General features: G+C 44.1%; 1 protein-coding gene across 2 annotated transcripts; it reads left to right on the forward strand.

Moving 5' to 3' along the window:
• The first annotated feature begins 12,314 nt into the window (after positions 1 to 12,314).
• SRP14 (signal recognition particle 14) lies at positions 12,315 to 149,368 on the forward strand. Of its 2 annotated transcripts, XM_044073834.1 has the most exons (6): positions 12,315 to 12,592; positions 19,919 to 20,112; positions 42,069 to 42,141; positions 70,032 to 70,141; positions 70,594 to 70,626; positions 149,068 to 149,368. In XM_044073834.1, the coding sequence occupies exons 2-6, from the start codon at positions 19,996 to 19,998 to the stop codon at positions 149,155 to 149,157; spliced, it is 423 nt and encodes a 140-aa protein (XP_043929769.1). In that variant the 5' UTR covers positions 12,315 to 12,592; positions 19,919 to 19,995; the 3' UTR covers positions 149,158 to 149,368. The 2 variants fall into 2 exon arrangements, with proteins under 2 accessions (XP_043929769.1, XP_043929770.1); XM_044073835.1 differs by lacking the exon at positions 19,919 to 20,112 and having other exon boundaries at positions 12,321 to 12,592.
• The last annotated feature ends 138,990 nt before the right edge of the window (positions 149,369 to 288,358 follow it).

The raw sequence follows: 288,358 nt of genomic DNA on the forward strand, positions 1-288,358 counted from the left end.
TTTCTAACCACTTTAGCAACGTGAGTGTCAAAAGAAAGGCCACTGTCAACCTGGGTCCCCAGGTCCCTGATAACCTCTTCTGTGCTTAGTGGATTGCCACCTATATGGTAGCTTGGGGTTACCTTGTTTTTCCCGAAGGGTATGACTATACATTTTTTGGCGTTTAACTTCAGGCCATGGCTCTGGCACCAGCTATCTGTTTCCGTGAGTCCCTTCTGAAGGATATCCGTGTCCGATGCACTTTCCACTATGGCCCAGTTTGCAGTCATCTGCAAACTTTGTCAGCCAAAGTCCTCCCATGTTGGCCTGTACTTCTGAGAAGTAGATGCCGAACAATAGGGGGCCAAGGACCGAGCCCTGTGGGACACCACTTGTGACCGGCTTGGAGTCTGACATAGCGCCAGCAACTCTAACCCTGTGGGTTCTGTCCTTAAGCCAGTTTGCAACCCATCTTGTGACATATGGGTTTACATTTAAGCTGGTAAGTTTTTCTACAATACCCGAGTGGGGTATTGTGTTGAAGGCCTTTGCAAGGTCAAGGTAGGCTGTATGGACTGCCTTTCCCTCATCAATGGCCTTGGTGACTGTTTCGAAGAAGTCGACCAAGTTCAAAAGGCATGATCTGCCCTTGACGAAGCCAAACTGGGTCGGGTCCAATGTCTGCAAGTCCCCTATATCTTTGTTTATGAGCTCCATTATGATCCTCTCCATAGCTTTGCAGACTAGACTTGTTAAGCTTATGGGGCGGTAATTACCAGGGTCCGTAGAGGCACCGCCTTTGTGGAGTGGGACCACAGTTGCCGTACGCCACTCCTTGGGCACGTATCCTGTGGTAAGGCTGAGATTAAACAGCTGCTTTATGTGCGGGTTTAATTCCTCATTTAGCTCATGTAGCACACAGCTGGGGACACCATCCGGTCCCATTGATGCTGTGTTTTTAGCTTTAGAGAGAGCAGCTTTCACCTGCGCATTTGAGATGTCTGGGAGGCTACACTCTGCTGGGATAGTTATCTCTCCTTTAGGGGAGAGGGGTGAAGTTTGCACTGAACCTGTCTGCCAGTATGTTGGCAATGTCTGTGGGTTCAGTGATTTTTGTATCATTTTGGACTAATTCTGAGCATATCTGGGAGTTTCCACCCAGGTTCCTAACATAGCTGAAAAAGGCCTTATGATTGTCCTTTGAATCCATGGCAATTTTTCTCTCAAAATTGGCCTTAGTTGATTTTATGAGTGCTCGTATTTTTTTACTAATAATGATCAGGGTTGACTTCCCTTTTATGGATTTTGTTCTATCATATAATAGCTTTCTCCTCTTATTGTAAAGTTTGTTAATGGCTGGGGTCCACCAGACTGGACGTTTGCCCTTTGTGGAAAGAGTCTTGGTTTTATTTGGGATGGCCTGATCCATGCAGTCCTGGAGGTGTTCATAGAAGGCATTTGTAAGGGCTTCCGCAGCTTTGGTTGTGGTTTCCACTGGCTCAGAGGCCTTGAAGGATACCACACCAGTCTTGAGTAGTGTGAAGTTTGCTTTAGAGAAGTTCTTCACTGTGGTCTTTTTTGTTTGGGGTGGGGGCGGGATGTGGATTTCCAGTGAGATTAGTTTATGATCAGATCTCACCAATGAGGGATATACTTCCAGTGTGGAGCATTTTGTCCCCATGTTTGTGATAATGAGATCTAGTATATTTTTTCCTCTCATGGGAACAGTGACTAGCTGTTCCATGGGATTTGAATTTATGAACTCCAGGAACCATTGGGCTAGAAAGTTAGGGCTTGAGTAATGTTCCCAGTCTATATTCGGGTAGTTGAAGTCACCCAATATGATGGTGTTTGGAGATACATTTATACCCTCCAGTGTCTTCAGGAAGGCTGTGTGGGGTTCCTGAGTTTGAGAGGGTGGCCTGTAGCATGCTACAATTTGTAGAGCAGTTTTGCCTATGGTTAGTTGCACCTGGATGGTTTCCGAAGCTTTGTGCGTTGCCACCAACCTGGAGGTGTGGGTATCCTTTATGAATATGGATACACCCCCTCCTTTTGTGGTGTGGTCTGGGTTTTGGGGCCGGAACGCATGATATGAGGTAAAACCTTATAGTGCCAGGGTGCTCTCAGGAGCCTTGAACCAGGTTTCAGTTACAGCACAGACATCGATGTTCTCCATACTGAGAAGGGCCTCGAGTGTGTGCATTTTGAGATTTAGACTTCTGGCATTGAGCAGCATTACCTTCAGTTTCTTCCCATTTTTGTTTTCTAGGGTGGTAGGTTTAGACTTTGAGCCTTGCCTAAAAAAGGCACTATGGGGGTGGCAAGAGCCTTAGCCAATATCCGGAATCCCAGGGGTGACAGGTGCAAGCCGTCCCTTGCGAAGCAGCGTGGCTTGTCAAGCATGTCATCCCAGGCAGACAGACACTGGATCCCCTTTGAATGACACCAGACATTAAGCCAATTGTTAAAGCTGATCATCTTGTCTCTATATTGTGGCATCATTCTTGGTGAAGGAAGGATACTGCTCAGGGTCAGGGTCATACCTGCCTGGGCTACATAGTCAGAGAGCTACTCTATGTCTCTTTTCATGTAGTCCAGGGAGGTACGTCTCAGGTCGTTCACACCAGCATGGACAATGACTGTGTCATATTTGTACTTGCCATGGAGTGCCCAGAGTGCTTGTGTTATGTGGTGGATTCTAGCGCCCGATAGGCAGCTTACTGTGACCCTCTCCTTGTTCAGCCTGGTGAGTGGGACGTCAGTGTGTCTGACTATGGAGTCACCTATGACAAGTATGTTTGGTGTTGTATTTGGCCTTAAGGGCTGTGACTGCTTTTCACACTGCTTTTGTGGTTTATGTGTTGCTTGTGGGGTGTCTTGAGGTAACAGTTGTTTGGGTGTCTGCTTTGGAGGCCTCTGCTGTTTAGGTAAATTGTTTATCCAGGGTGGTGGTGTATGGAGCCCTGTACCAATGTTGCAAGTCCTTCTATATAGGCAAGACAAGACTATTTGTAAGTTAAAAGAGAGAATCTGTGAACACTGGAATGATATCAGAAAAGGAAAGACAACAAATGCGCTCTACAGGCATATTTCCGCCTCTCCTGATCACCATTTCAGGTTTGTGGTAATTGACTATATAGAACATGATCAGAGGGGCTTCAACATGGAAGAACATCTTAATAAAAAGGAATAGTTTTGGATTTTGATGTGCAACGCCCTCTCACCTCCTGGTCTCAATGACTCTTATATTTATCACCCCCTATTCTAAAGCTTAAGAGCCTGGAAGGGTGATTTACATCAAGCACATTGCAGTTTTGCATTTTCAGTGAGAGTGTTACGACAGTATTGTCAAGTTTACTTGTTACATTGTTGTTACCAACTTTTTTATTTATTATTCATTATTCATTGCTCATTCATCATGACATTTTATTTGGTTTTACACAATTGTTTGTTTTTTAATGTTACCTTAGAACTGTGTATGAACCTCATTGGTTGTTTTTTGTCACATGACTATTCAATCTATTATTTAAAGTCTTGTTTTTTTTTGACACAGCAGTTCTGAGGAAGTCTTGTTGAAGATGAAAGCGCTTGACTGCTCTGTTTTTTATTCAACAAATTTTGGTGGTTTGATGTTGGCCTGTGTGGTTCCTGGAGCTCAACTCTCCTTCTTTTGGACTGGTTCTCAGTTTTTCTTCTTGATGGTTATCCATAAAGCTAATTGATGCAGAGGTGGGCAGGAATGGGTGTAGGGTAGAGGAGTGGAGTGAGCCTGGCATAGCGGGTCAGACCAGTGATGTCAGTCGCCACAAAAAATAATCACTTAAAGAGAAACAAATGTAAAAAGTAGCACAATGTGAAACCCTGAGTAAATAAAGTGAGTCAAGAATGATTGAAGGTGAGGGAAGGGGAGGGGGTAAGAAGCTGCAAAGAAATGTTCTTAAGAATAGTTACAGCTCGCAAAAACTGATAGATTAGGCAAAGGCAAGATTATAATAGTATACAGCTGGGTTATATTGCAAAAATATTGTCAGGACTTTTAGGGGGTGTAATGAGAGTTTGGGGGCTCTTGGTGGTATGCAAGCAGCCTTTAATGCAAAATTAAAGTAAACTTCACTATATAAAGCTAAACATACAACGGTTTAATTCTGGCCATACACTGAAGACTATAGTCCCTTTATAACAGCAGTTTAGTAGAGAGTTAAAGAATTACATGAAATAAAATAGCGGTTCACTAGATTGCATTTAATATTTCTCCCTCCATTTGAAAACTCTCTTAAATTCTAATAATCACTCATCTAGCTGAACTCTTACTCTTTTACAGATGAACAATAAAAAATAAAGTGAGACTTGAGCCTGGAACCTGTTTCTTGTTTTGATCTGACCATGTCTACACTTTCCCCCTAACAAGATGCCCCCTATCACTGAAGACATTCTCTCTCCTGGGTATCATCTAATATCGCTTTATAAACATGCATCTTATTAACTTCAACAATAATTTGATTGCCACTTACCATCATCCTTCCCCCGCTCTCCATTATCCTGTTTAGTTTCACTCAACTCAATATCAATAACTCTACTAGATATCAAAAATCCAATAACACATGGTCACTGAATTTTAAACAATATTCTGAACAACATAACTCTAATACCCTCCCAGACTATCAACCAACAGTTTCCATTTGCTTGTGAAACAAACACATCAACAGTATCCACTACCTCCTAGTTAGAAGTGCTTAAAACTTTAACGAAAACTCCTTCCTCAATTCTTTTGAACAGTGTATCTTGTCCTTTCTTATAGGTTCATAGGTAAGTACTAGGCTAGTTGCCCTTGTGGGCCATTTTAAAACTAGCCAATTTTGTGCTTAAAATAACCTATCCCATTTGGATATAGATAGGTCTTATCCATCCCGGGGTCATTAATTGCATATTACCTGTAATGAGAATAACTGGGATCATAGAATATTTAATTTGAGGGGACCCATGCATAGGATAAAGCATTTAGGAGCTATCATATGATGATGATCAAAGGAGAGGGAATTATCAACCCATGCTCCAAGGTTTTTAACAGCATTGACATTCGGAAGTTGGTTGTTGTTTTTGTTGTATGTTGGGGGTTGTCTACCATATGTGACAATATTGGACTTATCAGTAATTAACTTTAGCCTATTTTAGTACAGCAGATATTTATGAATGTAACTTCTTGCTGAAGGGCTTGAGTATCAGATGGGTATTTGACAATGACTGCCAGTTTACTGTAGACTGCAAATATGGTTAGCCATTGATCTTGGTTTATGATCCAGAGATCAGAATTGTAAATACCGAACAAAAAAGGTCCCAGCGCTGAGCTCCATGGGACACTACTTGTCACCTTCATACTCTAATGAGGCAACTGCTACTGGCCCTATGTCAGTTCTGTCTTTTATCCAATTTGCTATCCATCTTACCACATACAGATCTATTTGTAATGAATTAACTTTACTACCTATGCTAGCATGGGGATGGTGTCAAATGCCTTAACAAGCTCAAGGTCAAGGCACTCCATGTGGAAAGCATGGCCACTGCCAACAGCTTGTGTTACCCTTTCAAAGAATTTAACAAGATTCATTAGACAAGGTCTACTGTTTGCAAGTTCAAATTGCTATGAATTTTGCCCGATGAGATTTTAATATCATGAGAGTTTTAATATCATCATACTTTTAAAGGCTTGGGACTCACTCTAGTGGGTTCATGACATTTTAAATGGTTACACTTGAAATGACATTCTGATTGTCAAGCATCTAATACTAAACGATTGAGAACATCATTCATACAAAACAGCTCTGTAAGGGAATAAACAATCACTCATAATACCAACAATGCCATAGCACCAGTAAGTGCGAGAGCAGATGAGAGGGAATGCTCATGGGAAAATCTTGTTAAAAGGCATCCTTCAGAGTTTGCAGTAATGCCATTCAAACTGCAGTTGTTAGTATGTAAATAATGTGTGTGTGTGTGTGTGTGTGTGTGTGTGTGTGTGTGTGTGTGTGTGTGTGTGTGTGTGTGTGTGTGTGTGTGTGTGTGTGTGTGTGTGTGTGTGTGTGTGTGTGTGTGTGCATATGTATATATCTATATCTATATATATATATATATATATATATATATATATATATAAATATCTATATCTATATATATATATATATATATATATATATATAGATGCACAGTTTATATATATATATATATATATATATATATATATATATATATATATATATATATATATATATATATATATATATATATATATATATACATATATGTCCTTTATATCACTGTTGCAGCATCCTAAACAGAAGGGATCTCCTGCCCAGGGCAGCCCAATGCTTGGCCAATATACAAAAGCCTAATGATCTTGTATGTTGTACATCACATATATGCTCCCGCACAGAACATAGAGCATAAAAGGAGCAGATGGGCACAGCTACTAGAAACTTCTTTGCCGCCAGTTTGAACACCATTATTGCTAGTTGACCTGAAATCCTTGTTGATGTACTGAATACTTAGCCACCAGATAAGTGCCCCTTTGGGTTTTGTTTTTTTTTACTTTTCTTGGTCTTGTATTTTATTTACTGCATAGAATTCATGTCTTCCAAGACGGTAAAATGTTAGTGTGGAAGGCAGATTTCCCATAAGGACAATGTCTTTTTTGTTTGGGTACTTCCCACAACCATACCTCTTATAGTATATGTAAGGCATTTGTGCCTAAGACACTCAGAAGCTATTTGTCTTTCCTTGTCATTTATCTTGAAAACCAACTGCTTAAACAGTTAGTCTAGGATACCAAGGTGGTACCAAAACAAAACACTTTAACCCAAAGATACTCCTGCTAGGTAAGAAGAAGACCAAGAGGTCTCAGCTGGATTCTTTAGTTGTCCAGTCTCCACTGGACATCCCTCTAGAAGTGGGTAATAGCTCTGTAGGTCATTTGGTGTCTGCACTGGATTCCCCTGAAGTGATCCTGTTGGTGGCCGGCATGGATCTGTCTTTTCACACGTCCTCTGAGGCTTTGCAGGTGTCTGCTCTGGATGTCAAGGGGAAACCACAGTTGATTATTTTTGGAGGGTCCTGGAGGGATTCCACAGATACTGGTCAGGGAGGAGGTTCCGGGTTCTCTTATCAAATCTTGCCAAGGGTCAGAACCTCCAGTATTTGTAAGGGCTGATGTCCCTTCCAAAAAAAGATAAAAACTGAAGTATGTTTTGCTCTATTCTAAGAATCCTCAAAGGGAATGGTAAGAGTTTACTTGGGGCTTATTTTCTGCATTGATGGCCCTAAACCCTCCTCAAGGGGTTTCAGTACCCGCTCCTCCTTGGACCTCTACCCCTTCTAAATGGCTTAGGGAAGCAGATTCCTCAGATGATGATTCAGTGTCTGATGAGGGGTCTGTGTCCTATTCTTCACAGATGCCTTTGCATTTGGCTTATGGTTCTAATGAAGTGGAGACTGTTAGCCCTGAGACTCTTTTTGAGTTACTGTCCTTTGGGGACAACAATTGCTAGGATGATGGAGTACTTTAAGTGGGATTCTTCTCAAGTGTCTGATATTCAGAGAAGATATTACGAGTTACTTCAGGTAGACAGCCCTAAACCATCGGCAGTTCCTCCTGTGCTGGCTGCCTTGTTAGATACCTTCATTGCTGCTTCCAAATCTCCTGATTCTCAGCCTCCTGCTTCTAAGAAACCTGATAGGTTCTATAAGGTTTAAATGTCCTTCTAATGATCCTGCTGTGGTGTCAATCTTTTCTGACAGGCCTTATAAACTTTTGTCCTCTTCCAAACTTTTGCCTTCTGATAAGGATAGTTGGGCAATGGAGAGGATTGGTAAGAAAGTTTACACTGCTTCTACTTTGGCCTTTGGGGCTACTGATTACCAGACTCACATGACCAGGTGTGCTTTGGCCTTGATTCCTTAGGCTTGCAAGGTTATTTGTGACCCCTCCCCCTGATTCTGAAGGCAAATCATCTGCCTTATCTATTTTAGGTTCTGCTTCTCAAGTGGCTCTCCAGTCTACTAAGTGTAGCTACGATGCTGCTGATACCTCTTCCAGGGCTGCAGATTTTGGGTCTGTCATGGGGTGTTATTCTTGTCTTTGTCTCCAGTAGCTCCTTGAGGACATTAAGAATAAGTTGCTGGATGTGTTTTTGGATAATAAACAACTTTCTGGGACTGCTGCTGCTGACATGTTTATGTCTTTTCAAGAGAAAGGTAAAGCCTTGCAGGACCTTAAACATATTTTTGTCTCTCCTATCCCTAAGTTCCAGAGGAATTATCCTTCTTGATCTGCTTTTGTTTGCAGGCAATTCTGCCGGGCCTCCAAGGGCACGAAGGGTAGTAGGTTGCCCCCCCCCCCCCGCTAAGGCTTCTCAGATTTCTGTGGCCCAAAAGTCTCTTTTGTCCGATAAACCTGCTTCTGTTTAACAATTCATACCCACTTCTTTTAGACCAGGTCCTTTTGTCCCTTTGGCTTTCCCTTTGTCTTCCAAATTGGCATCTCATCACTTCAGACTCTTAGGTTCTATCATCCATCAGGGTTACTTTATGTTATGGAAGTCTCTCCTTCCTTTTTCAGGGATTCCTCAAGCTGCTCAGCAACTTCCTCATTTCCCAGAGGTTCTAGGGTCCCTGAGGAACCAAGGAACCATTCAATCTTTTCCCCCTTCCCAAGTGGGAATTGGTTTTTATTTCAGGAAGTTCTTGTTTACTTGAAAGGAGGGGACTTGGAGACCTATTCTGTATCTCTCCCTCCTTAACACCTTTCTCAAGGTCCCTTCTTTTTAGATGCTTACTTTTCAAACCCTGTTTCCTCATTTACTACCCCCAGGCTTTTCTGATGTCTTTGGATCTGAAAGATCCTTACCTTTATATCCCTATTCACTCTCTTTTTAGGAAGTTTTTATGTTTCTCTGCGTCTTCTTTTCCTTTTCAGCTCTATGATTTGCCCTTTGACCTTTATACTGTCCCAAGGGTATTCACAAAATGCCTGGCTCCTGTTATTGCTTTCTGAAGGCTCCAAGGCATTCAGATTTTTCCTTATCTAGATGACCTGTTGCTTCAGGTGCCTTCTCCCAGTCACCTATTGCAGGATCTGGAGTTCACCATCTCTCTTCTTCAAATGCTGCAGTTTACTATCAACTTCCAAATATCTGTCCTATCTCCCTCTCAGGATCATGTATATCTGGGCTGCAGGATTCAGACAGTGCCATTGTTGGCCTCTGTTCCACCTCCAAATGTTTTGTCATTGACAGCCTTCTTTCAGTCTCTTCTTTCTCTTACTACCATGCCAGCCAGGAAGTTTCTTTGGGTCCTGGGATTCATGGCCTCTTCTATTCCAATGGTCCCTCTCGTCTAACTGCAAATATGTAAGCTTCAATAGTAACACAAGTCAGTTTGGCTGCAGCATTGTCACCCTCTGGATTTCAGTGCACCTCTCCTTCCCTGTCTAAAGAAGGTATTTGACTGGTTGATTCAAGAGTTTGCTCTCAAGCGAGGCCTGTCCTTTCAGCCTCCAGTCCCTTCTCAAGAATGTTTTACTGATGCCTCAGACATGGGGTGGTGTGCTTCTTTTGGTCACCTCAAATTTCAGGGTCTCTGGCCCCCATCAGAAGTCAGACCATATCAAAATCAAAAAGTTCAGAGCTCTGATTTTGGTCCTTCAAACTTTTCACCCCATATTGTATCCAGGCACCTTAAAGGTATACACAGACAAGACTACAGTGATGTGGTATGTCACCAAGCACGGAGACACAGAATCTTACCTCCTCTGCAGGATGGCTCTTCAGTCTTGGGAGATGGCTCTCAGTTATTCTTCAGGCAGTATAAACTGCTTCAGAGCACAATCTAGTGGCAGACTGTCTGAGTAGGTCCAAAACACAGGTTCATGAGTGGATGCTTCACAGAGACTTTTTTCTGGACATTGTCCATTGGTGGGGTATTCCTCAGGTAGATCTTTTTGCCTCCCCTCTGAACAGGCAGCTTCCTCTATTCTGTTCCAGAGTACCATGCCATCTGGCATGGAAGATGGACACCCTTTCTTTTCCTTGGAAGGGGATGTTTCTTTATGCTTTCTCTTCCTCTACTTTCAAGAGTCATGCAGAAGATTCAGCTGGACTCCCCAAAAATCTTGCTAGTGACGCCCTTGTGGTCAAGAAAGCACTGCTTACCCCTCTTAATGCATTTAGTAAGCAGCAATCACCACAAGTTACCTCACTGGTTGGATCTCCTTACACAGAACAAGGGGTCTCTCATCCACCCTCACTTGTCCATGCTTCAACTGACACTGTGGGTGATAGAGTTTTGAACTCTTTCAGTCAACTCTGTTCTGAAGACTTGCTCAGGGTTTTACAAGAGACAAGGAAACCCTCAACCAAAAAATCTTGTATGTTCATATGGAAAAAGTTTTCTGTCTGGTGCCATGCTCATAATCAGGACCCTTTTTAAGTGGGTGTCCCTCTGGTACTCTCTTATTTGTGTGAGTTGCTCCAATTTGACCTGGCCTATTCTTCTGTAAAGGCCCATTTGTCAGCCATCTATGCTTGTCTGCCTTTGAATCCTCCTTTGACTTCTTGTTTTGAGGTCAAACAATTTCTTAAAAGCATCCTGCATCTTAGGCTTCCAAGGAAACCTATTCCTCCTCCTTGGGACCTTAATTTTGTTTTGAAAAAATTGACTCAGACTACTTTTGAGCCTACAGATTTTGCTTCTTTGCAACATTGTACCTGGAAGATTGTTTTGTTGCTGGCTCTTCTGCTCAGAGGGTTTCCTCTTTTTTTTGTTTTCTCACAGGGACAGGGTTGCACTGATCCTTCGTTAATGCTCAAGGTAGTAAATGAAATGTCCTTGAATCAGTCAGTACAACCCCCTTCTTTTTTCCCTTCTCCTCAGTCTGCTAGTGAGATAGTCCTGCATACCTTGAATTTGCACAGACCACTCAGATACTATTTGGATAAAACTAAGGGCATCTGTAAGTCTGATAAGTTTTTTGTTTTCTTTCTTCCCAGGAAATTGATTTGGGCTGTTTCTAAGCAAACCTTCTCCTCCTGGATACTTAAGACCATTTCCTTTTATTATACTTTTCATGGCAAATCTCTGTGTACTTCTGTTAGACCTCATTCCACTAGGGCTATTGCCTCTTCTGGTGCCTTCTTCAAGGGGATGGACACCAATTCCATCCTTGAAGCTGCTATGTGGTCTTCGGTGCGAACCTTTACTGAGCATCAAAAGTTGTATATGGTTTCTATGGCCAGAGCAGGTTTTGCTGAAACCATTTTATGTGGGTTTGTTGAGGGCTGTTCTCAGCCTTCCACTTCCCATTCTGTTTCTTGAGCTTTTACTCTTCCTTCTGTTTAGTATATTGCAACAGTGATATAGAAGGACATAATACAGTTGTCTGAAATCTTACCATAACAGCAGCAGTCCTTCTTTTCACTGTTGCAGTATTCACTCCTTCCCTCCATCCCCTCTTGTTTTTGTTTTAGATTCCCTTCTGTCTCAGGCTTTCCCTTTTACTCCTACATTTTTCCTTTTGGATGTGCATGGACTCCTTTGTCCTATGGAGATTGTTCTCTTCTGGGGCAATTCATTTCTGGGTAATTGCGTCCATAGGTCCCTTTTATGCCCTATATTCTGTGCAGGGTACATAAATGTGATGTATGGCGCATAGAAGATGATTAGGCTTTGGTTTACTGGCCGACTGTCACGCTGCTATGGGCAGGAGATCCCTATACCTCTCAACTTCTAAAACAAAGAAATCTGGACAAAGCCTACAATAATGGGGTGGGGGATTTTAATTATCGCCATTATAAACTTAGAAAGTTCATAGAATAAAATTATTTTTGTTAACATACAATTTCTGAAGATATGAAGTCTGAAACTCAAATATATGTCATTAGTGACTTCAATCCTCAGTGATTTGCCAGAAAACCACAATGTTTATGAGGGACAGATAAAAAATATGAGGACAAAAGCTGGACATTCTGCAAAAATCTGGACAGTTGAGAGGTATGATTTCCTTCTGTTTAGGATACTGCAACAGTGAAGGGAAGGACATCTGTTATGGTAAGACTTTACACAAATGTACTATATAATTTCAGCTGTTGATTAACCTTCCACGATGTACCTACTTTTTTCACTGTTATTGTACTCTTTTTACTTGCTGGTGCATTCTTATTTTTACGTCTACACAACTTATTTCATACTATTGAGTTTTGGTTTGTACTTTTAAATGTTATGATACTTCCTCCTCTCCCACTTTAAAAGGAGGACCACTTTTAGCGCACTATTTAACCCCGTCATCACCAATGAAACGAATACATGAATGAGAGACTGTAGATATCTTAAAACTATAGCGCTGGCTTTGAATTTCTCACTTCAAAATTAGAGGATATACTATTCATTAAAATAAAACGGTGGTGGAGGAGCGGAGTACTCTAGCTCAGCTACTGCTCTAGAGGAATTTACTCACCAATTACTTACGCGGAAAACTATACGTATCAACTGTTCATATCCGGTAAGGTGGGCGGTCATAAATTACTGATATCACAAAAGTAAGATGGTGCTGTTGGAAAACGAGCAGGTATGTTTGTTTTTACAAGAAAGTAGCAAGACTATATATTGAGAGTAATATGTATTGAATTGTGTGATTAAAAGTAATGCTGTGAGTACAAGAATTGATGCGTGTGTAAGGTGGCTTGAGAGCAAACTATAGCGTGAAACACGATTACTGACTTGCAAGAAGACTTTCAGTACCAGGAGAGTGAGTGGCTTTTGAATGGAAAAGTAACTCTCTTGGCTGCTACTGACACGGAAGTATGAACGACTTTCTCCATCCGGTTAAGAGCGATGTTGCGCTGGACGTTGTGCACAAGTTCCGTTTTGGAATTGCTGCTCAGTTTTTCAAAACTGAATTGTTTGTGTAATTGGAAGTAAAGGCCACAAATCTTGACATGTTTTAAACGTCGATCCATTTCTTTTAAAATGAGAACATCGGGTTTTGCTCCAGCATGTATATATTTAACAATATGAGTGAAACTCGGGTTTTGCTCCAGCATGTTTTAAACGTCGATCCATTTCTTTTAAAATTAGAACATCGGGTTTTGCTCCAGCATGTATATGTTTAACAATATGAGTGAAACTCGGGTTTTGCTCCAGCGTGTATATATTTAACAATGAGTGAAACTCGGGTTTTGCACCATCATGTATATATATTTAACAATATGAGTGAAACTCTGATTAGTGTTATTGACTGACTGTTATCGTCAGTGATTTACACCAGAATATCAGAAGGTTTTTAAGGGACAGACCTAAAATGTAAGGCAAACTCGGGAGCATTTGATTATGTGTTATCACTCCATGCGTACTTATCTACACGTGTACAATAGTAGATTAAAGATGAAACATGCCTCCGCTTTAATGAAATTTGTTCCGACTCGGAGAGAAGTTACACAAGCCCATTTAATGAAAGCAATAGAAAGTTATGTTTGACACTTGCTAACTGGGTAAGTAAAGTACAAATTGGAAGACAGTACCACTATGGCTGGGTTAGCGAAGTACTACAGCTGTAGTAAACCGTACTCTAGCACTGCCTACCTAATGATTGACAGGCGTAGGTATTGAGTGAGGACCACAGTAGATGGGGATGTAACGAGCCACGCCCACCGTTTATTTTTATAATTACCATTTGCTGACCTAAAAAGTGGACTGTCCTTTTGACCGCTTTAGGCAAGACCCCAGCACAAAGAAGAGCAAAGACATCACGTTTTTTTTTTTTTAGTCAGCAAACAGGGGTGCCCAACCTTTTGGCTTGCTGGGGCCGCATTGAGTGAGCAGAAATGGTCTTGGGGCCGCATATAAAGTATAACATTCAGTTGACTCTTTCTTTCATTGCTCCGGAAGACCGCAGTCGACCTCCTGCCTGTACTGTAGGTGCATTTGAACAATGAATAAATGCCTAATATTTGCCTTAAAATTCTAATTCTCATTCTAATTCTCTAATCTAATAGTTAACTCTAACATCTTAGTTAATATATCTATATCTATCTATATATATATATATATATATATATATATATATTTTTTTTTTTTTTTTAACAAATAAACAAATATTCACTACAGCACTAGCATTAGCATTTCTCACTGGGAAAACCATTCCAGCAGCCCAACTATGTAAAATGTCAACATCAGCATTCCTACAATACTATAATCCACAAAAATAACCCAACAAATTTGCAATAAAGTAAAGAATTCACATTACTGACTTAATAAAACAATTCTGAATAAGCTACAAGAGGGTCTCACCCAAACAAATAACTGGTGCCAGAAATATGGCCTCAAGCTAAATGCCAAAAAATGCATCATCATCCCCTTTGAGGAGAGTGATGTCCCCACAAATTATCACATTAATAATGTTGTAAGCACGCAATAAGTCATATGGTACTTGGGCACCCAGGTTGATAGAAACCTGAGTTTTGACCACCACGCTGTCTCCGTTGTAAGGAAAGTTTTTTTTACACGGCCCACTTCATTAGTAAGGGTATCTCATCCAGGGACAAGGAGGTCATAACATCCCTGTATTCTTCCTTTACAAGAGCCATTATTGAGTGCAGTGCCCCTTTTGGCATGTGCCAAAAGAAAGACTACAACCATTTCTGACAAAAAAGGTCAAAGGACTAAGCTCACTATGTTATCCAAACAGACTAAAAAGCTTCTTGCTTTCCCCTGTCTTTCACTGGCCCCTATATAAATGTCATCATTGGCTTGCTTTCCAGGCTAAGAAAGATCCTGCCTTAAGAGACTTCCTCTACCTCAGAAATACTGGTTATACTTAAAACGCTCACTACAAAGACCACAGCCTTCACTGCAACATAAACTAGCCACTTTTTATGGACAGGTTCTCAATACAAAAACCTTCAACTTCTGTAAAAAGCTCCTCTAGTTTAGCAACACTATGGCTGGATGGATAGCCATAAATGTAGTCCTTGGGTAAGTAGCATAGCCTTCATCAAACCAGATGGGAAAATCCACATACTAACCTTTCCCAGCTGGATGGCTAAGATCTAATATTGGTTACTCAAATCTAGTTGCCCAAGAAGAGGGGCATGTTTAACTAAGAATTCCATTTGCAAAATTATATTCAGTTGTTGTTGGGTCTTTTGGCTTTTCCCGGTTAGGGGTTGCCACAGCGGAACTCCAGTCCGCTAATGGCTGGCAGTTGATTTTTACGTATCGAGTTGCCAGCCCTGACGCACAACCTTCAATGAAGGAATGCCCATTCACGCATGTCTCCATGCAGAAGACGCTCTAGCTGAGAGTCGAACCGAACAGTGTCTTATTGTGAGGCGACAGTATGCATATTAAACCTCTCTCTCTCTCGTACTACATCCATAATTTGCTGTCTCTCTTTCGTATATTATATTGTATTGTATTGTTTTGTGTTATTTTTCGAGCTTTTCTCCCCGGGCCTGCGCTGAAAATGGACCTGTGTCCAGTTGGACTTTCCCGGTAAACAAATGTAAAATAAAATAAATAAAAATAAACTTCCCTCCAATCTAAAGCCATTTGACATTCAGACATTTTAATTTGTGCAGAAGTTACTCACAGTGACAGTTTACTGAGCTGTAATGCTGACCTTCACTTTTGAAAAAAACAAATTCCCAGACTTTGTCAATAGCTGAAAGTGTAGAGAGGATTATTTATTTATTTATTTTTGGAAAACATCTTTAAAACTGTTAAATTGATTACACACCCAGAAACACAGAAAAGTTATTGTGATTATGTAAACCACAGACTGCTGTAAGAAATCAAAGTCGCATTAGCACTCTATGCTTATGTCTGAACAGATGAATCGTACCTGTCAATTCCAAAAGAAGTAAAGTAGCTTAATAAGGATATTTGCAAGGTTACATGGCAGTTTATATTGGAAATAAGCAGAGATATTAAAAAGGCTCTGTTTTTCATAATTATGCCGAAAAGTCTTCCAAGGTAAATACAACTTCTGATTTAGTATGGAACCATACCTCCCAACCTTAGAGCAGGAAATCTGGACAAAGCGAAAAATAAGTGGGACACAGGCCAAAAATAGTTATGCATCACAGGCAACTGTAGCTGCAAACATTATACATCACTTATAATATTTCTATCCCATTATTATATATGGCTCATTCAGTCCTGCCTTCTTTTGCATCAAAGAAAACCATGCTTTGAAATGACAAATGCATTAAAAATAATAAATAAAACACATTGCATCAACATCCTGCAACTTCCTACCTGCAAGCAACCACAGAGCTTTCACTGAAACTAGGGCTGCTTGTTTCCCCAGAATGTGACAAATGCATTAAAAATAATAAATAAAACACATTGCATCAACATCCTGCAACTTCCTACCTGCAAGCAACCACAGAGCTTTCACTGAAACTAGGGCTGCTTGTTTCCCCAGAATGACCGCTCTCTCTAAGTCTAATGGTGTACAATCTACCAGTATCTGGACTACCTGAAATAAATTAAATTATGGCCTGTAAATTGGAAGTACACTTTGTTTAATTAAACTATATTTCTAAGCCCACTTACTATATTTTTTCAGTAACATCCCAATATCTATTTCCAAGTCACTTTACAAGACATTGGCAGTGGTAGACTTGGCATCCTTCAGAACCCCACAGGCCCACGCTAATACATTGTCCATTAAATGTAAATGTCCATCCACTGTAAATGGCAAGAAGCTATGTCTTAAATCTACTTCTGGCATGCGTACCCAAGTATTAGGTTTTGAAACAAAGAAACATATTCTCCACAGTCTGTAAGTCTCTGTCGTTAATAATCATCTACTGTTGCAGCACTCCCAACACATAAGCACACACATACACACTAAAATCCCCAACATTTAAAAAATGACATTGTCCCCACTTGATTTGCCAGTATTGATGATCCGCCAAAGCTATGCTTACTGTTGTCCAATCTACCACTGCTTAGAACCCATCAATGAAAAAACAGTACTAGGTGCTTTTTTGTTTGTCTGAAAAAACAATACAACTTTATATGCTACAGTCCCACATAGTCAGTCCACTACTGACCCATTAACCCTAGGCTGCTGTCTCATTCTTACTCCCTGGGACTGCATTACCTTGGATGACTACTTTTATTTCCTAAGCAAAAGACAAATTGGAAGATGAGGCAAAAATCCAGACATTCTTTGAAACTCCATACAGTTAAGAGGTATGAGTTCATGTTCAGTACAATACTCTCCCTGTCAGGAAAGCCGCAACTTAATGAAAGTGTACTCTTAATGTATGATATATTTGTGAGCTAACTTGTTTGAGTTCAGTAGGTAGACTGATCATTGTTAGCCTCTTTGTGCATGCGTCTCTCTGTCATGCACACATATACACACACACTATTCTACTTTCATGCACACAATTCTGCTTTCATGCATGCACTCACTCACTCCATACTTGCCTATTAGCACAGGTAATTGCTGTCCCTTTCAAAGGCAACAGCGGCAAATCCATACATGAACCCCTCTTCAGTGAGAACACACACACGCACTGATTGTTCGGCGCAATATAATGGCGTAAACACACTGACCCTTTTTTGGCTCAAAAACAAAACTAGAAGGGTGCTTTGGCACATGCACACACCGACATTAGCATTATAGGTCACGGGAGCGAAAAACACAAAACAAAAAGTGTTTTGGGACATGCGTACATCGATGTTGCAGTTAGAGGTTGAGGGCCGCATGGAAGAGCTCTGAGGGCCGCAGGTTGGACACATCTATGTAAATTTAGTAAGATTGAATGGAGATGGGGTAAGACTTCAAGATCGATTTGTTTAATTAATACTTATTAACCAGGATAGTCCGACTGAATGAAAGCCTATTTCAGCGGAGTCTCTGGGGAAAAAAGCTCCACAGAAGAAAAATGTTCAAGATTTCAGTCAGTGCATTGAGAAATGTATATGCGTAACTATATATAGCAGGAGAAATTGCAAGCTAAGATATGCATGAAATACAGTGCAGTCATAATACATAAACTATATATGCGTGAAATAGGGCGGCCATCTGTCAAGAAATTCAGTTATGGCGAGTATACTTCTTAAACCTTTAGTGCATGAAACCTAAAGCTTAAAGTTATGGGGGGAATGCCCTAAAATAGGGACAGATTTTAAATATTGCTATTATAAACTTAAAGTTGCTGGAATAACAGCATTGGTGTTTAGCGTGCATTTTCTGAAGGATGTAAAGTCAGAAACTGTAGTGTGTGTCATTTAGTCACTGTTTCTCTTGAATTTTATGTCTGCATTCAAACTTTATGCAAAAATAATCAAACTTTATGTAAAAATAATCACTGCTGTGTGTGTGTATATAACAATTTCCAGCACTGCAGACAATAAGCGGCTATTTTTGGTGGTCTGGGCAAGATATGTGGGAAAGAAACCTGTTAACAGTTATTTTGATGGGATAATTGGCTAGGCTTAAAATGGCCCACTAGCAGTTAGCTTAGTACCAATCTATGAACATGTGTCTTTTGGCTGTGGCTCCATCTGTGTAGATTTTGTTTTCTTCAACTCCCCAAAGACATACCATAGATGAATTGATGTCCTTACATTCACCACTGCAGTTCTTTACAAATGGGTTTCCCTGCTGTGAAGCCCATTACATTCACCACTGCAGTTCTATTTACAAATGGCATTCTGAGGATGGTATGCCTGAATGTCGCCTTTATGCCCTAGCCTACACAAGGAGTGTGCAGGTGACGTTCAGCGTACTTTAAAGCAATGGTAGACATTGGTAAATTGGCTGGACAGTGGGCTTTATGGCAGGGAAATCCCCTTTGTAAATACAACAGTGGTGAAGGCAAGGACCTCAACCATTATGGTAAGATTTTATACAACTGTACTTTGTTAAAAAGCTGTGTGTGTACATGTGCATGTATGGGAGTGTGTATGAGTTTAATATTGATGGTTGCCTACACAAATCTGGGTAGTGAAAACATGAAGACTAAAATGCATCACATAACATCTAGAATCTCAGAGCTTCTGCGCCCATTATTCCAGGTTACATAACTGGCTTAGGGTCCTCAGCTGTGGTCCTCGCCTGATCTAAATGTGACACCACTCCAAGGTGAATACAGAGACTGGCACAGTTTGTGTGGGGATGCTGCGGTCATTATTTCCCCAAATCAAACTTCAGAGGTACTCAAAGGTCACTATAGCCTCGTGTGTTGGCTGTGGACAGTGTGGTCATTATTACTTTAAACATTCCACAAATCACATTTCATAGGTGTGCACATAGTTGCCATAGCTTGTTTAGGGCCAGTGAACTGTATAGGAACAAACTGGAATGCATTACTGCAAATGTGTTTTTTTTTTTTTTTTTCGATTTCACAATTGAAATCTGAAATGTACAGGTGCATTTTTTTTGGGGGGGGGAGCGATATGCTGCATATATGGAGCATGACAGCAACAGAATGAAATATAATGCTGCATTCAGTTTCATCCTAATTTAACTTCAGAGAGGAACAGAAACCTGGGTACTTCCGTTAACTGGGCAACAGCTTTCTGGGCCTAGATTTGCGTTAACGGAAAAGTACCCATTTTTCATAAATATATGTAGACAAACTCAAAAATATGTAATTATTTAGTGAGTTCAGTCCTCACTGATTTGGCAGAAAACCCATAAACTTTTATGAGGAACAGACTAAAATATGATCATTCTGCGAAAAAAGTCGTTGAAACAATGTCACGCCATTGAACATAGAAAATCATACAATTTGTAGTAGGTTTTAATCAAATTAACTCCAGCCATTTTCTATGTAATTGCTTAACTGCATAAAGTGCATTGCTTCACTTTTCGTCTGCAATCTGTTGCAATTTAGGTAAACTTTGAAAGCTGTATTTTTTTTTTTTTTAGCCAGGTATCAGGAAGTGTTGTGCTTCCCACAAGATGACAGCGCTGATGTGGTAAACATTTGAGTCTGAACACACTACATGGCTTCAGTTATATGCATTGCTGGAGGATGCCAAATGGGTAAAAGTACCAAGTCAACTTTTAAAAGTGCACAAGGAAAACTGTGTGTAAAGCTCTATATGGAAGACACTGATGTGGTGTGTGTGTTTGTAATGGTGTTTGTTTTTTTATTTTCCTTTAATTTTCTTTTAAGCATGCACAGTGTAGTGAAAATGGAAGTTAAGGGTTGTATATTGCTTTTACATTTGAAGCAAAGGGCAGATTGTTTTACCTGCAAAATTTCACTGACAGGAACTTTTGGGAGGAAATGAGAGCACATTTCCATTTTAAGGAGTTTTGCATACTCCCACGCAGAGAGGACTAAGTGAAGAGACCCATCTGCTCTCCCAGGTGCTAGGATAGTGGATGTTTCAAATGCTCTGTAAAGTCTTTCTGTTGAGGACTAATGGTATAAGGACCAGTTTAACATGTTTTGATTTATCTAGGTCTGGAAATGTGTGCATTTGTTTTAAAAACATATCACCAGGATAACTGATCTGTTTCTGACATCACAAACAAAATTGATAATTTTATGTACATTACATATCTGTTCTTTTCCGTTAATGCAAATCCACGCCCAGAAAGCTGTTGCCCCATTAACGGAAAAGTACCAAGACCTGTTAGGTCTGAGGTAGTGTGCTGTGTAGCAGTGTGATGGCAGCAACTTGAAATATATGGATATGTTCACGTATCCTTTCACTTTCATCCCAGTTTAACACTATATACGGTGTGCTGTGAAAGCATTTTATTTTTCATTTATGGATAACTTCTGTTCAGTTTTAAAGTAACTACTGTGTCATCAGCCCAGAACATTAAGCCTTGGATATAACCGTATTTTTACCTTGAATGAAAAAAGCCGGTTTCTTTCCTTAGTCGTGATTTTTGTTCAGGCCATCATTGGACCAAAGGTTGTGAAAATAAAAGCTTACAATCCCATAGCTTTTGGGGGATTAGTGACACCCAGTATAATTTTAAATTCTTCCTTATGCAGTTGTTATAGTGCAATCTTGGCCGAGTAGAATGTATTGCAATGATGTATGGTGAAGCTGACCAGTTAGCAAAAGTATGGGAAAACAAAAGTACTGTGTTTGAGGATGCAAGGATGGGAGTACTGTGATGTATGCCATGGAGACAGACAGGGAGGAGTGGGAATGCTCTAGAATGCTTTGCTTAGGAATACATAATTCTGCCCATGAAGTCATCGTATATATATGGTATTTAAAAACTGCTTCTTGGTGTGGCTAATCTGAAGGCAAGGGGTGTGTTCATTATGTGGTGGGGGAGGATGTGGTTGGTTAGGAAATGGAAGGATGCAAAGGTGGCAGCCCTAACATGAAATATTTGCATATAAGATGTTGCATTAAATGGCTCAAACTTTATTGTAGTATTCGTGATCTGGGATGGTAAGTTAACTACAGTTATGGGAGCAGCTGCAATTAAATAGCATCTCTTTACTGAATCTACCTGCATCTTTAAAGCTTTTAATGGCTTCTAGATATTTGTTTGTAGGTAGGTGGTTCCAGGCAGTAAATCCCAGCCTAGAGAAGGCTCTCACCTACAGCAGTTTTGAATGGAGGGTGTTCTATGTGCTTTTGAGCACACAGGTTCTTTTAAATGTAGTCCTACTCTTAAAGGGGGGCAGTGACTATGTTGTAGCACCTTGTAAATTGAGTACTTTTAGTGCCTCATACAGCCACTTTTCTTGAAATCCATTTGGAATTTTTTTAGCAAATTGCAATGTGTGCTAATGGAATGAATCTGCATATTTTATTCTCAGTAGTCTGCATTCTGTGAGGGTTAGTCTGTCTGTATTCTGTAAATATTGCAGACAGAATGCATAACAAAAGAGGGGCTATATTGAGGTTTGGATATTAATAATGGCCTTGCGAGCAGCAGGTGAATGGAGATGACTGATTTGAGCAAGGACTTTTTTTAGTTATGACATCTGTTCATGTGGTGGAGAGTGAGTCTTGGTACCTCTGTTCACTGATGTACCATATGAATATTATTTATGATTAAGATGCCTGGAGTGCACTCTGCAGTTTGCATGGTTTTAAACTTAACATTTTAAAATATATACAAGGTTAAAATTTAATCGCATGTAAATCTTTATTCATTCCTTACTGATAAGACTTCGGTTCTGTCCTCAGAACCGACATGGCCGTTTCCAAGCTCGCGCCAGCCAAAAACTCTCAGCTAAGACCTACCCATAATGCCCCTCTCAGTTACTCCAGATCAAGTGGAAATTTGTGAGTTTTTGTCATTTCTCTTCAAACTTTGTTTTTTAGTCTTTTCACCATGGCCTATAACCTGCTTCTATTTCCTAACCTTTACTTTTTGGTAATTTAAATCTCTACCATCGTTGGTACTGTCCCCCTCTCCTGCCTTTGGTAGGCCTTCCTTTACCACTTGTAGTATTTTTAAATACCATCGTTGGTATTCTCTCTTCTTTCCTTGTTTCCTTCAGGATACCCTTTGCCTGTGCTATTTCAGACTTAGTTAAATTGGGGTTTAAACAGTGTGACAAGTGTGGGCGTAAGATGCCCAACTCTTGACGGTAACACTTGATGCATTTACTGTTTGGGCGTGGACCATATAAAGGCTGATTATGATATTTTTGTGCTAGTTTTAGAAATCGCACTCTAGCAGAGCATAAAAACAAGCTTGTGTCTCTCTCTCTCTCTCTCATTACCCATAAGATTTCATGTCCAGTTATTCAAATACCATATTAAGGTCTCTCTCATGATTTTCTCCTTTTTTGATCATATCCTCCACAGTTTCTCTTAATTCTTGACAGCCCCTCTGCTTTATACTATATATACGATCTTTCATAATGTTTTTCATTTTAGTTTTAAATCTCTCGCGCTATTTTTATAAAGATCTTTTATTCGTAGGATCATAGGAAGTTACTAGGCTAATGGCTGTAGGGCCCTTACAAGCCTAGCCATGTTCTACCCTTTATTTCCATGATCAGCACGTAATGCCAGTCTCCATGAGGGACACTGGTAAACTTATGGTTACCCATCCAGTTGTCCAGATGTGTTTGAAGTGGGCTAATGAGGTGCTCTGACATTAAGTGGGAGTCTGTTCCAAAGGTCTGGTAACCTCTGGGAGGCAAATTTTTCCCTGCAGCAGGTTCTGTTAATGTAACATACTAGGTTAAGGTCTTTGAGTGAGTAACCTGTATAAAATTTGACTTTTAGATATGCATAATTTACAGTAAAGCAGGGTCAGCGATTGCCTTGTATGTAAGGCAGAGATGGCCTGTGAGTAGTCTGTATGAAACAAAATAAAGTGACTGATTTCAGATAGGACAGATGCTGAAGACCTTGAATTTTCTTTGAGGAACCTTTGTGGTTTCTCCAGTTGTTGCAGGTGCTTGGAAAGGTACATAACAAAAGGGGTATTGTTTTAAATTATTGGCCTGATGAGGGAAGAGTACAGGGAGGCTATAATTACTTTTCTGGAGGCAATGCCCTTTACTTGGGAGATGAGCATTAATGAATGCCCTTCTTACCACTGTGAAGACATTGCGAGCAAAGATAAGATTGCTGTCAACCTGTGTACCCAGGTCTCTCACCACTGAGTGCAGACTTAGGGTGTTGCTAGTGATGTGGTGGTTAGTGGGAACATCACTCTTACCAAAAGGGATGATGCTCTTTTTTTTTTTTTTTTTTTTTTTTTTTCCTTGAGTTTGTCCATGACTTGGCACCAGTCATTTTAAGAGCTGTTGTAGGATGCTGACATCATTTGGAAATTCTATGACCACTCTCAGTTTGCAGTCATCAGCAAACTCAGCCACAGACCTTTAGTTTTTGCTTCTACTTTAGAAAAATAAGATTTCCAAACAGAGGTCCCAGGACTCCATCCTGTGGAACACCACAGGTCTTCTGTTGGAGGTAGATTCCTCCATTTTGACTGTGTTCTGTCAATGAGCCAATTAGCAACCCATCTAACAATAGAAGGGTGGGTGAGCTTGTCAATGATGCCCGAGGTGGGGGATAGTGTCGAAAGCTTTTTAACAGGCATGATCTCCTTCTGACAAATCCAAACTGAGTAGGGCAAAGTGTTTTGAGATTACCTATATCTTTAAGGCCCATGATTCATTCTACGTCTGTGCAGATAAGGCTAGTAAGCTTGTAGTTCCCAGGTTCAGTGGAAGCACCACCTTTGTGCAAGGAAATAATTGTGGCGGTCTTCTGTTCAGCTGGGATGAAGCCAGTGCTTAGGCTATGATTGAAGAGCGTATCCAATGGTGTTGCTAATTCTTGTTGGAGCCCATGTAGGATGCAGCCTGGAATGTTGTCAAGTTCCATAGATGCTGTGTTTTAGGCCTTTGAGAGGGTGTTTGCAACCTGCTCTTTAAGGATACAGGGTAGGGGACAGGTGGTAAGAATGTCATGGGGTACATGTGGTGGGGGACAGGGTATTGAAGTGTTCACAGTCCACAGAATCTGTTTATGTGGTATCATTAACTACCAGCTCGGCACAAATCTGGGCCTTAGGTTACTGATGTGTAATTAAAGAACACCTTAAGATCCTCATTAGTTGAGGAAGCTAAGTTGGATTAATAGTTTTGCTTTGGAGGACTTCACAAGAAGTCTTATTTGTGTGTTTAAGCTAAGGAGGGAGTGTTTTTAGTTTAGAAAGCTCCCTCTTAATCTTGGACAGCAATTTCTTCCTCTTGTTGTAAAGATTAATGGCAGTTGTCCACCAGGCAGGCTTGCTGCTCTTGAGGAGCTTGTTTTGGTCCGATCAGGTACGGCTGAGTCAATGCAATTATACAGACAGTTGTATAAAGCATTGGTGTAGAACTCTGCTTAGTTGCCAATCCCATCTGAGGAGGGTGTACAGTGAAGCTATTGGCAGTTGTCCACCAGGCAGGTTTGCTGCTCTTGAGGAGCTTGTTTTGGTCCGATCAGGTACGGCTGAGTCAATGCAATTATACAGACAGTTGTATAAAGCATTGGTGTAGAACTCTGCTTAGTTGCCAATCCCATCTGAGGAGGATGTACAGTGAAGCTATTGGCAGTTGTCCACCAGGCAGGTTTGCTGCTCTTGAGGAGCTTGTTTTGGTCCGATCAGGTACGGCTGAGTCAATGCAATTATACAGACAGTTGTATAAAGCATTGGTGTAGAACTCTGCTTAGTTGCCAATCCCATCTGAGGAGGGTGTACAGTGAAGCTATTTATACTATCTCGTAAGGGGTTATATAATCTTTTTCTAATGCAGTTTGTTTTTATCTCTGTGGCAGTTTTAATAGTTTCTACTTTTGTAGTATAACAGCTGACTATGGCTGCTAGCTGTTTCTCTAGGATGAGATGCATAGCCAAGTTCTGGGAGTAAGTTGGCACAGTCCATTCAGACTAGTTCCTCTCAAAGAGCCTTTACTTCCTTTCAAAAAAAGTTATATTTATTTATAAGGATTCTCCAGTGAGGAAAATGGTGTTTTGACTGGTAGGATGTAAATTAATGTTTCTGTGGCTACCACATACGCAACACGAGAAAAATTTGCAGTTCATTTTAACATTCCTTTTTATTTATTTTTTTTTAACCTCCTGCAGTTATAGTAAAATTATTTCTGTACATTGTTTCTACTGTTTTGCAAGACCTGTACATAAATGTAGTTATATACTTATTTCACATTTGTCAATGTCCTTGTCCTGTCTGCTGCAGCCACTTGTCATTGCTTTGCACCTTCTATAAGCATTACATCTGATGATGTAAATCTTATTCATTACATTAGGACGTGGGTTCCGTCCTCTGAACCGATACGGCCATTTCCAAGCTCGCACCAGCCAAAAACTCTTAAGACCTACCCATAACTCCCCTTTCCTAGTTATTTCAGATCTCATTTGCCGCATTCCTATGTGCTAGCCATCTCTCTCAAAGCTAAGTAGAAAATTGATTTTAAGACAGTTTCTCTTCAAAATTATTTAATTTGTAGTCAAGTTAGCCTTTTCTCACTGTCGCCTATAACCTAAGGCTATTTCCTACCCTTGTCCTTGGTAATTTAATTTTTTCCTTTTATTGGTACTGTCCCTCAGTTTCCTCCCACATCCCAAAGACATGCCGTAGGTGAATTGGACACTCTAAATTGGCCCGAGGTGTGAGTGTGTGGGTGGGTGTGTGCCTTCTGTGGAAGGTTGGGCGCCAGGCTGGCAACTCAACACTGTAAAGCTCCACTTGCCAATTATGAGCGGACAGATGATCTGCTGTGGTGACCCTTAACTGGGAAAAGCCGAAAGAAGAAGATTGGTACTGTCCCTCTCTCCTGTCTTTGACAGACCTTTCCTTTTTACTAGTGGTATTTTTTTTTAAAAACCTCATTGGTATTTTCTCCCTTAATTTTTCTATACGATAGCCTTGTTTTACCTTACTATGTCAGATAAAGCTAAGTTGGGATTTAAACAGTGTGACAAGTGTGGACGCAAGATGCCTAACTCAGATACACATGTTCATTGTGTCTACTGTTTTGAGTGTGGATCATAGTAAAGCGGACACTGACATTTGTGCTAGTTTTTTGTACACTAGCAGAACATAATAAAAATAAACTTATCTTAGACACCTTTTTCAGAGGTTCTATCTGGGTCTGAGGTCTCACCCCCTCCAAAGACCAAAAAAATAAGGAAAAACTTACTCCAGTCTGTGTGTTTGTTTGTGTGTGTGTGTGCAGAGGCTCTATCTGGGTCGGAAAAACCTTGGCGCAGACCTCTTTGGCAACAGGCTTCCGAGTCTTCTCCCTCTGTGCCATCCATGATACTCACCCCTATTTCAGTTCTGACCTCGGCACCACTGACTTCGGTGCCGTCCTTGGATCCGACATCAGCTCCGATGACTGTACCTGCTTCGGCACCTTCCCCAGGCATGGTGCCGAAGTTTCTCCAGCTCCATTGGCTCCAAAACTTGAATACCTGCCGAGGACAAGATACTTCCACTCCACCCTTGCTGCATTGGCTCCGGTGGAACTGATGCTCTCCCGAAGCAGTGCTTGGACCATCCATACCTTGGTACTTAGCCTGGCACCTATTTTCTCACTGGCGCTGTGTCCACAGCTCTGGCTTCCAGTTCTCAGAGCTCCTCACCTGGAGGTGGCTCCTCACGGCCAGGAGGTGGCTGTTCATGGCCAGGTATGACCCCGGTTCTGGACTCCCATCCCTCCTCAGGTGGGCCTGCTGTACAGGTAGTGGATTCGCAGTCTGCACCAATGACATCAGTGTCAGAACCCTCCCCTAGCATGCACCTCTCCCAACCCTCTATTTTGGGACCCCAGGCATGGGAGTCACAAGAACCCTCTGGAGTCATCCCACTGGGAAGCCACCCGGTAAGAAACTGTGCAAGAGGAAGCACCTTGATTCACCGGAGGAATCTTATCACCGAAGACACTGATTGGAGGAAGCACTTTGATTCACCGGAGGAATCTTATCACCGAAGACACTGATTGTGATGAGGGGGAAGGGTCCCCACGGTCTTCCCCAAAGTCATCTCATTCAGAGACATTCTCAAAATCCTCAAGCAGCGGGGGGATTAAGTCCTATAACCCTTCTTCTGAGGAATCTGTTCCTGCAGGCATTCTGTCTCGGCCGTCTACTTCCTGGGTGACTCCACTGGCAGATAACCTTGTTAAGATCATTGTGCGGTGTGCTTGGAAGGCCACGGACAATGTAGAACCTGTCCCTCGGAGGCCAGAGAAAAAAAAAAATCTACGCCTGAAGACCAGCCCCACTGGTCGTAGCAGTTAATTGATTCTATGGCCGTGGTGGCGGCCACCAAGAGGGAACTGGCAGAAGATTTAGTTAGTTAACATTTATTAACTGGGGGTGTCTGAGCTGAAAAGGCCCTTTTTCAGCAGAGGCCCGGGGAGAAAAGCTCCACAAAGAAAAATTAGACACATTTAGTTATTTAGACATGATCAGTATACACACAAATTACAAGAGACATGTTTTTACAGTGGTATGCAGCACAAACAGTTACAGTAGAGAGAACAAACAAAAAATATTAATTTTAAAAATAAAGGTAATAGATTTGTGGTGTACAGCTGAAATTTGGAACATGGGTAGAATACATATATAGTACACTGGTACAAGTACATGCATTGTAGATTAGCCAGTGTTTATGAGTAAGATTGAAAACCATCAAGTGCTCTAGATTTAGTATATATATGTTATCCACTTTCACTAGCCTGGGTAGCAATCATGGCACTGCCAACTTTGCTTGAGATGTTGCCTGATGAGGTCTTTAAAGGAGGCTTTGGATGATGTGTTTTTGAATGCTAGTAGGGACAGAGTTCCATTTTTTAGCCACTGAACTACTATATAGTGCATCTCCAAAGCTTTTGCAGCTGTTGGTGACTTCTAGTAGTAGTTTGCTTGATGATCTAAGAGGCCTTTTGGCTGAGTGATGTTGTACTAGGTTTTTGAGGGCAGGACACTTATTGGGTAATAGAATGACAGAGGCAGAGCTGATTGTAGGTTAGGAGGTTGGGCAGTTCAAGCCAGTGGAGCTGTCTCAAAGCAGTACAGTGATGAGTTCTATATGAGCAATTTGCAGCAAAGCGGGCAATTCTGTTATAGCAGGCTTCCATTTTGCTTAGTCCAGCTTTGTTGAGATTAGTCAGAATGGGAGATGCATAGAGTAGGGTGGATTGAAGTTGGGAGCGAGCAATGGCTGATCTTGTGTTGGGAAGAAATAGTTTGATACGGTAGTGTGACCCCAGTTTGGCATGTACTTCTTTAGTAGTTAAGTTGAAATGGCGGTCAAATTTTAGGTGGTAGTGTCTGGTTATTCCCAATAGTTTAGCTTGTGCCACTGGAGTAATTGGAGTAGCATTTGTGGAGTAGTGAATTGACTGTTGGTGTTTTTGTTAGAACTGGTTATAATCGTAAGCCGAGTTTGCTTTGGTAAGGTTGTTTTCAATGTCAGAGAATGCTAGTTGAGTTGTTTGCAGGAGGATGGGAATGTTGTGTGCAGCACAGATTAAGGTAGTATCATCTGCATACTGAATTATCGATGAATGCTGTGTGGAGGTATGGAGGGCATTTGTGAAGACTGTGAATAGTAGTGGTCCTAAGATAGAACCCTGTGGGACTCGTTATGGGCAGCTGAGGAGAGAGAATTTTCCCATTTCACAGCTTGGTACCTGTCAGTTGAGTAGCTTTGGAACCAGGTAAGGGTGGAATTTGATGGATGATATTGGATTAGTTTGTATAGCAGGATTTGGTATGATGAGACTTGTCACATGCTTTTGACCTATCCAAAAAAAGAGTTGACAGTTGTAGGCCTTCATTTTTGAGACTTTACTGTGTCTGTGACTCCGAGGAGGGCTATAGTGGTACTATGGGCAGGTCTGAAACCATATGGAGTAGGTGACGGGATGTTGTTGTCTAGGAGATAGTTTAGCATCTGGGTATGGATGCATTTTTCTAGGATTTTGGCCAGGGGGGAGCGTAAAGCAATGGGTCTGTAGTTAAGTTCAGTTCAGTGGAGGTCCTGCCTTTATGTATGGGTGTAACATAGGATATTTTCCAGAGTTTGGACACATTTCAACAATTGATCTGTTTGAGAGTGGAGACTGGGATAGCAGTAGCATCTGCTGTGAGTTTCAAGAAATAACTGGGGAGTAGGTTGGCTGCTGTTGATGAGGTTTAGTTTGGAGAGCATGCTTTTGATTTGAAGTGGTGGAAACTGTTTTGAGGGTAAAGCTTGTATTAGTGTTTGTGTTGGGGGGGTAGTGAGGAAGGAACTGTCTTGTGATACTAAGGATAGAATTGAGTTCACAAAGTGGGAGCTGAATTGTGTTTCGATAGGAACTTTAGTGTCAAGGGGTGGTTGGTTTGGGGGTAGCCTTTTGGGTGGATTTTAGTAGCTGGTTTACATGTTTCCAAAATGTTTGCTGGTTGTGTTGGTATTTAGTATGTAATGTTGTGTAGTAGGATTTTTTGTCCAGCCTAATACATTTTTTGCACGGTTGCGCAGTTCTTGGTACTTAAGCTTTGTGTTTCTTTGTTTTTTTGATAGTAAAGCCAGGCAGTGTCTCTGGACTTGAGGATTTGTTTGGTTTCTTTAATGAGCTAGGGGTTTGTAGAGGTTCTAACCTTGATTTTGCACAATGAGTGACAGTGTCTAGGTGTTGTAGAAATATGTTGTTGAAATGCTACAGCCTGGTCAAGTGGGAGGGTTTTTAGGGGGGGTCCAGTCACAGAGTAAAGTGTTGAGGACCTCCGGAAGATTTTTGTTTCTAGTGGAAATAGTTAGTGGTTTTGCATATGCTTGTTCTACTACGTATAAAGTATATTCTGTTGTGGTCACTTAAGGTGTCTGGGAGACTGCCTGTGTGAGGGTACAATGTGGGGTTGTTAGGACCCAGTCAAGGACAGATTCCCTTCTAGATTTTTTTCATCTTGTTGGAATTTGGACTAGCTGCTGGTAGCCATGGAGATTTATTAGATTGGTTTACCTATTTATCAGAACGAAGTAATCTAGGTTGAAGTCCCCCACAATAAGGGTTTCTTGTGAGTATATGGAAGAACACCAGGATGAGAAGTCAGACTAGCAGGTGTATTACCAGGTGGAATGTAGATCACAATTTTGGTGATTACCTTTTTAGGTTGATGTTGAAGTTGAGATAAGTATGTCCCAATTTATTTGGGGAGGGGTAGGAGTTTGGTAATTGACTGTTAAGTTGGACTTGTACAGTAAGGCAATTCCACCCCCTTTAAGAAGTGGTCTGTCTTGTCTAATGATATTGTAGCCAGTAGGGAGAACTTCTGAGTTAACTATGTTTTTATTTAGCCAGGTTTCTGTTAAAGCACCTATGTCTGGGGAGTAGTGTGCTATTGTGGCCCAGAGTTCAGGTATTTTTGATACTTCTAATGTTAATATTTAGCATTAAAAGATGGTTGGTTTTGCTGCTGTTGCTGACTTTTTTCCAAGGGATGAAGAAAGTGGGGGTGTTATGTTCTGACATTTGTGTTGGAGCAGTTTGTGTTGGACAGGATGGATTTGGGCCTGGGTTGGGGTGGATATCCCCACTTATGGTGTGCCTGGAGTTAAAATTGTTATACAGATGTTGGAGTTTGGTGAGGAGTGTGAGAGAGTATTGTTTTTTTGGAGTAGGAATGAGAGCATGTGTGTTCTAAATTGGTCCATTTATGTAGTTCTTGAATAACTGTGGGCAGATATAATGTGTGATGTCTGTATACAAGAGTGTATAATGTAGTGTTGTGCTACTAAGTTTGGGGATATTGCTAGAGTGATAACTTGTGGTGTTTTGTAAAGAATTATGAGAAGACCGATTAGACTTGGTTGTGTGATTAGTCATGGTTATAAAGTTTAAGTTGTTTCTAGGTGGGGGGGTCTGAAAAGGAATTATAGGGTTGCACTATATGTGGATGGGGCGGTAGTGTGGGTGATGTAAAAAAATGCCTAGTGGGAATGAGAGTGATTGGGAGTATTTTGTGTGGAGCAAGTTGGTGTGGTATAATGTGATATGACTTGAGGAGCTGTGATTGGTGAAGGTGATGAGGGTGAGCTGTGGGTGTGGCTGTGATTACTGTAAATGTAGAGGTAGTGGGGGAGGAATAGGAGGCAGGGGAGCGGAGAGGGCCAGAGCATTGGCGAGGGCGAACGGAGCAGGGCAGAGCCAACCAAGACAAGAGAAAAAAGTAAGTATTACTTTACAAATCTGAACACTTTAAACAAATTCCTGAGGTCTAATGGCTTACCAGCAGGCAGAATGTAATTGCTGAAGAGCACTTGTGTCCTGGTGGGAGACTAGAACTTTAAAGATGGTTCCATGCTCGGCAGGATTCTAATGTAGACTTTGTATTGGGGGAGGGAGATTGCATTCCACCTGGTTTACACCCCTTGTGCTATGTGGAAATCCAGTGAAGGCCTCCAACTACCTGTGAAGTGAAGGAGAGAAGAGACAGCAAAGTTTATTAAGGTTGGGAGTGTGTCTTCACAATGACTTGCTGATTAGTAACCAGTTCATGCACAGGTTAGAGTAGGGAGATACATTTAGCAACGAAGGGGAATGTATAGTGATGCAAATAAACAGGTAGGCCTCCAAGTGATACAAACTAAGGCAGAAAGCACTGAGAGGGCTGCTTGATGGTTAATTTTAGTCGCAGGGATGTAAATTAAATGTATACTGTCTATTGGACAGCTAGGATTACTGTACTAGCAGGGGGTGTGGTAGGGAGGACACAAGGCTACAACAGTCAGGTTTATTAGCAAGCTTCCTGGGTTCCACTGTCCATCCTCCAAACAAGAGTCCCGGACCATGGACAGACTAGGGAAGTGGACCTATACTTCAGCGACATTCGGTCGCTGTTCTATTTGGCACACTTTATTCGCCTTCAGAGAGACCTAATTTCTGAAATGTCTCCCTCTTTGGTGGGGTACTGCCTGATGAGGTGCATGGTACTGTCACCTCACAGCTAGCTACCCTTGAATCCATCTCAAACTCCTCGATGCGTTTGTCTCCCTGCTCCAGCTACTGCATCAGGTGTTGTCATGAGACATAATGCTTGGATGCTGTTGTGTGTCTTCGTAGACCCCTTTTAAGTCTTCCTTCGTCAATGCACCTGTCGACAAATCTTTTGGACCCAGAGTACGAGAAACACTTGCACATAGTGAGAGACACGCTTACACATAATGAGAAAGACTGAAAGATCTTTTCTGCTATGGGCATATGCCTTTCCAACCCCCAGAGGTCCTACTCCAGGAACTAGAAGGGAGGAATAATGTGGTTCAAGAAATCCCAAGGACCTTTTCGTGACACTTGTGAACAATCCCCTCTGGGGCAGAGGGGACAACAGATATGGAAGACTTCCCTTTTCAGGGTAGAGGGGGTCTGCGTAACCAGGGCGCTAGATATTTTCTCTGGCAGAACCTACCAGCACTCCTGAGCAGCAGCCTGATTGCTTTCCTCTGGAAGCAGTCGGGGGTAGTTTTTTCTTTGCATCTACCAGCCTGGCATCTTATTACTGCCAATGTTTGGGTACAGAGAATATTATCTAGAGGCTACCAAATACCATTCGATTTAACTCCCATCCCCGATGTACCACCCATTCAGAGGGAATTAGCAGCCTTAGAAATAGAAAAACTGCTAAGGAAAAGTCATCCAACCAGTACCACCAGACCAGACACGATCCAGGTTTTACTCGAGGTTCTTTTTAGTGCCAAAAAAGACAGGGGACTGGAGACCAATCCTGGATCTCAGCCTATTGAACTAATTTATCAAACTTCAAAATTGCTGGATGGTCATGATACAGTCCTTTCTTCCCTTCCTAGGTAGGGATAACTGGATGTGCTCTCTAGACCTTCCAGGACATGTGCTACCACACAAAGATGGATCACACTGCTCCTGGCTGGGAGCCAATCACTACCAGTTCAGGGCACTGGCATTCGGTCTCGACAGCCCCTCGAGTGTTCACCAAATGTATGGCAGTTGTGGTAACTCATCTTTGACTACAAGGATTTCAGGTGTTTCCCTATCTAGACTATTTGTTCCTTACTGCTCCGACCACGAGTCTTTTTACAATACACTCAAGGTCTTGCTCTCTACTTTGAGATTAGTCAACAAGGACAAATCTCAAGGTCTCCAGCGAAGACACTGTAATTCATTGGAGTGGTCTTTGACACACCATCCTGTCGAGCTTCTCTTCCCCCCTCACAGGTTTTCGAACATAACACACCAAATCCAAGACCACCTTCTCAGACCTATGTACCTGCACATCTTGTACTGCAACTCTTGGGCTCCATGGCAGCTGCCATTACGTTGGTACCACTGGCGAGACTGCATATGAGAATCCTACAGTGGCTCCTTTTCACACAGTGGTTGCTGCTAATTTACCTGCTCTCCCACATGTTAGGTCTGTCAAACCGTTGTAAGGAAGAAATGTTATGGTGGATGAACCCACAAATGAATCTTTGGTGTCTACCATTCTGTCTTCCCCAGCCCACAGCCATGGTGACCACAGATGTTTCCCTGTTGGGGGGGGGGGGGCATTTCCAGGGAAAGACTCTCCAAGGCACCTGGTCCCCCATGGAGGCCTATTTGCACATAATGTCCTGGAGCGGAGGGCAGTTCTCCTAGCCTTACAAGCGTTCCATGCGTCCCTACCCTCTTGAGTCCAGTGCAGTTTGATCAGACATGTCAGTTGTCTGGTATATCAACAAGCAAGGCAGAACCAGGTCTTACCCCCCCTGTGTCTGGAAGTCATGAGGATTTGGCACTGGGCTATAGCTTCCAACCGCTTCCTTATAGCAACACGCATTCGTGGAGTTCCAACCTTTTATTGCGGACGATTTGTGCAGGAACGTTCTGATGCCTCACGAGTGGTCCCTCAACCCTGTAACAGCAGATCGGATCTTCTAACGCTGGGGCAAGCCTTGCTGCGACCTGTTTGCTTCCCCCGCCTAAACTACAAATGCAGAAGCTACTTTGCCCTGATCCCCCCCTCAGGGGGAACCATCGAGGAATACTCAACGCACGGTTGGCCACTGGGTCTTCCCTATGGCCTCATCTGATTCACAGTCCGCGGATCCTGGATCATTCCCAAGACCTGTTCTCCTCCTTGGACTGATTCATCTGAACGTGCACAGTTTCAAGCTCAGTTTGGTTCCTTCACTTCCAGTGATTGCCAGGCTGCCTGACCTACGAGATCTATTGACCTGCCGGTTTTCTTCCCTCAGCATTCTAACAGAGTACCACCTTTTGCACACCTTTGATGTGCATCTGCAGCTTCGTTGCTATTTGGACAGGACTAAATCTTTCAGGAAAACAGTTTGTGGCCTTTGCAGGACCCAGATTGGGTAAACCTGTTTCCAAAGTGACTTTATCCGCCTGGCTTAAAAACGTCTACCTTTTGTCTACCAACAGAATAAGCTATCCTTACCTTCTAGAATAAAGGCTCATTCTACCAGATCTATGGATACTTCTGTAACATTTCATTCCAGAGCCTGTATGGATGACATCTGCACAGCAGCCACTTGGGCAAGACCTCGTACCTTTATATCGCATTACAAATTGGATTTGGCCTTCAGAGGATGAGTATCTGTTGGTTCTATGGTGCTCAAGAATATCCTTCCTAAGGGCCACCCAGGACTATAGTACCTGGGGACTCTGTCCTAATGGTAATGAATAAACAAAGATTTACATAATCAGGTAAAGAAGTTGTCTTACATAACGTTCCGTTTGTGTTGTTGATCTTTATTCATTCATTACTTCCCACCCTCCTTTCCCTGCCTGGACTCCTGGTGGACTTCAGGAACTCCTGGTTGGGGAATTTGCTCAGACAGCACCTCCTATTTTTTTCTGTTACTACATCTATTCTCTAAGGGCAGGCAAACTCGATCTGAAGTAACTAGGAAGAGGTGCATTATGGGTAGGTCTTAGCTGAGAGTTTTTGGCTGGCGCAAGCTTGGAAACTGCTGCATTAGTTCCAAGGACAGAATCGAGGTCCTAATGGTAATGAACAAAGATAAACGACACAGATGGAACGTTATGTTAAGACATGACTCAGTTCTGTAATCGAAAAAAAGAAGTTAACATCTCCTTTGTTACTTCATGAAACCGATACTTGTCTGTTAATATGCAAGGTTGTTCTCTCTGGTGCTCTGCAGATCCTCTTGTATTACTTCTATGGCTAGATGGACTCTGTATATGTACTGCTCTTGAAATTCTTAGAAGTTGAGAGGTATATATTGATACCACCCTTAACTTATCGGTATTCTCGGACAGTGTTTGAGACTGGTGGGCTTGAGGGCTACATGCACAGTCTGTGTCACAATGTATATAATTGAGAGGGGGGGTCTGCATCCCTGTGTGCACATTAACAGTTGCCAAACCTGTGCAGGAGAGGGTGATCCAAATTCTACATGGGGGGGGTCCACAGTTGCAGGTCCTGTAGTCCGTCATTTGTTTTTCCTTTTTGTTTACCATCCTGTCTTCAGAATCTCATGTCTCCTTGTGGCAGACACATTTCTGTCAAGAGTAGGGTTGCAGGTGTATGTAGAGTTACTTTTTTTTTTTTTAAAACTTTACATTACTATAATGGAACAGACCCTCATCTCGTTGAGAGACTTGCTGTTTGAGGTTAACTTTGTGGACATATAGGGAAAATCGTTATGGATGGCATGTTGAATATGAACTGGTCTGACTTCGTATGGTTTTCATTGTGGCTTCTTCACCACTGCATTTTCCTGGTTAAATTGTATGCAGCATGTTGTGACTTCTGTGTGATTGTAAACTGGATAGAGAGGGTATCTAAGTTTGCCTGTACTTTGTTGTTTCCCCATAGTTCTGTGATGATCGTTTTTAAGGTGGGGGTGGTGGTGGGGGGTTTTGCCTTCTGTTACAATTTTTTTTTTTCTGCTTTTAAGCTGATGCATGTAATTAAAATTATTCGACACTAGATGGGTGGCTTGTTTTGTACTGTTATAACTTTTTGCTTCACAGCTTTGAGTTTTTGAAAGTTATGGAATTTTGTTTTGACATTAAGTGAATCCAGCATGAGCATAGGATTGAGAAGTGTGCAACTTTCAGTGGCCTGCAAAACCCATTCTGTAGTTTACAAGGCCATCTGCTACTTCTGCAGTCTTGGCGCCTAGTATTTTCCATGAACCTGTCAACCCTGTACCTTGTATCTGTGGGGTAAAGACCATAACCATTATGCCAACCCACCCTCCCTATGGTTTCAGGTCACTGGAAACCTGTTTCTTTCCCTTACACCTTCCTGTTCAGGGACTTGTCTTGCACAGAGAGAGCCTGGGAGTTTTTAAAGTGCTTTACATGCATATTTATATTTTCAGACATGGAAAATGCCTGTCTAACCTGCCAGTATAACAAAACAAACATTTCCATAATAAAATGTGGCAAGTTAACAAATATTTAAATTAATGCTTTGTTTTTATACAATTTGGGAGTCTGACATGCATTAGCAACTCTCTCACAGTACCAATTAGTAAATCTCCCATTCCTAGACAATTACCAACAAAAATTGTCTAATTCAAGTATTTACATGAATAAATGCACAAGTTCAGATATTTTAATTCTTTATAATAAAATAAATTTTCAGATCTGTAGCTGCCCCTTGTATGTTTCCACTGTACTGTTTCCAATTAATTCAGTGCTAGCTTGTTTAGAACTCCTTTATATTTGTGTATACATTTTTTTCTTCATATTAATATTTTATGTAACTTAGACAGTTTGGTGATTGAAGATTTTGATCTGGACAAGGGTGCAAGGACTTGTGTGATCGCTGCAGGCAAGCACTGGACATCTGGGTTGGGTGACTCCTAAGTGCTTTACTTTAAATGGTAGCACATATTCTAGGCAGGCTTGTGTCAGTCAAAGATTAGAAGGGGCTCTGTTTTAGGATGATATTGTGGTCAGTGCAGTTATTTAATACCAGACTGATCCAGAGAGAACAAATGCACCTGATATTGATCTCTTCTCTTTGGGCTAGACTGTCGGTTTCTCCATTTGTAGGTGACTGCTTATGGGTTTGGCTTCTTGGGTGTGTTGGTACCCTTTTATATTGATTGCAAAGGCCTGGTCTTTCAGGTGAAGTATAGTGAATTCTGAAAGCCACTCAGTCTGCATGACGTGGATAAATGAGGGAAGAGATTTTTGATGTCTGACAAGTGTGTTCCACATATTCCTTGACTAATTCAGTGTTTTGTCTTTAATTTTTCTCTCACTGGTCCAGTCCCGTTTGATTTTCATGCCAGGGTGTTCAAATGCTTGTTTAGAATTAAGAACTTTCTTATGAGCACATTTATACTGTGACTTTGTCATGGCACTTATTCACCAGGGCTGTAGTTTGAACTGACTGTTTTGGAGTTGAATTTTTTTTGCATGGAAAATATTTTCTGGTAGTTTTCAATCTCGCTGTTGTGCCATTCTCTGACTGAAAACTAAGATGAGATTTTCTCTTTCTCACCATTTAGTGCCAAGTTTACCATTGCACCGAGTGTAAATCAATGTATGCATCTTCTAGTTTTCTGTTTTACAGTTCTCCATTCATGGCGAATGCTTGTTTGATCAGCTAAGGGTTTTTTTAATTGTCTGTAGCCAGTAGGACTTGCTCAGCAAATCAAATTGTTGAAGCCATCTGGAACTTTACCGTGGTTACCTATTGATTTTGCTCTTTAAAAATTTGTGTATGCAGTGCCAGGGTAAAGAATTTAAAATATTTTATTTTATATTGTATATATTTTTGGTTCATATTTCAGAATGTTGGTACATTTTGTAAAGCTAATATTTTGAGTTATGATGCGTGCATCCCTGGTGCCTGAAAAATGTGACCCCCTCTCTGTGAATGGGGCATAGGTGCTGGAAGCTGTTGAAGACTGGGGGGGCAGAGGCTGAGAGGGGGACTTGGTGATCTAAAAAGGACTTTTTTTTTTTTAAACCATTTACTACCACAAGATAGGTTCACTTGGAGGACATTTTAAGCTTAGCCAATTCCCTTTTGGTGCTTGAATTAACATTTCTGGATTAGTCTTGCATATCCCATGGCTGATGATTGTATATTAGCCCTATTGAGCAACTGTGATCATACCATAGATAATTTGAGGACCCCCATGTAAGGGATTCAGCATTTGGAAACTGCCTCTATCCATTAGTGGGAATGAGGTGCAATCCTTGAGGACATTTTCTATTACCTATCCTTAGATCCAAGTTTCATTTGAATATCGACAGGGATAAGATTAGTTTTTATTTGAATGGATACTCTGCTCTGGAACAATGTTGTGATATATATCCATCTCTCCACAACATCAGTTTAGATACCTGGGCTAAGTATTTCTGATGCCATTTGACTTGCTGATGTTCAGTAGGTCCATCTGTAATAGGTCAGAGGATGCCTTGAATGCCAGACATGTCATATCTAAGCATGCTGTAGGATGCAGAGTATAGTGAAAAATCTTTGAGGTGGTCCATGCTCCAAGACCTATTGTTTCACTTGTATCCTTTTAGTAAGGTATCTCTGTAGGTTTTCCAGTTTGTTATGGGTCTGGACAATCGCATGCTAAAGGTGGGCATTGTACAAAATGATTGACCTAATGAGGGCTTTGCAACAACACCTCTAGATCTAGTCACAATCAATTTGTTTATAAGCTATGCAAAATGGAGCAACTTTTTATGACTCTGGGCACATGTTGGTCAAAAGATAAGTCACTGTACACACAAGTTCCCAAATGCCAAACAACTGGGTCAGTTTTCAGGGGGCCTTGTCAATTTGGCAGTTCTCTGGAGTAGATTACTTCCTAAAGGATACGATAATGTATTTTTTGGAGTTTAGTTTCAGTTCATGATTCTGGTACCAGTTATTGTTCGTTTGTCATTTGGGGAGTCAGTAACTGCTCCTAGCATGCAGTCATCTCATACTTAGTCAGCCAAAGCCCTTTGGTATTTCCTTTTACACAGACACGCGCACGCACACACCTTGCAAAACTGTAGCGCACATGCACACACCTTGCAAAACTGTGCCTAATAAGGAAGCATGTCTCTGGCAGCAGCAGTGTCTACCGAAACAAAACAGAGCAATAAGAGAACACTTCTGGATATAAGAAAACAAACTCTTGGGCACAAAATGTGTGATACCAACAGAACAGTTAAGCTAGTTAGTTACATTAGTATTTTTTTGTTCTGTGTTTTATATCGTTATAACTCCGTTTTTGCCAAAGTACTGGGTTGTAACCAGTTAGAACATACCACCAGTTAGCAAAGAAGACCGTAAACACATTTGCCAAGACATTCCAAGGAGACACACTTACTATCAAGCAGTCTTTGTTTCTATTCATCTCTCCACTAAACATTTATCCTTTCTCTGTTAGCTTAAATAGACTTCCATAACCACATTGTCAACAGGTTCCTTAATGCTAATGAATTTAAGTATTGTTATTCCTGACTTGGATTAAGCTAAAGGCGTATGGCTAGCAGCTTCTTTCAGTTTCCAAACGCTATAGATCAAAAGTTGGCAATCCTTGGGTGTGAGAAATTTTATTAGAGTGGTATAGCAGCCTCTGGAAAAACATTTAGGCAGTAACTGAATAACAGCCTAAAATAACATTTTGTGATGGACAGGAGATCGAAAACAGAGTTTTCAGAAACTACTAGTTTATGCAAGACACTGCATCTTCCATGCCCTATATCCCACATTCCTTTCAAAGCTGCCATCATTCAAAGAAAAGGTAAATCTGTGATTGTCCACACACCCATACATAAGCAGTGTGCGTCTTTCTCTGATTCAGACCTAAATATGATAAGAAAACATCTCCTTAATGGCTGGCTAGGTATTATGAACAGGGCTGTAGATAATAGACTGTGTTTTATTTAGATATCTTGAAAGCATTCAGTAGTGCGCCAAAGTTGAGAGGGTGGCCTAATGGTTAAGGTGTTTGCCTTACACAAGGTGCATGGTTAGAGTATCACAAGGGATAACTGGCTAGGCTTAAAATGGCTCGCAAGGGCAGTTAGCCTAGTACTAATCTATGATCCTATGACATGCAGTTATAGAAAACGTGACAAGTTTTTTCATGTTAAGCTAGTTTTCTAAAAGGAAAGCATTAATATAATTGACAGCATTAGGTTGATGTTTAGGAGGGATCTGTTTTCAGGTCCAGCACTTTTTCTGTCTTGGATTGCCAAATGTGCAGGTGATATATTCGGTTAGGATCTGTTAATTTAGAGTAGTATAAATGGTTGAATAGGAATGATTTTAATATAAATTTTAGTAAATGCAGTTTCACGACTTGGCATCTGAAAGGGAGTATATTGTGTAATGCCCACACAGAGCTAAATCCTTCCTCTTTTTTTAAGGATGTTATTGTTGCACATTGTTATATTTGGTACGCTTTTTGTAGGGAAGATTTTAAGGCCACTGTTTGCAGGTGGGTAGCCCCTGAAGGCAACTCCAGAAGCTCATTCTACTAGAATGGTAATCTCTTCCTCCTATTTAAAGTCCATTATTGTTTGTGATCCCACAGCCTCTGCAGCCCATTCTTCATGAACATCTTGCCAAGGCATTATCTGTTTGATATTTCCAGGTCTCTGTGCTCTTTTTGGGTTGCGGTGGGGTTACTGCCATTTTTGGTATGCTCCAATATGGTTAGGAATGGACTCTGCCCAATGGAGTAAAGGAAAATGGATATTCTTTTACTTTGCTTTGCTTTGTGTATTCACAGTAATGATGGAGCAACAAGAAGGTACATATTCTGTAAAATACATTTTTTCCATCTTTTGCTATGTATTGTCTGCAGTTACCTAATTTTGCTATGTATTGTCTGCAGGTAATTTCTCTCCTACCTACTTTTCTATGTCTTCTAGCTCTGCCCCATAACATGAGAGCTAGAGATTGAGCGATTTTATGTACAGGATGGGGAAGGAGGGAGGGTTCCAGGCAGCTTGGGGAAACGTGGTGTGATGTCATAACATTTCTGGCACAAGTCTTAGAAATGGACCTATATCCTCCAGTTCTATCCAGTATTTTCCTTGCGTATGGTAGCTTTGCAGACTCTAAATCTTTGTACTGATAGACAAGTGCCTTTGAGGAAGGATGGCTGCCATCTTTGTCCTGCAGCCAGGTGGTCTTAAAACCAGTTATGACAGTTGCGTGAAGTGTACTACATAGGGCCCTCTGTTTTTTGAGGTATAAGCTTGAGCTGAATCTCCTATTCCATTCATTTTCTTTTGTGATTTCTTTTGCAATGACGTGATGTTCTTTTTTTACCATGTTTCCAGGAGCATTTGGAATGGGAGGGTTAATTTACATGTTCTGGAGGCTGGGTACAGTATTACAATGGTAGTGGAAGAGTAAGTTGCCAGATGGCCTTGTAAGATAGGAAAACCTGTACATCTGAGAACTGGAATGTGCAGCTCGAATGTCTGTCAACTACATCCCACCAAGTATTTTATGACCTGTGCTGTGGCTGAAAAAAATTATTTCTCTCCACCTACACATTTGATATAGTAAAGGCTTTGTAGTTTAATGGGGAATGAGATCTTTAACAGTTTAATAATTTTTTTCTGTTTATTCTTAGTTTCTGACGGAACTTACCCGCCTGTTTCAGAAATGTCGGACAACGGGGAGTGTTTACATTACACTGAAAAAATGTAAGTGTGCAGTATTTATCATTTTAACCCTTGTACATTTTTTTTTTGTTCCAGATGTTAGTAAGAGACCTTTCCAAGTCTTTATTTTACCATACAAATACGACTTCAGGGAATTCACAGTTCGATTTTAACATTTGTAGAGTTTTTCTAATTCTTTGTCGTATGTTGATTCATTTTATTTTATTTTTGTAGTTGATGGCTGTAAAGGTGAGAGCATTACGGTCTGATAGAGGACCGGTTGTGATAACCAAGGGCCAGATTCAATAACTGACAATCTGCATTCAAGAACATCCCTACCAAATTTTTTGTGCTTTCTAGTCAGATTATACTAAGTGCACTTTGTGGTAAGCTTTATGAATCCCCCTCAGTATTTAAAGCTGCAAGGAAATCAATAGGAAACTAAAATTGGGAGGAAGAAGGTGCGAGTTGTGCTTGTTTGTCTGTTCACTCAAAGTGTACACCTTGGGCTTTATTGAATCCCAGGGCAAGACTTTTCGAAGTTAGTTTTGTGAATAAATATGTAGCGCATGGAGCGTGCTGATTTATCCAAATAGTGGAGCACAAACCAGTTACTCACCAGAATGCTTTGTGACTCTAACTTAAATGTTTAGTATCCCCTGCTTATGTTAAGGTCTGGTCCTGTGCTAGGCAGTACTGACTAGCAAATCATGGCGACAGAACATTTGTTTCCGCCTGCTGTCCATACCCTTAACATGTCCTTAACTAAACTTGAATTGCTTGAATAACAAGGTGTTCGTTGACCTGCATAATCTGAAGAATGCGAATGTTGAAACTCAAATGTATGTCATTATTTAGTGACTTCAAGCCTCAGTTTATCCAAAAACTGTGTATTGTATGAGGAACAGACCAAAAGTATGAAGCAGTAATCTGGATGTCTGCAAAAATCTACACAGTTGAGAGGTGTGGCAAGAAAACGTAACAAGACTGTTACACTACCTCATTTACAGTGCTCGTGAAGTGTTTTGTATGGCTTCGCTTTCGAGGTGAGGTTCTTGGCATCTGTGTCTTGAACACATAATAAGCAGGTTATGACTGGTGAACCAATCATAATACTCTGTACATAAAAACAGGAGTAATGCATAAGATTTAATGTGTGGTACTGCAAAATCTTTCTAATCAGTTTAAGATTAGCCTAAGTTCTTTCATACTTTAGAAGGTGCTGCAATCCTCTCTTGTCCCCCCGGTATTGTTTAATTGAAAATATATAGTGCATTCCTAATAGCAGTGCTTGTTATGCAGCTGTTGTCTGATTTGAATTTGGAGGCATGTTTAAAAAAAAAAAAAATTGTGCAGTTGACATTGCACACAATTCTGAGGATAGATGCTGTGTGTTTCCCTCTGGACAAGCCTGTTAGATCAAGCATAGAGTACTGTACATCTGTCCTAGGAAAATCCTGTGCGAACACTTCTATTCAGAATTCCAAAACCTTCTGGAGTTTGCCAACTTGAGCATTATAGGATTTTCTTTCCATTGTCTTCTCTTAATCGTTTATACCGCTTTATAGTTATTGTGGAATATTTTATTTGGTGATTATCCCTTTTTAACAGCTGCTTCTGTTTTAGACTCTACTACAAATTCTCCATTAGAGCTGGTCTTAGCTCTCCTCTGTCCCTTTTTTTGTCTGTACTGTAATCGGTCCATGATTGGGAAGGACCCAGTCTATTACCTTTCTCAAGTTATTTACTCCTACTACCTTGGTGGTTCTACTAATTTCTTACAGTAAATTCCAGCCTCTTGTTGCCTATTTTCTGTACCCTGCTTGCAGTCATTCCTATTGGTAAAATCTTCTACATCCCTGTGCTCACTTGCTTCTTGGAATACATTCTGCTACTTTGCTCTCAACTTTCATCTAAATCCTCTTCCTCTTTTCCCTCTTCTTATTGCATTCTCATTTGTTTAGTCTCTTCCTACGTTTCCATAGCGCTGCCGTAACAATCTTTAATTCATATACCGAATTACTTCATCTTGTATCCCCTGTAAGTATGGGTATTACCTTATTTTCCTGTTTTTGCGAGCTTATATTGTTGATTGCACTTGTGGGCTAAAGTATTGCTTAAAAGTAACAAACAGGCTAATACACTCAAGCGTACCAGCCTTTGATAGCAATTTAGTCGAAAACAAAGCATTTACTGCATTTAAAAACCAAAAAAATATTTCTCCTTTCCTAAACTTTCCTAGCTAGTTGTTCCAGTGATCAGATTTTGCTGATCCCTGGGCTTTGTATTTGGTTTCTGTGTTCCTCCATTTTCTTGTGTGGCCAGAGGTAGTTTCTTTACTCACCAGTGGGAGTGGGGAGTACTGAGCTGCTTGTTTGTCCTCAGAGGAGTGGTTAGAAGCAGCAACTAGTAATTTGTCGGCCATTTTGGGTGATTTCCTGTTTTTTCCAGCCCCCTGCTATAAAGCACGCGTTAGCGCGCTTTAGCGAGGAGCTGCTACCGTTGCACACTAGGGCAGCGCCGGTTAATCAGATTTAAACTATTAGGGCTACCCAAAGTCCACTCTTCAAATTTTACCTTAAAACTACCTTCCTCAAAGTATACTACTGTTCTATTTAGTGTATCCTACAACTATAAATTATCTCTACTTGACTCCCAAGTAGACTATTCTCTATCTGTATAGCAAAGCACTTGCTCCTACAGTACTTATCACCTCGATACAGCACTCTTGTTATAGAAAGTACCCCAAAAAAGCAAACCCCATTTCTCGGTCACCCACATCCCCCAGAACCTTTTCTTAAGTTTTTCTGTCTCTTCCTTCTAGCATGTCGAGGGATCAGTTGCTAATGTCCTCTCCTGCTCAGCTGGTGAACCTGGGAATATTGAGGCAATGTTACAATTGCCTCATGTACACAGACAACCCTCTCCTCCTCCCACAAAACACAAATACATGCGAGAGATGCAACTATACGGCCAAACTGGAGGCTGAGCTCTCTCAACATAGGACTGGCATGACCAGACAGGAGGAGAAGGTAACCACACACACTATAGACCCAGTCTCACATAATACCATCACAACCTCAAATCATACACATAAACACACAAAGACATACTGGAGGCTCTGATCAAAAATCTACCAAAACAGCAGAGGCCACCAAAGCAGACACCCAAACAACTACCACCTCAGAACACAACACCTGCAACACATAGACCACACAGTCAGAGTGTCAAGCAGTCACAGCCCTTAAGGCCAAACACAATGCCAGGCACACTAGTCATTGGTGACTCCATAGTCAGACACACTGACGTCCAGCTCACCAGACTGAGTAAGGAGAAGGTCACAGTAAGCTGCCTGTCGGGTGCTAGAATCCGCCACATAACGCATGCACTCAGGTCTCTCAACAGCAGGTACAAGTACGACTCGATCATTGTCCACGCTGGTGTTAACGACCTGAGACGTACCTCCTTGGACTACATGAAAAGAGACATAGAGGAGCTCTCTGATTATGTAGCCCAAGCAGGTATGACCCTGACCTTGAGCAGTATCCTACCTTCACCAAGAATGATGCCACAATACAGAGATAAGATGATCAGCTTTAACAATTGGCTTAAACTCTGGTGTCATTCAAAGGGGATCCAATGTCTGTCTGCCTGGGATGACATGCTGGACAAGCCACGCTGCTTCGCAAGGGACTGCTTGCACTTGTCACCCCTGGGATTCCGGATTTTGGCAAAGGCTCTTGCCACTCCCATAGTGCCTTTTTTAGGCAAGGCTCAAATTCTAAACCTACCACCCTAGAACAAAACAAAGAAAAAAACTAAGGGTAATGCTGCTCAATGCCAGAAGTCTCAACCTCAAGATGCACGCACTCGAGGCCCTTCTCAGTATGGAGAACATCGATGTCTGTGCTGTGACAGAAACCTGGTTCATGGCTCCTGAGAGCACCCCAGCACTATCAGGTTTTACCTCATATCATGCTCCGCCCCAAAACCCGGACAATACCAAGAAAGGAGGAGGGGTATCCATATTCATCAAGGACACCCACGCCTCAAGATTGGTGGCATCGCACGATGCATCGGAAACCATCCAGGTGCAATTAACCATAGGCAAGACTGCTCTGCAATTTGTAGCATGTTACAGGCCACCCTCGCAAACTCAGGAACCTCGTATGGCCTTCCTGAAAACACTGGAGGGGATAAATGTATCTCCGAACACCATCATACTAGGTGACTTCAACTACCCTAATATAGACTGGGAACACTACTCAAGCCCAAACACTCTAGCCCAAAAGTTCCTGGAATTCATAAACTCAAATGCCATGGAACAACTAGTCACCATCCCCACAAGAGGAGAAAACATACTTGATCTCATCATCACGAACATGGGAGCACAATGTTCAACGCCGGAAGTATACCCCTCACTGGTGAGATCTGATCACAAACTAATCTCGCTGGAGGTCCTCATCCCGCCCCCACCCGAAATGAAAAAGACCACAGTAAAGAACTTCTCGAAAGCCGACTTCACACTTCTAAAGACTAGTGTGGTCTCCTTTTAGGCCCCTGAGCCGGCGGTTAACATTACTCAAACCGCTGAATCACTTACAAATGCCTTCTGCCAGCACCTGCAGGGCTGCATGGATCAGGCAATCCCAAGCAAAACAAAGACTCTTTGTACCAAAGGCAATCGTCCAGTCTGGTGGACCCCAGCCGTAAACAAACTCTACAACAAAAGGAGAAAGCTACTACAAGATGGAGCAAAATCCTTAAAAGGTAAGACACCGCTGATCACTAAGTAAAAAGCTAAGAGCTCTCATAAAATCATCCAAAGCTAATTTTGAGAAAAAAATAGCTAAGGACTCTAAAGACAACCATAAGGCATTCTTTAGCTATGTCAGAAACCTAGGAGGAAACTCCCAGATATGCTCAGAATTAGTTCAAAATGATGTGAAGATTACTGATCCTACAGACATTGCCAACATACTGGCTGACAGGTTCAGTGCAAACTTCTCCCCCCCTAAAGGAGAGATATCTATACCAAATGATTGTAGCCCCCCAAACATCTCCAACGCCCAGGTGAGAACTGCTCTCTCCAAGGCAAAGAACACAGCATCCATGGGACCTGATGGTGTCCCCGGCTGTGTGCTCCATGAACTCAACGAGGAATTAAACCCGCAGTTAGGACAGCTGTTTAATCTTAGTCTCACCTCCGGATACGCACTCCAGGAGTGGCGCACAGCGACTGTGGTCCCACTCCACAAAGGCGGTGCCTCCACCGACCCTGGAAATTACCGTCCCATTAGCTTGACAAGCCTTATCTGCAAAGCCATGGAGAGGATCATAATGGATCTCGTAAATAAAGACATAGGGAACTTGCAGACTTTGGATCCAACCCAGTTTGGCTTTGTCAAAGGCAGATCATGCCTTTTTAACTTGGTTGACTTTTTTGAAACGGTCACCAAGGCCATTGATGAGGGAAAGGCAGTCCATACAGCCTACCTAGACCTGGCGAAGGCTTTTGATACAATACCTCACTCGGGTATCATTGAAAAACTCATTTACTTAAATGTAAACCCATACATTACAAGATGGGTTGCAAACTGGCTGAGTGACAGAACCCACAGGGTCAGAGTTGGTTTGCAGATGACTGCAAACTGGGCGCCGTAGTTGAAAACACATCCAACACCGATATCCTTCAGAAGGGTCTCACAGAAACGGATAACTGGTGCCAGAGCCATGGCCTAAAGTTAAATGCCAAGAAATGCATAGTCATAACCTTCGGGAAAAATAAGGTTACCCCTAGCTACCATATAGGTGGCAATCCCCTGAACACAGAAGAAATTAGGGACCTGGGAACCCAGGTTGACAGTAGCCTTTCATTCGACACTCATATTGCTAAAGTAGTTAGGAAGACCTTCTACATTGCCCACCTTATCATGAAGGGATTCACATCTAGATCAAGGGAAGTCATAGTCTCCCTATACTCATCACTCATCAGACCAATGATAGAGTACAATGCCCCATTCGGAATGTATCTGACCCGACACTTGCAGCAGCTGGAGAGGCCACAAAAGTTCCTCACCAAAAGGATAAAGGGTCTCAAAAATCTGTCTTATGCTGCCCGACTGAAAGAACTCCAGTTATATTCAGTTGCTTACCGCTTGCTCAGAGGTGACCTATGCCTGACATACAAGGCCATGTCAAACCCAGATTTGATGAACATGCTTCATCTCAAAAAATCTAGATCCCTCAGAGCCACAAGGGCGGGAGACTTAAACCTCGACACGGTTATTAATAGGACTTGCTGGAGGGATAGATTCATCACCCAAAGACTCCCTATGCTGTGGAACAAAATCCCGGTTTATGTGAGGCAGAGCACCTCGCTGGCCTTGTTCAAGAGGAATCTTGACCAATGGATGGGAGATCGCAGATACACCCCAGGGGTTACCTCAGTGTCACTGCTCGACAGAGGCACAGCAAAATAATGGGCATAGTTTCTCCAAACTAAAGGGGTGGCGTAAGCCACAAAACTATGGGCTAGGCTTATAAATGCCCTCGGGCAGATAGCCTAGTATGAACCTATGAACCTATGTAGTTTAGCACTATGGTCTTTTTAGGATATAAAATGAATGTAACAACGACTTAAGTCTCAAAACGTTTCACAGCACTGAAATGTCCTTTTCTGGGTTTACCCCTGTTAACATGCACACGGCATAGTGGTTAAGGTCCTTGTTTCCTGTGCACAAGATGAGATTTGATCTTAACCTTTGGCCAATGCCTGTATGGAGTTTGCATGCTCTCATTGTTTCTGTGAGGCTCCTTATATCTCCCAAAATCATGCCGATTGTTTCTACCTCAGACACTGCCAAGAATAGAGTTGTGGACAGTAGCACTGAATCTGGATAGTGCCAGTCTGAGGAGCAACTGCTTTGATCATTCTCTTTGGTATGCAGTATCCTCTGGACAGGAGAACACTAATTAATTACAGACTGAGCCCAGTGTCAAGAGTTATCCATTTGACCTTTTTTTAAAAAGTTGCATTGACTAATGTTGCCAAATATGGGCAAGTGATAAGTAGGTTGGGGACCTGGCCTGCTTTGGCATATGCCAGGGACCCATGCTAACTGTGGGGCTGGGTCTGTACCTCGATTGGCCAGTATGTGCCTGCTATAAAATCCAGCAAATCTGGGTGAATAGCCTACTGCCTGGTTAGTGTCTGTCTGCTCAGCTTGGATTACCTAGGGTAGCTCTAAGCAAAAGTTGGATGTAAAACCCATTAAACTGCCAAATGCAAACTGAAGATTGCTATAAGTGTAGGTTCACTGACAGGACACCACTTGGAAGTGGATAACATGATGGTAAAGAGGAGGAGGTTGGAAATCCTCTGTATCCAGGTCTATAAATCTACTTTGCTTGTAATCCAGAGACTACTACTTGTGAGGAGGACAGACTAGAAGTGTGTGGAAACTGGTGAGGGAGAGGCTTTGGCATAAGCTTGGTTTTGATGAAATGCCAGAAGGATGGCCTCAGAATTAGACACTTGTGGCAGACTGCAGTGTAAAGATAGGGTACTACTCGCAATTTCTGCCTGTGCCTCACAGCTGGACTGTGATAGCGAGGAAAGGAATGCGTTCAGGCTGCAGGATGAAATTAGTTGATAATGGGGACCTAATGCACATATCAGGACAGATAGAACAGAATGTGAGGACTGCCAGAGTCTACATGAGTAAGGCACTGAATAAAGGAGAAGCTATTCTAGACTTCTGTCTGGCATATAGCTTGACTGTAGCCAGCACATGGTTCAGCAAGAGATCGCAAGATCACGTACAAGGGTGGCCAACATGCGACTGTGCTAACTTCCTCCTTGTGAGGGAAGGGCACTAGGGTAGAATCGGCAAATGCAAAGTTTTCAGTGAAAGTCAGGCCATAGCACAAACCACTGATTGCCACATTCGGTTGCAAGGTCAGTGACTTGGCTGAAGACCTGGAAGTTGACTGGAGGGGAGAGCACACAACCTCAAGAAAAATATTTGGGGCCGTAGCACCCTTGAAATGGAGTTGCAGAATGGTAGCCGGTCAAAACTGCATGTGTTGTAAGGGCTGTGTAAAGTACAGTTGTGTAAAATCTTACCATAACAGTAGATGCTTCTCTTCACTGTTGCAGTATTCTTTACATTAGGCATCTCCTGCCAAGGATAACCCAGCATCCAGCCAGTATACCAAAACCTTTGGAATTTATAGACTTTGTATGTCAGACACTTGCTCCCTGGGCATAAAAGTGATGCACAGATGTACCTCAGAACTGAAAATGTCCCAAGGGATCAGGAGGAATATGGTGCATCCAGAAGGAGAAAGAGAGGAATCCCTGGCCAGGAAGGCAGGAATAGGGCAAAGCAGAAGAGTAAGGAGGGAGGGGACAAGTCCTTCTGTTAGTGCATCTACTCTTATGGTAAGATTTTACACAACTGTACTATGTCCTTCCATATTACTGTTGCAGTATTCATAATCTAAGGGAGAGTACATAAGCTCGAGAAAGGTACAGAAGAGCCCTCCAGAAACCCATGCAGTATAGCTCTGGCAAAGTCAGCTCTTGCTCTGGAAACAACATCCAAGTTGTATTGTTTAGTGAAGGGATGGACAGAATTCCAGGTAGCAGCCTCAAGGATATAATTGGTGTCCAGTCCTTTAAAAAGGCACCAGAGGAAGCAACATCTCTATTAGAATGAGCCTTTACAGAGTCTTTTACCATGAAAAGAGTAACAAAAAAGAAATGGCCTTTGAGAGCTAGGAAGAAATATTGTATTTGGAAACTGCCAAACCCAAAGACCTGGAGTAAAAGGAAAAGTTGCTCAGATTTGTGAATGGCATTAGTCTTATCCAAATAATATCTGAGCTGCCTATGCAAATCCAGGGTGAACCTTACAATCAGATTACAGAGAGAGAAAATAGTAAATTAGTAGACAACTAATTGGCCACCTTGTGCATAAACGATGGTTAGCACAGACACCCTGTCCCTGTGAAATTCCAAGAAATTAGGTTCAGACATAGACTTAAGCTGAATTAAGGGCCAAAAGGACAGTCTTAAAGTAAAATGTTGCAAAGATGCTGAAGCTGCAGGCTCAAAAGGAACCAGAGTCAATTTTTCAAGCAGAAAACTGAGGTCCCAGGAAGGCGGAATAGGCTTACTGAGAGGTCTGATATGAAGGAAGCCTTTAAGACATTGTTTGACCTCAAACCTAGAGGCTAAAGAAGGAATCCAAGGCGGACGAGCAGAAATTGCTGAGAGGTGAGCTTTAACCTGAATATGCTAACCTAGCGTGGAACAATTTGCACAAATAAGAGAACCAGAGGAACCTGCACTGAAAAGGGATCCTGGTTACGAGAGAGACATCGGACATAAAATCTTTTTCATTTGGAGAAATAAGATTTCCTAGCCTCCTGTGGAACCATAAGCACATCCTCTGAGAAGAGATCCTTAAGAGGGATCAAAACCCTGTCCTCTATAGCATCAGTTAGAGTGGGCAAGTGATTATGGATAAGAAACCCCTTGTCTTGTGTGAGAAGGTCCACTCGTGAGGTAACTTGTGGTGATTTTCCCCTGGCTAAGTGAAGGCTTAGTGTTCTGCAAAATCTTTTTGGCAACTCCCTTTTGGCAGAGTCTTGCTTGATCTGTTGCAGGGCACTCTGAATTGGAAGGGGAAGAAAGTTGTAGAGAGACATCACCTTCCAAGGAAGAGAAGGCATCCACCATCCAGGCCAGAGAGCTTGGGATTCTGGAAGAGAAAAAGTTGTCTGTCCATTCAGAGGGTAGGCAAATCTGCTTGGGATACCCCACCAATGCCCAGTGTCCAGAAACACCTCTGCGAACCATCCATTTTGTAAGCCTGTGTGCTGGACCTACTCAGCATCTGCCACTATTATCTGCTGTGAAGGAATGTAGACAGCTGGAAGTAGCTTGATACTGCACAGCTAGATCCCAGACCTGAAGAGCAAATTTGCAAAAAGGTAGAACCATGTGGTCCCCCTTGCTTGCTTGTATACCACATTACTGTGATATGGTCTTTGAAAACTTTGAGGGGCCCTGGAAGAAAGATGAAATGAAAAGCCTGAAGAGCTGAAAGGAGACCTCTCATCTCCTTGATGTTGATATGATCTGATCTCTGATGGGAAGTCCAGAGACTCCGGACATTGAGAGAACTGAAGGAAGTGCCCCATCCTCTGTCTGAGGCATCTGAAAAGAGCTCCTGAGATGGGACTGGAGGGTGGAAAAGAAATCCCTGGATTGAGAGAATGCTGATGAATTCTCCACTGAAGCTCAATTATGAGACCTGGGAGGAAGAAACTAGGAATTCCAGTGGAGGACCGTGTTAAAGCCACACTGACTTGAGGTACTATAGTTTTCTCATAAGGAGAGACTGCTAGAGGCAGCATAGGAATGGTGAAAGCCATGAACTCTAGAACCCAGAGAAAATCCCTGGCTGCAACAGAAGCCAGAGGAAGAAGATTGAAAAATGCAATTGGAGAGAGGGTCTTGTGTGGAAGCAGGGATGCCAGCATTGGAATGGTCTGGATCTAACAATCGATAAAAACACGATTCTGAAGAAATCGGGACATTTCTGAAAAGGAACCAGGACTGATTTCTGAAAATTTATGGTAAGTCCAGGATTTATAATGGATGGTAAACTTGAGATGCTGAAGCAGGACCTCTGAGGATGAAGCCTGAATGAGCAGGTCCTCTAGACAAGGAAAGCTTTGAACCCTTCTCATCCTGCAGAAGGCAGTGACCGGAGTGAAGCCTTAGAGTATCCTTGGGACAATATTTTTATTTATTTTACATTTGTTAACCGGGGGGTGTCTGAGCCAAAAAGGCCCTTTTTCAGCAGAGGCCCAGGGAGAAAAGCTCCACATAGAGAAATTAGATACATTTAGACATTATCAGTATACGCACAAATTGCAAAAGACATGTTTTTACAGTGGTATGCATCACATTAACAGTGGAGAGAACAAGAAAATATTAATTTAAAAATAAAGGTAATTAATAGATTTGTGGTGTACAGCTAAAATTTGGAACATAGGTAGGATCCATACATAGTACACAGGGTACAGTACATGCATTGTAGATTAGCCAGTGTTTGTGAGAGAGTGAAAACTATTATCAAGTACTCTAGGTTTAGTATGTGTACCTTATATGCTTTCACTAGCCTGGGGGAGCAATCATGGCACCACCAACTTTAGTAATAAAGCGAATGAAGCCACACCAGATCACTGCATCACTCTACAATTTATTCCATAAAACAAACAAACATACACTGAGCGCTTTCACCCAGTTCTATACTGGGTTTCTTCAGAGTAAATCATCTCATAATATGGCACAGCCAGGTATGGAAATGAGGTACATAAGTAAAGCTGGTGGTAGAATGCAGACGTCCTCCAAAAGAAAGTTCAGAAATAAGTGGGAGACTGATTGATTAGGTTAGAAAGGAATACTGGTTAGGTAATGAAAGGATGAGAGCAGTTGCAGTAGTGAAGGAATACATCAGAGATGCTTTAACATTGAATCTAAATTTTTTTTCCCTCTAATCTTTCTCCATTTTTTTTTATATCTGATTTGTCTTGTACAACAAAAAAGCGTTGACGAGTTAAGGAACACCTTATTCAAATGACGTTTTCGCCTCTGCTAGCGCAGAAGCTTCATCAGACATAACAAGAAAGCGCCCAATGAACACAAATTTAAAACCTCAAGCCAAGCAACGTGATGTCATTTCCTTGGCAACACTCAACAAGATAGTTAATTATTTTAAAAATATTTAAGAAAAATATATACATGACCAAATTATACACAGCAATTCACAAAAAATTATTATATAAAAATATATAAAAAATATATAGTGAATTGGAAATAGTTAAAGATAAAAAATTAAGTTAAAAACTTTAATTTAAAGCTATCAGAAGCTGCTTAGTACTGCTTACACTCCAACAGCAGTGCGATACATTCATAAAATGTAGTATCAAATAGTAAAGTGAGATTACTTATTGGAACCTACAATATAAAAACAATGATTCCATATTAAAGGTGAATTAAATATTAATTTAATTACAAAAGCTACTCTTAAGAAGAATTAAATATTGAGTAGCTAATTCACCTCATTCACTACCTAAGGTAACTTCTGTATTTTAAAATTGCAGAAATATTACAAGCCTCATTCAACCCAGGGACAGAGAAGGCATCCAATAGAATTTGCCACTCTAGTTCTCTTGTTTCAAGTAAGAGGGACTGGGGGCCCCCTCTAATACTCACTTTAACAAGATCTATGCCCATAAAGTGAAAACTGTGCCCAGCATGACTTCAAATATGTTTAGAAAGGATATTGTTGTCATTACTGCGGCCTTACCTGGATCCTCCCCTTTAGAAGCTCACTCTAATCGACATAAGCCTGCTGGCTCCTTGTCTTTCCATCATTTGCCTAGCCGGGACTTTAAGACCAGCTTGATTATTACACATAATAAATTTGTTGGAGACATTTGTTCTATTGTCAAGAAGAACTGGCACTTTATTCAAAATAGTGCTACTTTATTAAATATATTGGGAACACACCCCTCCTTTGTGTTTAAGAGGGGAAGTAACTTAAAGGAACTCTTACAGACGGTGGAATCTTCATACCCCTTATCTAGATATACTGGTACAGCCATTTGTGGGGCTTGTAACTGGTGCAGACTTTTGAAGGTTGGGGGTTCTTTTACCATTAGAGACAAGAAATACGTTATAAAACACAAGATTAGTTGCAACACGAAATCAGTTGTTTACGTTGCCTTTTGTGACTGTTGCCCAGCATTTTATGTTGGTAAGACGGACCGTAGATTACGGGACCATATTTACCAACATAATTACGCTATAAAAAATAAAAAAGGCGACAACGCCCTTTCGAAACATATTTTAAGTCATGCTGGGCACAGTTTTCACTTTATGGGCATAGATCTTGTTACAGTGGGTATTAGAGGGGGCCCCCAGTCCCTCTTACTTGAAACAAGAGAACTAGAGTGGCAAATTCTATTGGATGCCTTCTCTGTCCCTGGGTTGAATGAGGCTTGTAATATTTCTGCAATTTTAAAATACAGAAGTTACCTTAGGTAGTGAATGAGGTGAATTAGCTACTCAATATTTAATTCTTCTTAAGAGTAGCTTTTGTAATTAAATTAATATTTAATTCACCTTTAATATGGAATCATTGTTTTTATATTGTAGGTTCCAATAAGTAATCTCACTTTACTATTTGATACTACATTTTATGAATGTATCGCACTGCTGTTGGAGTGTAAGCAGTACTAAGCAGCTTCTGATAGCTTTAAATTAAAGTTTTTAACTTAATTTTTTATCTTTAACTATTTCCAATTCACTATATATTTTTATATAATTTGTGAATTGCTGTGTATAATTTGGTCATGTATATATTTTTCTTAAATATTTTTAAAATAATTAACTATCTTGTTGAGTGTTGCCAAGGAAATGACATCACGTTGCTTGGCTTGAGGTTTTAAATTTGTGTTCATTGGGCGCTTTCTTGTTATGTCTGATGAAGCTTCTGCGCTAGCAGAGGCGAAAACGTTATTTAAATAAAGAGCGTTTACATTGACTTTAATATTTTGACTTTGCCAGGTGTTCCTTAACTCGTCAACGCTTTTTTGTTTTACCAGTTGTTTGTTCTCTCGTGCTATTTTCATGACTTGTCTTGTACTGTTAAAGGGTGGAAATTTAGTCTTGGTATCATTTAGTTCAGTAAAACAAGCATTAGTAGATCCTGTAGGACTTGCTTTCCTCAGAGAAGAAAAACGTCAAGTTAACTTTTCAGTTTTTTTTTTTTTTTTTTTTGTCTTCCTCTGACTTCTTACAGACTTTCGGGGTATCGTTCAGAAGCATAGCAGTCTTTTCTGGCTTCTCTGATCTATTTTTGAATAAAAAATTCTCCACAGCTTCCAGTTTTCAGACAGATTACAATATAGAGAGATGTTACCAAATGGCTGCGGTTGAACCATTTCTTTAATGAATGGCAGGACTGCTGTCATTTAAATAACCACTACACCACACCATGTATAGTTTTCACTCTTACTCACAAACACTGGCTAATCTACAATGCATGTACTGTACCCTGTGTACTATGTATGGATCCTACCTATGTTCCAAATTTTAGCTGTACACCACAAATCTATTAATTACCTATTTTTAAATTAATATTTTCTTGTTCTCTCCACTGTTAATGTGATGCATACCACTGTAAAAACATGTCTTTTGCAATTTGTGCGTATACTGATAATGTCTAAATGTATCTAATTTCTCTATGTGGAGCTTTTCTCCCTGGGCCTCTGCTGAAAAAGGGCCTTTTTGGCTCAGGCACCCCCCGGTTAACAAATGTAAAATAAATAAAAATATTGTCCCAAGGATACTCTAAGGCTTCACTCCGGTCACTGCCTTCTGCAGGATGAGAAGGGTTCAAAGCTTTCCTTGTCTAGAGGACCTGCTCATTCAGGCTTCATCCTCAGAGGTTCTGCTTCAGCATCTCAAGTTTACCATCCATTATAAATCCTGGACTTACCATAAATTTTCAGAAATCAGTCCTGGTTCCTTTTCAGAAATGTCCCAATTTTCTTCAGAATCGTGTTTTTATCGATTAGATCCAGACCATTCCAATGCTGGCATCCCTGCTTCCACACAAGACCCTCTCTCCAATTGCATTTTTCAATCTTCTTCCTCTGGCTTCTGTTGCAGCCAGGGATTTTCTCTGGGTTTTAGAGTTCATGGCTTTCACCATTCCTATGCTGCCTCTAGCAGTCTCTCCTTATGAGAAAACTATAGTACCTCAAGTCAGTGTGGCTTTAACACGGTCCTCCACTGAAATTCCTAGTTTCTTCCACCCATGTCTCATAATTGAGCTTCAGTGGAGAATTCATCAGCATTCTCTCAATCCAGGGATTTCTTTTCCACCCTCCAGTCCCATCTCAGGAGCTCTTTTCAGATGCCTCAGACAGAGGATGGGGCACTTCCTTCAGTTCTCTCAAGGTCCGGAGTCTCTGGACTTCCCATCAGAGATCATATCAACATCAAGGAGATGAGAGGTCTCCTTTCAGCTCTTCAGGCTTTTCATTTCATCTTTCTTCCAGGGCCCCTCCAAGTTTTCAAAGACCATATCACAGTAATGTGGTGGAGCAAGACTCTGCTTCACTTCTGTACGTTGTACCCAGTTTGGCATTTCAAACATTTGTATTTACTTTTTACACTATGTAAAATTTGGTATCTCAGTCTTAATTTCAGCCATCCTGATTTGTGCTGCCAGCTTCATCACCATTTATAGCATATTTCTAATCTTACGAGACATTAGACCATGTGATAACATGTGCCAATTTTCTTAGTGGTGCATTATATGTTGCACAGTCTGGCCTGCCTAGATTTTGAGTAAAGTTGTGTGGCTCTCCGTTCACTCCACTGAGCTGTTTCAAGATCTGGACAGATGTGTCCTATGCTGCATGACTGTTTCCCCTGTCATGCTATTGGCCCTGGGGCCTATACAAGCCCAGCCAAAAAGGTACCCTGGCTTTTGCCACCCAAGAAAATTATTTTCCTGTGCCACTGTCGAGCAGAGCCACAGAGGTGATCCCTGGGGTGAATTTCCTATTTCCCATCCAATCATCAAGATTTTTCTTCGAGTGCTAATGAGGAGCTTTGTTTGATATAGATAGGTAGTTTATTCCAGAGTATGGGAAGTCTCTGGGACAGGAATCTATCCCTCCGGCATGTTCTGTTTATTCTGGTGACGAGGTTTAGGTCCCTAGAGCGTGTAGCTCTGAGGGATTGGGATTTCATTAAGTAAGTGGAGCATGTCCAACGGCTCTGGGTTTGACATAGCTTTGTATGTTAGGCAGAGATCACCTCTGAGTAGGCGATATGCGTAAAGCTGGAGTTTTTTGAGATTGTCAGTGTAGGGCATCTGTTTGAGGCTGGGTAATCCTCTTTGTGAGGTATTTCTGTGGCCTTTCCAGTTGTTGATGTCTTGTGAGGTACATACCAAAAGGGGCGTTGTACTCTATAATGGGTCTGAGTGATGAGCAGAGGGGAGCAATTACCTCTCTTTCTGGATGAGAAACCTTTTGTGATGTGTGCCACGTAGGATTTCCTGACTACTGTGGTGATGTGATTATCAAAGGAGAGACTACTGTCCACCTGTGTCCCAAGGTCTCTTATCACACTTTCGGTGTTAAGTGTTCTACCATCTATGTTGTAGTTCATGGGTACAGAGTTTTTACCAAAGTAGATGACAATGCACTTTTTGGCATTGAGCTTGAGGCCATGACTTTGACACCAGGCATCTGCCTCAGTGAGGCCCTTTTGTAGGATGTCCACATCATTAGCAGTTTCGATTTATGGCTCCTAGTTTGCAGTCATCTGCAAACTTCATTAGCCAAAGACCTTGTGTTAGCCTGTACTTCAGAGAAGTAGATAGCAAACAGGAGAGGACCCAGGACTGAACCCTGTGGTACTCCACTTGTCACTGGTCTGAAGTCGGATTTGGAGTCTGCTACTTTCACAGTGTGGGTTCTGTCAGGTTGCCAGTTGGCAACCCATCTTGTGACATAGGGATTTATACCTAGTTTAATGAGTTTATCTATAATTCCAGAGTGGGGGGTGGTGTCAAAAATCCTTGGCAAGATCTATATAGGCTGTGTGAACCACCTTACCCTTGTCTATGGCTTTGGTGACTGCTTCGAAGAAGTCCATCAGGTTTAGGAGACATGATCTGCCCGTTACAAATCCGAGCTGGGTGGGATCCAGAGTTATTACCAATGTCTTTGTTTATATGTTCCATGGCCTTGCAGACCAGGCTCATCAGGCTAATGGGGTGGTAGTTCCCGGGGTCCGTGGTGGCTCCCCCTTGTGGAGTGGGATAACCGTTGCTGTGTGCCATTCAGCAGGCACAAAGCCTGAGGTGAGGCTATGTTTGAACATGATACTTGGGTGGCATGCCAGCTCGTTCTGTAGTTCGTGTAGAACACAGCCTGAGATGTTGTCTGGTCCCATGGATGCTGTGTTCTTGGCTTTGGAGAGTGTGGTTTTTACCTGTGCAGCCGTGATTACAGAAACTTTGCATTCTTCCAGTATAGAGATAGGTTCAGTGCTAACTTTACCCCCCCTCTCACCCCCTAAAGAGCCCATCTGCCAGGATGTTGGCAATATCAATTGCATCTGTATATTTAGTGCCATTGTGCTGTAACTCTGGGCAGATCTGAGTGTTGCCATTCAGATTCTTGACATAGCTATAGAATGCTTTGTGGTTGTCTTTAGAATCAGTGGCGATTTTTGTTTTCGTGGCGATTTTTGTTTTCGTAACTGGCTTTGGAGGATTTTATCAGGGATTGCAGCTTCTTACTGAAGCTTACCAGGGAGCTCTTCCACTCGTGGGATTTTGCTCTCTCTTGCAAGAGTTTCTGCCTTCTGTTGTACAGTTTGTTTATGGCAGGGGACCACCACATTGGCTTCCTTTTTTGAGGATAGCGTCTTGGTTCTGTTTGGGATAGCACGATCCATGCACTCATGTAAGTGCTTATAAAGTGCAATTGTGTAGGATTCAGTAGTCTTTACTGTATTGTCCATCTGCATGGGTGTCGTGAAGTTCACTTCTGCCTTAAGAAGCATGAAGTTGGCTTTGGAGAAATTTTTTACCATGGTTTCCTTAATGGGGGGGTGGAGGCAGGATGTGGATATCTAGGGTAATTAGCTTATGGTCTGATCGGACCAATGAGGCATTGACTTCAGGTGTCGAACACCGGTCACTCATATTGGCAATTACCAGATCTAGGATATTGTTGCCCCTGGTGGGGGTGTGGATAAGTTGATCCAAGGCATTGGAGTTTGATTTCGAGAAAGCGTTGAGCAAAGGAGTTGGTACAGGAGTAGTTTTCCTAGTTAATGGTGGGGTAGTTGAAATCGCCCATTATTAGGGTGTTTGGTTGAACCCTAATATTTTCCAGTACATCAAGAAAAGAGGAGTGGGAATCCTGGGGCATGGTGGGTGATCTGTAGCAAGCTACAATTTGGATTGCAGTTTTGCCCAGAGTTAGTTGCACTTTGATGACCTCTGCTGCATTATGCTGAGCAACTGGCCTGGGGGTGTTGACATCCTTAATGAATATGGATACACCCCCGCCTTTGGTGTTCCGGTCCAGGTTACATGGCTGAAAAGTGTGGTATGAGTTATAGCCTGGTAGTGCAGGGGTGCTCTCTGGATTCTTGAACCAGGTCTCAGTCACGTCACTGCACAGATATCGATGTTCTCCATTTTAAGGAGTGCCTCAAGTGAGTGCATTTTGAGATTTAGACTTCTGGCATTGAATAACATCACCCTCAGTTTTTGCTTGCCTGGCATTGAATAACATCACCCTCAGTTTTTGCTTGCCTGTTCCTGTTATGGTGGTGAATTTGTCCTTTGAACCTTGCCTAAAAAAGGCACTATAGGGACGGCAAGAACCTTAGCCAGTATCCGAAATCCCAGGGTTGACAGGTACAGGCCATCTCTGGCAAAGCATCGTGGTCTGTCGAACATGTTATCCCAGGCAGACATACTGGATCCCTTTAGAATGGCACCAGAAGCTTAGCCAAGTGTTGAAGTCAATCATTTTGTCCTTGTACTGCGGCATCATTTTGGGTGATGGCAGAATGCTACTCGGGGCTAGGGTCATACCTGCCTGGGCTATAAGATCGGAGAGCTCTTCCATGTCTCTCTTCATGTAGCCCAGGGAGGTACGTCTCAGGTCGTTCACACCAACATGGACAATGACAGTCATATTTGTACTTGTTGTGGAGTGACCTGAGTACATGGGTTATGTGGCATATCCTGGCACCCGACAGGCAGCTGACAGTAACCTTCTCCTTGTTTAGCTTGGTGAGTGGGACATCAATGTGCCTGACTATAGAGTCGCCTATGACTAGTGTTTGGTACGTTGTTTTGCCTTTTTGGCTGTGGTTCAGTGGCACAAAGTCTGCGGGCTGTGTCATTTGAGTTGTGTTGGGGGGTGGAGGTTGCTTGCATTTCTGCTTTGGAGGTCTCTGTTGCTTGAGCAGATTATTATTGAGAGCCTCCGCGAATGTTTTTGTATTTCTATGTGTGGATTTTGGTGAGAATGTGGATACTCCACAAATGAGTAAAGGGGTGGGTCTAAATCACCTGGCCTTGAAACCTTATGGGTTGTCCATGCTGCCTTCCACCCTGAAAAGAAGAGCCTACTTCTGATTATGGAGATTTGGATTCTGGGGAGAAGAGTTTAGTTTATTCCTTCTATATTAATTCTGTGTTCTTTGAGGAAGATTCTCTCTCCCCTCATTCTGTAATGGAAGAACTCTTAAATGATGCAACATTTTAAGTACGAAAGCTGTTGGATAATCTGGTGCTCAGAAGAGGAAGTAATCTCCTTCAGATGGATTTCACTAGAACTTCTGCAGTTCCTCCTATTCCTAAAGCCCTGTTTATACCCCTTTTAAGGTCTGCTTCTCAGGCTCTAGTCTCAACCTCGTGCTCCTTACAAAACAATCTATTTTTTTCAAGGTGCCTGAGGCTCTGAAAATCCTTAATCAAATACCTGTGTCACTGTTTTTTGTTTTTAGATAACCCATAAAACTTTTCTCCAAGTCCTGCAAACAGATGAAGATAGCAGTGTCATGTACTTCTGATTTAGCTTTAGAGCTGTCAGAATAACAGGCATGTGCTTTCACTTCTTTCCATACTGGGGACTTTCTTTGTGCTTGATTTAGACAAGACTTCGGCCTTTTCCTTGCTCAGTTCTGTTTCTGTGGTATCTAGACAGTCTAACAAGTGCAGTTACAATGCTGCTTCAAGAGTGGTTGCATCAGTGTTTGTCATTTGGAGGCATTCCTGGCTTACACTTCAATCCTTGACTTCTGTGGTTACACAGCGGCCTCTCTAAGGTGTCCTAGGACAAGGGTAAGGTTATGCAAGACCTTCAGCAGATTTTTCTTTCCCCTGTTCCTAGTGATAGAGGAACTATTCTCCTAAAACAGTGTCCTGTGTGTAAACATCAAAGGCTGCCCCAAAAGGATTTTTCCTGAGAAACCAAGTCATTTAAGGTGGTAAAAGTAGTCTGTCCTGATTTTTAAACCTGCTTCCAGGTGACAACTTTCCTCCTCTTCTCAGCCAGATTCTACTTGCTCGCACTCTTTGTCCTTTCCCATTTGATAAAGAATTACAACAGATTAAGTGGGTTCTGTCGGTTATTCACAAGTGCTACAGATTGATGTGGAAGTCCCCTTCCTCCCTTTTCAGGCATTCTCTTGTCACTTCCTTGCCAGTTTCCATATTTTCCACCTCCTTTCCAAGGTCTTTTGTCCCAGGTACTTTTCGGCCAGTTTTTCATTGCCAGAAGTGCAAGTGTTTCTATTCCAGAATGTTTCTAGTTCTTGGGAAGGAGGGTTCTTGGAGGTTTATTTATTTGACATTAACTGGTTTGGTCCAGCTGGGCCAGGAGCCCATTTTCAGTGGAAACCCAAAGAGAAAAGCTCCAATTACAAAACCATTAGGATAACATAAGTAACAAAAAAGATAGAAAAGTACCGTAACTAAGCTCAACTCCAAAACATATTAATACAAATATGAATCAAACATGTTTAAATTACAGTGAAGATTGTCTCAAAGAAATGAGTATATGAACCCCTAAATGTATGTATAAACAAGTTGTAAACTGATCAAACAAGTGATCAGATTTCTTGCCTAGTCTTTGTAGGATAGTATAGATGCTCTCAGGAGTTCAGAGGGAAGAAGCACCATTGTACAAAGGGGAAATAGTAGGTAGGTTCTAAGCAGACATATGATTTAGTGTTGAGAAGATGTTTATCTTGGATCTTTTCTGAAAGTTCTCTTTCAAAATGTTAACTCTTCAGACCCAGTGCGTCTATACCCCAGTCCTTTCTTGTTTCTCAAGATTTGAAGGATGCTTAAATTTGTGTGCCTATTAATCCACTCTTAGAAATGTTCACATTTCTTTGTATTTTCTCACATTCAGTTCTCTGCTTTGCCATTTGGTCTTTCTACAGCCTTGAGGTTATTTACCAAACTTCTAGCTTCCATCATAGCCTTTTGCAGACTTCATGACGTTCAGATTTTACCTTATTCTGGATGAATATCTTTTCAGGTTTAATTCCCAGCAGGCTGTCCTGCATTACTTGGAGTCATCCACCATCTCTCGTTTCATTTGCCAGAGTCCATATGAGGAAGTTTCAGTGGTATTTGAAGGCAGTTTGACTTGGACCAGTCAATGGCAAAATTTTCCAGATTCCTCTCGCCTTGTTTGAGGAAAGTGTTTCTTGTGTGGTTCAACCAGATATCACTAAATCCAGGCCTTCCATTTCTGGTTCGCCTCCCCACTCTGGTTCTTTATGCAGGTACTTCAGACCTGGTCTGGGGGGACTTGTTCTAATGGCATCAAGGTCCATGGAGTTTGGTGGTCTCAGGAGGTGACCAGCTTCAGTGTCTAGAATTAAGGCCTTGATTTTTAATTTTTTTTTTCTCTCCTTCAAGGCACCTCATAGGGTAATGCAGGGACTGGAGAAGTCTTTACCACCAACACTATGTGGTACATAAGCAAGGGGGAGAAGTTTTAACACCTTTGTAGGCTAGCCCTGATTGCATGGGACTTTGTCATTCAGCATCAGTTGATTTTTTTTTCCTATATGTATTCAATCAGAAAAAAATTCGGTCACTTTGAGCAGACCCAGGGTGGATCCTCGAGTGGATGTTGCACAGGGAGGTTTTCCTGGGCATTGTTATCAACTGGGGACTCCTCCTGTAGTAGATATTTCAGAATAGACAACTTTGCAAGCTCTGTTCCAGAGTGATAAGTTGCCTGCTTGGAAATTGGATGCCATGTTCTCTCATGGCAAGGGATGATGTTCCTGTATGTACTTCTGTTATCGGGATTCTTTTGGACTGGGCCAAAGTCTTGTTTTGTGACTCCTTTTTCAGCCAGGCAGCATTGGTTTCACCTTGCTAGGGGCAGTCATCACAAGTTATGCCACAGGATGGACCACCTCTCTCAGGACAAAGAAGCCCTTATTTTCTGACCCTACAATTGACACACACACTCTGGGTGATGGAGTTTTGATTTCTTTCTGGCACCCTTTTTTTCTGAAGACTTGTTTTACAGGAGGCAAGAAAATCCACTACTAGAAAAACGTACGTTGCTAAGTGGAAGAGATTTTCTATTTGGCATAGCAACAATGGAAATGATCCTCTTTCTGTGGAGATTCGTAATTCTGCATGAGGTGCTCAGTTCTAGTCTGGCCTGTTCTGTTGAAGCTCATTTGTCAGCCGTTTCTGCTTGTCTAGTGCTAGATCCACCACTTGCTTCTACATTTGGGGTCAAGCAGTTTCTTATTTATTTTAGGCCTCATGGAAAACCCCTCCTTGGAACCTGAACTGTGTTCTTGAAGCTGACACAGCCACCTTTTGAACCCCTTCCACTTTAAAATTATGCACCTGGAAAACTGTCTTATTGGTGTCTCTTGACTTCAGACGAAAGTGTCTTCTTCAGGCTCTTATGGCTATTCTGTGTTTTTTGTTCCCCACAGAGACGGGGTGTCTTTTAACTAACCCTTTTATGCTTTAGTTTGTCTGATTTTTCAGACTATCCATCTTTCTTCCTCCTCTTCAAAATTAAAAGTGAGAGGATTCTCCATTCATTGGATTTGCATCACATTTTAGAAAATGTGAGCAGCTTTTTAATTTAGGATAATAAATCAGGGGAGACATTTTTCAAGCAAACTGTTTCTCCCTTTTGTTACTCTCCATGGGAAATGGCTTCCTTCTGTTCAAGCTAATTTTGCCAAGGCAGATGCCTCTTGTTCTCGGTGCCAGATCCATTCTGAAAGGTGCTACTTGTGTGTTCTGTGCATACTTTAGCCAAGCACTATCAGTGGTATGTGCTTTTCAAGAGCCAGAACAGAATTTGCTAGGTCCATCCACTACGGTTTTACGGTGGGATGTTCACTTTGTTCCTTCCTTCTCAGTAGCTTTATTATTCTAAGGAAGTACTGCAACATTGATTAAGGGTAGAATAATAATGTCCTACTAATCCATTGCTGCAGTGTTCTGTCAGTCCCTCTTTACCCTGTTGGTATTTCTTTTTCGCCTCTGGCATTTTTTTTTTGCCTTGTTTACTGCTCCTGTTTTTCTGCGACATTTCAGTTTGGATGCTTTTGCACTTGCATGTCACTTTTATGTACCTCTCACTTTGATGTAGGACATGCATCTGACATGGTGAATGGAAGGGTCCAGACTTTGGTATTCTGGCCAAAACATATCCTTGGCGTGATATTCAAGTGGTAAGGAATACTGCAACATTAAGTAGGAACCTTAAGCTGTTAATGGTAAATTATTACACAGTTACTTTCCTCATTGCCTTGTGTTGAAATGGAAAAACAATTTTAATTTTTGTATCCAATTGTGTCCATCCTTTTATGTGACTTTCAATACCTTAACCTTTGTATCCTTTGTTAGTAGTGGTGGTGGTCTGTTGTATGTTGGCTTCGTTTGGGAGCTCAAAAGTGGGTTAGTAAAATTTCAGTTTTTGTAAAGAGCACCATGGACTGCAGTCACAACTCTGAAATTTCCTTCTTCAGCTGGCAATACTACATGATTTGACTTGAGATTCTACTTACTCAACTCCTAAACGGGTAAAGAAGCTGATATCCAGCAGTTCACCAGTACCACTAACCAAGGATACCGAAAACATCTACTCTCTCTAGTTTACTTTTCTGTTGAGTACCTTTGCTGTACCAACCTCCCTTTTTCTTGGTTTGTGCCATGTCTACTAGCCCCATAGCTTGGCAGTGTGCTGTACAGCCTTGCCATAGGATCCTAAATTGCCTTTGCTGCCAGCGACCATCCTTGTGTTCCATGATCTAATTCCATTCTTTTGCTTTGACTGTAATCCCTTCCTGAAAACTTTGAATGCCTTAATACTGCTCTCCTACTTCTATTCAAACTGAAGTACATACCTGTCACTTCCCAGAATCCTACGATAGTGTCAGACACTCATTGTACTTGCACCTACTCTTAATTTAAATAATTCCTGTGCAGAAGTGCATCTCCTTTAGGCAAAGTGTATAGGGTTTTTTTTCTCCCACACAGTGTGTTTGTATCACCATTTTCTTTTTCAGATAGCTACTCTGTCAACATTTTTCCTTTTTAAATAGACTTTTTCAGCGTACTTGATCTATAGTTAGGCCACCTACTAGTCTCCCCTAACATCCCTATGTGGTAAACTTGGCCTGCATCATTAGAGGTTCTGAAGTCTACTGCCCCATCCATTTGGTTATTTATAGTCCCCCATTGAAACAGTCCCCTACCCTCCATGTCATCACCACCACTGTAAGTAAGAAACAACCAAATCAAAACTAACTTTCATTTCTTTCCATTCTAATGTCCACTTTCTTGGTTCAGGTATGGCTCCTCAAACTCTGTGCTCCAGCAGCCCTTTGCAGTGTTACATTGTCGTAACTACAGCACACACTTGTCCCCCATTTGTCTGTTATTTTCAGTATTTTTATCTGTAGACTCGACAGCTTTTTATCCATTGACAACAGCTCAACCTGTCTTAAATTTCCATTTAAATTATGCTTTTTAACAATTCAGCTTTTCCTTAAAGATTTAAGTTTAGTTTTACTAACCTTTGGACTGTAATCCATGGAAGACTTGTGATGCAGTACTTTGAGTCTTCAGTGTCCTGTTCTCTACAGAGAGGAGCCTGTGAGCTGCAGCCTCTCCCTCTGAATCATTGTATCTCACCCCAACAGTCTTCCATCTGTAGCTAGTCCTTTTTGGACATCCCAAGATCCTCCATTCCCATTCGGTTTTCCTTGTGCCCTTTCTTTTTGCATCCTGTGGCTGCAGAAAGATTTTTGACTGAGTGGAAGCATCATTTCAAAGAATGTTGACTTTAAGTCCGTTTAAACCTTTTTAATTTGAGACTGACACAATTGCAAAATGAAGATAAATATTCTTCCTTTTTCTACTACCCCCACTCTAATCCAGGTTAGAAAGCACTTTACAGAGTTTCTTTCCTGGAGCCTAAAGCAATGAAAGGGATTGGGAGATGGCATTACGGTTACGATGGTTACCTTAATAGACACCAGGTATGAGTTTTTTTATTCGTGCATTTGGGTTGGGAAATTTAGCTAGGCTTAAAATGGTCCCAAACAGCAAATACCCTAGTACTAACCTTTGAACTTAATGAGTGCCTGTCCTGCACAGGCAAACCTCACTTTTTTAAACCACTTAATGCAGTGGTTGAGCCAAGAACAAACACCTTTTGGGCCTTTCAGTTTGACTCTGTCTTCATTAACCCAAACCATTCTTTCAAGTGTTTCTTGCAAAACCTTTTAATATGTTTGGCCTCATTGCACTCCATTGCACTTCACAGTCGCAGGTTCTTTCAAGCTGTATCCTCTGATTCTGTTGTTGGGAATTGGTAGGAAACTAAGTACTTTTGCATCAGAAGTACACCCCCCTGACAGTGGAAAACACCTCTGTTTTTGAGCTCAGATAATTTTTTTTTTTTTTTTTTTTTTTAGCATGTCTAACTGTACTGTTCAGATGGCATTTGTCTGTGAAAAATCTCTCATTCCTCTGAAATAATATTGAACTAGTGATCTTTTTAGACTACTTTTTGCAATTAGCTTCCCCCCTCCCTCTGGTTTTGTCAGCTTGGAGTCTCAGGTATGCAGCAACTCTTTAGGTGAGCCTCAAACCAGCACCTTTATAAAATCTGAAGAACGCACAAGTGCTGCTTTCAGGCCAGCATAAGTCCAATAGCTGCGCTTTGAGGTCAGAGTACTGAGAGACAAAAACTTGCAGCTCTTGCCAATAACTGCTGTAGTACTCTTGTACTCTAAAATCGGAATGTAGTTCTGCTTAGTTTGGTGTGATTGAGTTGTTTACCTTACAGACACAAGGTATAGGGTTTGATTCTTACACGGGGTTATTGGCTAGGCTTAATATGGCCCACAAGGGCAGTTAGCCGAATACTAGTCTATGAACCTATACCTACAACTTGAATTTCAAGCTAGTCAGTCCAACTAATTGGTACTAGTATTACATCTCATACTGTCCCACAAAAGCCAATTGATAAAAATGATGGTACAGGAAGTCTTTTTACACAGGTAATTCATAGAGAGAGGCAGTGAAACTGGGGCATATTTGAAACATTACTCATAGTTTCAGGGAACTAAATAGCTTAGGTTGCCACTAGCCAGCTAATAACAGTAAATTGGCTGCTTGAAACATTGGGAAAATATAGCAGTCAGGTGTACAAAATCCAATTTTTCAAGAAGTAAATTCAGAATTCTAACTTTTGCCTAAAATAGTTATTCTCTAGGGTGGCAGCTTGCCCCCCTACATTTTTGCTACATCTGTACCACTGAGTAGCAGAATACTCAAGTGTACTGTAGCTTTGGACCTTCACATTCTCACTTTCTCGGTATTGCCCTTCCACCTGTTTTTGGGGCCTTCTTGCTTCTTGATTTTTTTTCAAGAGTAATGTTTAGGGTTGGAGGAATAGTATGCATCTAAAACCAAAGATGTGTCCTGGCTCCAGATTGCCCTGGCTGCAGTCAGGGCTCTACCCTTCTGCGAGATGGAGCTAGGAGAGGAGAAAAGAATGAGGATGCATTGCTGTTCACCCCTCCTTTGAGAGGAAGGGGTTTACTTGCATTTATAGGCATACATAGGCGTGAGAGTTTCCTGCAGCAAACACCAGAGATATACCACCATTTGTGCTGTGGGAATGGGGTGGGAGGGCAAGGCAGTTTGGGGGAACATCTCTTGCAGGAGTGAGGCATGTCCATTGGACAGCCAATTGCACTCATGCACCCACCCCCTGCACCTTGCCAAGTGTGCATACCGTTAGGGTCTGGGGGAGCAATGGGGGGGGAGACTGAACCACCCCTAATGGCTGCCTGGATGATTATCTTGCTTTGCTGTTGGCTGGTGAGGGGATCAGATAGGCTAATGAACCAAAAGAGGGTCTAATGGTTAGCTGAAGTGGGGAAAGCCTCAAGCTTTGAGTTGTGTGCGTATATTTTTTTCTTGTTGCTTGCTTTGAAATTTAGACTTTTTGTAAAGCGCCCCATCAAGTGAACATCCAAATCTGGAAAAAAAAATTTGGGGAAAAATGTAAATGGTACTTGCTCATTGGGTGGGTATACTAGGAAGTTGTAGCAAGACCTTGTTGCTACTCTTCAGAAAAAATGCATGCAAGAGACTACAGTAGGCTGTGTGCTTTGCTGGAAAACTGCTCCTGCAAATTGCTAGAAAGTTGTGTCTAGGGCATGTCCCCAGATGTTTCCACTAATTTTACAGCAGTTCGTAATCCTGAGTGACTGCTGCAATGTTTTCCATCAAGCAGACCAGGTTCGGTTTCCACAGTATATCTGAAGTGGGCACTTGCCTCTTTCCTCCTACAATTACCATCTTATGATGCCATATCAAAGTTGGCATTTGCTGCTGCCCAGTAAAAAGGCTGACAGTTTTTGACTTTGTCCAGGACTGATGCAAGACTGGTGGTATACTACAGATATCATCTGGGTAATTGTGGGTTTACAAGAGCATGTATGCAATCTTCTACCAACCCCCTTTGAGATGAGCATCTTGTATTCTGTACAAGAATGAGTTTGACGAGATGCCATAGTATGGAGAAATGCATGCTGGTTATAAGGTAGAGAAGTAGTGGAATGCAACTGAATGCTTTGAGCATAATGGAAATTAAGAACTTTTTATTCAAATTGTAGAAGGGCTCACTGGTTAAGTTGGGCTGCTTTTATAGAAAAGTATATTTGGTGTTTCTTTCCCCAAGTAATTTTGACACTGTTATTCGTTTTACTTTAGATGATGGCAGAACAAGGCCTCTACCTCGAAAAGGGCACATGGATCATTTTGAACCAGCTGACAAATGCCTGATTCGAGCAACAGATGGAAAGAAAAAGCTCAGTACTGTGGTAGGTGCAAGAGTTTAACATGTCATTTTGAAGGAGGGGAAAGCCATTTCAGTGAAATTTTATAGCATGATTCTAATGTATACATGTATTTAATCATTTTATTAATTTTAAACTATTTGCATCCAGTACTGGTGTGTGTTCAGATTTTGAGCAGTTTTTGTCCTTGCGAATTGCTTTCTGAGGCAGGGGCGTGGAATGAAGTGTTAGGCTGTGAAGAACAGCAGTTAACTCTCTCTCTTCAGAGTGGATTCTGAATCCATTTTGAGTAATATCCCAGCTCCCCCCCATGCAGTGGCCATAGTTAACAAGAAGTAATGTCTTCCCCATTTCCCCTGCTTCCATAGTACCTCTTGTCTGCTTTATTCTTACTGTTTCAATAAAATTATAGTTATAATTTGCTTAATAAATGTAGACTAGCAAACAAAGTTGACGGCCCAATTATTATTTTGCAGGTGAGCTCCAAAGAAGTTAACAAATTCCAGATGGTAAGTTGACAAAGTTTGATATTTGTGATGGAATGATTTGATGGCAGGTGGGTGGATGTGTGCATGCTTCTTTACTGGTGCTTTAAAACAGGGGTTCTGTTTGTGTAACGAACAGGAGCGAGCTGTGTAGAAAACTGATTTGGAGGAATGCGGTAGGTATTTTTTGATTTAAAGGTGTATTTTTTGAGTAGGAATCCATGGTGCTCTTAGTTCAGTGAACCAGAGTGTGGATATTGGGTTACTCTAATGTAGATGGTCTTCACCTTTGCAGCACATAACATCCCAATCTGGGTGTCTCTTTTGGGCTTCCACACAACTGGTTTTAAAACTGAGTTTGTTTGCGACAGTCATTTCAGCAGACTTTTAATAGTGCTGTCAGATTGGCAATTTATGGTTAAAAAAAAGGCACTTTACCTGAAACATCCTGGTTCTCTTCACCATCATCCATTAAGTACCAATGCCGATTAGTCTGGGGTTTAACTAACTGGCACTAATGTTTACTTTGACGCATTAGCTGTGTTCACTGTTTTGGGATGATAGCCAGAGAGGTTAATTCTGCCCTCTGTGTCTCCTTTTTAATTGAGATGCTTGTGTTAAAGTTCCTTCTAGCTGAGGATTGTGAGCCAGCCTGTTGGGGTTTGTCAAGGCACTGGCTTGAACATGTTCAGCACTGCTTCGGAGTCTGAATGTCTTCTGGTCTTTTGTGCATTAAATTGAACACTGTAGGTTGCAGCCCTGTCGCATGCTGGCAGTAATAAATGCACATTCATCATTCTGTCTTGCAGAGCAAATCTTTCCTTGGACAGGATCCTTCATGACAAAACATGTTTGCTTTAAATTTCCTACACTGAATAATTTCAATATTACTATGTCTCAGAACACCAAGTCTCCTGACAGTAACTGTAGAAGTTCTCTCTCTTGCCTTCGTTCTTGCTGTTTGGGTTCGGAGCCGATCCTCTGCTCCAACTCTGCCATCTTCTCTAGTTCGAGAGCTGTTTACTGGCTCGAGGCTACCCCTTATCCCAGAATGCCCAGCGACAGCTACCCAGATCTCGTTTGCCGCTTCAGCTGCAAGGTTGCTTCCTTACTTGCTCAGGCTTAGTATAATCTTTTTGATATATATTATTTATTTATTGTTTTTCTTGAAAGTTTGTCAAGTAATTGTCTCGGTATATAGATAATATTCCTTTATCCTTTTTTCGCGTTCTTGTGTACTTTAGCTTTGTTGGCCGTCGCTCCGTAACTCTCAGGCCTTCTGTTCCCTTGAACCTGTTTAAATTAGAGAGTCCCCCCCCCCCCCCCCCAAGGATAGCAGTTTTAAATTGGAGGCTTTCCTTCTATTCTTAACTATATATATATATATATATATATATATATATATATATATATATATATATATATATATATATATATAAAAATCTATTCTTTTTAGAGTATAGTTTTTCATTATTTGTTGTGTGGTTGTTACTATGTCTAAAGATACTAAGGTATCTGGCTTCAAAAAGTGTGACTCATGCTGTCAGAATGTCTCTGACAGATGGGCACACTAGTTGTGTTTAGGTGCTGTTCACCTGCAGGACTCCTGTTCTGTGTCATGCTTTTAGTCCAAGGGTCCTGCAGGAGCGCAAAAACAAATTAATCCTTCAGGGATTATTGAAGCCTCAGGATTCTCTAGCTAAAAGTACTCAGCCAGCGAAATCCCCCAAGTCTGTCAAGCTGTCTGCTCCATCTTCAGAGCAGACTCCTTTACTTGACCAGCCAAGTATGTCGGTACTGGCTGACACCGACAAGACAACTCCGTTGGCTCAATGTGCTATTTTGGAGCAGTCTCGGAGCCATGGTTGCCATCCTTGAGTCCATCCACTCGGCTCCACAGTCACCTTTATTACAGAGTGAATGTAGCCATCATTCTTCCCACTTCTCTCAGTCCTCTAGATTATCGGATCATGATGTGGAGAAGAGTAGTAAGTAGGTTGCTGAAGTCACAGGCAAAAATTCTGTCCAGCCCACCTCCAACAGGTATCTGCTCCAACCGCCTCGATTTCTATTCCTCCTCCGACTACATTTAGCTCAGAGCCGGAGACCATGGATCCGCAGGCAGTAGAACCGTCGGCGCCGATCATTTCTCCTTTGGTTCTGGCGTCTGCTCCAATTACCTCGATCGTACCTTCTATCGAGGGATCTGGGGGCCGAGGCTCTCTGCATCGGACCCTTGTCTGACCCCTTCTACTCCACGCAGCTTCGGCGCAGGTGAGCTTGGCTCCAACATCGGCCTCGGAGCCATCACCCTTGACGCGGAGTTTCTTCGGAGCCGGAGCTTTCTCTGCCTAGAGGTCGGGACGCCTTCGAGGTCATGCTGAGTGTGCTATCCCCCCAAGACAGCTCTACTGCCAGCTCCATCGGCTTCTCCACCCTTGGTGTCTGTGCCAGCCTCTACTCCTCCAGACCCCAAGCGTAGGGAACCTATGCCACAGGACACCCCATTGGGTGATCTTTCTTCTTCCGGGGGCTCCTCCAAGTGATCAGGGGAGGCTTCGGAAGAAGTGCAAGCAGAAGCACATAGACTCCCTTGAGTCTCTCACTTCAGATACAGACATGGATGGAATCGGAAGGGCCCCCAAGGTCTCCCTCTGAAGACGTTTCCTTTTCAGACATCCTTGAAATGCTTAGGCCGAGGAGGGACTGGACTTTCCTAGCCCCTACTGAGGACGAGTCTGTATACCTGGACGCATTTGGTTCCCGACCTTCCACCTCCTGGGTGTCTCCTCCTTTTGATCCACTCATGTCTGTAGTGGCTCAAAAGGCTTGGTCAGCCCCAGATTCTGTGAAACCTACTCCGAGGAGACCAAATAAATTCATTACAGCCCCCCAGGACAAGCAATTCTTCTCCAAAGGTGTGCCCGTTTATGCCATGGTGGTTGGAGAAGCCACCAAGAAAGAGTTAGCAGAGACCTATTCATCCTCCGAACAAAGAGACTGCTGTCCATTTTCCCCTTTCTGGGTCAGGACAATTGGATGTGCTCCATAGATCTTGAGGACATGTGCTACCATATAAAGATGGACAGACGCTCCAGGAGATTTCTTCGCTTCTGGGTAGGGGCCAAAGGTGTGCCCGTTTATGCCATGGTGGTTGCAGAAGCCACCAAGAAAGAGTTAGCAGAGACCTGTTCATCCTCCGAACAAAGAGACTGCTGTCCATTTTCCCCTTTCTGGGTCAGGACAATTGGATGTGCTCCATAGATCTTGAGGACACTTGCTACCATATCAAGATGGACAGACGCTCCAGGAGATTTCTTCGCTTCTGGGTAGGGGCCAATCATTACCAGTTCAGATCTCTGCCTTTTGGTCTCACCTCAGCCCCCAGGGTGTTCACCAAGTGTATGGCAGTAGTCACGGCTCTCCTATCTAGACTGGCTTGACTGCTACCACCAGGCATCAACTCTTAGAGGCACGGAATTATACAATCATATCATGCACACAACTAGGCATTACAGTAAACTTCGAAAATCTGCCTTGTTGCACTCTGTCTATTGCATACATAGGAGCAGAATTAAACACAAAAGAAATGTTTGCAAGATTACTACAGGAAAGAGTTTCCACTATTTGTCAACAAGTGTTGATTCTAATGCAGAGCAAAAGGATTCAAGTCAGATATGTCCTTTTAAGCTCTAGGCTCCATGGCAGCTGTCATTCTTCTTGTTCCATTAGCGCGTTTCCACACGAGTTCTTCAGTGGCTTCTTTTCACGCAGTGGTCTTTCCAGGAGCTACCCATGTCTCACATGATCCTGATCACAGAAACATGCAAAAGGCACCTTTCTTGGTGGATGGTCTCCCCACTAGTAATTCAGGGCAGACCCTTCATACAATCTCCTCCGGTAGCCACAGTGATGACGGATGCCTCCCTGATAGGGTGGGGGGCATTATCTAGGCAGGACAGTCCAAGGCACTTGGCAACCTCATGAGTACCATCTGCATATCAATGTCCTAAAAATGGGAGTGGTTCTTCTAGCGTTGCCCTTCAAGACTCTCTTCCTTCCGGGACCATTGCAATCCAAACTGCCAACATGTCAATGGTGTGGTACATCAACAAACAGGGCTGGACCAGGTCTTGCCCCTTATGTCGAGAAGCACTCAAGACTGTGGCAATGGGCGATTTCCTCCCAACGTTTTCTGATAGCAACACACATCCCTGGGAAATCCAACGTTATAGCGGACAGGCTCAGCAGAGCTATCCTCGTGCCTCACGAGTGGTCTCTGAATCAGGAAGTTGTGGCTCTTATCTTCCGCAAATGGGGACAGCCTTGCTGCAACCTAATTGCCACTCCTCTCGACAACAAATGCAGCAGCTACTTCTCCCTACTTCTTCTTCCAGGTCATATACCCAGAGATGCTCTAGTCCACGATTGGCCTCACAGACATCTTTACGCTTTTCCCCATTTTCCCCTAATTCCAAGACTCGTACAGAAAGCAGAATTGTTGGGTTGCAAAATGATCCTCATTGCCCCATATTGGCCTCGACAAATATGGTTCCTGTTCTTACACCTCCATCTGCTGGATCAACCGTGGATTGTGGACCCGGTTCCAGATCTGCTGATTCACCATTCGGGTGGGTTGCACCAATCCCTTCAAACTCTCTGCTCACAGCTTGGTTACTCCACTTCCAACCTTAGCCAGGCTTTTCAATATCTCCCCAGCAGTCCGTGATATTGTTTCCTCACATAAGTCTACTGCAAGGAAAACGTATGCAAGTAAATGGAAGCTGTTTTCTTACTGGGCAGAATCTAGAAATCTGGATCCTTTCTCAGCCCCAATCCGTGAAATTCTTGAATTTCAAACGCAGCTTTTTCAGTCTGGTGCGGCTTCCTCTACCATTGGAGTACAACTAGCTGCCATTTCTAATTTTCATATCGGTATGTTTAATTCTAGCATAATGTCTCAAGCTCTGCAAAGCCTTTATGAAAGGAACGTCTCTTCTTAGACCCCCCCCCCCCCAGTTAAAGATCCTCCCCCCTCCTTGGGATCCCAATTTAGTTTTAGCCTCCTTAATTTTTACCCCCCTCCCCACCCCCTCACCCTTGAACTGGCAACATCGTGTCCTTTAAAATTTCTTTCTTGGAAGACACTTTTTCTGGTTGCTATCACTTCAGCTAGATGTGTGTCAGAACTTCAAGCACTGTGTTTGTCCTCCTTACCTGGTGTTTCACAAGGACAAAGTTTCTCTGAGGACCAATCCAGCCTTTATTCCTAAAGTCTGCTCAGAGAACAATTTAAATCAATCCATAGATCTCCCAGTTTTCTTTCCTAATCACAGCAACAAGGCAGAATACAAGCTCCACCAATTGGATGTACACAGACAATTGCGTTTTTACCTCCATAGAACTAAGGAACTAAGTCAGACCAGTTATTTCTTTCTTATGCTTTCAACAAACAAGGTCTTCCAGTTTCTAAAGTGACCTTGTCTAGATGGTTATCTGATACTATTGCTTTTATTTATCAATTATGAAATAGAGCTACCAGCTAAACGAAAAGGTCATTCCACTAGAGCATTAGCCACCTCTGTAGCGTTTCAATCTAGGTTGCCCATAGACTGAATCTGTGCATCTGCCACTTGGGCAAACCCCCACACTTTTATCTCTCATTACAAGGTAGATATTGTCTCCCGGAGCAGAGCTTCCTTTGGTTCTACTGTTCTGAAGAGTTTGTTCCAATGAGCCACCCGGGATTTTAGGTGCTAGGGACACTGTCCCAAAGAGCAAGAACGAAGGCGAGATGGTCAACTTAACATGAAGTTATGTACCTACCATAACGTTCCATGTTAGTTGTCTTCATCTCGCCTTCCTTCTTGCGTCCCTCCCTCCTTCCCCCTTCCTAGAGGATTGTGAGGAGTTCCCTTTTGTTTTCACTGGCTGAGCATCTTTTTATTACTTCACATGCCAGGTAAATCTATAACTCTTTCCTTGTTTAGGTGTATTGGACAACCAGTTTTAGTAACTGGTTACTCTAGTAATGTCTAGTGTGTGCTATCACAAACGAGATCTGGGTAGCTGGCGCTGGGCATTCTGGGATAAGGGGTAGCCTTGAGCCAGTAAACTGCTCTCGAGCTATAGAAGATGGTAGAGTCTGAGCCGAGGATCAGCTCCGAACCCAAACAGCAAGAAGGAAGTAGAGATGAAGACTACTAACATGGAACGTTATGAAGGCAACTAACATGGAACGTTATGGTAGGTACACAACTTCTTTTTTCCTTCCGTTTCACTGCAGTATTCCTTGCAATAGGGATCCCCTGTCATGGGCGGCCTGACGCCCAGCCATTATACCAAAGCTTGTAGGTTGCTTTAAGCCACACAGTATGTCACACACATGCTCCCTGTGTATAGCATAGGGCATAAAGGTGATGTCTGCATGTACCATCCTCAGAACAACTTTGCCGCTGGTCCGAAAACCATCTTGTGATGGTCTGTCTGAATGCTCAGTTCTTTGCTGGTTTGCCAAGCCTGTTTCAGGTAAATGCCCTATTGGGGTTTTTTTTTCCTTTCGTTTGTTGCATGTGGGGTTTCATGTCACCCAGAAATGGTAAATGCCAGTGTGGGAGACAAATTCCCAATGAAGACCATCATGAGCAGTGCTTATTTGGTCCCTGTGCTTCCCACGACCATACTTCCTGTTAAGTTTGTCAGGCTTTTGTCTCAACACTCTCTGTAGTCCGCTTTCCTGTTTGGTCTAGTATTTAGAGAACAAACATCCTAAGCTTTTAGAGAGAGACACTGTGGAGGGAACTGAGGGTCATTCTTCCACGAAGATGAAGGCTAAGAAGTCTGATTCTTCTGCTGTACCGCTTCCACTGGTAATCTCTCCCAAGGCTAGTGAAAGCCCGGAGGATTGCCTGAGCCCTTTGAATTCTTCTACCGTGACCACTTCAGAGGCCAGCATGGATCCAGCCTCGTGCATGTCCCTGGAGGCCTTGTAGATGTCTTCTTTGGATATTCGGGGAGAACTGCAGCTGATTTATTACCCAAGGGACTAGGGGTGTTCCTCGGATTTTGTTTAGAGAGGAAGTTCGACATTGATTGTGGAACGTCATCTGGCGTCTGAACCTTTTAAGTTTTACAGGGCAGATGTCCCTTTGAAAATGAAATGAAAAAGCATGCGCCTCCTACTCCTAAGAACTGTCAGTGAATGGCAGAGTTTCAGTTTTCAAAATTCAAAGTTTTTTCCCTCATGGCTTTGAAACCTCCTCAGAGTTTCTCCACCTTTGGTCCTCAACTCGTTTTAAAGTCCTTGGTAACAAGATTCCTTTGAGGAAGAGTGAGGATTCAGATAAGAAATCCCTTGCTTATTCATCCCAGATGCCTTCTTTAGGTTATGATTTTGAGGAAGAGGCATCTCCTAGTCCTGACACTCCCTTTGAGAAGATTTCCTTCAGGGGCACAATTTCCAGAATGATGGAATCTTTTAAATGGGATTCTGCTCAAGTTTCCGAGGTGCATAAATATTAAACTTCTGTAGATGGACTCTCCCAGACCTTCTGCAGTGCCTCCTGTTTTGGCTGCCTTGTTGGATGACTTTCTACTGTGTCTCAGGCTCCAGACCCCCAACCCTATGTCCCCAAAAGTCTGATAGGTTTTACAGGGTGCCCGATACTTGCAAGTTTCCTTTGTAGATACCCTTCTGCTGACCCCTCTGGTGTCTGTGGCATCTGACAAGCCATCTGTTACTGCCTTCCAGAAAGCTTCTTCCTTCTGATAGACAGTAGGACTATGGAAAGGCTAGGTAAGGAGGTTTATACATCTGCTACCTTGGCTTTTAGGTTCATAGCCTAATAAGTACCTATGAACCTGTCTGCCTGAGGGCATTTATAAGCCTAGCCAGAGTGTGTGTGCTTTTGCCGCCCCATTGATCAACTGATCCTCTGTCAAGCAGAGCCAATGAAGTGATCCCAGGAGTGTATTTTCTGATGTTCGTACTGCTGCAGTCATTACACTGGGTTATCCTGCCGTCAGGCGGTTCCCCAGTCGGCCTGAGTTCCAAAGTCTTGGTCCGGCATCGGTTGCTGTTGCCCCCTCCCTGACATCAGTGCGACGGGTATATAAGATGCAGCCAACGCCATTTTCTTCAGTCTTTCTTGCCTCTCTGTGCCCGAAGCAAAAGCAGTTCGCAAGTGCCGGTTGGCTGTCTCCGGTTCTGGATTCAGAATGAAAATCTCAGAAGTCTTCTACAAAGCTAGGTACCCCGTTGGGGAAACTTTTTTTTTTTTTTTTTTTTCTTGCCGCAGACCGATGTCAGTAAAAGTCAATAACTGTATTTCTTGTGGGAAGCAAATACTTCCTAAGGATTTCCATTCTTATTGTATCCCATGCCTAGGCCCAGACCACGATGTCAATGGTTGCCGGTTTTGTGCTAGGTTTAACAAGTGCACTATTAAACATCGGTTTGATTTTGCTCGACATTATTTTTGGTAGAAAATTCCACGATGTCAATGGTTGCCGGTTTTGTGCTAGGTTTAACAAGTGCACTATTAAACATCGGTTTGATTTTGCTCGACATTATTTTTGGTAGAAAATTCAAATCTGAAGTAGGATTGTTTGTCAGCAACCTGTGGGTTACGGATCCGATATCTGATCCGAGCCGGCAACTTTGTTTCAAGCTAATGGATCTGAGCTCCTAGCTCCTCCCTTCGCCCATAATCCCCTGCTAACCCTCCATGACCTCAGATCTAGTTTGCCGCGCTTGTGATGGCTGGATCTTTTTGAGCTCTGTCAGATAAGTGGGAAAAAGTTAACTTTTTCTAATTATTTCTAGTCAGGAAATTCTTTTTTTAGTTTAAAGTAATACTTGTAAAGTGTGTCTGAGTTAGGTTCCTTATTTTTTAATTAATACCCTCCCTTCGCTGGTCGCTAGTGTGTGAGTGTTTGTTGTGTCTTTTGGGGCGTGTGTGTGTGTGCGTGTGTTCTTTTTTAGTTTAAAAAAAAAAAACACAAAAAAAGGAATGGCTGAGGCCCCAAAAGCCATATTTTCTAAATGTACCGAGTGTGGCCATAAGCTCTCCCCGGCTGATGGCCACACTCAGTGCGTTCGGTGCCTTGGGGTTGAACACCTCACCTCGGGCTGTACTATCTGTGCAGATTTCAGCCCCAGGGCACTGAAAGAACGGAGGTCGAAGCTGGTCCTGGCGGGACTTCTACCCCCGGATTCAGCTTCGGCCTCCGCTACCTCTGCTGCTCCTGTGGCTCCATCACAGCCTGTGGTGGTTGCCACTCCTGCCCCCCCCTGCCTCCGACTGGGACTCAAACTCCCGCTAAAGTGTGGGAGGCCAGGAGAGGGAAACCGAGGGAGAAGCACCACAAGCGGCGGGCCGAGACCTCCGTTTCGGCCCCGCCAGCTAAGCGGGCTTCTCCCTCCACTGCTTCTAGGTCTCCTCCTTGGCTCCAATCCCCTTCTTTCTCCCTGGGGCCCGAGGAGGAGGAGACCCGATCTCCGTCGAGGTCATCGAGTTGGCATTCCAGGCCTACCTCGGTGGCCTCTTCGAGATCCACTTTCAGCTTATCAGATGCAGACTTGGACTGGATGATGCGAAGGTTCATCCAGGCCCAGCTGCAGATGGGAGTGCTCTTGCCCCCCCCCCCAGGGGGGGGGCTCGACACCTTTTTTCCACCCAATTGCTCCTTCTCCGACCCGCTACCCGGGTTTGGAGCGCTCGGAGCCGAGCAGCCTTGGAGCCGGGGGTGGGTCCGCGCCGACAGTACTTGGTACTTCAGATCCGACCCTACCCTCGAGTCTGTTTGATCCGATCTCTCTGAGCCGTGGTCCGAGCTTCGGATCCGGGGGATTCAGTGTGCCTTCGGCTCCGTCCAGGTCGGAGCACACTGGTCCCTCGGATCCAACTGTCTCGGAGCCGGCTCCGATCTCTTCATCGGATCCGAGTGGGAGCAGACTTTCGGATCCATTGGAGAATGGCTCTCCCTTGGCATTTGATGTTGTGGAGAGGGCTCTGTTGAGAGCATCCGGACCCCCAGTCCTTGCATAGACTCCTCCCTGCACTCCCTCTCTGCTGGGCCAGGCTTCCATCACCCGGCCAAAGGGACAGCCTGCTTTGATGTCACAGATAGTTCCATTGGAACAAGATGTTGCTGGCGAGGCCTCCTCGGACAGTCCCCCCGAGGAAGCTCCCCGCAAGCATAAGTGCAAAAGGAGGCACGTGGACTCCCTTGAGTCCTTAACCGAGGACACGGACTTGGAGGAAGGGGAAGGCTCCCCAAGATCACCCCCTGAGGATGTCTCCTTTGGAGACATCATGGAGATGCTTAGAATCAGAGGTGGGTGGTCTGCCCCAAGTCTTCCTCTGACGAGTCCGTGTTTCTGGAGGCATTCGAGGCAGGCCTGTCTACCTCCTGGGTGTCCCTCCAGCCGACCCCCTGGTGGACCTCATTACCATCAGGGCATGGAAGGATCCGGACACCATGGAGCCAATACAGAAGCGACCGGATAGGATTCTTAGCCCCCCCTCAGACCGGTCACATTGGAGTAAGGGCCCCCCTGTAGATGCCATGTTGACGGTGGCAGCTACACAGAGGGAATTGGCTGAGGAGAGTCCCTCAGTCCATCCACGGAGCAGAGAGTCCAGTTTGATGGACCGCTTAGGGAAGCGAGTCTTTAGTTCAGCGACCTTCTCAGTAAGGTCTCTGAACTATATGGCACATGTCATCAGGATGCAGCGGGATCTTATCAAAGAATGCGCTGCATCCCCCCCTGAGTCCATGTCGAAGGAGGATAAACAATTGTACTCCACCCGAATGGCCACTCTGAGATCTATTTCAAACACCTCTATGCGGCTGTTGTCCCACGCCACAGAGGGAGCTGCTAGGGCTAGCGGAGCAGGCCTAGTCATAAGACGTCAGGCCTGGCTCAGTCATTGCGACTTTACGGAGTCCTTTAAAGCGTCCTTCGCGAACGCCCCCTTTGATGGTTCTGCCCTTTTTGGCAAAACAGTTCGTGAGACGCTTGTCCAGAGTGAGAAGGACGGGAAGACGTTGTCTGCCGTCAGAGTCCGCTTCTCTGCTCCCCAGCGGTCCTTTTCAAGGAACCAAAAGGGTCAGAAGAAGATGTGGTTCCGGAAATCACAACATTCCCAATCGGCTCCGGACAACCAGTCCTACCGTGGCAGAGGTGGACAGGGAGGACGTCGCCCCAGGGGCAGAGGGGCTCTGAGAAATTTTGGGTCCAGAGAACCTTTCTCTGAGCGGCCCGCGCAGCAGCCCTGAGGGGTTGCCCGGCTGCTCCACTCTGGAGGCAGTCGGGGGGGGGGGGCGTTTTTCGAAATGTCTAGCGGCATGGGAGTCCATCACAACAGACTGCTGGGTGCTTCGCATCATATCCAGAGGATACAAAATACCAATTCTTCATGTCCCCCGATCCAAGAACTTCCACGATGTACCATCCGATCACAGGGAGGCCGCAGCCGTAAAAATACAGCAGCTGCTAAGAAAAAGAGCCATTCAGCCCATCCCCCAAGACCAGCTCGGATTAGGGTTCTACTCCAGGTTCTTTTTGGTGCCAAAAGAGACGGGGGATCTGAGACGCATTCTAGACCTTTCCCGCTTGAACCTGTCAGTAACCAAGGAAAAATTCCGAATGGTCACTCTTCAATCTATCCTCCCCCTTTTGAGGGAGAACGATTGGATGTGCTCTATAGACCTCAAGGATGCGTATTACCACATCTTAATGGACAAACGATCCAGGAGGTTCCTTCGCTTCCGGCTGGGAGCCAGTCACTACCAGTTCAGGGTCCTTCCCTTTGGCCTCACCACAGCCCCCAGGGTGTTCACCAAAGTGTTAGCAGTGATTGCGGCCCACCTGAGACTCCAGGGAATTCAGGTCTTCCCGTACCTGGACGACTGGCTCCTGACCGCACCAACAAGGCATCTACTTTGCTCGGCCAGAGACTTCTTTCTCCATCTAGCCCCACAACTAGGCATTACTATCAATGTCTGCAAATCTCTACTGGCTCCAACACAGATGAGTTCATAGGTGCTAGAATAAACACCAGAGATTTGCGAGCCTTCCTAACTGCCGAGAGAATCGGAAATCTACAACTTCATGTGCGGGCTATCCTTCATTCAGAGGCTTCACCAGCGGAATTGATCCTGAGGGCACTAGGCCCCATGGCGGCAGCGACTCCTTCCAAGCACCCGTTTGAACATGCGAGTCCTGCAATGGACTCTGATAGTGCAATGGTCCTTCCTATCCCTTCCTCTCCACCATCCCATTGCTATCTGCAAGGCTTGCAGAAGGGCGCTACTATGGTGGCTCCAAGCATCGAACTTCCATACGGGCGGTCCCTTCTGCACCTCTCCCCCTATCGCCACGGTGACCACGGACGCTTCCCGCCTCGGGTGGGGGGGCATTACTCAGGCAGGACAGTCCAAGGCACGTGGAACGATACAGGGACCTCCTTGCATATCAACGTTCTGGAGATGAGAGCGGTGCTGTTGGCGTTGCAAGCACTTCAGAGCTGCCTCCCCGCAGGAACGATTGCAATTCACTCGGACAACATGTCAGTGGTCTGGTATATCAACAAACAGGGGGGAATCAGATCTTATCCTCTTTGCCGCGAAGCCATGAGAGTGTGGGAATGGGCGATCTCCACCAACCGCTTTCTGATTGCAACGCACATTCCGGGGAGGACCAACATCCTAGCAGACAAACTCAGCCGCACCCTTCTTACCCCTTACGAGTGGTCTCTCAATCCTCTAGTAGCGAAGCTGGTATTCGCAACATGGGGGCAACCCTGCTGCGATCTCTTTGCATCTCCATCAAACGCCAAATGCGACAATTTCTTCGCTCTAATCCCCCCACCAGGGGAATCTCTAAGAGGCGCTCTGGTGCATGCTTGGCCACCCAGTCTACTATATGCCTATCCTCCTCTTCCAATGATGATACAACTCTTACAGAAAGCCTCGCGGTTGGGGAGCAAAATGATTCTCATTGCCCCATTCTGGCCTCGACAAATTTGGTTCCCTTACCTGTGGTCTCACCTTGTGAATCGCCCTTGGATTCTAGAGCCCATTCCGGATCTCATCTCCCATCCATTGGACTTGCCAACTCCAAACCTGGACAATCTGAAACTGACAGCTTGGTTGCTCCAGTTCCACTCCTAGTTAGGACTCCCGGTATCTCTTCACCAGTCAAAGCCATCCTCGTGGCAGCGCATAAGCCCTCCACCAGGAAAGTGTATCACAGTAAATGGAAACGTTTTTCCATCTGGCCGGAGCGCCGCGATCTAGATCCCTTTACGGCTCCTCTTCCATCCATTTTAGACTTCCTAACTGAACTCTTTCAAGAAGGCGCTAGCTGTTCAACTGTCAAAATGCAATTGGCAGCCATTTCTCATTATCATGTGGGACATGATACAGGGCCCTTGATGTCAGCCAAATTCTCAAGGGTACCTTTTTACCTCCTGTAAAAGAAGCCGTACCCCCATGGGATCTTACTTTAGTTCTTCAAGCCTTGACTGCTCCACCATTTGAACCTGCTGCTTCAGTGGATCTCAAATTCTTGTCATGGAAAACAGCATTACTTCAGCGAAAAGAGTGTCGGAACTTCAGGCTCTTTCTGTAAAGCCTCCATACCTGATTTTTCACCCTGATAGTGTACCTCAGGATCAGTCCCTCCTTTCTTCCCAAGATAGCATCAGAAACCAACATAAACCAATCCATAAATTTACACCACAACGAACAATCAAGGAAAACTTCTTATACCACAGAAAAAAGAAGACTCCACAGCAACCCTGAAGAATTTAATCCACTGGAAGACAGAATTCACAGTAACAAAAATACAAAACCAATACTCAAATTTCGTACTCTCTAGCGCCTCGGCAATTGGCCTTTACAGAGTAAAAGATGTTCTTATACTAACTTTCAACTCTTTTTATATCTTACAAACCCCTCCCAAATCAATTCACAATCAATTATTCAATTAATTCAAACAATTAGTTAAAAACTTAAAAACATAAAAAAGCATAACTTTCCATTAGAAAAAGCAATCATTAAAGTAAACTTTTCCATGAACAGTCACAGTTTAGCCCATTTGGTTTGAGAGTATTAAATTTCAGTATCAAATACAATTCCTTTTTCCTTAACATTTGTTTTATACATTTATCATTCAAATATTTAGTATTTTGAATACTATCTAACACTGTCACCTTAATACCATAATTTCTCCCTCCATGATGGCTATGAAAATGAACAGCCAAGGGACTAATTTCTTTATTATTTGTAATGTCTCTGACATGCTCTTTAATTCTACAAGCTAATGTTCTTTTGGTCTCTCCAATATAATACTTTTTACAGGGACATTCAATACCATAAACTACTGCTATTGAGTTGCAGTTATAAATTCCCCTTGCTGTAAAGGGAATTCCATTAATTTCATCAAATTGTTTAACAATGAACCTACAAATAGTGCATTTACCGCACCTTTTCGTTCCCTGTTGAACAACTTGTGTGTACATCAACATATTTGGCATTTCAAACCGACTATGCACCAAAAAATCCTGGATATTTCTGCCCCTTCTATATGAAAAACTAATATTTTTATCTGACAAATAATTCAATTCTTTTTTTAATATATTCCAACTATATATAATATGTTCATTAATGTTTTCCGTTAATATAGAGAAGGTAGAAACAAAATACATTACATCCTTTGGCTCCTGAGATACATTCCGTATCACCCCTTTATTATATTTCCCTTGATTTTTAACTTTTCTTAAACTTTCTTTAAGATAATACTCCTCATAACCTTGTTATAACTTTGTACATATTCCTTTTCTTTAATGTTAGGGTTGCTACACAATCTATTCACCCTATTAAACTCAGTATATGGAATTGCCTTAATAATGTGTGCGGGATGGTAACTAGTACCATGCAATACTGAACCTGCTCCTTGAAATTTTCTATGAATTTGATATTCTAACAACTTATTATTATGTCCTATTAATGAAACATCCAAATACTGCACTTTCTGCCCATTTTGGAGTCCATCAAACTTTATGCCCATACTATTACTCTGTATTTCCTTCAAAAACTTTTGCACACCTTCTTGTCCATCTTTACAAATAAACAACAAATCGTCAATGAAACGGTAGTATTTATACACATTTTTTAAAAAAAGAATTAGTGTATATATATTTATTCTCAAAATATCCCATAAATACATTTGCATAACTTGGGGCGAAGGCCGCCCCCATCGCCGTGCCCTGCTTTTGCCTATATATTGAACCATTAAATTCAAATATATTATTTTTCAAACATATATCCACTAATTCCAATACATATTGAACTGCATCCGTATCACCTATAAAATATTTAATGGCCGCCTTTCCATCCTCATCTTTTATGTTAGTGTACAAGCTAACCACATCAATTACTACAAAATACATATTGTCCTGCCAGCTTATGTCCTTGACTTTAGTAATCAGGTCAAAAACATCCTTAATGTAAGATGGTAACTTATAAACAACTGGTAATAGATAATTATGCAAAAATTTCAAAATATTTTCCAAAAAACCATTTTGTGGCTGAAACTATCGGGCGTCCTGGTGGAGGAAAAATATTTTTATGTATTTTTGGTATGCAGTAAAAGCACGGCATTCTAGGTGCATTAATATTAAACTTGTCTTTTATATCTCTATAAGAGAAATACTGCAATCTATAACCTTTGTCAATAACATACTCATAATTCTGTTGGGCTTCTAAGTATTCATTTAGCCCCACTTTTTCATACACTTCCTCATTCCTTAAATGTGCGTAGCGCATAAGCCCTCCACCAGGAAAGTGTATCACAGTAAATGGAAACGTTTTTCCATCTGGCCGGAGCGCCGCGATCTAGATCCCTTTACGGCTCCTCTTCCATCCATTTTAGACTTCCTAACTGAACTCTTTCAAGAAGGCGCTAGCTGTTCAACTGTCAAAATGCAATTGGCAGCCATTTCTCATTATCATGTGGGACATGATACAGGGCCCTTGATGTCAGCCAAATTCTCAAGGGTACCTTTTTACCTCCTGTAAAAGAAGCCTTACCCCCATGGGATCTTACTTTAGTTCTTCAGGCCTTGACTGCTCCACCATTTGAACCTGCTGCTTCAGTGGATCTCAAATTCTTGTCATGGAAAACAGCATTACTTCAGCGAAAAGAGTGTCGGAACTTCAGGCTCTTTCTGTAAAGCCTCCATACCTGATTTTTCACCCTAATAGTGTACCTCAGGATCAGTCCCTCCTTTCTTCCCAAGATAGCATCAGAAACCAACATAAACCAATCCATAAATTTACCAGTTTTCTTCCCTAAATATCAAAATAAGGGTGAATACAAGCTGCACTCATTGGATGTTCATAGGCAGCTTCGTTTTTATACTCTTAGGACGGCTGGCCATAGACAATCTGACCAGCTGTTCGTTTCCTTTGCCAAATTTAACTTGGGGAAAGCTATCTCTAAAGTATCTTTATCTCGCTGAATTTCCCAATGTATTATACTGGCTTATCAAGCCTCGGGTAGACCCGCACCAGAAGGAGTTCGTGCTCATTCCACTCGCTCCATTTTACTTCTGCGGCTTTCAAGTCTAGAGTTCCTTTGGATGATATTTGTTCTGCAGCCACTTGGGCTTCATCTCATACCTATATCAACCACTACAAGCTAGACCTGCTTTCTAGAGGGAGAGCATCCTTTGGCTCTGCGGTGCTTCGTAATATCCTTCCATGATGGCCACCCAGGGTGCAGGTAGCTGGGGACTCTGTCCCACAGGTTGCTGACAAATGAACAATCCTACTTCAGATTTAGAAGTTATGTACTCACCATAACGTTCCATCTGAGTAGGTAGTTGATTTGTCTGCAACCATCCCCCCTCCTTCCTCCTGACCTTCTTTGGATCTATTAGTTTTTAGATATCCTTTGTTGGATCTATATTAGGAGGCAAACTCGATCTGAGGTCATGGAGGGTTAGCAGGGGATTATGGGTGAAGGGAGGAGCTAGGAGCTCGGATCCATTAGCTTGAAACAAGTTGCCGGCTCTGATCCGATATCGGATCCGTAACCCACAGGTTGCAGACAAATGAACTACCTACTCAGATGGAACGTTATGGTGAGTACATAACTTCAAATTATACCGTGCCATCGGAACTTCCGACCGGAATACACAAAGTGCAAAGACAAGGATAGGCATCCTAGGCCCAAAACTGATGAAGCCTCTCCTAGGCCAGTCGCCAGTTCTCCGGTTTTCAGCGAGGTGCCTTCACAGCCCCTGACCGCTTCTGTGGAACCACAGGCCGCCTCTGTCTCCCATGTGGAGATGGCTGGGCCTTCGGATGCACAAGTTATTCAGCCTACTGAGACTAACCTTTCAGAGGGATCCGGAGTAGCTGAGCAACCCATAGCTTCAGAGGGTGTCTTCAGACCTACTCGGTTAAGCATTAAACCCTCAGCTAAGTCTGTTTCCTTTAAAATCAAAGAAACAAATACAGCATTCTCCAGGGCAGGCCTCCATGCCTAAGAAACTAATGCTCAAAATGGCCGAAGACCTAATTACTCTGATCAGGGGGTCACAGCCCCCTCTTGATAAAAGACCTAGAGAGGATGCAGATTATGACTCATCCGACCAGGTGTCCATCTCTTCTGATTCATCCTCAGAACTAGGATACTCTTTACCCCCTTATGAGGATTCTGATGCTGAGGAATCGATTCCATCAGCCTCACCGCCTGAGGACTACTCCTTTGGGGAAACCCTACATACCATGAGGGAGCATTTCCACTGGGAAGGCCAGTATTACTCAGAATCCAAGAAAAGGCTCGGAGACTTCCTTTTATTACCTCAACACAGACCACTTGCTATTCCACCAGTGTTGGATATTGTGGATGATGTGTACTGAATCCAGCTTAAATCCTGATTCCTTACCTCCAGCCCCTGTTAAACCTGACATACTACAGAGTCCCTGACTCGCATAAATTTCTGTATAAAAGCCTTGTAGCTGACCCTGAAACTATTTCTCAGGGACCCAAAGGAGTTAAGGCCTCAGCCAAGAATCCAGTTCCCTCTGACAGAGATTCCAGAGCATTAGACAGATGGGGAAAGAAAGTATATACGTCTGCAACTTTAGCAATGAGAGCCTTAAATTGCCAGTTTCACATGCTAAAATATCAGCAGTTTTTACTGTCTCAGTTAAAACAAAAAATGCTTCCAGAATCGGATCCTCCTAATTTTAAAGACATGCAGGATTTTATTGCATGCAGCTGAACAAGTGGGAAAACATACTTTTGCAATGTGGTTTTGATTCTCTAGAGGCCTCCTGCAGAGCAGCAGTTACAGGCTCTGTCATTAGAAGACATGCTTGGTTAAAAGAACATACGTTACCAGATCAAGTTAAAGCAAAATTATTGGATGTACCTTTGCAGCAGGATGTGTTATTTGGAGTTAAGGCAGAAGAGGCATTAAAGAAAATGGAGGATAAGGCAAAATCTATGCAAACAGTGAAGGATTTTCTTACAGGTTCAGCCTCCTAGATTTAGCAGAAACTGGCCAACTAAGAATTGGTCCTTTCCAATTACAGGCAGACCTCAAAGGGGAAGATACAGACGTCCAAGAGGTAGAGGTCAAACGCAAGGTCCTTACAGGCCTCGACAATGGGTTGCATCAGGCCAGAGAGAGGGGGAAGATGGGCCCCAATCATATAAAAAGCAGTTCCAATGACTTCCACTACAGCTGCAAAACAAGTCCCTCTTGGCAGCCCCCTTGGGAGGAACACTGGCACTCTTCTGCCACAATTGGCAAATGATCACCAAAGACAAATGAGTTCTCAACATTGTATTTCAACGTTACAGGTTCTACATTCTCACTCTGCCAAGGTTAAAAGGAATGCCAAATCTGCCACCAAATCAATGGGCAGAGGCTCAAAAACAAATTACAGTACTTATGGATATGAGAGCTATTCAACAGGTACCATCACAGGAGCAAAGACAAGGATTTTACTCAAGACTCTTTCTGGTACCCAGAAAGGACAAAGCCTGGAGGCCCATTCTGGATCTTTCATCTCTAAACACTTGCTGGATGTTCCGAAATTCAAAATGTTGACACTACAGCAGCTTCTTTCCATGCTGGGCAAGAAAGCTTGGCTCGTGACTTTGGACCTCAAGGAGGCATACCTGCATGTCCCCATCAGACAAAACTGTAGCAGATACATCAGATTCATAGCTGGTTCAATGCACTACCAGTTCTCTGCACTGCCCTTTGGCTTATCTACTGCGTCCAGGGTCTTCACAAAGTGCTTGGCACCAGTAATTGCATTTTGCAGACGGAAAGGAATTCAAATTTATCCGTACCTGGACGACTGCCTGATTCAAGCAGAGAGGAAAGACATTCTTCTAAAGCATCTGGCGTTTGTAAAAAAAAAGTAAGTTGCCTGTGGTACTCTGTAAACGAAAAGAAATCAAAAACTAGTGCCCTCACAAGAGATTATATTCCTGGGTTCCAGCTTGAACGCAACTGCCCAGATGGCTTATCTCACGCCAGACCAGCAAGGACAACTGACTACTTTCAATTGATGGCAACAGAGACCAAACTCCCTGCAAGAAAAATTCTGCAGGCCTTTGGTTACGTGGCATCCTGCATACTATTAATTCCGTATGCCACACTGCATATGAGGAAACTACAATGGTACCTAAAGAGTGTATGGTCTCAAGTTATTCCACTAATCCCTTGCCTTCAACAGGAGTTTCAATGGTGGGCTCAAGCTTGTCATCTCAAGAGACAGCCTTTTACACAACCCACATCCAGGCAAACACCAACAGATGCATCGGATTACGCCTGGGGAGCACACATGGCAGGCAAATGTATTCAGGGCACGTGGCCCGCAAACAAAGGCATCTTCACATCAATCAAAAAGAGATGGTAGCTGTACAAAATGCCCTTATAGCTTTCAAGGACCTGCTGCATCCAGGACAACTACTGCTAAAGACAGACAACACCACAGTTATGTGGTACATAAACAAGCAAGGGGGCACTCACTCCTACCCCCTATGCAGACAAGCTATGACCTTGTGGAACACAGCTATAAACCTTCAAGTTCATCTGCATGCACAATTCCTGCCAGGAGAGAAAAACACACTGGCAGACGACTTAAGCAGAAACATCATGGAGCCACACGAATGGGAATTTTGAATCCACAAATATTCAGAATAACACACAAATGGTGGAGCCTGGACATAGATCTGTTTGCATCCCCAATAAACTGCCAGCTACAAAAATTCTGCACAAGGAGTTACCATCCACAAGCATGGAAAGTGGATGCCCTCTCATTCAGCTGGGAGAACCTACAAGTATACGCTTTCCCACCACTACCTTTCCTGCTAAAGGTACTCATAAAAGCCAGGCAAGAAGAGCCAAAGATGATCCTGACTGCACCAGACTGGCCACGCCAGTACTGGTACCCAATCTTAAGGAGCTTAGCACAAAAACCACCCTGGATTTTGCCTCAAATCCCACATCTACTGACTCGGCACAGCAATCGGATACTACACAGCCAGCTAAAGACCTTAAACCTAGCTGCATGGAAGATTCCTTAGTTAAGCAAGCAATACCTCTCTCTCCAAGGCTGTTATGGATGTCATTCCGGAGGCCAGAAGGCCTAGTACCAGGAAAGCATATTCGGATAAATGGAAGAGATTCTATGCCTGGAACCAAGCTCACAGCCTTGACCCTCTTGTCCCAAACATTCCTCAGATACTACAATACTTAACCGAGATACTGGACAAAGGCCTCTCCTTCTCGTCCAACAAGATCCACGCCTCTGCCATCTCTGCTCATTACAACACGGATCCACCAATTTTCTCTAATCTTCTGTTAAAACAGTACCTCAGAGGGGCTAAAAACAAGACAGACCCGTAGAGCACCTACTCCAACTTGGGACCTCAACTTTGTTTTGGAAAAACTAACTTTACCTCCTTTTGAGCCAGCTAACACAGCAGAATTAAAATATATCTCTTGGAAAACTGCTCTGCTCCTGGCAATAACATCAGCACAAAACGTTTCAGAATTACAGGCACTAATGGCAGTGGAACCTTTCCTCATTTTCCACCAGGACAGGGTGTCTTTAAGAACTAACCCTATGTTTATGCCAAAGGTGGTATCCAGTGTGGCTCTAAACCAAACTTTTCACCTGCCAACTTTTTATCCTAAACCACAGAATAAAGGGGAGAGACTACTGCACTCGTTGGACATTCACAGGCAGTTACGCATCTACTTGGACAAAACCAAAGCTTTCAGAAAATCTGAGCAATTATTGGTAGCAAATGCTGCAGGAGCACAAGGAAAAGCCATTTCAAAATGGACCATCTCAAAATGGATAGGACATTGTATACATTTCTGCTACATATACCATGGAAAACCTGTACCTAGCAGCATTAGATCTCACTCCACCAGGGCAACGGCCACTTCAACTGCCTACCTCAGGGGCGTACCTACCAAGGATATTTTGGAAGCAGCAACTGAGTTCTGTACATACCTTCACCAAGCATTGCCATCTGCCTCTATACTCTAAATCCAGAGCTGGCTTCGCCACTGCAGTGCTGCAGGGCCTTATAGCCACCCCTAATGCCTTATAGAGCCAGCCACACTACCTCGGCTTTGGGATTCTTCCCAAGTGTAATAACTGCAGCAGTGTAACACGATGAACATAGTACAGTTTTGTACCTACCATAAATGTAGATCAAGTGTATACACTGCTGCAGTCCAGGTTACCCTCCCTCCTTCCCCTCTTATTGGCTGGTATGTACCTATGTCTTCTACCCTTACTACCTATAGGGAGTATTTGCTGGTAGCTGTAAGTTGTTTTATTGCTTTTCTTATGTATGTTTTATTAGCAGTTGGGATTGCCTACCTATTTAGAGGCACCTGACATCTGGGGCAGGAAAAACTGAAGAAAATGACGGCTGCATCTTGTATACCCCTGTCGCACTGACGTCAGGGAGGGGGAAGACAGCAACCGACGCCGGACCAAGACTTTGGAACTCAGGCTGACTGGGGAACTGCCTGACGGCAGGATAACCCAAGTGTAATGACTGCAGCAGTGTATACACTCTAACATCTACGTTTATGGTAGGTACAAAACTGTACTTTACCCATCCACTCGTCAACGTTTCTCTTGAGTGTTAGTGAGGGGCTCTGCCTGATGTAATTTGGAATTTTGTTCCAAAGCATGGAGAGTCTCTGGCAGGAATCTATCCCTCCAGCATGTTCTATTTGTTGTTGTGGTGAGGTTTAGCTCACTGGAGTGCGTGGCTCGCAGCGACTTGGATTTCTTTAGGTGGAGCATGTTCCGAGTTGGACATGGCTTTGTGAGTCAGGCAGAGATCACTTCTGAGTAAGCGATATGCCACTGAGTACAGCCAGAGTTTTTTCAGTCTGGCTGCATAGGACATATGTTTGAGGCCAGTAATCCTCTTGGTGAGGTACTTTTGTCTTTCCAGCTGTTGGAAGTGTCTTGCAAGGTACATCCCAAATGGGGCATTGTACTCTATGATGGGTCTAATGAGTGACGAGTAGAGGGGCACTATAACCTCTTTATTTCTAGATGCGAACCCTTTAGTAATTAGATGGGCCACATAGGATTTCCTAACTACTGGCAATATGATTGTCAAAGGAGAGAGAACTATCTACCTGGGTCCCTGGATCTCTCTTATCTTTTCTGTATTAAGGGGGCTGTCACCTATGTGGTAATTCATGGGTGTTTCGTTTTCCCTAAACGGGATGACTATGCATTTTTTGGCAGAGGCCATGACTTTGACACCAGGTGTCCATCTCAGTAAGGCCCTTTTGGAGGATGTCCGTGTCAACCGGAGAGTCAATTATGGCTCCCAGTTTGCAGGCATCGGTGAACTTGGTTAGCCAGCGTCTTCCTGTGCTTGCCTGTACTTCTGAGAAGTATATGCCGAACAGTAGGGATCCCATGATGGTGTCTTGCGGGACACCACTTGACTGGTTTAGTCAGACCTGGCGCCCGCTATTCTTACCGTGTGAGTTCTGTCTGTAAGCTGTTGGCAACCCATCTCGTGACGTAGGGGTTTTATGTTCAGGCTGGTGAGTTTTTTTTTCTGTAGTACCCAAGTGGGGAATGGTGTTGAAAGCCTTGGTGAGGTCAAGGTAGGCTGTGTGAACCACCTTTTCCCTCGTCTATGGCCTTGGTGACTGTCTCGATGAAGTCAACCAGGTTTAGTAGGCATGATCTGCCTTTAACAAAGCCGAACTGGGTCGGGTCAAGTGTTTGGAGTTCACAATAACACGACAAATTCACAAAGTAAAAAAAAAAAGGTCCAGGCCACCAATAGAAGCAAATAAACTTTATACATATCCACAGATTAACGCTTTCGTCTATCTAAAAGACTTTCAGATCAAGTGTTTGGAGTTTCCCAATGTCTTTGTTATGAGTTCCATGATGCGCTCCATAGCCTTACAGACCAGGCTAGTCGGGCTTATGGGGTGATAGTTACCAGGATCAGTTGTGGCCCCTCCTTTGTGGAGAGGAATGACTGTTGCTATGTGCCATTCTATGGGCACGTAGCCTGTGGAGAGGCTGAGGTTGAACAGCGTGTTTAGGTGAGGGGTTAGTTCGTTCTGTAGTTCGTGCAAGACACAGCCCCAGCCTGGGACATCATCTGGTCCCATTAATGCTGTGTTTTTGGCTTTTGAAAGGGCTGTTTTCACCTGTGCACCTGTGATTTTTGGGACACTACACTTTTCCGGTGTTGTTGTGGGCCCTTTTGGGGGTGAAGTATATCTGCCAGGATGGGCAGTATCAGTAGGTTCAGTATGTTTTGTGCTATTTTGTACTAGTTCAGTTCATATCTGTGAGTTGCCGCTTGATTCTTAACCACAATGCTTTCTTTAGCTATGTTAATCTTTTGAATCCTTGGCTTTTTTTTTTCTTCGAAGTTGGCCTTGGATGATTTCATGAGGGGCCTCAGTTTCTTACTGATACTGAGCAGGGATGTCTTTCCTTCTTGGGATTTGCTTTTTTTGAACTAGTTTCCTCTATTTTATAGCCGGTTTATTGCAAGGGTCCACCAAGCTGGTTTCCTTCTCTTAGAGGAGTGAGTCTTGGTTTTGCTAGGGATGGCACGAGCCATGCATCCTTGTAGGTACTCAGTGTATTTGTAAAGGTTTCTGCATCTTGGGCAGAGTTATCCTTTAGCGTGGGGGTTGTGAAACTTGCCACCTCTGTCTTAAGTAAGGTGAAGTTTGCTTTAGAAAATTTTTTACTGTGGTTTCCTTCATTCGGGATGGTGGTGGAGTGTGGACATCCAGAGTGATTAGTTTCTGGTCTGATCTAACCAGTGACTTGGTTGACCTCCGGTGTGGAACACTTGTCGTCCATGTTGGTTATGACCAGGTCCAATATGTTTTCATGGTATGGTAGGGGAGTTTACCAGCTGATCCTGGAATTAATCAACTCAAAAACGCCCTGGAAGTGCTGGGCCTGGGAATTTGTACTAGAGTAGTTTTCCCAGTGAATGGTAGGGTAATTGAAATCGCCCAATATCAGGGTGTTCAGTAGGACCTTCATGTTTTCCAGTGTCTCCAGAAAGATGGAGTGGTGGTCCTAGGTCATGGAGGATGATCTGTAGCAGGCCACAATTTGCATTGCAGATTTGCCCGATGTTAGTTGCACATGGATGATCTCAGAAGTATGCTGCGCCACTCACCTGGAGGTGTAGGTATCCTTGATGAATATGGATACACCCCTCCTTTTTTGTTTCGGTCAGTGTTCTTTGGCCGAAACGTGTGGTATGAGTTGTAGCCCGGTAGTGCTGGGGTGCTCTCTCGAGCCTTGAACCAGGTTTCATTTACTGCACAGATGTCTACGTTCTCCATATTGAGGAGTGATAAGAGCGTGTGCATTTTGAGATCTCAACTCCTGGCGTTTAGCATAACCCTCAGTTTTTTTGTTAATTGTGCTGTTTATGGAGGTGGGTTTGACTTTTGATCCTTGCGTAAAAAAGGCACTGTGGGGGCAGCAAGAGCCTTGGCCAATATTCGAAAGCCTAGGGGTGACAGGTGCAAGCCGTCTCTTGCGAATCAATGTGGCTTGTTGAGCATGTCGTCCCAGGCTGACTGACACTGGATCCCCTTTGAATGACACCAGAAGCTTAGCCAGCTGTTGAAATTTATCATTTTTCTTTATACTGAGGTATCATTCTTGTTGTGGGCAGGTTGCTACTCAGGGTCAGGGTCATACCAACCTGGGGCTACATGATCAGAGCTCTTTCATGTCTCTCGTAGTCCAGGGAGGTACGTTTCCGGTCATTCACACCAACATGAACAATGACAGAGTCATATTTGTACTTGTTCTGGAGTGACCCGAGTGCTTGTGTTGTGGTGGATTCTGGCTCCCGACAGGCAGCTAACAGTAACCTTCTGCTTGTCCAGCCTAGTTAGTGGGACGTCAGTGTTACCCTACTATAGAGTCAGCTATTACTAGTGTGTTGGGGTTATGTTATTTCACCTTAAGGGCTGTGATTGTGTGACGCACTGATTTTATGATTTGTGTTGTCTGGTTTGTGATGGGAAGTGCAGGTTGTTTGGGTGTCTGCTTTGGAGGTCTCTGATGCTTTTGCAGGTTTTTGTTTAGAGCCTGCGAGTATGATTTTGTGTTTTTTTTTTGCCAGTGCTGTTTTAGTAGGTCTGTGTGTGGCTGGAGTTGTGGTACAATTAACTAACTTTCTCCTCTTGACTGTTCCAGTCTTGGGTGGAGACTGGTTAGCATCCAGTTTGGCTGTATAACTGCATCTCTCGCATATGTTAGTGTTTTGTGGTAGGAGGAGAGGGTTGTCTGTGTATTTGAGGCAGTTGTAACATTGCCTCAGGATACTCTGATTCACCAACTGGACTGGAAAGTGCACCTGAAGTTGCCCTTTGGTCATGCCTGAATAGTAGGGTGAGCTGCTTAGTCGCTTGGTTAGTGAGGGGTGAATAAGAGCCTTGCCCTGCTGGGCAATCCATGTCAGGGTATATTGGTGTTTCAATTGGGTCTGAGCAAGTGCTGGGCTTTAAGATGCTTTTTGAGTGCTTTGGTTGAGAGTTAACTAGTTTCAAGGGAAAAATTGAAGAGGAGACTTAGTGGAGCCGGGAATAATTTAACCGTAGCTAACCGGCACTGCCTGGTGTGCAAATGCGGTTTTTATAGTGGGGAAATGAAAGAAATTAGCCCAAAATGGCCAATAAACTACTAACTTCTGGGCTGGAACCACTCCTCTAGGGACAAGATAGGTTGCTCAAAGCTCACCTCTCTCACAGGTGAACAGAGAAACTTCCTTCTATCCAAGTAAGATATGGGTAACTCAGAAACTAGTATCACAGCCCTGAATTCAGCACTAGCCTGAAAACTGGACTTGACTAGCTTAGAAAGGCGGGGGAAACTAGGTTCTTTTCAAAAAAAAAAATACACTTAAAACAGCTTTAAATGACTACAGACGATCAGAAAAGGCCATCACACTTTAATATGTAGCCTGCAACAGTTAAACAAATTATTTAAACAAAAAACTTTTTAAAAGTGCAGGCAGTCAAATAAGTACAATATGTGAAAAAAAACAAGCTTATCACAATAAACGCTGGAAAAATCTGTGTTTAGGCAGAAAACAGTTAAGTACAGCAAACTTCTACTTAATCGCTCCGAAGTCTCTCTTCTAAGCTAGAAGGCTTCTATCAGTTTAAGGCTTTCTAGTGCTACCTTGTAGGTTAGTTGCAGGAAAGATGGGGAAACAAGCGCAGATGTGGTCTTTTAAACCAGAAAGTTGAATGAGATGGACAAACTGTCCAAATGGTCAGTAAACTACAATTTCTGGGCCAAGAACCACTCCTCTTGTGGTAGACAGAATACTTGGTGCTTACCACTCCCACTGATAAGTTAGAAGGCTTTCCTCCAACACAGAAAGCATGCAGGGCTCAGAAGCTTACCAACAGTCATGGATACAGCAACTCTGTATCTGGACTAGGCTAGTTACAGGAAAGGTGGGAAACAAGCGCAAGTGTGGCTTTTAAACCAGAACGTTGAAAGAGATGGGGAAAAAAACTACCCGAATGGCCAATGGCTACAATTTCTGGGCCAGGAACCACTCCTCTTGTGGTAGATAGGCCACCTAATGCTTACCACTCCCACTGATAAGCTAGAAGGCTTCCTTCCAACACAAAGGCTTGGGGGGCTCAGAAGCTTACAAAGAGTCCTGGTTACAGCAAATCTGTACCTGGACTAGACTAGTTGCAGGAAAGGCGGGGAACAAGTACAAACGTAGGCTTTTAAGCCAGCAAGTTGTCTGTTTGGGCAGTTTGCCCTTTCTTTCAAACTACAATTTCTGGGCCAAAACTCACTCTTCCCGTGGAGGATAGGCTAACCTAGTGCTTACCACTCCCACTGGTAAGCTAGAAGGCTTCCCTCCAACACAGAAAGGCTTGGCGGGGCTCAGAAGCTTGCTAACAATCCTGGATACAGCAACTCTAACCGGACTAGGCTAGTTATAGGAAAGGTGGGGAAACCGGCACAAGTGCAGCTTTCAAACCAGAAAGTTGAAAGAGATGGGGAAAAAAAACTGCTCAAACAGCCAGTAGCTACAATTTCTGGGCCAGGGACCACTCCTCTTGTGGTAGATAGGCTACCTGATGCTTACCACTCCCAAAGCTAGAAGGCTTCTCTCCAACACAGAAGGGCTTGGGGAGCTCAGAAGCTTACAGAGAGTCCTGGATACAGCAAATCTGTACATGGACTAGACTAGTAACAGGAAAGGCTGGAAACGAGCGCAAACAGGCTTTTAAATCAGAAGGTTGAAAGAGATGGAAAAGCTTCCCAAACGGCCAATAAACTAATTTCTGGGCCAGAAACCACTCCTCCTGTGGTAGATAGGTTACCTAGTGCTTACCATGCCCACTGATCAGCTAGAAGGCTTCTTTCCAACACACAAGGGCTTTGGGAGCTCAGAAGCTTACAACCGGTCCTGGATCCAGCAAATCTGTACCTGGACTACACTAGTTATAGGAAAGGTGGGGACCAAACGCAAAACGGGCTTTTAACCAGAAAGTAGAAAGAGATGAAAAACTGCTCAAATGGGCCAATGAACTACAGATCTGAAGTAGGAGAATTCATTTGTCAGCAACCTGTGGGTATGGATCCGATATCGGATCCGAACCGGCATGGTTTATCCAGCTATGGATCTGAGCTCCTAGCTCCTCCCCTCACCCATAATGCCCTGCTCTCCCTACATGACCTCAGATCTAGTTTGCCACGCATGGTGAAGGCAGAGTCGTCAGAGCTCCAAACGCTAAGTCTTATTATTGTTTAAAAAAAAAAAAAGGGGGGGGGGGTTTATTTATTTATTTATTTATTTTATTTTACATTTGTTGACCGGGAGAATCCGACTGGATATATGTCCATTTTCAGCGGAGGCCCGGGGAGAAAAGCTCCAATTTACAGTAAATTACATACAAGTTACATAGATACATATTAATACTTATTGTAGTAACAAACTAAGTTAGAGAAAAAGGGCATATCATATATGTGATTAAATAAAAAATAAAGAAATTTTTCTGCTGGATAGCATTCATAGACAAGACATCATTGTGAAACCAATAGACACGAACAACAGCGTAATTTATACTTATTCTAAGTAGTCGTCATTTAACAGGTGTAAGAAGAGTGTTAGGTAGAAAAAAGAAGAAAGAGAAAAGAATCTTAAGGGGGTGAGAGAGAAGGTCACGGAGAGTACAAAAGGAGATTGCTTGATAGAGGGGAAAAGAAGTAAGCTTTTAGGAAGAAGTTAATCTGGATATGAGCACTGGCAAAGCCAGTGAGACTGGAAATGGTGGGTTAGACTTTTTTTGAAGTGGGGTAGGGAGGTAATGGTGGTGATACTGGGAGGGAGGGAGTTCCATATCTTACCAATGGCATTGGCAAATAGAGCATCGCCTCCAGAGTTACATGATTTAACTGTTTGAATAAGTGTACTGCACGAAGACCGAAGGCTATTTAGATTGATGTATGGTATGATTAAGTTCTCCAGTGCTGGAGACTTTTCGGGGTGTAATGCCTCAATGAGTTGGTTCTGCTGGAGAAGGTTTGGGAGTTCTAACCAGCCGAGGTATTTTAGGTTAATACAATGATGGGTTCTGTATGGTTTACCAGTTGCAAATCTGGCTATATGATTGTAGGAGCAGGATAGTTTATTTAGGTCAGATTTATTAAGGTTGGTAAACATTGGGGAGGTGTATAGAAGGGTAGAGAGTAAATGCGAGCGGGCAATGGTTACTTTTGCAATTGGTGTTAAAAAGGATTTGATTCTATATAGTGACCCCAGTTTCTTGTTAACGGTCTTAATAGTTTGATTAATGTGGATGTCTAATTTGAGTTTATCAGTGGTCACCCCTAATAGTTTCGTGTAGGAGTCTGGGAAGATAATTGTCCCATTATTAGATTGTATGGTAAAGGAAGTGTTAGAGAATTTTTGGGTTGGATGGAAGAGTAATAATTTGGTTTTCTTAGGATTCAGTATTGGCTGCCGTCCAGATAGCCACTTTTCTATTGCTGTAAAACAGCTTTGGGTTTTAGATAGTAGGTTGTCAAGAGATTTGTCAGAACATACTAATGTCGAATCGTCAGCATATTGAATACAGGTGGCCTCAGGGATGGCTTTATGGAGGTCATTAATAATTAATAAAGACTGAAAAGAGAAGTGGTCCCAGTATGGACCCCTGTGGAACTCCAATGGTGTTTGGAAGGAGGTTGGAGAGCTTATTTTGCCAAAGTACAGCTTGCTTCCTACCAGAGAGATAGGCCTGAAACCAATCTAATGTTAGGTTATCCAGGTGGAGATTTCTTAGGGTTATCCAGGTGGAGATTTCTTAGGGTATCATGAAGTAGTCGGTGGTTAACCATGTCAAAGGCCTTTGATAGGTCCAGAAAGAGTGCTGAAGATATTTTTTTGTTATTCCGGTTATGGTTTATTATGTCCGTAAAAGAGAGGAGGGCCGTAGTTGTGCTGTGATTGGGTCTAAAGCCATGTTGTGAGTTTGTCAGTAGTTTGTTCTGGGTAAGATAGTGAAGGAGTTGTTTATGTAGACATTTTTCCATGATTTTGGCCAGTGGTGACATTATGGCTATAGGCCGGTAGTTTGATAATTCAGTGGATGATCCACCTTTATGGAGTGGGATTACGTATGATATTTTCCATATTGAGGGAATTGTAGATTCTAAAATGGTACGATTAATAAGTATAGAGATGGGGTATGCTATGTCATCTGCAGCTAGTTGTAAATATTCAGCTGGCAGAAGGTCTGCAGAGAGGGTAGTTGGTTTAAGCTTTTGTAGTAAGGATCGAATGCTGGAAGTAGAGACTGGTTGTAGGTGGAAAGTGTGAAGAGTTTTTGGAGTGAGTTCTGTAACAGTGGAGGCTGTGGTGGATAGTTGGTTAGCTAAGGCTTGGATAGTATCCGTAAAGAAAGTGTTAAAGGTATTGGCTGCTACTTCGGGGTTTTTTATCTGATATTTTTTCTGGAGTAGGAGTGGAGGATTTCCCAGGATGGAGAAGGTTATTTAAACCTGTCCAAAATTTTTGAGGGTTGTTTTGGTGTTTATTTTGTAGTTGGCAGTAGTAGTTTCTTTTGTCCATTAATATGGCTGTTTTTGTCATATTTCTTTGCTCCTGGAATTTAATGCGGTCTAAGGGTGATTTGGTTGTACGCCATTTTTCCCCAGGATTTGTTTCTGAGCTTTATTTTAGATTTGGAGTCTTTTGTGAGCCAAGGTGCAATATTTGTTTTAGTTTTGACTAGTCTTTTTGGGGCATGAGTATCAAGTATGGTTAGGAAAGTGGTATTAAACTTAGAAACTGCCTCTTCTAGGGGGAGATGCTTAAGAGTTGCCCAGTTGCAGGATTTAAGTTCCATCTTAAACTTTGAGAGGTCAAAATGTTTCTTGTTTCGAATTGACTTATACGTGGGAGGTGTAGGACTACCTGTTTTATTTTTCCTTATGTATGTTATAAGGTGATCGCTGAGCTCATTTGGGAGGGTCCCAGACATATACATATGGGGTTGGCTGTTTATAAGGATCCAGTCTAGGATACTCTCTTTTTGGTTAGAGTTCCCAACTCTGGTAGTGATGGTCTGAGAGAACCCATGAAGATTTATATGGGTGGGGTTAGTCTCTGAGGAGCATAGGTTCCAGTCAATGTTAACATCGCCCAGGATTATAGATTCCTGGGGGTAGTTATTAGATAGCCAGTTTAGGATGCTCTCCAGTGTGTCAGAGTTTTTCCCAGGGGGGATGTACATTACAATTAGATTAATGCTTTTTTTTCTATTTAGCTGTAGTTTTAGAGCAAGTATTTCAGCATTAGAGATTTGGGGTGGTTGAGTGGGGTTAAAAACGACATTTAGATTGCTTTTGTATAGCACTGCAATACCACCACCCTTTTTTTTTTTTATACGGTCAGCTCTATGTATATTATAGCCCGGTGGTATAATCTCATTGTCTTTGGTCCCTGGTTTTAGCCAAGTTTCTGTTACACACATAATATCTGGGAGGTGGGTAGCTAGTAGGGCATGTAGATTGTGTATCTTATTGTTGATGCTTCTAATATTTAAGTGGCAGATTTGGAGGGAGTTAGCAGATCTTAGAAAAGGTGGCGGACTATTAGAGTTGGTTTTTGCTGAGGGGCCAGGATTCGGGTGGACATCTCCATCTTTAGTGATGTTTTTTCTGAGATATTCCATTAGTCTCATAAGTTTCTGAAGCAATTTCTGACCATTTTTAGATTTGGGGCGTGTTTGGTCTGGTTTATAAGGGCAGTAGTAATTAGAATTAGAAGTTTTACTGTGTAGTTGTTGGGTTATGTGATTGATACTACGCAGGGGTAGGGGAGCTTTAGTTTGATAACTGGGGTAATGGAAACCTGAGTAGGGCTGATCTTCATATTTGGTTATTAGGTAGAGTATGGTAATTAATGGTAGTAAAAAGGATATAGTTTTTAGTGTTGCCCTTCTTTTTGCCTGTAGGGCGGATTTTGCTATCTTTGAGTTATGGTGCATTGCTGTAGGAGGAGTGTAGGAGCCTATGGCTTTTAGTTGTGTGACAGTTATAGGTTTCCTTTCGGTTTATATCTTTTTTGGGTTAATTTAATATAGTTTTTACCCTCCCCTCACTGGTTCGTAGTTGGTGTGTGTGTTGGGGAAAAAAAAAAGTGATGTCTGAGGCCCCAAAGGCTGTTTTTTCAAAGTGCTCCGAGTGTGGCCATAAGCTTTCCCCTGCTGATGGCCACACTCGGTGCGTTTGATGCCTTGGGGTTGAACACCTCACTTCAGGGTGTTCAATCTGTGCAGGGTTCAACCCCAGGGCATTGAAGGAGCGGAGGTCGAAGCTGGTCTTGGTGGGACTCTTGCCCCCAGACTCTGCTTTGGCCCCCGCCCCCTTGGTGGTCACTGCTTCGGCAGTCCCTGCCTTGCCTGCTCCCCCTCCTCCACCCGGGATTCAAACTCCCGCCAAAGGGTCGGAGGAGAGGGAAGTCAGGAAAAAGGACTGGAGAGAGAAGCACCACAAGTGGCGGGCCAAGACCTCTGTTTCGGCCCCGCCGGCTAAGCGGGCTTCTCCGACCTCTCTGGCTGCTGGCTCTCCCCCTCCTCGGCTCCGGTCCCCGTGCTTTTCACCGGAGCCTGAGGATGAGGAGACCCGACCTCCTTCAAGGCTATCTAGGTGGCACTCGAGGCCTACCTCGGTAGCCTCGTCGAGGTCTACTTACAGCCCCTCCGATGCTGATCTGGACCGGATGATGCGAAGGTTCATCCAGGTGCAGATGGGAGTGCTCCTGCCTCCCCCCCCCCTCTGGGGGGGAGCTCTACCCCCTTTTTTAAGCCCATTGCTCCTTCTCCGACCCGCTACCCGGGTTCGGAGTGCCCGGAGCCGGGCAGCCTCGGAGCCACAGGTGGGTCGGCGCCGACAGTACTGGGTACTTCAGATCCGACCCTGCCCTCGAGTCTGTTGGATCCGACCTCTCGGAGCCTTGGCCCAAGCTTCGGATCCAGGGGACTGTGTGCCTTCGGCTCCGTCCTTGTTGGAGCACACTGGTCCCTCTGATCCGAGGGGCTCGGCGCCGGCTCCGATCCGCTCATCGGATCCGAGGGGGAGCCAGCCTCGACAATAGGATCCGAAAGTTGGCTCCCCCTCTGCTTTTGATGTAGTGGAGAGGGCTCTGTTGAGGGAATCCGGACCCCCGGCCCTTGCTTCGGCTCCATCCCGCACTCCATCTGCTCTGGACCAGGCTTCCATCACCCGGCCAAAGGGACAGCCTGCTTCACTGCCCCAAGCAGTTCCTGTGGTTCTGGACATTGCTGGTGAGGGCTCGGACAGCCCCCCCGAGGAAGCACCTCGCAAGCATTCGTGTAAGAGGAGGCACATAGACTCCCCCGAATCTTTGACCGAAGACACTGACTTGGAGGAAGGGGAAGGCTCCCCAAGATCACCCCCTGAGGATGTCTCCTTCGGAGACATCATGGAAATGTTACGGATTAGAGGTGGGTGGTCTGCCCCAAAGTCTTCCTCGGATGAGTCCGTGTTCTTGGAGGCATTTGAAGCGGGCCAGTCTACCTCGGATGATGGACCGTTTGGGGAAGCTAATCTTTAGTTCAGCGACCTTCTCAGTGAGGACGCTCAACTATTTGGCACAAGTTATTAGGATGCAGTGCGATCTTATCAAGGAATACGCTGCATCCCCCTCAGAGTCCATATCTGAGGAGGACAAACTTATGCACTCCACCCGTATGGCCACTCTTCGTTCTGTGACCAACACCTCTATGCGGTTACTTTCCCACGCTACCGAGGGGAGCCGCTAGAGCTGCGGGAGCGGGCCTAGTCACAAGACAGCAGGCCTGGCTCCGCCACTGCGATTTTACGGAGCCCTTCAAAGCGTCATTCGTGAACTCCCCCTTTGACGGTTCTGCCCTTTTTGGCAAGATGGTTCGTGATACCTTGATTCAGAGCGAGAAGGACGGGAAGACGCTGTCTGCCGTCTGAGTCCACTTCTCTGTGCCCCAGAGGTCCTACTCTAGGAACCAAAAGGGCCAGAAGAAGATGTGGTTCCAGAAGTCGCAGCATTCCCAACCCGCTCCGGACAACCAGTCCTTCCGCGGCAGAGGAGGACAGGGAGGACGCCGCCCTAGGGGCAGAGGGGCTCCCAGGAACTTTGGGTCCAGGGAACCTTTCTCTGAACGGCCCACGCAGCAACCCTGAGGGGTTGCCTGACTGCTCCACTCTGGAGGCAGTCGGGGGACGTTTCTCGGAGCACCTAGCGGCATGGGAGTCCATTACGTCGGACCGCTGGATACTCCGGATTATGTCCAGAGGTTACAAGATCCCCTTTCTTCATGTCCCAAACTTAAAAATCCTCCCCGATGTTCCACCCGATCAGAGGGAGGCCGCTTCAGCAGAAATTGGCCATCTGCTGAGAAAGAGCCATCCAGCCCGTCCCCCCAGACCAGATCGGATCAGGGTTCTACTCCAGGTTCTTTTTAGTGCCAAAAAAGACGGGGGACCTAAGACCCATCCAGTCCATCCTCCCCCTTCTAGGGGAGAATCACTGGATGTGCTCTATAGACCTCAAGGACGTGTACTACCACATTCTGATGGACAGACGATCCAGGAGGTTTCACTACCAGTTCAGGGTCCTTCCCTTTGGTCTCACCACAGCCCCCAGGGTGTTCACCAAAGTGTTAGCAGTGGTTGCGGCCTACCTGAGGCTTCAGGGGGTGCAGGTCTTTCCGTACCTAGACGACTGGCTTCTCACCGCCCCAACAAGGCATCTACTCTCTTTGGCAAGAGACTCCTTCCTTCCTTCGTCTAGCTCCCAAGCTAGGCATCACGGTAAACATAGAAAAGTTCAACCTGGTCCCTACTCGAACAATAGAATTTATAGGAGCCAGGTTAGACACGAGAAATTTAAGAGCCTTTCTCACAACCGACAGGGTTCGGAATCTGCGACTCCAGGTGCGGGCCATCCTTCACTCCAGCTCAACACCTGTGGAATTGATCCTGAGGGCACTAGGGTCTATGGCGGCAGCGCTCTTCTTCCGCACGTCCGCTTGAATATGCGGGTGCTTCAATGGACACTTCAGGTGCAATGGTCATTTCTCTCCCTCCCCCTGTATCATCCCATTGCAATCAACAAGGCTTGCAAGCGGTCTATCTTGTGGTGGCTCCATTCTCCGGACCTCCACAGGGGCCGCCCCTTTTGTGCATCTCCCCCTCTCGCCACGGTGACCATGGACGCTTCCCGCCTCAGGTGGGGGGGGGGGGCATTTTGCGGGCCGGATGGTCCAAGGCACGTGGAGCAATTCAGAGACCTCCCTGCATATCAATGTTCTGGAAATGAGGGCGCTGCTCTTGGCGTTGCAAGCACTTCAGGCCCTCCTTCCCCTGGGAACAATTGCGATTCAATCAGACAACATGTCGGTGGTCTGGTACATCAACAAACAGGGGGGAACCAGGTCTTACCCTTTGTCGAGAAGCCATGAGAGTGTGGGAATGGGCAATCTCCACCAACAGCTTTCTCATCGCAACGCATATTCCGGGTCGGACCAACATCCTAGCGGACACGCTCAGTCGCACCATTCTCTCCCCGTACGAGTGGTCTCCCAATTCTCAAGTAGCGAAACGTATCTTCGCACAGTGGGGGACTCCCTGTTGCGATCTCTTTGCTTCCTCTTTAAATGCCAAGTGCGACAGTTTTTTCACTCTAATCCCCCCTCCAGGGGATTCTCCGAGACTCTCTGGTGCATGCTTGGCCTCCCGGTCTTCTTTACGCAGACCCCCTTCTACCTCTAATGCTACAAGTACTTCAGAAAGCCTCTCGGTTGGGGTGCAGAATGATCCTCATTGCCCCGTTCTGGCCTCGACAGATCTGGTTCCCTTACCTAAGGTCTCATTCAGTGAATCCACCTTGGATTCTAGATCCCATTCCGGATCTGATATCACACCCGTCGAACCTGCCGACTCCGAACCTGGACATCCTGAAGTTGACTGCTTGGCTGCTCCAGTTCCACTCCTAATCAGGACTCCCGGTATTTCGTTCCAGTTAAGGCCATTCTGGTAGCGGCCCACAAGCCCTCCACCAGAAAAATTTACCGCAGTAAATGGAAGCGTTTCTCCATTTGGGCAGAGCGGCAAGGCCTAGATCCTTTCACGGTTCCCCTTCCTTTGGTTCTAGATTTCCTTACTACTCTCTTTAATGATGGCGCCAGTAGTTCCATGGTCAAAGTTCAGCTGGCGGCCATATCTCATTACCATGTTGGACACGATTCAGGGTCTCTTATGTCGGCTAAGTTATGCAAAACCTTCCTAAAAGGCACCTTTTTGCTCAGACCCCCCTGTCAAAGAAACGGTTCCCCCGTGGGATCTTTCCTTGGTACTTCAGGCCTTGACCGCTCCCCTTCGAACCTGCGCCACAGTCGATCTTAAATACTTGTCCTTTAAGACTGCTTTTTGGTAGCCATTACTGCTAAGAGTTTCAGAGCTTCAGGCCCTGTCCATGAAACCGCCTTATTTGATTTTTCATCCGGACCGGGTGTGCCTCAGGATCAATCCCTCCTTTCTTCCTAAAGTGGCTTCGGAAGCGAACATTAATCAGTCCATCAACCTCCCTGTTTTCTTTCCTAAGTATCAAAACAAAGGCGAATACAAGCTGCATTCCTTGGATGTTCACAGGCAGCTTCGTTTTTACCTTCATAGGACAGCTGGCCATAGGCAATCAGATCAGTTTATTTCTTTTGCCAAATTCAATCTGGGTAAAACAATTTCCAAAGTTTCTTTGTCACGCTGGATTTCTCAGTGTATTCTGTTGGCGTACCAAGCCTCTGGGAGGCCCGCACCGGAGGGAGTCCATGCTCATTCGACCCGGTCCGTCTCTACTTCAGCGGCCTTTTAGTCTAGGGTTCCTCTGGATGACATTTGTTCAGCAGCCACTTGGGCTTCATCTCATACCTTTATTACTCATTACAAGCTGGACGTCACATCTAGAGGTAGAGCATCCTTTGGCTCCACGGTGCTCCGGAATATCCTTCAATGATGGCCACCCAAGATTCAGGTAGCTGGGGACTCTGTCCCACAGGTTGCTGACAAATGAATTCTCCTACTTCAGATTTAGAAGTTATGTACTTACCATAACATTCCATCTGAGTAGGTGGATTCATTTGTCTGCAACCATCCCGCCCTCCTATCCCCCTGGCCTTGTCAGTTTCCTGCATAGGGTGTGTTACCCTTTGGTTAGGGTAGTTGGTGCAGGGCAAACTCGGTCTGAGGTCATGTAGGGAGAGCAGGGCATTATGGGTGAGGGGAGGAGCTAGGAGCTCGGATCCATAGCTGGATAAACCATGCCGGTTCGGATCCGATATCAGATCCATACCCACAGGTTGCAGACAAATGAATCCACCTACTCAGATGGAACGTTATGGTAAGTACGTAACTTCTAATTTCGGGGCCTAAGCCCACTCTTCCCATGGTAGATAGGCTACCCAGTGCTTACCACTCCCACTGATGAGCTTGAAGGCTTCCCTTCAACACAGAAAGGCTTGGGGGGGGGGGGGCTCAGAAGCTTACCAACAGTCCTGGATACAGCAAGTCTGTATTTGGACTTGACTAGTTGCAGGAAACGAGCTTAGAATTTTTTATTTTTACAGAAAAGCAGCTAAAACCACAGTAAATAAAATTCAAATTTAGGGTGGTCACTTACCAGACTTCATTCTCAGGACTTTCGGGTAATTTCTGATCTTCCTGATTTTGAAAGGAAGACTTCTGCTCTCTCCTTGCTGGGGACTTCCCATTCTATTAAGTTTAGTTATGATGCAGCACAGGCTTCTTAGAGCTGCTGCTTTTTGTTCTGTAATGAGGTATTGGCTTCAGCTTCAACTTTTGCCTGATCATTGATGCTCCTCTGGGTAACAAACACTTATTTGGTGCTGCTGATTTTGTCTCTTCAGGATAAGAGCAAGGCTTTGCAGGAACTCTTTTTTTTTTTTTTTTTTTTTTTTTTTTTTTTTCCTTCTTGTTTTGTGCCTAAATGTCAAGGAAGTTACCCTAATAAGCCAGCCTTTGTAGGCAGTCTTATCCTCCTCCCAAGGGTAAGAAGGGGCTAAAAGGGCTCCTCCTCCTAAAGCTACCCAGACTCCTGTGACCCAAAAACCACCTTTTCCTGACAAACCAGGTGCTATCTATCCTGTTCTTCTCAGCCACATTCCTCTTTCTTACTCTTTCCCCATCTCTTTCAGTTTGGTTAAAGGTTACTCTGGATTCTTGGATTTTGTCCATTATCTGCCTAGGGTATTACAAAATCTCTTCCTCTTCTCGTGGCATTCGTCAGCCCCCTAAGGAATAATTGGCTTTCTTTCCAGGGGGTGCTTAGGGTCTTTTGACTGGAAGTGCCTGTATTTCAAAGGGGGGAAAGGGGTTTTACTCCAGAATGTTTTTAGGTTCCTAGGAAAGATGGAACTTGGAAGACAGTTCCTCTCTCATTTTAAACTCCTTTCTGAAGGTCCCTTCTTTTCGAGTGTTGTACCTTTGTTCCCTCTGCTGCTTCTCAGACTCTCTAGCATGTCTGGACCTGAAGGATGTTTATCTTCACATTGGTGTGCATCTCCTTTTCAGGAATTGTTTACACTTCTCTGCTTCCTTGCATTTTCAGTTCTCTGCTTTGCCCTTTCTACTACTCCAAGGGTATTCACCAAATGCCTTGCTGGTGTGATTGCTTTTTGCAGGATAAGATGGATACAGATCATTCCCTACTTAGACAATCTCCTGCTTCAGGCATCCTCTCCAGAGATTCTACTGCAGCATCTTCCTGGGGTTCATGATAAATTTCCAAAAGTCCTTTTGACTCCTTCTTGGGATCATGTATTTCTGGGGTGCAGGATCAGAACTATTCCAATGTTGGTATCCCTGCCTCTTCCCAAGGCCTTGACTCATTTTTTTCAGTCCCTTCTTCCTCTGGCCTTAATCACAGCAGGAAGTGGTTTTTTTTTTTTTTTTTTTTTTTTTTTGAGCTGTAGGTTTTATGGCCTTCCCTCACAGTAAGACGTTGTCAAAGCTAGAGCGTCTTCTGTGTCGAGACATGCATGAATGGGCGTACCTTCGTTGAAGGTTGTGCGTCAGGGCTGGCAACTTGGCACGTAAAAATCTACTGCCAATCGTTAGCGGACCGGAGTTCCGCTGTGGCGACCCCTAACTGGGAAAAGCCGAAAGACACAACAACGAGGGTTTATGGCTTTCACTATTCTATGCTTCCTTTTGCTGAACTCCACATGAGAACTTAAGTGGTTTCTAATGTCAAAATCTTTCTTCAGCATTCACATCCCTGGACTTCTTAGTTCGTCTTCCTCCATGCCTCAAGCTGGAATTTCAGTGGTGGATACAGCAGTTGACTGTCAACCCAGGACTCCATTTTCATCGCCCTCTTCCCTCTGCATGGGATGGGGAGCATGCTACAGACTGAGAGCATCCCTTGGCTCCCTAAAGGTTAGGGCCCTTAATAGCCTCAACTCAGGAAAGGGCCACATCAATGTCAAGGTAATTAACTCTTCTGCTGGCTCTTCAAGCATTGTGGCAGACTGAGCAGGTTCATAACACAATCCCATTAGTGGATGCTTCACAGGGATGCGTTTCTGGACATTGTTCACCAGTGGAGTACTCCTGAAATCTATTTCTCTCCCCTCTGAGCAGACATCTTCCTCTGTGGGCGCCCTCTCTTTTTCATGGACTGATGTTTCTTTATGCCTTTCCTCCCCTTCCCCTCATTCCAAAAGCCCTGTTCAAAATGCAACAGGATGCTCCCAAAATCTTGCTAGTGACCCCTTTTTGGCCCAGACAGCACTTTTCTCTCCTGCATTTACCCCAAGGGCAATTATCCGTGGTCTTGTGCGCGTAGGTCCACCCTGTGAGGTAACTATAATTCCATCCTTACCTGTCCACTCTTAAACTGACACTGTATGGGTGATGAGATTTTGATTCCATGCAGACGCCTTTTTTCTGAAGACGTGCTTGGGGTCCTACAGAGACCATGAAGCTCTCAGCTAGGAAATTCCATTTGTCTAAATGGAAGATGTTTTCTGATTTGGTGTCATTCTTGCACCCTGGATCACTTTCTGTGGATGTTCTTCAGTTCTGTGTTTGTGAACTGCTCAATGCTGGGTTGGCTTATTCTTCTGATAAGCCCACTTATCAGCTGTTGCAGCTTGTCTGTCTTTAGCCTCAAATCTAGATGCTAAAGGAGGAGATAAACAATTCCCAGGAAGCCTGCCCCTCTCCTTGGGGATCTTAAACTTGACCCAAACTCCTTTTGACCCTGCAGCTTCAGTTTCCTTACATTATTGTTGGAAGATTACTTTTGTTAGACCTTAGTTCTGCCAAACAGGTGTCTGAGCTTCATGCTTGTTCTTCTTTTTTAGTGTTCCATAAGGACAGGGGTATCCCTTTTACTAATCATTTATGCTCAAGGTGGTAAATGATTTTTCTTAATCGGTCCATTCATTTGCCCACTTTTTTCCCCTTCTCTGCAGTTTGCCAGTGAGAAGGTGCTGCACACTACTATGCATAGACAAGTATATTTGGATAAGACTGACTTTTCTTAAATCTGATCAGCTCAGTTTCCTTTCATCCTGGGTCTTAGGTTTGGCTTGTTTCCAAACTGTTTTTCTTGTATTTCTAAAGCCATTTCCTTGTATTATGCCTTCCATGGCAGGAGCCTTTCATCTTCTGTTAAGGTTCAAGACACTAGGACTGTGGCAGCTTCTGGTGCTTTTTCTCAAGGGTTTTGATAACTCTAGTCTTGAGGGAGCTACCTGGACTTGTGCGTATACATTTACCAAGCACTATAAGTTGGATGTGACCTCTAGAGCTGGCTTTGCTAGAGACATTCTGTATGGTTCCTAGAGAGTCTATCCTCTTGTCTTCCTGAGCTTTTGCATCCTTCCTATTGTAATGAATACTGCCACAGTGAAATGGAAAGACATAGTACAGTTGTGTAAGATTTTACCATAACTGTGTAGATGTCCTTATCTTCACTGTTACAGCATTCACTCCCTCCCCCTGGTTCTGTTCTCATGGATATACTGGTTACTTCCTCTTTCTTGGACTGGTTTTCCTACTGGTGCTTGTTCTAAGGATGGTACATCCAAATGTCCTCTTTTTATGCCCTACGCTGTATGTGGGTAGCATATATGTAACATACAACGTACCTTAAAGCAACTGAAAGACTTTGGTGTACTGCCCGGATATTGGGCCACCCTTGGAAGGGGATTCCTGTTTGTAAGGAATAGTGCAACAGTGACGAGAAGAACCTCCACTGTTAAGGTAAAATCTTGCGCAACTGTGTGTGTGTTGCTGCTTTTTTATACATACAGTGGAACGTTTTCTACAGTGGACCTTTTTAAAAGTATTGCAGTCCCAGCTGAGATCCTGTGACACAGAATGTCAGGATTTTTCTGTACCTGCAGATTGCATAAGGTGGTGGCTTCATACTTCAATCAGAATTCTGAGCAGTCCATTCCAAAATCCCACCCACTTAAGTCCATCACCTAAGGTGTCTTTGCTCAGCAGTGGTCACTGTTGGGGGTAAACTTAAGTGACAGACCAATATGCACATCACTGTTCAGGAGATGAGGGTGGCCCATCTCGCACTGTAGGCCTTTCTGGACTCCTGCCACACGTTTGGCAGTAGTTGAGGGGGGTCTTGTTTCTAACGGAGATTGAGGGTGTATCAACAGGAAGCTTTAATTGCCAATCACATTACAGGGAGGTCCTTTCTTCAGCAGAAAGGCTTGCCCACTGCTTATAGATGCTTCTTTGAGCAGAATCTTTTGTTACCTTGGGAAGCCTTTGTATTACTTTTTTGCATCCTCGAGCAAGACCAAGTGCAGTAACTTATTTTCCCTTATCCCTTCTCTATGGGAGCATTCTAGGATTTTCTTGTCCAGAACTTATAAGCAAAGGTATGGCATCTAGGTCCAAGGAGGTCATTGTTCCACTGTGTATTTAGCATTCATCAGACGTAATGGGTACATCCAACAACTGGAACAACCACAAAGGCTCCTCATTAAAGGAATACAAGGCGCAAATAACATGTCCTATGCAGACCACTTTAAACCCCTATCCATGTATTCTGTCTCTGACAGGCTGTTGAGGGGAGATCTATGCTTGGCATACAAGGTGTTTTCAGATGACCCACACTGATGGACCTCTTGTATCCAGAAAACAGCACTAGAGCTGCTCATTCTAAAGACTTAAAACTTACCTGTGATACAAGTAGAACCTGCTGGAGAGAGATGTGTATCCTACAGACTTACCCCTTCTCTGGGACAGGGTCCACATTCCTGTGAAGCAGAGTTCTTCCTTAAACCCAATCAGAGTGTAACTTTGATAGTTGGATGGGGTTGGTACTTAGACACAGGCAAAATGGTTCATCTCCAGGCTCCCTTGCTTGTAAACTCTTATCTCCCAAGCACTGCTTACACTAATCAAGGGTTCCTGAACTTGTCAGAAGTTTGGGATGCATGGCTAGACTGAAAAAGGCCCTTGTCAGTGGCCTTAGTGCACATATATGAACCTATAAGAAATGGCTCAGGCTTCTTTACCCCCCCCCCCCCAAGCTCCAAAAGCTTATGGTGAGCCACCCAATTCCTTCCATCTTTGGTTTTACTGTTGATTAGGATTGGCCTGCTCATTCAGGTCTAATGTTATGTTAAGTAGACAAGTTTCATTTGTTGCTCTCTTATTTGAAGCAGCTCTTACTACTGATGTCTTTTTCACCATACTGACTCAACAGGGCGGCACATGACTTATTAAAGCTTCAGAAGTCTCAATTTAATTGCACTGAGACAAGGACCCTAATTTTCCAGTGTGATAGTTCCAGTTTTACTGGCATAAAAGGAAGAGGCTTGCTCAAGAGTTCACATTTCATTAGCGCAAGTAGAAGCACAGGAAGCAACACCAGTCTTGGCATGGATAACCTCAGTTTCAGCTTAATTAGCATGTCTGTTTGGCACAAATGTTTCTTTTAAGTGGAAGTAGAAATCGAAAAAAGCTGTCTTATATAATTGGGGAATAATTATTTATCATAATGGAGATGCTTTCCATATTTTTGTGAATGGTCTCTGGTGTAGACAAAAAGTAGAGAATATTTAGTTGTATTAAGAAATGCAGAGTGCAAATAGTAATGCTACAGGAAACGCATTGGAACAAAGTATGTCAGTTTGAGAAGTATTTCATGATGGATATTTAGCAGTGTCGGGGACAAAGAAAAGAGTACTTGTATTAATTGCTAGAGGAGCTTCAGTAGTAATGGAAGTGAAAAAAATAATGGCAAATTTGTGGTAGTAAGGTGCTACTGGCAAGTATTGTATTCAACCTAAAACTGCTGTAATGGAGATTTTCTCGCTACTTTTTAATAGTCTTTCAGCAGGGCATATTTAGTTATAGGTGAGGACTGGTATTTAATTTGCAACATTTAGTATGTGTATCAGGGGGCCTAGAAGGGAAAATAGAGAGGGTAGATTTCTGAAGAAATTTACGGAAATATTTGGTAGTAGGAATTGAGAGTTTGCATATTCCCGAAGGTACAGTAAATGGGCTGGACTAGACAGAAATTTATATTTTACTGGAACAAGTGCATTTAATTGAGAACTTTGACACATCCGAGTAACTGTTTTCAGGTCATAACAGCAATAATTACCATGACAGAAATGCAAGGTACAGAAGTAAAGATGAGACAATGGTGCTTTTCCACCTACCTGTTAGAAAGGAATTCAGGGGTCATTAGGGAAGATAGGCTGTAGAAATGATAGCTAGTGAGTGGGATAATTTGAAAGTGGAGTTTAAAAATAGGGTATAAATGGTTAAGTAATGCAAATCTATTACAGATTCAATGAAACCTTACAGAACAAGAGGCACAATTAGAGTGCTAAAGAGAAAATAGTCCCTGGCTAGTATGCATTAGTTTACAGAGTTGAGCATCTGTTAACTCCAGAGTTCAAAAACTTTGGCACAGTGACTTGGGCAACTGGAAGTAAGTTTGGTCATCTTTCTTGTTATAAGCTCCCTGAGATCCTGTAGAAGTATTTGAAACATTTTGGAAATTTTATGAAAATTTGTACAAAGCAGAGATGTGGGGGGAATAAAGTACAAATGGAAATTTTAATTATGGAAGTCTTAAATATGCCAATCAAGATAAGAAGCGACTTGAAAATGGTGACTTATAACCGATTTAGATAACAAATGTTGAAGGCTAATGGGGAAGAAAGAGGTACCTGCAGAGAATGTTTGTGTAATGAGTTGGCAGACATTTTAGAAATTCCTCCTGAGTACTCAAGAATACTGGGCAAGCAAATGAGAAATTCCTCCTGAGTACTCTTAGGAATACTGGGCAAGCAAATGAGTGCAACTAAGGACATTTTTTTTATTTATTTTTAGTAGGGATAAAGCATCTGAATTGCCTGGACATAGTAAGGCCTTGAGTTTAATTCTAGTGGCTGCCAAAAAAAGCAATTACTAGAAATGTCAGTCCAAGTCTAAACCAACCACTCTTGAAGTATTGTAATGGGAGATAAGAACAGGAAGTGGGAAAGGGGTAGGAGTAATTTACACAGAAAAAATTGAAATTGTGGGCACAATGCATGCAGAAGTGAGTTTGGAGAAGGAATGAGGTTTGAGAAGGCAGGAATTGAACAATTTATGTACGTTTCTTTGATTCGTATTGTACAACAACAATGTAATGTGTAATTGTGAATGTGAACTTAATATGGTTTGATTACCTTTATATGTTTGCCTGTGTTGCAAGTGATTTATCAATATAAATTTTTTTCTCAAAATAAAATTAGGCTCAAGTCATGATCTTGGCTATCTGACTTCATTATGTAGGGGAGGTTTGGCATATGCCTCTGTCCATTTACCTCCCTATGAATCCATCACAACCTACCTTTGCCAGCAGTTATTTCTGAAGGGGGGGGGGGGCTGTACCTGACTGCCTTGCAAACTAGTCATTTGACCCTAGCACAGCTTCATTTTTGTAAAAACTTAACTTGTCCTGTTTTTGGAACAGTCTGATATCCTTCTTGATCACTGTTGCAGGGATATCCAGACAAGGATGGCAGAATGCATGTCCGGCAAACCAAAGCCTTGGCACTGTACATCAGATTTATGTCCTATATCCAAGGCGTAAAGCACATAAGTGACGTATGAGCACCTATTCATCAAAACTTATTTGCCAGCAGTCTGAACGCTACTTTTGAATTATTTGGTCTGAAAGTAATTTTTCACATTACTTCAGTCACCAGTCACTGGGCATTTGAAAGCCAAGTTCCCCTTTGGGGTCTGTTCCTTTTTTCATTGGCTGTATTGCCTTTCACAGGTTATCCAGAAAGGGAAAATGCAAATCTGGGAGACAGATTCCCCATAATTATAGATATGTGAAGTGCCTTTTTTGTCCAGGTGCTGCTTACAGCCATATTTAGTGTGATGTTTGGCAGGAGTTTGTACAGAAGGACCCACATAGCCATCTGCTTTCCCTTTCCATCCGTTTGGAGAAATGGTGTCTGAAGCTATTAGCTCTGGGAACTATTGCTTTGGAGTCTGCCTGCACCATCATTCAGTTGCCGTTTAAGACAAAATCTAAGCTGACACTTATTTAGACTTCTTCTCTCTAGCATCTTCCAGATGTCTCTGGGTTGGATGAAAACCCCCCAGGACTGTCCAGTTCTGAAGACTGCCTCCTTCCTCACAGCCCTGTTGGAGGCTGACATGCGGCTCCCTGCCTGCACATCTGATGAGCCTGCATCTGTTGCAGATAAGGAGGAAGAATACTTGCTGATTATTCCAGTAGGGCCTAGGGGAATTCCTTAGATTCTGGCTAGCGAAGGGGTTCTTGGTTCCCTTATTGAAGTCAGGCATGGGTCTGAACCCTCTGTTTGCCAGGGCTGATGTGCCTTTAAAGAAAAATAAACCTGGCCAAGAACCAAACTAAGAACAGTAGGACTTCACTGCTGACCTCTTCAAAACTCTCTTGGCTGGTCTTTTCAAAGTTGTTTTGGCTGTGAAGGCTTCTCTGGGACTTGCTGTTCCCTGATATTGTACCCCATCTGAATGCCATCAGGATTCAGATTCCTCTGAAGAGGATGTGGAATTGGATTCTGGGGAAGAGTCCTTGGCTTTTTGGTCTCTGAAAGCAGATTTTCTTTTACGATTCCCTGTTGAGGAATTATCTTTTTGGACACTTGATGTTTGTGTCATTGTTGCAGTATTCCTTGAAGGGTTTTCCAACCCCAGGCAGCCCATCACTTGGCCAGTATAGTTAAGCTCGAAAAATAACTTGTTTGCATCTATGCTCCATGCAGAAAAATAAGGGCGCAAGACCTACGGATGCAACTACCCAGAACTTTTTGCTGCCAGTTTGAACACTGTTGCCAGTTGGTTTGGACATTTTGTTGCTGTACTGAATATTTATCAACTCCAAATAAGTGCCCCATTGTGGTTTATTTTTTACAATTTACATTCTTGGTCTTGTATTTTTTTATCACTACCTAGAGCTCCTGTCATCTAAGAGGTGAAAATGTCAGTGTGGGAGGCAGATTCCCCATAAGGATTGCCACGGCCATTGTTTGTTTTTGTTTGGGCGATTCCCACAACCATACCTCGTATAGTATCTGTAAGGTATTTGTAAGCCATTTGTCTTCACTGGCCATTTATCTCTAAAACCAGTGGCTTAGATAGTCTAGGGTACAATGGCAGAATCTGTTAACACCTAGGTACTTGCGCTAGGTAAAAAAGACCAGAAAGTCTTGGCCAGATTCTTTAGCTGTCCAGCCTCCACCATACATCCCTTGTAAAAGCAGGTAATAGCTCTGTAGGTCATTCGGTGTTTACATCAGATTCCTCTGACATGACCCTACCGGAGGCCGGTATGGATCGGTCTTTTCACACATTCTCCTGGGGCTTTGCAGGCATCTGCTCTGGATGTAGAGGGGGAACCTGCTGTTTATCTTGGAGGGTCCTAGGGGGATTCTGCAAGTATTGGCCAGAGAGGAAGCTCTGGGTTCTCTTCTCTAACTTAAAGAGTTGAAATCCTGGTATTTGTTGAGGCTGATGTCCCTTCTAAGAAAAGGCAGAAGCAGAAGAATGTTTTAGTCTGACCTGTGGATCCTCAAAGGGAATGGCAGGAGTTTTCTCAGGGCTTGTTCTCTGCCTTAAATGGCCCTAAAGGCTCATAAAGGGATTTTCAGTATCCTCTCCACCTTGTATCTCTACCTCTTCTAAATGGTTTAGGGAACCAGATTCCTCTGAGGATCCTTTGGCTTATGGTTCTGATGATTAGGAATCTGTTAACCCAGAGTAGTCCTTTTGAGGAATTGTCCTTTTGGGGGCACGATTGCTAGGGTGGTGAAATTCTTTGTGGGATGCTTGGGTGTCGGATAATCAGAGAGGCAAGTTGCTTCAGGTTGATGCTTCTAAACTATCGGCAGTTCCTCCTGTTTGCTCCCTTGTTGGATACTTTCACTGCTGCTTCTAAGTCTCCTGATTCTCAGCCTCCTCCTCCTAAGAAACCTGATAGGCTCTGTAAGGTTCCTGAGGATTTTTTTTTTAAAGCCCTTCTGCTGATCTGCTGTGGTGTCAGTTTCTTCTGACAAACCTTGTAAATTTTTGCCCTCTAAGGATAGCAGGGCAATGGAGAGGCTTGGCAAGATAGGTTATCGGCCCTAGGGCCTATGTAAGCCTAGCCATAACAATTTCCTGGATATTTCTTTCCACTATATTTACTTCCCTGGATCCCTGTGTAGCAGGGTGACTGACGTGATCCCAAAGGTGAATTTCCCATCTCCCATCCAACCATCAAGGCTCCTTTTGAAGAGGGCCAATAAGGCACTCTGACATGTATGGGGAGTGTCTGGGTGAGGAGCCTATCCCTCCAGCATGTTTTGTTCATTGTGATGACAAGGTTTAGATTGTGTGGCTCTGAGGCATCTGCTTTAGGCCTGTAATTCTTTTTTAGTGAGGTGTTTCTGTGGCCTTCCCAGCTGTTGCAGCTGTCTTGTGAGGTACATACCAAACAGGGTGTTGTACTCTCTAATGGGTCTAATGAGGGATGAGTAGTGGGACTATGACCTTTTTTTCTAGATGAAAAGCCCTTGGTGATAAGGTGTGCCACATAGAAGGATTTCCTGACTGGGGATGTGGTTATCTAAGGTGAGACTACTGTCCACCTATGTCCCCAAGTCTCTCCTCACACTTTCGGTGTTTAGTGTACTGCCACATAAGTGGTAATTCATGGATACATGTTTTTTCCCAAAGGGGATAACTATACATTCTTGGCATTAAGCTTGAGCCCATGGCTCTGGCACCAAGCATCTTTCTGTAAGGCCCTTTTGTAGAATATCCACATCATTTGGTGATTCAATAATGGCTCCCAGTTTGCAGTCCTCTGTGAACTTTTGAGACCCTTATTGTTGGCCTGTACTTCAGAGAAGTAGATGCTTAACAAGAGCGGTCCCAGGACTGAACCCTGATCACCTGTGTGTAGCTGGCTTTGGAGTCTGCTGCCTTTACAGTCTGGGTTCTGTCAGTAAGCCAGTTGGCAACCCATCAAGTGACGTATGGGTTTATGCCCAGCTTGGTAAGTTTATCTATGATTCCAGAGTGGGATGGTGTCCAAGGCCTTGGTGAGGTCCAGATAGGCTGTGTGGACTGCCTTACCCTTGTCCACTGCTCTGGAGACTGATTCGAAGAAGTTAGTCAGGTTCAGGAGACAAGATCGGCCCTTCACGAACCCAAACTGGGTTGAGTCCAGTGTTTGAATGTTGCCAATGTCTTTGTTTATAAGTTTCATGCCCTTGCAGATCAGGCTAGTCAGACTGACTGTAGTTCCTGGGATCCAAGGTGGATCCCCCCTTGTGGAGTGGGATAACTGTAGCTGTGCGCCACTCAGTGGGCACTAAGCTTGAGGTGAGGCTATGATTAAACATGACACTTGGGTGAGGTGCCAGTTCATTTTGTAGTTCATGTAGTACACTGCCCGGGATGTTATCTGGTCCCATGGATGCTGTATTCTTAGCTTTGGAGAGTGTGATTTCTACCTGTTTGGCTGTTTACCGTAATTTGGCAGTCTCTTGGTATTGAGATGGGCCCTTTAGGGGGTGAGGGGGGTGAAGTTGGCACTAAATCGATCAGCCAGGATATTGGCAATATCCTTGGGATCAGTATATTTAAAGCCATTCTGTTGTAGCTCAGAGCAGATCTGAGCATTGCCGTTTAGATTCTTGATTATAACTATAGAATGCCTTGTGGTTGTCTTTGGAATCTTTAGCAATTTTATTTTTGTAACTAGCTTTGGTTGTCTTTGGAATCTTTAGCAATTTTATTTTTGTAACTAGCTTTGGAGCATTTTGAGGGATCTCAGCTTCTTACTGAGGCTGGTAAGGGAGTTTTGCATCCTGGAATTTTCCTCTTCTGCGACAGTTTCTTCCTTCTGTTGTATAGTTTATGGCAGGGGACCACCAGATTGGCTTCCTTTTTTTGGAGGAGAGCATCTTGGTTCTATTTGGGATGGCACGATTCATGCATGGGTGGATGTGCTTGTACAGTGCCTTAGTGTAGGATTCAGCAGTCGGCTCCTGTCTGCATGGGTGTCGAAGTTTGTCACTTCGGACTTGAGTAGCATGAAGTTGGCTTTGGAGAAGTTTTTTTTAACAGAGGTTTCCTTACTAGGGGGTGGGATGTGGATGTCAGAGGTGATTAGCTTATGGTCAGACCTGACCAATGAGGGGGTGACCACTGGTGTGGAGCATCCATCTCCCATGTTGGTAATGACCAGGTCTAGGATATTGGAGCCCCTGGTTGGACAATGGATTAGTTGATCCAGGGCGTTGGAATTTATGAATTCCAAAAACCGTTGGGAAAAGGTGTTGGTACCAAAGTAGTTTTTCCAGTTAATGGCAGGGTAGTTGAAATAACCCAGTATTAGGGTGTTTGGTTGTATCTTAATATTTTCCAGTATGTTTAGAAAGGTGTAGTGACAATCTTGGGGCATGGTGGGGGATCTGTAGCAAGCTACAATTTGGATTGTAGTCTTACCTAGTGTTGCACCTGGAGAATTTCAGATGCATTGTGTTGGGCAACTAGCCTGGAGGTGTGAATATGGACACTCCTCCACCTTTAATGTTTTGGTCTTGGTTTGGTGGCCGAAAAGTGTGGTAAGAGTTGTAGCCTGGTATTGCAGGGGTGCTCTCTGGAGCCTTGAGCCAGGTTTCGGTTACTGGACAGATATCTGTTCTCCATTTTTAGGAGTGCCTTGAGAGAGTGCCTTTTGAGGTTTAGACTTCTAGCATTACCTTCAGATTTTACATGCTTGTATCTGTTACAGTGGTGGTTCTGTCCTTTGAACCTTGCCTAAAAAAGGCACTATAGGGGTGGCAAGAGCTTTAGCCAGTAACCTGAATCCCAGGGGCAACAGGTGCAGACCATTTCTGACAAAGCATCATGGTTTGTTGATCATGTTGTCCCAGGCAGACAGATACTGGATCCCCTTTGAATGACACCAGAAGCTTAGCCAGTTGTTGAAGTCCTCATTTTGTCCTTTTACATCATGCTGGGCGAAGGCAGGATGCTACGTAGGGCTAGGGTCATACCTCAGTCAAACACAAACCCACGCACGTTAAAGCTTGCACGGCCCAACACAATGTCAGGAAACAAACAAAAGGCCAGCAATACGATTCCCAAAGCTTTATTGGCAGTAAATTAGGTGCAACCATAACACCATAGTACTCTCACAGCAACATGTATCACGAAACCTCAAACTAGTTTCGGTAAAGCACCTTCATCAGTGAGGACAAATAGAAAAGACCTTCTCCATATAAAACACTCAAAATATATATATATATATATATATATATATATATATATATATATATATATATATATAACAGTAGCCAATAGCAAATGGCTTTCACTTAACATTCACAATTGAAATTTAAAGTGTGCATCATGTGTAACATAAATTAATAGATTGCATTTCCCAACAAAGTCAGTATGCAGGGTGAGATATTTGTCAATATTCCAACCATGGATATATGGCAAAAAGGTATAACATACATTGAAAATAGAATATATATAAAACTAGATAGGGCCCAAGGGATACAATGTGTAATTCTATATGTACATGGTATGAATTATAGATGGTCATTCAGTCCAGGTGGAAATAAAGCACCCAGATGTATAATCCAGTATTTTTCTTTGTTACTAAGAATACTTTGCCAACCCAACTGATTGTGTCTATTCCCCTGAATCTTGTCAATGACCGTAAACATAAATTTAGCAGATTTATGTTTAATGGAATGTTGGTATAGGGCATTACTAACTTTATGATTCCGAATATCACTGCGATGTTCACCTATTCTGATTCTTAAGGAACGTGAAGTCTTACCTACATAGAAAGCTTGACAATGACATGTAGCTAAATAGATAACCCAACTAGATGAACAATTGGCAAAGATACGAGTATCAAATATCTTGCTAGTATTGGCACTAGAAAAATGTTTAGTTTTATTGACATTGCCACAAGAAGAGCAATGACCACAAGGAAACGTCCCCAATAGTTCGTCCCCAGTAATTGCCAGTTGCCTATACGTGGCACCCCCACTGTCCCGATGTTTATAGTGGGAAAATAATGTGCCTAAAGTTTTGCCCCTCCTATAGGAAATGGAACATTGTGGGGTCAATGTATGACGGAGATGATCATTAGCCAATAATATATTCCAGTTGTTGTTCAATATGTTTCTAACTAGTTGATGGTTTTTCCCAAAAGTAGTAATAAATCTAATGGTTTCATCTGTAGTACCATCCCTCTTTTTGTATTGTAATAAATCAGATCTCTCCTGTTGATGTGTCCACACCCTTGCTCTAGAAATGTCCCTATTTGAATAACCTCTATCCAAAAATCTCTTGTTCAAATCCTGTTTAGCCTCCTCATAATCCATCTTGGAAGAATTGATACGTTTTATACGTAAATATTGTGATTTGGGAATGTTGCGGATGGTGTGACGTGGGTGCATACTTGAGGAGTGGAGTAATGTGTTGAATTGTGGATATTTTCTATGTATTTTGGTGTTTAGGGTATTATCTTCATTACGATATATTGTAACATCCAAAAAGTCAATAATTGACTTATGATATGTTATCGAAAATTCAATACCCCAAATGTTATTGTTCAAATGTTCAACAAACTCCAACAGATAGTCTATATCCGCACGCCACACCATCCAGCAATCATCCAAGTAGCGCCTCCAAATGTCCATCTCAACCAAATAGATGTTATGCAGGGATCAGAATAAGACATTCTTCCAAATATGCCATAAATAAATCGGCATATATTGGGGCAAAAGAGGCTCCCATAGCTGTCCCTCTCAATTGCCAATAACAATCACCCTGAAAGAAAAAAACATTTTTTTGAGGACATGCTCAGACATGCATACTAGTAAGGTGTTAAATCCTGGTGGATAGAGTTCGGCTTTATTAAGCCAATAGTCTAAGGCTTGCAAACCTGCCCAGTGTGGAATACTGGTATACAAAGATTTCACATCTAAAATACACATGATCCAGTCCGGATCAAGTTGAGTATCAGCAATTATATTCAGAAATTCAGTTGTATCCTGTATGCGGGCTCTGACCATGGACAACAATGGCTTCAGATATTGCGTTAGAAATACAGATAGAGGTTCTGTAAGGGATCCATGACCCGACACAATGGGTCTCCCTGGGGGATTGGTAATAGATTTATGAATTTTGGGTAACAAATATAGAATTTGTTTCTGTGGGTCAGTAACTTGGAGATGTTGAGCCGTCTTCTGTGAAATAATTCCTTCCTGTAAAGCCTCTTGAATAAACTGATCAATATCTTGTTTAAATCGAAAAGTTGGATCCACCCCCATGTGCATATAGCACTTGGTATCAGACAATTGTTTGAGTCCTTCCTGTACATAATAGTCAGTATTGAGAACCACTACTGCACCCCCTTTGTCCGCTTGGACTATGACAATTTTGTGATTCTGTCTCAATTCAGAAAGTGCTTGTCTCTCAATAGAAGTAATGTTGTCCTGGGCTATGTTGGTATCATACTGGGGAAAATGTAAGTCCCTCAAGACTGCTTGTTGGAAGATCCCTACATTTTTATTCATGGGTGGTTGAATTGTTGATTTTTTAAAAATAAAATCAGTAGATCTTTGAGTAGAAGAATTACTTTGATCACTGAAAAAAATTTTTAGATTAAGTTTTCTACAAAATTCTAACACATCCACAGAAACTGAATAGTGGTCAGAAAAAAAGCTGGGGACAAAGCCCATTCCTTTATTCAGAATACAATGTTGTTCCTTTGTAAGTACATGATCAGACAGATTAAAACATTGTCATAAGGTTCAACTATTTGTTCAATAGTGCTTTAACTAGTCCTGTCATGGAATCTGTATTGATTTCTATTCTTGTGTTTCCTCCCCCCTCGGGATTGTCTAACATACCTAAAGGGAACTTAGATTGTGTTTTCTTTTTAAGTGGTGAGTGAACCATGGTGCCTCCCTCGCTATCAGTATAAGATGACTCCTCCCCTGATGTACTGGTATAACTCAGATCATTTTGTTTTAAAATAGACCTAGGTCTCTTCTTAGACCTTCCCCCACTCACCCCTGATCCCATATCCTTGAATCGCACACTCCTTTGAACCTGAAAGGGCTGACCCCTCTCATAGTCATTTATGTCCCTTGAAAATTTTTTAAGTTTTCTTTCTTTGACCATATTATCATAGGAAGTCAGTTCCCTGGACAGCCGATCAACACAAGCAGAATATTTGGAACTGGATTTATGGCATTCCGTGCTTAGATCTTTGACCTCCCTGAGCAGCAGATCCACTGTTCTCTCATAGTAATCTGATAAGATTTTAACAAATGCCATAGAACCTTTCCTTAAAGCTTCATCCCATTCCTCTGTCAGCCTCTGTTCAGATCTGCCAACCAGAGGATGAAGCTTAATACGGAGAACTCTCGGTTCCAAATTTTTGTGTAAATAAGCTTTGAACAGTCTCAAGTGCCAAATATTAGCCCTTAGGCCTTTAAGACCTTTTTCCAACTTGCGGAATGCCAAATCACAACCCCCCTCACTACTAGGGTTGTTCTTACTCTGGTTGTTGCTTGGGGTGTCTTCCAATCCAAATATGGCTATGTCCTCCCTATCAGCACACAACCCATGGAGTATTTGATCTAAATCCATCATAAAAAGCAATGTGCTTGAGTGGCTGTTCAGGGAAGAGACCCTATGTAATAATTCAATAGGTTCAGGGATCAAAAAATGAGCCAGGAAGGTATAATATAGACCTAGGTTATTGATCATCTAATGAAATAATCAAAAAGTTTCATAGATCATCCAAATGCAATATATAGCAGACTCCAAGGGTATGGAGTCACTAAACACTGTTCACAAATATAATGATATTAATATAACCTATAGTCTAATTCAAAAAATGTATGTAGATATCTAAACATATGACAAAGTGATAAGATGGGTGATAAGATGACGCAAAAGTAAAAATGCATTCACTAATCTATATGAATATAGCATAGACCAAAGATGTGATTTCAATAAACAGACAAATTATATACTGATGAAATATTGTGACTCAAATCCCAACATTAAGTGAACCCCTAAAGGGTATTCAAGTAATGATACTATGCAACTAATATAAAAAATATAGTTGACTAAAAAGTTCCAAAAAAAGGAAATTATGTTAACACTTGAAACACAGATCTTATGGGATTAGATAGGTGCTAATATCAAGTCACTATATAACTATAATGGTAGACCATGTGGTATAGAGAAGCAACGATAGTATTGTGGCAAATAGAATTTGCCATACAATATACATATATTATAAGTTCAAAACATCTTGATCCACTTCAACCCGGTCTTAATACCATATAAAAAGGAGAAAACCTAGTCACGTCACAATACACGTGGCTGAAAAGGAATTTGTAGTCAGTTCTGAATAGACATATAAAGACTAAAAATATATAGTTATAGTGGTAACAAAATAGCCAAGATACTATTTTTAAATGGCCCTCTAGGGAATATGGATATAAATCGGGTATAAAGCAAATAATCAGCTTATATAAACATATACCCAAATCAACAAAAAAAGTTGTATAAACATCCAAGGGGTTGGGACACAAGGTCCATAGAGTTCAATGTATATTTATGTCAAGTCCCTATATAGCTTTGAATAAAGGACCTAAAATGTCACAGAACAAAAATCATGTTCCTTCACAATATGTCAGGCATAAATAAACCTTGAAATATACAAGTGTTGATCATAAAAAGTCTAATTAACATACAACCATTGCTATTCCCCCAATTAGAATGGACATATAACCCTGTGTCTAGATACTTATTATTGTTACTCAATTACCTGAAAACTTATCATACAGTTCTCATACTTTAATCCCGACTGACTGTAATATGAAAACATCATAATTTCAAATATGCATATAAACACAAAGAGCAATTAAGTGTGTGACTCCCTTATAAAAAGTGAATATACATGCCTTTCAAAATTGACCCGTATGTATGTGATCATGAGTCAATGAAAATACACAAAAATGCATGAATCATAAACATGAGTCAAAAAACCATGATGTTCACATATGTCCAAGTCTCTCAAAAGCGTTGGTCCAAAAGTAAATGACACGAGTTTGTCCAACATGTAGATTGCGAAATATATATTATAAATTGTATCCACGTAGAGAAGAAAAGAAAACGCCCTATGATGAGGCTCTGAGTAAATTGTTCTAAGTTCCCAAATCCAAATGAAGTGTTGATGAAAATTTGTTATTTTACAGACAAAAATTGAATACTCATATATTCCAAAAAATAGACCCCAAAAAAGAATAGTAAGTATAGAGTACACAAAAACAGTTGTATAAATAGTCACCGAACCTCTATAGGCCCGATGTGCCTAAATAATGGCGTTTCACGATGTGATGGATTCACAAAGAAAACAAGTATTTATACAACATGAAAAGAACATAATCATATAAAGTTTTGATCCACATAAAAGGAAAGTGCCTTGTATTCAAATACTCAATACACTGTCAAAAATTGCCCCAAATACGATCTTTGTATGCAAATGTCAAAACAAATGATGAAACAAATGGAGGCTGGAAGCTCACGTTCCTAACAGTAAAATCCCACTGTAGAAACACCGATACTACATCCAACCAAAACTTTGTATTATTCGTCGTAAAATCTTAGTAGGCCCAATATGCTTCCCTAGTGGCGTTTTTGCAAAATCCACATATAGGTTCCACAGCATACCTGCCTGGGCCTCATGATCCGAGAGCTCTCATGTGTCTCCATGTAGTCCAGGGAGGTACATCTGAAGTCATTCACTCCAACATGGACAATGACAGAGTTGTATTTGTACTTGTTGTGAACTGACTTGCATTGTGGCGGATCCTGGCACCCGACAGGCCTCTGACTAATTTTCTCCTTGTTCAGCCTGATGAGTGGGACATCAGTGTGCCTGACTATAGTCACCTATGACTAAAGTGTTTGGTACATTTTCTTGCTATGGGAGCTGCTGTTGGGCAGCACACTGGTGTGAGCTATGTGTCACTTTGGTTGTGACTGGTGTTTGCGTTCAGTTTAGGAGGTCCTTGTTTTTAGTACAAAAGCTGTTTTCCCTTACTTTTGCAAGGTACTTTTGCAATTATAGGCTGTTTAGTGCCTACGATTAATTTCTCCTTATTAATAAGAAGAGTTGAGTGCTTGTATCAGTTTAAAGTTTCCTATTGCTTTCCAGCAGGTTCTAGAGCAAGTGCTAGTCGCTGGGGTTCAGATTTTAATGCTTCTACTGATCAAACAGCTAGTTGTAAGGGAAAATTTGAAGAGCAGACTTTCTGGCACCTGGAATAGTTTAACTGTAGCCCCGTGGGGCTGCACAATGCGAAAAACACACACACGTGTTTTTTAAGCTGGAAAGTTGAAAGGGATAGAAATCAGCCCAAAATGCCTAATAAAATTACGATTTCAGAGCTGGAAACCACTCCTCTAGTGTTGGGCAGTACAATGCTCACCACTCCCACTGGTAAACAGTAGGACTTCCCTCTATCACAGCAAAGTCTGGATAGCTCTGAACACAGAAAAATAAAGTCCTGAAACCAGCAAAGTCTGGGATCTGGACTATACTAGCCTAGGAAAAAGGCGGGAAGCGAACAAATAAGATTGTGTTTTTTTGTTTTTTGTCAAAACAGGCTAAATGCAATAATACAGCAAATAAAACACAGAAAATGCTAACACACTTGAGTGTGTAGCCCTAAACAGTAAATGCAATTAAAACTCTACAAAATTAGCAATTTAAAACTTTTTAAATGAAGCAAGGCAAGTGCACAACTGAAAAATGATTTGAGACAGTAATGCAGTACAAGTAGCTAGTCAACATGTACAGAAAAGTCAGTGTAAAACAAAAAAACTGTTAAAAACAAAAACTGCAAGAAATACTGAGTCACTGTGTAATGTCGGTGCTTTTGTCAGGTTTATTAATAAAAGTGCTAAGTATCTAGAATAACCAATGACTAGCAAAAAAAGTCTACTTATTGTTATATATCACAGATCAGAGTTTCAGTACGAGACCCACATGACTAGGTATGCGCTGACCTTGGTTGCCCAGACTTGTCAGGTTATTTCTGCCCTATGATTCTGATGGCAAATCCTCTGCCTCATCTTTTTTAGGTTCTGCTTCTCAAGTGGCTTTCCACTCTGTGTAGCTATGATGGTTGCTGATGCCACTTCTAGGGCCTGTGGGTTTTGGGTTTGTCATGCGAAGCCTATTCCAGGCTTCATCTCCAGTCCCTTCCTGAGGACATTAAGGCCAAGTTGTTGCATGCTCCTTTGGCTAATACTAGTCAGGCTCTGGGATTCATGGCCTCATCTATTCTGGTACTTACTCTTGCCAGACTGCATTTGCGGAATCTTCAGTGGTACCTCAAGTTGGTTTGGCTGCAGCATTCACCTTCTGACTTTAAGTGTACCTCTCCTCCTTCCCTGTCTGAAGGAATTTGAGTGGTGGATTCAAGTTTGCTGTCATCCCAGACTGTCCCCTTTCAGCATCCAGTCCTTCTCAATAGCTGTTGGATGCCTGATATGGGGTGGGAGGCATCTTGGTCACCGGAAAGTTCAGGGTCTTTGGCCTTCCCATCAGAAGTCAGACCATGTCAATATCAAGGATGAGGGCCCTGATTCTGGTCCTTCAGGCTTTTCACCTGATGTTCCCTGTGGGCCCTCTGAAGGTGTACACAGAAAACGCTACAGTGATGTGGTATGTCAACAAGTGGTGGGGGGGGGGGGCACACAGTCATTCCTCCTCTGCAGGATCACACTTCTAGCTTGGGAAGTGGCTCTCTGTATTCAGTTAATGTTCAGGCAGTATGCACCACTTCAGAGCACAATCTTTGTGGCAGACTGTGAGCATGTCCAAAACCGCCTCAGGAATGGATGCTTCACAGAGACTTGTTTCTGGATATTGCCCGTTGGTGGGGGTATTCCTCGGCTAGATCTTTGTCTCCCCTCTGAACAGGCATCTCTGCCGCTTCCCTCTGCCGCTTCCCTCTCGCTCTCCTGCTTCCCTCCCCTTTAATCTTGTTTTGGAAAAATTGACTTGGGCTCCTTTTGAGCCCGCAGATTCTGCTTCTTTGCAACATTGTACCTTAAGGACTGTTTGGTTGGCTCTTACTTCTGCTCCGAGGGTTTCTGAGCTCTAGGCCCTTATTAGCCATTCCTCCTTTGATTTTTCACTGTGACAGGGTGTCCCTTCGTACTAATCCTTCTCTTTAATGCCCAAGGTGGAAAATGAGTTGTCCTTTTAAATCAGTACAACTCCCTTCCTTTTTCCCTTCTCCACAGTCTGTTACTGAAAGGGTCTTGCATACCTTGGATTTGCACAGAGAGCTCAGGTACTACTTGGATAAAACTATTGTTTGCAAGTCTGATCATGTTTTTGTTTCCTTTCATCCCAGGTCTTTGTGTTTGGCTGTTTCTAAGCAAACCATCTCCTCCTGGATATCCAAGGCCATTTCTTTGTTTTCATGGAAAGTGTCTCTGCTTCTGTTGGAACACATTCTACTAGAGCCGTTGCCTCTCTTGGTGCCTTCTTCAAGGGGTTAGAGACAAATTCCATCCTTGAAGCTTCTACTTGGGCTTCAATGCATACCTATACTAAGCATTGTAAGTTGGGCATGGTTTCTAGGGCCAGAGCAGGTTTTGCTGAAACCATTTGTGGGTTTGTTGAGGGTTCTTCTCGGCCTTCCCCCTTCCATTCTGTTTCATGAGCTTTTTTACCCTCCCTTCTTTAAGGAATACTGTAACAGTGGTAGAGAAGGACATTAGTACAATTTTAAAGTCTTGCTATAACAGATGTTCTCTTCAGTGTTGCAGTATTCACTCACTCCCTCCCTCCAACCCACTCTTTGTTCTGCATTTTGTCTTTCTGGATGTTCATGGACTTTGTCTTATGACAATTGTTCTCTTCTGAGGCAGTTCATTTCTGGGTAGTTGCATCTGTACATTTCATTTATGTCCTATGTTCTGTGTGGGGATCATAAATGTGGTGTACAGTGCAAACTATCTTTTTCAAGCTTATCCATATTGGCTGAGAAACAGGCTGCCCTGGGTGAGATATCCTTCAAGGAATACTGTAATAGTGAAGAGAAGGAAATCTACTGTTATGTTAAAAAAAAAAAAAAAAAAAAAAAAACTTTACACAACTGTACTTTTGCATGATGGAACATTATAAATGAGAGAGTTTTCCAAATGTCCGTCCAGAAGAGTTGCAGTGACTTCTTGCAGGTTGGCTTGCCCCAACCTTCTGTGGTGCTTTCAGTGATGGATGCCTTCATAGGATACCTTTTCTTTTGCTTCACTCTCCTGACTCCCAGCCTCCCACTCCAAAGAACCGCACAAGGTTCTGCAAAGTACCTGAGATTCAAATAAAAGCCCATCTAACCCCATTAAGTTACTGTCCTCTTCTAAACTTTTACCCTCTGAAAAGGACAGTAGAGCTATGGACGGGTATGGTGGGGGGGGGGGGGAGTTGATACATCTGCCACATTTAGCTTTCAAGGCCATAAACTACCAGACCCATATGACCAGGTCTGTGCTGCCTCTCTATAAACTAAACTTGAGTGTGTGTTCTCTGATATTCTTATTTCCGAAGCAAAGCCCTCTTCCATTTCCCTTTTGAGCTCTGCTTTCTAGGTAGCTCATCACGCCATCAAATTTATCTGTATTTACTTGATATTTGTTGACAGGAATAGTCTGACTGAGCTAATGCCTGTTTTCAGCAGAGTCCCGGGGAGAAAAGCTCCACAGTACAACTAAGCAAGAAAAATTGCATGATTTAAGTAAAATATAATAAAATAATTGTGCAAATGTCCATTGCAGTGCAAGTAAGAGAAATCCGCAAGAGACGTTTTAAACTAAGTATAGAATCTGGTAATAAACTGGCAAAAACACATTAGGATTGTCCTGAGTGGACAACACAACTGTATAGTTCAAAGGAAGCTACAGTAGGTGCAGATGTTTAATATAAAAAGCTAATTGCAATTAGGATGCAGGTAGCATGGTTTCAGAACTAGAAACTGAAGGAACATGGAGAGTAGTAGATGACTAATGGAGGAGAAAGGGATGGGTTCAATTGGAATGATTTACAGTGACAGGTCCAGGTGCAACACAACTGTATAGTTCAAAGGAAGCTACAGTAGGTGCAGATGTTTAATATAAAAAGCTAATTGCAATTAGGATGCAGGTAGCATGGTTTCAGAACTAGAAACTGAAGGAACATGGAGAGTAGTAGATGACTAATGGAGGAGAAAGGGATGGGTTCAATTGGAATGATTTACAGTGACAGGTCCAGGTGCTGTTTAGGTAATTTGAGTTTTTTTGAATTTATGGACATGGGAAGCTTGCTCCATGAAAGAGCACGAAAGTGGCTGTAGAAATTCTGTCCAATAGATTTTTTTTTTAGTTTTGAATCTGTAAGACATTGGTCTGAGCTTCTGAGGGATCGAGGGGGGTTATAGAGGGAGGTGAGAGATGTTGGGGCAGGAGGGGGGCTTGTTCAGGATAGAATGGATGTGCTCAGTAAATAAGAGGTGATTAGGAGACTAGCCAGCTGAGTGTTTGGAGAACGTGACAGTGGTGTGATTTTTGAAGGCAGATTAGCTGCAAATCCTGCAACTTTGTTGTAGGTGGTTTTGAATTTGGGAAGTAGGACTAGATTTGTGAGCTGTAGAAGAGGCTAGGGAGAAAATATGCTTGGGCAAGTAAGATTTTGGAGTTTTGTATAAGGATCTTTTTGTTTTATGCAGTAGGTCGAGCTTTTGGTGGGTTTTCTTGATGCAGTGAAGTACATGGAGGTAACATTTTAAGTTGGTCGTTTGATTTCTCCAAGGAGTGTAGTGTGAGTTTCTGCTATGATAGTAGTTTTAAGGGAAGAGATGGTGAGTGAGTATTTAAGATGGCAGTGGGATTTTGGGAGGAAGACAAGTTTTGTCTTTGTAGGATTAAGTATGAGATGGTTTAGTCATGTTTCATTGAGGTTGAAAGATGTCTTTGTCAGAGTGAGCAGGTCAGACTTGTCAGCAATGGAGATGATTATGGTAGTCATTTGCATACTGCATGAGGGATGACTGAGGACGGGATGTGTGAAGTTGGTTTCTAAAGATGTTAAAAACAAGGGGGGCTAGAACTGAGCCTTGTGGGACACCCAATTTGATGGGGAGAAAAGGAGATGGAACGCCATTTGATCGCAGTCTGTGAGGTAGCTGTTAAACCAAGAGATAGTTGCTGAGGAGAAGTGGAGTTGAGAAACAGGCTGCCCTGGGTGAGATATCCTTCAAGGAATACTGTAATAGTGGAGAGGAGGACTGAGTGAGCGAGTCAAAGGCTTTGGAGAGATCCAAGAAGCAGGACATTAGTTTTATTGTCTCTGGCTAGGGCGATGGAGTTAAAGGAAGTAAATGCAGTAGTGGTGCTGTGGTGGGTGCGGAATCTATTCTGGGTTAGGGTGATTAGGTTTTCTTTACTGAGAAGCCAAGATTTGTTTATGAACACAGTGCTTAAGAATTTTAGAGGGGCGAGAAAGTATGGCAATAGGTCAAGAGCTCTACAAAATTTCCACCTTTGTTGATAGATATGGTGTGGAGTTTTTTTTTTTTTTTTTTTTTTCAGAGAGTAGGGACAGTGGATTCACTGAGTGGTTTGAGTATGGAGACTAGGTATGCTATGGAGTTAACCTGCTGTCTCTTCCTAAAGGCTGCTGCTATCCGCTGATGGGGGACATGGTTCAAGTTTGAGAAGATTTTTAATGTAGCTGGTTGGAATGGGATTTGGTGAGATTGGGCTGTTTTGTAGTAGGGGGGGGGTGGTGGGAGGTTAGGGGTTGGTTGGGTTGAAATTTCTTCATTAGTTTGCTGATGGTGTTGATGAAGTATGAATTGAAAATGGATGCAGATGTTCTTCGTTCCACATTGCTGCAGTCCTTACTATTGGGTAGTCCGCTGTCCAGTCGGCCCGAATACCAGAGTATAAGGCTGACGTCGGTCAGGGCGCATTAGACTGACGTCAGTACGTCAGGGTACTAATGCGCATGACCGACGTCATATCCTCAGTCTTTTTTGCCGCATGGTCCAATGCAGAAGCAGTTTTGCGAGTGCAGGTTGGCGTTCTGAAATATTTCCGCCGGAGTTTCAGACCGAATCAGAGTTGGCTAAGTAACCCGTTGGGGAACATTTTGGTTTTTTCTTGCCTCAGTATTTAACCGGATGTCAGAAAAAGTGAATAACTGTATTTCTTGTGGGAAACAGATACCTCATAGGGATTACCATACCTTGTGTATACCTTGTTTAGGGCCTGAGCACGACGTTGTTGGATGCCGCTCTTGTGCTAGGTTTAACAAGCGCACTATTAAGAGACGGTTAGACTGTGCCAGGTTAGTGTTTGGGAAGCGTTGTAATTATAAAATGCCGTCGGATGCTCCGACGCCCGCTTCGTCCAAGAAGCGCAAGGACAAAACAGCGAAGCCTAGGGTTGATGAACCGACAGTCCCGGACGTCGGTTCTTTAGAAGGCTCAGTGGAGCCAGAGGTTTTGCCAGGAGTTTCTTTGGAGTCTCAGGCAGAGACTTTACTGTTACAGGATGTGCCTTCTCAGGAGGTAGGCCAGGCTGAAGGGGCTTCTCAGGTAACTGTTCTTCCCTCTCTTCCCAAGGTAGTTAGAGCCTCTCCTTCTGTTGCCAAAACTTCTTTGAGAGCTAGGCCAAGTTCAGCTTCAGTGGGGGCTTCTCCTAGCATTTCAGGTTCTGTGCCTAAGAAACATATGCTTAAAATGGCAGAAGATTTGATTACTATGATTAGAGGTTCTATGCCCCCTCCTGATAAGAGGCCTAGGGTGGAACCGGAGTTTGATAGTTTTGAACAGTGTTCAGAGGCTTCTGAGTCTTCTGCGGAAGATTTGCAGGAGTATCCTCCTTATTCTGATTCTGATGTGGATGATTCCACTCCTACAGCTTCTCCTCCTGAGGATTTCTCATTTTCAGAGACTCTGCATTCCATGAGGGAGCACTTTAAATGGGAAGGCCAGGATTACTCTGATTCCAGGAAAAGGCTTAGGGAATTCTTGTTTTGCCCCAGCATAGGCCCTTAGCTATACCTCCTGTGTTGAATGTGGTGGAAGATGTTTTGCAGAGGCTTCCCTGAACCCTGATTCTTTGCCTCCTGCTCCTGTTAAACCTGATAGGTACTATAGGGTGCCTGAAGCTCATAAGTATCTTTTAAGAGTCCTAGGGCAGACCCGAAACTGTTTCTCAGGGACCTAAAGGTGTTAAGGCCTCTGTGGTTAAAAACCCTGTTCCCACTGATAAAGAGGCAAGGGCTTTGGATAGATGGGGAAAGAAAGTGTATACTTCTTCCACTTTAGCCATGAGGCGTTGAATTGTCAGTTTCACATGCTTAAATATCAAAATTATCTCCTTTCACAACTGAAATCTAAGGTGGATGCTTTGGCGGAAGGTATTGAGTGTAAAGAGTTGCTGGATTTAGTTCATGTGTCTGAACAAGTGGGTAAGCATTCCTTGCAATGTGGTTTTGATGCTGTACAGGCCTCCTCGAGGGTGGCTGCCACTAGTTCTGTTCTTCGCAGGCATGCCTGGTTGAGGGATCAGAATTTAGCTGAGCATGTTAAGACAAGGATTTTGGATGCTCCTTTACAGTCGGATGTGTTGTTTGGTTCGCCTGTGGAAGCAGTTTTAAAGAAAATGGAGGACAAAGCTAAGTCTATGCAAACTGTTAAAGATTTTTGCAGGTGCAGCCACCAAGTTTAGTAGAAATTGGCCTACTAAGGGATGGACATATCCTGCTTATGATTCCCAGTCTAGGGGTAGGTCTAGACGTGGTAGGGGCAGAGCTCAAGGTTCTTTTAGGCCTAGAACAGGAGTTCACCTGCTCAGACTTCTGGTGAGGGCAGGGGTCAGTCCTTTCATAAACAGACCCAATGACCTGCCTTTTCAGCTGCCAGTAGATTCCCGCCTGGCAGCTCCTTTGGGAGGAAGACTGTCTCTTTTCAAGGAAAATTGGGATTTAATTACTCAAGACAGATGGGTGTTGGATATCATTCACCACGGTTACAGGTTTTATTTCCATACATTGCCCCTTTCAAAGGAATGCCAGACGCTCCTCCTCCACAAAGGAAAGAGGCTCACAAGCAAATTTCTCAGTTACTCCAAATAGGGGCCATTCAGCCAGTCCCTGTATCAGAAAGGGGCCTAGGATTTTATTCTCGCCTGTTCCTAGTACCAAAGAAGGGGAACACGTGGAGACCAATTTTGGATTTATCTATCCTCAACACTTATCTGGACATTCCCAAGTTCAAGATGTTGACGTTACAACAGCTTTTACCTCTGCTGGGCAAAGATCACTGGATGGTAACTTTAGATCTCAAGGAAGCTTACCTTCATGTGCCTATAAGACTAAGTTGCAGGAAGTATCTGCGTTTTCGAGCTGGAAATTCTCATTATCAGTTCTCTGCATTGCCCTTTGGCTTATCTACTGCGCCCAGAGTATTCACAAAGGTTCTGGCTCCAGTGATAGCTTACTTCAGGCTAAAAGGCATTCAAATCTATCCTTACTTGGACGACTGCCTGATTCTGGCTCAAAAACAGGAAGACCTTCTACAGCATCTGGAATATGTTATAGCAGTGCTAAGATGCCTAGGGTATTCTGTGAACGAAATAAAGTCCAGTCTAGTACCCTCTCAAGACATGTGCTTTCTGGGTGTGAGACTGAATACAGCAGCCCAGATGGCCTTTTTAACCCCGGACAAACAAAAGAGTCTATCACTTTACTTCCATCAACTATCTCATCAGTCCGTGCTGACTGCAAGGACAGTCCTTCAAGCATTAGGGTTCATGGCATCTTGTATTCTGGTGCTTCCCAATGCCAAACTGGATATGAGGAAGCTGCAATGGTATCTCAAAAATGTATGGACACAGCACTGCCAGGATTTGGACACTGTCATTCAAATAATACCTTGCCTTCAAAAAGAATTTTTGTGGTGGGCTCAGGAATGTCACCTAAACAAGGGACTCTCTGTGACCCGCCCAGAGGCGAGTCAGATTTTAACGACAGATGCCTCGGACATTGCTTGGGGAGCTCATCTGAATGGAAAGTGGATACAAGACAAGTGGCCTGCCAGACTACAGCATCTACATATCAACATGAAGGAGATGTTAGCAGTCCAGTTTGCATTAATGGCTTTCAAGGAGTTACTTCTTCCAGGGCAGGTGTTGATTCTAACAGACAACACAACTGTCATGTGGTACATCAACAAGCAAGGGGAACACATTCTTATCCTCTATGCAGGCAAGCAATGATTTTATGGGAGACTGCGCTAAGCTTGCAACTAACTCTTCAGGCAAGGTTTCTGCCGAGCACAGAACTCCTTAGCAGATGTGTTAAGCAGACAAATCATGGATCCCCACGAGTGGAAACTGGATCTTCATGTATTTCAGAAATTGACAGTGTCATGGGGAACTCCAGACATAGATCTGTTCGCTTCTCCACTAAACCACCAGCTGCCAAAGTTTTGCACAAAGGGGTTTCATCACACAGCTTGGAAAGTGGATGCTCTGTCTTTCAGTTGGAAAAACCTTCATGTGTATGCCTTTCCACCTCTGCCTCTTCTTCCAAAGGTGCTATTAAAAGTCAGACAAGACAAGCCAAGGATGATTTTGATAGCTCCAGATTGGCCTCTGCAACACTGGTACCCACTACTAAGGAGTATGGTAAGGAAGCCTCCATGGCCTTTACCTTTGATTCCTCATCTGCTATCTCAGAAGGACGGTCATCTGCTCAATGTCAAGCTTCACTCTCTTCATCTAACAGCCTGGCATATTCTGTGTTGAAACACAGCAGGTCTCAACTTCCTCAACAAGTTTTAAATGTGATTATGGAAGCTAGAAGACCTAGTACAAGGAAAGTGTACGCAGAAAAATGGAAGAGATTTTTATTTTGGAGTACAGCAAAGAATTTGGAGATTTCTGAGCCTAATTTGAGTGTGGCTCTTCAATATCTTACTGAGTTATTGGACAAGGGTTTGTCCTTTTCTTCCATTAAGATTCATGCTGCAGCAATTTCAGCTCACTATGATTGTGACCCACCATTGTTTTCGCATCCTTTGTTCAAGCAGTTTCTTAGAGGGGCAAAGAATATAAGGCCCCACGTGAGCTCCTACTCCTGCTTGGGATCTCAATTTTGTGTTGGAAAACTTACTCTACAACCTTTTGAGCCTCGGCTACTGCTGAATTGAAATACTTGTCATGGAAGACTGCTTTTCTGTTGGCTATTACTTCTGCAAGAAGGGTGTCTGAGTTGCAGGCCCTTATGGCAGTAGAGCCCTTTTGATTTTCCATAAGGATAGGGTATCATTACGCACTAATCCTTCCTTTATGCCTAAGGTGGTTTCTAGTGTGGCTTTAAACCAAACTATTCATTTGCCTACTTTTATGCAGACCCCAAAATAAAGGGGAAAAGATTTTGCACACTTTAGATGTACACAGGCAATTGCGTTATTATTTAAGCAGGACTAAGGATTTTAGGCAGTCTCAGCAGTTGTTTGTTTCTTTTGCTTTGAGTTCAGAGGGCAAGCCTGTGTCAAAACAAACTATTTCTAGGTGGATTGGGTTTTGCATTGCATTTTGTTATTCCCATCATGGCAAGGAGGTTCCAGCTGGGATTAGGCCTCATTCCACTAGGGCTACTGCCACTTCAACAGCATTTCTAAGGGGGGTGGCAACTAAGGATATTTTGGAGGCAGCTACTTGGAGTTCAGTGCATACTTTCTCTAAGCATTATCACCTTCCTATCTACTCTAAGTCTAGGGCTGGTTTTGCCACAGCTGTTTTGCAAGGCATGTTGTCAGCTCCTACTTCTTTATGATTTGCCATCCTCCCTTACCTCTGCTTTGGGATTCTACCCAATAGTAAGGACTGCAGCAATGTGGAACGAAGAACATAGTACAGTTTTGTACCTACCATAAATGTAGATGTTCGAGGATCCACATTGCTGCAGTCCAATTTACCCTCCCTCCTTCGGGTCTGTGTTTAGGGGTGGTTGTGTAGGTGAGGTTATATGCTGATATTTTTGTATATATCTTTTGTATATATTGTACATATGTTTGGTGCAGGTATTTTGGGCCTTGTCTTTTTAGGGTCTTCTGACATCTGGGGCAAGAAAAGACTGAGGATATGACGTCGGTCATGCGCATTAGTACCCTGACGTACTGACGTCAGTCTAATGCGCCCTGACCGACGTCAGCCTTATACTCTGGTATTCGGGCCGACTGGACAGCGGACTACCCAATAGTAAGGACTGCAGCAATGTGGATCCTCGAACATCTACATTTATGGTAGGTACAAAACTGTACTTTTCTTGGTGCGTTACTGAGGGCAGGGGTTTGGAGTTGAGGGATTCTGGGGGTGGAGAATTTGGTTGATAGTATTCCAGAATTTTGAGGGGGTTTCTGGATTCTGTAGTTTCGGGTGTGTTCTTTTTATCAATGCTTGTGTTTTTTTTTTTTTTATCAGATTTCAGAGTTCTGTGTATTTTTGGTAGTGTGGGAGAGATTTGATCTTAGTTCAGAGTTTCCAGGTAGAATCTGTGTTTTGGATAGGAGAGTGGGTAGCATTGGTGAGCCATGGAGAACACCGTGATTTGACTGATAGTTCTGGGAGGGACAAGGGAGTTAACTGCGTTTAGGAAGATAGAGCTGAATTGAAGAACAGCCTCATCAAGAGGGAGAAATGAAAGGAAGGACCAGTCAGTATCTGCGAGACAGTTATTGAATATATCGGGGCTGAAGTTGGTTAACTTTCGGCATTCTTGAAGTCTAGAGAGTTGGGGGGGGGGGCTGAATGTTTGGATGAATATGTGGGAGTGGTCACAGAGTCCTGGTAGGGATTCAGGGTGGTGATGGACGTTAGGGTTGGAGACAAGAATTCAGTCAAGGATAGAATTGGTATTTGTGGGTTTATGAAGAAGTGGGAGAAGAGAGAAGCTGTGTAGCCATATAGGTGTATGCTGGTAGTAGGGGAGTTGGAGGTGAGGGTGAAGCCAGTTGACATCGCCTCGTATTATAATGCTGCTTATGTATCTTCTAGGTCAGTTGTATCAGGGGCTGTTATGAGGAGAGGTTCTTTGTTGAGGTTGCAATCCCTCCCTCAAGATATCAAGGCTGTTACTGGATTCTCCCCTATACAATCCAAATCTGTTCAGCTGTGCTCTTCAAGATCTTGCATGATGAGGGAAAGGTCATGCAGGACTAGTTCACCTATTCCTAAATTTCAGCATAACTGCCCCCCCCCCCCAAGTCTTCCTTTTGTGCATAGGTAGCAATGGCAGTCTCCTAGGAGTAATATCTTCTAAGAGGGTTTAGCCTTGGGGGGTACTACAGGTCAAAAGCCCCCCCCCCCGACAAGTCTGCCACAGTTTGACATTCAACCTCTGTCAGATTCCTCTTTCCTTCAGACTGGTTACTACAGCTTCCTTGGTGCTTTCAGTCATTCAAAAAGGTTATTTTATGGTATGAAAGTCTCTTCCTTTGGGCATTTCCCAACCTCCTCTTTGCCGTCTTCCTCCTTTCCCTTCAATTCTTCAAGACCTTTTAGTGCAGGGCAAGGGGGTTTTATTCCAGAATGTTCTTGGCTCCCAAGAAGGAGCGTTCTTGGAGGCTCATTCGGAATCTCTATTTTCTCATTTCTAAAAATTCCTACATTCAAGATGCTCCCAGTCTTTCATCTGTTGCTTCCTCAGGTCTTCCTGGTGTCTCTAGATCTGAAGGATGCTTACCTTTGCATTCCTATTCTCCCTCTCTTCAGGAAATGTGTACATTTCTGTGTTTCCTTCTCACATTATTGGTTCTTGGCTTTGCCTTTTGGTCTTTCTACAGCTCTGACAGTCTTTACCAAATGTCTGGCTGCAAGTGGTAGCCTTCTGCAGACTTAAGGGTGTTCAGATCTTCTGTTAGACAACCATCTGATTCATGCTCCATATCAGCAGGTTCTGCTTCAAGAACTAGAATGTACTATATTGGGGTTCACTTTAAATCAAAGTTTCTTTTGACATTCTCTCAGGGCCAAGTTTTTTGGGGTTGCAGGATCCAGACCTTGCCAGTGCTGGCTTTGCTATCTCTAACCAATGTCCTTTCTTTGACACTTTATTTGCAGTCTCCACCTCTTCCAGAGGTTCCTGCAAGAGAATTTCCTTGAGCTCACTAGGGTTCATGGCATCCACTATTCTATAGCCCTCTTTGCCGGACTCTACTTGAAAGTTTGTGATGTCTCAAAACTGTTTGGATTCAACACTGACATCCTCTGACCTTTCTTATTCCTCTTGCCTTGCTTCAGATCTGGACTCCTCTGGTGTTCCTCCCGCTAGGACCTGTATAGAGATTCATCAGCTCAGGCTTGGGGTGCTGCTTCCAAAGGCATCCGGGTTCAGGGAGTTTGGTCTTTCCAGCAACCGAAGGACCATATCAACATCACAGAGATGAGAGCTCTGATTTTTGGCTATTCATTCTTTACACTTCATTTGGATCCCAGGTCCTTGACAGTCTTCACAGATAAACACCTTATAGCATAAGCAAGGGGGCATAACATCTTCTTTGCAGACAAGCTCTTCAGGCTTGAGATTTTGATTCACCTTCATGTGAACTTTCAGTTTATATTCCCTCTGAGCACAATCTATTGGTAGAGCACATCCAGGGTAGATCTCTAGAATGGATGCTTCACAGAGAGGTATTCCTGGATATTGCCCATCAGTGGGATATTCTTCATTTGGATCTCCTCTTCCATCTGAATAGCAACTTCTCAGGTTCTGTTCCAGAGTGCCAAGTCCTCTGGCTTGGAAAGTGGACACAATGTCTTTTTCCTATAAGTGGATGGTTCTGTATAACTATCCCCTCTTTCTCTGTTACCAAGAGTCCTGCACAGGGTCATGTGGGACAGGCCCAAAATCTTGTTGCAGATTCCCCTTTTGACCCATAGAGGGAAACTCATCACAAGATGCCTCAAAATGGATCTTGTCACAGGCGAAGGGATCTCTCATTTATTTGTGCTTCATTTCACTCTTTGGGTGATGGGATTTTTTGATTCCTTTTAGACACTGATTTTCTGAGGTTTTGCAGGAGGCCAGAAAACACACTACTAGAAAATGCTATGTATGCAATTGGAAGATGTTTTTCCTATTTGCTGTCACAAACATGAACTGGACCCTCTTTCTGTCGGAATTCTTGCTGTTTGTGTGAGCTGCTCAAATCTGACCTAACGTTTTCATCTGTTTAAGCTCATTTATCAGCCATCTCTGCTTGTTTGCCCTTGAATCCACACCTTCCAGATTTGAAGTCGAACCACTTCTGAAGAGCATCCTTCATATTAGGCCGCCAAGAAAGCTTATTCTTCTTTGATAACCTTTAATTTTTTCTTGAAAATTTGACTACCACCATTTGGGCTTGCAGTTTCTACTTTTTTGCAGTTGTATTGGACAGCTGTTCTGTTGGTGGCTCTTACTTTGTCAGGTTTCTGAACTTCAGAGACTCATGGCAGTCCACCCACTCTTTTTGTTCTTTTCACAGACAAGGTTTTTCTTTGTACTAATCTTTTTTTTTTTTTTTTTTTTTTTTTTTTTTAATATGCCCAAGGTAGTGAATGGTTTATCTTTACAGCAAAACATCTTCCTTTTTTCCATTCTCCACAGAATATTGAGTATTCTTCATGCCTTGGAATTGCATAGACAGCTAGGATGATATATGGATAAGACTAAGGATATAATGAAAGCTGAGCAACTTTGCATTCCAAGAAAATTGGTCTAGTTTCCAAGTAGACCATTGTATTTCTAAGGCTGTTTCTTTTTGTTGTCAGCAGCTTTAGTCTACTAGAGCAGTTGCAGTCCCACCCCCTCAAAGGGTCTGGTTACTAGATCCACTTTGAAATCTGGTACACTGTTTTTCTGCACACAAGTTGGATGTGATTTCTAGAACTAGAGCTGTTTGATGCTAGGGCTATCCTATATGGTTTATTGGAAGGCTCCTCTATACTTCCTCTTCCCATCCTCTGCTGTAGCTTTTGTACTGTTCCTTTTAAGCACATGATCTTAGCATAACATATGTCCTAATTCTCTTGCTGGATTATTTCCCTCCCTCCTTACCCGTTTTGCTGTTCCTTGCCCTGTAGCGGAGGGGTAATCTTTCCCTTTCTGGATGAACATGTACTTGCTTTTTGTTTTTCTTGTGTTGCTGTGCTTCTCCTGGGGCAGTTTTTGGTTCTGAGGATTAGGCGCTTATAATTCACTTATTTACTTTGTGCCTTAGACACAGGACATATGTCTGACGTATAGCGCCAGCTTTAATGTATTGGCCAGATGTTCGACTGTCCTTTGCAGGATATCCTTTTAGTGAGGAGTACTGCAGCAGTGAGAAGTAGGACATCTACTGTACAGTTGTGTAAGATCATGCCATACTTTCCAGTGCTATGGAACTTGTCTTGGTAAACTACATACTTGGTTGCTGTTGAATCTGCAAGCCCTCATGGCTTTGGAGACGGGATGTCTCCAATTTCATCTTTGTCATAATGGCTGCATGAATTTACCCTAAGCCAATATATTCCACTACTGGAGTTTCCCCAAACCTCAAAGTAAGTGTGAAAGGATGTTGCATTCACTGATCGCTCATAGGCAACTCTGGTATTACTTGGTCAGAATCAGCAACTTAAACTTGTACTAATATTGGTTTCCTTTAAGACAAGGGAACCAGGCAATAGTGAAAAACTATTTCTAAGTGGTTAGTTCATTGTATTTTCTTGGTGTATGACTTGGAAAAGTCACATTAAAGGCTCGTTCTATGAAGGTAGAGACCATTGTAACAAAGGTTTTGAGACAGACTGGCCTTATGTTTTCAAGTAACTGTAAACAAGGTAGCCACTGCAAGACTGGTGGTGTCCCTGCAATTATTTTAGGTGTTGTAGCTTGCCAAGCCCCAGACTTGTGGCTGGGACACTCCACAATATAATACTTTTCCAGTGCATCATGAGTGATATTACAGCAATGATCTCTGTATGTAGTGCAGCTGTGTGAAACTCGGTGATGGATAGTGCAGAGTCAGGGATGACTGGTAGTACAGATATCAGCCCGTTTTTTTCTCTGACTTAAAGTGGTACCCCAGGAGCCTCTAAAACTTGAGATTTCTTTCCTTGCCCCCCCCCCCCCTTGGAGTAGGCACCTGACTTCTTCCCCCTTGGCTGCAGTACTATGGATGTCCTTCATGGATGCATCTGCAGTCATAACAACTGGGTTGTCCTGTCGTCAGGCAGCCCTTCGGTCGGCCGGATTCCAAAGTCTGGGTCCGGCTTCGGCTGATGTCGCACCTCACCCGACGTCATCTCTGCTGGTCTTCGGGTATAAAGGCATCAGCCGACGCCATTTTTCCTCACTCTTTCTTGCCGCGTGGCGCCCGAAGCAGAAGCTGTTCGCAAGTGCCGGTCGGTCAGATCCAGAGATTACTACTACCGAATACTACTTCGAAGACTTCTAAAAGCTAAGTACCCCGTTGGGGACTCTTTCTTGCCTCAGCCGATGTCAGAAAAAGTCAATAACTCTTTCTTGCCTCAGCCGATGTCAGAAAAAGTCAATAACTGTTTAACTTGTGGGAAACAAATACCTCATAAAGATTTCCACTCTTACTGTTTGCCTTGTTTCAGCCCCCAGAAAAGAGACCTAGAGCAGAGCCCCCCGAGCCTGTGTCCTCTGATGATTCTGCGGATGACTCTGATATTACAGACCAGCCAGAGGCTCCTTTCTCCAATTATGAAGACTCAGATGCTGAAGAATCCATTCCAGCTGCTTCTCCACCAGAAGAATTCTCCTTTGGGGAAACCTTACATGCCATGCGAGAACAATTCCAATGGCAGGAACAGGATTTCTCAGATTCCAGAAAAAGACTTAGGACTTTTCTGCACCTTCCACAACACAGGCCCTTAGCTATACCTCCTGTCCTCTCTGTTGTGGACGATGCATTTAATGATGTCTGCACTGCACCAGATTCCTTACCTCCAGCCCCTGCCAAACCAGATAGATTTTACAGGGTACCAGACACTCATCATCACCTATACAAGGCTCCACTTGCAGACCCCGAAACCATCTCCCAGGGGCCTAAGGCAGTAGCCTCGACCACAGCAAAAAACCCTATTCCTTCTGAAAGGGAAGCCAGGTCTTTAGACAGATGGGGCAAAAAAGTTTACACCTCAGCTACTCTTTCAGCTAGAGCTTTAAACTGTCAGTTTCACATGATACAATACCAAGAGTTTATGCTTGATAAATTAACTAAAAAGCTATCCTCTGACTCTATAGATAAGAAATATGTATTAGAAATGGTAAATAACATACAACAGGTTAGTAACCATTCCTTAAAATGTGGCTATGATGCACTGGAGGCTTCATTTAGATCAGCCATGACTGGCACAGTGATAAGAAGACATGCATGGCTGAAGGAACAGGTCTTACCGGATCATGTTAAAGCTAAGTTATTAGATGCTCCTATGGATAAGGCCAGTTTGTTTGGTACACCTGCCCAGCAGGTAATGAAGAAAATGGAAGAAAAGGCAAAATCTGTACAAACGGTTAAAGATTTCTTGCAGGTTCAGCCCCCAAGGTTTAGCAGGAACTGGCCTGCCAAAAATTGGTCCTTTCCTGACTCCACAAGATCCCAAAGGGGCAGGAGTAGACGTTCCAGAGGCAGAAATCAATCCAGAGGGGGTGCCTACAGAGGACGACAGTGGCAAGGTAATAACAAGAGGCACAGCCACTACCACTACAACAGCACAATCACAGTGACTTGATTCTAACTCCGCCTACCAGGGAACAAATAGCAGCACCATTAGGCGGAAAATTAACCTTATTTTCCAAGAACTGGCACTATATCACAAAAGACAAGTGGATTTTGCAAACCATAGACCAAGGTTACCGGTTCCACTTCCACACTTTACCAGTCAAAAAAGGAATGCCAAACCTGCCTCCAAATCAAAAAACAGAAGCTCTACAGCAGATAATGCAATTAACAAAGATGAGAGCTGTGGAAAGAGTACCAAGAACAGAACAAGGCAAAGGATTCTACTCCAGACTATTCCTAGTTCCAAGAAAGGAAAAAAGTTGGAGACCTATTCTCGACCTGTCCACCTTAAATACATACATCATTGTCCCAAAATTCAAAATGCTGACCCTACAGCAACTTCTTCCCATGCTGGGCAAGGAGTGTTGGCTGGTAACTCTAGATCTCAAGGAGGCATACCTGCACGTCCCTATTCGACCAATTTGCAGAAGATACCTCAGATTTCTTGCAGGATCAGAGCACTATCAATTCTCAGCATTGCCCTTTGGCTTATCTACTGCCCAGAGTATTCACAAAATGCCTGGCATCAGTAATCGCCCACTGCAGACTTCAGGGAATCCAAATTTATCCATACCTGGACGACTGCCTGCTACAAGGGGACAACAAAAGCAAGCTGACAACAGATTTACAAAGGGTCATTTACTTGCTACAAGCACTGGGATACACAGTCAATTTACAAAAGTCAAGGCTGATACCATCCCAAACAAGGACATTCTTGGGTGCGGAATTGGACACAGTAAAACAAATGGCATTCCTAACTGCAGAAAAACAAAAACAACTCCCTCTTTACTTCTTGGCACTAACAAGACAGAACAAGCTAACAGCAAGAAAAGTTCTGCAGGCCTTGGGCTTCATGGCATCATGCATAATCTTGGTTCCACATGCCAGACTACATATGAGAAAACTACAGTGGTACCTAAAGAATTTATGGTCACAACACAGGCACAGCCTAGAAGCAGAAATTCCACTAATCCCATGCCTAAAACAGGAGTTCCTATGGTGGGCTCAAGCATGCCAGTCAAACCCAGGCCTACCCTTTCACAACTATCAAGCAAGCCAAACCATCACAACAGACGCCTCAGACCTAGGATGGGGGGCTCACATGCTGGACAAATGCGCAAGGATTGTGGACAGGACCAGCTTCACCTGCACATCAACCTAAAAGAAATGCTGGCAGTAAAACTGGCAATCCAAAAATTCAGACCATTTCTCAAAGAAGGCCATTTGATGATAAGGACAGACAACACCACAGTCATGTGGTACATCAACAAACAGGGAGGCACTCATTCATACCCCTATGCAGAATGACTTTGGACCTTTGGAACCTGGCACTCAGCTACAACATCCAGTTACAGGCAATATTTGTACCGGGAAAGGAGAATACTCTAGCAGACATGTTAAGCAGAACCACCTCCGATGCTCACGAATGGATGCTACACCCGGACATCTTCAAGACCATCTCAAAGAAATGGGGAATGCCACAGATAGATCTATTCGCTTCCCCTCTCAATCACCAGCTCAAAAAATTCTGCACAAGGACATTCCACCCACTTGCATGGAAAGTGGATTCGCTCTCCTTCAGCTGGAAAGGTCTGACAGCATATGCATTCCCACCTCTTCCCTTGATACACAAGGTATTACTAAAAATCAAGGAGGAACGTCCAAGGATAACCCTGATAGCTCCAAACTGGCCAAGACAACACTGGTACCCATTGCTGAGGAGCATGTCTCGGGACAAAATGTGGACAATACCCCTGATGCCTTTGATGTTAACTCAGAACAACTACAGCATCATGCATCCAAACCTAAAAACGTTGCAACTGACTGCATGGAACATCACATAGCAGCAACTAATCCAGAACTTTCCCAAAGGGTTAAAGACATTATCCTTGAAGCCCGCAGACCTTCAACAAGAAGGAACTATGCAGGAAAATGGAAAAGGTTTGTCATTTGGAGTGCTGAAAGAGGAAAAGATGTGTCGAATATAGATATTGCTAACATTCTGGAGTATTTGGCAGAGCTTCTACATACAGGCCTGTCCTATTCCTCCATCAAGATACATGCATCAGCTATTTCAGCAGAATACAGCTTTGATCCACCTGTCTTTTCACATCCTTTACTCAGGCAGTTCCTCAGAGGGATCAAGAATGTAAAACCTCCTAGGAAACCACCATTGCCAGCTTGGGATTTGAACTTTGTGCTAGAAAAGTTGACACTCACCTTTGAACCAGCAGCAACAGCAGACCTGCAGCATCTATCGTGGAAAACTGCTTTCCTACTGGCAATAACCTCAGCAAGGAGGGTTTCTGAACTTCAGGCCCTAATGGCAGTACAACCCTTCCTAATCTTCCACCAAGATAGTGTCCATGAGGACTAATCCTACATTTATGCCTAAGGTGGTATCCAGAGTGTCTTTAAACCAGGCAATCCACCTACCTACCTTCTTCCCAACCCACAAAACAGAGGGAAAGAATACTGCATACCTTGGATGTACATAGACAGCTACGCTACTACCTGGACAGAACAAAAGTAACAGAAAACTGACCAGCTTTTTGTAGCCTATGCAACAGGAAGGGAAGGAAAAGCTATTTCCAAACAGACAATCTCCAAATGGATAGGAAATTGCATACGATTCTGTTACTCCTTCCATGGAAAACCAATTCCACAGAACATAAGGCCTCATTCTACAAGGGCAACAGCCACTACCACAGCCTTCTTACGAGGAGTGGCAACCAAGGACATTATTGAGGCGGCTACTTGGACCTCCGTGCATACATTTGCCAAGCATTATAATTTACCTCTGTATTCCAGATCCCGAGCAGGGTTTGCCACTGCTGTACTGCAAGGGATCCTAACCACACCATAATCTATTCTTCCTCCTCCCTAGTTGGCTATGGTATTCTACCCAGTTGTTATGACTGCAGATGCATCCATGAAGGACATAGTACAGTTTTGTACCTACCATAAATGTAGATGTCCGAACTGGATAGCATCTGCAGTCAGGATTACCCTCCCTCCTTCCCCTCTGTGGTACTCCTAGGGTATTTACCCTCCTAATAGCTAGCTGGTGGGGGGAGTCTCTTATGGTGTATTTGTTTGTATATATGTACATACATGCTTATTTTTTGTGTTTGCCTTCTATCTTTTGGAAACATTGGCATTTACCCAAAATTTAGCCTTCCAAGAGGGCAACTGGCATCTGGGGCAAGAAACACTGAGGAAAAATGGCGTCGGCTGATGCCTTTATACCCGAAGACCAGCAGAGATGACGTCGGGTGAGGTGCGACATCAGCCGAAGCCGGACCCGGACTTTGGAATCCGGCCGACCGAAGGGCTGCCTGACGACAGGACAACCCAGTTGTTATGACTGCAGATGCTATCCAGTTCGGACATCTGCATTTATGGTAGGTACAAAACTGTACTTTCCCCATTGTTCAGATACAACACTCCCTTTTTTTCCACAAAAAAAAAAGTTAGTGCAAGTTACTTCCAAACTTTGGTTTTTAATACAGTCAACAAGGGAAAGGGATAAGTTTGAAGATGCCCAAAGCTCAGGAGGTTGGGGGTGGGTGAACTTCCACCTGGAGGACAATTCCTATCTTTCATGAATAATTTGGAATATCCGCTGTTATGGTGGTGGAATATCACAGCCATATTTCAGCATGTTCTCATAGGTGTTAATTTTGTTATACTGCAGAATTGCTGCTGATGAAACTGATAATAAGAATGCTAATTTTAGCACTGAATGAAGAAAACAGAAAATAATCCTGTAAGCTAAATGGCTGCATGTATGGAATGGCTACTAACTTCATCCTTCTGATTTGTTTAGGCATATTCTAACCTACTAAGGGCTCACGTGGATGGACTTAAGAAAAAGGATAAGAAGAGCAAGAGCAAAAAGAATAAGGCAACCCAGTGAAGCCGGTGCTGTCTGTCGAACTTTGTTTTTTTTTTCATTAAGAAATTTGAATTTTCTGATCCCATTTTGTCAATCCCCCCCCCCAGGTGGGCTTTTAGAATTGATTTTTCCCAACAATTGAGGCTTAGTGTGTTTGCAGTGCTAAAGTATGAGCATATGTATGTATGTGTGTGTATATATAAAATAAATTTTTTTTTGCATTATTTTACCATCCTCCTAGTAGTGTGAGATTAGTAGTGCTGTCTTCTGATTTGTACCACTTTCGTATTATTGCTAAAGTTGTTACCTAGCAGTTGACTTGGTCTTTGATATACCAGCTGAGGAGTCGTCCTGATGATGTTCATGCTTCACTGTTGCAGTCATCACATTTGGGTTATTCCTGCCATGTTAGCCCTCGGCTGGCCCAAATACCAGAGATTTAGTATTTCAGCATCGGTTGCTGTCACTTGAGGACTGGCGTCAGGTCGTCAGCAGTATAAACTAAGGCAGCAGATGCCATTACATCATTCTTTCTTGCCATGGATCCCGAAGCAGAAGCACGAGTGCCGGTTGGCAAATACCAGAGTTTCTTCTACTGAATTGAAGTTAAAGCTAAGTACCCTGTTGGAGATCCTTTTTTTCTTGCACTAACCGATGTCAGAAAAGTTAATGGTCTCCCCTGTCGAAAGCAAATACCACATCAAGACTTCCACTCTTAGTGCGTCACTTGTTTAGGCCCAGACCACGATGTCCTCAGTTGTCGCTTCTGTGCTTTGTTCAACGCCAGAACTGTCGGTCGTCGGGCCCTTATTGTAGCCAGATATTTTCGCTTACAGTCCTCAAATTCCGATATGGCTTCAGTAAGCCATCTGTCAGCAGATCTTCTGAAAAAATCGTAAAGATTAAGCCAGAGAGACCGCACAGGTCCAAACCTACTGATGACACTTTGTTAAGCTAGTCGTCAGTTCTCCGGTACTCGGTGAGGTGGTTTTGCAGCCACTGATGCCCGCTTCTGTTGATTTGCAGGCCGCTACAGAGACCCTTTCAGAGTCCGGTACGCCGCAAAACTCTTTGACTAAGGATCATGCGGTCATCTCTACCTTGGATGGGTCCGGAGCCACTGAGCAGGCACTGGCTTCAAATGAAGTCCTTTACACTACCGAATCTCGACACAAACAAACATCTTCTTTCGCGGACTATCGTTCTTTCAAAAATTACAGTTTCGTAAGCCCAGGGTACGAACCACACCCAAGAAACCAACGACCCACTCTCAGGCCCCTGCTACCTTGCCTCAGTCTCAAATGCTTAAAATGGCGGAAGACCTTATGCTGATGAGGGGAAGCCAAGCTACCCCCTCTAAGGAAGAGATCTGTCCCCTGTAGTTTTGTTTGAACAAGAGTCCGATGAATCTGATGCATCTGAATATGAAGACATGCATCCCCTCTGCACTTATGAGAATTCTGATTCAGAGGATTCCATTCCTTCAGCCTCTCCCCAGAGGATTTTTCCTTCGGGGAAACCCTGCATACTTTAAGGGAGCATTTCCAGTGGGAGAGTCAGGACTACCCGCAGTCTTAAGAGACTGGGAATTCCTAGATCTTCCACAACACAGACCCCTTGGCCATCCCCCCAGTCCTGGATGTTGTGGAGGATGTTTTCCTCTAATCTAGCTTGACTCCTGATGCCCTTCCTCCAGCTCCCAGAAAACCAGACTGGTACGAGAGTCCCAGACTCTTGAATCTTTTTTAAAAATCCTACAGCTGACCCCGAGGTCATTTCTCAAGGGCCAAAAGGGATTAAAGCAATCTCTAAGAATCCCACCCCCATAGACAGGGATTCCCGAGCATTTAACAGATTGGGTAAAAAAGTATACACCTCAGCTGCTTTTGCTATCGGGGCACTAAATTGTCAGTTCCATATGTTGAAATTTCGGCAGCATACCTTGGAACTCCTTAAATAAAAAATGTCTTCCTTTCCTGCTTGGGCAGAATCGAAAGATTTACAAGAGTTAATGCATTCTGCAAGTTAAGTAACTAAACACTCATTGCACTGTGGTTTTGAAGCTGTAGAAGCTTCTTGCAGGGCAGCAGTCACTGGATCTGTCAAAGAGAAGGGATGCATGGCTTCAGGAACAGCCCCTGCCAGACCATGTCAAATCTAAATAGTTGGTTGCCCTCCTGCACAAATAACTTAGTTGGCAGTAAGGCAGAAGAGGTCTTAAAAAAAGATAGAAGAAAAAGCAAAATCTATGCAAACAGTTAAGGATTTCTTGCAGTTCCCGCCCCTTAGGTTCGGCAGACATTCCCCCTCCAAACACTGGTCCTTTCCTGCTCCCAGTAAACAAGCCCAGCCTAGGCTCTGTGGAAATGGACCTCCCTCCAGACACCAGCCACAGGGAATGCAGAGATCTAAGCAGTGGACTAAGCCACTCCCTTATGGTAAGAACTCAAAATGACTCTCCTCCACCCCCTCCCTCTGCCCACCTTTACTTTACCCCTAGGGGGAAAACTCTCCTTTTACTCAAACACCTGGGCCACCATTACCAAGGACCACTGGGGTTCTGAACTTTGTGCCTTCCAACCCCAAAAGGGTTCCCAAAATCACCACAGAATCAGTGGGCAGAAGCTCAAAAGCAAATCCTTTCCCTGCTCTCTGAGGCAGTAGAGCATGTTCCTGCAAAACAGGCCAATGTTTCTACTCCAGACTATGTCTGATACCCAGAAAAGAGGGCACCTGGCACCCCATCCTCTATCTATCCATTTTAACCAGCTTCCTGATCCCAAAATTCAAAATGCTCACCCTCCAGCAGCTGCTACCCATGCTCTCCAAGGACACTTGGCTAGCCACCCTAGATCTAAGAGAGACCTACCCATCAGGGAATCGTGCAGGAAATTGCTCTGCTTCAGGGCAGCATCTCAGTTCTCTCTGCTTCCCTTTGGCTTATCTACTACTCTCAAAGAAATATTCAGATTTACCCATACTTGGACGACTGCATTATTCAGCCAGACAGCCAGGAAAAGCTGCTCAAGCACCTGGCCTTTGTAAAGACCCTCCTAACTTCTCTAGGGTGCACAATCAACGAAAAGAAATCCAAGCAGGTGCCTACCCAAAGGATAATCTTCCTGGGAGCAAGTCTGGACACGGCATCCCAGATGGCATACCTTACACCAGAGAAACAAAATTTCCTGACTACCTTCTTTCAACTAGCTACCAGGCCCCAGTTAACTGCAAGGAAGATCCTGCAAGCTCTGAGGTTCATGGCATCTTTCATACTACTCATTCCATATGCCAGATTGCATATGAGGAAACTTCAGTGGTACCTAGACTGTGGTGTCAACACTCTCAAGACCTGGAAACTTATACCTATAATTCCTTGCCTCAGAAAATATTCTTTGGTGGGCAGTAGCATGCTCCCTGAACAAGGGACTGCATTTCTCCCCCTGGCAAGACCCTCACCACAGACTCATCAGACTATGCTTGGGGTGCACACCTGGACATCTGGTGCGTACGGGGCCAATGGAGCTTACAGCAAATCCCTCTACACATTAGTCAAAAAGAGGTGATGGCTGTGCAGCACGCCTTTATAGCTTTCAAGCCCCTTCTCTCTCCAGGGACTCTCCTGATCAAAACAGACAACACCACTGTGATGTGGTACATCAAAAAGCAGGGAGGGACTCGCTCCTATCCTCTATGCAGGCTGGCCATGACCCTTGGGCACACAGCCCTGTGCCATGCAGCTACACCTGTTGGCACAATTCCTACCAGGCTCTCAACTCTCTGGCAGACCAATTGAGCAGAAATCTTAAGGATGAGTGGCAACTCAACAGAAGTACCTTCACCCTAATAACTCAGAATTGGGGAGCCCCGAAGGTCGACGACTTTGCTTCCCACACGAACCATCAGCTCAGCAAATTCTGCATCAGGGAAGCATCACTGTATGGCTTTGGAAAGTGGATGCCCTGTCCTTCCCCTGGTTCAATCTTTTGGTCTATGCCTTTCCTCCCCTACCTCTCACCCCCAGGGTACTGCTCAATATAAGGGAGGAAAAACCAAGGATCATTCTTGTAGATCCAGACTGGCCCCGGCAACAGTGGTACCCCTTGCTGTGCAGCCTGTCCCCGCTGCCTCCGTGGCATCTTCCTAAGATTCCAAGCCACCTGATCCAGAGGGAAGGGGAATTCATGCATCCCCAATTGCAGGCACTCAAATTAGCAGCTTGGCTTATTCCCTAACCCCAAAATCAATCTGCCAACCTCAGTAAATGGTTCTGGATGTTCTCCGGGAGGCCAGACGCCCTAGTGCCAGAAAGTCTTGCACTGATAAATGGAAAAGGTTCTGCATCTGGATCCAGGCTAAGGGAGCCAATACAGCACAGCCCTCCCTCTCATCCTGGATTACTTAGCTGACCTAGTACACAGTGGCATTTTTCTCCACACTCTAAAAATTCATGCCTCTATTTCTGCTCATTTTCACACTGAGCAGCCCCTTTTCTCTCACCCTTTGATCAAATAGTTCCTAAGATGGGGCCAGCAACTTGAGGCCACCCAGAAGGGCACAGTCACCAGCTTGAGACCTTAACTTTGTATTGGAAAAGCTCACCCTGCCCCCTTTCGAATCAGCTTCTGCAGAGCTAAAATTTCTCTCCTGGAAGACAGCATTCCTTCTGGCCATCACTTCAGCCAGAAGAGTCTCTTGAGCTGAAAGCACTCATGCCTGTGGAACCCTTCATCTTCCATGCAGACAGGGTATCCCTCTGAACTAACCCATCCTTCATGCCCGAGGTGGTGTCCAGGTCTCAACCAATCCATTCATTTGCCCACTTTTTTCATTATCCCCAGAACAAGGGTGAAAGGATTATTCACTCTCTAGATGTGCACAGACGGCTCAGATTTCTATCTAGACAGGACTAAATCCTTCAGAAAGTCTGATCAATTGCTGGTTAGCTTTGCTACAGGGGCAGAAGGCAAAGCCATCTCCAAACAAACCAGTTCCAAATGGATAGCGCACTGCATCAATTTCTGCTACAAACAGCATGGAAAGCCTCCCCCAAGGGGGTCGGGACACAACTCCACCAGAGCAGCCTCCACCTTTGCAGCTTTCTTCAGAGGAGTCCCCACCAGAGACATCCTGGAGGCTGCCACCTGAACCTCTGTTCCCACTTTTACCAAGCATTATCACCTACCTCTCTTCTCCAAATCCAGGGTAAGGATTGCCTCTGCAGTCTTGCAGGGCATCGTAGCCAGCCCCTAGTCAACACCCATTTCCTCAGCTTTGGAAATCAACCCAAATGTGATGACTGCAACAGTGAAACACGAACATGGTACAGTTGTGTACACTTGCCATAAATGTAGATGTTTGAGTGTATTCACTGTTGCAGTCCTGGTTTCCCTCCCTCCATCCCCCCCTTTCTTCTCTTTCTGCTTTATTACCATTCTTCCTTATTCGCCTTTCCTTACAAGGGACAGATTTATTTTCCACTGGTAGGCCTCCTAATTGGGGGCTCCTGACAGGTTAGGGCAAGAAAAACTGATGTAATGGCATTGGCTGCCTTACTTTATACTACTGACGACCTGACGTCAGTCCTCAAGTGACAGCAACAGATGCAGAAATACCAAGTCTCTGGTATTTGGGCCAGCTGAGGGCTACCCTGGCAGGGATAACCCAAATGTGATGACTGCAACAGTGAATAAATCTACATTTATGGTAAGTGTACACAACTGTACTTTTTTTCCCTTGTGTGATCTGCCATAGTGTCGTAACTTTTGTTACAGGCATACAGTGAGAATACTAATTGTTCACCTGTAGTGGGTGAAAACATTGGTTTTATATAATCTTTTCAGTCATTTGGGATCTAAATTTTCATGCCTTATTCTTAATCAGTAAATGTCCTATTCTACTGTTGCAGTAAGGGATTCCCCACCTTGGGCAGCCTGGCATACAGCCAATATGCTAAAGCCTTTTACTGTTTCATCTCCCAGGCCCCTGCTTACACTTATCAAGGGTATCAGAACTTGTCAGAGATTTGGGATGTATGGCTAGGCTTAAAAAGGCCCTTATGGTCATTAGCCCACTAAACGCACACGAATCTATGAGCTACCCAAGGTACTCTGTACATCGCACGTATGCTCCTCGCCTATGTAGGGCATAAAAGTGATGTTTGGACTTGCCATCCTCGGAACCTCTCTGCCGCCAGTCCAAATGCCATTTGTTAGTCTGCTTGCACAAGTCATTTGCTGGTCTATCAAGTCATTCAGATAAATCCTTATTGAGGTTTTCTTTTCTTACTGCTTATTTTTGCTGTGGAGTTTTTTCATGTCATTCAGAAAAGGGAAGTGTCAGTGTGGGAGACAAATTTCACATAAAGATGGTCACGACCTGTGCTTGTTTTGCTTAGGGCCTACTCACAACCAGAGGCAGAATTTCATCCAGGGCAGTTTATATTCCCTAAGGTCAAAGTTATGTGGCACACACTGAGCAGGTCCTTGGCTCAGTCCGTTGAATGGATGCTTCATAGGGATGCATTTCTGGACCTTGTCCACAAGTGGGGTACTCCTGAAATCTTTTTGCTTCACCTCTGAGCAGACAACTTCCTTCAATTTTGTGCCAAGAGTACAAGTCCTTAAGTTTGGAAGGTGGGTGCCCACTGTTTTACTTGGACTGGGCTATTTCTATATGCATTCTCCCCACTTCCTCATTCCGAAAGTTCTGTTCAGGATTCAACGGGACAAATCCAGAATCTTGCTGGTGACTCCTTTTTGGTCAATAAATATTGATTCCCTGTTTTGCATTTATCCAAGGGCAGTCATCACAAGTTACCTCACAGGGTGGACCTACTCACACAAGACAGGGGATCTCTGATCCATCCCCACCTGTCCACTCTTCAACTAACTCTGTGGGTGATAGGATTTTGATTCCTTACAAATTTTTTCTGAGGGTATGCTTAGGGTTCTGCAGGAGGCCAGGAAACCCAATACTAGGAAATCCTAGATGACAGAGGTTTTCTGTCTGGTGTCTTTCACATAACCAAGATCCACTCTTGATGGATGTTCTTTGGTACTTATTTGTGTGAATTGTTCAATGCTGGGTTGGCATATTCCTCTGTTAAGTCATGCTTCTCAGCTATTTCTGCTTGTCTGCCTTATCTTCCTCTAGCTTCTAGGTTTGAGACAAAATTTCTTAATGGCGTCCTTTAATCAAACCCACAAAGCCATTTTCTTCTCCCTGGGATCTTAATTTTGTTTTGGAGAAGTTGAATGTGGCTCCTTTTGAGTCTGCGGCTTTAGCTTCCTTCCATGTTAATTGCTCTTGTAAGACTGTTTTTTGTTGGCCCTTATTTCATCCAGATTGGGAGTCTGAGCTTCAAGTCCTTGTGGCTTCCTTTTTTTATTTATTTTTTTTTTTCATAAGGACAGAGTATCCTTGCGTGCTAATCCTTTTATGCACAGGGTGGTGAATGAGTCATCACTTAACCATTGTATTAATTTACCTACTTTTTCCCTTTTTTGCGCACTCCTAGCAGGAAGGTACCACACTGATTTTATTTGCATATGACTAAGGCAATCAGGAAATCTGCTCTTTTTTTCTTTTCATCCCAGGTCTTTGGGGATGGCTGTTTCCAAGCAGACAATTTCTCCTTGGATTTCTAAAGCTAGTTCTTTTGTTTTTCATGGTAAGACTGTTCCTGTCTCTGTTAAGGCTCATTCTACTAGGACTGTGACGTATTGTGGTGCGTTTTTCAAAGGGTTGAACACTTAACTCCATTCTTGAGGCAGTTACCTTGATTACTGTGCATACTTTCACCAAATACTAAAAATTGGATGAAATTTCCAGAGCTAGAGTTGCCTTTGCTAGGGGCATTCTTCGTGGTTTTCTAGAGTGCTCAGGTCCTTCATCCTCCTAACTTTTTTTTCTTCCTGAGCTCTATCCCTTATGCTAAGAATACTGCAACAGTAGAACAGAAGGACAGAGTATAGTTTTGTAAATTCTTACCATACTGATGTCCTCTTCACTGTTGCAGTATTGAGTCCTCTCTCCTATTCCCTGGACCTTTTCGTCTTCTGGATGTTCTGTTAACCACTCTTATTTTCCTTGGGCTGGCGTTCCTGCTGAGGCATTCATTTCTGAGGATGGTATGTACAGCCATAGCTTTTATGCCCTACATACGTGAGGAGAATGTGAGACATATGGCATACCTTGGGTAGTAATAGGCTTTGGTATACTGGCCGGACATCAGACTGCCCAAGGTGGGAAATCCCTTTATGTTAAGAAATACTGCAACAGTGAGTAGGACTTCTATTGTTATGGTAAGATTTTACACAACTGTACTGTCTGAGAACACCTTAAGAAATTTACTAATCTGTCTGGTGTTTCCTTTCGCTGTCTGGCCTTGCAAAGGTTTAAGGTACAACAGTTTTTGGTATACCAAAATGTGGAGCCAGGTGATGTACATCCTTTTTTTGTGATGCGTTCTGAATTGTTTTGATTTTTTGCTTCTCCTTTTATTGTTTAGTGACTTGGTGATGTGAATAAGGTCCAGCCTCTTTGAAAGGAGTGAAGGTTACAGGACTTAAGAATTCAACACCAGAAGCTTTTTCTGGCTGCCAGCTACACACTTCGTTTTTTTCTCTTTGCCACACCTTTGATCTCATGTCAAGGAGCAGCCAGAGATTGTGCATTTTGGGATTTGGGCTTTCTTGATGTGTGAAATTTGTTGGCTTTATTTTCCAACTGTTTTGATAACCTTAGATTGGCTTTCATCAACGTTAAGGTCACTTTGCTCTGATTTTCCCACTGTTCAAAGTTTGTTTTTTGCTGTTCCCCTTCTTGCCCTGCATTAAGCAGTATGTGCCCGTAGTAATTTTGTTTAACTTTCTTTGATACACTATTTGTAAATTACTAGGCTTTTCACAGTATTATCACAGTATTATTTCACAGTATTATTATTAGAGTCCTTAGTATTGAATGCGAGGTTCCCATTTAAGGCCTTTTTTAGCTAGCTGCATATTGTGCAGTTCATTTGTCTGGGTGTCACCCTTTTTGGTAATTTGAATTTTGGCTGCAAGATATTCATGTTTTTTGCAGTAATAACTCTTGTCAGATTTCTTGCTGTGGAAGCCCTTGAATGCCAGAGACACTTTCTACATTCTTAATGGACCGGTGCTGTTTTTCCAGTTTTCTTGCCTTTTGAAGCTAGCTCTGTAGACAGCTTTTGTCATCGGTTGATCCAAAGTCAGAATTTGAACTGTGATCAAGATATATGTACCCCATTTGGGGAACAGTTTTTCTTTCTAAATTCTGTCTGGTTTAGATGCCCATTACAAAGACCAGTGCTGTGGTAAACAAATCCCTCATTGAGACTCCTAAACTGTCCTTTTTTTTTTTTGTTTGTTTTTTTGTTTGCTTGGGCCTGAGGCAGGAAGTACACGTATTTTGTGAATTCTAAGATCATTAAATGTAGGGATGAATCCCTAGAAATACTGAAAAAACGGAGAGAGCTTCAGGGGGCCATGCTCATTATGTCCACCCTTCCCTATCACAAGTGTCCGAAGCATGTTAGGGTTGCTGACAATGGCTAAAGTGCTCCATAAGATTGGGGGGGGGGGTTCCTTTGGAACTGTCAAGATTATCTGCATCTTAAGAGAAGGGTTAGAGAATTTCTTAGGCTTCCTGAGCACAAACTACTGGCTATTCATCTAGCTTTAGCAGTAGAGGACAATGCTGTTCTGGATTTTTCTCTGCAGCCTTCCTACTAGGAAACCAAATTATTTCTGTAGGGTTCTGGGATCCCAAAAGCACCTTTTTAAGAACTCTGTGGGGGACGCTGAGTTGGGTCTGTGTCCCAAGGGAGCAAAAGATAGTGCCTAGAAGAACCCCTTGCCAACTGAAAGAGGGTAGAACTTTAGATATATGTGGCAAGACTGTGTACACTTCAGCCACCCCGGATATGAAGGTCGTCATTTGCTAGTTTCATATAGAAGCTCTCCTGGAACAGATGGAAAACAAACTGGAAGGGATGGGGGATAGATCTCTTGCTAAGGAATTGTTAGTCGACTGCAACTCCTACTTTCCATTTGCCAGACATTCCTTGTACTATGGCTTGACATTCCTTGTACTATGGCTTTAATGCTGTACTGGCATCTAGCAGGCTGTTGCTTTTGGGCTTTTCTTAGGAGGCATGTCTGGTTAAGGGAACAGAACCTGCTTGACCACGTTAAATCCAAAATCTTGGATGCTTCTCGTAATAAGGATTTTCTGTTTGTACTCTAGGCCTAAGCAATTGTTAAGACACTAGAGGACAGGTCTAAATCTCTGCTTACTGTTTCTCTTGCAGGTTCATTCAGAACTGTCCTACAAAGCCCTGGCCCTTTCCTGCCTCCCAGCCTAAGCAAAGAGGAAGGAGGACCAGGAGAGACCGCAGATATGGCAAGCATAGCACAAGGCTACTGGACCGCAACCACTGGCTCTCAGCAGGGCACAGTCATGTCTCTGCTGGGCCCCCACCCTCTTCCCTCCTCTAAGATTAGGAGGCAGGCTTTCCCTGTTGCTAAACAAGTGGTTGTGCATTACCCAAGGCAAATAAGTCATTCATATCCTAACATCTGATTATAAACTTCAGTTTCTATTTCACAAGATATGCTGGTATCCCATCAGTTCCAAAGGGATGGTTACTGAACCAGTTTCCAGAGAAGAAAAAGGTACAGAGTACTATTAGTGGCTTTTTCTGCCCTCATGCTAGGAGGGTACTTTTGGCTTAAAGGTTTCCAAAATTCATTGTTAACTCTACAAAAACATATGTTCATACTAAACCCTCGTTTTTGTATGGATGTCCTAGATCTAAAAGATGTGTACTTCCAGCATCATCAGCTCCCTTTTTCTCATTTTTTTTTCTATATGGGGTTGGGGTATTGTGTTAACTGTCGCCAACTTTCTCATCTGTGCCACACTACTGCCTTCTTCAGCACTCTTGCTGGATTGTCAGATTCTTTCACACAATCCATCCACCTCTTTGCCGGATGTCCTTGCTGCCTCTTACCTTCTTCCGGTCTGTCCCAAATCTTCCTCACCGGATTGCCTTCTGCTTTTCTACACGTGTGCAGAAATCATCTGTTCTCTGATCTTTTCTGCAGTCGGAGCTACTTTGGCTTCTGCTCTTGTGTCCTCATTTCTTCTGTCCCACAGTGTGCATCCTACCACTTTTCTCAGGCCCTTCATTTCCATCACCTCTAGCTTCTTCAACTGTTCTGCCTTTACTACCCAGGTTTCTGTACCATATAGTAGTACTGGTCGCACCACTATCTTATACACCCTGCTTTTCAGCTTCTTTGGCATTCTTTTGTCATAGACTAGACCTGATGCTCTATGCCAGTTGGCTGCAGCCCCTCTGATTCTAGCTTTGGCCTCTTCATTCAGACTATCCTTCTCCTCAACCACCCCTCCAAGATTCTTGAAGCTGTTTACGTGTTCTATCTTCCCTTCTGTGTCTATTTTCAGCTTCTTCTGATTTCCCCAATTTGCTGCCATTACCACTCTTATCTGTGTTTAGTTTCACCCCATGTGCCTTCAGATTTGCATTCCATTCTCCTATCCTTTGCTGAAGTTCTAGCTCAGTCTGCCTGTACTGCTACATCATCTGCATACAGCAGCTATGTTGATCTGTCCCCTCCAACCTGTTTGCTAATGTAGTCCATCACCAGTGTGAACAGCAGTGGGCTCAGAGCTGAACCCTGATGTACACCCACTCCCACTGGGTTCCCATCTGTGAGGGAACCCATCTGTGAGGCCGAACACTGTTCGTACTGAGTCTCTGGGTCCTTGTACATAGCCTGCATTAATTCTACCAATGATTCCAAGACTTCAAATCATCGTAGTACTGCCCAGATTAGCTGTCTTGGCACCTTGTCGTATGCTTTCTCCAAGTCTAGGAATGCCCAGTTGGAATCTGTCCTCATTTCTAGCTTCTTAAGCATCTGTCCCAATGCAAACATTGTGTCAGTTGTGCTGCATCCTGTTCTGAATCCGAACTCCAACTTCTCTGCATATCCGTTTATCAATCATTCTCTCCAGAACTTTCATGCAGTGTGGTAAGAGTTTGATCCCTCTATACTGCCCACAGTTGTGTGTTGTCCCCTTTGTTTTGTACACTGGCACAAGTATGCTTATTCTCCAGTCATCTAGGATATGCCTTTCTCTCCACACTGCTATTAGTACCCTCAGGAGCCATTTCTGCCAATCTCACCCAACATCTTTCTCATAACTGCTGTGGCCTCATCTGAGCCTGCTGCTTTCCCTGACTTCATCTTCCTTAGTGCTGTTCTTACTTCTTATTCTAAGGTGGGCTCCTCTCCTTCTCTAATTGTAGGCTGTTTTCTGGGGCAGTACAGCTTCTGTGGGATTGTCTTCCTTCAGAAACTGCTGGAAATACTCCTTCCATCTGCCTTTGATGTCCTGTGGGCTGGTAAGCAGGTTGTTGCTGGCATCCCTTATAAAGGGCGTCTGACTATCTTCTTTCTTTGTTTTTGCCTTGCAACCTGATATTGTTTGTGCCCCTTACTGAGTCACTTTCTAGAAGTTGGAGAGTGCCTCTGATGCCCTCTTCTTTGCTATTGTGACTTCTTTCTTAGCCAACCAGTAGTCCTTCTTAGCCTGTTTTTCTTTTCCATCTCCCATGTCTTGCTGCACTCCTTTCTTTCTTTTGATGATTTCCTGGACTTCTGCATTCCACCACCATCTTTCCTTATGTACCTTATTTCCATACCTGGCTCTGCCACACATTTTCTGTAGTCCTAACACATGCCTACTTCCATATTCCCATTGAAAAATTTCACAGGAGGTGCCTTCACATTAGAACAGATAGGAAAGTATTCTGTTATGTGCTGTGCTTTTGGTCGGTCTCCTGCTGCAGTCTTTACAAAGCGTCTGGATGCAGTAATTCATTTCTACAGGATGAACAGTATTCATATTTACTCTGCTGGAATAAATCTGTCATCCAGGTAAATCAGTAAAAACAGTAAAGCTCACTATCTTATCAGAGACTGCATCTCAAGCCTGATCATCAGTGTCTCAAAAAAAAGTCATCTCTCACCTTGTCGTTTTTTTTTAGGAGCCATCCTGGACACTCAAAAGGAGATGACCTGCTTTTCACAAGAGAAGGCAGCCTTAACGCAGTAATTCCAGTCTGTACATATCCATGACTGACTGATCCTTAGTGCCCAAAAGTAATGCTTCTCCCATGCCTGAAAAAGGAAATTCTATCTGTGGATTGAAACCTGCATTCTAAGCTTCACCTTCCAGGTCTTACCAAAAAGTCATGTCTCTGACACAGCATGGGATACTTCAGCAGCTTTCAAGTTCAGGACCTTTGTGAATCTCCTATCCTTCAAACCTATGTCAGTTGGAAGGAAATTATTGCATTCAGAAAACTGTGGAAAACACACACACACACACACACACTGGACAGTACCATACAGGGACTTGCATACCCACTGTCCTTTCTGCTTAGAAGTGAAACCTTGTCAATTGTGTTTACTCAAGACAATGTAATTCCGTTTGTCCTTGTTGAATACTTTTTTGGAGGCCTAGCATCTTAAAATGCTTGGCCTACCTTAAGATGGTGAATTCACCTTCCTCAGGCATACTACTACAGCAGAAACTGTCAACTCTTTCTGACTCCAGTGTACTTGCTGAGGTTTCAGAACCCATGGTACGTCCAGTTCATTCTCACATGCTCTCTACATAGATGCTGTCAAGAGGCCAGTATGGCATCTGAGGGTATTAGGATTGAGGAGTCTGCAGGTAAAACTGAGCCACTTGTCTCAGAGGGTACAGACTGCATTCCCCAGATACTAGTTGGGGAGGAGATCCCAGGTAAACTTATTGAGGTACATCAGAGGTTGGAACCACCACCATGTGGGTCTATATTAGATCACCGAACGCTTAAAAATGCGAACAGTGATTAATCGACCCTATGTAAGTGAGCTTACAATTTCGAACTGTCAGAACAGCAAATTTTTTCCCTCCCCCCAGGGAAAAAATCGCTATTCCAACAAAAAAAAAGAAAAACACTTTAAACATTACATTAAGTGGGGAGCTTCACCCCCCCCCCCCACACACACACACCCCTACTTTAAATATACCAACTCAGAGACTGCACTACAGTGCCGAAAACGGCAAAGTAATGAAGTGGCCAAGTGAATTCTTCCCAGGGAAAGAATTTGCTTAAGTGCCGATTTTTTTGCTGTTTCAGGCTTTTCAGTTCGACCAAGATTCATTCGAAATAATGCGTCTTCGGCCTTCTAATAAGGAACCCACCATGTTAAGCATAGGGTCTGCTTGAACTAAAGAAGCAACGCACACAAACTTAACATGCAACTCCCCAACCCCCTTTGTAGGGAGAAGGAATGGATAGACTTCTCGAGGATTATAGCCATTACGGCCCTAAAGTGTAGCCATCCTTTTCTTCCCAGTCCAGCAACCCTTAAAAGATGGCTGTGAATTAATCTCCTCCTGAAGATGAGGAGGCTTCTGTTTCCGATAATTTCTTGGCTTATTAATCTTAAATAATCTCCCGACTCCCCCCATTCAGTGGGTGCAGATGCCCTTTCTTCCATGGGAGAGTCTGAAGAAACTTCTTTTTAGATTACATTAAATGTGATGCAACATTTTGAGTGGTAATCCAGGCAGATTAGAGCTTCAGAAAAGATACTATAACCTCTTGGAAATGGGGACCCCCCTCCTCCCTTGAGGCCTTCTTGCATACCTTTCAAGGCACCTCTGCTGCCACTGACTGACTTATCGCCTCCTGCTCCTAAAAGGCCAGACAGATTTTATAAAGTCCGTGCTGGCATTAAATTCTTGTTTTAAAAATCCTGTGCCAGACCCCTCTGCAGTACTCTTCTAATCTACTACCTAATGCTGTTGTCTTCCCTTCAGACAAGGTTAGTCGAGCTATGGATAGTTGGGGGGCAATAAATTGCCAAATACAATGACCAAGTGTTTGATATCCATCCTTAATTTCTTGAGGTAGTGATGGACCCAAAAGAGGCTAATTCTAAATGACAAATGTCATTTTACTTAATCAGGCTACACAATTAGCCAGACACTGCATTAGATGTAGTTATGCTGTAGCGGCCTCGTTTGGAGCAGCTGCCACTGGATCTGTCCTAAACCCATGCCTGAGGACTTGAAAGCTAAAATTATCAAGTTCCCTTTAAGCAAAAAAACTCGTGTTTGGACCTCGGGCAGCTAGTCCTTTTCAAAACCCTTCAAGAATGGAGAAAAAGCCTGAAGGGATTGTAGACCGCTTCTGTTAACCTCCTGCACCTAGGTACCAGAGGAATTGCCCAACTCTCCCACCTCTTTCGTTAGAAGAGGTCTTGGGCACAGCTAGAAACGCAGGAAAGCTCCCAGAAAGAGATTTCTAGAGAAACCACAGAGAGTCATCTTTTGAGAAGCCTTACTTTGGAGACTAGGAGTGTATCACAGCCATCAAGACCCATCCACTGTTAAAGGCTCACCTAGTCTATCTCAACTTGGGAAAAGATTACCACAGACCAGTGGGTGATTTTAGTTATAAGAAAGTGTGGGTGCTTTTAGTTACAAGAAAGTGTGCAGTGTCCTGAATGGAAACCCTCCTCTGAATGGCATGCCACCCCCTCCTCAGTCAGCTGTACCTGCTTCCACTCATTCTATAGGAATTGTAGGCACAATTGAACCAGTACCCAAGGATTTGGTGGGAAAATGTTTTTACTCCAAACTTTTCATAGTACCAAGGAAAGAAGGGCAGTGAATGCAATTATAAATCTGTCTCTCTCCCCTGTCTCCCTCTCCCCCCCCCCCCTTGCGCGCACACACACACACACGGTTCTCAATCAGTTAGAAATCCTCCCTTTAGCCAACTCTGAACTTGGTTTCCTGAGCTGCAGACTGGACACCATAAAGGTACAGGCCTACTTGCCACAGGAGAAAGTGCAGAGCCATGCAGACTACTTTCACAACCTGACCTCCTGCAGCCAATACTCTGCATGAGAAATACTAAGGGCTTTAAGATTCATGAAAGCCACTGTTCCAATGCTCCCTGTAGCCAGACTGCATATGAGGAAAATCCGGTGGCACCTGAAAGCAGTTTGGTATCCACACACTCACCTTGTAGACTCCATAATCCCAGTATTAACCTTGTCTTAGGAGTGAGTTCCTATGGTGGAGGGACCAGGTGATGCTCAACCCAGGACCCCTCCCCCTTTGATTCCAGTTCAAGAAGTGCACACAGATGCCTTGGACAAGGCATGGGGGGAGCCTTTTCAAGGACACACCAGGTTCAATGCCGGTGGTAACCAAAACTACTAAAGGAATACATTAACATAAAGGAGACAAGGGCCTTCATCCAAGAGAACTCTTATCTTGTGTCTGGCGGCCTGGTAACCTAGGAGTGTTGATGTGGTACATAAACGAGGAGAAACAGTCTTGCCAACTGTGCAGATTAGCACAGACCACCTGAGTGCCACACAGAAAAAAGTGTATTTAGTAGCTGCATACATTTAATCATAGAACAGTGTGTTGGTAGATGTACTAAGGACCTTGGAGGATCCTTGTAAGTGGACCCTCAACAGACAAGTCTTCCTAGATGTATTCTCCACCATTGGGGGGGGCATCTCAGTCCTCTTTGCTTCAGAGGCCAACAAACAAACTCCCCTTCTTTTGCACCAAAGACCCTTGCCCTTCAGCCTGGAGAAAATATGCTTTCAGTGGACACTTGAGATTCCTCTACACCTAGCCCTCCCCTACCTCTCATCCTAAGGGTGGTTCTGAAAGCTCAAAGGAAAAAACAAAACTCTTGCTAGTGTTCCCTTTTTGACCAAGTTAACATGTTTGAAAGAACCCAGGAGACCCACCAAGTGAAAGTCCTATATGGCCAAATTGAAGATTTGGTGTCACATGAATGAACAGGACCCCAACATATCACAGCTACCTTCCATACTGTATTACCTGTGTGAGCTCATGCCTATGGGTTTGGCCTACTCCTCCATCAAAGCCCACCTGTCAGACACCTATGTGCCTTCCCACTCAATCCTCATGTTTGGACCTGAAGTAAAGTTATTCCTTAAAGGAGTGCTATATTTTTGACTGCCAAGGAACCCATAATTTCTTCTTGGGATCTCAACTTTGTGCTGGAAGAACTTTGCCTTTTGAACCATCAGTCTCGGCAAACCTCAAATTCTGCACCTAGAAAATTATTCTACATCTGGCTATTACTTCAGCTAGAAGTGCCTCTGAGGTTCAGGCTGTCATGGCCATCCTGGCCTTTATTTTTCACAAGGACAGGGTGACCTTGAGAGCTAACCCTTTATTCTTGTGAATGAACCACCTTAACCAGGCTATAAATCTCCCTGCATTCTTTCCCAACCCACAAAGTAGGGGAAAAGATTGCTACATGCTCTAGATGTTCAGCGTCAGTTAAGGTTCTATCTAAACAAAACCAAATTAGAAAATTTGACCAACTGTTTGTCTCCTGTGTGCACTCAAAATTGGGACAACCAGTGTCTAAAACTATAGCAAACTGGATCTCTTAAGGCCATCTTTTGTCTACATAGTAAGTCTTTGCCCTCATGCTAATTCTATCAGGGCAGTAGCATCATCTGAGGCCTTCTAGGATGCCAGGACCATACTAGAAGCTGCCACCCGATCCTCTGTTCACATCTTTAATAAACACTACAAATTGATGCTAAAGGTCTAGGGCTGCCTTCACTAGATCCTCTTGGACAGCTCTTATAGAATTGTACTTACAAGCAGGACTTCAGGCTTTCAAACATCCCTGAGTGGGAGAATCTCTCCAGCCAACTGGGATAGCCAGGGTTCATGTAAGTTTTGTCTCAGCATTCCCTCTTGATGTGCAAGAATACAGTGCATCTTGTCTGTCTGGTGTAAAAGTCCCACAGTAGTGTTTCTTCTCCTTTTGACTTCTTCCTCTAGTTCTGTTGGATCCCACCACAGTGTCCTGGAAATTGGTCACATAAAGTTGAGGCAGCTATTCAGGTAATCTCTGTAGCTTTGCAGCAGATCTAGTCTCAAAGGCCCCCTTCTGGTTTTAGGTTGTGGAGGCTTGTCAGAAGTTCAGAAATTTTGAGCTCCCCAGCTGCTTCACTGATGTGTCCTTCAAGGATGCAACTGCAGTCCTGACATATGGGTTGTCCTGCCTCAGGCAGCCCTTCGGTCGGCCGGATTCCAAAGTCTGGGTCCGGCGTCGGCTGATGTCGCCCTTTCCCCGACGTCAGTGCGCCTGGGGTATAAAAACGCCAGCCGATGCCATCTTCAGTCTTTCTTGCCGCGTGGCGCTCTAAGCAGAAGCAGTTCGCAAGTGCCGGTCGACCACCTCCTGTGTTTTCAGCTACTGAAGTCTTCAAAAAGCTAAGTACCCCATTGGGGACGTTTTCTTGCCTCAGCCGATATCAGATAAAAGTGAAAAAGTTAATAATTGTTTAACTTGTGGGAAACAAATACCTCATAAGGATTTCCACTCTTACTGCTTACCCTGCCTAGGCCCAGAACACAACGTCTCGGCCTGTGCAGCTTGTGCCTCTTTCAATAAACGCACTCTTAGGCGTCGGTCAGAGTTTGCACAGGATTATTTTGGGGAAGATTTCAGTTGTATTATGCCGTCGGAGCTTCCGACGGCGCATTTACCTAAAAAACGGAAGGATAAGGACCGACACCCGCGGTCTCGGCCGACACCACACTTAGGCCTACCGCGAGTGTCTCGGTCTCTTCTGAGCCAGTTTCGCAACCGCTACAGACCGACGACACCGCTCCACCGGTTACTTCGGTACCAGAGGCCAGCTCTGTGCCGGTTCCTGTTCTCCCCTCTGAGACCGTAACCCAGGATATTTCTGACACCAATTCAGTGGATAAGACTACTCCAGCACGTGGGGCTGCCAGGCCTCCACTGTCTATGTCCATTAAGGCCTACACACGTGCTAAGACTGCCAAACAGGTTAAGTCTCTTCCTCCAAGATCTGTTTGTCTGGGATCCACTTCTGGTTCTCAAATTTTAAGTTTAGCTAAGGACCTTATTTCTTTAATTAGGGGTTCACAGCCTCATCCAGATAGAGGCTCTCAGCCGCCTTCTGACAAGAGGCCTAGGGTTGAGCAGGTAGACTCCCAGTCCTCCGATGAGGCCTCGGGTGATTCAGACTACCAGGAGGAGGCCTTCCCAGCCTACGAGGATTCTGATGCGGAGGAATCTATTCCCTCTGCTTCTCCTCCTGAGGAGTTTTCCTTTGGGGAAACACTTCATTCCATGAGGGAACACTTCAAATGGCAAGGCCAAGAATACTCAGATTCTAGGAAAAGGTTAAGGGAATTTTTAAAGCTACCTCCGCATAGACCCTTAGCTATTTCTCCAGTTTTAAATGTTTTAGATGATGTGTACTTAGAATCTAGTGTTTCCCCTGACTCTCTTCCCCCCTGCTCCTGTCAAGCCAGACAGGTACTACAGGGTCCCAGACACGCATCAGTTTCTGTACAAGGGCCATACTGCTGACGCTGAAACTATTTCTCAGGGGCCTAAAGGGGTTTCTTCCACTACTGCTAAGAACCCACTCCCTTCGGAAAGAGATTCTAGGGCTTTAGAAAGGTGGGGCAAGAAAGTATATACATCTTCCACCCTTTCTATGCGAGCATTAAATTGTCAATTTCATATGATTTAGTATCAGGAATACATGTTGGATGACTTGCAAAAGAAGTTGGCTTCCCCTGAACCATTAGATAGAAAGGGGTTACAGGAATTGGTTCATAATACTAAGCAGGTTAGCAGCCATTTCCTTCAGTGTGGATATGATGCATTGGAAGCTTCATGTAGAGCAGCAATGACAGGTGCGGTCATACGCAGACAGCTTGGTTAAAGGAACAAACATTGCCAGACCATGTGAAAATTAAGCTTTTGGACGCACCACTAGAGAAACATAAGCTATTTGGTGCTACTGCACAAGAGGTTTTAAAGAAAATGGAGGAAAAGGCAAAATCAGTGCAAACAGTCAGATTTCCTCCAGGTACAGCCTCCAAGATTCAGCAGGAATTGGCCTTCTAAGCATTGGTCCTTTCCTGATGCAGACAAATTTCAAAGAGGCAAAAACAGACGTGGTAGAGGGCAAACTCGAGGCTCCTACAGAGGACGTCAATGGCAGCCTCCGAACCAGAGAGGTGGTGCAGGACCTTCCACTGCTCTGCCAGAACAATCTCAATGACTTGACTTGACTCCGCCATCCAGGGCTCAATTAAAAGCACCTTTGGGAGGAAAATTATCTTTATTCTCACAAAATTGGCACAATATTACAAAGGACAAATGGATACTGGAGATAATAGACAAAGGATACAGATTCCATTTTCATACACTGCCAACAAGACATGGCAGGCCAAACCTGCCACCAAATCAAAGGGCAGAGGCACTCAAACAAATAACAAACCTACTTCAAATAAGAGGAATAGAAAAGGTTCCTTCTGCAGAACAAGGATTTTATTCAAGACTGTTCCTTGTTCCAAGAAAAGAAAACCAATGGAGACCCATTCTGGACTTGTCCGCACTGAATACTTACCTTATTGTGCCAAAGTCAAAATGCTGACTTTACAGCAACTCCTTCCCATGCTGGGCAAGGGGTCTTGGCTGGTAACTCTGGACCTCAAGGAGGCATACCTGCATGTCCCAATTGGACAAAGTTGCAGAAGATACCTCAGATTTCTTGCAGGCTCAGAGCATTATCAATTCTCAGCATTGCCCTTTGGCTTATCTACTGCGCCCAGAGTGTTCTCGTAATGCCTGGCATCAGTAATTGCACATTGCAGACTTCAGGGGATACAAATGTACCCTTACCTGGACGACTGCCTTATGCAAGTGGACAGCCAACAAGCCTTGTTAAAGAACTTGGACTATGTCATTCACCTACTGCAGGCCTTGGGATACACAGTCAATATTCAGAAATCAAATCTCGTACCATCTCAACAAATACCTTTCCTGGGTGCCACACTAGACACAAACACCCAGATGGCGTTTCTGACAAAAGAAAAACAAAAACAATTACCAGAATACTTCAGAAGATTGGCAACACACACCCAGATGACTGCAAGGAAAATCCTGCAGGCCCTGGGTTTCATGGCATCTTGCATTCTTCTGATTCCACATGCAAGGCTGCATATGAAGAAACTACAATGGTATCTAAAAAGTCTATGGTCTCAGCACAGCCACAGCCTGGAAACATTGATCCCACTCATTCCATGCCTTCAAAAGGAATTTCTGTGGTGGGCTCAAGCAAGCCAGATAAACAAAGGTCTGCCCTTCAGCAAGCCTCCTACAAGTCAAACCATAACAACAGACGTCTCAGACCATGGATGGGGGGGGGCGCACATGGAGGGCAGATGCATTCAAGGACAATGGACACAAAAAGAAAAGCACCTGCAGATCAACCAAAAAGAAATGCTGGCAGTGATGCATGCAATCAAGGCCTTCGAAAAGTTCATGCATCAGGGCCATCTACTAATAAAGACAGACAATACCACAGTTATGTGGTACATAAACAAGCAAGGAGGTACCCATTCCTACCCTCTTTGCAGACTGGCAATAAATCTCTGGGATATTTCCCTACAATTGAAAATAGAGCTACAATCCCAGTTTGTACCAGGGAAGGACAATGTTCTGGCAGACAGCCTAAGCAGAAACATCATGGATCCACACGAATGGATGTTGCATCCAGACATTTTCTTACAAATAGCTCAAGCATGGGGAAGGCCGGATCTAGATCTTTTTGCCTCCCACTTCAATCACCATCTGAAAAAGTTTTGCACAAGGACATACCATCCTCAAGCATGGAAGGTGGACGCTCTTTCCTTCAGTTGGAACTCTCTAACACTATATGCCTTCCCACCTCTTCCTTTGATGACCAAGGTGTTACTAAAGATCAAGACAGAGCAACCGAAAGTCATACTGATAGCTCCAGACTGGCCAAGACGACACTGGTACCCACTGCTATGGAGCTTGACACACACCAATCCGTGGCTCCTTCCTCAATGGCCACTTCTTCTGACACAGCACAATTACAGGACACTACATCCCAGTTGAAGCTGACAGCTTGGAAGATTCCATGACTATTACTCAGGATACACTTTCCAAAAGGGTAAAAGATATCATCCTGGAGGCGTGCAGACCTTCCACTAGAAAAACATACTCTGCAAAATGGAAGAGATTTCTTATCTGGAACAGCAAAACGGGTCAAGACCCATCAGTGATGAGCATTCCACAGATCCTGGAATACTTGGCTGAAATGCTCCACAATGGCCTTTCATATTCTTCCATAAAAATACATGCTTCAGCAATATCTGCCAAATATAACACTGATCCACCTGTATTTTCTCACCCATTGCTAAGACAGTTTCTAAGAGGTATAAAGAACATCAACCCTCCAAGGAAACCACCAGTGCCTGCATGGGACCTCAACTTCATGCTGGAAAAATTAACTCTTCCTCCCTTTGAACCAGCAGCATCTTCAGAGTTGCAATTTCTACCTTGGAAGACAGCCTTCCTTCTGGCAGTAACCTCAGCAAGAAGAGTCTCTGAGCTACAGGCCCTTATGGCAATACAACCATTTCTCATTTTTCACCAGGACAGAGTTTCTTTGAGAACCAATCCATCATTCATGCCAAAGGTGGTATCCAGGGTGTCCCTGAATCAATCTATTCACCTGCCTACCTTCTTTCCCAATCCTCAAAATAAAGGAGAGAGACTTCTGCACACCTTGGACATACCTTGGACATACACAGACAGTTGCGCTACTACTTAGAACAAAGTCTTTCAGAAAATCTGACCAGCTTTTTGTAGCTTTCGCTGCTGGATTGCAGGGAAAAGCAATTTCCAAACAGACAATTTCTAAATGGATTGGAAATTGCATTCGATTCTGCTACTCTTTTCATGGAAAAACTGTGCCAGCTGACATCAGGCCACATTCCACCAGAGCTACAGCCACCTCCACAGCCTTTTTAAGAGGAGTGGCAACAAAGGACATTTTAGAAGCTGCTACATGGAGCTCCGTGCATACATTTTCCAAACATTGCAACCTGCCTTTATACTCCAGGTCCAGAGCAGGATTTGCCTCTGCAGTCCTGCAGGGCATTTTAGCTACACCATCTTTGTCTTAGTGCCTACCACCCCCAGGTTGGCTATGGTATTCAACCCATATGTCAGGACTGCAGTTGCATCCTTGAAGGACATAGTACAGTTTTGTACCTACCATAAATGTAGATGTCCGATAGGTATGCAACTGCAGTCAGATTTTCCCTCCCACCTACCCCTCTGTGGTATACTTTTGGGTTTCTACCCCTCATTTTAGCTACCTGGGGTAATCTTTTATGGTGTATTTGTTTTTATGCTGTTGTACTTGTCTGGAATTTTTTCTCTATTTTTCAAAATTTAGCCTTCCTTAGAGGGAACCTGGCATCTGGGGCAAAAAACACTGAAGAAAATGGCGTCGGCTGACGTTTTTATACCCCAGGCGCACTGACATCTGGGAAAGGGCGACATCAGCCGACGCCGGACCCAGACTTTGGAATCCGGCCGACCGAAGGGCTGCCTTAGGCAGGACAACCCATATGTCAGGACTGCAGTTGCATACCTGTCGGACATCTACATTTATGGTAGGTACAGAACTGTACTTTTGTATTATGCCATTTTCTCTATTGCATTTCCCCTGAGGCCAGACTTTGTCCTGCTGGAGCTGTAGGCAAAATCAGTGGAAGCATTGACCTTTGCAAGTGGGCTGCATTCACTGGGGAGGGTGCAGTGGAGTAAGTGCCATTAACATAAACAAGACAGAGTGGTCATCTGATATGTTTAATGCTTATAACATCACTGAGGATGTTGTCAGGCTCAGGGTTGATCACCCAACATTATTCATAGAGATCTGTAATGGTTTTGTCTTCTTGCCAAGTGGCCCAAGTTGGTGCCTCTGGGTCAGAGCCAATGCTCTCATCCTCTTCTCCAGCAGCTTTTTGCCCTGACACTATGGTTTGCCCCCTCCATTTGAACAGACGTTGGCATTGGACAGTGTCCCGTAGATGATCCCTTCATTGCATGTGCTTCCTGGGGTGGTTGTATGAAATTGCAGTCTTTGTTGCACATTTAAGTTTGCTGGCAGATATGCCTAATCCTTCTCTTCTCATTCAGGACAGTAAAATTATTTGGCTTAGTGCATCTGTGATGGGTTTGGGATGTCTTCAGTTTCTTTCTCATTGGATGAGTCTCTCCTGTGGGACAGCAAAAAGACCAGTACAATGTGATGCATCTAGACATCCTTAGGCATCTCCTACACCAGACATCCATTTAAGGGAAGGACTCTTGCCTCCCTCCCCATTTCCCCCATAATCCTAGATTTGCTAAAATTTCGGAACTGATGCATGTAGGGTGGTTGATAGAAGCAGGGGTCCTCCTTGTAGCTTATCTTACAGGATGCCTTCCAGTCTCCCAGTAGACAAGATGGTGCAGCTGGTGAAGCCGAGAGAGTAGGGAAAACTCTGGTGTGGCTGCTGTCCTGAGGAGACTAGACAAGATCATTTAGCCTTCCAAGAACTGAAGATTGCTACACTGGATCTTGGTCAAAAAGGCTGAAAAGTGATTGCCAAGCATGACTCCATTGTGGCCTTTAAAGCTCCATCTACACAGAAACTAACTAACCCACTGGAAGATGATTTGTACACCATTGCATGAATTTGGAAAGTGTTTATACATTCTGTTTCAGTTTGAGAATGTAAAACCATGTCGTATATGCTCTGATTCCAGTGAGTGCTAGCCGTTGAGATGCTGTCAACACATACACCACTGTCCAAAGTTTGCAGACAGACTGGCATATTCTCATTTTAGAGAAGAGGATGAAGGAAGTTTTTATCAGTCATTTTCATGTCCCCTTCTCTTGGGTGTGATAACAGTACATGCCACTTAACAACTGTGGTCTACTATATAGAGAATGGAATGGGGAAAAGTCACTGCTGTCTCCATGGTCTGTGCACAGACTGCTTTCTGATAGCAAATTTCATCATGGGCCAGGATATTTCCTCAGCAGAAAGGCTTTATGAACTGTTTACAAGTCTGTCAGCATAGAAAACTACATAGTGCTGAAGGAAGCCTTGTTTTCATCTCTGACCTATATTAAATGCAGCAAGTTTTCCTCTCCCCTCTGAGGGGAAAATCCAAAGGAAGCAATCATGTAGCTTGTTCTGCAGAACTTTTTTTATACTACCTTTCACTTCCCATCACTTCAGAATTAACTTGGAAAGAAAGACCGTAAAAAGTCAGGGTCACTCTCATAACCCCTTACTCGCCACTGGATTTTGTTCCCACTCTTATCTGGAGAAGCCATATGTCTGAAGAACTAAACTGGTTACAAGTAGCGCTGTCAGGTAACATTCAACAACTTTAATGCTCTCTCTTTAACTGCATAATTACTACACTTCAGTTGGAGAAACTTTTTTCTCTGATAGGGAGGCTCAAATCCTCACCTCTGTGCAGAGGCCTGTCATTTGATAAAATCAAAAGCAAGTAAACCCACTTTCACATGAGCTGCTACAAAAGCTTTTTATCCTTTACTGTCCCAATAATGGCTGTACTGGGCTTAACTGCCTGAGGTTTTTGATTTGCGAGTTGAACTGTTCATCTGTGAAGGTACATTTGGATGATGCAGCTAATTTCTGACAAAAAGGGAGCTCTTTTCCTTAGGTCTGTAAAGCCTTTCTTAATGGGGATATTCCTTACTACTTTCTGTACTTGGCCCTTGTATGACTTTATTTTGCATGAGTGTTTTCAACATATGGGTCCCTGTTGTGTTTGTGAGTTTTAGAATGATTTAGTCAACTTTCATACACCAAATAAGTGATTCCGTATTATGCTGGTTAAACAATTTGAAAGAGTCTATTGCTCCTTGAGATTTCTAAGTCTTGGAGAAAATGAGCTTTTTTAGTGCAAGGGCAGAACTGAAATTATGGAAAACACATTTTTGTGATGACTTCCACCAGATTAACTTCTGAACTCTAGCCTCGCCTATACTAGTGGCTTATACAGTGCTTCTGATAATTGGGCTCCTTCACAGGGCTTGCCCTGTGTATGCTGATCTTTTTTGGGAAGGGAGGTTTCAGGAGGATATACTTCATTTTGCAGATTTGGTTAACATAAGCTAGTGTTGAAAAGCACAGATTTTTTTCACATGGTTCCCTGTTGCATCCTTGTGCACAAACCCTTCATGCCTAGGGGTAGCCACTGAGAACAATGTCTGTTCTTCATCTACCATTTTTTCCTGACTACTTCAGAGGAGAGGAACTTTTTTATGTAGACAAAACCAAATTAATTTGAAAAGGTCCTGTTTTATATACTCCAGGAAACTGGGAATCTAAGGTTCATTGTGTAGGTGGTTTTCCATTTGCAGTAGGTTTTTTATGGGAAGTATAACAAATCCTAGCTATCAATATCATAAGCTTATTTAGCAAGAGTGAAGACTACTTGTCGGGCCTTTTTCAAAAGTACATCTATGAATGATACTTTTGACAGCTACATGGTAACTACTGGAGTTTGTAGAGCACTACAAACTAAATTTGATTTCTAGTTGATGGACTTCCTTCATGGCCGCAGTCATTAAGGGCATGTACATACAAGGTGTAACCAGGAGGGTAAACTCTGTCCTGTCTTTGAGCTAGAATAGAGTTGATCAATTCAGATGCAGACGTTTTTATACATTATTAATACTTAATCTGAAAGATCGTATCTGTCCTTTGTAACATACCCACCCATCCTCCTGCCTATATGTGGATGGGAGAGTCTTGGAGAGTGATAGCAGTATGCTGCACCATTACTTCGACTATAAGAGATTTGGAGAGGAAGAAGCCATACAAAGCAATAAAGGGTAGTGGGGAGAAGTTTATGGCCTGAGGTAGTGTCTGGTGCTGGTTTCCCCAAGTCCTTTGAGCCTTAGTTCTGTCGGTCCTTGACCATTGAGATTTAACATTATATTAAGTACTTTCAGTATTCTCCAATATTTTTCACTTGTCTGTGTATTGAAACTTTCAGAAAATGATGCTCATGCTCTTCTGAGCAGTGCTTTATTAGTTTTGGGGGAAAGGCATTAGCCTGCTTTGTTGTAAGGGTGTTAATTTTTCCCATTAGCGGAGTAGTTAGCATGCTAACAAATGTGCCTCATGAGAAGCCTGAAGCAGTATGGTGCTCATCATTGTTAGTCTTCATTTGGAAGAAATTGTGTGCCTTTAGATTTTCCTTTAAGCTATTTAATGAAGTAGAAGATTATATTTCTCCAGTTCCTTTGTACTTTTTTAAATATGTATACAAGTAGTTCACACAGACATGACTTGGGTAAACCTATTTGTATGTGCGCGTTCAGAAGTTTGTATCGTAGATGAAAAGGACAGATGTTTTGAGAGCAATGTCCAGGTGTACTGCAGACTTTTTTTTTTTTTTTTGTAGAAGTGAGTGGTTTTGTAATGAGTCTTTGTTTAAATGTACATGCATGATACTGGGTGATTGAATTATTTGCATGTATGTTGAAGTGATTGGCTGTGGCAGCCATTGTTTGCTGTTGTAAACACTTAGTATCACTATAGTTTTGCAGTTTGTACTTTTTATTTTCTTTGTGTATTTAGTAATGGCCCCCTTCAAATTTTAAGACTTGAAACCACTTTAATAAAGCTTTATGTGTAGACAAGGCCAAGAGCTTTGTCTCATGGCCAAAATACCATCATAATATGTAGTACTTATCTCCCTTGTTAATTTGTGCTTAAACCAAGTCTGATAAGATGAGACTAAAGTGATTCAGAATGGCTCTTAATTTCGGTTTGTGTTTCTGTAGGATGTTAGGACTATCTGCCAAAACATACATAGATTTACAAGCGACTGGTAGCAAATGTTTTTGCATGAAGCAAGGTCTCCTGTGTCCCCTGACAGGAAGGCTGTAAACATACTGCCTCTGAAGTTCCACCATCTTAAGGGGGGGGGGGGGATTTAGAATCAGCCTGTGTATCAGTGTCTCACACTTGGAAGAACATTCAGCTGCAGGCAACTGGAATGCAACCAATTAAATGTCAAAGCATTTCTGCATGGTAGAATGTGTATAGTTTCTTACAATGCTTTGTTTTTCTGCAGTATCTGATAGTTACTCAGATGGCAAGCCCTGAATGCTGATTATCATTTGGGGGGGGGGGGGGTTGCGGCTTCAGGAATATATGCTTTTTACTTCATTTTGTAGGCTTGGGTCACACAAGTTGGTGTTGAAATTCAACCACATTGTTTTTGTCATATGGTTTCCCAGTTGTAGTCATGACATTACAAGTCCAAATCTCCAGCCAGATTTCAAAGCTGAGCACTCTTTCCCCACAGCTGGGGAGCTGCCACTTGGTGGGTCTCCAGCCACTAGTCTCTCCTACCTCTTTTATCAGAATAGATTAAGTTGGCACAGGACTTCCTCCAGTTTGAGTTTGCAGTCTAATCCAAATGATATTTTGTGTCTGGAGTTGTCTCCAAAAAGAAGCAAAACAACTGGAGAGGGTGGTGAAGGAAAAGCTTTATACTCGTATGTCAGATGCTCTCTCATATCCTCTGACATAGTGAGCTCCCCCCGTCTTCTGACACCAGAGAATGACAGCATTTCTAGTGCCAAGAACATGAAGTTTCTGCCCTCAGAAGGGCAATAGAACTCCTGAGGTTTGGTCCTCAGTAAACCAGTAGCTATTCTTCTATCCAGGAAGCCCTTCTGGATGTTTTTGAATCTACTACTTTGAAGTCTGATTTCCAACTTCGTGCTCTTAAAAGACCGCACTTGTTTTGTAGGATTTGGACACCTCACAAAAATCCTATATAATAACCTTATACCAGATCCAGCCACAGATAAACTGGCTTCAGGTTGCAACACACTCTGTAATAAGGAGAGCAAATCTGATGTACAGATATGGCAGAAAGGTGGTACGCTTCAGCATCCCTGGCTGTCAGAACATGCAGGTGCCGCACCTGTAATCTTAAAAACAAAGAACATACCTTCGCCGAACTGGTTGGAAAGTTTTTTGAGAGCATGCATGATGAAATTAGGAGAGCTTCCTTGTTCCAGTAGGCGAGTCTTCACTGAAGTTGGGAAAGCGTGCTATAAAATAAGTGTGATGCTATGGATGCAGAAGATTTGAAAATGCTGTTCCTTAATATCCCCTATGTAGACACTGTTAGACTTGAGGCTTACAATGTACTTAATATGTTTGAGGAAGACCGTGTGTAAAGCCCTTGTTCTGCCCTCTGTATAGAAAGGGAAAACAACCCAAAGGTAGAAAGGGCCTACCAGAAGAGAAATTGATGGTGGGAAAACTAGTGAGCAGGGAGGACGAAGACTTCTCTGTCAAAAGGAAGCAGCTGTGAATACAACAGCTTGTTTTTCCTAACCTCAGCCAGCTAGACCTAAGGGTAGAAGAGGCTGGCATAGCCACTTATGCCTGTAGTGATGCACTATAATCACAAGTAAATGGACTCCACGTGGTCTGATCTTGTCTGTACAGACTGAAATTCCTCTCAAAATTTCAAATCATGGGAATTCCTGGGGTGCCAAAGAATCCAGAATACCCAGCAATCTCTCTTCTGGGAGATATGCTAGTACAACTGTGTATAGAAAACGTACCTGAAGGTCTGGAACCAGAGGGTTTTTATTCCAGGTTTTTTCATTACCAAGGAAGAAAGTCTTGAAGACCCATTTTTGGATCTGACAAAACAATAACAGAATCTTAACTCTGTTTCAGAATGCCTTGCTTCCCATGTTTAAGCAGTATTGCATTCCTAGTAACCCTAGACCTAAATTCCTACCTTCATATCCTAGTATATAAAGGATGCAGGCAGAACCTGTAGTGTGTGGCAGGAGCAATGCGTTTTGATTTGTATGTTTGTCCTTTGATTTAGCTATTTCACCTAGAACATTTACTGGTTTCCTGCCCTAGTAATAGCACACTAGAGAACAGAGGGCAGTCAACATTTACCCTTACTTAAACAGTTGTCTCATTTCAGCCCAGTCCTTGGAGGAAATGCAGAGGGCACTAAACTAGATACATTCTCTACAGTCTGTGGATCACCTGTAAAAGTTGCACCTGCCCTCCAGCCAAAATACTGTGTCCTTGAGGGCCTTCTCTAGACTCACATCCTGCAGGGTCATTTTTCCATTGGTGAAAATGGAATCCCTGTATACATCTGTCAAAACACTGCAACTAAGGATAGGTGGTCTGCTTGACAGCATTGTAGGTCACAATGCATTGACCATACTCAGTCTCATTAGGCAGACTTCACATGTAAGTTTCCTGTAGAACATCTGGGACTGGTGATCCCAGTGTTAACTATGAATCAGGAAAGAGTTGGGCTGGTGGGTCAACCAGAGTCCCAGAAAAGACTGTATTGCTTTCAGGCAAATTACTTCAACCAGGATGTTCTTTGTGTTTCACTGTTGCAGTTATCACATTTGGGTTATTCCTGCCAGGGTAACCCTCGGTCAGCCAAAATGCCAGATGCTTAGTATTTCAGTGTTGGTTGCTGTCTCTTCAGGACTGACATTAGGTCGTCAGGAGTATAAAGTAAGGGAACCGATGCCATTACATCAGTTTTTTTTTTTGCCGAGGAGCCCGAAGCAGTTCACAAGTGCTAGTTTTCCGCTACCTGAGTTTCATTTTCCAAATTGAAGTTTTAAAGCTAAGTACCCTGTTGGGGATCCTTTTTTCTTGCTCTAACCGATGTCAGAAAAGTTAACAATTGACTCTCCTATGGAAAGCAAATACCACACAGAGACTTTCATTCTTACTGCGTCACTTGCTTAGGCCCAGACCATGACATCCACTGCTGTCGCTTTTTGTGTTTTGTTCAACACCAGAACTGTACGTCAGGCCCTTATTGTAGCTAGATATTTTTGCTCTCAGTCCTCAGTCTCTGAAAAAAAGTAAGGATAAAGACAAGACCGCACAGGTCCAAACCTACTGACTACACTTCCGTTACTGGTCCTCAGTGAGGTGCTTTCGCAGCCCCTGATGCCTGCTTCTGTGGATTTGCAGGCAGCTACTGAGACCCTTTTGGAGTCTGGTATGCTGCAAAACTCTTCGACTAAGGATCCTGCTTTTGTCTCTACTTTGGATGGATCTGGAGCCGCTTAGCAGGCATCGGCTTCCAAGGAAGTACTTCGCACTACTGATTCTTGACACGAACCGATGACTTATTTTGCGTCTTCTGTTTTTTTGAAAACTACTGAGTTTCTCAGGCCCAGGGTATGAACCACACCCAAGAAACCATCTCGGGCACCTGCTTCCTTGCCTCAGTCTCAAATGCTTAAAATGGCAGATGACCTTATAATTTTGATCAGGGGAAGCCAAGCTACCCCTTCCAAAAGAAAAAGATCTGTCCCCAGTAGTCTTATCTGAACAGAGTCCGATGCCTCTGTATATGAATTCACGCTACCCCTCTCTGTTTTGTGAGCATTCTGATGCAGAGGAATCCATTCCTTCAGCCTCTCCACCCAAAGATTTTTCCTTTGGGGGAACCCTTCATACTTTTAAGGGAGCATTTCCAATGAGAATGTCAGGACTAAAAAGAGACTCTGGGGAATTTTTAGATCTTCCACAACACAGACCCCCTGGCCATTCCTCCTGTCCTGGATGTTGTGGATGATTTCATGGAATCTAGTTCAACTCCTGACACCCTCCCTCCCACTCCCAGGAAACCTGACTGGTATTGCAGAGTCCCTGACTCTCTCTCAAATTTCTTTTCAAAATTCCTACTGCTGACCCTGAGGTGATCTCCCAACGGTCTAAAGGGGATTAAAGCAACTTCTGCTAAGAATCTCACCCCCTCAAATAGGGATTCCCGAGCATTAGATGAGGTAAAGCATGCACTTCTGCTACTCTTGCTATTATAGCACTGAATTGTCAGTTCCTTATGCTAAAATTCCAGCAGCATACCATGGAATTCCTCAAACAAAACGTATCAACTTTTCCTGCTTGTGCAGAAAATAGAACTGCAAGACTTAATGCATTCTGCAAGTCAAGTAACTAAGCACACTTTGCACTGTGGTTTTGATGCCCTAAAAGCATCTTGCAGGGCAGCAGTCACCGGTTCTATCCTTAGAAGGCATGCTTTGCCCAAGGAACAGCCCTTGCCAGACCATGTTAAACCCAAGCTATTGGATGCACCCTTGCACAAAGACAACTTATTTGGCACCAAGGCAGAGGAGGTCTTAAAAAAAGATGGAAGAAAAAGCTAAATCTCTGCAGACAGTTGAGGATTTCCTGCAGGTCCAGCCACCCAGGTTCAGTAGGCACTGCCCCTTCAAACACTTGTCCTTTCCTGCCCCCTCCAGGTCAGTTCAGCCTAGACCCCGGGGAAGTAGACCCCCCCCCCCAGACAGCCACAGGGAATGCAGAGATAAAAGCAATGGAGTACCTCCAATTCTAAACCAGGAGTGCAAAGCCACCCCCTCATGGTAAGAACTCACAATGACTCTCCACTTCCATGCCCTCCCTCTGCCCACATACACTTGCCCCTGGGAGGAAACCTTCTTCCACGCAAGCACCTGGGCCACCATTACCAACGACCGCTGGGTCCTCAACATAGTGTCCCAGGGATACAAATTTTTTTCCCACACTCAACCAACCCCAAAAGGGTTCCCAGATCTACCTCCAGACCAGTGGGCAAAGGCCAAAAAGCAAGTCCTTTCCCTGCTTTCCATGAGGACAATAGAGCACGTTCCTGTGGAACAGATAGGCCAAGGTTTCTACTCCAGGCTCTTCCTGGTACCCAGAAAAGAGGGCACCTGCCGCCCCATCCTCTGTTTATCCATTCTAAACACCTTCCTGGTGATACCAAAATTCAAAATGCTCGCCCTTCAACTACTACATGTGCTCTCCAAGGATGCCTGGCTAGCCACCCAAGACCTAAGAGGCCTACCTGCACATCACAATCAGGGAATCATGCAGGAAATATCTACTTTTCAGGGCAGGATCTCTGCACTTTCACTTCTCTGCGCTTCCCTTTGGCTTATCTACTTCTCCCAGTGTTTTCACAAAATGCCTGGCTCCTGCCATTGCTTTTTGCAGGCAAAGAAATATTCAAACTTACCCATACTTAGACTGCCTAATTCAGACAGTCAAGAAAAGCTGCTCAAGCACCTGGCCTTTGTAAAGTACCTACTGACCTCCCTAGGGGACACTACCAATGGAAAATCCAAACTAGTTGCCCACCCAAAAATTTTTTTTCTGGGAGCAAGCCTGGACACAGCATCCCAGATGGCATTCCTTACACCAGAAAAGCAAACTTACCTGACAGCCTATTTCTCTCAACTAGCCACCCAGACCCCAATTATCCGCAAGGAAAATCCTGCAAGCTGTGGGGTTCATGGCATCTTGCATTCTACTCATTCCATATGCCATACTGCATATGAGGAAACCTCACCGATGCCTAAAAAGCCTTTGGTGTCAACACTCTCAAGACCTGGAAACTCTTGATACGTTGTCTAAGGAAAGATTTCCTTTGGTGGACAGCAGCATGCTACCACAAGGGATTGCCCTTTTCACCACCCACGCCGCCCATACCCTTACCACAGATGCATCAGACTGTGCCTGGGGTGCACACCTGAATGGCAGGTGCATACAGGGCCAATGGAGCCCACATCAAATACATCTGCACATCAACCAAAAAGTGATGTTAGCTATCCAGCATGCATTGACAGCTTTCAGACCTCTTCTCTCCCCAGGGGCTCTACTGATCAAAACAGACCACACCACAGTGATGTGGTATATCATCAAGCAGAGAGGGGCTCCCTCCTAGCCTCTCTGCAGGCTCACCATGACCATTTTGGCACACAGCCTCAGCCATGCAACTACACCTGTTAGCACAATTCCTGCCAGGTTCTCTAAACTCTCTGGCAGACAACTTGAGCAGATGTCTTCTGGACCCACACGAGTGGCAGCTAAACCAAAGAACCTTCACCTTAACTCTGAAATGGGGCACCCCGAAGGTAGACCTCTTTGCTTCCCACTCCAACCATAATCTCAGCAAGTTCTGCACCAGGGAGCCTCACTGCAGGGCTTGGAAAGTGGATGCTCTATATTTCCAGTGGGTCAGCCTCTCTGTCTGTGCATTTCCCCCACTATCTCTTATTACCAGGGTACTGCTCAAAATAAAGGAGGAAAAAACAAGGGCAATCCCGATTGCCCCAGACTGGCCATGCCAGCACTAGTGCCCACTGCTGTGCAGCCTGTCCCCTCTGCCACCATGGCATCTCCCTCAGATCCCAACACTCCTGACCCAGAGGGAAGGAGAATTCGTGCATCCCCAATTGCAGACCCTCAATTTGGCAGCCTGGCTTTATTCTCTGACAACTATACAAATTCCAATCTCAGTAAACCGGTTCTAGATGTTATACATGAGACCAGACACCCTAGCACTAGAAAGTCTTATGCTGACAAATGGAAAAGGTTCTGCACTTGGATCTAGGCTAAGGGAGTCTATACAGCACAGCCCTCCCTACCTCTCATACTGGATTACCTAGCTGACCTACTACACAGTGGTCTATCCTTTTCTTGTATTAAAATTCATGCCTCTGCTATCTCTACTCATTTCAGCACTGAGCAACTTCTTTTCTCACACACACTCATCAAGCAGTTCCTCAGAGGGGCTAGCAACTTGAAGCCACCCAGAAGAGCACCTACCCCATCTTGGGACCTAAACGTTGTGTTAGAGAAACTCACTCTGCCCCCCTTTGAACCAGCAGCTTTAGCAGATTAGTTTCTCTCATGGAAGATAGCCTTGCTTCTGGCCATCACTTCAGCAAAAAGAGTATCCGAGCTACAAACACTAATGGCTGTAGAGCCCTTCATCATTTTCCATGCTGACAGGGTCCCACTCTGGACTAACCCCGTCCTCCATGCCAAAATTGTGTCTAGTGTGGCTCTCGACCAATCCATTCATTTGCCAACCTTTTTCCCTAACCCACAAAACAAGAGGGAAAGAATACTGCACTCTAGATGTGCACAGACAGCTCAGATTCTATCTAGACAGGACTAAATAATTTGGAAAGACTGATCAGTTGTTAGCTTTGCTGCAGGAGCGGAGGGCAAAGCCATAGCCAAACAATTTCCAAATGGACAGCAACACTACATCCATTTCTGCTACAAGCAACATGGGGAAACCTCCCCCTAAGGGGATCAGAGCTCACTGTACCAGAGCAACCTCCACAGCTTTCCTTGGAGGAGTCCCCACCAGGGACATCCTGGAGGCTGCAACATGGACATCTGTTCATACTTTACCACTGCCAATGCAGTCTTGCACAGCATCCTAGCCAGCCCCCAGTCTTGACTTCTTCCACCCTTTTTGTCAGTTTTGCGAATCAACCCAAAATGTTATGACTGCAACAATGAAACATGAAGAACATAGTACAGTTTTTTACACTTACATAAATGTAGATGTTTCCCTTCCTCCATCCCACTTTGTGCCTCTCTTACTACAAGGAACTTTTAGATGTTCATCGTGTTTCACTGCTGCAGTCATTACACTTGGGTTACCCTACCGTCAGGTGGTCCCACAGTCGGCCAGAGTTCCAAAGTCTTGGTCCAGCGTTGGTTGCTGTTGCCTCCTCCCTGACGTCAGTGCGATAGGGGTATACAAGAAGCAGCCGACGCCATTTTCTTCAGTCTGTCTTGCCGCGAGGTGCCCGAAGCAAAAGCAGTTCGCAAATGCCGGTCGGCCGTCTCCTGAGATATCAGAATCGAAGTCTTCTATAAAGCCAAGTACCCCGTTGGGGAAACTTTTTCTTGCCTTAGACTGATGTCAGTAAAAGTTAATAATTGTATTTCTTGTGGGAAGCAAATACCTCATAAGGATTTTCATTCTTACTGTGTTCCATGCCTAGGCCCAGATCACGACATCACTAGTTGTCGGTTTTGTGCTAGACTTAACAAACGCACTATTAAATGTCTGTTTGATTTTGCTCGCCATTACTTTGGCCGAAGGTTTAATTATACCATGCCGTCGGAACAACAGACTACTGGAATTCACAAAAAACGCAAAGATAAGGATAAGAACAGGCATCCTAGGCCCAAAACTGACGAAGCCTCTTCTAGGCCAGTCACTGGTTCTCAGTGAGGCGCTTTCGCAGCCCCTGACACCTGCTACCTCAGAGCCGCAGGCCGCGACTAACTCCCACATGGAGTTACCTAGGCCTCTGGATACTCAAGGTGTTGGATATACGGAGACTAACCCTTCAGATGGGTCTGGAGCCACTGAGCAGGCATCGGCTTCTGAGGGTGTTTTCAGACCTTCACAACTTACCATTGCATCAACAGCCAAGTCTAAAACAACATTAAAGACAAAGAAGCAAGTACAGTATTCACCTGGACAGGCCTCCATGCTTAAAAAAACAGATGCTCAAAATGGCCGAAGACTTAATTACTCTGATCAGGGGTTCCCATCCCCCTCCTGATAAAAGGCCTAGGCAGGATGCAGACTATGATTCTTCTGACCAGGTTTCAATATATTTTGATTCCTCTTCAGACCAGGGATACTCTTTACCCCCTATGAGGACTCTGATGCTGAAGAATCAATTCCTTCAGCCTCTCCTCCTGAGGATTACTCGCTTGAGGAAACTTTACATACCATGAGGGAGCATTTCCATTGGGAGGACCAGGATTACTCAGAATCTAAGAAAAGGCTCAGACTTTCTTTTATTGCCTCAGCACAGGCCCCTTGCTATTCCACCAGTGTTGGATATTGTGGACAATGTGTTCTCTGAATCCAGTTTAAATCCAGATTCTTTACCCCCTGCTCTAGTCAAGCCAGACGGGTACTATAGAGTCCCTGACTCTCAAATTTCTTTATAAAAACCCTGCTGCTGACCCAGAAACTTTCCCAGGGTCCCAAAGGGGTAAAGGCCTCCACGGCTAAAAATCCAGTCCCCTCGGACAGGGACTCTAGAGCATTAGACAGATGGGGGAAGAAAGTTTACACCTCTGCAACTTTAGCAGTAAGGGCTTTAAACTGACAGTTTCACATGCTTAAATATCAACAAGATTTACTGTCTCAGTTAAAACAGAAAATGAGTACAAGTGCAGAACAACCTGATTTTAAGGAAATGCAGGATTTATTGCATGCAGCTGAACAAGTGGGAAAGCATACTTTGCAATGTGGTTTTGATTCATTAGAGGCTTCTTGTAGAGCAGCAGTTACAGGATCTGTGATTCGAAGGCATACTTGGTTAAAGGAACAGCTTGCCAGACCATGTTAAGGCAAAATTATTGGATGCTCCTTTACAGCAAGATATTTTATTTGGTGTCAAGGCAGAAGATGTATTAAAGAAAATGGAGGATAAGGCAAAATCTATGCGAACAGTAAAGGATTTCTTACAGGTGCAGCCACCAAGATTTAGCAGGAATTGGCCTACAAAAAGTTGGTCCTTTCCAGTGTCAGACAGGCCACAGAGGCAGATACAGACGCCCAGGAGGCAGATGTCAGCCCCATGGCTCTTGCAGACCACGACAGTGGGGTGCTTCGACCCCAAAAGGAAGTGAGGACAAGTCACAACCTTACAGGAAACAGTCCCAATGACTTCCCCCATTCCAATGCCAAACTCTTCCATTTTGGCAGCTCCCTTGGGGGGAAACTAGCAATTTTTTCACAAAACTGGCAAGCAATCACCCAAGACAAATGGGTGCTGAATATTGTGTCTCAAGGTTACAGGTTCCACTTTCACACTACCAAGGCTAAAAGGTATGCCATGTCAGACCTGCCACACAGTCAATGGGCAGAGGCACAAAAACAAATTACAGCCCTCATGGACATGAGAGTTATTCAAAAAGTACCACAGCAGGAACAAGGACAAGATTTTACTCGAGACTCTTCTGGTCCCCAGAAAGGACAAAGCCTGGAGACCCATACTAGACCTTTCCACTCTAAATACTTGGATGTTCCAAAATTCAAAATGTTGACACTACAGCAGCTTCTTTCCATGTTGGGCAAGAAAGCTTGGCTTGTTACTTTGGACCTCAGAGGCATACCTGCATGTCCCTATCAGACAAAATTGCAGAAGATACCTCAGATTCATAGCTGGTTCAATGCACTACCAATTCTCTGCACTGCCCTTTGGCTTATCTCCTGCGCCCAGGGTCTTCATCTGCATCTGGCGTTTGTAAAAAAAAAAGTTGCCTAGGGTACACAGTAAACAAAATCAAAACATGTGCCCTCGCAAGAGTTAATATTCCTGTGTGCCAGCTTAAATACAACAGCCCAGATGGCTTATCTCACGCTAGACAAACAAGGACAACTGACTCAGTATTTTCAAATGATGGCAACAAAGTCCCAATTCCCTGCAAGAAAAATTCTGCAGGCCTTGGGATTCATGGCATCCTGCATTCTATTAATTCCATATGCCAGACTGCATATGAGGAAATTATAATGGTACCTAAAAAGTGTTTGGACTCAACACTCTCACAGCTTGGAAATAGTAATGCCACTAATTCCCTGCCTACAACAGGAGTTTCAGTGGTGGGCACAGGCATGTCACCTTAACAAGGGTCAGCCTTTCATACTTCCCACAGCCAAGCAGACTATAACAGATGCTTCGGATTACTACTGGGGAGCACACATGGCAGGAAAATGTATTCAGGGCAAATGGACCACAGACCAAATGCATCTTCACATCAATCAAAAAGAGATGTTGGCTGTACAAAATGCCCAAACAGCTTTCAAGGACCTTCTTCATCCAGGACCATTATTAAAGACAGACAGCACCACAGTAATGTGGTACATAAACAAGGGGGCATTCATTCTTACCCCCTATGCAGGCAAGCCATGACCTTGTGGAACAGTTATAACTTATCAAGTTCATCTGCAAGCACAATTCCTGCCAGGAAAGATAAATACTCTGGCCGACGACCTAAGCAGAAACATCATGGATCCTCACGAGTGGAAATTAAATCCACAAGTTTTCCGCATGATAATGCAAAAATGGGGGTGCCCGGACATAGATCTCTTTGCCTCCCCACTGAATTGCCAACTACAAAAATTCTGCACAAGGGCTCATCACACACAAGCATGGGAAGTGGATGCTCTTTCGTTCAGCTGGAAAAGCCTAAGCATTTATGCCTTCCCACCACTGCCTCTCCTTTCAAAGGTACTCCTAAAAGCCAGACAAGACAAACCACAGATGATTCTGATTGCTCCAGACTGGCCACACCAGCATTGGTACCCAATCTTAAAGAACTTAGCTCAAGGACCACCTTGGATTTTACCTCAAATTCCACACCTTCTGACTCAACAAAACAATTAGATACTGCACAGTCAGCTCAAAACCTTATCCCTGGCTGCATGGCAGATTCATTAGCCAAAAAGACAACACCTCTATCTAAAGCTGTTATGGATGTCATTTTGGAGGCCAGGAGGCCTAGCACCAGGAAATCTTATTCAGAAAAGTGGAAGTGATTCTGTGCCTGGAACCAGGCTGAAAACCTTGACCCTCTTGTCCCTAACATTCCTCAGATACTATACTTAACTGAGATACTGGACAAGGACTATCCTTCTCATCCATTAAGATCCACGCTTCTGCCATTTCGGCTCATTACAACACAGATCCTCCTATTTTCTCTCATCCATTGCTAAAGGTGTACCTCAGAGGGGCTAAAAACATAAGACCGCCCCGGAGAGCACCAACTCCTACTTGGGACCTCAATTTTGTCTTGGAAAAACTCACTTTACCTCCTTTTGACTCGGCCAATTCATCAGAATTAAAATATATATCATGTAAAACTGCTCTGCTACTGGTAATAACCTCTGCACGAAGAGTCTCAGAACTACAGGCACTAATGTCAGTGGAGACTTTCATCATTTTTCACCAAGACAGGGTTTCCTTAAGAACAAACCCTTCATTTATGCCTAAGGTGGTATCCAGTGTGGCTCTTAACCAAACTATTCACTTGCCAACATTTTATCCGAATCCCCAGAATAAAGGGGAGAGAATTCAATATTCCTTGGACATATACAGGCAATTAAGCTTCTATTTGGGCAAAACAAAAGCTTTCAGAAAAACTGAACAATTGTTTGTATCTTATGCTACAAGATCACAGGGAAAGGCTATTTCAAAGCAGACCATTTCAAAGTGGATAGGACACTGTATCCTGATGTCCTTCAAGAATGCAACTGCAGTCCTTACATATGGGTTGTCCTGCCTCAGGCAGCCCTCGGTCGGCCGGATTCCAAAGTCTGGGTCCGGCGTCGGCTGATTTCGCCTCCTCCCCGACATCAGAGCGGCTGGGGTATAAAAGCATCAGCCGACGCCATCTTCCTCAGTCTTTCTTGCCGCGCGGTGCCCGAAGCAGAAGCAGTTCGCAGGTGCCGGTCGGTCAGCTCCTGTGTTTTACTTATCCGAAGTCATCAAAAAGCTAAGTACCTATTGGGGAACCTTTTCTTGCCTCAGCCGATGTCAGAAAAAAATGAAAAAGTTAATAACTGTTTGTCTTGTGGTAAACAAACACCTCATAAGAACTTCCATTCTTACTGCCTCCCCTGCCTTGGCCCAGATCACGACGTCTCAGCCTGTGCCGCCTGTGCTCGCTTCAATAAGCGCACACTCAGGTGCCGGGCAGAGTTTGCTCAAGACTTTTTTGGCGATAAATTTTCTTATAACATGCCGTCGGAACAACCGACACCACATATTTCCAAAAAACAGAAAGACCGGGACCGACATTCTCGGCCCGCGACTTCCACCGACACCACGCCAAAAACTACCGCAAGTGCATCGGTCTCTTCTGAGGCGGTTGTTCCGCCGCTCCGGACTGACGACACCGCTTTACCGATCACTGTGGCCCCGGAGCCTGTGCCGGCGCCGGTTGTTGATTTTCCTCCAGAAACTGAAGCCCAGGATTTTCCTGAGACCATACCCGTGGACAAGGTGACTCCAGCACGTGGGGCAGCTAGGCCCCCTATGTCTATGTCTATCAAGGCCTACACACGTGCTAAGGCTGCCAGCCAGGCTAAGTCTCACCCTCCTAAAGTTTTGCCTCAGCCCACTACTGATAAACAAATTATGACTTTAGCTGCAGATTTACTTTCCTTAATCAGAGGCTCCCAGGCCCATCCTTACAGAGGTTCTCAGCCACCTTCTGACAAAAGGCCCAGGGTTGAGCTTACAGACGCCCTTTCTTCAGATGAAGCCTCTGGTGACTCCAGGAAGAGTCCTTCCAGGTCTACGAGGATTCTGATGCGGAGGAATCTATTCCTTCTGCCTCTCCTCCTGAGGATATTTCTTTTGGGGAAATTCTCCACTCCATGAGAGAGCATTTTCAGTGGCAAGGTCAGGAATTCTCCGACTCCAGGAAGCGGCTTCGTACCTTCCTTAAGCTTCCCCAACACAGGCCTTTAGCTATCCCTCCAGTGTTAGATGTACTGGATGATGTGTACTCAGATTCGAGCGCTTCTCCTGATTCTCACCCCCCTGCTCCTGTCAAGCCGGACAGATACTACAGGGTTCCTGAAACTCACAAACATTTAAGGCCCATTCTGTTGATCTAGAAACAATTTCCCAGGGGCCCAAAGGGGTGGCCACATCCACGGCCAAAAATCCTTTGCCCTCAGCCAGGGAAGCTAGGTCCCTGGAGAGGTGGGGCAAAAAAGTTTATACCTCAAGCCACACTTGCCATGAGAGCCCTTAATTGCCTTTTTCATATGTTTCAGTATCAGGATTTCTTGATGGATGATTTGCAGAAAAAGTTAACCTCTCCTGAGCCTTTAGATAGAAAGGCCTTGCAGGATTTGGTACATAACACTCAGCAGGTTAGCAATCATTTTCTTCAGTGTGGTTATGATGCATTGGAAGCTTCATGTAGGGCAGCTATGACAGGGGCAGTCATTCGTAGACATGCATGGTTGAAAGAACAGGCATTGCCAGATCATGTTAAAGTAAAGCTTCTAGATGCACCTCTGGAAAAACACAAGCTATTTGGTGCTGCTAATGCTCAGGATGTGTTGAAATCAATTGAGGAAAAGGCTAAATCAGTGCAAACAGTCAAGGATTTCCTCCAGGTTCAGCCACCAAGGTTCAGCAGGAATTGGCCTTCTAAGAATTGGTCCTTTCCAGACGCTGACAAGTTTCAAAGGGGAAAAAACAGGCGTACCCGAGGAAGAGGGCAATACAGAGGCTCCTACAGAGGACGCCAATGGCAACCGACTAATCAGAGAGGTGGCGCAGGGACATCCCCTGCTCCACAGGGACAATCACAATGACTTAACTTTGACACCGCCGACCAAGGCTCAAAGAGAAGCACCTTTAGGCGGAAAATTATCCTTATTTTCAAAAAATTGGCACATTTTAACAAAGGACAAATGGATTCTGGACATAATAGACCAAGGCTTACAGGTTCCACTTCCATACTTTACCAACAAGCCAAGGCATGCCAAACCTGCCACAAAATCAAAGGGCAGAGGCATTCAAACAAGTTTCAAAGCTGATAAAAATCAAAGCAATAGAAAAGGTTCCTCCTCAGGAACAAGGCCAGGGATTTTACTCAAGACTGTTCCTTGTTCCAAGAAAAGAAAAGCAGTGGAGACCTATGCTGGACTTGTCTGCTCTAAACACTTTTCTCATTGTACCAAAATTCAAAATGCTGACGCTACAGCAACTCCTTCCCATGCTGGGCAAGGGGTCTTGGCTGGTTACTCTGGACCTCAGAGGCATACCTGCATGTCCCAATTAGACACAGTTGCAGAAGATACCTCAGATTTCTTGCAGGGTCAGAGCATTATCAATTCTCAGCATTGCCTTTTGGCTTATCTACTGCGCCCAAAGTATTCACGAAATGCCTGGCATCAGTAATTGCACACTGCAGACTCCAGGGGATACAAATATACCCTTACCTGGACGACTGCCTTATACAAGCGGACAGAAAGCAAGCCTTGACAAAAAACTTGAATTATGTCATTTACTTACTACAGGCTTTGGGATACACAGTCAACTTACAAAAATCAAGACTACTGCCATCCCAACAAATAATTTTTCTAGGAGCCAAACTAGACACAGAATCACAAATGGCTTACCTCACAGAAGAGAAGCAAGAACAATTACCACATTAATTCAAAAGCCTAGCAAAGCTCACCCAGATGACTGCAAGGAAAATCCTGCAGGCCCTGGGTTTCATGGCATCTTGCATTCTACTGATTCCACTGGCAAGACTACACATGAAAAAACTGCAATGGTACCTAAAAAGTCTATGGTCTCAACACAGCCACAACTTAGAAGCAATTATCCCACTCATCCCATGTCTAAAAAGGAAATTTTTGTGGTGGGCCCAAGCAAGCCAGTCAAACAAAGGTATGCCTTTCAACAAACCTCAGACAAGCCAAACCATTACAACGGACGCCTCGGACCATAGATGGGGGGCGCACATGGAGGGCAGATGCATTCAAGGGCAATGGACCCCCCAGGAAGTACATCTGCACATCAATCAAAAAGAGATGTTAGCAGTAATTCATGCAATCGACGCCTTCGGAAAATATCTTCAACAAGGCCATCTGCTAATACAGACAACACCACTGTTATGTGGTACATAAACAAGCAGGGAGGTACTCATTCTTACCCCCTTTGCAGACTAACAATGACTCTTTGGGAAAAGTCCCTGAAACTGAACTTACAGCTGCAATCCCAGTTTGTTCCGGGCAGGGACAATGTTCTGGCAGACAGTCTAAGTAGAAACATCCTGGACCCGCACGAATGGATGTTGCATCCAGACATTTTTCTCAAATAACTCATGCATGGGGGAGGCCGGACATAGATCTCTTTGCCTTTCACCACAATCATCATCTGAAAAAGTTCTGCTCGAGGACACACCATCCACAAGCCTGGAGAATAGATGCTCTCATTCAGCTGGAACTCTCTAACAATCTATGCATTCCCACCTCTACCATTAATGACCAAGGTGTTACTGAAGATCAAAGCAGAGCCAACCGAAAGGCATCTTAATAGCTCCAGATTGGCCAAGACAGCACTGGTATCCATTACTAAGGAGCATAACTTGCACCAACCCGTGGCCCCTGCCTCAATGGCCTCTACTCTTGACTCAGCACAATTACAGGACGGTTCTTCCCAACCTGCAAACTCTGCAGCTGACAGCCTGGAGGGTTCCATGATTTCTACCCATATCTCTCTTTCCAAGGAAGTTCAACAAATATTGGAAGCACGCAGACCTTCCACCAGAAAGACTTATTCAGCCAAATGGAAGAGATTCAACATCTGGAATACCAACAAGGGGCATGATGCATCAGTAATGAGCATCCCACAGATACTGGAATACTTAGCAGAAATGCTGCATAATGGACTTTCCTATTCTTCCATAAAAATACACGGTTCAGCAATTTCAGCATCATACAACACTGATCCTCCTGTGTTTTCACATCCTTTACTAAGACAATTTCTAAGAGGGATAAAGAATATCAAGCCTCCCAGAAAACCACCAGTGCCTGCATGGGACCTCAACTTCGTGTTGGAAAAATTAACTCTTCCTCCTTTTGAACCAGCAGCATCTTCAGAATTGCAATTTCTTTCCTGGAAAACAGTTTTCCTGTTGGCAATTACCTCAGCAAGAAGCGTTTCGGAGATACAGGCCCTCATGGCAGTACCTCCATTTCTCATTTTTCATCAGGACAGGGTTTCTATAAGAACCAATCCTTCTTTTATGCCAAAAGTGATATCCAGGGTGTCTCTAAATCAAGCAATTCACCTGCCCACCTTCTTCCCCAATCCTCAAAATAAAGGGGAAAAGCTGCTGCACACTTTGCACATACACAGACAACTACGCTACTACTTGGACAGAACAAAGGCCAACAAAGTCTGACCAACTATTTGTAGCATACGCTCCTGGCGTGCAAGGAAAGGCAATTTCCAAACAAACAATTTCAAAATGGATTGGACATTGCATCAGATTCTGTTATTCTTTCCATGGAAAGGGTGTGCCAGCCAATATTAGGCCACACTCCACCAGAGCTACAGCCACCTCCGCAGCCTTCCTAAGAGGGGTGGCTACAAAGGACATTCTAGAAGCTGCTACATGGAGCTCCATGCATACATTTTCCAAGCACTACCACCTGCCTTTATATTCCAGATCCCGAGCAGGCTTTGCTTCGGCAGTCCTGCAGGGCATTTTAGCTACACCATCCTTATCTTAGAACCCACCACTCCCAGCTTGGCTATGGTATTCAACCCATATGTAAGGACTGCAGTTGCATTCTTGAAGGACATAGTACAGTTTTGTACCTACGATAAATGTAGATGTCCGATAGATATGCAACTGCAGTCAGGTTTTCCCTCCCTCCTACCCCTCTGTGTATTTGGTCCACTTTCCTCCTTTTAAACTTAGCTGGGGATATCTGTTATGGTGTATCTGTTTATTGCTATTGTGTTTGTCTGGAATTTTTTATCCAGTTCTAAATTTAGCCTTCCTTGGAGGGCACCTGGCATCTGGGGCAAGGAACACTGAGGAAGATGGCGTCGGCTGATGCTTTTATACCCCAGCCGCTCTGACGTCAGGGAGGAGGCGACATCAGCCGACGCCGGACCCAGACTTTGGAATCCGGCCGACCGAGGGCTGCCTGAGGCAGAACAACCCATTATGTAAGGACTGCAGTTGCATATCTATCGGACATCTACATTTATGGTAGGTACAAAACTGTACTTTCTTCTACACACAGCATGGAAAACTTGTACCATCTAACATTAGACCACATTCCACCAGGGCAACTGCAGCTTCTACTGCCTATCTTAGAGGAGTACCTACCAAAGACATTTTGGAAGCTGTACCTTGGAGTTCAGTGCACACCTTTACCAAGCATTTTCACTTGCCTCTTTACTCTACTCTAGATCCAGAGCTGGCTTTGCCACTGCAGTGCTGCAGGGCCTCATAGCCACACCAAATCCTCTATAGAACCAGCCACCCTACCTATGTGGTGTATTTGCTGGTTATTGAAGGTTTTTATTTTTACCTTACTGTATGTTTTGTAAGCAATATGTATTGCCTATCTTTTTGGGGGCACCTGACATCTGGGGCAAGAAAAAACGAAGAAAATGGTGTTGGCTGCTTCTTATATACCCCTGTCGCACTGACATCAGGGAGGAGGTGACAGCACCCGACGCCGGACCAAGACTTTGGAACTCTGGCTGACTGTGGGACCGCCTGACAGCAGGATAAACCAAGTATAATGACTGCAGCAGTGAAGACACTCTTAACATCTACATTTATGGTAGGTACAAAACTGTACTGTATTTACTTTCTACTGGTGGGGGTTCTTCCACCATATCCTGGCTCCCACTTGGGGGCTCCTGACAGGGCAAGAAAAACTGATGTAATGGCATCTGCTCCCTTACTTTATACTCCTGACCTCCTGATGTCAGTACTGAAGCGACAGCAACCGATGCAGAAATACTAAGCCTCTGGTATTCAGGCCGACTGAGGGCTGCCCTGGCAGGGATAACCCAAATGTGATGACTGCAACAGTGAATACACTCAAACATCTACATTTATGGCAAGTGTACACAGCTGTACTTTCTCCTCACAGACTTCTCGGAGCAGGGCAGGAGGGCTTTTACTCAGGGTCTTAAAATACAGAGCATCCAAAGTCGAAGAGAAAGTAGAATGCTTATAAATAGGATCATAGGAAGTTACTAGGCTATTGGCCCTGAGGCCCTACAAGCCTAGCCAAGAATTTAGCCCATGTTCCAACAAGTCAGCACACTATGCCACTGTCCAGCAAGGACACAGGTGGAATCCCAGGGGTGTATTTTCTGTTCCCATCCAGTTATCCAGATTACACTTAAAGGGTTAATGAGGTACTCTGCTTGATGCGGAAAGGGAGCCTATTCCACAAAAGGGGGAGTATCTGGGGCACAAATCTGTCCTGCCAACAAACCTTATTGATATCACAGACCAGGTTGAGGTTGTGCGTGTGGGTTACTCGAGTAGAGCTTGACTTGTGGATATGCAGCAGATGCATCAGGGTGGGGTCTGAGATTGCTTAGTATGCCAGACAGAGGTCACCTCTGAGGAGTCTGAAGGACAACTCTGTGTAGGGTAGATGTTTGAGGCCCTGGATCCTCCTGGTGTGAGTAGCCTCTGTGTTCTCTCCATCTGCTGCATGTCATTGTACTCAATAATGGGTCTAATAAGGGAAGAGTACAGGGATGTTATGACCACCTTGTCTCTGGATGCGATACCCTTACTATTGAGGTGGGCCAAAGTCGAAGAGAAAGTAGAATGCTTATAAATAGGATCATAGGAAGTTACTAGGCTATTGGCCCTGAGGCCCTACAAGCCTAGCCAGCCTAGCAACAGAGGCAATGTGGTGGTCAAAAGTTTGCTATCAACCCGGGTGCCCAAGTCCCTCACAACTGATTGCATGCTTAGGACTTTATTGTCAGTGTGATAATTTGTGGGGACGCCCCTCTCACCACAGGGGATGATGCATTTTTTAGCATTCAGTTTGAGGCCATGTTTCTGCCACCAGTCGCTTGTTTGGGTGAGACCCTCTTGGAGTATGTCCACATCACTAGGGGAATTGATGATAGCACCCAGCTTGCAGTCATCTGCAAACTTGGTCAGCCATATCCCACTGGTTTTGGCCTGCACCTTCAAAAAGTACAACCCAAACAGCAGAGGCCCCAAGACCGATCCCTGAGTTACATCGTTCATTACGGGTCTACTGCTTGAGGTGGCTTCCCTTATTTTGACTAGGTGGGTTCAATAAGTTTGCTACCTATCTGGTAGCATGTGGATTGATGTCTAGTTGAGAGAGTTTATCTATTATACCTGGGGGGGGGTAGTATTGAAGGCTTTGGCCAGGTCAAGGTAGGGGGTGTGCACCATCTTCCCCTAGTCTATGGCCTTGGTGACTATCTCAAGGAAGTCGACCAAATTTAACAGGCATGCCCTCCCGTTGGTGAAATAAAACTGTATGGGATTGTGTGTCTGGGGGTTGCCAATGACCTTGTTTAATGAGGTCCATGATCTGCTCCATGGCCTTTGCAGATCAGGCTATTTAGGCTGATGGTTTTATAATTTCCTGGATTGGTAGATGCTCCTCCTTTTCTGCAGAGGGATGAAAGTGGCTGTCCTCCACTTGGCTGGGATAAAGCCAATACACAAGCTTTGGTTGACTAGAGTGCCTAATGGTACTGCAAGTTCCTGCCTGAGTTCATGTAGGATGCAGACTGGGATGTTATTGGGTCTCATGGAGGCTATATTTTTTTGCCTTGGAGAGGGCAGTGGTGTCTTGCCCTCTAGAGATAATGGGAAGGGGGCAGGTACTGGGGATGTCCTGATTTACTAATGGGGGGACAGAGGGGTGAACCTGTCTGCCAGCAGGTTGGCTATAGCTACAGCATTTGTGTAAGTGGTGTCCTTGACCACTAGTTCTGAGCAGATCTGGGTACTTCCCTTTAGATTGTGTACATATGTGAAGGCGGCCTTATGGTTGTCTTTAATAGATGTGGCCAGTTTGCACTCTGTTTGCTTTGGAAGATTTCTCTAGTGCTCTTATTTGCTTGTTCAGGCTAAAGAGAGATTGCTTCCAGTTAGGCATCTGCTCCTCCTTGGTCCTGGACAGCACTTTTTTCCTTTTATTAGAGAGTTTATTTATGGCAGATGCCCACCAGACAGGTTTACTCTTCCTTGAGGAGGAGGATTTCGTCATGTCGGATATTCCTGATTCCATGCAGCTATATAAATGCTCATGTAGTACTTTGTTGTAGGTTTGGACATGTGTGCCAGTTCCTATGGAGGGGGAGGGGGCTGTGAAGCTGTTTGTACCTTCCCTCAGGAGGTTGTAATCAGCTTTGGTGAAGTTTTTTTGTTTGACCCCAGTGGGGGGGGGGGGGGGGGGGTTCGGAGAGATGGTGACTTTGAAAGTGACCGCTTTGTGATCTTACCAGGGATGACACTGTAGGGTTGCTGCAGTGGTTACTCGTGTTTAATACCCAGTCCAAGATATTTTCACCCCTTGTGGGGGTGTCAAACCAACTGGTCCAAGCATTTGCATTGATGAAATCGAGGAGTCTCCGGGCATTTGTGTTTTGGTATGAGTATTTCTTCCAGTCTATGGTTGGCTAGATGTTCTTAGTATTTCACTGTTGCAATCCTTACATTTGGGTAATCTGCTGGCAGGTTGCCCTCAGTCGGCCTGAATATCTAAGTCTTGGGTCTTGCATCGGTTGCTGTCTCCTCTTCCATGATGTCAGGGGTATAAAACATGCAGCCGATGTCATTTTATTCAGTCTTTCTTGCTGCGCGATGCCTGAAGCAGTTGGCAAATGCCGGTCGGCTGACTCCTGAAATTTTCTCATTCGAGTTTCAGAACCGAAGTCTTCAACTAAAGCTAAGTACCCCATTGGGGAAACTTTTTCTTGCTCCTTACCGATGTCAGTAAAAGTTAATTGCATTACTTGTGGGAAGCAAATACCTCATAAGGATTTTCATTTGTACTGTATTCCTTGCCTAGGCCCAGATCATAATGTGTCTTGCTGTCAGTTTTGTGCTAGATTTAACCAATGCATTATTAAGCATCTGTATATTTTTGATTCAAAATATTTTGGATCCAGATTTAATTGCCCTGAAATGTTGTTGGTTAGCAATCCGACTACAGGAGTTCACAAAAAACGCAAAGAAAGACCGTCGAGGTCCAAGACTGACTAAGCTTCTAAGCCAGTCGCCGGTTCGCTGGTACTCTGAGGCGCTTTTGCAGCCCCTGATACCCGCTGCTTTTGTGTCTCAGGCCTCTACTGAGACTCATGCGGAGTCCGGTATGCTGCGGGATTCTGAGTATTGAACCCGGGAATGTCTCTCCCTTGGATGGGTCCGGAGCCACTGAGCAGGCACCAGCTTCTGAGGGTGTTTTCAGGCCTCAACATTTTTATATAAAACTGACGCTAGCTTCAAAAACAAGATCAAAAACATCTAAGTCTAAAAAACCGACGCATGAGCCACGTGCTCAGGCCCCTATGCCTAAACAAACAGATGATCAAAATGTCTGAGGGCTTAATTACCTTGATCAGGGGTTCCCAACCCCCCCCCCCTGCTAAGAGGCCTAGGCAAGACACTGATTATGAATCTTCAGATCAGGTTTCCATTTCTTCTGATTCCTCTTCTGATCAGGAATTTTTTGTTCCACCCTATGAGGATTCAGATGCAGAATAATGCAATCCATCCCATCTCCATCTCCTCCTGAGGATTATTCCTTTGGAGAAACCTTGCATACTTTAAGGGAACATTTTCATTCAGAGAGTCAAGATTTCTCTGAATCAAAAAAGAGGCTTAGGGATTTCCTCCTTCCTCAGCATAGGCCTTTGGCAATACCTCCTGTATTAGACATTGTTGATGTGTTTTCGGACTCGAGCATGGCTCCTGATTCCCTACTTCCAGCTCCTAGTAAGCCAGACAGATATTACAGGGTTCCTGACTCCCACAAATTTCTATTCAAAAATCCTGATGCTGATCCTGAGACCATCTCACAGGGTCCCAAAGGTGTAAAGGCCTCTACAGCCAAAAATCTTACCCCTTCTGATAGAGATTCTAGGGTGCTGGATAGATGGGGAAATAAGGATGTTCATAGTGTTTCACTGCTGCAGTCATTACACTTGGGTTATCCTGCCGTCAGGTGGGCCCGCAGTCGGCCTGAGTTCCAAAGTCTTGGTCCAGCATCGGTTGCTGTTGCCTCTTCCCTGACGTCAGTGCGCCAGGGGTATATAAGAAGCAGCAAACGCCATTTTCTTCAGTCTTTCTTGCCACGTGGTGCCCGAAGCAAAAGAAGTTCGCAAGTGCTGGTCGGCCGACTTCAAAGATTTCAAATTCGATTTCAGAACCGAAGTCTTCAATAAAGCTAAGTACTCCGTTGGGGAAATTTTTTCTTGCCTCAGACCGATGTCAGAAAAAGTTAATTGTATTTCTTGTGGGAAACAAATACCTCATAAGGATTTTCATTCTTACTGTATTCCATGCCTAGGCCCAGATCACAACGTCACTAGTTGTCAGTTTTGTGCTATATTTAACAAACGCACTATTAAACGTCTGTTTGCTTTTGCTCGCCATTACTTTGGGTGAAGGTTTAATTATACCATGCCGTCAGAGCAACCGACTACTGGAATGCATAAAAAGCACAAAGATAAGGAAAGGCATCAGAGGTCCAAAACTGACGACTAAGCCTCTTCTAGGCCAGTCGCTGGTTCGCCAGTTTTCAGTGAGGTGCTTTCGCAGTCCCTGACACCCGCTACCTCAGAAGCACAGGCCACGTCCGACTCTCATGTGGAGGTGCCTAGGCCTCTGGAGCCTCAAGGTGTTGGGCCAATGAAGATTAACCCTTCAGATAGGTCTGGAGCCACTGAGCAGGCATCTGCATCTGAGGGTGTTTTCAGGCCTACTCAACTTACCATTACAACTACAGCCAAGAAATAAGCCTACACTAAAGACAAAGAAGCAAGTACAGCATTCACCTGGACAGGCCTCCATGCCTAAAAAACAGATGCTCAAGATGGCCGAAGACTTAACTCTGATCAGGGGTTCCCATCCCCCTCCTGATAAAAGGCCTAGGCAGGATACAGACTGATTCCTCTGACCAGGTTTCAGTATATTCTGATTCCTCTTCAGACCAGGGATATTCTTTACCCCCTATGAGGATTCTGTTGCTGAAGAACCCATTCCTTCAGCCTCTCCTCCTGAGGATTACTCTTTTGGGCAAACTTTACATACCATGAGGGATCATTTCCATTGGGAGGGCCCGGATTACTCAGAATCCAAGAAAAGGCTCAGACTTTTTTTTGCTGCCTCAGCACAGACCCCTTGCTATTCCGCCAGTGTTGGACATTGAGGATGATGTGTTCTCTGAATCTAGTTTAAACCCTGATGTCCTTCAAGGATGCATCTGCAGTCATCACATATGGGTTGTCCTGCCTCAGGCAGCCCTTCGGTCGGCCGGATTCCAAAGTCTGGGTCTGGTCTCGGCTGATGTCGCACTTTCCCCGACGTCAGAGCGTCTGGGGTATAAAAGCATCAGCCGACGCCATCTTCCTCAGTCTTTCTTGTCGCGTGGTGCCCGAAGCAGAAGCAGTTCGCAAGTGCCGGTCGGCCAGCTCCTGTGATTCAGCTACCGAAGACTTCGTAAAAGCTAAGTACCCCGTTGGGGACTCTTTCTTGCCTCAGCCGATGTCAGATAAAGTTAATAATTGTTTAACTTGTGGGAAACAAATACCTCATAAGGATTTTCACTCTTACTGCCTCCCCTGCCTAGGCCCAGACCACGACGTCTCGGCCTGCTCAGCCTGTGCTTCCTTCAACCGACGAACTCTTAGACGTCGGTTGGAGTTTGCAGAGGAATTCTTTGGGGCTACTTTTGCTTATAAGATGCCGTTGGAGACTCCGACTTCGCATTTAGTTAAAAAACGGAAGGACAAGGACCGGCACACGCGGCCCGCGGTTTCGGCTGAAACCACGGTCAGGCCTACTGAGAGTGTCTCGGTCTCTGCTGAAACAGTGTCCTTGATACTACTTATTACCGAAACCGCACAACCGACTACCTCGGCCCCGGAGGCCCCGGCCGAGTCGGTTATTGAATTACCTACTGAAACCGGTGTCCAGGAACCTTCCGACACCATTCCTTTAGACAAGTCTACTTCTGCACGTGGGGCAGCCAGACCCCCTGCTTCCATGTCCATTAAGGCTTTTTCTAGGGCTAAAGCTGCTAAACTTACTAAAGCTTTGCCTCCCAAGGTTTCCTCTCAGAGACCTTCTAATGGCTCTCAGATTCTTTGCCTAGCAGAGGATCTTATCTCATTAATTAGAGGTTCTCAACCTCATCCAGACAGGGGCTCTCAACCTCCTCCAGACAAAAGGCCCAGGGTTGAGCCCTCTGACCCCCACTCCTCAGATGAGTCCACTGATGGCTCTGCTCCATCAGATCACCAGGAGGAGGCTTATTCAGCCTACGAGGATTCTGATGCTGAAGAATCTATTACCTCGGCCTCCCCTCCTGAAGAGTTTTCCTTTGGAGAGACATTACACTCTATGAGAGAACATTTTCAATGGCAGGGTCAGGAATTCTCTGATTCTAGAAAGAGATTAAGGACCTTTTTACATTTACCTCAGCATAGGCCTTTAGCTATACCTCCTGTTTTGAATGTCATTGATGATGTGTACTCTGATGCTAGTACAGCCCCTGACTCTCTCCCTCTGGCTCCTGCCAAACCCGATAGGTACTACAGGGTCCCGGACTCACACCTACACTTGTACAAGGCCCACTCTGCTGATCCAGAAACTATTTCCCAGGGCCCAAAAGGGGTTGCTGCTGCCACTGCTAAAAATCCTCTACCCTCTGAAAGGGAGTCCAGAGCATTAGAGAGATGGGGTAAGAAAGTGTATACTTCTGCAACTCTTTCCATGAGGGCATTAAATTGTCAATTTCATATGATACAGTACCAAGAGTATTTGTTAGATGAATTGCATAAGAAACTGTCCTCTCCTGAACCCCTTGATCGGAAAAACCTTCAGGATCTGGTGCATAACTCCCAGCAGGTTAGTAACCATTTATTACAGTGTGGTTATGATGCATTGGAAGCTTCATGTAGGTCAGCTATGACAGGTGCAGTTATATGTAGGCATGCCTGGCTGAAGGAACAATCTTTGCCAGACCATGTTAAAGCTAAGCTTTTGGATGCTCCTGTGGAAAAGCAAAAATTATTTGGTTCCACGGCTCAAGAGGTCTTAAAGAAATTTGAAGAAAAGGCAAAATCTGTGCAAACAGTCAAAGACTTTCTGCAAGTCCAACCACCGAGATTCAGCAGAAATTGGCCTACTAAGAATTGGTCCTTTCCGGACTCAGACAGATCTCAGAGAGGCAGGAATAGACGTGCCAGAGGTAGAGGGCAAGCTAGAGGCTCCTACAGAGGCCGTCTGTGGCAGCCTCCCAACCAGAGAGGTAGTGCAGGAACTACAACTGCTACACCAGGACAGACTCGGACTTTATTTTGACTCTGCCGACTAGGGCTCAATTAGAAGCACCTTTGGGCGGAAAGCTTTCCTTATTCTCAAAAAAATTGGCACAGCATTACAAGGGACACATGGACACTGCAAATAATAGACAAAGGATACAGGTTCCATTTCCACACATTGCCAAAAAGAAAAGGCATGCCAGACCTGCCATCAAATCAGAGGGCAGTGGCTTTGAAGCAAATTACCAACTTAATGCAAATGAAAGCCATAGAAAAGGTACCTCTTTCAGAACAAGGCCAAGGATTTTACTCCAGATTATTCCTTGTTCCAAGAAAAGAAAATCAATGGAGGCCTATTCTCGACTTGTCCGCACTGAATACTTACCTCATTGTGCCAAAATTCAAAATGCTGACTCTACAGCAACTCCTTCCCATGCTGGGCAAGGGGTCTTGGCTGGTGACTCTAGACCTCAAGGAGGCATACCTGCATGTCCCTATCCGACAAAGACACCTCAGATTTCTTGCAGGGTCAGAACATTATCAATTCTCAGCATTGCCCTCTGGCTTATCTACTGCACCCAGAGTATTCACGAAATGCCTGGCATCAGTAATTGCACACTGCAGACTTCAGGGGATTCAAATCTACCCATATCTGGACGACTGCCTTATACAAGCGGACAGCAAGCAAACTCTGTTAAAGGACTTGGACTATGCCATCCACCTGCTACAGGCCTTGGGATATACAGTCAACATCCACAAATCAAGACTTGTTCCATCCCAAAGAATAACTTTCCTGGGTGCGGATCTAGACACAACCACCCAAATGGCTTTTTCTCACAGAAGAAAAACAAAAACAACTACCGGATTACTTCAAGAATCTGACAAGACTAACTCAGCTGACTGCAAGGAAAATCCTGCAGGCCCTGGGTTACATGGCATCTTGCATTCTTCTGATTCCACAAGCAAGACTGCATATAAGGAAATTACAATGGTACCTAAGGAGTTTATGGACTCAGCACAGTCACAGCTTAGAAACTTTGATCCCACTCATTCCATGCCTTCAAAAGGAATTTCTGTGGTGGGCTCAAGCCTGCCAGTCGAACAGCGGGTTGCCCTTCAGCAAGCCAAGAGCCAACCAAACCATCACCACGGGCGCTTCAGACCAAGGTTGGGGAGCACACATGGAGGGCAGATGTATCCAAGGGCTATGGTCACAAAAAGAGCTGCACATGCACATAAACCAAAAGGAAATGCTGGCAGTGATACACGCAATCGAGGCCTTCAAACCTTTCCTTCATCAAGGCCACCTGCTCATAAGGACAGACAACACCACAGTTATGTAGTACATAAACAAGCAAGGAGGCACCCATTCCTACCCTCTTTGCAGACTGGCAATGAATCTATGGGAACTTTCCTTGAAACTCAATATACAGCTACAGTCCCAGTTTGTGCCAGGGAAAGACGATATACTGGCAGACAGCTTAAGCAGAACTACCATGGATGCACACGAATGGATGCTGCACCCAGACATCTTCTTACTCATAACACAATCATGGGGAAGGCCGGAAATAGATCGGTTCGCTTCCCCCCACAATCAACTGAAGAAATTCTGCTCAAGAACATACCACCCACAAGCATGGAAAGTGGACGCTCTCTTTCAGCTGGAAAGCTCTAACAGTGTATGCTTTCCCACCTCTTCCATTAATGACCAAGGTCTTACTGAAGATCAGGGCAGAGCAGCCCAGAGTGATTCTGATAGCTCCAAACTGGCCAAGACAGCACTGGTACCCACTGTTAGAGCATGTCGCAGACGAAACCGTGGCCTCTCCCCCTATGGCCACTTCTACTGACGCAGCACAATTTCAAGACTCTGCATTCCAACCTGAAAACCTTAAAGCTAACTGCCTGGAGAATACCATGACTCCTCCTCAGGATAACCTATCCCAGAGTATGAAGGATATTATGGAAGCTCGCCGGCCTTCCACAAGGTAGGCATATTCAGCAAAATGGAAAAGATTTCACACTTGGAACACAACAAGGGGCCTAGATGTGACACTGATGAACATGGCACACATACTGGAATATTTGGCAGAATTGTTCCACAATGGCCTGTCTTACTCTTCCATTAAGATACATGCCTCAGCAATTTCAGCAGAATACAATGTTAATCCACCTGTCTTCTCTCATCCTCTCCTAAGACAGTTTCTAAGAGGAATCAAAAACATCAATCCTCCAAGGAAACCGCCTCTACCTACCTGGGACCTTAACTTCGTGTTGGAAAAACTAACACTTCCTCCCTTTGAACCAGCAGCATCGGCAGATCTACAGTTTCTGTCTTGGAAAACTGCCTTCCTTCTGGCCATAATCTCAGCAAGAAGAGTATCTGAGTTACAAGCTTTAATGGCAGTGCAGCCATTTCTTATCTTTCATCAGGACAGAGTTTCTTTGAGGACCAATCCTACATTTATGCCAAAGGTGGTATCCAGGGTATCTTTGAACCAAGCTATTCACTTGCCTACATTCTTCCCACAACCACAAAATAAAGGGGAGAAACTTCTGCACACCCTGGACATACACAGACAATTGCGCTACTACTTGGACAGAACTAAAAGTTACAGAAAGACTGACCAGTTGTTTGTAGCATATGCTGCTGGGGCCCAAGGAAAAGCAATTTCCAAACAGACAATTTCAAAATGGATAGGAAATTGCATTCGTTTTTGTTACTCCTTTCATGGAAAAACTGTGCCAGCTAACATTAGACCTCATTCCACGAGAGCCACAGCCACCACCACAGCCTTCCTAAGAGGGGTGGCTACCAATGACATTTTAGAAGCTGCTACATGGAGCTCCGTGCATACATTTGCCAAGCATTACAATTTACCTTTATACTCCAGATCCAGAGCAGGTTTTGCTATGGCAGTCCTGCAGGGTATCTTAACTACACCATCCTTTACTTAGTACCTCCACCCCCAGATTGGCTATGGTATTCCACCCATATGTGATGACTGCAGATGCATCCTTGAAGGACATAGTACAGTTTTGTACCTACCATAAATGTAGATGTCCGATAGGTATGCATCTGCAGTCAGGTTTACCCTCCCTCCTTCCCCTCTGTGGTATTCCTAGGGTGCTTACCCCTCTATTAGCTAGCTGGGGTAATCTATTATGGTGTATTTGTTTGTATATATATATATATGTATATATTTTTCTGCAAATGTTTGGAATTTTATTGCATTCCTCCAAATTTAGCCTTCCTAGAGGGCACCTGGCATCTGGGGCAAGAAAAACTGAGGAAGATGGCGTCGGCTGATGCTTTTATACCCCAGACGCTCTGACGTCGGGGAAAGTGCGACATCAGCCGAGACCAGACCCAGACTTTGGAATCCGGCTGACCGAAGGGCTGCCTGAGGCAGGACAACCCATATTTGATGACTGCAGATGCATACTTATCGGACATCTACATTTATGGTAGGTACAAAACTGTACTATTCTTTACCCCCCAGCTCCAGTCAAACCAGACCGATACTACAGAGTCCCTGACTCTCTCAAATTTCTTTATAAAAACCCTATTGCAGACCCAGAAACCATTTCCCAAGGTCCCAAAGGGGTTAAGGCTTCCACGGCTAAGAATCCAGTCCCCTCAGATAGGGACTCTAGAGCATTAGACAGATGGGCAAAGAAAGTTTACACCTCTGCAACTTTAGCAGTGACTGCTCTAAATTGCCAGTTTCACATGCTTAAGTATCAACAATACTTACTGTCTCAAAACAGAAAATGAGTATAAATGCAGAGCAACCTGACTATAAGGAAATGCAGGATGTATTGCATGCAGCTGAACAAGTGGGAAAGCATACTTTGCAATGTGGTTTTGATTCATTAGAAGCTTCTTGTAGAGCAGCGGTTACAGGATCTGTGATTCGAAGGCATGCTTGGTTAAAAGAACAAAGTTTACCAGATCATGTTAAGGCAAAATCATTGGATGCTCCTTTGCAGCAAGATAATTTATTTGGTATTAAGGCAGAAGAAGTATTAAAATGGAGGATAAGGCAAAATCTATGATGCAAACAGTAAAGGATTTCTTACAGGTACAGCCACCACGATTTAGCAGAAATTGGCCTACAAAGAATTGGTCCTTTCCAGTCTCAGACAGGCCACAAAGAGGCAGATGTTCTTCATCTCACATTGCTGCAGTCCTGACACTTGGGTAGTCCGCTGTCCCAGTCGGCCCGAATACCAAAGTATAAGGCTGACGTCGGTCAAGGCGCATTAGTCTGACGTCAGGACGTCAGGGTACAAATGCGCATGACCGACGTCATTTCCTCAGTCTTTTTTGCCGCGTGGTCCGATGCAGAAGCAGTTTTGCAAGTGCAGGTTGGCGTTCTGAGATTTTCCGAAGTCAGAGTTTCAGACCGAATCCAAGTTGGCTAAGTACCCCGTTGGGGAATATTTTGGTTTTCTTGCCTCAGTATTTTACCGGATGTCAGAAAAAGTGAATAACTGTATTTCTTGTGGGAAACAGATACCTCATAGGGATTACCATACCTTGTGTATACCTTGCTTAGGGCCTGAGCACGACGTGGTTGGCTGTCGCTCTTGTGCTAGATTTAACAAACGCACTATAAAGAGAAGATTAGATTGTGCCAGGTTAGTTTTGGGAAGCGGTGTAATTATAAAATGCCGCCGGATGCTCCGGCGCCGCTTCATCAAAAAAGCGCAAGGACAAAACAGCAAAGCCTAGGCTGGAAGAACCGTCCGTACTGGACGTCGGTTCTTTAGAGGGCTCGGTGGAGCCAGAGGTTCAGCCAGTAATTTCTTTGGAATCCCAGGGAGAGACTTTATTACTGCAAGATGTGACCTCTCAGGAGGTAGGCCAGGCGGAAGGGGCTTCTCAGGTAGCTGTTCTTCCCTCCCTTCCTAAGGTGGTTAGGCCCTCCCCTGCTGTTTCCAAGGCTTCTCCCAGGGGCAGGCCAAGTTTTGTTTCAGGTGTTACCCCTACTTCTTCAGGGTCTGTACCTAAGAAGCATATGCTTAAGATGGCAGAAGATTTGATTACAATGATTAGAGGTTCTATGCCCCCTCCTGATAAGAGGCCTAGGGTGGAACCTGAGCTTGGGAGTTTTGAGCAGTGTTCGGATGCTTCTGAGTCTTCGGCTGAACACTTGCAGGAGTATTCCCCTTACTCTGTTTCTGATGTAGATGATTCTACTCCTTCTGCTTCTCCCCCTGAGGATTTTTCATTTTCAGAGACTCTTCATTCCATGAGGGAGCATTTTAAATGGGAAGGTCAGGATTTCTCTGATTCCAGGAAAAGGCTGAGGGAATTTTTGTTTCTACCCCAGCATAGGCCTTTAGCTATACCTCCTGTTCTGGATGTGGTGGAGGATGTTTTTGCAGAGACTTCTCTGAACCCTGATTCTTTGCCTCCTGCTCCAGTAAAACCAGATAGATATTATAGGGTGCCTGAAGCTCATAAGTATCTTTTTAAGAGTCCTAGGGCAGACCCAGAAACTGTTTCACAGGGGCCTAAAGGTGTTAAGGCTTCTGTTGTTAAAAATCCTGTTCCTCCAGATAAAGAGGCAAGGGCTTTGGATAGATGGGGAAAGAAAGTGTATACTTCTTCCACTTTGGCCATGAGAGCTTTGAATTGCCAGTTTCATATGTTGAAATACCAAAATTATCTCCTTTCACAATTAAAGTCTAAGGTAGATGCTTTGGCGGAAGGTATTGAGTGTAAAGAGTTGCAGGATTTAGTTCATGTTTCTGAACAGGTGGGTAAGCATTCTTTGCAATGTGGTTTTGATGCTGTGCAGGCCTCTTCGAGGGTGGCTGCCACTGGTTCAGTTCTTCGCAGGCACGCCTGGCTGAGGGATCAGAATTTAGCTGAGCATGTGAAGACAAGGATTTTAGATGCTCCTATACAATCTGATGTGTTGTTTGGTTCGCCTGTGGAAGCAGTTCTAAAGAAAATGGAAGACAAGGCTAAGTCTATGCAGACTGTTAAAGATTTTTGCAGGTTCAGCCTCCGGGTTTAGTAGAAATTGGCCTACCAAGGGGTGGACATATCCTGCTTATGATTCCCGGTCTAGGGGTAGGTCTAGACGTGGTAGGGGCAGAGCTCAAGGTTCTTTTAGGCCTAGAACAGGGAGTTCACCTGCTCAGTCTTCTGGTGAGGGCAGGGGTCAGTCCTTTCGTAAACAGACCCAATGACCTGCCTTTTCAGCTGCCAGAATCTTCTCGTCTGGCAGCACCTTTGGGAGGAAGGTTGGCACTTTTCAAAGAAAACTGGAGTTTAATTACCCAAGACAGATGGGTATTGGATATCATTCACCACGGTTACAGGTTTTATTTCCATACCTTGCCTCCTTTCAAAGGCATGCCAGACATTCCGCCTCAACAAAGGAAAGAGGCTCACAAGCAAATTTCTCTGTTACTCCAAATAGGGGCCATTCAGCCGGTTCCTGTGCCAGAAAGGGGCCTAGGATTTTATTCTCACCTGTTCCTAGTACCAAAAAAGGGGAACACGTGGAGACCAATTTTGGATCTATCTATCCTCAACACTTATCTGGACATTCCCAAGTTCAAAATGTTGACGTTACAACAGCTTTTACCTCTGCTGGGCAAAGATCACTGGATGGTAACTTTGGATCTCAAGGAAGCTTACCTTCATGTTCCTATCAGACTAATTTGCAGAAAATATCTGCGTTTTCGAGCTGGGAATTCTCATTATCAGTTCTCTGCATTGCCCTTTGGCTTATCTACTGCCAGAGTATTCACAAAGGTTCTGGCTCCAGTGATAGCTTTCTTCAGGCTAAAAGGAATACAAATCTATCCTTATTTGGACGATTGCCTGATTCTGGCTCAAGGAAGGGACGTTCTTCTTCAGCATTTGGAATATGTGATAGCAGTGCTAAGATGCCTAGGGTATTCTGTGAACGAAATAAAGTCCAGTCTAGTACCCTCTCAAGACGTGTGCTTTCTGGGTGTGAGACTGAATACAGCAACCCAGATGGCCTTTTTAACACCGGACAAACAAAAGAATCTTTCTCTTTATTTCCATCAACTATCTCATCAGTCCGGGCTGACTGCAAGGACAGTCCTTCAAGCCTTAGGGTTCATGGCATCTTGTATTCTGGTGCTTCCCAATGCCAAACTGCATATGAGGAAGCTGCAATGGTATCTCAAAAATGTATGGACACAGCACTGCCAGGATTTGGACACTGTCATTCGAATAATTCCTTGCCAGGATTTGGACACTGTCATTCGAATAATTCCTTGCATTCAGAAGGAATTTTTGTGGTGGGCTCAGGAATGTCACCTAAACAAGGGACTCTCTGTGACCCGGCCAGAGGCGAGTCAGATTCTAACGACAGATGCCTCAGACACAGCTTGGGGAGCTCATCTGAATGGAAAGTGGATACAAGACAAGTGGCCTGCCAGACTGCAGCATCTACATATCAACATGAAGGAGATGTTAGCAGTCCAGTTTGCATTACTGGCTTTCAAGGATTTACTTCTTCCAGGGCAGGTGTTGATTCTAACAGACAACACAACTGTCATGTGGTACATCAACAAACAAGGGGGAACACATTCTTATCCTCTATGCAGGCAAGCAATGATTTTGTGGGAGACTGCGTTAAGCTTGCAACTGAATCTTCAAGCAAGGTTTCTGCCAGGAGCACAGAACTCCTTAGCAGATGTGTTAAGCAGGCAAATCATGGATCCCCACGAGTGGAAACTGGATCTTCATGTATTTCAGACATTGACAGTGTCATGGGGAACTCCAGACATAGATCTGTTCGCTTCTCCACTAAACCACCAGCTGCCAAAGTTTTGCACGAAAAGGTTTCATCACACAGCCTGGAAAGTGGATGCTCTTTCTTTCAGTTGGAAAAATCTTCATGTGTATGCCTTTCCACCTCTGCCTCTCCTCCCAAAGGTACTTCTAAAGGTCAGACAAGACAAGCCAAGGATGATTTTAATAGCCCCAGATTGGCCTCGGCAGCACTGGTACCCATTGCTGAGGAGTCTGGTAAGGAAGCCTCCATGGCCCTTACCTTTGATTCCACACCTATTGTCTCAGAAGGACGGGCATCTACTCAATGTCAAGCTTCACTCTCTTCATCTAACAGCCTGGCATATTCTGTTTTGAACCATAGCAGGTCTCAGCTTACTCAACAAGTTTTGAATGTGATTATGGAAGCCAGAAGACCTAGTACAAGGAAAGTGTACGCAGGAAAATGGAAGAAATTTTCATTTTGGAGTGCAGCAAAGGATTTGGATGTTTCTGAGCCAAATTTGAGTGTGGCTCTTCAATATCTTACTGAGTTATTGGACAAAGGTTTGTCTTTCTCTTCCATTAAGATTCATGCTGCAGCAATTTCAGCTCACAATGATTGTGACCCACCATTGTTTTCTCATCCTTTGTTCAAGCAATTTCTTAGAGGGGCAAAGAATATAAGACCCCCACGTACAGCTCCTACTCCTGCTTGGGACCTCAATTTTGTGTTGGAGAAACTCACTCTACAACCTTTTGAGCCTGCAGCTACTGCTGAATTGAAATATTTGTCATGGAAGACTGCTTTTTTGTTAGCCATTACCTCTGCAAGAAGGGTGTCTGAATTGCAGGCCCTTATGGCGGTTGAGCCTTTCCTGATTTTTCATAAGGATAGGGTATCTTTACGTACTAATCCTTCCTTTATGCCTAAAGTGGTTTCTAGTGTGGCTTTAAACCAAACTATTCATTTGCCTACCTTTTATGTAAATCCCCAAAATAAGGGGGAAAAGATTTTGCACACTTTAGATGTACACAGGCAATTACGTTATTATTTAAGTAGGACTAAGGATTTTAGGCAGTCTCAGCAGTTGTTTGTTTCATTTGCTTTGAGTTCTCAGGGTAAGCCTGTGTCAAAACAAACTATTTCTAAGTGGATTGGGTTTTGCATTACTTTCTGTTACTCCCATCATGGCAAGGAGATTCCAGCTGGGATTAGGCCTCATTCCACTAGGGCTACTGCCACTTCAACAGCATTTCTAAGGGGGGTGGCAACTAAGGATATTTTGGAGGCTGCTACTTGGAGTTCAGTGCATACTTTCTCTAAGCATTACCACCTTCCTCTCTACTCTAAATCTAGGGCTGGTTTTGCCACTGCTATTTTACAGGGCATGTTGTCAGCTCCTGCTTCTTTGTGATTTGCCATACTCCCTTACCTCTGCTTTGGGATTCTACCCAAGTGTCAGGACTGCAGCAATGTGAGATGAAGAACATAGTACAGTTTTGTACCTACCATAAATGTAGATGTTCAAGATCCACATTGCTGCAGTCCAATTTACCTCCCTCCTTCCCTCTGTGTTTAGGGGTGGTTGTGTGGGTGGGATTGTACCTTTCTGACTTTGTATATATTGTACATATATTTGGTACAGGGGTGTTTGGTGTGTTGTTGTTTTGGTTTGGCCTTATCTTTTTAGGGTCTTCTGACATCTGGGGCAAGAAAAGACTGAGGAAATGACGTCGGTCATGCGCATTTGTACCCTGACGTCCTGACGTCAGACTAATGCGCCTTGACCGACGTCAGCCTTATACTTTGGTATTCGGGCCGACTGGGACAGCGGACTACCCAAGTGTCAGGACTGCAGCAATGTGGATCTTCGAACATCTACATTTATGGTAGGTACAAAACTGTACTATACAGACACCCAAGAGGCAGATCTCAGCAACAAGGTTCTTAACGCCACGACAGTGGGGTGCTTCAAACCCAAAACAAGGTGAGGATAAGTCACAGCCTTACAGGAAACTGTCCCAATGACTTCCCCCTTCCAATGCCAAACTCTTACCTTTTGGCAGCTCCCTTGGGAGGAAACTAGCACTTTTTTTCTCAAAACTGGCAAGCAATAACCTAAGACAAATGGGTGCTGAATATTGTGTCTCAAAGTTACAGGTCCCACTTTCACACTTTTCCAAGGCTAAAAGGAATGCCAGACCTGCCACAAAATCAATGGGCAGAGGCACAAAAACAAATTACAGCGCTCATGGACATGAGAGCTATTCAAAAAGTACCACAGCAGGAAAAAAGGACAAGGATTTTACTCAAGACTCTTCCTGGTACCCAGAAAGGACAAAGCCTGGAGACTCATTCTGGACCTTTCCATTCTAAATACTTACCTGGATGTTCCAAAATTCAAAATGCTGACACTACAACAGCTCCTTCCCATGTTGGGAAAGAAAGCTTGGCTTGTTACTTTGGACCTCAAAGAGGCATGCCTGCATGTCCCTATCAGACAAAATTGCAGAAGATACCTCAGATTCATAGCTGGTTCAATGCACTACCAATTCTCTGCACTGCCCTTTGGCTTATCTAGTGCACCCAGGGTCTTTACCAAGTGCCTGGCACCAGTAATTGCATTTTGCAGACAAAAAGGAATTCAAATATGTCCATATCTGGACGACTGCCTAATTGAAGTAGAGAGCAAGGACATTCTTCTACAGCATCTGGCGTTCGTAAAAAGATTAAGTTGCCTAGGGTACACAGTAAACGAAAAGAAATCAAAACTAGTGCCCTCACAAGAGATAATAATCCTGGGTGCCAGCTTAAATACAACGGCCCAGATGGCTTATCTCACACCAGACAAACAAGGACAACTGACGCAGTATTTTCAATTGATGGCAACAAAGTCCCAACTCCCTGCAAGAAAAATTCTGCAGGCCTTGGGATTCATGGCATCCTGCATACTACTAATTCCATATGCAAGACTGCATATGAGAAAATTACAATGGTACCTAAAAAGTGTTTGGTCTCAACATTCTCACAGCTTGGAGACAGTAATACCTCTAATTCCCTTCCTGCAACAGGAGTTTCGATGGTGGGCACAGGCATGTCACCTCAACAAGGGTCAGCCTTTCACTCTTCCCACAGCCAGGCAGACTATAACAGATGCCTCGGATTACGCCTGGGGAGCACACATGGCAGGAAAATGTATTCAGGGCAAATGGACCACAGAACAAATGCCTCTTCACATCAATCCAAAAGAGATGTTGGCTGTGCAAAATGCCCTAACAGCTTTCAAGGACCTTCTGCATCCAGGACAATTATTATTAAAGGACAGACAGCACCACAGTGATGTGGTACATAAACAAGCAAGGGGGCACTCATTCTTACCCCCTATGCAGGCAAGTCATGACCTTGTGGAACACAGCTGTAACTTATCAACTTCATCTGAAAGCACAATTCCTGCCAGGAAAGATAAATACTCTGGCAGATGACCTAAGCAGAAACATCCTGGATCCTCACGAGTGGAAATTAAATCCACAAGTTTTCAGCATGCTAATGCAAAAATGGGGGTGCCCGGACATAGATCTCTTTGCCTCCCCACTGAATTGCCAACTACAAAAACTCTGCACAAGGACTTATCACACACAAGCATGGAAAGTGGATGCTCTTTCGTTCAGCTGGAAAAGCCTAAGCGTTTATGCCTTCCCACCACTGCCTCTCCTTTCAAAGGTACTCCTAAAAGCCAGACAAGAGAAACCACAGATGACTGATTGCTCCAGACTGGCCACGCCAGCATTGTTACCAAAGAACTTGGCTCAAGGCCCACCTTGGTTTTTGCCTCAAATTCCACACCACCTGACTCGGCAAAACAATCAGATACTGCACAGTCAGCTCAAAACCTTAAACCTGGCTGCATGGCAGATTCATTAGCCAAACAGACAACTTCTCTCTTTTAAAGCTGTTATGGATGTCATTTTGGAGGCCAGGAGGCCTAGCACCAGGAAATCTTATTCAGAAAAGTGGAAGAGATTCTGTTCCTGGAACCAGGCTCAAAACCTTGATCCTCTGGTCCCTAACATTCCTCAGATACTACAATACTTGACTGAGATGCTGGACAAAGGACTATCCTTCTCATCCGTTAAGATTCACGCTTCTGCCATCTCTGCTCATTACAACACAGATCCTCTTATTTTTTCTCACCCTTTGCTAAAGCAGTACCTCAGAGGGGCTAAAAACAAGACCGCCCCGGAGAGCACCAACACCAACTTGGGACCTCAATTTCGTTTTGGAAAAGCTCACCTTGCCTACTGTTGAACCAGCCAGTTCAACAGAGTTAAAATATATATCATGGAAAACTTCTCTGCTTCTGGCAATAACCTCAGCACAAAGAGTCTACGAACTGCAGGCACTAATGGCAGTGGAGCCTTTTATCATTTTCCATCAAGACAGGGTTTCTTTAAGAACAAACCCTTCCTTTATGCCTAAGGTGGTTTCCAGTGTGGCTCTTAACCAATCTATTCACTTGCCAACATTTTATCCAAATCCCCAAAACAAAGGGGAGAGACTTCTACATTCCTTGGACATACACAGGCAATTGTGGTTCTACTTGGACAAAACAAAAGCTTTCAGAAAATCTGAACAATTGTTTGTATCATATGCTGCAGGATCACAGGGAAAGGCTATTTCAAAGCAGACCATTTCAAAGTGGATAGGACACTGTATCCAGCTCTGCTACACACACAATGGGAAACCTGTACCTAGTAATATTAGACCGTTCCACCAGCGCAACTGCCACTTCTACTGCCTTCCCTAGAGGAGTACCTACCAAAGACATCTTGGAAGCTGCAACTTGGAGTTCAGTGCACACCTTTACCAAGCATTAACATTTGCCTCTTTATTTTAGATCCAGAGCTGGCTTTGCCACTGCAGTGCTGCAGGGCCTCATAGCCACACCAACTCCTCTATAGAGCCAGCCACCCAAACTCAGCTTTGGGATTCTACCCAAGTGTAATGACTGCAGCAGTGAAATACGATGAACATAGTACAGTTTTGTACCTACCATAAATGTAGATGATAGTGTCTTCACTGCTGCAGTCCAGGTTACCCACCAGCCAGCCCCTCTTTCTTATCTGGGACTAACCTATACTACCTATGTGGTGTATTTGCTGGTTAATGAAGGTTTTATTTTTACCTTTTTTGTATGTTTTATTAGCAATATGTATTGCCTACCATTTTTGGGGGCACCTACCATCTGGGGCAAGAAAAACTGAAGAAAATGGCATTGGCTGCTTCTTATATAACCCTGGTGCACTGACGTCAGGGAAGAGGTGACAGCAACTGACGCCGGACCAAGACTTTGGAACTCAGGCTGACTGCAGGCCCGCCTGACGGCAGGATAACCCAAGTGTAATGACCGCAGCAGTGAAGACACTCTAACATCTACATTTATGGTAGGTACAAAACTGTACTTTTATACATCTGCAGCCTTGGCAATTAGGGTCTTAAACTGCCAGTTTCATATGCTTAAATATCAGCAGCATGTTATGGGCTTATTGAAACGGAAGAGGATGTTGATTTCTGATTGTGTGGAAAATAAAGAATTATAGGAATTACTGCATGCAGCAGAACAGGTTGGAAAGCATACTTTGCAATGTGGATGTCCTTCAAGGATGCATCTGCAGTCATAACATATGGGTTGTCCTGCCTCAGGCAGCCCTTCGGTCGGCCGGATTCCAAAGTCTGGGTCTGGCTTCGGCTGATGTCGCACTTTCCCGACGTCAGAGTGTCTGGGGTATAAAAGCATCAGCCGACGCCATTTTCCTCAGTCTTTCTTGCCGCGTGGTGCCCGAAGCAGAAGCTGTTCGCAAGTGCCGGTCGGTCAGATCCAGTGATTTCAGCTACCGAAGACTTCGAAAAAAGCTAAGTACCCCGTTGGGGACTCTTTCTTGCCTCAGCCGATGTCAGACAAAGTAAATAATTGTTTAACTTGTGGGAAACAAATACTTCATAAGGATTTCCATTCTTAACTGCCTTCCTTGCTTAGGCCCAGACCACGACGTATCGGCCTGTTTAGCCTGTGCCTCCTTCAACCGACGAACTCTTAGACGTCGGTCGGAGTTTGCAGAGGAATTTTTTGGAGCCGCTTTTGCTTATAAAATGCCGTCGGAGACTCCGACTTCGCATTTGGTCAAAAAACGCAAGGAAAAGGACCGACACTCACGGCCCGCGGTTTTGGCTGAAACCACGGCTAGGCCTACCGCAAGTGTGTCTGTTTTGGCCGAAACCGAGTCCTCGGTGATTCCTTCTTCCGAAACCATACTTCCGACCACCGAGGCCCGAGAGGCCCCGGCTGAGAGGCCCCGGCTGAGTCGGCTTCAGAACTACCTACCGAAGCTAGTGTTCAGGAATTGTCCGACACCATACCTTTGGACATTTCTACCCCTGCACGTGGGGCAGCTAGGCCCCCAGCTTCTGTGTCCATTAAGGCCTTATCTAGGGCTAAAGCTGCCAAACTTTCAAAAGCTTTGCCTGCCAAATCTACACCGCAGAGGCCTTCCTCTAGTTCACAGATCCTCAGCCTTGCTGAGGACCTTATCTCCTTAATTAGGGGTTCCCAACCTCACCCAGACAGGGCCTCTCAACCTCCTCCAGACAAAAGGCCCAGGACTGACCCCTCAGATCCACACTCCTCAGAGGATTCCACGGATGGATCGGAGTTGTCAGACCACCAGGAAGGGGCTTGCTCGCCTTATGAGGATTCAGATGCAGAGGAGTCTATCCCTTCGGCCTCCCCTCCTGAAGAGTTTTCCTTTGGGGAGACTTTACACTCCATGAGAGAGCACTTTCAATGGCAAGGTCAGGATTTCTCTGATTCTAGAAAAAGATTAAGGACCTTTTTGCATTTGCCTCAGCATAGGCCCTTAGCTATACCTCCTGTTTTAAATGTAATTGATGATGTGTACAATGATGTCAGTACAGCCCCTGATACTCTTCCTCCGGCCCCTGCCAAACCTGACAGATATTACAGGGTCCCGGATTCTCATTTACATCTGTATAAAGCTCATTCTGCAGACCCAGAAACTATTTCTCAGGGCCCTAAAGGGGTTGCAGCCGCTACTGCCAAAAATCCCCTACCCTCTGAAAGTGTATACATCTGCAACTCTTTCTGTCAGGGCATTAAACTGTCAATTCCATATGATACAGTACCAAGAGTATTTGTTAGATGAACTGAATAAGAAACTTTCTTCTCCTGAACCCCTAGACCGTAAATCCCTTCAGGATTTGGTACATAACTCACAACAGGTTAGTAATCATTTCTTAAAATGTGGCTATGATGCACTGGAGGCTTCATTTAGATCAGCTATGACTGGGGCAGTTATTCGTAGGCATGCCTGGCTGAAAGAGCAATCTTTGCCAGACCATGTCAAAGCTAAACTCCTCGATGCTCCAATGGAGAAACAAAATTTATTTGGCTCCCCTGCACAGGAGATTCTAAAAAAGGTTGAAGAAAAAGCAAAATCTGTGCAAACAGTTAAAGATTTCCTACAAGTTCAACCACCGAGATTCAGCAGAAACTGGCCTACAAAGAATTGGTCCTTTCCAGACTCGGACAGAGCCCAGAGAGGCAGGAGCAGGTGCCCTAGAGGCAGAGGTCAATTGAAGGGCTCCTGCCAACCAGAGGAGTAGTGCAACAGCTACGACGACAACCACTACTACAGGACAGACTCAATGACTTGACTCTGATTCCGCCTACCAGGGATCAACTGGAAGCACCCTTGGGCGAAAAACTGGCTTTATTCTCAAAGAACTGGCATTATATCACAAAGGATACATGGACATTGCAAATAATAGACAAAGGATACAGGTTTCACTTCCACACTTTGCCAAAAAGAAGCGGAATGCCAAACCTTCCACCAAATCAGAAGGCAGAGGCTTTAAGACAAATCAGCAATTTACTTCAGATGAAAGCTATAGAAAAGGTACCATGCTCAGAACAAGGCCAAGGATTTTACTCCAGACTATTCCTTGTACCAAGAAAAGAAAATCAATGGAGGCCTATTCTCGAACTGTCCACACTAAACACTTAGCTCATTGTGCCAAAATTCAAAATGCTGACCCTACAGCAACTTCTTCCCATGTTGGGCAAGGAGTCTTGGCTGGTGACTCTAGATCTCAAGGAGGCATACCTGCACGTCCCTATCCGACCAAGTTGCAGAAGACACCTCAGATTTCTTGCAGGATCAGAGCATTATCAATTCTCAGCATTGCCCTTTGGCTTTTCTGCTGTGCCCAGAGTATTCACGAAATGCCTGGCATCAGTAATTGCACATTGCAGACTACAGGGAATTCAAATTTATCCATACCTGGACGACTGCCTAATACAAGCGGACAACAAGAAAAAACTGTTAAAGGACTTGGCCTATGCCATACACCTGTTAGAGACCTTGGGATACACAGTCAACATCCAAAAGTCAAGACTAGTACCATCCCAAAGGATAACCTTTTTGGGTGCAGATCTGGACACAAACACCCAAATGGCCTTTCTCACAGAAGAAAAGCAAAAACAGCTTCCAGATTACTTCATGATTCTGACAAGACAAACTCAGCTTACTGCAAGGAAAATCCTGCAGGCCCTGGGTTACATGGCATCCTGCATAATTCTAATCCCACATGCCAGACTGCATATGAGGAAATTACAATGGTACCTAAGGAGTGTATGGTCTCAACACAGTCACAGTTTAGAAACCATGATACCAATCATTCCATGCCTTCAAAAGGAATTCCTGTGGTGGGCTCAGGCCTGCCAGTCCAACAGAGGGTTGCCTTTCAACAAACCAAAAACAAGGCAGACCATCACCACGGACGCCTCAGACCGAGGATGGGGAGCACACATGGAGGACAAATGTATCCAAGGCCTATGGCCTCAAGGGCAGCTAAGCATGCACATAAACCAAAAGGAAATGCTGGCAGTGAGGCATGCAATCGAGGCATTCAAACCCTTCCTCCAACAAGGACATCTGTTAATAAGGACAGACAACACCACGGTCATGTGGTACATAAACAAACAGGGATGCACACATTCTTACCCTCTATGCCGGATGGCTATGAATCTGTGGGATCTATGCCTGAATCTCGATATCCAACTACAGGCCCAATTCATGCCAGGGAAAGAAAATGCACTGGCGGACAGCTTAAGCAGAACTACCATGGATGCACACGAATTGATGCTGCACCCAGACATCTTCAAACTCATAACTAAGACATGGGGAATGCCGGAGATAGATCTGTTCGCCTCCCCACTCAACCATCAACTGAAGACATTCTGCTCAAGGACATACCACCCTCAAGCTTGGAGGGTGGACTCTCTCTCTCTTTCAGCTGGAAAGCCCTAACAGTATATGCCTTCCCACCTCTCCCATTGATGTACAAGGTTCTACTGAAGATCAGGGAGGAACAGCCAAAAGTGATACTAATAGCTCCGGACTGGCCAAGACAACACTGGTATCCACTATTGAGAAGCATGTCTCAGACAAAATCATGGCCTCTTCCCCCTATGGCCTCTTCTTCTAATGCAGAACAATTTCAAGACCCTGCATCCCAACTTGAAAACATTGCAGCTAACTGCCTGGAAAATTCCTTAAATCCCAATCAAACTGAAGGACATTATCCTGGAGGCTCGCAGGCCTTCCACAAGGAAGACATACTCAGCTAAGTGGAAGAGATTTCTCATTTGGAGCACATCAAAGGGCACAGATGTCACAGTGGCAAACCAAGCACATATCCTAGAATATTTAGCAGAATTGTTCCACAATGGCCTGTCCTATTCTTCCATTAAGATTCATGCTTCAGCAATTTCAGCAGAATACAATGTGGATCCACCTATCTTCTCACACCCTCTCCTCAGGCAATTTCTGAGAGGGATCAAAAATGTTAAACCTCCAATAAGACCCCCTCTACCTGCCTGAGATCTCAACTTTGTGCTGGAAAAACTGACACTACCTCCTTTTGAACCAGCAGCATCAGCGGATCTGCAGTTTCTATCTTGGAAAACTGCATTCCTTCTGGCAATCACTTCAGCAAGAAGAGTATCTGAGTTACAAGCATTAATGGCAGTGCAGCCTTTTCTTATTTTCCACCAGGACAGAGTGTCACTAAGAACCAATCCTACTTTTATGCCAAAGGTGGTATCTAGGATATCCTTGAACCAAGCTATTCACTTGCCTACGTTTTTCCCTAATCCACAGAATAAAGGGGAAAAACTTTTGCACACCCTGGATATACACAGACAACTACGCTACTACTTGGACAGAACAAAAACTAGCAGAAAAACTGACCAACTTTTTGTAGCATATGCAACTGGGGTGCAAGGAAGAGCAATTTCCAAACAGACAATTTCAAAATGGATAGGAAATTGCATTCATTTCTGCTACTCCTTTCATGGAAAGACCGTTCCTGAAAATATCAGGCCTCTCTCCACAAGGGCCACGGCCACCACTACAGCCTTCCTACGGGGAGTGGCTACCAAGGACATTTTAGAAGCTGCTACTTGGAGCTCCGTGCATACATTTGCCAAGCATTACAATCTACCTTTATACTCTAGATCCAGAGCAGGGTTTGCAACTGCAGTCCTGCAGGGGATCCTAACTACACCATCCTTTTCTTAGTACCTCCTCCCCCAGATTAGCTATGGTATTCTACCCATATGTTATGACTGCAGATGCATCCTTGAAGGACATAGTACAGTTTTGTACCTACCATAAATGTAGATGTCCGATAGGTATGCATCTGCAGTCAGGATTACCCTCCCTCCTTCCCCTCTGTGGTATTCCTAGGGTGCTTACCCCTCTTTTAGCTAACTGGGGGAATCTATTATGGTGTATTTGTTTGTTTATTCATGTATATAATTTGCAAATGTTTGGAACTTTTCAGCAGTTATCCAAATTTAGCCTTCCTAGAGGGCACCTGGCATCTGGGGCAAGAAAAACTGAGGAAAATGGCGTCGGCTGATGCTTTTATACCCCAGATGCTCTGACGTCGGGGAAAGTGCGACATCAGCCGAAGCCAGACCCAGACTTTGGAATCCGGCCGACCGAAGGGCTGCCTGAGGCAGGACAACCCATATGTTATGACTGCAGATGCATACCTATCAGACATCTACATTTATGGTAGGTACAAAACTGTACTTTTTGATTCCTTGGAGGCCTCTTGCAGGGCTGCAGTTACTGGATCTGTGATTAGAAGGCATGCCTGGCTCAAGGAGAAAATCTGCCCGATCATGTTAAAGCTAAATTGTTGGATGCTCCTTTACAGCATGATACTCTGGTAAGGCAGAAGAGCTTTTAAAGAAAATGGAAGACAAAGCTAAATCTATGCAAACTGTAAAAGATTTAGAAGTGCAGCCACCCAGGTTCAGTAGGCACTGGCCTACTAAAAACTGGTCCTTTCCTGTGTCCAACAGAGCCTCTTAAGGCAAATCCAGGCGCTCAAAAGCCTCTCAGTACCAATCACAGGGTTCTTGCAGGTCAAAGCAATGGGGTGCCTTCACCTCCAAATCTGGAGGTAACCAAGCACAACCCTACAGTAATAAGTCTCAATGACTTCCCTCTACCTTCACGCACTTATCTTTTGGCAGCCCCCTTGGGGGGACAATTAGCACTTCATGCTCAAAATTGGCAGCTAATTACCCAGGACAAATGGGTATTAAACAGTATCCCAAGGGTACAGATTTCATTTCCATACTTTGCCCAATTCCAAACGGTTGGCCAGATCTGCCACAAAATCAATGGGCAGAGGCTCAAACAAGTTACGTCCCTCATGGAGATGACAGCTATTTTACCAGTACCAGAACAGGGGAAAGGGCAAAGTTTTTATTCAGGACTTTTCCTGGTACCCAGAAAAGACAATGCCTGGCATCCAATACTGGACTTATCGATTTTGAACATGTACATGGGCATTCCAAAATTCAAAATGCTGACTTTGTAACAGCTACTGCCTATGCTGGGCAGGAATGCTTGGTTAGTGACTCTAGACTTAAGAGGTGTACATGCATATCCCAATTGTGCAGAAGATACCTCCGCTTCAAGGCAGGTTTTTTGCATTACCAATTCTCTGCACTGCCCTTTGGCTTATCTACTGCGCCCAGGGTCTTTACAAAGTGCCTGGCACCAGTAATTGCATTTTGCAGACAGAGAAGCATACAAATTTATCCTTACCTGGACGACTGTCTCATTCATGCAGAGAACAAGAACATTCTTCAACATCTGGCATTTGTAAAAAGGCTTCTAACATGCCTAGGGTACACAATAAATGAAAAGAAATCCCAACTGGTACCCTCTCAAATAATTACATTCCTGGGTGCAAGCTTGAATACAACTGCCCAGATGGCTTACCTTATGCCAGACAAAGGCAACTGACAGCATACTTCAAGCAGATGGCAAATGGCAACAAAAAAAACAGTTATCTGCAAGACAAATTCTGCAGGCTTTGGGGTTCATGGCATCCTGCATTCTACTAATTCCATATGCAAGACTGCATATGAGGAAACTTCAGTGGTACCTAAAAAGTTTATGGAGTTAGCATTGTCACAGTCTGGAAACAAGGATTCCTCTCATTCCCTGTCTACAACAGGAGTTTCTTTGGTGGGCAGAGACCAGTCACCAAAACAAGGGACTGTCATTCACTCTGCCCCCTGCCACCCTAACTACAGACTCATCTGACTATGCTGGGAGGCCCACCTGGCGGGGAGATGCATTCAGGGCATATGGAGCCCAAAACAAATGCATCTGCATATCAACCAGAAAGAGATGCTAGCTGTTCAGCATGCTCTGACAGCCTTCAAGGACTTACTTCATCCAGGACAACAGCTGATAGACTGACAACACCACGGTTATGTGGTACATAAGCAGGGGGGGTACACATTCCTACCCCCTTTGCAGACTAGCCATGGCATTGTGGAACACAGCTTTGACTTACCAAGTACATCTTCAAGCTCAATTCCTGCTAGGAAAACAAAACACTCTGGCAGACGACCTAAGCAGAAATCTTATGGACCCACAAATCTTCAGCATGGTAACACAAATGGGGGAGCCCAGACATAGATGTATTTGCTTCTCCCCAAAATTAACTGGACAAATTCTGCACAAGAACTTATCACAGACAAATATGGAAAGTGGACGCCCTATCCTTGAGTTGGACAAACCTCAGTCTATGCCTTTCCCCTCTGCCTCTTCTCTCCAAGGTCTTACTAAACGTCAGATAGGAAAAACCAAAAATGATCCTGATTGCTCCGGATTTGCCTCACCAGCACTGGTACCCAATTGTAAGGAATATGTCTCGACTCCCTCCTTGGACTGTCTCAGTAGAACAGTCAAATTCTGCAAACTCCGCTCCAAACTCTGAACCTTGCAGCATGGCTGATCATTTAATTATTCAAACACCTCTCAGTAAATCTGTGATGGATGTCATTTTGGAAGCCAGAAGGCCTGGTACTAGAAAATCTTATGCTGATAAATGGAAGAGATTCTGTGCTTGGAACCAAGTGCAAGGAACGGACACAGAAAAAACAAATATCCCTCAGATTTTACAATACTTGACTGAGATGCTTAACAATGGCCTTTTTTTTTCTTCTTCAATAAAAATCCATGCCTCTGCCATCTCGGCTCATTACAACACTGAGCCTCCTGACTTTTCTCATCCTCTGCTAAGACAGTATCTTAGAGGGGCCAAAAATGTAAGGCCTCCCAGAAAATCACCAACTCCTGCATGGGACCTTAACTTTTGTGCTGGAAAAATTCACTCTACCTCCTTTTGAACCAGCAGCTACTGCGGATTTAAAAGTTCTGTCTTGGAAAACCGCTTTCCTCTTGGCAATCACTTCAGCAAGAAGGGTTTCAGAGCTACAGGCTCTCATGGCTGTGGAGCCTTTTTATTACATTTTACCTGGACAGGGTAAGGTGGTATCCAGTGTGGCTCTTAACCAAACATTTCACCTGCCAACATTTTACCCAAATCCACAGAACAAGGGGGAGCGGATTCTGCATTCATTGGACGTACACAGGCAACAAAGATTCTACTTAAACAGGACCAAATCTTTAAAAGTCTGAGCAACTACTGGTTGCATTTGCTTCAGGATCAGAGGGGAAGGCTATATCAAAGCAGACTATTTCTAAGTGGATAAGCCACTGCATTCGTTTCTGCTACTTGCACCATGGTAAACCTGTACCCAAGGGAATCGGGTCACATTCCACCAGGGCTGCCTCTACCTCAGCAGCCTTTCTCAGAGGAGTCAACCAAAGACATTCTAGAAGCTGCTACTTGGAGCTCTGTTCATACCTTCACAAAGCATTATCATTTGCCTCTCTTTTCCAAATCCAGGGCAGGCTTTGCCACTGCAGTTCTGCAGGGCCTCCTAGCCGCTCCTTATGCTATTTAGTTCCCCCCCATCCATAGCTTTGGGATTCTACCCAAATGTAATGACTGCAACAGTGAAACACAAAGAACATAGTACAGTTGTGTACACTTACCGTAAATGTAGATGTTGGAGTGTATTCACTGTTGCAGTCTGGGTTACCCACCCGCCATCCCCCTTTTCTAGAACTTCTCTTTCCTCACTATAATTCTACAGCCTTTGTGGTGTATTTGCTTTTAGATGAAGGAAAAGTTTGTTGCTGAAAGTGCATTTACATTTAGTGCTGTTTATTTTTATATATATATTTATATTTTTTTGCTCCCCATTTGGGGGGCACCTGACATCTGGGGCAAGAAAAACTGAATAAAATGGTGTTGGCTACATGTTTTATACCCCTGACATCATGGAAGAGGAGACAGCAACTGACGCAGGATCCAAGACTTTGATATTCAGGGTGACTGAGGGCAACCTGCCAGCAGATTACCCAAATGTAATGACTGCAACAGTGAATACACTTGAACATGTACATTTATGGTAAGTTTACACAACTGTACTTTAGTCGCCCAGCATCAGAATAAAGGGTTGAATCCTGATAGATTTGAAGAGGTCCAGATAGGTGAAGTGGGCATCTTCCGTCAAAGTTGGAGGCCTATAGCTACCCATGATTTGAATAGGGGTCTTGTCAATTAACTGCACTTGGGGTGTTTCCTGTGCGTCATACTGTTTGACCAGCCTAGAGATATGCACGTCTCTCTAGATATATATACACATGCATGCGTATAAAAATATATATTGCAATTCCACTTCCTTTTGCTTTGCTGCCCATGGTTTGAGATCTGAATGTATGACAGGATGAGTAACCTGGTATGGCTGGGGTGCTCTCCGTACCTTTGGACCAGGTTTCTGTGACTGCACAAATGTCAGCATCTTCCAGGGTTAAGAATGTTTACAATGAGTGCAGTTTCATGTTTAGACTCCTAGTGTTTAGCAGCATAACCTTTAATTTACGTTGTGATGAAATTTACATGTTGGTAGTTTTGACCTCGTGGCATTGCAAAAGGCACTATGGGGGAGGCAAGAGCCTTTGCCAGGAGCCTGAAGCCCAAGGGAGACAAATGTAGGCCATTTTTGCCAAAGCATCGTGTTTGTTGATCATATCATCCCAGGCTGTTAAGTACTGGATCCCCTTGGAATGACACCAGAAACAAAGCCAATTGTTAGTCAGCCATTTTCTGTTTGTATTGAGGCATCTCTAGGTGATGGTAGAATACTTCTTAAGGCTAGGAACATACTTGCCTGGGACACGCATTCAGCGAGCTCAGTCATGTCTTAGTTTAGGGAGGTACATCTCAAGTCATTCAAGCCAACATTGGACTATGACAGAGTCTTAACAGTGCCTGTTGAAAGACATGAATGCATGGGTGATGTGGCAGATTCTGGCACCTGACAACTAATCGTGACTTTATTTTTTTCCAATCTGTTGAAGGACACATCTGTGTGTCTCACAATGGAGTCTCCTTTGACTAATATATTGGGTTTATGTTTAGGCCTTAGTGGCTGTGTGACAGGTGTGTGGACTGTGTGGGGTAGGCAGTGGAGTTCACGTGTGTTTTTGCCTCTGAGGTCTGTTGTTCGGGTATGTTTTTGTTGAGGACCTCTGCATATGTGGGGGGGGGGGCATTGTGTAGGTGTGGGTGTTGGTTGATGTGTGGTTCTTGTTGACGGCCTTCTCAGTGCCAAGTATATTGGCTTGTGTGTGTGTGGGAGGGGGGGCAATGACATTAGGTGGTTGATGTAATTGCATCTGTGACATTGTGTTCCTAACTGGTGGTAACAGAGAATTGTCCGTGTACATGAGGCAGTTGCTGCACTGTATCAGGATGCCCATATCAACCAGACTGACAGGAGTAATCGTAATAAATTGTCATCCATATTTGTCAGAAACTGAGGCCAGAGAGAGCTAAAGAGGGTAAAGGGTGAACAGTCTGAGTTGTACCACTAGGTGATCACATAAATGCTACTAAGGGAAAAATTGTAGCTGGAATACCTCAAAAAAGGGTTAAAAACTGTGCAGCTGAAGCTCTGGTTGCAGCAAACCTGCATCTAGACTCTTACTCAATTTAAGGTTAAGAACACAGTAAATTCAAAGAAGCACAGATTATAACCACTCAGTCAAAAGTAAATGCTAGCAATCCAGTGTATACTGAAAGCCTATCAAACAGTCTTGGTACCAGAGATTGAGAGTAGTCACAAACTACCACAGTGGTATAACATTAGCAGGCAATGTGCAGACCCAGAAATTCAGCCTAATAATCACAACGTACCTCCCATCTGCAAACTCTGTTTTGGACCAGCTAAGCAGAACCTTGTGAATGGATGATGCCCAGTCAAAACCTTACTCGACATGGTGAGCTATACCGGTTTGCTTATCTGAATAACATGCAGTCAAATTCTGCTCTAGACAGCTTCATGCAAAAGCTTGGGCAGTGGATTTCATGTCCCAAAAATGGATGTGTGTACATTTCTTCCTATTCCCTTACTCCCCAGGGTAATCCAGAAGGTAAGGCAGGAGAAGACTGAAATTATTCTGATATCCCCTGTTTTGGCCATGGCAGTAGTTGTCCCATGAATCCACATGGAAGAAAAAAAAACCCTGTTTTACATCAAAATGGTGAGCCTCCTGATGCAGTGCATGCAGTGCAGGGGGGTCCCTCATTTGCCCCAGTTTGTCTGCTCCGACTCTGGCAGCTTGATGGGGGGTATTCCATTTCTTCCCTTGAGCCCCTGTATTCTGTAGATGGACTGGTTATCAAGGGTGAAGTTGAGAGATAAGAGTATCAGAAAATCATACCTCTAAATTTAACAACTTTCCTGCTGCCAAAGGAGATGCCTACAAACCTGAAAGGATGAATGTGCCTACAGCTCAATATGTATTTGAGCTTCTTTCCACTGTCTTATATACACTGGTAAAACTGCACCTTTTAACTGTCTTAGCCTGTCCTGCCCTTAGACCATCCCCTGGAAACGAAATCATCAGTCAAGCAATTTCGTAAAGGCATCCTTTTCCTCAGCCTCCTGTTGGGACTCTGGCTCCAGCTTGACGCCTGAATTTCGTCTTGGAAAAGTTGACTTTGCTTCACTTTGAACCAGCTGTTTCTACATAACTGAAATATACCTATCCTGGAAGACAGACTTTTTTGCAGCGATTCCAGCCAGTATAGTTTTTAACTCCTTGCCTTGATGTATAAGGATCAAGAAAAGGTAGACCTGTGTCTAAACACTTTCAAACTGAACACATTGTATTCATTACTGCCACAAGACCCTTGAGAAGCATAGCTAGGTAACATTAGATCAGACTCTGCAAGGGCCGTGACTAGGTAAAGTTTGGTCAGGTTAGGCATGCATCACCTTTTTACCAGGTGTACAACTGAAAAGGGGGTTAGTATTCGGGGTATTTTAGAGGCAGTTATTTGGTCTTGATTGCATACTTTCCCAAACATCAGAGGTACATTAATCTAATGGTTTACCAGCATCCCTTTTTTCCCCTAAGGTCATGACTACAACACTAACTTCTTGATGTACAGTATTGCAACAGTAGTCACAGTTGAATTACACCCACCAACTCATTTAAACTTGGGGTCATGGGAGAGGGGGTAGGCTTGTCTTTTTTTTCTTTCCCTTTTACCCTAACTTTGCCCATGCCTATTTCTTCATCCACTCTTTCGATCAGGTGACACGGGGGGGGGGGGGTCCTTCCATATCACTGTTGCAGTATTCATTACTTAAGGGATCTCCTGCAAAGGATAGCCAGTGTCCAGCCAGTATACCAAAGCCGTTGGTTCTTATAGGCATAGTACGTTAACATGTATGCTCCCCATGTGCAAAAAGGTGACGAATGGATGCAAACCCTCAGATCTTTGTCATCAGCCTGAACACCATTGTTGAACATCTGTCTGAATGCCCTTCTGCTGTGCTTATTGCCAAGCTGTGTTGTCAGTTAAGTGCCCCAATGGGGTTTCTCCTTTTTTCTATTATTTGTTGTGTTCATGTCATCTAGAAAGGGTAAATGTCTGTGTGGGAGGCAAATTCCCCATAATGATCATGGCTAGTATGTCTTCTGTCTCTTTGCTTCCCACGTTCATACTCTGTGCTCAGTCTGTCAGGTTTTTGTACCCAAGACCTTGTAGTCATCCCTTCTTGTCCATTTATTTGAAGAATCAACATCTTAAATTGTCTCCGGGTGCTATGGCAGAATCCTTCCATCCCGAGGGCCAGCTGTCCGCCAAGAAGGCAGCCGAAAAAGTCTTATCTGGCTACTGTCCAGCCTCCCCACACATCTCTATTCAGGCTGGTGAAAGATCAGAGGACCATCTGGTGGCTGCTTCAGATTCACTTGCTGTGACCCGGTCGGAGGCAGACTGCATTGGTTCCCCCTTCTTTTTTACTTGGCCAGGTGCAGTCACCAGAAGTAACTTACCAGGTGAGTTTTCACACAAGACCAGGGATCTCTCATCCATCCTGTACTTGTCCATTCTTCAACTGACTTTGTAGGTCAAGCCGATCAGAAGGCACTGGATAAGGTCATTAAACAAGCCACAAAAATCATTGGCTCCAACCTTCAGTCCCTACAGGACATATATTCAAACAGATGCTATGGCAGAGTCCAAAAACTACTGAGGGATATACATCATCCGGCCTATGGACTGTTCCAACTCCTGCCAACAAGGAAGTGCTACAGAAGCATTAGATGCAGGACATCCAGATTCCATAACAGCTTCTTCCCATGTGCTATCAGACTGCTGAAAAACAAACCCATAATCTAACCTGCTAAATGGGTAAACAAACATTATTTATGTGCAATATGTCATTGTTATCTACATAGCTCACGTTACACTTTATTGTGTTTATTTTTAATTTCTATTTCAGTATTTTTAAATTATTAATCTTCCTTCTGTAAACTATAATTCTTCTGGTACGAGCCCGAGTATCGAAAGTTCTTGCAGTGACATGCACTTTCCTCTGTGTTGATCTGTATGACAAAATTTACTTTGACTATTTTGACGTGATAGGGTTTTGATCCCTTTCCAGCACCTCTTTTCTGAGGATTTGCTTTGGGTTCTACAGGATGCCAGGAAACCCAGCTTGCATCTGCTTTCTCACATGTCCTCAGAGGCTTTTCAAACATCTGTACCTGATGTCTTTCCATATCACTGTTGCAGTATTTTTTACCTAAGGGATCTCCTGCCAAGGATAGCCTAGTGACTGGCTAGTGTACCTAAGCCTTTAGTCTTTTTAGCAGTCATATTTCACATGTATGCTCCCTGCGTGGGGCATAAAGATGATGTACACATTTGGAGCATCTTTGCTGCCAGCCTGAACACCATTGTGAATGTCTGTCTGATTGCCTATCTTATTTGCAGGGTTCAAGGAATTCAGATCTTTCCTTGTGTTGACTGCTTATTCAATCTGCATCCCCAGTTCTCTTCTTCAGGATCTCATGTTTACTACTACCCTGTTAGTCGGATTCATCATAAACTTCTAGAAGTCTGTTCTGACTCTCACCAAGGATCATATTTTCCTGTGCTGCAGGCTTCAGACAGTTCCTATGCCGGCATCTGTGCCTGCTCCCAAAGCTCTTAGTCTAACTCTGCCTTTTTCCAATCCCTTCTTCCTTTGGCATCTCTTTGCCAGGGAATTTTTCAGTGTTCTCTGGTTCATGGCTTCCACCGTTCCCATGCTTCTTGTCACCAGGCTCCTTATGAGAAAGCTTTGGTGGTACCTCAGATCACTGTAGCTCCAGCATTGCCACCCACTGGTCTTTTCCCAGTACTTTTTCTTTCCTATCTCAAGCTGGAGCTTCAGTGGCAGATTAATCATCTTTCGCTCAACCCGGGACTTCCTTTGCAAGATCCATTTCCAACTCAGGACTGCTTTACAGAAGCTTCAGACAGGAGTTAGGGTTCCTCTTGTGGCCCCCACAAGGTTCAGGGTGTCTGGCCTCCTCATGAGAGGTTGAATCACATCAATGTAAAGGTGGTTAAGGCCCTGCTTCTGGATCTTCAGGCTTTACACTCCCTATTTCATCTTAGGCTCCTCAAAGTTTTCGTAGACAAATACCATAGTGATGTGGTATGACAACAAGCAAGGGGGGCACACAATTCCATCTTCGTTGCAGACGCTCTTCAGATGTTCATCATGTTTCACTGTTGCAGTCATTACACTTGGGTTATCCTGCTGGCAGGCTACCCACAGTCTGCCTGAATTCCAAAGTCTAGGTCCGGCGTCTGTTGCTGTCGCCTCTTCCCTGACGTCAGTGCGCCAGGGGTATAAAAGATGCAGCAGACGCCATTTTCTTCAATCTTTCTTGCTGCGTGGTGCCTGAAGCAAGCGGTTCGCAAGTGCTGGTCGGCCAACTCCTGAGATTTTCAAAAACTAATTTCAGATCCGAAGTCTTCATTAAAGCGAAGTACCCCGTTGGGGAAACTTTTTTCTTGCTCCAGTCCGATGTCAGAAAAAGTTAACAATTGTATTTCTTATGGGAAGCAAGTACCTCATAAGGATTTTCATTCTTACTGTATTCCTTGCCTAGGCAGTGATCATAACGTTGCTAGCTGTCGGTTTTGTGCTAGATTTAACCAACGCACTATTAAGCTTCGGTACGATTTTGCCTTTCATTACTTTGGCCGAAGATTTAGTTATATAATGCCGCCGGAACAACCGACGACCGGAGTTTATAAAAAGCACAAGGAAAAAGAAAAGGACAGGCATCCGAGGTCCAAAACCGACGACGAGGCTTCTGCAAAGCCAGTCGCCGGTTCTCAGGTGAATTTGCAGCCCCTGGCGCCTGCTACCTCAGAGCCACAGGCCGCTGACGACCCCCACGTGGAGCCAGCTAGGCCTCTGGTTACTCAAGGTATTGGACACTTGGAAACTATTCCCTCAGATGGGTCTGGAGCTGCTGAGCAGGCATCGGCTTCTGAGGGTGTTTTCAATCCTACACAGTTATATGTAAAGCCTATTTCAGCTTCCAAAGCAAAGACTAAAACAATTCTAAAGACAAAGAAACAAGTACAGCATTCTCCTGGACAGATTGCCATACCTAAAAAAACAGATGCTCAAAATGGCCGAAGACCTAATTACCTTGATCAGGGGTTCCCATCCCCCTCCTGACAAGAGGGCCTAGGCAAGAGACAGAATATGAATCTTCAGATGAGGTTTCCATTTCCTCGGACTCCTCTTCTGAACAAGAATACTCTCTTCCTCCTTATGAGGATTCTGATGCTGAAGAATCTATCCTTTCAGTCTCACCGCCTGAGGATTATTCTTTTGGGGAAACCCTGCATACCATGAGGGAGCACTTCCACTGGGAGAGCCAAGACTACTCAGAATCTAAGAAAAGGCTTAGAGATTTTCTTTTACTCCCGTCAGCACAGGCCTTTGGCTATTCCTCCTGTGTTTAGACATTGTAGATGTATTTTCAGAGTCTGGCCCTTCACTACCTCTTGCCCCTGTTAAACCAGACATACCACAGGGTTCCAGATTCACATAAATGTCTTTATAAAAACCCTGCTGCTGACCCAGAAACTATTTCTCAGGGTCCCAAAGGGGTCAAGGCTTCTACTGCAAAAAACCCCATCACCTCTGATAGAGATTCAAGGGCATTAGACATATGGGGGGAAAAAAGGTTTACACTTCTGCTACTTTGGCTGTGAGGGCTTTAAATTGTCAATTTCATATGCTTAAATATCAGCAATACTTAATGTCACTGCTAAAACAGAAAATGTTGTCAAATTCTGATTGTGCAGAAAATAAGGAAATACAGGATGTTCTTCGTCTTCCATTGCTGCAGTCCTGACTATTGGGTATAGTCCGCGTCCAGTCGGCCCGAATACCAGAGTATAAGGCTGACGTCGGTCATGGCGCCTTAGACTGACGTCAGTACGTCAGGGTACTAATGCGCATGACCGACGTCATATCCTCAGTCTTTTTTGCCGCATGGTCCGATGCAGAAGCAATTTTGCGAGTGCAGGTTGGCGTTCTGAGATATTTCCGAAACCGGAGTTTCAGACCGAAACAGAGTTGGCTAAGTACCCCGTTGGGGAACATTTTGGTTTTTTCTTGCCTCAGTATTTAACCGGATGTCAGAAAAAGTGAATAACTGTATTTCTTGTGGGAAGCAGATACCGCATAGGGATTATCATACATTGTGTATACCTTGTTTAGGGCCTGAGCACGACGTTGTTGGTTGCCGCTCTTGTGCTAGATTTAACAAACGCACTATTAAGAGGAGGCTAGATTGTGCTAGGTTAGTGTTTGGGAAGCGTTGCAATTATAATATGCCGTCGGATGCTCCGACGCCCGCTTCATCCAAGAAGCGCAAGGACAAAACAGTGAAGCCTAGGGTTGATGAACCGGCAGTCCCGGACGTCGGTTCTTTAGAAGGCTCAGTGGAGCCAGAGGTTTTGCCAGGAGTTTCCATGGAGTCTCAGGCAGAAACTTTGTTGTTACAGGATGTGCCCTCTCAGGAGGTAGGCCAGGCTGAGGGGGCTTCTCAGGTAACTGTTCTTCCCTCTCTTCCCAAGGTAGTTAGGGCCTCTCCTTCTGTTGCCAAAGCTTCTTTTAGAGGTAGGCCAAGTTCAGCTTCTGGGGGGGCTTCTCCTAGCATTTCGGGCTCTGTGCCTAAGAAACATATGCTTAAAATGGCAGAAGATTTGATTACTATGATTAGAGGTTCTATGCCCCGCCTGATAAGAGGCCTAGGGTGGAACAGGAGTTTGATAGTTTTGAACAGTGTTCACAGGCTTCAGAGTCTTCTGTGGAAGACTTACAGGAGTATCCTACTTATTCTGATTCTGATGTGGATGTTTCCACTCCTACAGCTTCTCCTCCTGAGGATTTTTCATTTTCAGAGACTCTACACTCCATGAGGGAGCACTTTAAATGGGAAGGCCAGGATTACTCTGATTCCAGGAAAAGGCTTAGGGAATTCTTGTTTTACCCCAGCATAGGCCCTTAGCTATTCCTCCTGTGTTGAATGTGGTGGAGGATGTTTTGCAGAGGCTTCCTGAACCCTGACTCCTTGCCTCCTGCTCCTGTTAAGCCTGATAGGTATTATAGGGTGCCCAAGCTCATAAGTATTTGTTTAAGAGTCCTAGGGCGGACCCAGAAACTGTTTCTCAGGGGCCTAAAGGTGTTAAAGCTTCTGTGGTTAAAAATCCTGTACCCTCTGATAAAGAGGCAAGGGCTTTGGATAGGTGGGGTAAGAAAGTGTATACTTCTTCCACTCTAGCCATGAGGGCGTTGAATTGTCAGTTTCACATGCTAAAATATCAAAATTATCTCCTTTCACAATTGAAATCTAAGGTGGATGCTTTGGCGGAAGGTATTGAGTGTAAAGAATTGCTGGATTTGGTTCATGTGTCTGAACAAGTGGGTAAGCATTCTTTGCAGTGTGGTTTTGATGCTGTTCAGGCCTCCTCGAGGGTGGCTGCTACTAGTTCTGTTCTTCGCAGACATGCCTGGTTGAAGGATCAGAATTTAGCTGAGCATGTTAAGACAAGGATTTTGGATGCTCCTTTACAGTCTGATGTGTTGTTTGGACCGCCTGTGGAAGCAGTTTTAAAGAAAATGGAGGACAAAGCTAAGTCTATGCAGACTGTTAAAGATTTTTGCAGGTGCAGCCTCCGAGTTTAGTAGAAATTGGCCTGCTAAGGGGTGGACATATCCTGCTTATGATTCCCAGTCTAGGGGTAGGTCTAGACGTGGTAGGGGCAGGGCTCAAGGTTCTTTTAGGCCTAGATCAGGAGTTCACCTGCTCAGACTTCTGGTGAGGGCAGGGGTCAGTCCTTTCGTAAACAGACCCAATGACCTGCCTTTTCAGCTGCCAGTGGATTCTCGTCTGGCAGCTCCTTTGGGAGGAAGACTGTCTCTTTTCAAAGAAAATTGGGATTTAATCACTCAAGACAGATGGGTGCTGGATATCATTCATCACGGTTACAGATTTTATTTCCACACAATGCCCCTTTCAAAGGCATGCCAGACGTTCCTCCTCCACAAAGAAAAGAGGCTCACAAGCAAGTTTCTCAGTTACTCCAGATAGGGGCCATTCAGCCAGTCCCTGTATCAGAAAGGGGCTTAGGATTTTATTCTCGCCTGTTCCTAGTACCAAAGAAGGGGAACACGTGGAGACCAATTTTGGATTTATCTATCCTCAACACTTATCTGGACATTCCCAAGTTCAAGATGTTGACGTTACAACAGCTTTTACCTCTGCTGGGCAAAGATCACTGGATGGTAACTTTAGATCTCAAGGAAGCTTACCTTCATGTGCCTATAAGGCTAGGTTGCAGAAAGTATCTGCGGTTTCAATCTGGAGATTTTCATTATCAGTTCTCTGCATTGCCCTTTGGCTTATCTACTGCGCCCAGAGTATTCACAAAGGTTCTGGCTCCAGTGATAGCTTACTTCAGGCTTCAAGGAATTCAAATCTATCCTTACTTGGACGACTGCCTGATTCTGGCTCAAGAAAAGGAAGACCTTCTACAGCATCTGGAATATGTCATAGCAGTGCTAAGATGCCTAGGGTATTCTGTGAACGAAATAAAGTCCAGTCTAGTACCCTCTCAAGACATGTGCTTTCTGGGTGTGAGACTGAATACAGCAGCCCAGATGGCCTTTTTAACCCCGGACAAACAAAAGAGTCTGTCACTTTACTTCCATCAACTATCTCATCAGTCCGTGCTGACTGCAAGGACAGTCCTTCAAGCATTAGGGTTCATGGCATCTTGTATTCTGGTGCTTCCCAATGCCAAACTGCATATGAGGAAGCTGCAATGGTATCTCAAAATGTATGGACACAGCACTGCCAGGATTTGGACACTGTCATTCAAATAATACCTTGCCTTCAAAAGGAATTCTTGTGGTGGGCTCAGGAATGTCACCTAAACAAGGGACTCTCTGTGACCCGGCCAGAGGCGAGTCAGATTTTAACGACAGATGCCTCGGACATTGCTTGGGAGCTCATCTAAATGGAAAGTGGATACAAGACAAGTGGCCTGCCAGACTACAGCATCTACATATCAACATGAAGGAGATGTTAGCAGTCCAGTTTGCATTGATGGCTTTCAAGGAGTTACTTCTTCCAGGGCAGGTGTTGATTCTAACAGACAACACAACTGTCATGTGGTACATCAACAAGCAAGGGGAACACATTCTTATCCTCTATGCAGGCAAGCAATGATTTTATGGGAGACTGCGTTAAGCTTGCAACTAACTCTTCAGGCAAGGTTTCTGCCAGGAGCACAGAACTCCCTAGCAGATGTGTTAAGCAGACAAATCATGGATCCCCACGAGTGGAAACTGGATCTTCATGTATTTCAGAAATTGACAGTGTCATGGGGAACTCCAGACATAGATCTGTTCGCTTCTCCACTAAACCACCAGCTGCCAAAGTATTGCACAAAGGGGTTTCATCACACAGCTTGGAAAGTGGATGCTCTGCCTTTCAGTTGGAAAAACCTTCATGTCTATGCCTTTCCACCTCTGCCTCTTCTTCCAAAGGTACTATTGAAGGTCAGACAAGACAGGCCAAGGATGATTTTGATAGCTCCAGATTGGCCTCGGCAACACTGGTATCCACTACTACGGAGTCTGGTAAAGAAGCCTCCATGGCCTTTACCTCTGATTCCTCATCTGTTATCTCAGAAGGATGGTCATCTGCTCAATGTCAAGCTTCACTCTCTTCATCTAACAGCCTGGCATATTCTCTGTTGAAGCACAGCAGGTCTCAACTTCCTCAACAAGTTTTAAATGTGATTATGGAAGCTAGAAGACCTAGTACAAGGAAGGTGTACGCAGAAAAATGGAAGAGATTTTTATTTTGGAGTACAGCAAAGAATTTGGAGATTTCTGAGCCTAATTTGAGTGTGGCTCTTCAATATCTTACTGAGTTATTGGACAAAGGTTTGTCCTTCTCTTCCATTAAGATTCATGCTGCAGCAATTTCAGCTCACTATGATTGTGACCCACCTTTGTTTTCGCATCCTTTGTTCAAGCAGTTTCTTAGAGGGGCAAAGAATATAAGACCCCCGTAGAGCTCCTACTCCTGCTTGGGATCTCAATTTTGTGTTGGAAAAACTTACTCTACAACCTTTTGAGCCTGCGGCTACTGCTGAATTGAAATACTTGTCATGGAAGACTGTTTTTCTGTTGGCTATTACTTCTGCAAGAAGGGTGTCTGAGTTGCAGGCCCTTATGGCAGTAGAGCCCTTTTTGATTTTCCATAAGGATAGGGTATCATTACGTACTAATCCTTCCTTTATGCCTAAGGTGGTTTCTAGTGTGGCTTTAAACCAAACTATTCATTTGCCTACTTTTATGCAGACCCCCAAAATAACGGGAAAAGATTTTGCACACTTTAGATGTACACAGGCAATTGAGATATTATTTAAGCAGGACTAAGGATTTTAGGCAGTCTCAGCAGTTGTTTGTTTCTTTTGCCTTGAGTTCACAGGGCAAGCCTGTGTCAAAACAAACTATTTCCAGGTGGATTGGCTTTTGCATTGCATTTTGTTATTCCCATCATGGCAAGGAGATTCCAGCTGGGATTAGGCCTCATTCCACTAGGGCTACTGCCACTTCAACAGCATTTCTAAGGGGTGGCAACTAAGGATATTTTGGAAGCAGCTACTTGGAGTTCAGTGCATACTTTCTCTAAGCATTATCATCTTCCTATCTACTCTAAGTCTAGGGCTGGTTTTGCCACTGCTGTTTTGCAAGGCATGTTATCAGCTCCTACTTCTTTATAATTTGCCAGCCTCCCTTACCTCTGCTTTGGGATTCTACCCAATAGTCAGGACTGCAGCAATGGAAGACGAAGAACATAGTACAGTTTTGTACCTACCATAAATGTAGATGTTCGAGGATTCCATTGCTGCAGTCCAATTTACCCTCCCTCCTTCCCCTCTGTGTTTAGGGGTGGTTGTGTAGGTGAGTTTACATGCTTATATTTTTATATATATTGTTGTATATATTGTACATGTTTTTTGGTGCAGGTTTTTTGGGACTTGTCTTTTTGGGTCTTCTGACATCTGGGGCAAGAAAAGACTGAGGATATGACGTCGGTCATGCGCATTAGTACCCTGACGTACTGACGTCAGTCTAAGGCGCCATGACCGACGTCAGCCTTATACTCTGGTATTCGGGCCGACTGGACGCGGACTATACCCAATAGTCAGGACTGCAGCAATGGAATCCTCGAACATCTACATTTATGGTAGGTACAAAACTGTACTATTTATTGCATGCAACTGAGCAAGTGGGAAAGCATACATTGCAATGTGGTTTTGATTCTCTGGAGGCCTTTTGCAGGGCTGCAATTACGGGTTCTGTCATTAGGAGGCATGCTTGGTTAAAGGAACAGAATCTGCCTGATCATGTTAAAGCAAAATTATTAGATGCTCCATTACAGCATGAATACCTTATTTGGTGTTAAAGCAGACGAGGTGTTGAAGAAAATGGAGGACAAAGCGAAATCTATGCAAACAGTAAAGGATTTCTTACAGGTGCAGCCACCCAGATTTAGCAGGAACTGGCCTACAAAGAATTGGTCCTTTCCAGTGTCAGGCCAGAAAGAGGCAGATACAGACGCCGTAGAGGCAGACCCCAGCCTCGGGGCTCATACAGGCTTAAACAGTGGGGCGCTTCTACCTCCAAAAGCGGAGAAGACGAATCACAGCCATACAGGAAACGGTCCCAATGATTTTCCTCTGCCAGCACCAAGCACCTATAGTTTGGCAGCCCCCTTAGGGGGAAAACTAGCGCTTTTTTTCTCAAAATTGGCACATGATCACCCAGGACAAATGGGTCTTGAATATAGTGTCCCAGGGCTACAGGTTCCACTTTCACACCCTGCCAAGGACAAAAGGTATGCCAGACCTGCCACACAATCAACGGGCAGAGGCACAAAAACAAGTTTCATCCCTCAAGGTCTTGAGGGCCATTCAGCAAGTACCACAGCAAGAGCAGGGACAAGGATTTTACTCAAGACTTTTCTTGGTACCCAGAAAAGGCAAAGCCTGGAGACCAGTATTGGATCTGTCTATTCTAAATACATTTCTGGATGTTCCAAAATTCAAAATGTTGACTCTGCAGCAGCTTCTGCCCATGCTGGGCAAGAAGGGCTTGGCTTGTAACTTTGGACCTAAGAGGCATACCTGCATATTCCAATCAGACAATCTTGCAGAAGATACCTCAGATTCATAGCTGGCTCAATGCACTACCAATTCTCTGCACTGTCCTTTGGCTTATCTTCTGCGCCCAGGGTCTTCACAAAATGCCTGGCACCAGTAATTGCATTTTGCAGACAAAGATAAAGCATCTGGCGTTTGTAAAAAGATTACTAATTTGCCTAGGGTACACAGTAAACGAAAAGAAATCAAAACTAATACCAAGAGATAATATTCCTGGGTGCAAGCTTAAATACAACTACCCAGATGGCTTATCTCACACCAGACAAACAAAGGCAACTGACTTCTTGCTTCAAAATGTTGGCAACAAAGACCCAGTTATCTACAAGAAATATTCTGCAGGCTTTGGGCTTCATGGCATCCTGCATTCTGCTAATTCCATATGGCAGACTGCATATGAGGAAACTACAATGGTACCTAATAAGTGTTTGGCCTCAACATTGTCACAGCCTGGAAACATTAATTACCCTCATTCCTTGGCTGCAACAGGAGTTTTGATGGTGGGCACAGGCCTGTCACCACAACAAGGGACAGCCATTCACCCTACCCACAGCCAGACAGTCAATAACAACAGATGCTTCAGATTATGGCTGGGAGGGCCCACATGGCAGGAAAATGTATTCAGGGCACGTGGCCCACAAGCCAAAGGTATCTTCATATCAATCAAAAAGAGATGTTAGCTGTTCAAAATGCCCTGACAGCTTTCAAGGTTCTACTCCATCCAGGGCAACTACTGATAAGGACGGACAATACTAGTGTCATGTGGTACATAAACAGGGAGGCACTAATTCCTACCCCCTCTGCAGACAAGCCATGACTTTGTGGGACACAGCATTGACTTATCAAGTACAGCTGCAAGCACAATTCCTGCTAGGAAATAAAAATACTCTGGCAGACGAACTAAGCAGAAACCTCACGGATCCCCACGAGTGGAAACTGGATCCACAAGTCTTCAGCATGATAATAAAGAAATGGGGACGCCCAGACATAGATCTATTTGCCTCCCCTCACAATTGCCAACTACAGAGATTCTGCACAAGGAATTATCACAAGCAAGCATGGAAAGTGGATGCTCTATCATTCAGCTGGAAAACCTAACAGTATATGCCTTTCCTCCTCTGCCTCTCTTCCCCAAGGTACTCCTAAAGGTCAGACAAGAGAAGCCAAAATGATTCTGATTGCTCCAGACTGGCCCCGCCAGCACTGGTACCCAATCCTAAAGAGCTTGTCTCAAGGCCCAGCCTGGACATTGCCTCTAATTCCTCATTTACTGACCCAACGAAACAGATCCTGCACAGCCAACTCAGAACCCTAAATCTGGCAGCATGGCTGATAAATGTAGCCATTCAGAAAACACCTCTCTAAAGCAGTGATGGATGTTATTTTGGAGGCCAGGAGGCCCAATACCAGAAAATCTTATGTAGAAAAATGGAAAAGATTCTGTGCTTGGAACCAGGCACAATGAATTGACACGTTTTGTACCAAATATTCCTCAGATTTTACAGTACCTAACTGAGATGTTGGACAAAGGCCTATCCTTTTCATCAATTAAAATCCATGCTTCTGCCATTTCAGCTCATTACAATACGGAGCCACCACTTTTTTCACATCCATTGCTAAGACAGTACCTCAGAGGGGACAAAAACATAAGACCTCCAAGGAGAGCACCAATACCTGCATGGGACCTCAATTATGTCTTGGAAAAACTCACACTGCCGCCTTTTGAGCCAGCCAATACAGTTGAAATAAAGTTTTTATCTTTGGAAACAGCTCTGCTCCTAGCAATAACCTCTGTAAGACGAGTCTGAGTTACAGGCACTCATGGCTGTGGAATCTTTGATCTTCAATCCAGAAAGGGTTTCTCTGAGGACGAACCTGACTTTTATGCCTAAGGTAATGTCCAGTGTGGCCCTTAACCAAACCATTCATTTGCCTACCTTTTATCCAAACCCACAGAATAAGGGTGAGAGACTCCTGCATTCTTTGGACATACACAGCTACGCTTCTACTGGGACAGAACTAAAGCTTTCAGAAAGACTGAGCAACTCTTAGTAGCATATGCTGTAGGATCAGAAGGAAAGGCTTAAAATGGATAGGCCACTGCATTCGTTTCTGCTATTCACAACATGGCAAATCAGTGCCTAAGGGCATTAGGCCACACTCAACCACAGCAGCAGCCACTTCGACTTTCCTCAGAGGAGTACCAACCAAAGACATTTTAGAGGCTGCAACTTGGAGTTCAGTGCACACTTTTACCAAGCACTACCACTTACCTCTCTACTCTAAATCCAGAGCAGGCTTTGCTACTGCAGGTGTTCATCGTGCATACAGCTGCAGTCATAACAGATGGATTATCCTGCCATCAGGCGGGTCCTCGGTCAGCCGAATTCCAAAGTCTAGGTCCGGCGTCACTTCTTCCCTGACGTCAGTGCGGCAGGGGTATAAAAGAGGCAGCCGACACCATATTCTCCAGTCTTTCTTGCCGCACGGTGCCTTAAGCAGAAGCAGTTCGCAAGTGCCGGTCGGCCAGCTCCTGAGATTTATGAAAGTATTTCAGCCGAAGTCTTCTTGAAAGCTAAGTACCCCGTTGGGGAAACTTTTCTTGCCTCAGACCGATGTCAAAGTTAATAATTGCATTTCTTGTGGGAAGCAAATACCGCATAAGGATTTCCACTCTTTCTGTATACCTTGCTTAGGCCCAGACCACGATGTCTCGGCCTGCCATTTCTGTGCTAGATTCAATAAACGCACTATTAAGCGTCGGGCGGAGTTCGCCCTTCACTTTTTCGGCAAAAAATTTAATTATATTATGTCGTCGGATACTCCGACTCCAGTTTTGAGCAAAAAATGCAAAGATAAGGACCGACATACGAGGTCCGCACCACCTACTGAAACCACGCTAAGGCCGACTACCGGTTCTCAGCGAGGCGCCTACGCAGCCCGACTACCGATGACAATGCATTACCGGTGTCTTCAGTACCCGAGGTCGCAGGCTCCTCGTCCCCCATTCCTACTACAGATCCCGACGCCACTCCTGGCGGGGAAACTCAGAATTTAGACAGGCTTGCCATTTCTCAAGGGGTCTTCAGGCCTTCCTCCTTCTCCATTAAAGCCTTCACTAAATCTAAAGCAGCCATGAAAACCAAAAAACAGGTTCCTCAGACCCTCTCTCAAGGCGCCATGCCTAAAAAACAGATGCTTAAAATGGCTGAGGATTTGACTACTCTTATCAGGGGTTCTCAACCCCCCTCTGACAAAAGGCCCAGATTAGAGGAAGACTACCCTTCCTCAGATCAAGCTTCCATTACCTCAGAACTATCTGAGGACCAGGATTATGCCTATTCTCCATTCAAAGACTCTGATGCAGAGGAGTCTATTCCCTCGGTCTCCCCCCCCCCCTGCGGACTTCTCTTTTGGGGAAACCCTGCATACATTGAGGGAACACTTTCATTGGGAAGGCCAAGATTACTCGGACTCCAAGAAAAGGCTCAGGGAATTTCTTCTGCTCCCCCAGCATAGGCCTCTGGCTATCCCTCCTGTTTTAGATATATTGGATGATGTGTACACAGAAGCCAGCCTTAATCCAGATTCTTTGCCTCCAGCTCCTGTTAAACCAGACGGGTATTACCAGGTTCCTGATTCCCACCAGTTCCTATATAAAAGCCATACTGCTGACCCAGAAACAATTTCACAGGGTCCCAAGGGAATTAAGGCCTCTACTGCTAAAAACCCATTACCTTCAGAGAGAGATTCCAGAGCTTTAGAAAGGTGGGGGGAAAAAGGTGTACACCTCGACCACTTTAACCATGAGGGCATTAAACTGTCAGTTCCAGATGTTAAAGTATCAACAGTTTCTGATATCTCAGCTGAAAAGCAAGATGACACAACCAGAACAACCAAATTTAAAAGAGTTGCAGGATTTGTTGCATGGTGCAGAGCAAGTGGGTAAACATACCTTGCAGTGTGGTTTTGATGCTTTAGAGGCCTCATGTAGAGCTGCTGTTACGGGGTCTGTTATACGTAGGCATGCTTGGCTCAAAGAGCAAACCTTACCAGATCATGTCAAAGCTAAATTATTAGATGCATCTCTTCAAAAAGATGTATTGTTTGGTGTTAAAGCTGAGGAGGTGCTAAAGAAAATGGAGGAAAAAGCGAAATCAATGCAAACAGTGAAAGATTTCCTGCAGGTACAGCCTCCACGTTTCAGCAGAAACTGGCCTTCAAAAAATTGTTTTTTTTCCAGCCACAGACAGACCTCAAAGGGGCAGATACAGGCGCCCAAGGGGTAGAGGGCAACCACAAGGATCTTTCAGAGCCAGACAGTGGCAAACACCAACCCCAAGAGGTGCAGAAGATAGATCACAGTCTTTTAGAAAACCGACACAATGACTTCCCCATACACCTGCCAAGCAAAGCTTTAATGGCAGCACCTTTGGGCGGAAAACGGACATTATTCTCAAAAAAGTGGCATATTGTTACAAAAGACAAATGGATTCTGGACATTATAGACAGAGGCTACAAGTTCCACTTTCACACCCTTCCAAAAATGAGAGGCATGCCAAACCTGCCACAAAATCAAAGGGCAGAGGCACAAAAACAAGTTTCAGCTCTCATGGACATGAAAGCAATTCAAGAGGTACCTGCAAAAGAACAAGGTCAAGGGTTTTATTCCAGGCTATTCCTGGTACCAAGGAAAGACAAAGATTGGAGACCTATCTTAGACCTATCCATCCTAAACACATATCTACAGGTGCCAAAATTCAAGATGCTCACATTACAGCAGCTTCTTCCCATGCTGGGCAAGGAGTCTTGGCTGGTAACATTGGACCTCAAGGAGGCATACCTGCATGTCCCTATCAGACAAGATTGCAGAAGATACCTCAGATTTCTTGCAGGTTCAACCCATTACCAATTTTCTGCATTGCCCTTTGGCTTATCTACTGTGCCCAGAGTGTTTGCGAAATGCCTGGCATCAGTAATCGCCTTCTGCAGACTACAAGGGATACAAATCTACCCATATCTGGACGACTGCCTGATCCAAGCGGACAGCAAGGACATACTACTGCAGCACCTGGCATTTGTAATAAAACTGTTGAACTTCCTGGGATACACAGTCTCAACAAAAAGAAATCAAAACTAATACCCTCTCAACAAATTTTCCTGGGTGCCAGCTTGGATACAACCACCCAGATGGCCTACCTCACACCAGACGAGCAAGGGCAACTGTCTCAATACTTCAGAAAAATGGCAACTTACACCAGGCTGACTGCAAGGAAAGTCCTGCAGGCTCTGGGATTCATGGCATCTTGCATCCTACTAATCCCATGTGCAAAGCTGCATATGAGGAAACTTCAATGGTACCTGAAAAACTTATGGTCTCAACACAGCCACAGTTTGGAAGAAATTATACCACTCATTCCATGCCTTCAAAAGGAATTTTTGTGGTGGACTCAAGCTTGCCAAAGAAACACAGGTCTTCCTTTCTGTGTACCTCAAGCAACTCAAATCATCACAACAGACGCCTCAGACTACGCCTGGGGAGCACACTTGACAGATCAGTGCATTCAGGGAAAATGGACCCGAAAAGAGAAGCACCTTCACATCAACCAAAAGGAAATGCTAGCTGTGCAAAAGGTTATTATGACCTTCAAAGACTTAATGCATCCAGGCCAGCTATTGATAAGGACAGACAACACCACAGTAATGTGGTACATAAACAAACAGGGGGGAACTCATTCATACCCCCTGTGCAAGCAAGCCATGACCCTATGGAACACAGCACTGGAATTGCAAATTCAACTACAGGCACAATTCCTGCCAGGGAAGGAAAACACACTGGCAGACAACCTAAGCAGAAATATGACAGATCCGCATGAATGGAAGTTGCATCCTCAAGTTTTCACAAAGATAACTCAGGCATGGGGACAGCCAGACATACATCTCTTTGCTACCCACAGAAATTGCCAGTTGAAAAAAGTTTGTTCAAGGACCTATCATCCACAGGCCTGGAAAGTGGACGCACTTTCCTTCAATTGGGCAACATTGACAGTCTATGCCTTCCCGCCTCTTCCTCTGCTGCCCAAAGTTCTATTAAAAGCCAGAGCAGAGAGGCCAAAAATGATTCTCATTGCTCCAGACTGGCCAAGACAATACTGGTATCCGCTCCTGAAGAGCCTGACACATTCCCCACCATGGATCCTACCTCTAGTCCCTCTTCTGTTGTCCCAGCACAACTACAAAACCCTTCACAGCAATCTCAAAACTCTAAATCTAGCCGCATGGAGAATTCCTTGATTTCCCAACAGTTTCTCCTCTCCAAGGAGGTGCAGGATGTCATCTTGGAGGCCAGAAGACCCTCTACTAGAAAGGCCTACTCTGCCAAATGGAAGCGATTTTGTGCCTGGAATCAAGAAAAGGGACAGAATCCTTGGGTAATAAATATACCTCAAATTTTACAGTACCTAGCTGAGATGTTAAACAATGGACTTTCTTTCTCCTCCATCAAGATCCATGCTTCAGCCATTTCTGCACAATACAACACAGATCTTCCTTTATTCTCTCACCCTCTCTTAAGGCAGTTCCTCAGAGGGGCAAAGAATATAAAACCCCCAAGGAAACCACCAGTCCCTGCTTGGGACCTCAACTTCATATTGGAAAAGCTGACCCTTCCTCCCTTCGAGCCAGCTTCTTCAACAGAGTTACAGTACTTGTCATGGAAAACAGCCTTTCTTCTGGCTATCACCTCAGCACGCAGGGTTTCGGAACTACAGGCCCTCATGGCTGTGCAACCATTAATCATTTTCCATCGGGACAGAGTTTCCTTATGAACCAACCCTACCTTTATGCCAAAGGTAGTATCCAGTGTAGCTTTGAATCAGACTATCCACTTACCTACCTTTTATCCTAATCCACAAAACAAAGGGGAAAGACTACTACATTCCTTGGACATTCACAGACAACTTCGTTACTATTTGGACAGAACAAAGCCATTCAGGAAATCTGAGCAACTCTGTGTCCTATGCAGCAGGTGCTCAGGGAAAGGCTATTTCCAAACAGACAATTTCAAAGTGGATAGCCCACTGCATACACTTTTGTTACTCATTTCATGGAAAAACTGTGCCTGCATGCATCAGATCCCACTCCACCAGAGCCACAGCTACCTCTGCAGCCTTCCTCAGGGGGGTCCCTACCAAGGACATTTGGGAAGCAGCCACCTGGAGTTCAGTGCACACTTTCTCCAAGCACTATCACCTCCCACTATACTCAGAATCTAGAGCGGGCTTTGTCACAGCAGTCCTGCAGGGTATTCTAGCCCCTCCTAGTTCCACTTAGTGCCTACCACCCTTACTTAGCTTTGGGATACTACCCATCTGTTATGACTGCAGCTGTATGCACGATGAACATAGTACAGATGTTCATCGTGCATACAGCTGCAGTAATCACATATGGGTTCTCTGCCGTCAGGCGGTCCCTCGGTCGGCCGAATTCCAAAGTCTAGGTCCGGCGTCGGTTGTTGTCCCTTCTTTCCTGACATCAGAGCGACAGGGGTATACAAGACACGGCCGACGCCATATTCTTTAGTCTTTTTTGCTGCGAGGTGCCCGAAGCAGAAGCAGTTCGCAAGTGCTGGTCGGCCAGCTCCTGAATTTACAAAAAATTGGAAACCGAAGTCTTCTTTAAAGCTAAGTACCCCGTTGGGGAAACTTTTCTTGCCACAGACCGATGTCAGACAAAGTTAACAATTGTATTTCTTGTGGGAAGCAAATACCGCATAAGGATTTCCATTCCCTCTGCATACCTTGCTTTAGGCCCAGACCACGACGTCTCGGGCTGTTGCTTATGCGCGACTTTCAATAAACGCACTATTAAGCGTCGGGCGGAGTTCCCCCAACATTAGTTTGGAAAAGCTTTTGATTATAAAATGTCGTCGGAGACTCCGTTTTGTCCAAAAAACGCAAGGCCCGCTGTCTCCACCGACACCACGCCAAAACCGGCTGCACGTGGTCCGGTTCTCAGTGAGACGCCTATGCAGTCCCTGACTACCGACGACACTTCCTTGGCGGTGTCTTCTGTAACCGAGACCGCAGGTACCTTGGCCCTTACTCAGACTACAAACACCGAAGCCACTGTGAGTGTTGAGCCTCCTAATGTGGACAGGTCCACTTCCACCCAGGGTGTCTTTAGGCCCTCATCTTCCTTTTCCATTAAGGCCTTTACTAATTCCAAATCAGCCATGCATCCCAAGAGGCCTGTTGTTCAGGGCCCATCCGCAGGCCCCATGCCTAAAAAGCAGATGCTTAAAATGGCTGAGGATTTAATTACTCTCATCAGGGGTTCCCAACCCCCCCCCCCCCCAGACAAGAGACCCAGAGTGGAGGAAGATTCTCCCTCTTCTGAACAGGGCTCCATTTTCTCAGAACATTCTGATGTAGAGGAACACTCGTACTCTCCTTATGAAGATTCCGATGCAGAACAGTCCATTCCTTCTGTATCTCCCCCAGAGGATTTTTCTTTTGGGGAAACCTTGCACACCTTGAGGGAACACTTCCATTGGGAAGGCCAAGACTTTTCTGATTCCAAGAAAAGGCTTAGGGAATTTCTTTTGTTACCTCAACACAGACCTCTGGCTATACCTCCTGTCTTGGACATACTTGATGATGTTTACTCGGAGGCTTGTCTCAATCCGTATTCCCTGCCTCCTGCCCCAGTCAAACCTGATAGGTACTACAGAGTTCCCAACTCTCACCAATTTCTTTTCAAAAGCCATAATGCTGACCCTGAGACCATTTCTCAAGGCCTCAAGGGAATGAAGGCCTCTACAGCCAAGAATCCACTACCTTCCGAAAGAGAATCTAGATCCTTAGAAAGGTGGGGAAAAAAGGTATACACCTCGGCCACCCTAGCCATGAGGGCCTTAAATTGTCAGTTTCATATGCTTAAATATCAGCAGTTTCTGTTATCACAATTAAGAAATAAAATGTCTCAACCTGAACAACCAGATTTGAAGGAATTGCAGGATATGATGCATAGTGCAGAACAAGTGGGTAAACACACCTTACAAATGTGGCTATGATGCCTTAGAGGCCTCAAGTAGAGCTGCTGTTACAGGATCAGTCATTCGTAGGCATGCCTGGCTTAGGGAACAAAGCTTGCCTGATCATGTTAAAGCTAAACTACTAGATGCTCCTTTACAAAAGGATGTACTGTTTGGTACTAATGCTGAGGAGATACTACGGAAGATGGAAGAAAAAGCTAAATCAATGCAAACTGTCAAGGCTTTTCTACAGGTACAACCACCTCGTTTTAGCAGAAATTGGCCTTCTAAAAACTGGTCCTTTCCAGCCACGGACAAGCCCCAAAGAGGTAGATACAGGTGCTCGAGGGGCAGAGGACATTCTCAAGGATCATATAGAGGCAGACAATGGCAAACTCCAGCTCCAAGAGCTGGCGAAGACAGTGCACAACAATACAGAAAACAAACCCAATGACTTCCTCCTTTTCATGCCAAGCAAGTCTCAGCTGGCAGCTCCCTTGGGAGGAAAGCTGGCATTATTTACAAGAAATTGGCATATTGTCACAACAGACAAATGGATCCTGGACATTATAAACAGAGGCTACAGATTTCATTTTCACACTCTGCCAAAAATGAGAGGCATGCCAAACCTGCCATACAATCAAAGGGCAGAGGCACAAATACAAATTTCAAAACTCATGGACATGAAAGCTATTCAAGAGGTACCTACTCACGAACAAGGTCAAGGTTTTTATTCCAGACTATTTCTGGTACCAAGGAAAGGAACCGACTGGAGACCCATTTTGGACGTATCCATCCTAAATACATTTCTACTCGTACCAAAATTCAAGATGCTCACATTACAGCAGCTTCTACCCATGCTGGGCAAGGGGTTTTGGCTGGTAACATTGGACCTCAAGGAGGCATACCTGCATGTCCCAATCAGACAAAGCTACAGAAGATACCTCAGATTTCTTGCAGGTTCAATCCACTATCTACTGCACCCAGAGTATTCACGAAATGCCTGGCATCAGTAATCGCCTACTGCAGACTTCAAGGGATACAAATTTACCCTTATTTGGATGACTGCCTGATCCAAGCGGACAGCAAGCACATACTTCTGGAACATCTGGCCTATGCAACACGGTTACTGAATTCTCTGGGATACACAATCAACGAAGAGAAATCCAGGCTAACACCATCTCAGAAAATAATTTTCCTGGGTGCCAACTTGGACACAAACACCCAGATGGCCTACCTTACGCCAGAAAAACAAGGGCAACTAACTCAGTACTTCAAAATACTAGCAAATTGTACCAGGCTTACTGCAAGGAAATTCCTGCAGGCTCTGGGCTTCATGGCATATTGCATTCTTTTAATCCCATGTGCAAAGTTGCATATGAGAAAACTTCAATGGTACCTAAAAAACATATGGTCTCAACACAGCCACAATTTGGAAACAATAATACCAATAATTCCATGTTTGCAAAAGGAATTTCTATGGTGGGCCCAAGCATGTCAAGCAAACACAGGTCTCCCATTCTGCAAGCCTCAAGCAAATCAAGTCATCACAACAGACGCCTCAGATTATGCCTGCTGGGCGCACATGACAGGCAGGTGCATTCAGGGCAAATGGTCCCAAAAGGAAAAGCACCTTCACATCAATCAAAAAGAAATGCTACCAGTGATAAATGCAATTACAGCATTCAAGGACCTCCTGCATCCAGGACAATTATTGATAAGAACAGACAACACCACAGTAATGTGGTACATAAACAAACAAGGAGGAACACATTCATACCCCCTGTGCAGACTAGCCATGACACTTTGGAACTTGGCTCTGGAATGGCAAATCGAACTTCAAGCACAGTACTTGCCAGGTTTGGAAAACACGCTGGCAGACAATATAAGCAGAGATATGACAGATCCGCACAAATGGAAGTTGCATCCTCACGTGTTTACAAAGATAATCCAAGCGTAGGGGAGGCCAGACATAGATCTCTTCGCCTCCCACAGGAATCACCAATTGGAAAAGTTTTGTTCAAGGACCTTTCACCCAAAGGCCTGGAGGGTGGACGCCCTTTCATTCAGTTGGACAGCATGGACAGTGTACGCTTTCCCACCTCTGCCTCTTCTGCCCAAGGTGCTCTTGAAAGCAAGAGCAGACAGACCGAAGATGATACTGATTGCTCCAGACTGGCCAAGACAGCACTGGTACCCACTCCTAAGGAGCCTAACACATACTCCTCCCTGGCTTCTATCTCTAATGCCTCTTCTGCTGACTCAGCACAGCTACAAAACTCTTCACAGTCAGCTGAAAACACTCAATCTCGCTGCATGGAAAATTCCTTAACACCACAACAGACCCTACTCCCCAAAGAGGTGCAGGATGTCATTCTGGAGGCCAGAAGGCCATCTACTAGAAAGGCTTACTCTGCAAAATGGAAATGGTTTTGCTCTTGGAATGAGAAAAAAGGCCAGGACACTAGACAACTGAATTTGCCTCAGGTATTACAGTATCTAGCTGAGCTGCTGAACAGTGGACTTTCATTTTCCTCCATAAAAATCCATGCCTCAGCCATTTCTGCAGAATTCAACACGGATCCACCGTTATTCTCTCACCCACTTGTAAGACAGTTCCTCAGAGGGGCTAAGAATATAAGACCACCAAGGAAACAACCAGTGCCAGCCTTGGATCTTAATTACATTCAGGAAAAATTAACATTCCCTCCCTTTGAACCAGCTGCCTCAACAGATTTGCAATATTTGTCCTGGAAAACAGCTTTCCTTCTGGCCATTACCTCAGCTCGTAGGGTTTCGGAACTACAAGCCCTCATGGCTGTGCAGCCCTTTCTCATCTTCCATCAGGACAGGGTTTCCCTTCGAACCAACCCGTCATTTATGCCTAAAGTGGTGTCCAGGGTAGCTTTAAATCAAGCCATACACTCATAGCCGGTTTTAGGCACCAGCGAACCCTGCGGTCGCTGGGGGCCCCCTGTTCCCTGGGGGCCCCCAACCATAGCAAGTTATCTTATCCTGATATTTTGTCACATCTGTAAAACCAGCAAAAGCTAGTGCAGCAGTCTTGCATACTTAATAAACTATGAGGATAATAACTCTTATTTATATCTCCCTTAAAATTCAAAGATATTTCTGGTTGTAGTAATGGTGTTTTGTCTAGTAACAGGCATCAGAATGCCATTAAATATTTTACTACTGAAATAGTGCTCCTGGCTTAGTTAAACCCTGCTTTTGGACATTTTCTCCACTAAAACTAACTACATAGCCAGCTTTTAGTCCCTGCAAAACCATGGCTGCAGGGCCCCTTAATCATTTTTGTCTGTGTGGGGCCCACAAAGCTGCTGCTGATTGGGGAAAAATGAGGAATGAAAAATGCATTAATTTCCTAAGTATGCTCTTTAACATGCACAGGGCTGTGATATGACCCTGTTAGGATGAAGATGATAATGAACATGAACAATATAAGCACTAGAGGGACTTACCTCGATGCAAACTTTGGATTTTAAGAAGAGCTGATGCTTCCGATTATCAGGGATAGTTTCTCTTTCAGGTAGTTTTATAACTAATACCAGAACACCAGATTCTATAACTCAATTTCTTTGCTTAAGAATTCAGTACAATCCCAAAATAATAGAATAAATGCTCAGAATCATAAATATGTTTAAATATTTCTCTAATTCACTTAAAAAGTTACTAGAATAACATATTTTGCATCAACATCTATTTTTGGACAATAAGTATAAAGCTCAGATGTCTGGATTAACTGACTGTTTGTAATCCTGAATGATTTACCAGCAAATCAGACTTTTTACGAAGGATAAAGCAAAAGTATGAACAAAATCAGGGAAGGTCTGTGAAAGTAGGGACAGTGACAAGTATGCATTACTCCTCAATGGGATAAATCTTACTGCTTCTGCTGTTTGATGGCTGCTAAACAGCAGTGACTAATCTGGTGTGGCAGTACCAATGTTGCACAAGGCATTGCTGTTTGCTGAAATTAAGTACATAACTAGTACAGTTGTGGCTTATGCATGCATGTTGTGTGTGTGTGTGTGTGTGTGTGTGTGTAAAAAACATCAATGATTTTTATCTGTGCATGCACCCAATAATGCCAGGACACAGACATTATTCTTCTGTGTATCAGTAAAAAATGTACCTAACAAGTAATTATATTTCAAAAGTAAGACAGAACATATATCACAGAACATTCAGACACTTAGATATTCTTGGAGCCTGGTTGCCCCCACTCACCAGACTGTCTAAATGGATAATGGGGACTCCCTTTATCATCCTTGACTCTGTGGGGGCCCCCACCAAAGCTGTTGCTTGTTGGAGAAAAATGTATCAATTTTCTGAATACACTGTTTAACCTGAATGGTGCTGAGATATGACCCTTTTAGGATAAAGCTAATAATAGCCTCTGTTTACAACCACACCCATTCTAAAACCAGCCCTGCTCAAATGTGTGTATACATAAAGCTGCTACAGGTTATGCGGGGCTAGAGAGTGTGTGGATATTACATCTTTAATTTTCATGACAGTCAAACCTTAGAGGTGTGCACATGAAGTCATTATAGCTTGTGTTTGAGCTGAGGGCAGTGTTTCTCACAGACCTCAGAGGTATACAAAGAAGGTTACTATAGCTTGTGTAAGAGAGGTGTATTGTCTAGGAGCAACACATTTGAATATTACTGAAATCATTCTCACAATCACATACTAGGCACATATACATGTGGCTACCTTTGACTGGGGTGAAGAACATGCTATGTATATGTATTTCATCAGTTACTTGAAATATATGACAAAAGCAATTTAAATCTCTGCTTTTATCCCAGTCTAACACCAGAGGGATGCATAGGCAGTGACTTGTCTTTATTAGAGAGTTAGGGAGGTAGGCAGTATTTCCAGATAAGACTTAAATATTCTCACAACTACTGGCTTGTTAGTTTACTGTAAGCTACAATTTTGTCAGCTTTGAAAATTAAGCCTTGGGCACAAATTATGCCTTGAAAGAAAAAAATAAGACTGAAATTCTTTTTTTCTTCATAATTTTTATTTAGGCAACCATTGGAGTAAAATGTTAAAAAAATGCTCTAAAATGCATCCCAGACCATCTGTAAACCTGTGGCTTCTTGGGCCCTGACTTGAGTTATTTCCTAAATGGTTATTACTGGGCTGTCTTGTTCAGGAAAGGTGTGTTGAAGGATGCAAGGAAAACTAAAGCTGAACCACAACAGTGATTTTCTTTCCTTAATCATAATTTCTGTTCAGTCTATTATTGGATGAAAAGGTTGTGTAAAATGCACTTCAGAGCATATAGAAAGTTATGGCTTCTTGAAAAAGCTGAGAGTAAGGCAAAATGTGAGAAAAGGAAGAAAAAAGTAACGTGGATGGTATGGGGAGCCCAAAAGGAGAAGGAGTCAGAGGAGAGGACTGGGGGTGTGTGTGTGTGGGGGTTGAAATGTAGGTCCAGTCATCATTTCACTTTAAGTCCAGACCTGTACATAGACTTATTGCAATGTATCACTGTTGCAACTAAGTGCCAGTAACTCTAACTGCCCCTTTGTTAGACAGCTCAACATAGTGATAGTGTGATACATAGGCCTGTTGTAATGTAAAAGCTTGTAGCTGCAGGTCTGTCTGTGGATACTGCTCCTAAAAGTTTGCAGCATGAAATAAAAGGTTGCTTAGGATGGATGGCATTGTTAGGATGATGCTTATACTGGAAGTGCCTAGGGGGCCCCCAACTTGACATTTGCTGGGGGCCCCCAAAATGCTAACACCGGCCCTTATCCATTTTGAAATTGTCTGTTTGGTAACAGGCTTCCCTTGAGCTCCTACAGCATAGGACACAAAAAGTTGTTCTGATTTCCTGAAAGGTTTTGTTCTGTCCAAATAATAACGTAGCTGTCTGTGGATGTCTAAGGAATGCAGCAGCCTCTCCCCTTTGTTTTGAGGATTGGGGTAAAAGGTAGGTAAGTGTATGATACACTTACCTACCTTTTACCCCAATCCTCAAAACAAAGGGGAGAGGCTGCTGCATTCCTTAGACATCCACAGACAGCTATTATTTGACAGAACAAACCTTTCAGGAAATCAGAACAACTTTTTGTGTCCTATGCTGTAGGAGCTCAAGGGAAGCCTGTTACCAAACAGACAATTTCAAAATGGATAGGCCACTGCATACAATTTTGTTACTCCTATCATGGGAAATCTGTCCCTACAGGCAACAGATCCCACTCCACCAGGGCCACAGCTACCTCTACAGCCTTCCTCAGAGGAGTTCCTACCAAAGATATTTTGGAGGCAGCCACTTGGAGTTCTGTGCATACCTTCACAAAACACTACCACCTGCCTTTATGTTCCAAAACTAGAGCAGGCTTTGCCACTGCTGTGTTGCAGGGCATTCTGGCTCATCCCAGTTCCACCTAGTGCCTACCACCCTGTGCGTAGCTTTGGGATTCCACCCATATGTGATTACTGCAGCTGTATGCACGATGAACATAGTACAGTTTTGTACCTACCATAAATGTAGATGTTTGAGTGCTAATACAGCTGCAGTACAGGTTTCCCTCCCTCCTTCCCCTCTTGATAAAGGACTAGTGGCTAACACCTCCTCATACAACCTAATTTGGGTTATCCTTCTATGGTGTATTTGCTTGCAACTACTGTTTTTTTTATTACATTACATTGCTGGAATATATATATTTATGTATATATATATATATATATATATATATATATATATATATAATTTATGTATTGCCTTCCTTCTGGGGCAAGAAAGACTGAAGAATATGGCGTCGGCTGTGTCTTATATACCTCTGTCGCTCTGATGTCAGGAAAGAAGGGACAACAACCGACGCCGGACCTAGACTTTGGAATTCGTTCGTCCGAGGGACCGCCTGACGGCAGAGAACCCATATATGATTACTGCAGCTGTATTAGCACTCGAACATCTACATTTATGGTAGGTACAAAACTGTACTTTTTGTACCTACCATAAATGTAGATGTTCGAGTGCTCATACAGCTGCAGTCCAGGTTTCCCTCCCTCCATCCCCTCTTTGACAAACACTTTTCATATAACCTTTTTGGGGTATTCTTTTATGGTGTATTTGCTTGCAACTACTGTTTTTGATTTATCAACATTGCATCTTTGCATAACATTATGTTTGCCTACCTTCTGGGGGCACCTGACATCTGGGGCAAGAAAAACTGAAGAATATGGCGTCTGCTGCCTCTTTTTTTACCCCTGCCGCACTGACATCAGGGAAGAAGCGACGACAACCGACACCGGACCTAGACTTTGGAATTCGGCCGACCGAGGACCCGCCTGACGGCAGGATAACCCATCTGTTATGACTGCAGCTGTATGAGCACTCGAACATCTACATTTATGGTAGGTACAAAACTGTACTTTCTGCAGGGCCTTATAGCCTCTCCTAATCCTATTTAGACCCAACCACCCAACCTCCGCTTTGGGATTCAACCCAAGTGTAATGACTGCAACAGTGAAACACGAACATAGTACAGTTGTGTACCTACCATAAATGTAGATGCTCGAGTGTATTCACTGTTGCAGTCCAGGTTACCCACCCACCATCCCCCTTTTATTTGCTGGGACTTGTATGTACTTCTCTATCCTATACAACCTATGTGGTGTATTTGCTTGTAGATGAAGGAAATGTTTATTTTTGTGCATGCATACTTATTGGCATAATTTTCAGCCCACCAATTTGGAGGCACCTGACATCTGGAGCAAGAAAAACTGAAAATGGTGTCTGCTGCATCTTTTATACCTCTGGCGCACTGACGTCAGGGAAGAGGCGATAGCAACCGATGCCGGACCTAGACTTTGGAATTCAGGCCGACTGCGGGTAGCCTGCTAGCAGGATAAACCTGACTGCGGGTAGCCTGCCAGCAGGATAACCAGAGTGTAATGACTGCAACAGTGAATACATTATGGTAGGTACACAACTGTAATGTATTGCATCTAGCTATCCAATCCACATTTCATGGTGCACAGTCTGGTGGCAGACTCCTTGACCAGCTCCAGCACACAAGCTCACAAATGGATGCTTCAGAGATGTGTTCCTGGACATTGCCCATCGGTGGGGTGTTCCTCAAGTAGATCTTTTTGCCTCCACTCTGAACAGGCAACTTCCTCTATTCTGTTCCAGAGTTCCAAGTCCTCTGGCTTGGAAAGTGGATGCCCTATTTTTTTCTTGGAAAGGGATGTTTCTGTATGCCGTCCTGTGTTATCATGAGTCTTGCACAAAATCAGGCAGGACTCTCCCAAATTCTTGCTAGTGACTCCCTTCTAGTCCAGAAAGCATTGATTCCATCTTCTTTCTCACTTGGCAAGGGGAAATCACCTCAAGTTACCTCAGTGAGTGGATCTTCAAGCACAAGCCGGGGGATCTCTTATCCATCCTCACTTGTCCACTCTTCAGTAGATGCTGTGGGTGATGGGGTTTTGATCCCTTTCTGGCGCCTCTTCTCTGAGGATGTGCTTCAGGTTCTACAAGGAGCCATGGGAAATCATACATGTCCAAATGGAAGCAATTTTCTGTCTGGTGCCTCTCTTGCTATCAAGATCCCGATCTAGAGGCTCCTCTACATGTTCTTCGTGTTTCACTGTTGCAGTCATCACATTTGGGTTATCTGCTTGCAGTAGCACTCAGGTGGCCTGATTAGCAAAGTCTTGGGTCCTACATCGGTTGCAGTCTCTTCCGTGACGTCAGATCGTCAGGGGTATAAAACATGCAGCTGATGTCATTACATCAGTCTTTCTTGACGTGCGGTGCCTGAATCAGTTGGCAAGTGCCGGTCGGCTGACTCCTGAAGTTTTCGTTTTTGAGTTTCAGAACCGAAGTCTTCAACTAAAAGCTAAGTACACCATTGGGGAAACTTTTTCTTGCTCTAATCCAATATCAGTAAAAGTAAATTGCATTTCTTGTGGAAAGCAAATACCTCCTAAGATTTTCATTCGTACTGTATTCCTTGCCTAGGCCCTGACCAAGACGTACCTCACTGTCTGTTTTGTGCCTTATTTAAACCACAAACTATCTTGTCTGTATATTTGTGCTTCTAAATATTTTGGTGCTCAGTTCAATTATGCTGATATGTCTTCGGTAAGCCATCTGACTACCTACATTCTGAAAAAACGGAAAGATAAAGACAGAGACAAGCCACCTAGGTCTAAAGCTGCTGACGACGCTTCTCCTAAACCTGTCACCAATTTGCCAGTACTCAGTGAGGTGCTTTCATAGCCCCTGATACCTGCTACTTCAGATTAGCAGGCCTCTACTGAGACCCATTCGGAGTCTGGTATGCTGCGAGATGCTTCAACTGTGGAACCTGCAGATGTCTCTACCTTGTATGGGTCTTGAGCTGCTGTGCAGGCACCGGCTTCTGATGGTGTATTCAGGCCTACTGACTTGCATATTAAACTGACGCCGTCTTCTTCTTCAAGGCCTAAAACTCGAACCATGCCTAGAAAACTGAAGCCCAGCCCACATGGTCAGGCTTCTATGCCTAAAAAACAAATAAGAATGGCAGAAGACCTTATTCCTTTAATCAGGGGAAGCCAACCTTCCCCCTCTGAGACCTAGGACTGAGTTTGCTTATGATACTTCTGACCAGGATTCTGAAATTTCTGTTTCCTCTGATGACCAGGATTTACCCTTATGTACCTGTGAGGATTCTGATGCTGAGGACTCTATTCCTTCTGCCCCCCCCTCCCCCGGGGATTTCTCTTTTGGTGATACCTTGCATACTCTCAGGGAGTATTTTCGTTGGGAAAGTCAGGATTTCTGATTCTAAAAAGAGGTTTAGGGATTTCTTACTCTTGCCCCAGCACAGGCCTTTAGCTATACCTCCTGTACTGGACATTGATGCCTTTTCGGAATCTAGCATGGCCCCTGACTCTCTACCTCCTGCTCCCAGAAAACCTGATGGATATTACAGGGTTCCTGACTCTCAAGTTCTTTTCAAAAATCTTACTGTGGATCCTGAAACAATTTCACAGGGACCCAAGGGCATTAAAACTACTACTGCCAACAATCCTACCCCCTCTGATAAAGATGGGGTAAGAAGGTATACACTTCTGCAACTTTGGCCATTAGGGCCTTGAATTGCCAGTTTCATGTGTTAAAGTATTAGCAGCATATTATTGGATTGCTTAAACAGAAAATTATGTTGATTCCTGATTTGTGCTGAAAATAAGAATTTACAGGATTTAATGCATTCTGCTGAACAAGCTGGTAAACATACATTGCAGTGTGGTTTTGATTCACTAGAGGCATCTTGCAGGACTTTGGTAACTGGGTCTGTACTTGGAAGGCATGCTTGGCTTAAGGAGCAATCCTTGCCAGATCATGTCAGATCATGTTAAAGCAAAATTACTGGATGCTCCCTTAAGTCAGGACCGCCTGTTTGGCAACAAGGCAGAAGTTGTTCTTAAAAAGATGGAGGAAAAAGCTAAATCTATGCAAACTGTTAAGATTTTTTTACAAGTACAACCCCCAAGATTTAGTAGGCATTGGCCTTCTAAAGAATTGGTCCTTCCCTGCCTCTTCCAGACCTTCAGTCCAAACCCAGATCCAGCAGAGCACCCAGGCTTCAGTCCCAGGGGACGCACAGGACTAAGCAGTGGGGGGCCTCCACTTCCAAAACTGGGAGTAATAAAACTCCCCCTATGGTAAACTGTTTCAATGACTTCTTTTTAAAACTTCCAAGCACTTCTCAACTGACTGACCCTTTGGGAGGAAAGATTGCACTTCATACAAAGAACTGGGGACTCGTTACCAGGACAAATGGGTTTTAAATAGTGTCCCAAGGATACAGATTTCACTTCCACACATTACCAGCTCCAGAAGGTTGGTTGGATGTACCTCCAAATAAGTGGGCAGTGGCCCAAAAGCAAGTACACTGTCTCTCGAGCATAGGGGCTATTAATTTGGTACCAGAAGAAGAAAAGGGACAAGGTTTCTACTAGAGACTTTTCATGGTACCCAGAAAAGACAATTCATGGTGTCCTATCCTGGACTTGTCTACTCTAAACACCTCTTTGGTGATTCCAAAATTCTAGATGCTGACTGTTCACCAGTTGCTTCCTATGCTAAGCAAAGATGCCTGGTAGGCAACACTAGATTTAAAAGAAGCATACCTGCACATCCCAGTCAGGGAATCTTGCAGAAGATACCTATGCTTCAAAGCAGGCAACATACACTATCAGTTTTCTGCACTGCTCTTTGGCTTATCTACTGCGCCCAGGGTATTCACAAAGTGCCTAGCTCTAGTCATTGCATTTTGCAGACAAAGAAATATTCAAATATACCCATACCTGGATGATTGTCTAATTCAGGCAGAAAACCAGGACATACTTTTAAATCATCTGGCTTTTGTACAAAGGGTGCTAACTTGTCTGGGGTACACCAGAAACGAAAAGAAATCACACCCGGTACCCTGTCAACAAATTATATTCCTGGGAGCAAGCTTGAATACAACTTCCCAGATGTCTTTCCTCACGCCAGAGAAACAAATTCACTTAACCTACTTCAAACAAGTGGCCACCAAACCCCTGCTATCTGCAAGGCAAATACTACAAACCTTGGAGTTCATGGCCGCCTGCATTCTAATTCCAAATTAGGAAACTACAATGGTATCTAAAAAGCCTATGGTGTCAACATTCTCAGGATTGAGAAGCAATGATTCCTATCATACCTTGCCTATGCCTAGAGTTCCTTTGGTGGGAAAGAGGCCTGCCACCAAAACACGGGACTACCATTCACACTACCCCCTGCCGCCCAAACCCTAACAACAGATGCATCAGACTATGCATGGGGGGGGGGTTACGTAGCAGGGAAGTGCATTCAGGGCAAATGGAACCCAATTCAAATGCACCTTCACATCAATTAAAAAAAAATTGTTAGCTGTACAGAATGCTCTGACAGCCTTCAAGGACCACATTCTAACAGGACAATTAATAGTAAAGACTGACAACACCACTATTATGTGGTACATAAACAAGCAGGGGGGTACACATTCTTATCCCCTCTGCAGACTAGCCATGGCATTGTGGAACACAGCCATGAGTTACCAAGTGTATCTACAAGCTCAATTCCTGCCAGGAAAACTAAATACACTGGCAGACGGACTAAACAAACCTCATGGACCCACACGAGTGGAAACTGGAACCAAGGATTTTCAACATGTTGACAAGCAAGTGGGGGAGCCCAGATATAGACCTGTTTGCCTCCCCCCCCCCCCCCCCCAGAGCTATCAACTGGAAAAATTTTGCACAAGCACTCCTCACAGACAAGCTTGGAAAGTGGATGCTCTGTCCTTTAGCTGGAAAAACCTATCAGATGTTCATCGTGCATACAGCTGCAGTCATAACAGATGGGTTCTCCTGCCGTCAGGCGGGTCCTCGGTCGGCCGAATTCCAAAGTCTAGGTCCGGCGTCGGTTGTCGTCGCTTCTTCCCTGACGTCAGTGCAACAGGGGTAGAAAAGAACCAGCCAACGCCATTTTCTTCAGTCTTTCTTGCCACGCGGTGCCCGAAGCAGAAGCAGTTCGCAAGTGCCGGTCGGCCAGCTCCTGAAATTACGAAAATTTTGCAACCGAAGTCTTCTTGAAAGCTAAGTACCCGTTGAAACTTTTCTTGCCTCAGACCGATGTCAGACAAAGTTAATAATTGTATTTCATGTGGGAAGCAAATACCGCATAAGGATTTCCATTCCCTCTGTATTCCTTGTTTAGGCCCAGACCACGACGTCTTGGTCTATCGCTTTTGTGCTACATTCAACAAGCGCACCATTAAGCGTTGGGCGGAGTTCGCCCAGCATTATTTTGGCAAAACATTTAACTATATTATGTCATCGGATACTCCGACTCCAGTTTTGTCTAAAAAGCGCAAAGATAAGGACTGACACACGAGGTCCGCGGCCTCTACCGACACCACGCCAAAGTCGACTACACGTGGTCCGGTTCTCAGCGAGGCGCCTACGCAGCCCCTGACTACCGACGACACTTCATTGGCGGTGTCTCCTGTGCCCGAGGTCGCAGGCTCCTCGGCCCACACCCTGACTACAGATACCGACGCCACTCTTGGAGGTGAATCTCAAACTGTGGACAGGTCTACTTCCTCTCAAGGTTTCTTCAGACCTTCCTCTTCTTTTTCCATCAAGGCTTTCAGTAAGTCTAAAGCAGCCATGCATTCTAAGAGGCAAGCTACACAGGGCCCATCTCCAGGCCCCATGCCTAAAAAACAGATGCTTAAAATGGCTGAGGATTTAATTACTCTTATCAGGGGGTTCTCAACCCCCCTCCCCGGACAAAAGTCCCAGAGTGGAGGAAGAATCCCCCTCCTCTGATCAGGGCTCCATTATATCAGAGCACTCTGATGAACAGGCACATCCTTACTCCCCTTTTGAAGACTCCGATGCAGAGGAGTCCATTCCTTCTGTATCCCCCCCAGAGGATTACTCATTTGGGGAAACTTTGCATACCGTAAGGGAACACTTCCACTGGGAAGGCCAAGATTATTCAGATTCCAAGAAAAGGCTTAGGGAATTTCTCTTGCTACCTCAGCACAGGCCTCTGGCTATACCTCCTGTCTTGGACATACTAGGTGATGTGTACTCGGAGGCCTGCCTTAACCCGGATTCTCTACCTCCAGCCCCAGTCAAGCCTGACAGGTACTACCGGGTTCCTGATTCACACCAATTTCTGTACAAAAGCCATGCTGCTGACCCAGAAACTATCTCACAGGGCCCCAAGGGAATTAAGGCCTCCACTGCTAAAAATCCATTACCTTCCGAGAGAGATTCCAGATCCTTAGAAAGGTGGGGAAAAAGGTATATACCTCTGCTACCTTAACCATGAGGGCATTAAACTGCCAGTTTCATATGCTAAAGTACCAACAGTTTCTGTTATCACAATTGAGAAGTAAAATGTCACAACCTGAACAACCAGACTTGAAGGAGTTGCAGGATTTGATGCATAGTGCAGAACAAGTGGGTAAACATACCTTACAATGTGGTTTTGATGCTCTAGAGGCCTCATGTAGAGCTGCTGTTACAGGATCAGTCATACGTAGACATGCCTGGCTCAAGGAACAAACCTTACCAGATCATGTCAAAGCTAAATTACTAGATGCCCCTCTACAAAAGGATGTATTATTTGGTGCTAATGCTGAGGAGGTATTAAGGAAAATGGAGGAAAAGGCTAAATCAATGCAAACAGTGAAAGATTTTCTACTGGTACAGCCCCCACGTTTCAGTAGAAATTGGCCTTCCAGAAATTGGTCCTTTCCAGCCACGGACAGATCCCAAAGAGGTAGATACAGGCGCCCGAGGGGCAGAGGGCAATCCCAAGGATCATTTAGAGGCAGACAATGGCAAGCTCCTACACAAAGAGGTGGTGAGGATAATTCACAGCCATTCAGAAAGCAAGCCCAATGACTTTCCCCTTTGCATGCCAAGCAAGGCTCAAATGGCAGCACCCTTAGGCGGAAAACTGGCATTATTTTCAAAAAATTGGCATATTGTCACAAAAGACAAATGGATCCTGGACATTATAAACAGAGGCTACAGATTCCATTTTCACACCCTCCCAAAAATGAGAGGCATGCCAAACCTGCCACACAATTAAAGGGCAGAGGCACAAAGACAAATTTCAGATCTCATAGACATGAAAGCTATTCAAGAGGTACCTACTCACGAACAAGATCAAGGTTTTTATTCCAGACTATTCCTGGTACCAAGGAAGCGAAAAGATTGGAGACCTATTTTGGACCTGTCCATCCTAAACACATTTTTACTCATACCAAAATTCAAGATGCTCACTCTACAGCAGCTTCTTCCCATGCTGGGCAAGGAGTCTTGGCTGGTAACATTGGACCTCAAGGAGGCATACCTGCATGTCCCAATCAGACAAAATTGCAGAAGATACCTCAGATTTCTTGCCGGTTCAACCCATTATCAATTCTCTGCATTGCCCTTTGGCTTATCTACTGCGCCCAGAGTATTCACAAAATGCCTGGCATCAGTAATTGCCTACTGCAGACTTCAAGGGATACAAATATACCCCTATTTGGACGATTGCCTGATCCAAGCGGACAGCAAGCACATACTTCTGAAACATCTGGCTTGTGTAATAATGTTGTTGAATTCTCTGGGATACACAGTCAACAAAAAGAAATCAAGGCTAATACCCTCTCGGAAAATAATTTTCCTGGGTGCCAACTTGGACACAAACACCCAGATGGCCTACCTCACGCCAGAGAAGCAGGGGCAACTAACTCAATACTTCAGAACACTAGCAAATTTCACCAGGCTGACTGCAAGGAAAATCCTGCAGGCTCTGGGATTCATGGCATCTTGCATCTTACTAATCCCATGTGCAAAGCTGCATATGAGGAAACTTCAGTGGTACCTAAAAAACCTATGGTCTCAACACAGCCACAGTTTGGAAACAATAATACCACTAATTCCATGTCTTCAAAAGGAATTTCTGTGGTGGGCTCAAGCATGCCAAACAAACACAGGTCTCCCATTCAGCAAGCTTCAAGCAAATCAAGTCATCACAACAGACGCCTCGAACTACGCCTGGGGGGTGCACATGACAGATTGGTGCATTCTCAGGGCAAATGGTCCCAAAAAGAAAAGCACCTTCACATCAATCAAAAGGAAATGCTAGCAGTAATAAATGCTATTATAGCTTTCAAAGACCTCCTGCAACCAGGTCAACTATTGATAAGGACGGACAACACCACAGTAATGTGGTACATAAACAAACAGGGTGGAACCCATTCATACCCCCCTATTCAGGCTGGCCATGTCACTTTGGAACATGGCTCTGGACTTACAAATCGAACTTCAAGCACAGTATTTGCCAGGCAAGGAAACACGCTGGCAGACAACCTAAGCAGAAATATGACAGATCCACACGAATGGAAGTTGCATCCTCAAGTTTTTACAGAGATAATTCAAGCATGGGGAAGGCCAGACATAGATCTCTTTGCCTCCCACAAAAATCACCAATTGACAAAATTCTGATGAAGGATTTTCCATCCAAAGGCCTGGAGAGTGGACGCTCTCTCTTTCAGTTGGACATCAATGACAGTTTATGCCTTCCCACCTCTTCCTCTGCTGCCCAAAGTTCTATTAAAAACCAGAGCAGACAGACCAAAGATGATCCTCATTGCTCCAGACTGGCCAAGACAACACTGGTACCCACTCCTGAGGAGCCTGACGCATTCCCCACCATGGACCCTGCCTCTAATGCCTCCTCTTCTGACTCAGCACAGCTTCAAAACTCTTCACAGTCAGCTTAAAACACTCAATCTAGCCGCATGGAAGATTCCTTAGCATCACAACGGACCCTACTCTCCAAGGGAGGTGCAGGATGTCATTTTGGAGGCCAGAAGGCCGTCTACTAGAAAAGCTTACTCCGCAAAATGGAAACGGTTTTGTGTCTGGAATGAGAAAAAGGGCCAGGATCCTGGAAAACTGAATTTACCTCAAATATTACAGTATCTAGCTGAGCTACTAAGCAGTGGGCTTTCATTCTCCTCCATCAAAATCCATGCTTCAGCCATTTCTGCAGAATACAACACTGATCCACCTTTATTCTCTCACCCTCTCTTAAGACAGTTCCTCAGAGGGGCTAAGAATCTAAAACCCCCAAGGAAACAACCAATACCTGCTTGGGATCTCAATTTCATTCTAGAAAAGCTGACCTTGCCTCCTTTTGAGCCAGCGGCCTCAACAGATTTGCAATATTTGTCATGGAAAACAGCTTTCCTTCTGGCTATTACCTCAGCTCGTAGGGTATCGGAAGTACAAGCTTTCATGGCTGTGTAGCCTTTTGTCATCTTCCATCAGGACAGAGTTTCCTTACGAACCAACCCGTCCTTTATGCCAAAAGTGGTATCCAGGGTAGCTTTGAATCAGGCTATACACTTACCTACCTTTTACCCTAATCCTCAAAACAAAGGGGAGAAATTACTACATTCCTTGGACATCCACAGACAACTGCATTATTATTTGGACAGAACAAAGCCTTTCAGAAAATCAGAACAGCTCTTTGTGTCCTATGCTATAGGAGCTCAAGGGAAGCCAATTTCCAAACAGACAATCTCAAAATGGATAGCCCACTGTATACGTTTTTGTTATTCTTTTCATGGCAAAACTGTACCTACAGGCATCAGATGTCACTCCACAAGGGCCACGGCTACCTCTGCAGCTTTTCTCAGAGGAGTTCCTACCAAAGATATTTTGGAAGCAGCCACTTGGAGTTCTGTGCATACCTTCTCCAAGCACTACCACCTTCCATTATACTCCAAATCTAGAGCGGGTTTTGCCACTGCAGTCTTGCAGGGCATTCTGGCTCCTCCTAGTTCCACCTAGTGCCTACCACCCCCTTCTTAGCTTTGGGATTCTACCCATCTGTTATGACTGCAGCTGTATGCACGATGAACATAGTACAGTTTTGTACCTACCATAAATGTAGATGTTTGAGTGCTAATACAGCTGCAGTCCAGGATGTTCTTCGTCTCACATTGCTGCAGTCATAACCTGTGGGTAGTCCGCTGTCCTCGGTCGGCCCGAATATCAAAGTGTTAGGCTGGCGTCGGTCATGGTCACTCAGAGCTGACGTCAGTACGCAGTACTACTTAAGCGCATGACCGACGCCATATCCCCAGTCTTTCTTGCCGCGTGGTCCGAAGCAGCGTTTGCAAGTGCTGTTCGGCGTTCTGAAATTTTCATTTTTCGAGTTTCAGACCGAAGACCAAGTTAGGCTAAGTACCCCGTTGGGGAATATTTTTGTCTTTTCTTGCTTCAGTTAATCTGGATGTCAGAAAAAGTTAATAATTGTATTTCTTGTGGGAAACAGATACCTCATAGGGACTATCACTCTCTCTGTATTCCTTGCTTGGGGCCTGAGCACGGCGTGTCGGTGTCGCTTTTGCGCTAGATTTAATAAGCGCACCATAAACGCAGATTAGACTGTGCTAGGCTTGTTTTCGTAAGCGGTGTAACTACAACATGCCGTCGGATCCTCCGGCGCCGCTACCATAAAAGCGAAAAGATAAATCTTTAAAGTCTAAACCGGATGAGTCGTCCGTTGCGGACGCCAGTTCTATGGAATCTACGGTTGAATCTGTGGATCCAGCCGAGGTCTCGGCTGAATCCCAGGGGGAACCTTTACTATTACAGGAGTTGGCCTCTCAGGATTTAGGTCAGGCCGAGGGGGCTTCTCAAGTTTCTGTGGTTCCATCCTTACAAAAGGTTATTAGGCCTTCTACTTCTGTCACTAAAGGCCCTGCTAAGGCTAGACCTGGTCTTTCTGGTACAGGCCACAGCCCTAGTTCTTCGGGCTCTGTTCCTAAAAAACATGTTGAAAATGGCAGAGGATTTGATTACTTTGATCAGGGGTTCTATGCCCCCTCCAGAGAAGAGGCCTAGGGTGGAGACAGATTTAGAGGGATTGGAGCATTCCTCAGATTACTCTGAGTCCTCAGCTGAGGATATTCAGGATTTTCCTCCTATTCTGATTCGGATGCAGAGGATTCCTGTCCTTCTGCTTCTCCTCCAGAGGATTTTTCCTTTTCTGAAACCTTGCACTCCATGAGGGAGCATTTCAAGTGGGAAGGTCAGGATTTTTCAGATTCTCGTAAGAGGCTTAGGGAATTTTTGTTTTGCCACAACATAGACCTTTGGCTATTCCCCTGTTTTAGATGTTGTTCAGGATGTTTTTCTGAAGCTTCCCTTAATCCTGATTCTTTACCCCCTGCCCCTGTCAAGCCAGACAGGTATTACAGAGTTCCAGAGGCACATAAATATTTGTATAAGAGTCCTAGAGCTGACCCGGAAACTATTATTCAAGGGCCTAAGGGTGTCAGGGCTTCTGTAGTTAAGAATCCAGTTCCTCTGGACAAAGATTCTAGAGCTTTGGATAGGTGGGGTAAAAAAGTGTATACCTCCTCCACGTTAGCTATGAGGGCTTTAAATTGCCAGTTTCATATGCTGAAGTATCAGAACTTTCTGTTAGGTCAGTTGAAATCTAAGGTAGATGCTTTATCTGAGGGTATAGAGTGTAAGGAATTGCAGGACTTAGTTCATGCTTCAGATCAAGTTGGTAAGCATTCCTTGCAGTGTGGCTTGATGCTCTTCAGGCTTCTTCCAGGGTGGCTGCTACTGGTTCAGTTATTCGTAGACATGCCTGGCTTAAGGATCAAAATTTGTCAGAGCATGTTAAAGCTCGAATTTTGGATGCTCCTCTTCAATCTGAAGTTCTTTTTGGTTCTCCTGTGGAGTCAGTTTTGAAAAAGATGGAAGACAAAGCTAAGTCTATGCAGACGGTTAAGGAATTTTGCAAGTGCAGCCCCTAAGTTTAGCAGGAATTGGCCTGCAAGAGGATGGTCTTACCCTTCTTGGATTTTCAGTCTAAGGGCAGGTCTAGGCGTGGTAGGGGCAGGGCTCACGCTCAGGGTTCTTTCAGACCTAGGACTTGGAGTTCTCCTGCACAATCTTCTGGTGAGGGCAGGGTTCAGCCTTTTCGTAAACAGACCCAATGACCTATATCTCCAGCTGCCAGATTCTTCCTGTCTGGCAGCTCCTCTAGGAGGAAAGTTGGCACTTTTCAAACAAAATTGGCATTTGGTCACCCAGGACAAATGGGTGTTGGACATAATAAATCAAGGCTACAAGTTTTATTTTCACACTTTTCCTCCTTTCAAAGACATGCCAGATGTACCTCCTCAGCAAAGGCTGGAGGCTCACGAACAAATTTCTTTGCTTTTGCAGATGGGGGCAATCCAGGTGGTAACTCCGTCAGAAGTAGGCCTAGGGTTTTATTCTCGCCTATTCCTTGTGCCAAAGAAAGGAAACACTTGGAGGCCAATTCTGGATTTGTCCATTCTCAATTCATACCTAGACATTCCAAAGTTCAAGATGTTAACATTACAGCAACTTCTGCCTCTGCTAGGCAAAGATCACTGGATGGTAACTCTGGATCTCAAAGAGGCTTATCTTCACATTCCTATCAGGCCCAGCTGCAGGAGATTCCTGTGTTTTCGGGATGGTACTTCTCATTATCAGCTCTCTGCATTGCCCTTTGGCTTATCTACTGCGCCCAGGGTGTTCACAAAGGTTCTGGCTCCTGTAATAGCTTTCTTAAGACTGAGGGGAATACAAATTTATCCTTATCTGGACGATTGCCTGATTCTTGCTCAAGACAAAGACAAGTTACTTCAACATCTACAGTATGTAATGGCAGTTTTAAGGTGCCTAGGGTATTCTGTGAACGAAACAAAGTCCAGTCTAGTACCCTCTCAAGGCATGTGCTTTCTGGGTGTGAGACTGAATACAGCCTCTCAGATGGCTTTTTTGACCCCGGACAAACAAAGAAATCTTCACCTATACTTCCAGCAATTATCAGTAATGTCCAGGCTGACTGCAAGGACAGTCCTTCAAGCCTTGGGGTTCATGGCATCTTGCATTCTGGTACTTCCCAATGCCAAACTGCATATGAGGAAGCTACAATGGTATCTCAAAAGTGTATGGACTCAACACTGCCACGATTTGGACACTGTCATTCAGATAATACCTTGCATCCAGAAGGAATTCTTGTGGTGGGCTCAGGAATGTCACCTAAACAAGGGACTCTCTGTGACCCGACCAGAGGCGAGTCAGATCTTAACGACGGATGCCTCAGACCTGGCTTGGGGAGCACACTTCAATGGGAAATGGATTCAAGATACGTGGCCTCCCAGACTACAGCATTTGCATATCAACATGAAGGAGATGTTAGCAGTCCAATTTGCCCTGATGGCCTTCAAGGACCTACTTCAACCAGGACAGGTGTTGATTCAAACAGACAACACAACAGTCATGTGGTACATCAACAAGCAGGGGGGAACCCATTCTTACCCTCTTTGCAGACAAGCTATGATATTTTGGGAGACTGCTCTGAGTTTGCACATCACTCTTCAAGCACGGTTTCTGCCAGGAGCACAGAACTCCTTAGCAGATGTATTGAGCAGACAAATTGTGGATCCCCACGAGTGGAAATTGGATCCTCACGTATTCCAACAGTTGACAGTGGCTTGGGGGAACTCCAGACATAGATCTGTTCGCTTCTCCACTAAATTTCCAACTGCCAAAATTTTGCATAAAGATGTTTCACCCAAAAGCTTGGAAAGTGGATGCTCTATCTTTCAGTTGGAACAACCTTCACGTCTATGCTTTCCCTCCTCTGCCTCTCCTTCCCAAGGTACTCTTGAAAGTCAGGCAGGACAAGCCTTGCATGATTCTAATAGCACCAGATTGGCCACGCCAGCACTGGTATCCTCTGCTGAGGAGTTTAGTTCAGGAGCCTCCTTGGCCTTTGCCACCGATTCCTCACCTGTTGTCCCAGTCAAGCAATCATTTTCTCAATGTCAGGGTACAGTCCCTGCATCTAACAGCCTGGCGTATTCTGTTTTAGACCCTGGGGGGTCTCAGCTTCCTCCACAGGTTTTGAATGTCATTTTGGAAGCCAGACGGCCTAGTACTAGAAAAGTTTATGCTGATAAATGGAGGAGATTTTTTCTTTGGAGCACAGCAAAGAGCTTTGATGTCTCAGTGCCTAATGTGAGTTTTACACTACAGTACCTTACTGAATTACTAGACAAGGGTTTGTCTTTTTCCTCTGTGAAAGTTCATGCTGCAGCCATTTCTGCTCACTATGATTGTGACCCTCCTTTATTTTCTCACCGTTTGTTTAAACAATTTCTTAGAGGGGCAAAAAACATAAGACCCCCACGTAGAGCTCCTACTCCTTCCTGGGATCTCAATTTTGTGTTGGAAAAGCTTATTTTACCTCCTTTTGAACCTGCAGCTACGTCTGAGCTGAAGTTTTTGTCTTGGAAGACTGCTTTTTTGTTGGCCATTACGTCTGCTAGGAGGGTATCTGAATTACAGGCTCTCATGGCAGTTGAACCCTTCCTGATATTCCATAAGGATAAGGTGTCCTTGCGTACTAACCCTACTTTTATGCCTAAAGTTATTTCTAATGTGGCCTTAAACCAGTCTATTCATTTGCCTACTTTTTATGCTGATCCCCAAAATAAAGGGGAAAAAGTCTTGCATTCCTTGGATATTCACAGGCAGTTACGCTATTATTTGAGCAGAACTAAAGAGTTCAGGCTGACTCAACAGTTATTTATTTCTTTTGCTTTGGGTTCACAAGGGAAAGCTGTTTCAAAGCAAACTATTTCTAAGTGGATTGGCCATTGTATTGCTTTTTGTTATTCTCATCATGGAAAGGATGTTCCTGCTGGGATCAGACCTCATTCCACTAGGGCTACTGCCACATCTACTGCCTTTTTAAGGGGGGTAGCTACTAAGGATATTTTGGAGGCAGCTACTTTGGAGTTCAGTGCACACTTTTACTAAACATTACCATCTCCCTCTTTATTCCAAGTCCAGGGCTGGGTTTGCCACTGCAGTTTTACAGGGCATGTTAGCAGCTCCTAATGCTTTTTAGTTTGCCAGCCTCCCTTTACCTTTGCTTTGTGATTCTACCCACAGGATGTCCTTCAAGGATGCATCTGCAGTCCTTACAAATGGGTTGTCCTGTCGTCAGGCAGCCCTTCGGTCGGCCGGATTCCAAAGTCTGGGTCTGGCCTCGGCTGGTGTCGCACTTCACCCGACGTCATAGCTGCAGTTCTTCGGGTATAAAGGCATCAGCCGACGCCATTTTCCTCAGTCTTTCTTGCCGCGTGCCAAGCAGAAGCTGTTCGCAAGTGCCGGTCGGGCAGAACCAGAGAGTACTACTACCGAATACTACTACGAAGACTTCTAAAAGCTAAGTACCCGTTGGGGACTCTTTCTTGCCTCAGCCGATGTCAGAAAAAGTGAATAATTGTTTAACTTGTGGGAAACAAATACCTCATAAAGATTTCCACTCTTACTGCTTACCTGTTTAGGCCCAGACCACGACGTAGCAGCTTGTCTAGCCTGTGCTTCTTTTAACCGCGGACGCTTAGGCGTCGGTCTGAATTTGCTGAGGAGTTTTCGGCTCGATTTTGCTTATATTATGCTGTCGGATCCTCCGACTACGCAAATGTCTAAAAGCGCAAGAAAAGGACCGACACTCATGCCCATGCTTCAGCGAAACCGGTTAAGCCAACCGCGAGTGTCTCGGTTTCGGCTGAAACCGAGCAAGCAGTTCTTCCTTCAGCCGAAAACCTTCCTTCTACTGAGGCCTCTTCCAACCTGGTGGAATCAGCTTCAGAAAACACACCTGCTGTTGCAGTTTCTCAGGAATTATCTGACACTATTCCCTTGGATATTTCAACCCCTGCACGTGGGGCTGCTAGGCCTCCTGCAACCATGTCAATTAAGGCCTTTGCCAGGGCTAAATTAGCTAAAGCAACTAAGACTGTGCCTGCTAAGACCCCCTCTCACAGGCCCAGCTCTAGTTCTCAAATGCTTAGTTTAGCTGAGGATCTCATTTCTTTAATCCGGGGATCCCAACCTCAACCAGACAGGGCCTCTCAGCCACCTCCAGAGAAGAGGCCTAGAGCAGAGCCCCCTCAGCCACTTTCTACAGAGGATTCCTCTGATGATTCAGATGATTCGGACCCTCCAGAGGCTCCTTTCTCCCCTTATGAAGACTCTGATGCTGAAGAGTCCATCCCTTCTGCCTCTCCGCCTGAGGAATTTTCCTTTGGGGAAACCTTGCATGCTATGAGGGAACAATTTCAGTGGCAGGGCCAGGATTTCTCAGACTCCAGAAAAAGGCTTAGAACCTTTCTGAATTTACCACAACATAGGCCTTTAGCCATACCTCCAGTCCTTTCTGTTGTGGATGATGCATTTAATGATGCTTGTACTGCTCCTGATTCTCTACCTCCGGCCCCTGCTAAGCCTGATAGATACTACAGGGTCCCGGACACACATTACCATTTGTATAAGGCTCCTTTTGCAGATCCCGAGACTATATCCCAAGGACCTAAGGCTGTAGCAGCTACTTCTGCTAAGAACCCCCTCCCCTCAGAAAGGGAATCCAGATCCTTAGAGATGGGGTAAAAGTTTACACTTCTGCTACTCTTTCAGCTAGGGCCTTGAACTGTCAATTTCACATGATCCAGTATCAAGAATTTATGCTAGACCAGTTAACCAAAAAACTGTCCTCTGATGAATCATTAGACAAAAAATCTGTTCAGGAAATGGTACATAACATTCAGCAAGTCAGTAACCATTCCTTAAAATGCGGCTATGATGCACTGGAGGCTTCCTTTAGATCAGCCATGACTGGCACAGTTATCAGAAGGCATGCATGGTTAAAAGAGCAGGCCTTACCAGACCATGTCAAGTCCAAACTATTAGATGCTCCTATGGATAAGATCAATTTGTTTGGTGCTCCTGCACAACAGGTGCTGAAGAAGATGGAAGAGAAGGCAAAATCTGTCCAAACAGTAAAAGATTTCTTACAGGTCCAACCGCCAAGGTTTAGCAGGAATTGGCCCTCCAAGAATTGGTCCTTTCCAGACTCATCCAGAGCTCAGAGGGGCAGGAATAGGCGTTCAAGAGGCAGAAACCAATCCAGGGGTGCCTACAGGGGACGCCAGTGGCAGAGTAACAACCAGCGAGGTACAGCCACAGACACAGCCACCACCACAACTACAGGACAATCACAGTGACTTGGCTCTGGCACCGCCTACCATGGAGCAACTAGAAACACCCTTAGGCGGGAAGCTAGCCTTATTTTCAATAAACTGGCATTACATCACAAGAGACAAGTGGATTTTACAGACAATAGACCAAGGCTACAGGTTTCACTTCCATACTCTACCAGGGAAGAGAGGAATGCCAAACCTACCTCCAAATCAAAAGGCAGAAGCTCTAAAACAAATATCCCAATTATTAAAGATGAGAGCTGTGGAAAAGGTACCATCTATGGAGCAAGGAAAGGGATTTTACTCCAGACTATTCCTGGTACCAAGAAAAGAGAGCAAATGTAGACCTATTCTCGACCTGTCCACTTTAAACACATTCCTCATTGTTCCAAAATTCAAAATGCTGACTCTACAGCAGCTTCTTCCCATGCTGGGCAAGGAGTCTTGGCTGGTAACTCTAGATCTCAAGGAGGCATACCTGCACGTCCCCATACGACCAAATTGCAGAAGATACCTCAGATTTCTTGCAGGATCAGAGCATTATCAATTCTCAGCATTGCCCTTTGGCTTATCTACTGCCCAGAGTGTTCACGAAATGCCTGGCATCAGTAATTGCTCATTGCAGGCTTCAGGAATCCAAATCTACCCCTACCTGGACGACTGCCTGATACAAGCGGACAACAAAAACAAGCTAGCAGAAGACTTACAAAGGGTCATCTACCTGCTACAAGCCCTGGGATACACAGTCAATATAAAAAAGTCAAGGCTGATACCATCCCAAAGAATAAGCGTTTTCAGTGCATAGTTGGACACATCAAAGCAAATGGCCTTCCTAACAGTAGAAAAACAGGAGCAGCTACCCCTCTACTTCTTGGCATTAACAAAGCAGAACCATCTGACAGCAAGAAAAGTACTGCAAGCCTTGGGCTTCATGGCATCCTGCATAATATTGGTTCCTCATGCCAGACTGCATATGAGAAAACTACAGTGGTACCTAAGGAATTTATGGTCTCAACACAAGCACAGCTTAGAAACCCAGATTCCAATTATTCCATGCCTGAAGCAAGAATTCCTATGGTGGGCTCAGACTTGTCAGTCAAACCCAGGATTGCCCTTCCACAGTACTCAACCAAGCCAAACCATCACGACGGACGCCTCAGACCTCGGTTGGGGGGCCCACATGCTGGGCAAGTGCATACAAGGCTTATGGACTCAAGACCAGCTGCACCTACACATAAATCTAAAGGAAATGCTGGCAGTAAAACTGGCAATTCAGGCATTCAGACCATTTCTCCAACAAGGTCAATTGATGATAAGGACAGACAACACCACAGTTATGTGGTACATCAACAAACAGGGAGGCACACATTCAGATCCTCTTTGCCGGATGGCACTGGACCTCTGGAATGTGGCCCTGAGCTACAACATTCAGTTGAAAGCAATTTTGTACCAGGAAAAGAAAACATTCTAGCAGACATATTAAGCAGGACTACCACGGATGCCCACGAATGGATGCTGCATCCGGACATCTTCAAAACCATTACAAGAACATGGGGGCTTCCAGAAATAGACTTATTTGCATCCCCACGCAATCACCAGCTAAAGAAATTCTGCACAAGGACGTACCACCCACTTGCTTGGAAGGTGGACTCCCTATCCTTCAGTTGGAAAAACCTGACAGCATATGCTTTCCCACCACTTCCTTTGATGCACAAGGTGCTATTGAAGATCAAAGAGGACCGTCCAAGGATCATTCTGATAGCTCCAGACTGGCCAAGGCAACATTGGTACCCATTACTGAGGAGCATGTCTCGGGAACAAATATGGCCACCCCTGGTTCCCTTGCTGTTAACACAGAACAACTACAACAATCTGCATCCAAACCTGAAAACTCTGCAGCTGACTGCCTGGAACATTGCATAAGACCAATTAACCCAAATTTATCCCAAAGGGTTAAAGACATTATCCTTGAGGCTCGCAGACCCTCAACAAGAAAAAATTATTCAGCAAAATGGAAAAGATATCTCATTTGGAGTACTGCAAAAGGAGAAGATGTGTCACTGGTAAACATAGCCAACATCCTGGAATACTTGGCAGAGCTCTTCCACACAGGCCTGTCCTATTCCTCCATCAAGATTCATGCATCAGCTATTTCAGCAGAATATGACTTGGATCCTCCTGTCTTCTCACATCCTCTGCTCAGACAGTTTCTGAGAGGAATTAATAATGTAAAGCCTCCTAGGGAACCACCATTACCAGCATGGGACTTGAACTTTGTGCTAGAAAAATTGACACTTCCTCCTTTCGAACCAGCAGCAACAGCAGAATTACAATACTTATCATGGAAGACTGCTTTCCTGCTGGCAATCACTTCAGCAAGAAAGGTATCTGAACTTCAGGCATTAATGGCAGTACAACCCTTCCTGATCTTCCATCAAGATAGAGTGTCCATGAGAACAAATCCTTCCTTTATGCCTAAGGTGGTCTCCAGAGTCTCTTTAAATCAGGCTATCCACCTACCTACATTCTTCCCCAACCCACAGAACAGGGGAGAAAGACTGCTGCATACCTTGGATGTACATAGACAATTACGCTACTACCTGGACAGAACCAAGGGCAATAGAAAAACTGACCAGCTACTGGTAGCATATGCAACAGGAAGGGAAGGAAAAGCAATTTCAAAACAGACAATCTCCAAGTGGATAGGAAATTGCATTAGATTTTGTTACTCCTACCATGGAAAGAAAACTCCAGAGAACATCAGGCCTCACTCTACAAGGGCTACAGCCACTACCACAGCCTTCTTACGAGGAGTGGCTACCAAGGACATTTTAGAGGCTGCTACTTGGAGCTCCGTGCATACATTTGCCAAGCATTATAATTTACATTTATACTCTAGATCCCAAGCAGGTTTTGCCACTGCTGTTTTACAAGGGATCCTAACTACACCATAACTTTATTTTTCCTCCTCCCCCAGTTTGGCTATGGTATTCTACCCATTTGTAAGGACTGCAGATGCATCCTTGAAGGACATAGTACAGTTTTGTACCTACCATAAATGTAGATGTCCGATAGGAATGTATCTGCAGTCAGGATTACCCACCCGCCTTCCCCTCTGTGGTGCTCCTAGGGTATTTGCCCATCTTATAGCTAGCTGGGGGAATCTATTATGGTGTATTTGTTTGTATATATGTACATACATGCTTATTTTTTGTGTTTGCTCTCTACTATTTGGAATCATTGGCATTTATCCAAATTTAGCCTTCCAAGAGGGCACACGGCATCTGGGGCAAGAAACACTGAGGAAAATGGCATCGGCTGATGCCTTTATACCCGAAGAACTGCAGCTATGACGTCGGGTGAAGTGCGACACCAGCCGAGGCCAGACCCAGACTTTGGAATCTGGCCGACCGAAGGGCTGCTTGACGACAGGACAACCCGTTTGTAAGGACTGCAGATGCATTCCTATCGGACATCTACATTTATGGTAGGTACAAAACTGTACTTTATGACTGCAGCAATGTGAGACGAAGAACATAGTACAGATGTCCTTCAAGGATGCATCTGCAGTCTTTACAAATGGGTTGTCCTGTCGTCAGGCAGCCCTTCGGTCGGCCGGATTCCAAAGTCTGGGTCTGGCTTCGACTGGTGTCGCACTTTACCCGACGTCATTGCGGCAGTTATTCGGGTATAAAGGCATCAGCCGACGTCATTTTCCTCAGTCTTTCTTGCCGCGTGGCGCCCGAAGCAGAAGCTGTTCGCAAGTGCCGGTCGGTCAGATCCAGAGATTACTACTACCGAATACTACTTCGAAGACTTCTATAAAGCTAAGTACCCCGTTGGGGACTCTTTCTTGCCTCAGCCAATGTCAGAGAAAGTTAATAACTGTTTATCTTGTGGGAAACAAATACCTCATAAGGATTTCCACTCCTATTGCATACATTGTTTAGGCCCAGACCACGACGTAGCAGCTTATCTAGCCTGTGCTTCTTTTAACCGACGGACGCTTAGATGTCGCTCGGACTTTGCTGAACAGATTTTCGGCTCTGATTTTGCCTACATTATGCCGTCGGATCCTCCGACTATGCAAATAACCAAAAAACGCAAAGAAAAGGACCGACACTTGCGGTCCGCGGTTTCGGCCGAAACCGCTGTTAAGCAAACCACGAGTGTCTCGGTTTCGGCCGAAACCGAGCAAGCGGTTCTTTCTTCAGCCGATAACTTGCCTTCTACCGAGGCCTCTTCTATCCTGGTAGATTTCACAGGATTTATCAGACACCATTCCCCTAGATATTTCTACCCCTGCACGTGGAGCTGCTAGGCCTCCTCCAGCTATGTCTATTAAGGCCTTTGCCAGGGCTAAGGCAGCCAAAGCATCAAAACCTGTGCCTGCCAAGCCCCCCTCTCACAGGCCCAACACCAGCTCCCATATGCTTTCTTTGGCAGAGGATCTCATCTCTTTAATTCATGGAGCCCAGCCTCATCCAGACAGGGCCTCTCTCCCTCCTCCAGAAAAAAGACCTAGAGCAGAGCCCCCTGAGCCAGTAGCCACAGATGATTCCTCGGATGACTCGGATCATACAGACCCTCCTGAGGCTTCTTATTCTCCTTACGAAGACTCTGATGCTGAGGAGTCCATCCCTTCAGCCTCTCCTCCTGAGGAATTTTCCTTTGGGGAAACCTTGCATGCTATGAGGGAACAATTTCAGTGGCAGGGCCAAGATTTCTCAGACTCTAGGAAAAGGCTTAGGACCTTTCTACACTTGCCACAGCATAGGCCTTTAGCTATACCTCCAGTCCTATCTGTTGTTGATGATGCATTTAATGATGTTTGCACTGCTCCTGATACTTTACCTCCGGCCCCTGCTAAGCCCGATAGGTACTACAGGGTCCCGGACACTCATCACCACTTATATAAGGCTCCTTTAGCAGATCCAGAGACTATCTCCCAGGGCCCTAAAGCTGTAGCAGCTACTTCTTCTAAAAACCCTCCCTCTGAAAGGGATTCCAGGTCCTTAGAGAGATGGGGTAAAAGTTTACACCTCTGCTACTTTGTCAGCTAGAGCTTTGAACTGCCAATTTCATATGATTCAATATCAAGAGTTTATGCTTGACCAGTTGACTAAAAAGCTGTCCTCAGAAGAATCTATAGATAAAAGTATGTTCAAGAAATGTTACATAACATACAGCAGGTTAGTAACCATTCTTTAAAATGTGGCTATGATGCACTGGAGGCTTCCTTTAGATCAGCCATGACTGGCACAGTTATCAGGAGGCATGCATGGTTGAAATAACAGGCATTACCAGACCATGTCAAATCTAAGCTTTTGGATGCACCTATGGACAAGGTCAATTTATTTGGTGCCCCCGCACAGCAGGTACTAAAAAAGATGGAAGAAAGCAAAATCTGTGCAAACAGTGAAAGATTTCTTACAAGTTCAACCTCCAAGGTTTAGCAGGAACTGGCCCTCCAAGAATTGGTCCTTTCCGGACACCTCTAAGGCACAAAGAGGCAGGAATAGGTGCTCTAGAGGCAGAAACCAATCCAGGGGTGCCTACAGGGGTCGCCAGTGGCAGGGCAACAACCAGCGAGGTACGGATACAGCCACCACCACTACAACAACTCAATCACAGTGACTTGGCGGTGGCACCGCCTACCAGGGAACAACTAGAAGCACCCTTAGGCGGAAAGCTAACATTATTTTCAAGAAACTGGCACTGCATTACAAGAGAAAAATGGATTTTGCAGACTATAGACAAAGGCTACAGGTTCCATTTCCATACACTACCAGGAAAGAGTGGAATGCCAAACCTACCCCCTTCTCAAAGGGCAGAAGCTCTAAAACAAATATCTCAATTATTAAAGGTACCATTTCTGGAGCAAGGGAAGGGATTTTACTCCAGGCTCTTCCTGGTACCAAGAAAAGAAAACAAATGGAGACCTATTCTAGACCTGTCCGCTTTAAACACATTCCTCATTGTCCCAAAATTCAAAATGCTGACCCTACAGCAGCTTCTTCCCATGCTGGGCAAGGAGTCTTGGCTGGTAACTCTAGATCTCAAGGAGGCATACCTGCACGTCCCCATAAGACCAATTTGCAGAAGATACCTCAGATTTCTTGCAGGATCATAGCATTATCAATTCTCAGCATTGCCCTTTGGCTTATCTACTGCGCCCAGAGTGTTCACGAAATGCCTGGCATCAGTAATCGCTCATTGCAGACTTCAGGGAATTCAAATTTATCCCTACCTGGACGACTGCCTGATACAAGCGGACAACAAAACAAACTCACAGAAGATTTACAAAGAGTCATCTACCTGCTGCAAGCCCTGGGATATACAGTCAATACAAAAAAGTCAAGGCTGATTCCAACCCAAAGAATAACCTTTCTGGGTGCAGAACTGGACACATCAAAACAAATGGCATTTCTAACTGCAGAAAAGAAAGAGCAACTTCCTCTCTACTTCTTGGCATTGACAAAGCAAAGCCATCTAACTGCAAGAAAAGTGCTACAAGCTCTAGGCTTCATGGCATCCTGCATAATTCTGGTACCTCATGCCAGGCTGCATATGAGAAAGCTACAGTGGTACCTAAAGAATTTGTGGTCTCAGCACAAGCACAGCCTAGAAACCAAAATTCCAATAATCCCATGCCTGAAGCAAGAGTTCTTATGGTGGGCTCAGGCCTGTCAATCAAACACAGGACTGCCCTTTTGCAAAAGTCAACCAGGACAAACCATCACGACAGATGCCTCAGACCTCGGTTGGGGGGCACACATGATGGGCAAGTGCTTTCAAGGCCTATGGACTCAAGACCAGCTGCATCTGCACATAAATCTAAAAGAAATGATGGCAGTAAAATTGGCAATCCAGGCATTCAGACCTTTTCTCCAAGAAGGCCAGTTGATGATAAGGACAGACAACACCACAGTTATGTGGTACATCAACAAACAGGGAGGCACACACTCATACCCTCTATGCCGGTTGGCACTGGACCTATGGGATGCGGCTCTGAGCTACAACATTCAGTTACAGGCAATTTATGTACCAGGGAAGGAAAACATTTTAGCAGACATATTAAGCATAACTACAACAGATGCCCACGAATGGATGCTGCATCCGGACATCTTCAAAACCATCACAAGAGAATGGGGATTACCACAAATAGACTTGTTTGCATCCCCTTTCATTCACCAGTTGAAGAAATTCTGCACAAGGACTTACCACCCACTTGCTTGGAAGGTGGACTCCCTATCCTTCAGTTGGAAAAGCCTGACAGCATACGCATTCCCACCACTACCTTTGATGCACAAGGTGCTTCTCAAGATCAAAGAGGAACGTCCGAGGATCATTCTGATAGCCCCAGACTGGCCAAGACAACATTGGTATCCACTTCTGAGGAGCATGTCCGGGACAAATATGGACACTGCCCTGATCCCATTACTGCTGACACAGAACAACTACAACATTCTGCATCCAAACTTAAAACTCCGCAGCTAACTGCCTGGAACATTACATAACAGCAATTAACCCGAATTTATCCCAAAGGGTTAAAGACATAATCCTGGAGGCTCGTAGACCTTCAACAAGAAAGAATTATGCAGCAAAATGGAAAAGATATCTCATCTGGAGTACTGCAAAGGGGCAAGATGTGACACTGGTGAACATAGCCAACATCCTGGAGTACTTGGAGCTCTTCCATACAGGCCTGTCCTATTCCTCCATCAAGATACATGCATCAGCTATTTCAGCAGAGTACAGCTCGGATCCTCCTGTCTTCTCACACCCTCTGCTCAGACAGTTTCTGAGAGGAATCAAAAATGTAAAACCTCCCAGGAAACCTCCATTGCCCGCATGGGACTTGAACTTTGTGCTAGAAAAACTGACTCTTCCCCCTTTCGAACCAGCAGCAACAGCAGAATTACAATACTTATCCTGGAAGACTGCTTTCCTGCTGGCAATAACTTCAGCAAGAAGGGTCTCTGAACTACAGGCATTAATGGCAGTGCAACCCTTCCTAATCTTCCATCAAGATAGAGTGTCCATGAGAACAAATCCTACATTTATGCCTAAGGTGGTATCCAGAGTATCTTTAAATCAGGCTAGCCACCTTCCTACATTCTTCCCCAACCCACAGAACAGGGGGGAAAGGCTCTTACATACCTTGGATGTACACAGACAATTACGCTACTACCTGGACAGGACAAAAAACAATAGAAAAACTGACCAGCTTCTGGTAGCATATGCAGCAGGAAAGGAAGGAAAACCTATTTCTAAACAGACAATCTCCAAATGGATAGGAAATTGCATTAGATTTTGTTACTCCTACCATGGAAAGAAAACTCCAGAGAACATCAGGCCTCACTCCACAAGGGCTACAGCCACTACCACAGCTTTCTTACGAGGAGTGGCTACCAAGGACATTATAGAGGCTGCTACTTGGACCTCCGTGCATACATTTGCCAAGCATTATAACTTACCTTTATACTCTAGATCCCGTGCTGGCTTTGCCACTGCTGTTTTGCAAGGGATCCTAACTACACCATAATCTCTTCTCATGTCCTCCTCCCCTAGTTTAGCTATGGTATTCTACCCATTTGTAAAGACTGCTGATGCATCCTTGAAGGACATAGTACAGTTTTGTACCTACCATAAATGTAGATGTCCGAGAGGAATGCATCTGCAGTCAGGATTACCCACCCTCCTTCCCCTCTGAGGTACTCCTAGGGTATTTGCCAATCTTCAGCTAGCTTGGGGGGATCCATTATGGTGCATTCATTTGTATATATGTACATACTTGCTTATTTTATGTGTTTGCTCTCTACTATTTGGAAACTTTGGCATTTATCCAAATTTAGCCATCCAAGAGGGCACCTGGCATCTGGGGCAAGAAACACTGAGGAAAATAGCGTCGGCTGATGTCTTTATACCCGAATAACTGCCGCAATGACGTCGGGTGAAGTGCGACACCAGCCGAAGCCAGACCCAGACTTTGGAATCCGGCTGACCGAAGGGCTGCCTGACGACAGGACAACCCATTTGTAAAGACTGCAGATGCATTCCTCTCGGACATCTACATTTATGGTAGGTACAAAACTGTACTTTTTGTACCTACCATAAATGTAGATGTTTGAGGATCCACATTGCTGCAGTCCAATTTTCCCTCCCTCCTTTCCCTCTATAGTTTGGGGTTGCTGTGTTTCTTTTGGGATAATTTTTATTTTCTATATGTTGGTTGTTGGGTACTTTCTATTTTGGCTATGGCCTTTCCTTTTTAGGCCTTCTGACATCTGGGGCAAGAAAGACTGAGGATATGGCATCGGTCATGCGCTTAAGTACTACTGCGTACTGACGTCAGCTCTGAGCGACCATAACCGACGCCAGCCTAACACTTTGGTATTCGGGCTGACCGAGGACAGCGGACTACCCACAGGTTATGACTGCAGCAATGTGGATCCTCGAACATCTACATTTATGGTACGTACAAAACTGTACTTTTCCCTCCCTCCTTCCCCTCTTGGGACAGGCCTATTGGCTAACACCTCCTCGTGCAACCTGTTTGGGGGTATTCATTCACGATGTATTTGCTTGCACTATTGTATTTTGATTATATGGCATTGCTTTATTACACAAATTTATGTATTGCCTTCCTTCTGGGGGCACCTGACATCTGGGGCAAGAAAAACTGAAGAAAATGGCGTTGGCTGGTTCTTTTATACCCCTGTCGCACTGACGTCAGGGAAGAAGTGACGACAACCGACGCCGGACCTAGACTTTGGAATTCAGCCGACCGAGGACCCGCCTGACGGCAGGAGAACCAATCTGTTATGACTGCAGCTGTATTAGCACTCGAACATCTACATTTATGGTAGGTACAAAACTGTACTTTTATGCCTTTCCTCCTCTGCTCTCCAAAGTACTACTAAAGTTCAAACAAGACAAACCACGCCAGCACTGGTACCCCCTACTGTGCAGTGTCACTGTTGGCCCCATGGCACCTGCCTCAGACTCCTACCCAACCAGATTCTGCACCCTGAGCTTTAAACACTGAACCTAGCAGCCTGGCTAATTACCTAAGCTTTCCTTTTACCATCCCTCAGTAAACCAGTGATTTTATATCCTTTTAGAGGCAAGGAGGCCTAGTACTAGAAAATTTTATGCTGAAAAATGGAAAATATTCTGTGCCTAGAACCAGTCTCAAGGGATGAGCGCAGCAGTGCCCAATTTACCTTAGATTTTACAATACTTAACTGAGATGCTTCACAAGGGTCTGTCTTTTTCCTCAAAAATTCACACCTCTGCCATTTTAGCTCATTATAACACAGAACCTCCCCTCTTCTCTCATCCACTGCTCAAGCAGTTCCTCAGAGGGGCCAAAAATTTAAGACCACCCAGGAGAACTCTAACTCCAGCCTGGGACCTTAACTTTGTATTGGAGAAACTCACCCTTCCTCCTCTCTAGCCAGCTGTTACTGCAGATTTAAATTTTTTCTTGGAAAACAGCTTTCCTTTTAGCTATCACTTCAGCAAGAAGGGTATCTGAATTACAGGCCCTTATGGCAGTGGAGCCTTTCATCATCTTTCCTGTGGACAGGGTGTCCCTCAGGACCAATCCCTCTTTCATGCCAAAGGTGGTATCCAGTGTGGCCTTTAATCAGTCCATTCATTTGCCAACCTTCTTTCCTAATCCACAGAACAAAGGGGAACAGAAACTGCACTCCTTAGATGTGCACAGACAACTTAGATTCTACTTGGACAGGACTAAACCTCAAAGGAAATCTGAACTGCTGGTGGCATTTGCTGCAGGGACAGAGGAGAAGGTTATTTTAAAGAAAAAAAACATCTCCAAATGGATAGGCCATTTCATTCATTTCTGCTATAAGCACCATGGAAAACCTATCCCCCAGGGGCCAGAACCCACTCAACCATGGCTGCTTCTACCTCTACAGCCTTTCTCAGAGGCGTACCTACCAGGGACATCCTAGAAGCTGCTACCTGGAGTTCTGTACGTACTTTCACCAAGCATTACCATTTGCCAATTTTCTCTAAATCCAGAGCTGGCTTTGTCACTGCAGTTTTTCAGGGCCTTATAGCTGGTTCTAATGCTGTCTAAATTCCTCCTCCCATCCTTAGCTTTGGGAATCTACCCAAATGTGATGACTGCAACAGTGAAACACTAAGAACATAGTACAGTTGTGTACACTTACCATAAAGGTAGATGTTCAAGTGTATTCACTGTTGCAGTCCTGGTTACCCTTCCTCCAGCCCCTGATGACTTTTGGCTATACCTCTTCTCTCCTTTTCAATGCTTAAAAGCATTTTGGTGTTTGCTTTTTTGTTGGAGGCATAACCTTGTATATTTATAGATTTAATTGCTTCCCATTAGGGGGGGCACCTGACATCTGGGGCAAGAAAAACTGATGTGATGACATCGGCTGCATATTTTATACCCCTGACTACCTGATGTCACGGAAGAAGAGACGGCAACCGATGTAGGACCCAAGACTCTGTTAATCAGGCCGACTGAGGGCTACTGCAAGCAGATAACCCAAATGTGATGACTGCAACAGTGAATACACTGTAACATCTACATTTATGGTAAGTGTACACAACTGTACTTTCTCTTATTGATGTGATCTACTTTCTCTCTTATTGATGTGATCTGCTCTGCTCCATGCTGGCTTAGTATTTTCATCCATTAAAGCCTACCTGTCAGCAATTTCTGTTTGTCTGGACTCTAGATTTCAGGTCAGACAATTTCTTAAAGGTGTCCATGTCAACCCTCTCTGGAAGCCTATTCTGCTTTCCTAGGACCTCAATTAATTACTTGAAAAATTGACTTGGCCCCTTTTGTTTGCCTGCTTTTTCAACTTCCTTACAGCATTGTACTTGGAAGACTTTTATTCTTTTGGCTCTTACTTCAGCCTAGAGGGTCCATGAACTTTAGGATGTCGTGGCTATTCTTTCTTGACTTTCTAGAGAGACATGGTGTCTCTTCTCACTAATTCTTTTTATGCCAAGGTGGTCAGTGAGTTTTGCCCCCCTAATCATTTATTCATCTTTCTTTTTTCCTTCTCCACAGTCTGCCAGTGAGAATGCTCTTCACACTTTGGATGTGCATTGGCATGTCCGGTGTTATTTAGATGAAACTAAAGTTATTCACAAATCTGAGCAGCTTTGATGTTCATGTTTCACTGTTGCAGTCATTAATCTTGGGATATCCTGCTGGCAGGCTACCCGCATTCGGCCTGAATTCCAAAGTCTTGGTCTGGCATCGGTTGCTGTCGCTTCTTCCTGACGTCAGTGCGCCAGGGGTGTAAAAGATGCAGCCGACGCCATTTTCTTCAGTCTTCTTGCCGCGTGGTGCCCGAAGCAGAAGCAGTTTGCAAGTGCCAGTCGGCCGACTCCTGAGATTTTCATGTTCGAATTTCAGATCCAAAGTTTTCATTTAAAGCTAAGTACCCCGTTGGGGGAACTTTTTTTCTTGCTCCAGACTGATGTCAGAAAAAGTTAATTGTATTTCTTGTGGGAAGCAAATACCTCATAAGAACTTCCATTCTTATTGTATTCCTTGCCTAGGCCCTGATCACGACGTAGCTAATTGCAGATTTTGTGCTAGATTTAACCAACGCACTATTAAGCGTCGGTACGATTTTGCATTTCATTACTTTGGCCGAAGATTTAATTACACAATGTCGTCTGATAGCCATCCGACTACGGCAATTCACAAGAAACACAAGGAAAAGGACAGGCATCCGAGGTCCAAAACTGACTAGGCTTCTTCTAAGCCAGTCACCGGTTCTCAGTGAGGTGCTTTCGCAGCCCCTGATGCCCGCTACCTCAGAGCTGCAGGCCGCTTCAGACTTCCACGTGGAGCAGACTAGGCCTCTGGAAACTCATGGTATTGGACACTTGGAAAATATTCCCTCAGATGGGTCCGGAGCCGTTGAGCAGGCAAAGACTAAAGCAACACTAAAGACAAAGAAACAAGTGCAGCAAGCCCATGGACAGGCCTCCATGCCTAAAAAACAGTTGCTCAAAATGGCCGAAGACCTAATTACTTTGATCAGGGGTTCCCATCCCCCTCCTGAGAAAAGGCCTAGGCAAGAGAGAGAATAGGAATCTTCAGATCAGGTTTCCATTTCCTCTGGCTCCTCTTCTGAACAAGAATACTCCCTCCCTCCCTCCCTATGAGGATTCTGATGCTGAAGAATCTATCCCTTCAGCCTCCCCTCCTGAGGATTTTTCTTTTGGGGAAACCCTGCATACCATGAGGGAGCACTTCCACTGGGAGAGCCAAGACAACTCAGAATCTAAGAAAAGGCTTAGAGATTTTCTTTTACTACCTCAGCACAGGCCTCTTGCAATCCCTCCTGTTTTAGACATTGTAGGTGATGTATTTTCAGAGTCCGGCCTGTCCCCTGACTCTTTACCCCCTGCACCTGTTAAGCCAGACAGATACTACAGGGTTCCAGATTCACATAAATTTCTTTATAAAAACCCTGCTGTTGACCCAGAAACTATTTCTCAGGGTCCCAAAGGGGTCAAGGCTTCTACTGCAAAAAACCCTATCCCCACTGATAGGGATTCAAGGGCACTGGACAGATGGGGGGAAAAAGGTTTACACTTCTGCTGCCTTGGCTGTGAGGGCTTTAAATTGTCAATTTCATATGCTTAAATATCAGCAATACTTATTGTCACTGCTTAAACAGAAAATGTTAAATTCTGAATGTGCAGAAAACAAAGAATTGCAGGATTTATTGCATGCAACTGAACAAGTGGGAAAGCATACTTTGCAATGTGGTTTTCATTCTCTGGAGGCCTCTTGCAGGGCCGCTGTTACGGGATCTGTCATTAGGCGACATGCTTGGTTAAAGGAACAGAATCTGCCTGATCATGTTAAGGCAAAATTATTAGATGCTCCATTACAGCATGATACTTTGTTTGGTGTTAAAGCAGAAGAGGTGTTGAAAATGGAGGACAAAGCGAAATCTATGCAGACCGTTAAGGATTTCTTACAGGTGCAGCCACCCAGATTTAGCAGGAACTGGCCTACTAAGAATTGGTCCTTTCCAGTGTCAGACAGGCCACAAAGAGGCAGATACAGATGCCCCAGAGTCAGATCCCAGCCCCAAGGTTCATACAGGCCTAAACAATGGGGTGCTTCTACCTCCAAAAGTGGAGAAGACAAATCACAGCCGTACAGGAAACAGTCCCAATGACTTTCCTCTGCCAGAACCAAGCACTTATCTTTTGGCAGCCCCCTTAGGGGGAAAACTAGCACTTTTTTTCACAAAATTGGCACATGATCACCCAGGACAAATGGGTCTTAAACATAGTGTCTCAGGGCTACAGGTTCCACTTTCACACCCTGCCAAGGGCAAAAGGTATGCCAGACCTGCCACACAATCAATGGGCAGAGGCACAAAAGCAAGTTTCATCCCTCATGGACATGAGGGCCATTCAGTGAGTACCACAACAAGAGCAGGGACAAGGATTTTACTCGAGACTTTTCTTGGTACCCAGAAAGGGCAAAGCTTGGAGACCAATACTGGACCTGTCTATTCTAAACACATTTCTGGATGTTCCAAAATTCAAAATGTTAACTCTGCAGCAGCTACTGCCCATGCTGGGCAAGAAGGCTTGGCTCGTAACTTTGGACGTAAGAGGCATACCTGCATGTCCCAGTCAGACAATCTTGCAGAAGATACCTCAAATTCATAGCTGGCTCAATGCACTACCAATTCTCTGCACTGCCCTTTGCTTATCTACTGCGCCCAGGGTTTTCACAAAATGCCTGGCACCAGTAATTGCATTTTGCAGACAAGAGGAATTCAGATATATCCTTACTTGGACGACTGCCATATTCAAGCAGAGAACAAGGACATTCTACTAAAGCATCTGGCGTTTGTAAAAAGATTACTAATTTGCCTAGGGTACACAGTAAACGAAAAGAAATCAAAACTAGTACCCTCTCAAGAGATAATATTCCTGCGTGCAAGCTTAAATACAACTGCAATTGCAACTGTAATGACTGCAAAAGTGAATACACTCTTAACATCTACA

This window comes from Protopterus annectens, chromosome 6.part0, assembly GCF_019279795.1.
Source record: "Protopterus annectens isolate FY-2018-M chromosome 6.part0, PAN1.0, whole genome shotgun sequence".
In the NCBI taxonomy this organism is placed as follows: Eukaryota; Metazoa; Chordata; order Ceratodontiformes; family Protopteridae; genus Protopterus; species Protopterus annectens.

Bases quoted from the DNA above. Each gene is read 5' to 3' on its own strand.
- SRP14 (XM_044073834.1), top strand. From the start codon at position 19,996: ATGGCTTCAGTTATATGCATTGCTGGAGGATGCCAAATGGGTAAAAGT. The intron at 20,113-42,068 runs GTGTGTGTGTTT...GTTTATTCTTAG, and splicing joins ATATGGAAGACACTGATGTG to TTTCTGACGGAACTTACCCG. The intron at 70,627-149,067 runs GTAAGTTGACAA...TGATTTGTTTAG, and splicing joins AAGTTAACAAATTCCAGATG to GCATATTCTAACCTACTAAG.